Source organism: Bos indicus x Bos taurus, chromosome 12 (assembly GCF_003369695.1).
Source record: "Bos indicus x Bos taurus breed Angus x Brahman F1 hybrid chromosome 12, Bos_hybrid_MaternalHap_v2.0, whole genome shotgun sequence".
NCBI classification, from domain to species: Eukaryota; Metazoa; Chordata; class Mammalia; order Artiodactyla; family Bovidae; genus Bos; species Bos indicus x Bos taurus.
The window spans coordinates 51,308,934-51,597,291 of NC_040087.1; the positions used below are offsets into that span (position 1 = coordinate 51,308,934).

A 288,358-nucleotide genomic window follows, 5' to 3' on the forward strand; every position below is an offset into this window, starting at 1 on the left:
CTTTTTTTGTTAATGTATAGTTGACTTAGGACTAGGAATATTTAAAGTACACAGGTGTGAGGGTACTACATGGGCTTTTCTGTCAATGGAGTTCTCCAGGCAAGAACACGGGAGTGGGGTGCCGTCCCCTCTTCTGAGGGATCTTCCTGACCCAGGGAGTGAACCCTCATTTCTTATGTCTCCTACACTGGCAGGCAGATTTCCAACCACTAGCACCACCTGGAGAAGGAAATGGCAGCCCACTCCAGTGTTCCTGCCTGGAGAATCCCAGGGACGGAGGAGCCTGATGGGCTGCCGTCTATGGGGTCACACAGAGTCGGACACAACTGAAGCGACTTAGTAGCAGCAACAACACCACCTGGGAAGCCCTGAGCTTCCCTGATGGCTCCGATGGTAATGAACCTGCCTGCAGTGCATGTGTTGTAGCAGATAATATAGAAGGCAGAGCAGAGAAACTTGGTCTTTGGGGATAATAAGAGATAAGAACGTGAGAGTCAGGAGGTTACAGCTGCCTGAAGTTCACTCTGTCTCTGCACTGTCAAGTTACCAATGGACTTCCTTATAGTGTAAGTCATTTGGGGTTAGATTTCTGTTATTTTTAGCATCAAGAGCTCTAACTGGTCCAGTAGTCTTTGGCATGAAAGTGTTAGCTACTCAATCATGTCCTATTCTTTGTGACCCCCATGGACTGAAGCCCACCAGGCTCCTCTGTTCATGGAATTATCCAAGCAAGGATATTGGAGTGGATAGCCATTCCCGTCTCAAGGGGTTCTTCCTGACCTAGGAATTGAATCCAGGTCTTCTGCATTGCAGGCAGATTCTTTATTGTCTGAGCCACCAGGAAAGACCAATCTATGCTGCAACTCTACCATACTTGTATAACCAGTCTTGTTTAGATGGATAATTGAGTTGTTTACAACCTTTGACTATTTACAAACAAGGGGTCATGAATACTTTTGTATATGTTCACTTGGTCACATGACTTTGAGACCAAGCTTGAATATATCTGGAGAAATTAATCAAATTGTTATCAAAAAAGAAATGTAGTTTTAGCAAGAGTTTCCAAATTTCCCTCCATATAACTTGTATCAATTTTTACACATACTCACAAAATATGAGAACATCTGTTTCTCAAAGACTCTTTCACACGGTGTTAGCAAAGTTTCTGATCATCAAAGATTTTGTTTCCAGGAGCAATATTTAAAGTTAATAAAGGTATCATAAAATAGGTACCCCTAAATGCTTTTGTGTAATGATGTACAATCTTTCTGGAAGCAGTCAGGCAACATGAATCAAGAAATTTAAGTTGACTTTTAAAATGGAGATATAATTGCCACACAGCATTATGTAACTTTGAAGTGTACAACATGCTTATTTGATACACATGTTATATTGCAATATTATTACCACTGTAGCATTAGCTAACACCTTCATCACCTCACACAATTATTATTTCTTTCTTCTGGTGAAAACATTTAAGATCTAGCCTCTCCACTTTGAACACTCAGTTATGAGGAAAATTTTAGAGATGAGGATAGTTGTTTATACTTAATAAAACATTGAGCTATTACTTTTAAAAATACTGAGAATAAGAACGAGTTGCAAAATAAGTTATGGCTTATCCATAGGATGAATATTATCAAGACATTAAATAAATACCTTGTTTTTGAAAAACAATAATAGTGAAATTTGCTTCTTGTTGTCATTGTTCAGTTGTGTCCAACTCTTTGTGACCCCATGGGACTGCAATACACCAGGTTTCCCTGTCCTTCACCATCTCCTAGAATTTGCTCAAACTCATGACCATTGAGTTGGTGATGCCATCCAACCATCTCATGCTCTGTCGTCCCCTTCTCTTCCTGACCTCAATCTTTCCCAGCATCAGGGTCTTTTCCAATAAGTCAGCTCTTCACATCAGGTGGCCAAAGTATTGGTGCTTTGGCTTCAGCATCAGTCCTTCTAATGAATATTCAAGGCTGATTTCTTTTAGGATTGACTGATTTGATCTCCTTGCTGTCCAAGGGATTCTCAAGAGTCTTCTCCAGCACTGCTTCTTATATAAGGTTAAATAAGTATTCATATAAAGTAACATGCTAATTTTGAAAGTATACATACTCATACACACATATGCAGAGAAGGCAATGGCACCCCACTCCAGTACTTTTGCCTAGACAATCCCATGGACGGAGGAGCCTGGTAGGCTGCAGTCCATGGGGTTGCTAGAGTCCGACACGACTGAGCAACTTCACTTTCACTTTTCACTTTCATGCATTGGAGAAGGAAATGGCAACCCACTCCAGTGTTCTTGCCTGGAGAATCCCAGGGACGGGGAAGCCTGGTGGGCTGCTGTCTATGGGGTCGCACAGAGTTGGACACGACTGAAGTGACTTAGCATAGCACACACATATGTATATGTATTCCTCTGTATTTGACATAAATATATGTACAAATATGATTTATATATCTACATGTGCATAGAGGTCTTAAAGGATTTATACATCAAAATATTCTCACTTTTCTTTTCTTGGCAGATTTAGCAGTAATTGATTCTTAATATCTTCTTAAAAATCTTCTACATTTCTAAAACTCCATGTAATGAACATGTGTTATTTCATAATCAGAAAAATGTTCCCTTCTTTTACTATTCCTTGACTTTAGCTTGACAAGGAATTTGAATTCATAATTAATTGGAGGAAGGGAAATGGAACATCATGAAACTTTCTGGTTCATGAAACTTTCAACGTGAGTGAAAAATGAATATTCTCTAACATTTCTGACATGCTGATGTCTCTACTTAAGACTCTCCATTTTTTAACTTGTTAGGCCATGAAAATACTCATTACCTACTTCAAAAACCTCTGCCAAAGCTCATACAGATTTTTGATGAAATAATTTAACATAGCAATATGAAACTCCAAAGTACAGGACGCATATGAGAGGAAGTTAATATCTAAAATATAGATTTATATGAATAGTTTAATATTTTATTCATTCAGTTTTCATCCTTTCATTTCTGGTTGTATTATATACCATAATAATGAGTTACACAGATTGTTATCCTTAAAATGGGAAAATAGACATTCATACAAATAAATGTAAATTGTGACTGAAAAATGTCACTACGGGAGAGAAACAGCATAAGTAAGGTCTGTAAAGCATGAACTCTGGAGTCTGATGCCTGAGATTGATCTCTTCTATCAGAGACTAACTATATGACCCTGGGAAAATTACTTAACTTCTAGGTCCTCAGTTTGCTGATATATAAAATGGAAAATTTTAAAAGTATTTATGTCATAGGATTGTTATAAGTAATTATTAGGCTAATTAAAATATTATTGAGCTAATTAAAATATTAGCTCAATCAATATTTACAGCAATCCTATGAAATAGGATTATGTAATTTTACATTTGACACATAGCAACTTCTAGTTAAACGTTTCATAAATGAGAGAACAGAATGAAGTACAAGTATAAAGAGCATTGAATAAGGAGAAATAAATGACTGTTGATGGCCAGAGAAGTACTTCCTGCATGTCTGGTGACTGAAAGGTAAGAGCTCCCTACATGAGGGGCATGGGCTGAGGAAATTGTGTAAAATTAAAGTGCAACATGGAGAAAAGTAAAGACAGACAATGGAGGGTATGTTTGGCCACATTAAATATTGGGGTTTTATTTTACTAAAGTGGTATACAGAAAGTGTGACTTGATCAGGTTTCTCTTTGGAGAAAAATATTATTTCTCTGACTATGGAGTAAAGACTGGAAGAAGACAATTGACTCTAAGGGAAAGTCTGTTAGAAAGTGATACAGTATTCTAGGCGAAAGTGTGGTAGCTTGAACAAGGACAGAGGCAGTAGAGAAGAAAAAGGGACACACCGAAAAGCATCAGGAGGAAAAACCCTTCCTAGTGGTAGACCAGGCTTCCTTGTGGCTCAGATGATAAAGAATCTGCCTATAATGTGGGAGACCCGGGTTCAATCCCTGGGCCAGGAAGATCCCATGGAAAAGAGAGTGGCAACCCACTTAAGTATTCTTGCCTGAAGAATTCCATGGATACAGGAGCCTGGTGGGCTGCAGTCTATGGGGTCACAAAGAGTTGGACATGACTGAGCGACTAACAGTTCACTTCAGTGGTAGATCAGGTGTTGAGAATAAGACAAAAGCAAAAGGTAAGGTTAATTCCTGGGTTTCTGGAGCTGTTGAGTCAAGGTCCATTGAAGGAAAAGACTAGAATTAGCAAGTAGAGAATGACTTTGAATCTAAATAAGCTGAGTTTGTGGTAACTTTGAATTATCCAAGTAAAAATATTAAGTAGGCAGTTAGTTATATGAATCCGGAGCTCAAGAGGATTGCAAAGCTGAACTGTAATATCAAATTTTATTACATAATGGATATTAAAACTAAATTGGAAAATTTTAATTATAATGTGGGAAAAGGTAAAGGAATAGAAACAAGTATAGATAGAAATGTGGGATAAAGGAAGGGTTGTCAGAGTTTGTTTCAATGGAGAGCGTCAAAAATTGATAAGAAAGAGCTATTTGAGAGGATGTTAAATATACAAGACAAAGAAGCACAGGATTTTTGAGTAGGCAAATAAATGAATTAGCGTTAAAGAAAAGACTTCCATTGAGACCAAGAGAAAAGGAGAAAGAATGGATCCTGGTGTAGGATCCTGAGCCTGTAGCATATTAGCCCCTTCTTGTTCATCCTGCCCAATCAACATAATATCATTGGTGTGATGGATGCATATGATGTTCTGTGGGCTCCTGGTCCCTTCATACCTGATTATGAAAGAAGGAATATGAGTTAGCAAAGCCCTAGGTAGGGCAACTGCTACCGCTACTGCTAAGTCGCTTCAGTCGTGTCCGACTCTATGTGACCCTATAGACGGCGGCCCACCAGGCTCCCCTGTCCCTGGGATTCTCCAGGCAAGAACATTGGAGTGGGTTGCCATTTCCTTCTCCAAGGCATGAAAGTGAAAAGTGAAAGTGAAGTTGCTCAGTCGTGTCCGACTCTTTGCGACCCCATGGACTGCAGCCTACCAGGCTCCTCCATCCATGGGATTTTCCAGGCAAGAGTACTGGAGTGGGGTGCCATTGCCTTCTCTGTGGTAGGGCAAACATATTCATAAATATTTGTCCATTCCATAAAAATATGAACTATTTCTGATCATCTCTGATTGCTGCTGCTGCTGCTACTAAGTCGCTTCAGTCGTGTCCGACTGTGCAACCCCATAGACAGCAGCCCACCAGGCTCCCCTGTCCCTGGGATTCTCCAGGCAAGAATACTGGAGTGGGGTGCCATTTCCTTCTCCAATGCATGAAAGTGAAAAGTGAAAGTGAAGTCACTGAGTCCTGTCCGACTCGTAGTGACCCCATGGACTGCAGCCCACCAGGCTCCTCCGTCCATGGGATTTTCCAGGCAACAGAACTGGAGTGGGGTGTCATCACCTTCTCCGTCTTCTCTGATTAGAATTCAGAAACACACACACACACACACACATTCACCAAATTAATGGACCACTGTCATTTAACTGAGGCTTTCTATATCTCTTTTAGCAACAAATGAAACATCTGGCACAACGGCTGCCAACAGGGCTACTATATGTATGAGCTTGCAGTGATCTAAAGTTATTCTCCAGGTCCATCAGTATCTGAAGAGGCCAGACTGACAAATCAAAAGGAGATAAGGAAATTACAAGGGAGCACCACCCCACTATCTCTGCTGTGCTCACTCTACCCTTGCCCCAGAATATGGTAGCCAGGGAAGTTTCAGAGGTTCCTATTAGGCTGTCCTCAGTATATGATCTCTTACCAAATAGGCCAAATACTCAATGAAAGAATTATCCCAACTATAAGTATGTTCATCCTACTATACATTTGGGAAATGACCACGGAATAGACCAGTAGAACCAATGGACCTATTAGAAAGTAGATTTTAGAACTCCATTTATTATCTAACCTTCATAAACCAGCATTCTAGCAGGGGAGCCATCATGATGCTCTGGTTCTCCAAGCATCAAAATCAACTTACTTGTGTTCAATAGTCCTTGAAATATCTGAGCATTTCCCTCTCCTGACTGTGTAGTCATCTGAGTAAATGATACAGGTTCTTCTGCGGAGGCACAGTGAAATCATTACAATATGCAATTGCCAGGGAGTTGCTGTGACCTTTCTCCTAGAGGCCACCCTTTAGTCAGTGGTTCCAGATCCAAAAATTGGCTCAGGTCCAAGAACAGAGCAAGGAATTATGACTTACTGGATTGACTACCTTCAGCTTCCTGCCCCTCCTCAGGCCCTCTCATTATAGAAGTTAAATGGCACATCCATTTTGTCCCTAGACCCCCATACTCTATTAAGCCTGCTCCACAACTTCTGAAAATGTTCTTAAAGTTTCTTTAAATGCTAGATATAGATCTACAATATGATTTAGCTAACATAAATGAATGCACATGTTCATAACAAAGCTTGTGCATAAATGTTCATAACACCTTTATCTGTAATACCCAAAAGCTGAAAAAAATATATATATATCCACCAGCTTCTGAATGTATAAACATGGTGGTCTATTCATACTCAGCAATACAATGGATTATTAATACATGAAATCAACTAAAATATGAAACGTCAAGGGTGGAAAGCTATATAAAAATGAAAGCAATCAAGCACAAAAGCAATTTCATATAAATTCTAAAAAAGCAAACTATAGTTCCAGAAATATCTGTAATTATCTAAGGCTACAGATTAAAGGGGAACAGTTTTCAAAGATGCATGATGAAATGTTTATAATATTAGAAATATTCTGTTTCTTGCTTATGGAATGATAACTTTATATATTGACTTGGTCAAAAGGTTTATACTGATTTTTCATAAGATCTTAAGGAAAAACCTGAACAAACCTTTGGGCAACCCAGTTCAGTTCAGTTCCGTCACTCAGTCGTGTCCAACTCTTTTCGACCCCATGAATCGCAGCACGCCAGGCCTCCCTGTCCATCACCAACTCCCGGAGTTCACACAAACTCATGTCCATCGAGTCGGTGATGCCATCCAGCCATCTCATCCTCTGTCCTCCCCTTCTCCTCCTGCCCCCAATCCCTCCCAGCATCAGGGTCTTTTCCAATGAGTCAACTCTTTGCATGAGGTGGCCAAAGGATTGGAGTTTCAGCTTTAGCATCAGTCCTTCAAATGAACACCCAGGACTGATCTCCTTTAGACTGGACTGGTTGGATCTCCTTGAAGTCCAAGGGACTCTCAAGAGTCTTCTCCAACAGTTCAAAAGCATCAATTTTTCGGTGCTCAGTTTTCTTCACAGTCCAACTCTCACATCCATACAGGACCACCGGAAGAACCATAGCCTTGACAAGATGGACCTTTGTTGGCAAAGTAATGTCTCTGCTTTTGAATATGCTACCTAGGTTGGTCATAATTTTCCTTCCAAGGAGTAAGCATCTTTTATTTCATGGCTGCAATCACCATCTGCAGTGATTCTGGAGACCAGAAAAATAAAATCTGACACTGTTTCCACTGTTTCCCCATCTATTTCCCATGAAGTGATGGGACCAGATGCCATGATCTTCGTTTTCTAAATGTTAAGCTTTACGCCAACTTTTTCACTCTCCTCTTTCACTTTCATCAAGAGGTTTTTGAGTTCCTCTTCACTTTCTGCCATAAGGGTGGTGTCATCTGCATATCTGAGGTGATTGATATTTCTCCCAGCAATCTTGATTCCAGCTTGTGCTTCTTCCAGCCCAGCGTTTCTCATGATGTACTCTGTATATAAGTTAAATAAGCAGGGTGACAATATACAGCCTTGGTGTACTCCTTTTCCTATTCGGAACCAGTCTGTTGTTCCATGTCCAGTTCTAACTGTTGCTTCCTGACCTGCATACAGGTTTCTCAAGAGGCAGGTCAGGTGGTCTGATATTCCCATCTCTTTTAGAATTTTCCACAGTTTATTGTGATCCACACAGTCAAGGCTTTGGCATAGTCAATAAAGCAGAAATAAGATGTTTTTCTGGAACCCTCTTGCTTTTTCGATGATCCAGCGGATGTTGGCAATTTGATCTCTGGTTCCTCTGCCTTTTCTAAAACCAGCTTGAACATCTGGAAGTTCACAGTTCACGTATTGCTGAAGCCTGGCTTGCAGAATTTTGAGCATTACTTTACTAGCGTGTGAGATGAGTGCAATTGGGCGGTAGTTTGAACATTCTTTGGCATTGCTTTTCTTTGGGATTGGAATGAAAACTGACCTTTTCCAGTCCTGTGGCCACTGTTGAGTTTTCCAAATTTGCTGGCATATTGAGTGCAGCACTTTCACAGCATCATCTTTCAGGATTTGAAAGAGCTCAACTGGAATTCCATCACCTCCACTAGCTTTGTTTGCAGTGATGCTTTCTGAGGCCCACTTGACTTCACATTCCAGGATGTCTGGCTCTAGGTCAGTGACCACACCGTCGTGATTATCTGGTCATGAAGATCTTTTTTGTACAGTTCTTCTGTGTATTCTTGCCACCTCTTCTCAATATCTTCTGCTTCTGTTAGGTCCATACCATTTCTGTCCTTTATTGAGCCCATCTTTGCATGAAATGTTCCCTTGGTAGCTCTAATTTTCTTGAAGAGATCTCTAGTCTTTCCCATTCTGTTGTTTTCCTCTATTTTTTGCACTGATCGCTGAGGAAGGCTTTCTTATCTCTCCTTGCTATTCTTTGGAACTCTGCATTCAAATGAGAATATCTTTCATTTACTCCTTTGCTTTTCACTTCTCTTCTTTTCACAGCTATTTCTAAGGCCAACCAAGTAACTGCCAAAATTCATCAAACTCCACTTAAAATGGATTTCATTGTATGTAATTTTACTTCAGTAAAGCTGGAAGGAAAGGACGCTGTGCTAAGTACTAATGAAATAAAAATATACAAAAACTGTATGCCTGTACTCAATGTATAGTTTTGCAAACACGAGAAAAATACTTATAAATATATTTAATAGATACACAATATAAGTTGCACCATGAAACAAGTGCAAAATGTTATGAGGATTTAGAGGTGGAAGTGGTCACTTCCATTTGGGGAGCACTTGACAGAGCTTATGGAAAGAGAGTAACATGTGAATTACATTCTAACATATGAGTTAGATAGCTTATGGAAGCAGAAATTTCAGGAGAACTGAATTAAGATGACATTTACCTTGATTTATATTTATAAAATCCATGGAGTATACTTGAAAAATGTTTTATTGTTCAGTCGCTAAGTCATGTCTGACTCGGTGACCCCATGGACTGCAGCACTCCATGCTTCCCTGTCCATCACCATCTCCCAGAGTTTGTTCAAACTCATGTCCATTGAGTCACTGATGCCATCCATCCATCTCAACCTCTGATGTCCCCTTCTCCTGCCCTCAATCTTTCCCAACATCAGGGTCTTTTCCAGTGAGTCAGCTGTTCAAATCAGGTGGCCAAAGCATTGGAGCTTCAGCATCAGTCCTTCCAATGAATGTTCAGGGTTGATTTCCTTTAGAATTGACTGGTTTGATCCCCTTGCTGTCCAAGAGACTCTCAAGAGTCTTCTTCAACACTACAATTTGAAAGCATCAGTTCTTCAGTGCTCAGCCTTCTTTATGGTCAAGTTCTAACATGCAAAGGGACATATATTTCATGTAAGAAATTTTTCAGAGATAAGACAGTGAAGACCAATTAGAGCCGAGTCATGGATCTCCTATGATTCTAGTGTGTAAGTCACAAAGTGCTAAGAGTTGTGTGGCTAGAACTTTGTTTCAGATGAAGATTACACGGGTGGCTCAGGGAAGAATGGATTGAACAAGAGGCATGGAAGGAAGCTAGGATATGCTACTGAAATTTTTCCAGTTCAGCATGCTGAGATGAGAGTGGATGAGAAAAGAAATACTTAGGAGGGTTTGCAGAATAATAAATTGGGAGCCGACTGGATATCTTGGTGGAAATGAAAGATGAGAAAGATAATCCCAAAGAATAAATTGCCCTCAATCAAATTAAATTGACTCAATTAATATTGAGCAGAATTATTATCAGAAGTCTCTGAAAATTAAAGTTGGTTTGAGAAGGGGCTCTTGGATGAGGTGATTACTTTTTCACTCAGTGAATAGTTATGGAGGGTCAGGTGTGCACCAGAGAGGATATGTTGGAGACATAGTGAGGAACCAGACAGATAAATTATTCATCCTAAAGGGGTCTATATTCTTGTTTGAGAAGATGGAAAATAAACATGTAAATGTATGTGGTTTATTTTAAATATAAGATAATTCATTGCAATTAGGAAATTGTGCCTTCAGGAGAGTATTTCTTTCAATGGGATGTTAGACATCAAATTGTGTTTATGGAATCAGCAATTGATTGAAAAGGAGCTAGTGGGCATAGAATGCTACTGAAAAGGAAACATAGCAGAAATTTAAAGAAGATACAAAAATGTTAATTGGAAAAAAGAAATAAATTGGAAACAAAGTTTTCAGAGATGTAAAATAACTGGAAATAATTAGTAGAGTAAGTTCTACAAAAGAGATGCATTGTGAGCATGGTATAAGCCACTGGCTTTGAGAAGAAAAATGAATCTTCTTTCTCCATTGTTAAGACTTTATAAAAATTAAGATTAATATGACAGGTGAAAATACAAAGGAAATGCAAGGGGGGAAATACCTGACCTGAAGGAATATGAGTTGGAAATAAGGTTGACTTTTTTAAGATGGTATGAATAAGTTTTCACCTTGGTGAAAATACAAGACATGGATTGGTTTCCTGATCTGAAGACAGCAAAACATTTAGGGAATGGCAGCTATGAAGACCCTGGCTCAATCATGACAGTTGACTAGCAGGATTGGCTGGGAGCTCGCCAAAGGTTATTTTCTTTGAATTTTTAAGCACCTACATCAACATGACTTTCTCCAGCAATCCAAGAGTTTCTGTCTGTTGTTTAGTGGCTAAGTCATTTCCAAATCTTTGCGACCCCATGGACAGTAGCACACCAGGATCCTCTGTCCATGAGATTTCTCAGGCCAGAATACTGGAGTGGGTTGCCATTTCCTTCTCCAGGGGATCTTCCTGACCCAGGGATCGAACCTGCATCCCCTGCATTGTCAGGCAGATTCTTTACCACTGAGCCACCAGGAAAGCCAACCCAAGAGAGGAGGATATAAAAAATTCAGGTTGTAGGCCAAAATTAAATCTAATTAAATACATAAAAAAATTTAAAATATGGAAGAAAGTCAAGGGCATCAGGTATATAAAGGTGTTATTGAAATGGATGATAACGTATTCAAATATAAGTTGAAAATTCAGTCTCGGGGAGAAGTCCATGGTAAAGTGGTAAGGTGATAAAAATAAGACAGTAGTAAAAGTGGAAAGTAAGAGGGACCTAGACAGAAAGGAATAGCATAAACTAGGGTAAAGGGTTACAGAAGTTCCTAGAAATAATAGAGTCAGGATGAGGTGTTAGGCCTTAATTAAAAGTATCATATACAGTAAGGGTTTCAAAAGTACTTTTCAAATTTCAGTCCTCTGTTTATTTACAGATCTCTATGTGAAATCCTAAAGTGCTAATTAAAGTCTTTATAAACATTTGCACATAGTAATTTCACAATTCTTTGAGGAGATAAGAAGAAGTACTTCATCTTTTGAAACAGTTTATTTTTACAAGTGATAGTTATAAATGTGAAGTTAGAAAAAAGGAACTTCAGATGCCTTCTCTGCAGCAACAGTCTCTTTTTTGGCCAGAAAAGGATGATGATGGGATTGGATTACAGACTGGAAAATTCCTAAATGGGTCCCATGCTACATTTATGATGATTGAATTAAATTCCATTACCCCTGGGATTTGGTAATTAACTAGGGGAACAAACAAAAACTAAAGAAATAGAAGAGAACATTCTCTCCTAACACTCTGCTTCTCAGAAGTACAGAAAATGAATTTTTAAGAGCTATATTATTTTGATTGGAAGAAACAAAATTCTGGCAAGGCAGCAGGTGGTTATTGTTTTGAAACAAAAATAAACACAAATCCCCATAGCTTAAAATTCAGTGTAACTGAGTATCAATATCTCTTGGGTATTGATGTCCAAGGGTAAGCTCTGAAATGCTAATACAGTGCGTGACTTTATACTTTGGATCACATATTCAAAGCCACCAGCCAAAAGTCCAAGAAACAGAATATCCTTCCCTCCTTGTCTTATAAAAGACACATTTTTGAAACTGACATCTATTGGGCAACATCCACTGTAAACTTGCTAAGTCACTTCAGTCGTGTCCGACTCTGTGCGACCCCATAGACGGCAGCCCACCAGGCTCCCCGGTCCCTGGGATTCTCCAGGCAAGAACACTGGCGTGGGTTGCCATTTCCTTCTCCAATGCATGAAAGTGAAAAGTGAAAGTGAAGTTGCTCAGTCGTGTCCCACTCTTAGCGACCCCATGGACTGCAGCCTACCAGGCTCCTCTGTCCATGGGATTTTCCAGGCAAGAGTACTGGAGTGGGGTGCCATTGCCTTCTCCACATTACCATGATAATAGAGCTAAAATATCTGGTATACCAGTTCCCTGAGAGCATTGCCTTTTTCGTCACCTGGCAACACACAGTACTGTGAGGTCTACCCAGAATAATTTGCCTATTTTAGACGAACCACAGAGTAGCAAACTGACTACACTGCTTAGTCCAATTTGGTCACATCCTTATAGAAATGTTTGTTTGATTTGTTTTCTTCTACAGGAGAAGGATTTTTTTCTCTTCTTTTCTGGATTGCAGAAATTCATCCTCTTAGTGCAGTTTAGAAGTTCTGCAACAAGCTGACGGCCTACATTGACAGGTATAAAATGGAAACAGATGGTTCAAGGCCTCCAAATTGCAATAGACTAGAAGACATTATTCTCAGAGAACACAACATTGGACCTGAGTGGGGTGTCACTCACGTTGTATTCTATGTTGTATTCTGTGTTGTGCAATGTGGTGGCCCCCTGGAGAGCAGATGACAAATGAGTTGACCAGGTAAGTGTGCATAATCAAATATTTGCTATGTGGAACAGACCATCTATTCATCATGCAAATAATAAGAAGAGCGAACACTCACATAGTAACCACTTCTGCCTGGCACTCTTCGAACCCTATGGGAAACGTAACACTATTATTTCGTTTTACACATGAAGAATCTGAGTTAACAAGAGATTATGTGCATGGCCCTGGGTCATAAAGCTAATCAGTGGCAGAACCAAGGTTTGAAACCAGGTAGTCTGCCTCCAAAATCTGGGATCATCCGCTTTCTAAGTAGAAGTCCTGGTTTTTCCCCAAAAATCAAAGTAAAATAACATATACACATACACACACACACACACACACACAGAGCTTAGAGTTCTTGAGACCTGCAATGAAAGAAATGTTTGTAATGGTACCTGATTTATTATCCAGGCTGGGTCTTTCAAAAGAAAGTACTGGAAATATACCATGTTCATGGATTGGAAGAATCAATATAGTGAAAATGAGTATACTACCCAAAGCAATCTATAGATTCAATGCAATCCCTATCAAGCTACCAACAGTATTCTTCACAGAGCTAGAACAAATAATTTCACAATTTGTATGGAAATACAAAAAACCTCGAATAGCCAAAGCTATCTTGAGAAAGAAGAATGGAACTGGAGGAATCAACCTACCTGACTTCAGGCTCTACTACAAAGCCACAGTTATCAAGACAGTATGGTACTGGCACAAAGACAGAAATATAGATCAATGGAACAAAATAGAAAGCCCAGAGATAAATCCACGCACATATGGACACCTTATCTTTGACAAAGGAGGCAAGAATATAGAATGGATTAAAGACAATCTCTTTAACAAGTGGTGCTGGGAAAACTGGTCAACCACTTGTAAAAGAATGAAACTAGAACACTTTCTAACACCATACACAAAAATAAACTCAAAATGGATTAAAGATCTAAACATAAGACCAGAAACTATAAAACTCCTAGAGGAGAACATAGGCACAACACTCTCTGACATACATCACAGCAGGATCCTCTATGACCCACCTCCCAGAATATCGGAAATAAAAGCAAAAATAAACAAATGGGACCTAATTAACCTTAAAAGCTTCTGCACATCAAAGGAAACTATCAGCAAGGTGAAAAGACAGCCTTCAGAATGGGAGAAAATAATAGCAAAGGAAGCAACGGACAAACAACTAATCTCAAAAATATACAAGCAACTCCTACAGCTCAACTCCAGAAAAATAAATGACCCAATCAAAAAATGGGCCAAAGAACTAAATAGACATTTCTCCAAAGAAGACATACAGATGGCTAACAAACACATGAAAAGATGCTCAACATCACTCATTATCAGAGAAATGCAAATCAAGACCACTATGAGGTACCATTTCACACCAGTCAGAATGGCTGTGATCCAAAAGTCTACAAATAATAAATGTTGGAGAGGGTGTGGAGGAAAGGGAAGCCTCTTACACTCTTGGTGGGAATGCAAACTAGTACAGCCACTATGGAGAACAGTGTGGAGATTCCTTAAAAAACTGGAAATAGAACTGCCTTATGATCCAGCAATACCACTGCTGGGCATACACACAGGAAACCAGAAGGGAAAGAGACACGTGTACCCCAATGTTCATCGCAGCACTGTTTATAATAGCCAGGACATGGAAGCAACCTAGATGTCCATCAGCAGATGAATGGATAAGAAAGCTGTGGTACACATACACAATGGAGTATTACTCAGCCATTAAAAAGAATACATTTGAATCAGTTCTAATGAGGTGGATGAAACTGGAGCCTATTATACAGAGTGAAGTAAGCCAGAAGGAAAAACACCAATACCGTATACTAACGCATATATATGGAATTTAGAAAGATGGTAACAATAACCCTGTGTACGAGACAGCAAAAGTGACACTGATGTATGGAACAGTCTTATGGACTCTGTGGGAGAGGGAGAGGGTGGGAAGATTTGGGAGAATGGCATTGAAACATGTAAAATATCATGTATGAAACAAGATGCCAGTCCAGGTTCGATGCACGATACTGGATGCTTGGGGCTAGTGCACTGGGACGACCCAGAGGGATGGTATGGGGAGGGAGGAGGGAGGAGGGTTGAGGATGGGGAGCACATGTATACCTGTGATGGATTCATTTTGATATTTGGCAAAACTAATACAATTATGTAAAGTTTAAAAATAAAATAAAAAAAAGAAAGTACTAGATAAATTTTTCTAGTATCTTTTTAAAATATTTTTAAAATAAATAAATTGACGGTGGATTGGAGAGAGCAAATTTAATTATGAAGCAATTACTTCTTCCCTCTTTATATGGTAACATCCAATCAGCATCAAAAAAAGAAACCTTTCTGGTTTCTTTAGAGAGGATTATCACATCCTACTCTTCACTTGCATTTTTCTTCTCTTAAATGGAACACAGCAAAAGGAAAATATGGGCTGTAGTTTGCCATATGTTTCTTTACCTTTATCATGATAAAGTTAAAGTTAATAAACAACAAAAGAGAAATACACGAAAACTTAGATGTATAAAGAATAAACCAAATATCCTAAAAGGGAGGCCATTACTGGTACAATTACTTTTCTGTTGATTTTATTCACATGCTTCCTGGTGATGCCATATCTGATTTTTGTCCCTTATCTGATAATAGCCAATTAAACTAAATTTTTCAGGAACATAAGAGAACTTTTCACAATATGTTATACAGAATTTTAAAATATAATTTGCTTTTATCAAACACAGAAACTATTTTCCTTGAGTTAAAACGAGCATTGCTGATTTAAATGTGCCAGGTAACCACAGAGTACAGTTTTTTCCAGCAAGATGTATCTTCTACTTGACAATGTCCATATATCATTCTTAGACCCTGACAGATAACATGATTGTAAAGATTTTACAACCACACTAGTAATGTATGTCAGGGTTCACATAAAAGGAACTCTGGCAATTTGTAGAAGGCTTCGCAATAAAATGGAGCACACCTCCACCCGAAACAGCGATTGTTAAAGACTGGGAGATACAGGCATTCGGATGAATATTGCTTGCAAAAGTCAAAGGTAGCAAACAAGCTTTTGGATTCAACTTGACTCTGTACCCCAAAATGAAAGTCACAAAACAAGCATGAAGACATTATCTTCAGAGAGCAACGATAAATGTTTCTGTCATGAAAGCTTCTAAGAATACAAACATTTCCCACTTCAGTTTAAAAGTGCCAAAAAGCAAAAATGCCTTAACACAAACTAAAATTCTTCCTAGAAAAAATTTTGTTGATTTTTCAAGAGGTTGATATAGGAAGCTTTAATTGGACAGAGTATTAAAGCCACTTCTTGGAAAGCTCAAAAACCACAGGATTGTTTCTATTGATCAGGAAGAAAAGCTGAGGCTGTATGCAATTTATTTTGCCATCACTATGAGTGTGCAAGGGAATTACACTCAAGAGTATCAAAAATATTAATTCAGAATCTTTAGGAGAAAATGACACGGGTCTCCAGTTGCCAGGAAGAGTACACCCTGAGCCCATAGCTGGCTGGGCTCTCTACCCTACAGAGAAAGTCTAGGATGTACTTGAGACAAGGCTTTCCCACATAGCAACTGTCAGCATGGTTCTTAAAAGTATGAAATCTGATTTTTCCATCACCTTGTCTTTTATTGACCCAGCAAACAATTCACATTTTACAAAACATTCATTGAAGGGGAAATTATAGTCAAGACTGAAAAGTGAATTTGAGAAGTGAAAAGGATGGAATGTGTGTGTGTGTGTGTGTGTGTTTCCTTATCTTTTTATTTGTCTAGCTGAGACCAGGAGAATGAGAAATGCCTGACTTAATAAAAAGGGATGTAATATCAAGAAGAGCTTCTCCTCATCCTTTGTTCTAGCTGGATTTGAAGGTCAGTGTGACTTTACAAACAAATGCTTCTATGAGAATCCATGACAGAAAACAAAGACAGGCAGCAAGGCACAAACAAAACAGGAAAGGAAGGAATCACAAGATTTTGTTCCTTACTTTCTCCTCCCTTGTCCCTCTTGTGACCTCCCAACCTGAGCCTTCCTGCCTGAATCTTGTGGACAATGAGCAGGCGTTAGCGTTTGGTTCTTTCGTTTCCAAGTAACAAAAAACCACTTGGGTTATCCCAAGGGCAGAGGTACCTTAAATATAAGGATGCTCAGTTGAAGAATCGAAGCTGCTGTGCAAAATCTTCATTTACTTTCCACCTGTCTCTCTTCATCCCTCTTTCACAATACACATCATCTCTCTTCTACTCTCTCCACCTTTTTATATCTTTTCTACTTCCTTACAATTTCAGTTTGCACAAGGCTCTGACTAGTCACAGTCCTGATCCATGACATCCTTAAAAAAAAAAAAAAAAAAAAACCTTCCTATTTTGCTTAGATTTTAGATTCTTAAGATAGAGAATGTGGTTGCCTCAGTTCTTTTGTATCCACAGCTCATAAATATTCGGTCACTGTTATAACTTGAATTGTGTCCTGCCCAAAAGATACGCTTATGTCTTAACCCTCCTGAAACCTATGAATGTGACCTTATCTGGAAATAGGGTCTCTGAGCTGTAATCAAGTTAAGATGAGGTCCTTAGGATGGGCCCTTAATCCACTATGATGGGTGTCCTTATAAAAAGAGGGAAACATGGGCTCAGGCACAGAGAGAAGTTGGCCAAGTGAAGACTGAGGCAGGAAAGGAGGCTACACTTCCATAAGTGATGGCATGCTCGGCGCTACCAGAAGGTGGAAGAGGCAAGGAGGCATATTCCTCTAGTGGCTCCCTGCCAATGCCTTGGTTTGTGGCTTCTTACCGCCAGAATTGTAAGAGAATACATTTCTGTTGTTTCAAGCTGCTCAGCTGATGGTACTTTATTATAACCGCTCTAGGAAACTACTACAATCAGTTATTCAACCCTAATCCAAATATTTGGAGGTTGTCTTGTGTCCCAAAAAATGACACTTTTGCCCTTTGGCTGAACTTGTGAAAAACTTGTTTTTCTTTTTGAAATTGTGGGAGTAAGTAGCCGATGTCCATGTCTCTTGTCAAGAACGTACCTGGTAACTATTGCTGAGAAAGATCTTCTCTAAAAAAAGGGTAGGAAAGGGATGTTATTTTCTCAGAGATACATGGTTTATTCTCCAATTTCTGTGAAAGGGGAACTTTTCAAAAGGAAGGAAAAATCTTTCTTCTAAAATTGGAACTGTTTTAGAAATTTCTTTAATATTTCTTTTTGTTTCCAAGTTCTCATACTTTTCAAAAGGGAATTTAAATACAGGAAGAATTACACATTTAACATTGACCATCACTCATCATTTTTTGGAGTCTTTTGTTCTTATTAGCATCATGGTAAAGCCCAAGGAATAGAAAGGTACATATGCCATTCAACATATCCTATTTGCTTCCTTCAATTTTTAAAAATTGAAATATAATTGACATATAACATCATGGAAAGTTAAGGGGTACAACTTGCTGAGTGAATACATTTACTTATTGCAATATATTTCCCATGAGAAGGTTAGCCAACACCTCTATCTCATTGTATAATCACTAACACAGAAGTAGAAAAATCAGGAAAGTGAAGGTGTGGGGCAGAGAAGTAGGAGGAACTCTGAAACAATTCTTTTTAAAGAGCCAGATAGGAAAGGTTTCTGGCTTTGCAGACTGTACAATCTCTGTCACAAGTTGTACCACACATCAGACATAGGCAATACGCGCATGAATGGGCATGGCCCTGTTACAGTCAAAATTTACAAAAACAGGAAAAGGGATTGGATTTGACCTGGAGGCCATGGTTTGCCAACCCCTGTGCCAGAGGATCAGTGCAGACACTCATGGTGGTTTTTGCTGAGGCTCTTCTTTGGTTTGCTCTCAGCATGGACATGTATAACATTCTATCCAGGAAGGCGCAAATGACTTTGTCCTCTCCCTGTTCCTCCAAAAATGGGTCTCAGTCACAGTCAGTTCCAGTGTAGGGGAACAGCTGGGGTCAGTGATAGCACCTTCAAGGTGTAGAAAGTGCCTGGTGCTTCTTGGAGTACTGAGGCCTGGTGTTCCTTGAAGATGTGTTAAGACCTTCCTCTGTCACTTGGAACAACCTGGAAATGTTCAGAATTCAATGTGTGCTGGCAGTCACAATTCACTATTTGTTGACAGACTGCCACACTAATGTCCTTTGTCAGAAACAAAAGTAGTACGTAAAGCAGAGGGAATCCTTACCATGAGCATATCTGGATGCAAAACCCAAAACAGGTCTACAGTCCCACAGACTGAACAAATGCTTAATGGCAGTAGAATGCATGCGAGTGCGTACTGGTGTTCTCAGAGGCACAAAAAGTTGGTGCCTTGTTCTATAAGAACAGGACACAATACACACTGTCGCTAGCCACAGAGACACTTAATTCCTGATGCCACCCTGGTCAGTCCTCAGAGTCATTCACATGGTCAACAAAACGCACAATGACCTTGCACCCACCTACACATGCTCAGAATGTTGCTACCTGCAACAACTCATGTGTAAGGTCAAAGACTGAGCAGAGATCCCACATAGTTTTCTGACCTGCTGCTGCTAAGTCGCTTCAGTCATGTCCGACTCTGTGCGACCCCATAGACAGCAGCCCAGCAGGCTCCCCTGTCCCTGGGATTCTCCAGGCAAGAACACTGGAGTGGGTTGCCATTTCCTTTCCAATGCATGAAAGTGAAAAGTGAAAGGGAAGTCACTCAGTTGTGTCCAACTCTTTGCGACCCCATGGACTGCAGCCCACCAGGCTCCTCCATTCATGGGATTTTCCAGGCAAGAGTACTAGAGTGGGGTGCCATTGCCTTCTCTGAGTTTTATGACCTACCACTGTCCAAATATCCCAAAGACCTTTGGCTATTATACTGTACAAACCTAAACCACTTCCATTTATAATAGGTGATTCCATCACACGCACACACACAGCACATTTCTGTCCTTATCTTGTCAATGATGTGCTGAATCTGGCTCTTGCCAGCTTGTCAGAAATAAATGTCAAATTTCAGGAATTTTTTGAGCCAATTGACATCACACTGTACAGCTTACAACCAGCCATAATGGAAGTATCCATTTCATGTGCATGCTAACTGGGTCCACTTATGTCCAACTCTTTGCAACCCCATGGACTATAGCCTGCCAGGTTCCTCTGTCCATGGGATTCTCCAGGCAAGAATACTGGAGTGGGTTGCCATTTCCTCCTCCAGGGAATTTTCTTGACCCAGAGATCGAAACTGTGTCTCTCATGTTTCCTGCACTGGCAGGCAGGTTCTTTACCACTAGCACCACCTGGGAAGCCAGTTTATTTCATAATCATTAGCAAATACTACATGGAGAAGACAATGGCACCCCACTCCAGTACTCTTGCCTGGAAAATCCCATGGACAGAGGAGCCTGGTAGGCTGCAGTCCACGGGGTCACTGAGAGTCGGACACGACTGAGCGACTTCCCTTTCACTTTTCATTTTCACGCATTGGAGAAGGAAATGGCAACCCACTCCAGTGTTCTTGCCTGGAGAATCCTAGGGACGGGGGAGCCTGCTGGGCTGCTGTCTATGGGGTCGCACAGAGTCGGACACGACTGAAGCGACTTAGCAGCAGCAGCAGCAAATACTACAAATGGGGATCTTTCTCCAGGGAGCTGAATGAGAAACATTGACCACAATAGCACTGGCCCTGATGCCCTAGTGCACCAGCCAAAATGTTCTTGTCTTTTGTCCTTATTGAACTTATCAGCCACTCAATCACCAAGTTCCAGCTTCTCAGTGTCTTCGTTCCCTGACCATAGAACAATGAAATAAAATCAGCTGTTATATCTCCCACTAGGAAGAATGACAATGAAAAAAATTGGCTATTATATCTCCACCAAGAACACATCTGGTCCGCATATCAGAGAATTCATCTTGTAATCCCTCATGATACTCCTACAGCAGTGACAGCTGTTAGTATCATCAGCCTGTGACCCAACCCCACTGTCTACAGTTCCTCCAAAAGGAGGCATGGCATCAAATGCTTTTAAAAGATTAAATGTAAAAGTGAGCATTTAGTAATGAGTATTTTAAAAATTCCAGACTCAGTCAAAAGGAGCACAACCCCCTAAAGAAATACTGAGTAGAACTAATTCCTTGGATAAGCTGGTTCTGCAGAGTTGAGAAGTAAGAGCAGCTGTGAATGTTGGCTTCAATCCAGGGTGGTAAGTTAGGGATGGTCTGCTGCTCTTCGTGGAAACCGTTCACAACTCCACTTTTTAAGATCTGTAATAGGGATTGTTTATCCATTGTGGTTTTCCACTGATTTCTCTTTCACATAAAGGGAAATAAGCCTTGGTCTAAGGGTAAATCCTTCTAGACTGCACAACAACATAAGGAGATGAATCTTACTTTTTCGTTATTTTTATAACTGCACTCATTTGCCCTCTTGTCATAATGAGACAGAAAGAAATACTGATATGGAAGGGCTGATTTATCAATACATGATGCTTGAAATTTATACATTAAATGCAATTCTTACTAAAAAAATCATTCTCGTGAGCCAGCCATAATGTCTAAATTTCTACTATTAGTATCCATTCCTTTCATTTTACAAAGTGCTATGTTAAACTATTCAAATTTTAACATGAACAAAATTACTCAAATTCTGAACAAATTATATTTTTCACACTATAATCTCTGAATGCCCAGAGATTTATTGGACTGTGATAAAAGAATACATATATGAAGCTTAGACTTGATCATGAGAGATCTTCATGGACCCAAGTTTCTTTTGAAGTGCCTCTGAAGATGGTACCAGAACAAGTTTATCTCCAGTGTTGCAAGGTAAGGGGTTAAGAACATGCTTAAAATCACACATCTAGTAAGAGAGCTGAGAGTTGAGCCAAATCTAATTTTAAAACATTAGTCTTTATCCTATATTGTGTTGCTTAGGGGAGTAGAACTGAGAAGCTTAATCTTCTCAGGTAACATGACAATAATCCCGGGAATTATGTATGGCATGTCTTTTTCCTAAGTGCTAGTTTTTCCAGACTACGGAAATGTTAATCAGTGTTCTGTGAAAACCCTTGGCCCGACAAAGAATGATCTAAGAATTTTGTTGTCTATATCTTGAGACTCATGTATTAAGGTTTAAAGGGAAAGTGGTAATGATAGTTTTCATTTAATAGTACTTGTATAAGTTTACCATGGTTGCTATGACAGATGACCACAAACTGTGTGACTTAAAACAACAGAAATGCATTTCCTTAGTTCTGGAGACAGAAGTCCAACATCAAGGTGTTAGCAGCACCATGCTTCTGAAGGCTCTAGGGGAGAATCCTTTTCTTGGCTCTTCCAACTTCTGGGGTCTGCTAGCATTCCTTGGCTTGTAGCCACATCTCTACTCTGTCTCAACATAACGTTATCCTCTTGTCTGAATTACCTACCTCTGCCCTTCTCTAACAAGGATATTTGTGATGGCATTTAGGGACCACTCAGACAATTCAGGGTAATCTTATCTCAAGAGCCTTAATGAAATACATCTACAAGGATCCTCTTATCATTTAAGTTACTATTTACAAGTTCCAAGGATTGATACTTAATGTCTTTGTGTCATTATTATTAAACCCACTGTAGTATTATATTTGGGCTTCCCTGATAGCTCAGGCAGTGAATAATCTACCCACAATGCAGGAGATCTGGGTTCAATCCCTGGGTTGGGAAGATCTCCTGGAGAAGGACATTCTCCAGTATTCTTGCCTAGAAAATCCCATGGACAGAGGAGCCTGGTGGGCTACAGTACATGGGATCTCAAAGTGGAATCTATTTTTCACTCACATACAGGAGTAGGGTTAGATTATTGGTCTATCTTTGAAGCAAAAGTCATGTCTAAGTCTTTGTGACCCCATGGACAGTAGCACACCCGACCCCTTTGTTCCTGGAATTCTCCAGGCAAGAATACTGGAGAATTCCCTTCTCCAGGGGATCTTCCCAACCCAGGGATCCAACCCAGGTCTCCCACATTGCAGGCAGATTCTTTACCAACTGAGTCACCAGCAAAGCCACAGTCTATCTTTGCTTCTTCAGAAAAAAATGAACAAGATACTTCTCCCCGTATACCTACCACACTCCCCATTCCCTAGTGTACCCCACCCCTCTTTCATATACAAATTTTCATTCCTTAATATTTTAAAAATATTGTAAAAAGGGAAACATCCCAAATGCCCAGTAACAGACATGTCTACATAAACTGTGGTATATGAAAATCAACATAATGGAGCTTATAAAAATAATGTTTACAAATTGTTTTAATAACATGGAAAATCTTTATAATTTTGAGTAAAAATAAAAAGAAGATATAAAATTATAACCACAAAATGGTCTCAATTATGTAAAAAATAATTCCAGGAAAAAATGACTTCAAGGAAATAACCAAAATGTTAACTACCTACAGAAAGTAGGATCCTGGATTACTTTATATTTTATAATTATAAAAGTTGTCCAAAACAACACATGTTACTTTTACAACCAGATTTTTTACAGCAATATTAAAAGCACTGAGACCACTTACAGATAGTGTTTATTAGTTCTTTCCCCAAACCACACTAGATAACAGTGCAGAGAAGTGCTTTTTTTAAGGGTATAAATCCACAAAGAAAAAGAGAACAAGAAAGAAGACAATAGCAAAACAACTTTGGAAACGAGAAAGGTATTGGATAAGAGGTAATTGATGACACAGAGCTGAGAAAAGTAACCCACCACCAGTAGCAGGAAAAAGTCAGGATGATCCACAGAAAAGCTCAGGAATTAAGGCACCTTGTTATGTGAGAGTGGAAGTTCAGATGGGCTATAAAAACAGAATAAATTGAAAATCTGCACAAAATGCACTTAAAACCCCTGCGGTCTCTCCCACCCCAACAGAAGAGAGAAGTTTACTCTCTAAAAAGAGTGAACAAGAGAGATTCTGAGCTCAACGCATGAGCAGAACTGAGGGCCAGTGTATTATGTTGAAAATATGGGCATCAAGTGAGCAGTGAGAGCCCTGCTCACTTCCTCCAGGATGCTGATGGAAAGGTTTATACCTTTCAAATGGGAAAATGACCAAACTAAGAGAAGAGGTAGTGTGGGGTCTGTCAATAAAGAAGTCACTCATTGATAAACCCTTCCCAATTATGCATAGTGACTGACCAACCTTTTATTCAGTTCAGTTCAGTCGCTCAGTCGTGTCTGACTCTTTGCAACCCCATGAATCGCAGCACGCCAGGCCTCCCTGTCCATCACCAACTCCCGGAGTTCACTCAGATTCACGTCCATCGAGTCAGTGATGCCATCCAGCCATCTCATCCTCTGTCGTCCCCTTCTCCTCCTGCCCCCAATCCCTCCCAGCATCAGACTCTTTTCCAATGAGTCAACTCTTCACATGAGGTGGCCAAAGTACTGGAGTTTCAGCTTTAGCATCATTCCTTCCAAAGAAATCCCAGGGCTGATCTCCTTCAGAATAGACTGGTTGGATCTCCTTGTCTCATTCTTAAAAAATGAGTGGAAGTTAAGAATCATTACTCATTTGAGGAAAGTTTTCAACATGAAAGAGAGAAGTTAAGATAAGCAAAAAGTAAAAATAATAATAATAACTCAGGACAAACAAAAATACTGCACTAAGCAGAGATGAACTTTGAGTAAACTATAATTGAGTAAACTATAATTGTCAGGGAGGTATGATAGTACTATACTCAGTCCACAAAGTAAAACATGATTCTATACATCTAAGAATACTAAGAGAGAAAACAAGAAAATCTTCAAACTTAACAAATAATATGATGGTAAAATGAAGATCTCAAAAAAATTTTGGAAGCAGAGTTAACCACTTCAGGGTGAGAGGTACAACTCTCAAACCTAACTGAGTTTCCAGTATTTCTTTTCCTGCCTTCCATCAATGCCTGCTTCCAATATATTTTCTTGGATGGTGACTATGGTTTAAAGACTTCAGCTGGGGCATTCTAAACCTCTCTTAGAACTGTTACAGCAAGGCACTCTAACTTCATGAGCAATGAAATTTTATTGTCAAACTCTGCCATTTATCTGGAAATAGAAAAATAGGTTTCCCCTGTCCCCCAACTTCCCCCTCATTCTTTAATGTATTCTGTGTAGTAATTTTATAATCCTAATCACCCATAGGGTGTTTTACATTCTTTTTCCCGGGCAGCCTACACAAAATTGACTCTCTTTTTATAGCGTTTGGAAATACTAATTCGAATTAGGAAGAAGTATTGTTTGCCCAGAGGCAAACAACAGCTCCGGCAGTAACTTTCACTAACACCAGCCAGCTCCACCTACAGATACCATCTCGGCCTCTAACAATTTTCAATCAGCCTTCCAATCTCTCCAAGATCAATCCTTGAGCACCTTCGTGCTGCACTTGTAGGTGCTGACAACACAAGCCTGTCACCTTTTGCGTGCTTGTCTGAAACTCATGCAGCAGGCAGAACACAAACTTCATTATTTGAGGCTGATGCACTTTCTGTAGCAAATTGTAACAGCATTTAAGTACAGTATGACAGGTCTGGGACTATGACAACACTGTTGATCAGTGTTATTCTCATGGCCAGGGGTCCAGCTTTGTGGAAAGTTCCAGACTTGATTTTAAAAAGCTTTCGGACTTTGACTCTGGTTGTGCTAAAAGCTGTCACTTGTTTTTGCTGTCATCTGAGAAACACTGGACTTCTAGCAAAAACAAATACACAAGGATCAAACTGGCTTCTTTTGCACTGAAAGAGAAAAGAAAGTGAAAGTGTTAGCTACTCAGTCATATCTGACTGTTTGTGACCCTATAGACTGTAGCCCGCCAGTCTCCTCTGTCCATGGAATTCGCCAGGCAAGAATACTGGAGTGGGTAGCCATTTCCTTCTCCAGGGTATCTTCCCAATCCAGTGATTGAACCTGGGTTTCCCGCATTGGCAGGAGGTTTGTTTTTTATTTTTTTCCCCATCTGAGCCACCAGGAGAGCCCAGAGGTGTTACCCAAAACAAAAGTCCATTAAAACAGATGTGCTTTATAAAGGAAGGGCAAGTGTGTCCTGCTATGAGAAATTTCAACACCTGAGCCCATAAAGCAAATATTTTAGAGGAAGCCATTTGCACCACTAAGATGTTTAATCAATTAGAATTTGTTTCAAAAATAAAGTCCTTTAGGATATCTAAACCACTCCACATACTTTGCAATTTTGAACTATATACTTTATAGCACATAAGTTTACTTTTACTAGAGCCATACCATTTATCTGATAGAGTTTCCTAAATAATTTTTCATATGTTATCTAATTTTATCCTATTTACAACCCTGAGTATTCAGTGCAACTCTTTTATCCAGTTTATAGGTAGTGAAATAATTTGCTATAATGTATGAAAACAGGGTTCTTTTTTTTCAAATAAATGTTCCTCCTTTGCATATACCAATGTATATGAAAGCAGTACCTGAAAGCTACAGAAAGTTCTATAAATGTTTCTAGAAAAATATGAAACTAAAGAAAATATTCATATTTAAAGTTACATCTTGAGGAATTTCAAAGAACAGTGTTTACAAGAATAATGTATATGGTGAAATACTGACACACCAAGGGTGTTACTTTCCTAGTTTTCTGGAAGAGACAAAAGTGTTTTTTTACTCATAGTCAGAACCTAAGTCATCCTTTGGATGAAATGTCAGCCTGGCTTGCTGTATCTTTTACCATATCTCTCTCACAGAAATCATCAAAGTAAATAAGGTAAAACGTTAGGCTACTTGGTGAATGGCCAGCCTTAAATAGTATAATCTGAGCTACTCACAGCTATTAAAGAAACGCAGTTAGTTCTTCTATTTGAATCACACAAAGCAACTCAAAGAATGCCAACAATACGACTTCAGTAGAGCAATAAGTAGAATTCATTATTAGCAAATAAGTGTGTCTTTTGTGGTTTCTTTGTGTACATAACTCTGTGACAGAGGTGGCCACATTATTCCGTAATCATCTCCTAAGCCCCGGCAAGGGACTGGATATTATTCATTTTGATACTGCCAGAGCCTGTCTGTGTTATAGGGACTCAATAAATGCTTGATGAGTAAATTAATTAATAAATAAACTGTTGATGTTGTTGTTGGATGCATCTTGGCAAAGAAAATAGCACAGGCACGCAGTCAGAAAAATTGGGGTTCACTTTCCAGCTGAGCCAAATAGTAGCTGTGCGATCTTAAGTTCTCAACCTCTCTGCCACCCTCTTGTATCAAGTGTAAAAGGAGTTTACAGTGGGTACTGCCTATCTTGTAGTGTTTCTCTGACAAGGAAATGAGAGACTAAATTAAACATTTTAACCATTTTCCTTGACACTATGTTTGCACTATAAATTTACTGTATGAAAAATATTTTTACCAAGCAAGCTAAAATTTAAGATTTCAAAATAGCACTACCTTGAATGATCATGACCTGAAACAGTAAAGTTTGGTTAAACTCACTATCCTCTTTCAATACGTAGGTAGGGGATGATTAATTTTAAAGGCATACAAATAACCATTAACTAAAATACCAAAACAAATAGTGTTTATGTTACCATCCCTTAAAATATCTCCATGAATATCACTTTGATGTCAGTTTGGTTATTAATTTTATTGATTGTGTGTGTGTTAATCACTCAGTTGTGTCCAACTCTTTGCAGCCCAATGGACTGTAGCTTACCAGGCTTCTGTTGATGGAATTCTCCAGGCAAGAATATTGGAGTGTGTTGCCATTCCCTTCTCCAGGGGATCTTCCAAACCCAGGGATCAAACCCAGGTCTCCTGCATTGCAGGCAGATTCTTGACCATCTGAGCCACAGTGAATATTAATTTAAGATAAAAAAATTTGATTCTGTAATTTGTTGAAATTTGAACTCTAATGATAACAATTTCTACATTGGAAAAGAAAGTATAGTTCATGGAAGTAGAAGAAAAAAAGCTTCAAAACCAACTTTCAGCAAATAATAATAATAATTGAAAGAAACCAAAACAAAATATTTGCAAAACCTCTGTGGGAATTCCCTATTTCCATTATTGCAGAGGATAAAAAATCAGACCTGGTGTGATTTCTAATTCCCTGCAAGTCTTTCTGTAATGCAAATGTCATGTTGAAAAATTTGGCAATTGCATTAGGGAAAGGTACGTTGCTCAGATCACTGGAAAATGTTTTGACATTTAAGTGACCCTTACGTTCTGCTTTACAAAAGAAGTTCCAATTAAGCTCAGAGCTTTTTTCTTATTTACTATACTGACCCTGAAAATGAAGGCTGTGAAAAGTTGAATGCTTTTCTTGCTGTGGGAGCTGGGCACTGCTCTGCAAGAGGGAACAAGAATTGAAGCTGCCTCTGAAAATGTTGAGAGCTGAGGGAAATTGCTGCTTTTCATGAAGTTCATCACCATTTCCCCAAAGCATCAGCTTTGTTTGCTTGATTATAGCCAAACATGGATGCTCACTTCAGCTGGCAGTACACAGGGAAGAGACTCTAATAGTGGAAGGTTCTGGTCCTGGCTTTGCTTCTGATTTGTCACATAATGCTGAATGTGCTGTGCTTAGTTGCAAAGTCATGTCTGACTCTTTGCAACCCTATGGACTATAATCCATGAGACTCTTCTGTCCATGGGGATTCTCCAGGCGAAAATACTGGAGTGCGTTGTCATGCCCTCCTCCAAGGGATCTTCCCAACCCAGTGATTGAACCCAGGTCTCCTTCTGATTTGTCACATAATGCTGTGACTCTGTGGTCGGTAATGAAGGAAGAAGAGGGTAAAGCTTGGGAGGTATGTAATTTCTCCAAAGCAACCAACTGCCCCCTGCTTCCAGTGGACATCCAAGTGTTGGGAGTAATGGAAAATGGAAGTGATCAGGAGCTGAGGATGGTTGATTCACAAATACTCAGCTCTGGAGTAACTGAAATAAGACACGGACCTCAGCAGGTACAGGAGGCTCTGGCCATCTAGACAGCTTGACTTCAAGACTTGCTTGAAATAATTCTGGACAAAAGGCACACTTACTTCTTCTCTGGTGTTAATTAGGACTCTAACATAGTGAATAGTAGAAGCCATGCCAAAGTATCTTAGGGAAAAAGGTTCAAATAATTATAGGAATATTATCCGGACCTAGGAAAGCACTAGAGCTGTGAATCCCTCAGGAACCCAGGTAGTACTCTCTTTCTTTTACTGTCTCTTGTCTCTGCTTCTTCCTGCACACCTGGTTTCTCCCATTCCTCTCCTCTTTCTTTTCATCGTTTATCTTACTCCTTTTCCTATTCCCCTCCCCCTCTCCCATCCTTCTCTTTCCCTCCCAGTGGGTTTTCTCTACTGTCCATCCACACAGAGAAATATGAAGCTATCAGCACTCCTGACTTGCCAGGACACATCTCCCCATCTATAGAGAACTGGCCTCCTGAATCCATTTGCAATCCACGTGGGGAGAGACACTGAATGGTCCAGGTGTCTACATCTGGTCCAACCTGAAAACAAAAAAGCTAGGGGAAGGGGGTCCCTTGGGTTCACGTGAAGAGAATACAGTTCTAAAACTTCAACTGTAAGACCTAATCTTTCTAAGCTCTCCTCAGATGTAAAGTCAGTTTCAATCACTGGGTCTCATTTGTCTATTTGAAATTGGTTATGTGACTGTCCAACCTCACTCACCATCATGATGTAGCTAATGGCTGAAATATTTTTTAAACTGTCAAGGTTGATATCATTTTAAACTAGTGCTATGCAATTAAACATAATCACATTTAAAATGAGAGGTCTTTAAATGCCAGTTCAAAATCTTACTAGATGCAGTTGTTACCACTATGTGGCAACATATTACTCACATGATTCAGAACACTGGACTCCACAGATGCTTCCCTCTGGAATTTTTTCTTGGGCCAATTGACTCTAAATCAACAGGAAACATTGTACTTAAGATTTCCAATAGGTTATATTTATACCTTGTGTTATATGAAGATTCCAAACTGATGTCAGGACACTGAAATCAAGAGGGAGGAAATTGCAAGAGGGAGGAAAGAAATTGCCAGAGATATTTGACACATCTTTCCTCAAGTAGCATCAAAGAAATGAGTGTTGGTTCCAATAGGAGATTTATAGAGCCTTTCCTTTCTTAGCTATGAAAGCATGTCAATTTTCTTCTATTTACTCATTTATCATCTCAACAAGTAGTTATTTGTTGTCTATGCTGCAAAAACAATAATTTGCTAGAATCTTTCTTTCACATGTAGTCAGAGTGGTCATTTGTTACCAAGAGAAGAATATTCTCCACTGGGCTCAATTAAGTCACTGAAGAGTCATTAAAACTCTAATATAAATACATTTTCACTGAAAATGTATTTATTTTCAATGAAAATAAGTTTTTCATTCCTGGATAAAAAGCCTGTGTTGCCAAAAAAGTATGAATGATAGAGAAATAAATCAGAAGGTAAAATCTCCTATAATCACATTTCCTCTGTTAACTCTTTGCTTGTAAATTCTCAGATCATTTCCAAGTATATACAGATACGAACTACATGTGCATGCAATTCACAAATATATAAATGCACATGACACATATACATTTTTATGATAGAATCACAGCAGGCATATTTTCTTCAACTATCTTTGGTCACTTATCAATGTATTATAGTTTATCTACCTCATTTCTTTAAAGGGAACATAGTAGTCCATTATTCAAATATGGCAAATGTCTTTCAAACATTCTAATAATATTAATTTTAGCGTATTTCTATTTTTTCTATACAAACAATGCTACTATGAACACTCTTATATGTATATCATAGTTCACTTGAATCTGCATTTTTTAAAGAATGAAATCCTAGAAATCAAATTGCTAAATCAAAGAGTATAAACAATTATTATTTAAATAATAAATGCTAATTGATATCTAGAAAGTTTTTACCAAATTATAACCTCACCTAGAGTTTATGGCAATGTCTGTACCCAATCTATACTATGGCCAGCACTGGGTATCAAGTAAATCATTGCTGCTTGTCCAGAATTTTTTTAAAGGGTTATTTCAATGTTCTAATTCACATTTCTTAGCAACACATTTTTACCTATATTTTTTGGATTTCTTCTGACATTATCAATTTATTATTCTTTTTTCCCTTTCTATTAGATTAGTCTTTTTATGCTGGTTTTGTTGCTCAGTCACTCAGTCGTGTCTGACTCTTTGCGATCTCATGGACTGCAGCCTGCCAGGCTTCTCTGTCCATGGAATTTTCCAGGCAAGAATCCTAGAGTGGGGTGCGGCTTCCAGCTCCAGTGGATCTCCTTAACCCACGTGTTGAACCCGTGCCTCTTGTGTCTCATGCCTTGGCAGGTGGATTCTTTGCCACCAGCACCACCTGGGAAGCCCTTGTGTTGATTATAGTATGCTTTATATTAGCACTGTTGTTAACTGTTTTTATCTGCACACTTGTTGCTTTTTGTATAACCTTTCTCAGTATTTTTTTCTCAGTTTTGAATTGCCTATTGTCAGGTTTATAATTTGGAACTGATACAAAAAGTCTAAAACTTTGTCATCAAGAATATCCATTTCCCCTTTGCTATTTGGTTCCCATCTCATATTGTATTAGCTTTCTATGCTACCGTAACAAATCACCCCAAACTTGTGGATTATGACAGAACAAAATTGTTAGCTTGCAGTTCCGGAGGTCAGAAGTCTGGTAATCAAGGAGTTGTCAGGGCTGCATTCCTTCCCAGGGCTCTAGAGAAGGATCCATTTCCTTCTTTTTCCACCTTCTAAAGGCTACTTAGATTTCTTGATTCATCATCTCTTCCTTCTGTGTGTTTAAGTCTAGCAGCGTGGTATGTTCAAGTCTCTCTCTCTCTCTCACACACACACACACACACACAACTCTGCTTCCTTCATCACATCTCCCATCTTCATCCCTGACTCGGAACCCTCTCACTTTCCACTTAAGAAGATTCTTATGACTACATTGCATTTACCCAAATAATTCAGAATAATCTCGCATCTCAACACCCTTAATCTAATACACTTTCAAAGTCCCTTCAGCTATGTAAGGTAACATAATAACAAGCCTCAAGAAGTAGGGCATGGACATCTGAGCCACTCTTTTGTCTACCATACTTTTTCATCAAAAAAATTTTTTTAATCTATTTATTTTAATTAGAGGCTAATTACTTTACAATATTGTATTGGTTTTGCCATACATCAACATGAATTTGTAAGCATCATTATCTATATCATCTTCCAATATATTGTGTAACATTGAATTTATATTTAGAAAGATCTGGACTGTATTTCAGTATACTATTAAATTTATTTAAGCCTTATAAAAAATTTTGCCTCTCTCCTATTTCTAGTACTTTTCTTTCCTTGTTTTTCCCATTTAACCAATAAGTTTGTTGAAGTCTCACACATTGGACAAACAAACTAGACAAATAAAAAGCTCTTTGACTCTGTAGCTCTCTCAAGTTAGTGTCTCCCCATCTTTGCTCTCCAATTCATCTTTTCTGGGGACTAATCTGCACTTCTGGTAACACAGCTTTTCACTCTGCAGCCCAGTGGAATCGACCTTCTATCATCTTATATCTCCTCTCCCTGAGTTTCCCAAGTGTCTTCCTGCCCCCAGTATTATTCTCCATCCTCATTGCTGCAGCTAGTGTTCTTTCAAAAATCAAAGCGGTCATGTTGTTTCCTGGCTTAAAACGCATCAAACTCTCCCCATTATCCCACTGCAAAACCTATGATAAGGTGGGCCTTACCTTGAAGGTTTGGACCAGTGAGGGCCTCTCTGGGTTTCCCTCTGCCTGTGTTTTAGTCACACTGAGCAATTTGCAGATTCCTACTGCCCTCTTTTACTTTCAAGGTTTTGATCCTTGTGCTCCTCTACCTGGAATACACCGACCTTCCCTATATCTACCAGGCAAAGGGACTCCATCTTTCAAGACTCAGCACACAGGTTGCCTGCCTTTTGGAGGCTTCATTGACTAGCCATCCTACTTCTTAACCCACATCCTATGGACCAGCCTTAATGTTACTTTTCAGATCTATATTATTCTCTCTAGACTGTAAAAACTAGGGATACAGTACAGGGATTGTTTGGGATAGATTTTATACTCTCTCAATACTTTTTTTTTTTAATCAGGGCATTTTATCTATTAAAAGTCAGAAGTGCACCAGGCACACTCCTTGTCTGGTAGATTAAGCAATACAAATGATGTAACTAGTGCACTTATTACCTTATCATATTAAACAAATTACATTTCATAGAAATGATTATAAAATGCATTGCAGAAATAAGTAAAATATTTTTTATACTTACAGATATTAAGTATGTATCTCTTAATTAGTTGCTAAGTCATGTCTGATTCTTTTCAACCCCATGGACTGCAGCCCAATAGGCTCCTTTTCCATGGGATTTCCCAGGCAAGACTACTGGAGTGGGTTGCCATTCCCTCCTCCAATGGATCTTCCCAGCCCAGGGAGTGAGCCCATCTCCTGCACTGGTAGGCAGATTCTTTACCACGGAGCCACCTGGGAAGCCCCTACAGATCTTAAGGCGCCAAAATAATTATTTTTTTCCTTTTCATTGTTTTATTGAAGTATAATTGACATGTAAGATTGTACCACTTTCAGGTATACCACATATTCAACATTTACATACATTAGAAATTGATCACCACAATAAATCTAGTGACCATATGGTGACCATCTGTCACTATATGAAGTTATTACAATATCATTGACTATACTCCTTATGCTATGCATTACAGCATTAGACTCTCATGATGTATATTTTATAATTGGAAGTTTGTGCTTCTTAATCCTCTTCATCTATTTCACCCAGCTCTCCCACTCCCACACCCCACTCCCAGGACCACCAGTTTGTTCTCTGCGTCTCTGAGTCTATTTATGTTTTGTTTTGTTTGTTCATTTGTTTTGGTTTTTGAATTTCATATATAAGTGGAGTCATACAGCATTTGTCTTTCTCTGACTTGTTTCATTTTAGCATGATAACCTCTAGGTTCACATTTGTTGCAAATGGCACCTAAGTAACTACTAATAGAAGCCAGCAAATCCATATAAGAGATAACAAACCACAAGTTATTTCTTTATCTTAGTCAATAAAAGAGAAAGAAAAGCTATCACCATGCTGAAATAGGCTTCGTTATTCAATACAGACATCCAGTTTCAAAACTAACATAGTCTAATATAATCTTAAAAATTCAATGTTTTTTTCTGTATTATATCACTATTATACTTCTCGGTTTAAAGATTAGTTTTGGTTTCAAAGTAAGTTTCATTTAGTACTTCAGTCCCATGTCTCACAGATTATTGATCAAGAGTGGGTGAGGATCATTCCAACTAATATTGGTTAGAACAACCAAACATAAAGGGGACAGTTTAATCAGCTCTGCCTGACAGTTGCCTAAGAGCCAACTCATTGGAAAAGACTCTGGGAAAGATTGTGTGCAAGAGGAAAAAGCGACAGAGGATGAGATGGTTGGGTGACATCACTGACCCAATGGACATGAGTTTGAGCAATCTTTGCGTGATGGTGAAGGACAGGGAAGCCTGGTGTGCTGCAGTCCATAGGGTCACAGGGAGTCAGACAGGACTTAGTGACTAAACAACAACAAACTCAGTTGAGAAGCTAGGAAGGATACATAGTTGATTTAAACTAGAACATAATAGCAGAAAGAAAGGGGAAAAAGGACAACATGTCAGTGTTTTTTGTTACAACAAAACCTATCCACTAAAGTCATTTATTGCCTAAAGCCAATCAAAATAAATACACAATTACGGAGACACAAGATGCTCATTATGCAAATGACTTCTTAAGGAAAGTTTGATACTCCCTCCCCCTTCCAGTGAATCCCTCTCCCTTCCAGTGAATCCCTCTCCCTAAGCTCCTTTATATCCATCAGGCATTTGGGCAGGAAATAGATCCTACTCTACATATATAAATAGAAAGAGATTGATTACAAGGATTAAGTGCTTATAAAATTGTTGGAAGGGCTGAAGGAGAAGGAGCCAGGGGTGACTGGAACTATTGGATTCAAGAAAACACCAGCATCAGAATCAAGAAGATCCTGCCATCAACCCAGTTGGGGCAACAACCGTAGCTGTCTTATGACTCTCACAGGCAAGCAAGGTTTCAGCTGCTGTAACTCCCTCTCAGCATTCACAACTCTGAGCCCATGTTCTCAGCAAGAGTGTCAGAAAAAGACCTCTGCCTCTCTTCTGCTTTCCAGGACTCATGCACCGATTTAGTGGAAGTTATTTTATACTGAAAACATCAGCTGCAAGGGAATCCAGAAAAACTAGACTTTTGCTTTCCACCCTTTTGCAACACAAGAAAGCTCACAAAAAGAGGTCAGAATGGACGTTTAGACCAACCGACCATATCGAACACCCCTCCATATAGAAATTTTAGAACTCCCTCTGCTCTTACACATCTGAGTACTTAAAACACTTTCTTGTGATTGTGTTGTGATTATTCCTCACCTTATGAGACCCTAAGGTCCTTGAAGATGGAAACTGTAAAATAGATAGCTTGTCTATCTCACAGTGTCTCGAGAATAGTCAGCAAGCAATATATAAAACAATGAATTAATAAATGCACACATATAACCAGATAATCTTGCTCATATATTTCTTCTCACCCCACTACCTACCCCTTGTCCAACTATCTCACTTCCTTTTAGGATACACACACAGAGCAAGGCAAGAAGTCAACCTATCTTAAGGGCATGGATTTTGGAGTTATAAAGGTCAGCGTTCAAGTCTAGGTGTTGTGTGATCTTGGGAAATGTATCTACTCTGAGCTTCAACTTTCTTCCTTTCTTTCTTTGGAGGGGCTTCTTAGAAACATTAAATGAGGCAGTCTGAATAAGGCAACTTCCTGCTCAACAGATGCTGAGCCAAGACTAGTTTCCCCCACCCAATGAATTCCAATCTTTCTGTGTCTCTTAGCTCATCTCCTGTATCTACAAGGGGGTTAAGAATCAAGAATAATGTAATATGAAGGACACTACATGGAACATTGATTTAAACATTTTTCTGCTGTAACTAATCATCTTAATTACTTTGTCCCTTTGGAGTCTCCTATCTGAATATTTCAAAGGACTTTACAAGCAAGAATTATGATACACAATTGATAACTGGAGTAACTGAGGCTTACAGGTTGAGCAATTTGTCAGTTTTCTTGTGATCCTCAAAATACAAGCAACCTACTGAGTTCTTTCTTTCTTTCTTTTTCAGGGTGGGGGGGGCGGGGGAGGGCTATGCTTTTCTCTTTTTTTCAGTGTTTTAGTTGTTGCTGTTTAAAAGCTGGTGCAAAGCACTTTTTAAAAATGGGTTGTCAAGAGAGAACAAGATGGCAGAGGAGTTCATGGATGTGGCATACCTCTCTCTCCACGGATACATCAGGAATACACCTTCAGACACAGAAGCACATGCAGAACACCAGCTGAGAGCGGAGGAAGTACCTTACCAGTGGGAAGGAATATACAGAACCAAGCAAAACTCGGTAAGATGACTGAACTGGGGGGAAAACAAGAGTGTTAGTAGGACTGGACCTTTCCTCGGTGGGTGGGGGAACTGAAGCAGGGGACCCATCCCCGCATCAGGGCAATTGTCTGAGTCGGAGGAGAAACATTTAAGGCTGAGAGCGGAAACAGGTGATCTGTGGCAGCCTAAATGGAAGGAGAATCAGACTGTCCTTGTTGCAGCCATGCATACCCCAGACAGGAACGCTGGTCCCCTGGAAGGCACAGCGGCTAGGAGCTGGAGTTTAGGGATTATGGAGCAATCCCCGGGCAGAGGCTCCTGTTGAGTGTGGAGACAGATAGAGGGGATGTGAGGGAGGAGATTGTGGTGGGAAATGCCTGTGGAGGAAAGCCGGGCAGCTATGGAAGCAAGGCAATACTGCTGAGTCACCCATAGTGGGTAGAGCCATCACCATAGCCTCTTTCTCCCCACACGCCAGTTACTGACACAACGGAACAACAGAGAAGGACCCGAGGCAAGGGAGCCCTCTAAGTGCCTGAACAGGCAGAGCTATGGAGAAAGACTGGCCAAAGAGGCCTTCTGATCGCCAGCTACAAGAGGCTCAAAAAAAGACTCTGATAGAGCCATAACTCCTGCAGCAGAAGCAGTCCTTGTCCCTGCACACTTGGCGCTTCCAGGGTCCCTGCAAGCCAAGCAGCTGCGCTACCTTCACACTCAACTCTCACTGAGGCAGAGCTGCCACAGGCAAAAAATGTCTTGTGCCTATGTGTGCAGGGTCGCTTTGGTAGTGTCTGACTCTGTGACCCTGTAGTCTGTGGCCTGCCAGGCTTCTCTGTCAGGGAGAAGAGTTCTCCAGTCAAGAATACTGGAGCATATTGGCCAATACAGGTTGCCATACCCCTTCTAGAGCACTGTATTTCCTGCTGCCCTAGCCGCCAACTCTCCTGAGTACCTGGTGCTGCCAGAACCCCTGAGACCCAAGCAGCTGTACCACCTCCACACCTGGCCCTCACAGGGGAAAACCCAAGTTCTGCAAGGCAGCCTCAGAAGCAAACCCCAGTGGACGACCCACATGCAGAGGTGGAAATAAAACCACAAATGAAACCCAGGGGCAGTGTGGCTAAGGAAGAAGACCCAAAACCTTCCCACCAGCTGTACAAGCTGCAGATTAAATCCACAGGATCAACTAGGCAGACTATGCATCTATGGATTAGATAAAAGGTCATTGAGAGCTCCCACAAAAGGAAAGATAGCTGTGGACATTGGAGGCAAGAATACAGAGGAGTAGGACTGGATTAGAATCTGAGCTGCCTCCACAGCAGGCCCAGAGATCAGCACAGCGGTAGAAGGCATCCCCGGGAGGCAAGGTGGACTGTGACTCCCAGCGAAGGAAAGGACTCTGACAGAAATGACTCAAGAAAAACACTTATTATTCTTTTATAATAAATAAATATTATTATTATTGTTAATTTATTTTTATCTTTTGACTTGTTTTGTAGAATCTTTTGGATTTTTTTTCCTCCCCCCTTCTCTATTGTAGTTGTTGATTTTATTGGCACTATGAAATCTAATTAAGCTCTTGACCATTTTTCTTAAATCTTTTTTTCCTCAGTCACATTTTTTATTGTTGTTATAAACCTTTGCCTCTACATTGGACTTTTGCAGTTCCAAGAAGTTTTCCTTTTTTTTTTCTCTTTCTATAATTTTAATTTTTAAACATATTATTATTTTTCTACATTTATTCCTTTGCTTCCTTTTCCTACTGTTCTTTTTCCCTTGTAGTTAATCTTTAATATATACAAATCTTTTTTTATCTACCTCTGTTTAACTTTTCATATCTATTCTTTCTTTGCTTTCTTCTCAACATATCTGTTACTTTTGTTTTCATTGCTTTATTCCCCAATTGGGACCTTACTTTAGTTTTGTTTTCCAGTTTGTGCTTTAGTCAGTTTTGTTCTTAACTGGTAAATATAATTTTTTATTTCCTTTGTTCATCAGATCAATCTATTGTACTTTATTTTTGTTGGGCTGTTTTGACTTTGTTCCTGGTTGTATATGCATATGTGTATATTCCATTACTTTAATTATTATTTGCCTGATTTTGTAACTACTGTTTGTCTGTGGCTCATCTTTGGTTTCTCATTTTTGGATATTTGTTTTAAGCTCACTTAATGCCATAACAAACCATTTGTGGAATCTTCTTTCCTGACCAGAGATCAAGCCCTGAGCCTTTGGAGTGGGAGCACTGACTCCAAACCCTAGACTACTAGAGCCCTAAGGGGTATAAATAGTGAGAATGCACACCAAGGAAACCACTGGAATAAAGACCAGGCATCACCGAACCACCAGTAGCACCCTGTGCAGGGTGCCTCATCTAAACAACAAACAAAACAAAAATACAAGCCCAATCATCAGCAGACATTCAGCCTCACCCAAAAGAGGAAAAACAAACAAAAAACCAAAAACTCAGCATAAACCTCACCCTATAGGAAGCTTAACAAACCACTGGACCAACCTTAAGAGGGCAAAAACCAAAAGGAAGAAAGAATTCAACCTTGAACCCTGGGAAAAGGAGACCTCAAACACAATAAGTTTAAAAAATAATAATGAAAAGGTAGAGAAATACTACACACATGAAGGAACAAGCTAGAAACACAGAAGTCCAAATAAATGAAGAGGAAATAAGCAAACTACCTGAAAAAGAATTCAGAATCATGAGAGTAAAAGTGATCAAAAACTTTGAAAACAAAATGGAGAAAATGCAAGAATCAATTAACAAACACCTATAAAAATTAAAGAATAAACATGCAGAGACAACACAATTACTGAAATTAAAAATACTCTAGAAGGAATCAATAGCAGAATATCTGAAGCAGAAGAGTGAAACAGTGAGCTGGAAGATAAAATGGTAGAAATAACTTCTAAAGAGCAGAATAAAGTGAAAAGAATGAAAAGAACTGAGGACAGTCTCAGAGACATCTGGGACTATATTAAACACAACAACATTAAAATTATAGGGGTCTGAGAAGAAAAAAAGAAAAAGAAAGTGTATGAGAAATTTTTTGAAGAGATTATAGTTGAAAATTTCCCCAACATGGAGAAGGAAATAGTCAATCAAGTCCAAGAGGCACAAGGAGTCCCATACAGGATAAACCCAAGGAGAAACATGCCAAGACACACACTAATCAAACTAACAAAGACTAAACACAAAGAAAGAATATTAAAAGCAGCAAGGGAGAAGCAACAAGTAACATACAAGGGAAATCCCATACATTTAACAGCTGATCTTTCAGCAGACACTCTGCAGGCCAGAAGGGAATGGCAGGATATATTTTAAGTACTAAAAGGTAAAAATCTACAGGCAAGATTACTGTGCTTGGCAAGGATCTCATTCAAAATTGATGGAGAAATTAAAAGTTTTTCAGACAAGCAAAAGTTAAGAGAATTCAGTACCACCAAACCAGCTTTACAACAAATGTTAAAGGGACTTATATAGTCAAGAAATACAAAAGAAGAAACAAGATCTATAAAATCAACCCCAAACAATTAAGAAAATGGCAATAGGAAGATGTATATAAACAGTTACTTTAAATGTAAATGGATTAAATGCTCCAAGCAAAAGACTGGCTGAATGGATACAAAAATAAGACTATATATATATATATATATATACTGTCTACACGAAACCCAATCAGACCTAAAGACACATATAGACTGAAAATGAGAGGATGGAAAAATATATTCCAATCAAATGGGAAGCAAAATAAAGCTGGAGTACAATCCTCATATCAAAAAAAAAAAAAAAATAGACTTTAAAATAAAGTATATTACAAGAGATAAGGAAGGACACTACATAATGATCAAGGGATCAATCCAAGAGGAAGGCATAGCAATTGTAAATATCTATGCACCCAACATAGGAGCAGCTCAATACATAAGACAAACACTTATAACAGACATAAAACACTATAACAGACATAAAAGGAGAAATTGACAGTAACACAATAATAATAAGAGACTTTAACACCCTGCTCACATCAATGTACAGATCATCAAAACAGAAAATCAATAAGGAAACACAAATCTTAAATGATACATAGATCAGATGGGTCTCATTGATATCTTCAGGAGATTCCATCCAAATGCAGAATACCCCTGCTTCTCAAGTGCACGTGGAACATTCTCCAGGGTAGACCACATCTTGGGTCACAAATCAAACCTCAGTAAATTTAAGAACATTGAAATCATATCAAGCATCTTCTCTAACCACAATGCTATGAGGCTAGACATCAATTACCAGGAAAAAAAAAACTATAAGAAATACAAGCACATGGAGATTAAATAACACATTTCTTAATAACCAACAGGCTAATGAAGAAATCAAAATGGAAATCAAAAATTTCTAGAAACAAATGACAATGAAAACATGACAACTCAAAACCTATGTGGTGCAGCAAAAGCAGTTCTAAGAGGGAAGTTTATAGCAATACAATCCTACCTCAAGAAACAAGAAAAACATTGAATAGACAACCTAACTTTATACCTAAAACAACTGGAAAAAGAACAACAACAACAAAAAAATTAGTAGAAGGGAAGAAATCATAAAGATCTGAGCAGAAATAAATGAAAAAGAAATGAAAGAATAGTAAAGACTAATAAAACTAAAAGCTGGTTCTTTGATAAGATAAACAAAATTGACAAACCTTTAGCCAGACTCATCAAGAAAAAAAGAGAGAAAAATCAAAGCAACAAAATTAGAAATGGTAATGGAGAGGTTACAACAGACAATGCAGAAATACAAAGGATTATAAGAGACTATTATGAACAACTGTATGGCAATAAAATTGATAACTTGGAAGAAATGAACAGATTCTTAGAAAAGTTCAATCTTCCAAGACTGAACCAGGAAGAAATAGGAATTATAAACAACCCAATTACAAGCACTGAAATTGAAGCTGTGATCAAAAATCTCCAAAAAAATCAAAAGCCCAGGACCAAATGGCTTCACAAGAGAATTCTACCAAACATTTAGAGAAGAGGTAATGCCTATCCTTCTAAAACACTTTCAAAAAGTTGCAGAGTAAGGAACACTTCCAAACTCATTATGAGGGCACCATCACCCTGATACCAAAACCAAACAAAGACAGCACAAAAAAATAAAAAACTACAGGCCAGTATCAATGATGAACATAGATGCAAAAATCCTCAACAAAATTTTAGCAAACAGAATTCAGGAACACATCAAAAAGCTGATGCATGCACCATGATCAAGTTGGGTTTATTCCAGGAATGCAAGTGTTCTTCAATATACAAAAATCAATCAGTGTGATACACTATATTAACAAATTGAAAGATAAAAACCATATGATCATCTCAAGAGATGCAGAAAAAGCCTTTTACAAAATTCAGCACCCATTTATGATGAAAACTCTTCAAAAATGGGCATAGAGGGAACCTACCTCAACATAGTAAAGGCCATATATGATAAGCCTACTGGCTGGATGGCATCACTGACTCAATGGACATGAATCTGGGTGAACTCCGGGAGTTGGTGATAAACAGGGAGGCCTGGCGTGCTGTGATTCATGGGGTCGCAAAGAGTCAGACATGACTGAGCGACTGAACTGAACTGACAGCAAACATTATTCTCAATGGTGGAAAGCTGAACGCATTCCCCCTAAGATCAGGAACAAGACAAGGGTGTCCACTTTCACTGCTATTATTCAGCATAGTTCTGGAAGTCCTAGCTACAGCAATCAGACAAGAAAAAGAAATAACGGGAATCCAGATGAGAAAAGAAGTAAAGCTCTCACTCTTTGTAGATGACATGATACTGTATATAAAAAACCCTAAAGATAGTATCAGAAAATTACTAGAGCTAATTGGTGAATTTAGCAAAGTTGCAGGTTACAAAATCAATACACAGAAATAAGAAATTAAGGAATCAATCCCATTCACCATTGCAACAAAAAGAATTAAAAATCTAGGAATGAACTTACCTAGGGAGAAAAAAGAACTGTACACAGAGAATTATAAGACACTGATGAAAGAAATCAAAGATGACATAAACAGATGGAGAGAGATTCCGTGTTCCCAGGTAGGAAGAATCAATATTGTAAAAATGACTATACTAACAAATGCAATCTACAGATTCAATGAGATCCCTATCAAATTACCAATGGCATTTTTCACAGAACTAGGACAAAAAATTTCACAATTCCTATGGAGATACAGAAGACCCCAAATAGGCAAAGCAGTCCTGAGAAACAGAAATGGAGCTGGAGGAATCAACCTTCCTGACTTCAGATTATACTACAAAGCTACAGTCATCAAGACAGTATGGTACTGGCACAAAAATAGAAATATAGACCAATGGAACAAGATATAAAGCCCAGAAATAAACCCATGCACCTATGGATAACTTATTTTTGACAAAGGAGGCAAGCATATACAATGGAGCAAAGAGAGCGTCTTCAATAAATGGTACTGGGAAAACTGGACAGCTACACGTAAAAGAATGAAATTAGAATATCTCCTAACACCATATACAAAGATAAACTCAAAATGGACTGAAGACCTAAATGTAAGACCATAAACAATAAAACTCTTAGAGGAAAACATAGGCAGAACACTCAATGACATAAATCAAAGTAAGATCCTCTATGACCCACCTCCTAGAGTAATAGAAATAAAAACAAAAATAAACAAGTGGGACCTGATAAAACTTAAAAGCTTTTATACATCTAAGGAAACTATAAACAAGGTGAAAGGATAACCCTCAGAACAGGAGAAAATAACAGCAAAAACGAAAAAAATAACAAAAAATAACAAAAAAAACAAAAAAAATAACAGCAAAAACAGGAAAAAAATGAAACAACTGACAAAGGATTAATTTCCAAAACATACAAGCAGCTCATATGATTCAATTCCAGAAAAACAAACAACTCACTCAAAAGGCGGGGAAAAGACCTAAACAGATGTTTCTCCAAAGAAGACAGACAGGTGGCCAACAAACACAAGAAAAGATGCTCAACATTGCTCATTATTAGAGAAATGCAAATCAAAACCACAATGAGATATCATCTCACACCGGTCTGAATGGCCATCATCAAAAAGTCTACAAACAATAAATGCTGGAGAGGGTGTGGAGAAAGGGGAACACTCTTGCACCACTGGTAGGATTGTAAATTGATACAGCCACCATGGAAGATGGTATGGAGATTCCTTTAAAAACTAGGAATAAAACCACCATATGACCCAGTAATCTCACTCCTAGGCATATACCTTGAGGAAACCAGGGTTGAAAAAGACACACGTATCCCATTGTTCATTGAAGCACTATTTACAATAGCCAAAACATGGAAGCAACCTAGATGCCCATCGACAGATGAATGGACAAAGAAGTTGTGGTACATATACACAATGGAATATTACTCAGCCATAAAACAGAATGCATTTGAGTCAGTTCTAACGAGGTGGATGAACCTAGAACCTATAATACAGAGTGAAGTGAGTCAGAAAGAGAAAGATAAATATCACATTCTAACACATATATATGGAATCTTGAAAAATAGTACTGAAGAATTTATTTACAGGGCAGCAATGGAGAAAAAGACATAGAGAATAGACTTATGGACATGGGGAGAGGGGAGGAGAGGGTGAGATGTATGGAAAGAGTAACATGGAAACTTACCTTACATATGTAAAGTAGATAGCCAATGGGAATTTGCTGTATGGCTCAGGAAATTCAAACAGGGGCTCTGTATCAACCTAGAGGGGTGGGATTGGGAGGGAGTTTCAAAAGGGAGGGGATATATGTATACCTATGGCTGATTCATGTTGAGCTTTGACAAAAAACAACAAAATTCAGTGAAGCAAATATCCTTCAATAAAAAAATAAATTTAATTTAAAAAAGTGGGTTGTCATCAAGTGGGCTGACCAAAATGGCATATTTAATGGGAGAAAAGGATAAGAATCAAGGAGACTGGAGCTGAGCTATCAAATCCCTTTTCTGCTTCTAACCTGGTATAATTTAGAGACCACTTTGCATTTTATTATGTAGTTTATTTTTCCTTAGATTCCTAAAGCTTCAATCTTTAGTTTTGAGGAGGAGAGTCACAGATCCAATGTCTATCCCCAAACTTCCCACTAGTCAGCTTTGCTGAGTTAAGTAAGTCAAAATCTCTGCAAAATCTCTGGATTTTAAGGCCTCATCTCTAAATTAGGAATTAGGTAATTTCAGAATTGATGCTTTTGAACTGTGGTGTTGGAGAAGATTCTTGAGAGTTCCTCGGACTGCAAGGAGATCCAACCAGTCCATCCTAAAGGAGATCAGTCCTGGGTGTCCATTGGTAAGATGTTGAAGCTGAAAGTCCAATACTTTGGTCACCTGATGAGAAGAGCTGACTCATTTGAAAAGACCCTGATCCTGGGTAAGAATGAGGGAAGGAGGAGAAGGGGACAACAGAGGATGAGATGGTTGGATGGCATCACTGACTCAATGGACATGGGTTTGGGTGGACTCAGGGAGTTGGTTATGGACAGGAAGGCCTGGCATGCTGCAGTTCATGGGGTCGCAAAAAGTTGGACATGACTGAGCGACTGAACTGAACTGAACCTCTTATCCAGCTCAATTTTTCTGTAAGTTTTTATGTACAATTCCTAGGACTCTGAACCACAAGAGACCAACTGCACTTTCCATCAGGGACCCATGAGAAGCCCCAAATAGTCTCTTTACCTTCCTTTCTGAGTAGAAGCACCAGGGACAGTCAAGAAGAGCAAGTCTTTCTTTGTCTTTGCCAGGGCAAGGGCTTGCCTAGTACCTCAGCTGGTAAAGAATCCTCCTGTAATGCAGGAGATCCCGGTTTGATTCCTGCATCAGGAAGATCCCCTAGAGAAGAGACAGGCTGCCCATTTCAGTATTCATGGGCTTCTCTGGTGGCTCAGATGGTAAAAAAAAAAAAAAAAAAAAAAAAACCTCACCTGCAGTGTGGGAGATCTGGGTTTGACCACTGCATTGGGAAAATCCCCTGGAGGAGGGCATGGCAACCACTCCAGTATTCTTACCTGGAGAATCCCCATGGATAGAAGAACCTAGCAGGCTACAGTCCATGGGGTTGCAAAGAGTTGTACATGACTGAGCAACTAAGCACAGCACAGCACAGGGTCAAGGCAAAGAAGCCATAGGGTTAGGAGTTGAGAGTGGTTTGAAATAGAGCTGGAGAGCAATCTGAGAAGGCAGTAGGCTGAGATGCTCAGGAAAGCCTACATACTCCCAACCGGAATGGCACCAAACATGGTTGTTTTGTTGATGATTCTGTTTAGTGATGGGTTTCCCTGATGTGTCCGTGGGTAAAGAATCCACTTGCAATGAAGGAGACGCAGGAGACACAGATTCACAAAGATCCCCTGGAGAAGGAAATGGCAACCCACTCGAGGGTTCTTACCTGAAAAAAATCCCATGGACAGCAGAGCCTGGCAGGCTACAGTTTAAAGAGTCACAAAGAGTCTTCCCTGTTTAGTGATGCAACCTGCAGTTATTTACTTTAATAAAATCCCAAATAATTGAAATGGTATTTTTATGCAGAAACTTGGTCCCTTCTGTGGATACATCTAAACTACACAGGTATGCAAAGAACTGAAGTAAAAATGTTGAAACAAAGATCAAAGAAAAAAATAAGACTAAAAATGGACTTTGAAAATGACTAACTCTTATCTACCCTTATGCTCCTTCATCTTTATGGATGATAAAAAGAAAATGAGATTGAGAAACGTAATTAGTGACTTGTTATCCAGTTTATCAGTATTGGAGTTAATTTAAACCATCCAATTCCTAAATTGAATCCCACTGAGGTATGAATCATATATATGTCTTTGTGAACCATACTGGGCTATCCCTGGACTCAAACAGGATCAGAAAACAGTGCCATTCCAAAGTATATACTCAGACTGGGACAATCCATTCATGGTCCATTTGGTCTGAATTTACCTCAGGAGGCTCAGGCTGGAAGTGCTGGAGGCCCCAGGGACTCCTGTGTGTGAAATCCTTAGTCCTATTATCCTCCTTGGTCTTTTGTCCTCAACAGCCTTCCACAAGTACCTCTCCCATTTTAAACTCGGCCCAGTCTAGCTGGAGATTCAGACATTCTCTTAGTCAGATTTTGCAACAATAATAACAATAACAATAAACCTGAAAATCCCGGTGGCTTACTTTTTAAAAAATCACGCATTTCTCACTTAGTGGTCTGCAGGTCATCTGGAACTCTGCTTATTTCTGCTCCACGTGTCTTCTCATTCTGGATGCTGGCTGAAAGTGTGACTCCCCGCCACCCCCCACCACCTAGAAATCTCATTCTCATGGTAGACAGCAAGAGCAAAAGGCTAAACTAAATCACACAACATGTATAAATTACTGCTGGAAAGGACACATGTCCACTCACATTCTCTCAGTCAGGGAAAGTCACACAACCCATTCTGTCTATGGAATAGAAAAATACCATCTCCTTGGCATCATGGCAAGAGTGGGGTGTGTTATACGCTTAAGAGGAGTGAAAGTGAAAGTGTTAGTCACTCAGTTGAGTCCAACTCTTTGCCACCCCACCAGCCTCCTCTGTCCATGGAGTTTGCCAGGCAAGACTATTGGCATGAGTAGCCATGCCCTTCTCCAGGGGAACTTGCTGACCCAGGGATCAAACCCAGGTCTCCCGCACTGTAGGCAGATTCTTTACTGTCTGAGCCACAAGGGAAACCCACTCTTAAGAAGAAGGAGCAAGAGCAGACAACTGGAAACAATAATGCAACATACCACAAATGTCAAAATATTAGTATGTGAATGAAGTGTCCTTGAAGCATAAAAAAACAACCAGTTTTGCCTGCAGCAGATCAATTAAAGAGGCTAAGAGAGAGAAAAACACATTCCAAAGGCTTTTGTGAATGACTAGGAATTTTCCAGTTATAAAAGGATGCTAAAGCATTTTAGGTAGAAATAATACTGTGGGCATTAGCTTGAAAGCATTAAAGAGCATTTTACATTCAGAAAATTGTGAATAATCTTCCAAGAATGAATCACATTTGTTTTACAAACGTCTTCCTTTCACTTTAGTTAGATCATAAGATTCTACAGAGTATAAAACACAAACACACACGTATACACACACAAATGCACACAAGACCCAAGGGTGCAGCACAGAGAAATATTAGGGTTTAGGAGATGATGTTTACCTAGATTTCCTAGACCTTTCTCGAATCTCTGGGATATGACAGAATGGCTAAAGGTTCAAAATACCACAGAGTATCTTGGGCTGTGGGTGTGGCCATAGGTCAGCTAAAAGTGTCAGTCACTCAATCATGTCCAACTCTTTGTGACCCTGTGGACTGTAGGCCACCAGGCTCATCTGTCCATGGAATTCTCCAGGCAAGAATACGGGAGTGGGTACCCATTCATTTCCCCAGGGGATCTTCCTAACCCAGTGATGGAACCCAGGTCTCCTACATGGCAGGAAGATTCTTTACCATCTGAGCCACCAGGAAAGCCCAAATTTTGCTCTAAAATTTCTGAAAGGCAGTGAGAGATGCCAGTCCAGGTTCGATGCACGATACTGGATGCTTGGGGCTAGTGCACTGGGACGACCCAGAGGGATGGTATGGGGAGGGAGGAGGGTTCAGGATGGGGAGCACATGTATACCTGTGATGGATTCATTTTGATATTTGGCAAAACTAATACAATTATGTAAAGTTTAAAAATAAAATAAAATTTAAAAAAAATAAATAAAATAAAATTTCTGAAAGGCAGTGAGAGATAAACTGTAAGTTACACGGCCTCCTATGTTCAGAATATAAAAGCAAACCAAACAAGGTTCTTGTTTCAGGTAATATGAACTAAGCACTCATCACTCCATCTCTGCCATATGAATGCAGTCATAAAATCATAAAATTTGGAATGAATACAAGGAAGAGCTCTCTGAAGACACTGAAATGTAGCAGGTATATTAGGAAAGCAGATCAAAATTCAAAGTATTGGTGAACTGTTGGTAAGTTTTTCTCCAGTAGCTCCAGCCAGGATTTAGAAGAAACAGAGGCAAGGGCATTGATGATGACTGGGGTAGCCCCAGAAGAAACCCATGACTGGGGATCAAGGAATGAGAAAGAAATCTGCTAGCCCCAACAGCAGCAGCACCCGGAACAGCAGACCCCTAAAACCCTCTAGAAGGGGAAACTTCTTCCCTGATTGTAGGAGCTTTGATCTCAAGAGAACAGGTGAGCCCTTCATGCTTTTTCTCTCTTTTGGTCCTATCTCCTCTTGGCACCAGAGTGGGCACAGTCATCGGAATACATGGCAATGTGAAGTAAGTAAAGTCTTTAAGTTTCTGGACCAAAGATTGATAAGAGTTACCTCCAAAGAATTGGGAAGTAAAAGGGAGACCACTGAGAGGGAAGTACTCAGGAAACTGATCCCATAAATTAGTATATGACCACTGGGACTCTGACCACACATGTGTGGAAATAAAGCTAAACAGCATAATAAGGACTTTGAAAACTGAACCAAGGTATAGAACACCACCCAGGACAGACCAGCGCCCTGGCCCCAGCACTGACCACTGGGTGATACACACATGAAACAGATCTGAGTAACACTGAGAAAGCTTTGAAGATGAAGGAACACTGAAACCACAGCCAACCAAGGATTGGTGGAAATGTGCAGGCTGAACCCAACTTAACTGATTGCCTGTAGAAAGAAAAATATCAACACTGTCCTTCGGATTTAAACAACACGCACAATTTCATAATGTTTAAATGACCAGAATACAATCCAAATTAACTCAGTATAGAAAAATCAGAGAAATCTTAACTCACATGGAAAAAGAAAATATAGGTTGAGCAAAATTTTCATTTGGGCTTTTCCATAAGACCTGACCAAAAAACTTTATTGTAAGACTTAAAATTGAGTGGTGAGATTACTCCCACTTTATTCTTATTTTCAGAATTGCCTTATTTCAATACCTTTGCCTTTCATATAAATTTTAGAATTAATTTTCTGTATTTACTGAAAATCCTGTAGACTTTGCAAAAAACTAAGATCATGGCATCCAGTCCCATCACTTCATGGCAAATAGATGGGGAAACAATGCAAATAGTGGCAGACTTTATCTTCTTGGGCTCCAACATCACTGCAGATGGTGACTGCAGCCATGAAATTAAAAGATGCTTGCTTCTTGGAAGAAAAGCTATGACCAACCTGCTGCTACTGCTGCTAAGTCGCTTCAGTCGTGTCTGACTGTGTGACCCCATGGACAGCAGCCCACCAGGCTACCCCATCCCTGGGATTCTCCAGGCAAGAACACTGGAGTGGGTTGCCATTTCCTTCTCCAATGCATGAAAGTGAAAAGTGAAAGTGAAGTCACTCAGTCGTGTCCGACTGCTAGCGACCCCATGGAAGGCAGCCTACCAGGCTCCTCCGTCCATGGGATTTTCCAGGCAAGAGTACTGGAGTGGGGTGCCATTGCCTTCTCCAATGACCAACCTAGACGGCATATTAAAAAGCAGAGACATTACTTTACCAACAAAGATCCGTCTAGTCAAAGCTATGGTTTTTCCAGTATTCATGTATGGATGTAAGAGTTGGACTATAAAGAAAGCTGAGCCCTGAAGAATTGATGCTTTTGAACTGCGGTATTGGAGAAGACTGTAGAAAGTCCCTTGGACTGAAAGGAGACCAAACCAGTCAATCCTAAAGGAAGTAGTCCTGAATATTCATTGGAAGGACTGATTCTGAAGCTGAAATTCCAATAGTTTAGCCACCTAATACAAAGAACTGATTTGTTGCAAAAGACTCTGATGCTGGGAAAGATTGAAGGCAGGAGGAGAAGGGGACAACAGAGGATAAGATGGTTGGATGGCATCATCAACTAGATGGACATGAGTTTGAGCAAGTTCCATGAGTTGGTGATGGACAGGGAAGCCTGGCATGCTACAGTCCATAGGGTCACAAAGAGTCAGACATGACTGAGCGACTGAACTGAACTTGAGTTAAATCTATAGATCAGGAAGAATTGGCATCTTAGTAATATTGTATCTTTAAATCCCCAAAAGCAAGGTGACTCTATTTATCAAGGTCTTCTTTCATCAACATTTTGTAGTTTTCAGCATACTAGTTCTGCAAGTGTTTGTTTAGATACATTCCTAATACTTTTTATCTTTTGGAACTAATATAAATGGTATTTAAAAAACTTTTCAGTTTTTAATTGTTCATTGGTAATATACATATAATTGATTTTGGTGTGTTGACTTTGCATCCTGCATTCTTGCCAAACTGAGTTATTTGTCTTAGGGGATTTACTGTGGATTACATAGGATTTTCTAAGCAGACAATCATCCCATCTATCAAAAAAGAGACTTTTATATCTACCTTTCCAATGTGTATGCGTTTTGTTGTTGTTGTTCTTGCCTTATTATTCCAACTAAGATTTCCACTACAATTTTCAATTGGAGAGGTGAGATGGACTTTCTGTGTTGTTCCTTATCTTGCCGCTGCTGCAGCTGCTGCTAAGTCGCTTCAGTCGTGTCCGACTCTGGGCAACCCCAGAGACGGCAGCCCACCAGGCTCCCCTGTCCCTGGGATTCTCCAGGCAAGAACACTGGAGTGGGTTGCCATTTCCTTCTCCAATGCATGAAAGTGAAAAGTGAAAGTGAAGTCGCTCAGTCATAGCGACCCCATGGACTATAGCCTGCCAGGCTCCTTTGTCCATGGAATTTTCCAGGCAAGAATTCTGGAGTGGGTTGCCATTTCTTATTCCAGGAGATCTTTCAGACCCAAGAAATAAACCCATGTCTCTTGTGTCTCCTGCATTGGTGGGTGGATTCTTTACCGCTGTGCCACTGGGGAAGTCATTACAAAGTTGAACATACAGTTACCATATGATCACATTCTTACTTTAAGTTATTTCCCCTGAGTAACAAAAACTTACACACACACACAAAATAGTACATGGATGATCATAACAACTTTATTTATAACAACTAAAATCTGAAATAACCCAAACACCTTTCAGTGGATGAGAAGATACTGTTACATTCATATGATGGAATACTACCCAGTAATAAAAAGAAATTATGATATGACGTCTTGTATGATCTCAAAGGCATTCTGCTAAATGAAAGAAGCCAGTCTTATAAGGTTACATATTGTATGATTCTATTTTTATGATATTGTCAAAAAGACAAAACTGTAGTGATTGGCAATACATCAGTGACTAGGGATTAGAGGGAGGGGGAAGTCTGACTACAAAATGAAACAAAAGTGTTAGTTGCTCAGTAGTGTCTGACTCTTTGTGACCGTTCTTTGCGATTCTTCGTGACTGTAGCCCGTCAGGCTTCTTTGTCCATAGGATTTTCCATGGCTACTGGAGTGGGTTGTCATTCCCTCCTCCAGGGGATCTTCCCAACCCAGGGATCAAACCCAGGTCTTCTACATTGCAGGCAGATTGTTTACATCTGAGCCACTAGGGAAGCCCAACAAAAATGAAAGCACAGGGGAATTTTTTGTAGATGATTAAACTGTTCTGTATCCTATTGTGATGATGGTTACCTGAAAGTAGATATATGTTAAAATTCTACTGTGTACCTACTGACTGTACATTCTACTATGTTCCCCAAAAAGTTAATTTTACTATATGCTAATTTAAAAATAAAAGCTCTTAAAATACTTGTAGAATGCTTCTTGTCTTTGTGCTAAATTCCATGAGAAATTTGTCCCACTCTAATGAATGTTGTGTAATGAGTATAGCATGCATGTGTGCCGTCGCTTTCAGTTCAGTTCAGTTCAGTGGCTCAGTCGTGTCCGACTCTTTGTGACCCCATGAATCGCAGCACGCCAGGCCTCCCTGTCCATCACCAACTCCCGGAGTTGACTCAGACTCACATCCATCGAGTCAGTGATGCCATCCAGCCATCTCATCCTCTGTCGTCCCCTTCTCCTCCTGCCCCCAAGCCCTCCCAGCATCAGAGTCTTTTCCAATGAGTCAACTCTTCACATGAGGTGGCCAAAGTACTGGAGTTTCAGCTTTAGCATCATTCCTTCCAAAGAAATCCCAGGGCTGATCTCCTTCAGAATGGACTGGTTGGATCTCCTTGCAGTCCAAGCGACTCTCAAGAGTCTTCTCCAACACCACAGTTCAAAAGCATCAGTTCTTCAGTGCTCAGCCTTCTTCACAGTCCAACTCTCACATCCATACATGACCACAGGAAAAACCATAGCCTTGACTAGACAGACCTTTGTTGGCAAAGTAATGTCTCTGCTTTTGAATATGCTGTCTAGGTTGGTCATAAGTCGCTTTAGTTGTGTCCAACTCTGTGTGACCCTATGGACTGTAGCCTGCCAGGTTGCTCTGTCCATGGGATTCTCCAGGCAAGAAAACTAGAGTGGGTTGCCATGTCCTCCTCCAAGGGATCTTCCCAACCCAGGGGTTGAACCAGTGGTAATGAATAGTAATGAATACCAAATACCCATGTAATCATTTATATATTTGTTTCATCATTCATTGACTGAACACTGAACTATTTTTCTAGACACTCTGCCATTCACCAGATTTAGCAGTAAGTATCAAAATCAAAAGATCTTAGTTTGAGACATCTAATGCAGGCTAACAGCACAATCACTAAATCCAATTTGTAAAAGCAATCCTACATGAGCCAAAATAATACAGCACAGCTACTCAACTATCCTCAGCTCTGACTTAAATTTAGCATGGATTTTAGAAAGCATGGAGGAATAAATGGATCACAATACATAAGTATTTGTTCTTTAAACTGAGCTTTTAATAAGAAGTGGCAGAGAGTTTGAGATAATACCCCATGAGTACCTAGATTTCAATATTCTATCTTTTCAGTTAAATCCAGAGCCACTTTTTTTCTGAGTCAGCCCATCTGTGGGTGGACCTGCCACTCTCTAACTAAAGCTGAGAAGTCTGATAAGTGCTTCAGTCCTAATAGAAAGCCGCTCTTCCTCAATCCAGAGAGGATGGAGGAGGTACAGATGGGAAAGGTCATGAAAAATTTCCATCAAGGACTCATAGAAAGCATAACTTTGAACCATATAAATTTTTGATGTATCCTACAGAATTTACTATGGCAAATTATTAACCCTAAATCAATATTGAGGGAATTGACCACCAGAAATTATTATTTAGGTTTCAATATAGTTATTTTGCAGCTCTTTCATGAGTTAAAAGACAAGACCACTAGCAGTGGGCTGAATTATGTACCCCCAAAATTCATATGCTGGTGACCTAACCCTCATTGTGATGGTATTTGGAGATGGGCCTTTGGAAGATAAATAGGTTTCGGTGGAGTCATGAGGGTAGGACCTCCATGATAGGATTAGTGCCCTTGTAAGAAGAGACCAGAGAGCTTGTGCTCATTCACATTTTCCCTCCCTCCCTCCCCACCTCCCATCTCCCTCTCTGCCTCGCCAACCCCAGTGTGCGGACTCAGCAAGAAGGAAGCCAGGTAGAGGATTCTCCCCAGAGCTCAACTGTGTTGGCATGTTAATCTTAGACTTTCAGGCTCCAGACTGAGAAATAAATTTCTGTTGTTTAAGCCACCCAGTCTGTGGTATCGTTTTATGTCAACCTGAGCAAACTAACATACCACTCCTAAGTCATGACAATAGTGAAAATTATTATAATGGCTAAAATACATTGAGTGATTAATACCTGACTAATTATCTCACTCAGTCCTCACAACATCCCTGTGAATTTAACACTATCATTATCTCCATCTCACAAATAGTTAAACAAACACCTTTTCCAAAGTCACCCAGCTAGGTGTTCAGTCGCTCAGTCGTGTCTCTCTGCAACCCCATGGACTATAGCATGCCAAGTTTCCCTGTCCTCCACTATCTCCTGGAATAATAGTAAGTGGACTATGAAAAATAGCTTCAAGGTATATCTCTGGTTTACCCACTGCACATGGACATAAGAACTATCCAAAATCTTCAATACTGACCTTGCATTAAGGTGCAAATTCTAAATAATTGTCAATAACTGAGCGGGAATGGTGTCTGTGGAGATCACATTGATAATCCAAAAACTATTCTTATAAGAACAATCACAAATAACCTTCTATTACCCCCAGGAGATGTCTCTGAGGTAATAAAATGTGTTACTAAAGAGACTAATGGAATACACTTTACTTAAATCTTTCTTCTTACTGAATAACTAAACTTTGTCAATGGCCTCCAGCTAAAAACTATCAGGAGGAACACCTCTGTGTTTAAACAAGCTGAATTTATTGCTTGTTGTAATAAAGGAGGCGTACACGACAAGAACCATGGGATGTCTCAATAAGAGAATGTTAGAAAGAACTTACTGCAGGTATCAGACTTGGGTTAGGTGACTTTGGGTAAGTTTCAAGAAGCAAAGCAGTTGTTTTAGGAAAAAGAAGAAATTCTAGAACCTATCTTCTAGGGAAGAAGGGGAGTGTAGAGTGAGGCTGGGGTCAGGAAAGAAGCAGCAGTCGCTCATATTATGCAAGCTCGGGGATTGTGTGGGGTTTTGTGGCTGGTACATAATCCTGGTCTGTTTGTGTGTAGACAATATTACAGAGCGGTCTCCTTCTGTGCCTCCTATCATTTATTGGTCACAGAGAGGCCTTGCGCAATGCTGGTACTTTGTGAAATAGACAACAAGGTCTTACTGTGAATTTCCTAAGGTTGGATTTTAAAAACGCCAACATCTAGCTGATAGTATCAAGCTATGTCCTAGATATCAAAGGCTACTTTTCCCTTTCTAAATTTAAACCTTTCCTTCTCTCCTCATAAAAGATAAACCTAGGAAAATGAAGTCTGTGGTGTGTCAATTAGGTAATTGGCATTGAGCTGCTTTTCAGAAGGAGCAGCTAAGAAACTAATTAGCCTATAAGTTTAAGGAAATAGTGTTATCCTTTAACAAAAATGAGTTCTATCACTCCCTGAGTCAACAAGCTATATATTATGTAGCAGTGGGTGTCCTTTCAAAAATTAAAAAAAAAAATCCTTTTAGCCTTCTTCCTTGTCATTGAGATTATAAAATCACTTTTTATATTATTCAAATGCATCAAAATGTTTTCTTAGTGTCCATGGATTCTTTCCAAGCTCGCAGAGGCTAAGGGAACATTTAGATTTTAGTAAAGGGGTTTTCCCAGTGGTAAATACAAGTAGTTTGGTCCAATAGAAAGCATGCAGGTTTTGAAGTTAGATTGTAGTTATCTAAATATCAGCTCCATCACTTTGCACACATGACCTTGAGCTTATTGCTTAAACTTTCTGTAAAATAGAAATAATGTTTATACCTGCTATCATAGGTTCAAAATAATTGAGCTAAAAAATAAAAAAGCACCCTGTAATCTTTCAAAGTACTCAATACTAGTTAACATTATTATTACATATATAAACATTATGTTATGAATTAAAGGTTCATCAATAATGTCTTATAAATAAGGTTACTGATATAAAAAATAAGTTTATCGTATTAGACAATCCTTGCAAATTAGGCATAGAATGTTTTGATTTCTAGAAATTCTCTAAAAATTAAAGCAAGTTTATATAAGATGTTTACCTCCAGAAAGTTAAATAGATTCTCCAAGAGTCACCTCATCTACTGTCTAGCTGGCTCAAAGCCATTAATGTAAAATAAATGATCCACAGTATCATATTGATTTATTATTTCACCCTATAAAAGATATTCCAATCCTCAGGACTTTGAGGGCATGTAATTTTAAAGAAGAATAAATAGTGAGAGTAATTTGAAATTAAAGGCACAGAAATTGGTGAGATTCTGAGAAGAGGGTTAGTCAAATAGTTCAATCAATATGCATATATTAACAGAGAGCTGAAAGTAGGAGCCTGTTGCTGGCTTTTAAGGTACAAAACTCTTAAGGAAGGAAAGAAACAATTCAAGAAATAAACATTAGATTTGAAGGAACATATAATAAGCAAGGTCTAAATGGAATTCATTTGTCTGTGTTGAGGAGGCAGAAAGAGATTGTGTGGGAATTGGTGGAGCTTGGGACAAGAGATTCCACTGTGAAGAGACCACAGATCAAAGCCAAGTCAGGATGCAGAGATGGCCCAGCCTCCAACCAGAAGTCCAGGCTATTGCTAACACAGAGACACACCACAGGTTCAGAAACAGAGCCCATAAACCACCTAGTCTCCACTCTTGTGAGTGGTTCTTACACCAAAGAGCTAGTATCCTCTTCAATGGAGTTCAGGGAGGATGACACCTTGACAACAGCTGCTGCTGCTGCTGCTAAGTCGCTTCAGTCGTGTCCAACTCTGTGCAACCCCATAGACGGCAGCCCACCAGGCTCCCCCATCCCTGGGATTCTCCAGGCAAGAACACTGGAGTGGGTTGCCATTTCCTTCTCCAATGCATGAAAGTGAAAAGTGAAAGTGAAGTCACTCAGCCGTCTCCGACTCTTTGCGACCCCATGGACTGCAGCCTACCAGGCTCCTCCATCCATAGCATTCTCCAGGCAAGAGTACTGGAGTGGGGTGCCATCTCCTTCTTCGTGACAGTAGCTAGAATTGTTCAATGGCTATTGACCAGCCAGCATGAACAACATCCATCAGAGCTCCAAGGCTCTGCTCAGTCTGTATCGACCTCACATTTGTGTAAAATCCTCTTGTCCCAAGAAACTCATAAGGCCAGATCTGTATGGGTCTGAGAAATGCAACATCTGGTAAAGTGGTCAAGGTGCAACAGAAAGCGTACATATTAGCTGAAAGAGAACGTATCCAGCTGAAGAGCTCCCACTCCAGGTACACATGTATGTAAAACTAAGGAGAGAAAAAATAGAACCCCTATTCTTCTCCTAGACAGCATATTAGAAAGCAGAGACGTTACTTTATCAACAAAGGTCCATATAGGCAAAACTATGGTTTTTCCAGTAGTCATGTATGGATGTGAGAATTGGACCATAAAGAGAGCTAAGCACCAAAGAATTGATGCTTTTGAACTGTGGTGTTGGAAAAGAGTCTTGAGAGTCCCTTGGACAGCAAGAAGATCAAACCAGTTAATCTTAAAGGAAATCAGTCCTGAATATTCATTGGAAGGACTGATGCTGAAGCTGAAATTCCCATACTTTGGCCACCTGGTGTGAAGAACTGACTCATTGGAAAAGACCCTGATGCTGGGAAAGACTGAAGGCAGGAGGAAAAGGGGACAATAGAGGACAAAAGGGTTGAATGCCATCACCAACTTGATAGACATGAGTTTGAGCAAGCTCCATGAGTTAGTGATGGACAGGGAAGCTTGGCATGCTGCAGTCCATGTGGTTGCAAAGAGTCAGACATAATTGAGTGACTGAACTGAACTAATTCTTCTCCAACTATCCTTGAACATCCCAGAGTTCCAAGAGAGACATTAGACCAAAGATATTTCCACAATGTCTCAGTCATTTATAATGCTTACTGAATCCCTCAATAAAGAGTAAGTAATAAAGTAAGAAGCCAAGAATTTTATAATTCAAAAAGATAGAGCATAATGGAGTGACCTCTTGATCATCCTTTGTTGATAATTAATTTTTATAGGCAGATACATACATGATTGACTGCCCCACATTAATTCTACCACTACTCATTGGGAATCATCAGTGTAATGTAGAGAATTGACCCTACTGCAGAGTGGATACTAAGTCTATATCAATCATGGGCATTTATTCATTCACACAAGCATCAAGAAGCCATGCCTAGGCCAATGAATCATAGTATTTTTCAGGAAACACACATCAGTTCAGGAATAGGCATCTGACTCGAATCAGGTCAGTGAGACATCAGAGGACAATTTCCAGGAAGAAATTCTTTCTGTCTTTTGTGCCAAAATGGCTGAAAAATAAGGTACTTCATTTGCTACTAGAAGTTCCTTTATGGTTATCAAGGATCCAGTTTTAGCATGAAGTCTACATCATGAGCAGCAGATGAAATGCAAAGAATCTGGATCCTTTATGGCACCCTGAGATGCTGGCTTAACTAAATCTCGTGCCTGCCCTGCTTCTGTTAAACAACCCTACATATTTCCTCAAAATTTAAGCCAGTTAAGTCAAGTTTCTGTCACTCTTGACCAAAAGGAAGCTAAGTGATATATATGACTTGGTGCTGGTTTGAAGGGAATATCATAGCTTGAGGCTCTAGAGACCAAGCCACTTCCTATACATATAGCCTATTTTCACCTAAAAAAAAAAAAATGTGTCCTTTTCTGGCATTCTTTTAGGATAAAGTTTTGTTTCTCAGGTTAAAAACCAGGAATAATTGGATAGCCTCACGAATGAATCAGAGTTAAAATACCCTTTCTTGACTTTGTAGCAAAAATACCAGGTGAATAAAGGCATTTTTTTTTTTTTTTCTGAAAGAAAGACATGAAATGCAACCAGGAAGCTAGAAAATGAAGAATCCAGCTAAAAGTGTTCTTTTAGGGATAAAGCTAAGGTTAGCCATAGCAGGAAAATCCTAATATTATATATACTGGCTGTAATTTTCTGCCTATAGTTGCTGTATTTTACACCTTTGTTTACTCTTGGTGTTTTAAAAAGTTTTTTTTGAAAGGTCTTGTCTATCTCTGCTATTCCTTGAGAAAACCAAAGTCCTTTTAATGGATTGAGTGTATCCTTAATGGTACAAGGAATTGGAGTGAGAAGACTCTTAGATAAATGAGAACAATTAGGGCACTGGATGCTAACTCCTCTTTGGAGATTTTCTTCCAGGGCTTAACCCAAGAGCTCCTAGGTTTCATTTTGCTGATGAGCAACATGTCCCCTACATCGTGGTGACCTGTGGCTGTGTTGGATTATAAATGGACCAAACTCAGCACCTCGATGGCCTGAGCAATCACACTAGTGACAGATACATAGTCCCTGTGTAGTGTCCCCTCACCTTAGAAACACCTAGGTTGAGAGTCGCTGTCCAGGTTACTCATAAAAACCTTTGGGCACTATCAACACCAGTGTGCAGTAGGAACCCACTTCCTTCCAAGCAGCACGTGCAGCCTGAAAACTGAAGTTTCCCTGAATCTGTACCAGCACACCACTTTATAGACATTGAGACCCTGCCCATCCATTTTAGAGCACCTTGCAGATTCTCATTTCAACAGAAAATCAATATATGGAAAGTAATTCGTGTATCAGCACAGTCAGCAGTGCACAAAAGCAGAGACCAGTAAAGTAAGCATTTTGTTCTTAACCATTTGGAGTAAAAAGAATAAGTTACGGCAATTTTTTCTCCCAATCACTCAGCAAAAGAAAATACAGTTTTAATGTGTCCACCTTTACTGGATGATTATAGATTTATCTGACTTTAACTGCTTTTCTCGGAGTAATTTTCCTTTGTTATATGAATGCAACCAGATGTACTTATTTAAAAAGCTTTTGAATCATTTCACTGGGAAAACAACAAAGTTTCTGAAAGAAAACAGACCTAAGAAACAAAATATCACACAAATTCTGAACAATGTTAATTAATGTTTTTTAACTCGGTTGCATTTTTCTGCATATCTCTAAGCAATTGAACACATTATCAGTTGCATCACTGTTGAATTCTAATTCGGAGTGATGAAAATGTTTTTGAATTCTAAATAGACTTAAAAAAATCATTAGCTTACGGTCTTGCTTTTCACTTTATTTGAATCCCACACGAGGGCTTTATTTTTGAAAAACTGTGCCATGGTATAAAACATCTTTGGTTTTTACCCCTAAGTTTTAATCCATGGTTATATGTTTTATTGGGCTTCCTTGGTGGCTCATATGGTAAAGAACCTGACTGCAATGCAAGAGACCTGGGTTCAATCCCTGGGTCAGAAAGATCTCTTCGAGAAGGAAATGGCTACCCACTCCAGTATTTTTGCCTGGAGAATTCCATGAACAGAGGAGCCTGGCAGGCTACAGTCCATGGAGTCACAAAGAGTTGGATACAACTTAGGGACTTTCATTTTCTTTTATATGTTTTATTGTTTTGAAGTTAGAAATCAATCAAGAGACATACAACAGCACTCTTCGAATGTCCCAGCTATGCACTGTAGTTGAACATTGCTAATATTATATAATGTTTTTGAGTTCTTTAAAAATTTTGAAAGTCCAAAAAATCTACAGTGACTGTCTTAGATATGCACCATATGCAACCTCTTTGTTTAAAAGTGGAAAGCTGGTCCTTGGAGCAGGAATTTGTAGTGACACTGAATCTGTGTTTCTGGTTACTGTTATTTTCAGTATTGCTCAGTTTGGTTCACAGGGCAGTAAAATATAGGACACCATGAGACACATTTTCAGCACAGCAAGCCCTTACAAGATTTCCCCATGCAACTTGCAATAGACTTACTGGAAATGAAAAATGAGAAATACCTTTCGACCCACCATGCTGAAATGGATGCTGGTAGGGCTATACTCAAAATACAGGACAAGTGAAAACAGTAGAATACACTGTTTCTGGTTGGGTGGATAAAGCTCAAAGAGAGTAGAGGATACGAGAGATCGGTTAATTTGGCCAAGAGGGACTGCCTAAGTGAGCTTATTTACATTTTAAGATGGATCTAGGAACTCTTCTCCTTATTGGTGAAATTAATCATGTAATTGTCAGATATTGTGATTGTAGGCAGTTTGGTTTGTGTAAGGTGCAAATGAATGTGATTCAGATACCTGGTTTTTCTGATTTACTAATGCTATTAAGATGGTCTGTGAATAGTGGATGCAGTAGCTTACTTTCCAGGTACTTATTGAGCCATTCATTATATGAAAACTAACAAAGCTAACCAACAGTCATTGGTTACATCTCATTCCTTGAAAAATGTACAGATTTTATAAATGCATTCACACGTCATCTATTTACTCTTCCTACAAACAAGTAGTGGGCCCTCTGAGGGCATCATGAGAAGAGGCAGGCTGTCTTATGATGTCTACAAGAGAAGGAAGATCATAAACTAGGTGACTGTCCATTTCAGTTTTATGGGAACTAAGCTGTTACCTTCCGAATGAGACAACGCATGGAGCACAAAATGAGCTCAAACGGCAAACGTTCACCACTTGCGTGCCTTTGCCAAGTCAATTTCTTTAAATCTTGGTCCTCTTATCTGTATATTGTTGTTGTTTAGTTGCTGTCATGTCCAGTTCTTTTACGACCCCATGGACTATAACCTGCCAGGCTGCTCTGTCCATGGGATTTCACAGGAAAGAAAATTGGAGTGGGTTGCCATCTCCTTCTCCAGGGTATTTTCCCAACCCAGGGATCAAACCCACATCTGCATTGGCCGGCAAATTCTTTACCACTGAGCCACCAAGGAAGCCCCTTATATGTAAATAGGGAATAGTAATACTTACCTAGAAGAGACTTTTTAGGATTCAGATAATCTTGTAAAATGCCAAGGAAAGTGCTCAAATGACTATTTTTATTCAAATGATAACAACAACAATAATGAGGATGTGATAGTGACAAGTTGCAAATGAGCAAGGAATTTGATTATTTTAAGCAACTAGAGTTGACCACTGCCTTATATCTATGATTTGAAGGATGTCATCAATATTCTAGCAGTAAACACCAATGGAAATATACCTCATCTTAAAGCCTACCCCTTAGGAATTCACACTTTGAATTAACATCTTCTGCCCTATTTAAATACAAAGGCAGGGAAGAAAGAACATGCATAGATATTTTCAGTCATTAACATCTTAAGAGTAATTATTTTGTCATATATTAAGTGGAGAACATATTGCACAAGGTTTTCAGCTATAGGCAAGAGGAATGGTGGGTCCAGAGAACAATGCTTTATTATCACATATCTATGTGACCTGCCCAGGCAGGAGTATCATAGCCCAGCATATGTAGTCTAAGAGAGAAAGGAAAAATGGCAACAAGGGGGAAGGTGGGAAATTTTTAAATAATGGGTAACACATGATAAGGACTATTCTAAAAACCTTGCATGTACAGTTCATGGGGTGTTGGAAAGGAAGGAATTTTCCTTTACTTTCCCTGGTTCTTCTGGCTGGTTTAAGAATTAAATTGACATGAGACAGATTAAATCAAACAAAAGTTTAATAACATATGTGCATGGATGAGACCCAAGAGAATTGAGTCATTTGTCAAAATGGCCAAAACCCTCACCTTAAATGTTAATACCATCTTCAACTAAAGACAAAGACAAACTGCCGGGGGTAGCAGTTTGTGATCTCAAAAGGGAGGAAGACAATTCACATGAGGATGGAAAAGCATATGTTTGGTAAATAAATGTTTGCTGGGCCCTGCAGAGAAAATGGGACACAGTGGACTCTGGTCTCCAGAGTTTTCCCCACTACACCTAGCCCATACTTGGCAGATATCTCTGCAAAGCTCTCCTCCGGGAACAGGACTTCTATACAAACTATTTTAGATAGTTATGGCAAAAGTCAAGGTTTCTTCCTGGGCCTTGATTATTTCCATCTCTAAATAATCTGCATGCCCTGGAGACATTTTGGGGTTGCAGGTTTGCAAGTAAGCACCTACCGGTGCTTACAAATGATTTTATTAGGTAAGCATTAATCATGCTCCCAGCTTAAAGTTGAGAAGTTTGAAACAAAGAGCTGTTAAATAACTTCCCCCATACACACAGGTAATGTGAGCAGCATTCATAGCCAAGATTCATACTCCAGCAGCCTGAATCCAGAACCCTGTCCTAACTACTGTCCTACACAGGCTCATTCGGGTCTTTAATCACATGACTAGCTTGAACTTGCATTATGACATTAACAAATGTGTTAGTTACTATTCTTCTGAGATGCAGAACTAATGGGATATATTGAATATATATATTCAATATCAATAAAGATACTTATTATGAGTGCTTGACTTATACAATTATAGAAGCTGGAGAAGTCCCTGGCATCTGCAAGTTGAAGGCTCAGGGAAGCCAGTGGTATAGTTTTCAGCTCAAACTTGAAGGCCTAAGAACCAGGGGAGTCAGTGGTGTAAGTCTCAGTCTGAGTCTGAAGACCTAAGAACCAGAAGCACCAATGGCTAAGGGCACAAGAGGATGGATGTCCCAGCTGTAAGTGAAGTCGCTCAGTAGTGTCCGACTCTTTGCGACCCCATGGACTGTAGCCTACCAGGATCCTCTGTCCATGGGACTTTCCAGGCAATAGTACTGGAGTGGATTGCCAGGGACCAAATTCACCCTTCCTCTGGCTTGTTGCTCTACTCAGACACTCAGTGAATTAGATAAATTCCACCTGCCCTGGGAAGGGCCATCTTCTTTACTCAGTCTATGGTTCATATGCTAATCTTTTCCTGAAATGCCCTCATAGTCACGTCCAGAAATAATGTTTTACCACCAACCTGGGTTTATTCCTTAGCCAAGTCAATTTGACACATAAAATTAACCATTACAGCCAGAATTCTCAAAGTTCTTTGTATGTATAAGTCCAACCTCTGAGTCAAAGAGAAGACCCATTTTTACACTGAGAATTTCTCAAGGGTGCAACGCAAAGTGGTAAAATAGACACAAGACCAAGGGAATCTGTGTCCTAATATTTTTATGAAGGACATTGGAAGACAGTGCAATAGACGACAACATGGAAGTGACACATTTTGGAAGCTCTTCATTCGAAAGTGACAATTGCTTACCTTCGAGCACAGCTGTCAGAGCACGGTAAAGAGCACTTCTCTCAGACAACCCCAGACATTGATACTTAACAAAACAAGGCTCCCAAGTCTGTCTGCGAGTGTACATGTGTGCACAGTGGCTTCAGTTGTGTCCCACTCTCTGCAACCGTATGGACTGTAGCCCACCAGGCTCCTGTTTATGGGATTCTCCAGACAAGAACACTGGGGTGGGTTGCCATGCCCTCCTCCAGGGGATCTTTCCAACCTGGGGCTCGAACCCATGTATCCTATGTCTCCTGCATAGCAGGCAGATTCTTTACCACTGAGCCACCAGGGAAGTCCCCCAAGTCTAACTTAGTGTGTGCTTAGTTGCTCAGTCATTTTAATAGGTCTGGAAGTCATTTTGCAAGCGCCAGCTTCCCCATTCTTTTTTTCTTGATTTGATACCCTCCTGCAAAGTCGTAACACTGATAGAAATTAAAAGACAACATTGGTCCACGGGGAAGGAAAAGGCCTCTCCCACCCTTTGATCCCTGTCCTTAGTGTGTGCTTAGTCGCTCAGTCATGTCCGACTCTTTGTGACTCCATAGACTATAGCTTGCCAGGTTCCCTCTGTCCCTGGAATTCTCCAGGCAAGAATACTGGAGTAGGTTGCTATTTCCTTCTCCAGGGGAGACAAGTCTAACTACTTGTTAATAAATGAAGTAGGAACACTACAATCTACCAATTCACTTACTGGCAGTAAGTCCATCTTGGGGTTGCATTTGACATTAGAGGTCCAAGCCTAGAAGGAATTTCTAGGGTACAGGAATTTGCGAACATGGGCAGAGGGTGAAGGGACAGGGAGTATGTGAAATATCTTGGTTAAAAGCAGGAACATCTTATTTGGGATGTTGTGGGAATTGAATCTTTTCTCCCAATTATAATAGTTCTCAGGGGCTTGTCTGAGTTAAAAGTAAAATAAATTTCTTACCCTGGAGACCAAAATGTCCTTTATAATTTCTCATTTTTGCTTGGGATGACTTATGTCTTATTACTAATGTCCCTTCTTTGCCTTATAATAAGATCAAGAGGCAGAAATAAGATGCTAGCTCCCCTATTGAGGAGGATTGGGGAATGAAGGACAGGGATCAAAGGGTGGGAGAGGCCTTTTCCTTCCCCGTGGACCAATGTTGTCTTTTAATTTCTATCAGTGTTATGACTTTGCAGGAGGGTATGGAATCAAGAAAAAAAGAATGGGGAAGCTGGCACTTGCAAAATGACTTCCAGACCTATTAAAACATCAAAGCCAAACCATTCCTCCCAGGAATGAACTTCAGATGACAGTTTAACAGAACACATACCAAGGAATAACCTAAGCTTCCCATCTCTATAGTAGTCTATATTTTCCTGTGTTTTAACAGCTTGTAATGTCTCCAAAACATGAGTAAAAATATAAGCAAGTGGCTAAACTATATATGTATACACAATTCTTAATCATTCAGTTTCACTCTAGACTTATTCAATATGGACAGGATAAAAGCTCAAGTTGTCATACAAATTAAAGTAGATAAAAGAGTCCTTTTATCAGATTGCTCTTTATGGAGAACTTTCTTATTGTCACAAAAAAATGTTTTCAGCCTGTGGAACACAAAAGGTACACAGATACGTGAGCATGAAAGGCGCGGTGAACCTATAGTTGAGAGGAAATCTACTTGTAGAAAAGCACACACGTTCTTTTAAGTGTATAGCTCAGCATGAATCTTTTTCATATAGAAAGAGCACAGTGATGCAGTTAAGAATCAAGCTTGATTTTAATCAACTTTTTAATGCAATGTAAAGTTAAGAGGATATGCGGTTTTGAGCGCTTGGTAACCTTATGGATGCTTTCCTGGAGTTTTTACATTAGAAAAGCCGGTTCTAGGAAATATTTGAACTTTGGTAAGAGATTTTGCTACTTGAAGCCTGCTGATGCTTCCACGGGAATGGGGGAATAAATAACCCTCCTCTGTCAATATCGCCTTGAGAAGAAGAGCAAAAGGGTTTGAATGGAGCCTCTCCAAGGATCCACTTGTGCTCTCTGCAGCTGGCAGCGGGAGCTGCCCACCTAGATCCCTTATTCTAAGGCTTGTAGAAATCATAAAAGCCAAGTTGTCAGGAATACTTGTGGTGTAATATTTTTTTTTTGGACAGAAGCAAAGAGAAACTAAAGAGCCTCTTGATGAGGATAAAGGAGGAGAGTGAAAAAGCTGGCTTAAAACTCAACATTCAAAAAACTAAAATCATGGCATCCGGTCCCATGCCTTCATGGCAAATAGATAGGGAAACACTGAAAACAGTGACAGATTTTATTTTCTTGGGCTCCAAAATCACTGTGGATGGTGGCTGCAGCCATGAAATTAAAAGACACTTGCTCCTTGGAAGAAAAGCCATGACAAACCTAGACAGCATATTAAAAACAGATATCACTTTAACAAATATCCATATAGTCAAAGGACTTTCCTGGTAGCTCAGCTGGTAAAGAATCTGCCTGCAATGCAGGAGACCTGGGTTTGATCACTGGGTTTGGAAGATCCCATGGAGAAGGGAAAGGCTATCCACTCCAGTATTCTGGCCTGGAGAATTCCCTGGACTGTATAGTCCATATACAGTCTGCAAAGAGTCAGACATGACTGAGTGACTTTCACTTTCATATAGTTAAAGCTATGGTTTTTCCAGTAGTCATGTATGGATATGGGAGTTGGACCATTAAGAAGGCTGAGCATTGAACAACTGATGCTTTCAAACTGTGGTGCTGGAGAAGACTCTTGAGAGTCCCTTGGATTACAAGGAGATCAAACCAGTCAATCTTAAAGGAAATCAAGTCTGAATATTCATTAGAAGGACTGATGCTGAAGCTGAAGCTCCATTACTTTAGTCACCTGATGTGAACAGCAGATTCATTGGAAAAGACCCTGATGCTGGGAAAGAACGAGGCCAGAAGGAGAAGGGGGAAACAGAGGATAAGATAATTGGATGGCATAACCAACTCAATAGTCATGAGTTTGAGCAAACTTGGGGGGATAGTGAAGGACAGAGGAGCCTGGTATGTTGTAGTTCACGGGGTCACAAAGAGTCAGACATGACTTAGCGACTGAACAGCAATATATATGGTGATCTTGTCTCTAAATAGATACACACTTGTCAGACCATGTATAATGTTTCATATGGGGAATATAGGCGACCATATGTTTGGATTTCTATGTTTCACTAGTTCTATTTCCTCTCCCTACATTTTTTTTAGCAGTTTATGGTTTATTTTCATTGACAAATTGCCAACCCTTAATTTATAAAACAGACTTAAGTGTAAAGTAACTGTAGTGATGAAATCAAAACAAAGAAAACCAAAGAAGGAAATAATTATATCAAAATATCTCCCATCACAGAGGTATGATCTGTTTTGGAATTTCATGACGTGAACCCCTGGAACCTCAAGGAGACTGAGAATGGCTCAGAGGTGACTGGACTACTCTGATGTTCTGTCTTCTGTATCTGTTTGGAGAGGGTGAAGGGAGACTTGTTCAATTTACAAAGAAGCCAGTCTTCTGAAAGAAGTGCAAAGGAACTGATAGGTTACTAAGCATTTGTAGAGAACAATTTTCTTACTCTGGCTTCATCAAAATGAAAAGAAAATGTCATAAATTAGAAAACCCCAGGAAACTCCCAATTCTGCCCTAGTATCTGAGTGCCTAAACAGAATCTCACAAAGCTAGTAAGCAAGAGTCTTCGAGGTTCTCTACCCCTCCTTCAACTCCTCAGACATGGCTCTCCCCCAGACTCCCCTCTGTTCAGTCTGACATCAGCCAGAGGCCCCTACAGAGGCCAGGTCACTGCCTTAATTGAGGATTATAGATTCTCTGCTCAAAGTAAAGGGTTCACCTATTCTGACTCACTAAAACATCATTTATCTGCCTAAATCCCACCCCCTTAAAATGAGAAAAGACTTGATCTTACAGTACAAGGATGGAATGATTTCCATATCTTAAGGAATTAGCCCCTTGCCTCTAGCTATTTCAACCTACCTAAGAGTGTGTGCTTGAAAGGCGATGGAGGGAGTAAGGATATGGAATAGAATTCATAGCAGTAAGGCTCCTCTGCCCATGGAATTTTCCAGGCAAAAATACTGTTCAGTTCAGTTCAGTTCAGTTACTCAGTCGTGTCTGACTCTTTGTGACCCCATGAACTGCGCCAGGCCTTCCTGTCCATCACCAACTCCCAGAGTTTACCCAAACTCATGTCCATTGAGTCGGTGATGCCATCTAACCATCTCATCCTCTGTTGTCCCCTTCTCCTCCTGCTCTCAATCTTCCCCAACATCAGGGTCTTTTCAAATGAGTCAGCTCTTCACATCAGGTGGCCAAAATATTGGAGTTTCAGCTTCAACATCAGACCTTTCAATGAACACCCAGGACTGATCTCCTTTAGGATGGACTGGTTGGATCTCCCTGCAGTCCAAGGGACTCTCAAGAGTCTTCTCCAAAACCACAGTTCAAAAGCATCAATTCTTCCGCACTCAGCTTTCTTTATAGTCCAACTCTCACATCCATACATGACTACTGGAAATACCATAGCCTTGACTAGACAGACATTTGTTGGCAAAGTAATGTCTCTGCTTTTTAATATGCTGTCTAGGTTGGTCATAACTTTCCTTCCAAGGAGTAAGCATCTTTTAATTTCATGGCTGCAATCACCACCTGCAGTGATTCTGGGGCCCAAAAAATTAAAATCAGCCACTGTTTCCACTGTTTCTCCATCTATTTGCCATGAAGTGATGGGTTGCCATTTTATTCTCCAGGGATCTTCCTGACCCAGGCATCAAACCCATGTCTCTTGTGTCTCCTGCATTGGCAGGTGGATTCTTTACCACTGCTGCTGCTGCTAAGTCGCTTCAGTCATGTCTGACTCTGCGACCCCAGAGACGGCAGCCCACCAGGCCCCCCCCGTCCCTGGGATTCTCCAGGCAAGAACACTGGAGTGGGTTGCCATTTCCTTCTGCAATGCATGAAAGTGAAATCACTCAGTCATGTTCGACTCTTAGCGATCCCATGGACTGCAGGCTACCAGGCTCCTCCACCCATGGGATTTTCCAGGCAAGAGTACTGGAGTGGGGTGCCATTGCCTTCTCCGTAAGTGGATGCTACTCACTAGCAATTAATCAATTCTCAGAGTAGAGGCATGGAGGAGAAACCACAGTCCCTGCTTCTGGGCTATTTTTCTATCCTTACTCTCTCCAGGCTCACAAGGTACTTTGATTACTGGATTGGCTTCCCCAGGGGCTTGATGCTTGGGGGTAGTGTCCTGGATAGGGGACATGAGCACTGGAAAGAATGTTCTCCTCTCCCAGGCTTAATTTCTACTTCCAGTCCCCATGTCTAGCTGATAGTGTCTTCTTTGGTGTCAGTCCATCTCTCAGTCTCTTGGCCTCTAGAAGCACTGTAATGCCAAGGTCCTGGATATGCAGAAATGATCAGATCTGATCTCAGTGTCTTCACTTAGGGTACTCTAAAAAAGAGACACCTACTGATGAAAAGCCAATCAACCAATAATACACTTTGATCTCAAAGAACACTTCCATTTGAAGACTGATAAATTATACTCAGTCAATCTCTTCTAAGTATTTCTTTCCTAGCCTCACCCTTTCTTCCTTTGACCTACTATGCCACTTACCATTGCCCTAACATGCCAAGAATATTCACATCACTATCCTCTCCTCAAAGTGTTCTTTCTACTGAAAATCCTTTATGACTAACTATACCCAAAAAAGTCACAGGAAGAGAGCCTTTGAGGATGATTCTCATGCTGCCTAATCTACATGGATGGAAGGAAAGTGGTGCCATTAAGTGAGCTGAGATGCAGACACACGGTGAAAGTGAAACAGGGCAGGACCACTGGCCCTTGTGCCCCGCCCCCGCCCCGACCCCCAACCATGTCCTCTGCCTCAGTTTTGCCTGTGGAAAACTTTAGTCAAAAAATAAGTTTAATCAGAAAAATGAGGAATGCTAAAACAAAGAAAAACAGTCAAAGGAGGCTCAATAACGATAGTCTTTAAGCAGAGTCAAGGACCTTTAGTTTTTTCTCGAGGGGTACAGATAATATTCTGAACCATATCTTGTGAGCTGTCTTACAGATACTGAAATACCGGTGGAGAAGTTAACTGCATGATGACCAGAGTGTACTTACGACAAGAGCTGCTGCAATTCTGAAAACTGACTGCAGAGAAATGGAAACAAGTTGGCCCTGGAACTGAAGATTAATTGTACCTAAAAAAATCAAGATGATGCTGGTCAGACCATTGATAACCAATTGGAAGATGACTGTCAGAGATAACTATGCTGCTTCTGCATGTACACCCCCTAGTCTGTCTATAAAAGCTCTCACGCCCTGCTCGTCAGGGGGGTGGACAGTCAGCCTTTGGGATGTCTGCCACCCACCCCCACTCCCAATTGCCAGCATCCAAAATAAGGCAAACTTTCCTTTCCACCAACCTGGCCTGTTTATTGGCTTTTGAGCAGCAAGCAGCTGGATCCCACACACATACTGTTTGGGTAACAAAGGGAAAGAAGGGGATAGTTAGGAGGTGATGAATTTGGGGATGTGTTGTCTTTATAGTACCTGTGAAACATTTCGGAAGAGAGACATGTAGCATATATTTCAGGCAAGAGGTCGGGGATGGCAATAATACATGAGAATCAGCCAAACAAAGCGGTGCTGGGTGAAAAGATTTCCAGAGGAAAGGTAGTAGAGTGGGAAAATAAACAAGAATGAGGACAGGGCTCGATGAGTGTACAAGTATAGAACAGACACGCAAAAATGTAAACAGCACAATAAAATCCACAAAAAAAGAATAAAGCAAATAACTAGAAGAACCAGAAGACTTCATGGTCACAGAATCCAAGGAAGAATTGAAAGAGGAGGATTACCAGTGCCAAGTGACATCAAGATGCTAAGCAGCCTAACAAAAAATGCCATTCAATATGGTGAGTAAGAGATCACGGAAACCTTGAATGGGAGGCAGCCTGGCTAACTCTGCAGTGGGACTGCCTGCATTTGCATCCAGGCTGAACCTTTTGCTCACTCTATGAAGCTGCACAGGTTATTTATTCTCTCTCTGCCTCTGTGTCCACATCTATTAAATGGAGATAATGATAGGCACTGACTTCAGCGACTGGACATGAGAATCACATGAGCTAATGTGTTTAAAGTGCTGAAACTACTGTTTGGTACAAGCTCTGTGTAAGTGTTTGTAGTTATGATTTATTATCATAAGATTCCAAGGATTCAGAAAACAGTACAAATATAGTACAATAAAATAATCTCTAAAGAAGCATGGCAACACATCAAAGGAGCAAAATAGGGCACTGTCTTAAGCAGCAAGATGAGTACAGGCATTTTTCCTTTTGATTTCACCCTACGACAATGCTCAGCACACAAGAAAAGAACAGGAAATTGAAGGAGAGTTATAGCATAAATATTAGTAACACAGAAGTGAAAGTAAAAGTCGCTCAGTTGTGTCTGACTCTTTGTGACCGCATGGCCTATATAGTCCATTGGATTACCCAGGCCAGAATACTGGAGTGGGTAACCTTTCCCTTCTCCAAGGGATCTTCCCAACCCAGGCATCAAACCCAGGTCTCCTGCAATGCAGGTGGATTCTTTACCAACTGAGCCACAAGGGAAGCCCAAGAATACTGGAGTGGGTAGCCTATCCCTTCTCCAGCAGAACTTCCCGATCCAGGAATCAAATTGGGGTCTCCTGCATTGCAGGTGGATTCTTTACCAATTGAGCTATCAGGGAAGCCTAATAATACAGAAACTAAGTCAAATACTAGGAAATTCCACCAAAGTCCTTATGGGCACTCCTACTCTGACTTTATTTTAAAACATGGAGTCAGCACTTACCTGTCTGATTTGCTTAAGGTCTGTTTTCTATTTCCACCAGCTCTGCAACTGTATAACTTGATAAATGAAGTATCTATCAAGTTTAATATCAATACTTGGCCTCATTGTCTCTAACGTGATTTCAAGAAGTAAATGTTGCCTTAAAATATATTAATAAATTAACCCACTCTTTTCAAAGAAACATTATAGAAGAACTAAATAACACTTGTCATTCATTTAAGTAAGAACAAATTATGCTTCCCCAGATTTTTTTGCCTTAACTCTGGCCATCAATCATGTCATGATTAGTAAAGAAAATGGTTCTTCTAACTATGTAAATCCTTATATGTATGAGTAAAAAGTGGGAAATAAAGTAAGAATTTATTATGAGGAATGTAAAGTACTTTTTTAAGTTTAAAAAAAAATGACCATTTTTTTAGTTTTCCTAGCATTTGGCAGCATTCAGCTGATACAGTATTCTGTTGTATTCTTATTCCTTAGCCATACAAAGCTTCCATTCACATCAAAAGTATGTTGAAGACCCTGGACTTGACCATGAAAGTTCTCTTTGTCATCATGATTACAGCTGCTGGACTTAACTAGCCACCTGTCACCAATTATTTTATTTAGCATCACAGAATATTTTGGCCTGTTCAATAGAAGCTTTCAAGTAAGGTTTGTTTGGAATTTTTTGTTTTATTTTGTTCTTTTTTTTTTTCTTTTGAAGCAAGAGGAAATAAGGTAACAGGTGGTGGTTTTTAATTTTTAAGCTTTTGACAAGTCACTTTTGGAAAACAACCAGGATTTTTGCAAGCAAGTTACCAAGTGACCTTTTCGTTACCAGCATATGTCCAACAGGTGTGCTGTAAGTCATGACTTGCCAAGTTATCTACCTCATGCTCCACCAATCATTCCATCAAAGAACCTTAGTCACACAGTGGGCTCCCCTTTTCAAGAGCGAAGAGCAGCACTGAACGTTCCCCTGACGGGACAGGTACTAAAGATGAGGAGGAGGGCTTCCTGTCACAGCAAAACTACACCCAAGGAAAACCTCAGCAGGCAGTTCTGCCCAAGGAGAGCAAAGCCAGGAGCCTGAGAGAATCCCCAGCAAATAACTCAAGCATATAACTTCCTTTAGATGGATCACTTTCAAGCCATACATTTCTCTTTTTATCTAGAACAGTAGAGTTTGTTTATAACTCAATCTTTTGCATCATGTTATAACTATTACATTTGTAAATTGCAACAGAGATTTTTCATATGGGCAACCTAATTACTGGGCTAAAAAAGAAAAACTTAAAAAATGTGTGTCCTCCTTAGAAAGAATTTCCTGTTCTTCTATGGTTTATTATGTATGGTTACGGACTAGTTTCCAAAAATGTTTATGCTTCAGGTTTTATTTCCATAAAATTATGCTGCATAGGACACCAAGCCTGTGTGACTTAAGGAGAAGCTGCCCCATGGTCGCCCTGGTAAAGGGTAACCACAGCTGCTGCCTGAATATCCTGGTTTGGGGATATGCAGACGCCAATGTGGGGCATGTACTGGCTATGCGTACTGGCCAGAGACCTGCAAGGGCCATCTAGTTTCTAAGAGATTATTGCACCTCACTGGAGGCTGTTTAACTCAATGGATAAATTGACTTGAAAATGACATAGCTAATTAAGTTGATTCCAGGAAATTTAAAAATAGCAGTGGATTTAGATTAGATTGAGAATCAGTAGAAAAAAATCCTGCTGCCCAGCATCAGTGCCAAACTTGCCAGCTGAGGTGGTTTTGTTGTGGGGTGAGGGGCATGGGGGGCAGGGCAGTCATCCTGACCGCCGCACACCAGTTGTCTGAATCATTGGCATAGTTGTGTAGAGTTTCCTCCCTGCTCTTCAAGCCTGTGACTCCTAACTCCACAATTAGACACACCAAGGACTTTGAAGGGCACTTCATAAACTATACCTTATTCTCCATCAAGTACCAGGGTTGATCCAAGCTGCTACTTTTGGGTTACCATTTACTGCAATTTTTTATTCATTCTTTCATTCCATGTCCCAGCTGATGATTGGTAAAAATCTCACAAATAAACACTTTAACATTTGAATGTCTGTTGCCAAATTCAGTGAAGAATATCAAACAATTGTTCAATGTTTCCTACAGTAAGCTGTCGCATAGTCATTTTTAAAAGGTAAGAGGGAAAAGGGACTGCTGAGTGAAATTCTGTCCCTTGATGCAGAACAGACGCTAATAACTTACCAGAAAACTCTTCAATTCATGCACAAGTAACTCAAATTCCTTTAAATAAATGTGCATGTCAAATTTGTTATTTTTTTAATCTTAACAATGGTACCCCGGAAATAACCTTCTAATCAAGGAACACCAGCAATTTGAAGTATGCCAATAAAATCTAGATTTCTGACTAAGTTTATTAGGCCTTACTAGCAGACTACAAAAAATAGCAATATATATATTTTAGATTAATGAATACTAAGAAAACATTTTACATACACAGTATTATGGTGTACTGTATTCAACAATAAATGTGGCATTAATGCCTCACAATCAATATATATCAAGACAAAAAAAATCCCATTGTGAAATCTCTAGTACTTATGTTAACCTTTCTAGTTCAAATATACCTGTGTTCTCAATGAAAGTGAAACTGATAAAATTGACTAATATATAATATTTAAAGTGTTTCTCCTATCTTTTAAAGAAATGCATTTTGGCTGTTTTTTTTTTTTTTTCCTTCTGTCAAGCTCATTACCTATATGGAACTTACTACAGGATTGGTTCCTATTTGACTCACAGAGAAGCTAAAATTTGGACCATATCTTCTTGAAGTCCATAAAGGAAACACCTATGTAACTGATGTCAATCCTCATGGTATAAATAAAGGCAGGCATAATCATTATAACCTTTGGAGCTTCACTGCTGGCTCAATGCTAAGGAATCTGCCTGCCAATGCAAGAGACATGGGTTCGATCCCTGATCCAGGAAGATCCCACATTGCCCTGAGCAGCAAAGCTCATGACCACAACTATTAAGACTGCTCTAGAGCCTGGGAAGCGCCAACTCCTGTGCCTACTTGCTGTAACTACTGTAGCCTTCATGCCCTGGAGCTCATGTTCTACAACGAGAGAAGCCACTGCATGGGAAGCCCAAGCACAACACCTAGAAAATAACCCCTACTCGCTACAAAGACCTAGCACAGCCTAAAGTTAACAAATAAATAAAAATAAAATTATAATTTAAAAAAATTTATAAACTTTAAATAGCCATGGGAGATGACTAAGATACCTATCAGTAAGCTTTCTCATTCATGACATCAAAATATTTTATCTACTATAAATATAGAGAAAACAAAGATTGGTCTCTAATGATTGAGGGTCTGATACTCTGATGAGAATACAAAATAAAATGTTACTTGATTGTACAGCAAAAATAACAAGACAAAGAATGTAATTTCTTATAATTGTGGTCTTGGTTCTTCCTCAGTATGATTTTAGCCTAATATTTAATCTTTTCAAGGCGAGTTTCAGATTCTGAAAATGAGCATATTAGAATAAATGCTTGCTTAGAGCTCTCTTACCTCTGAATTATCAATGAGTTCAGATTAAGCAAAAATATGAATACTTTACAAAGTAGCTCAGGCTAAGTGTTGAATAACTAAGGTGATCAAGGATACTAAGGAACTTCAAAGTAGGAATCAGTCTCTGCACCCTGGCCAGGGGAAGACACCCGGAAGAACTGAAGAGAGCCTAGGTTTGGATGACTGCAGCTGATTGGGGCCACTCAGGACCAAGACTGATCTGCTGAGGTGAGGTGATGCACAGTCTAGAAGCAGATTCTGGAGACCAAGGGAAAGGCCAGCGGAGCAGAAACAGTGACTTGAGGTTGAGTCATCAGCCCTTAAACCTAATTTAGCCATGGTCAGGCTATGTCCATGTGCTGCTGCTGCTGCTGCTAAGTCACTTCAGTCGTGTCTGACTCTGTGCGACCCCACAGACAGCAGTCCACCAGGCTCCCCCATCCCTGGGATTCTCCAGGCAAGAACACTGGAGTAGGTTGCCATTTCCTTCTCCAATGCATGAAAGTGAAAATTGAAAGTGAAGTCGCTCGGTCGTGTCCTACTCTTAGCGACCCCAGGGACTGCAGCCCACTAGGCTCCTCCGTCCATGGAATTTTCCAGGCAAGAGTACTGGAGTGGGGTGCCATTGCCACGTGCTAGGACCAGGCAAATGGTGCTGAGGCGACCAATGACACCAGTGAAGGGAAAGAATTACAGAAACTGAAACCAAGCAGTTCTTGAGAAATTGTTTTCTTCATGTTAGGTTGACTTCATAAGTTACTGGTGCATAATTTTAAACTGGACATAAACAAAAAGCCAAATTCTATTTCATGAAAGAGCGTGTTGAAACACTTCAATATGAAGTGTTTCTATTGAAACAGTTTTACTGGATCCTTCTTAAGTGAAGGATAGAAATGCATCATCCAAGGAAAGTAGTGATTTAGAAATAAGAGGATCTAAGGAAATAGGCATGTATGTATTCCTTTTCCAAACCCAAATAATACCCTAAGAAGCTGAGAATATGAATATCAGTTTCAATTCAAGGATTCTGCATTTATGGGAGATTTCATCAGGATTTCTGGGTCACTAACCATATCTGGTCAGCTCCCACATGCCTGAACTCCTGCCTAAGGATGAGAATTGAAGATGTTCATGCTGTTTGCTCAACCCAACCCTTTAGTTAATCAGCAAACTCCACATGTATAGAAACGTTATCCCCACCCCTAACATCGTCACCTTGTGGATGCTGTCCAGTTTGTCCCAAGTGTGCCTTTGAAGATATGTGTATCCTCAAGCCACCAGTTTTGGGGGGAGCCCCGTGTGTGTGCCCTGTTCATGTGATAGGACTTCTCTGGTTCCCAGTTATTCCTCAAGTTCCCCCACTGACTCTTTTTTATTTTTAATTGGAGGATAATTGCTCTACAATATTGTGATGGTTTCCGCCATAATCAACATGAGTTAGCCATAGGTATACATATGGCCCCCCTCCCTTCCTAAGTGGCCCTTCCACCTCCCTCCTCATCCCATCCCTCGTGATCATCACTGAGCACCAGCTTTGGGTTCCCTGCATCATACAGCAAAATTCCCACCAGCTATCCACTTTATGTATAGTAATGTATGTTTCAATGCTACTTTTTCAGGTCCCAACCTTCTCCCTCCAGTACTGTGAGTCTGTTCTTAATATCTGCATCTCCTTTGTTGCCCTGCAAATAGGATCATCATTATTTCCAAATTCCATATAGATGCATTAATATAGGATATGTGTCTTTCTCTTTCTGACTTACTTCACTCATATGATAGGCTCTAAGTTCATCCACCTCATTAGAACAGATTCAAATGCATTCTTTTTAAAATCTGAGTAATATTTCATTGTGTATATGTAGCACAGTTTATTTATCCATGCATCTGTCAATGGATATCTAGGTTGCTTCCTTCTCCCAGCAATTGTAAATAGTGCTGAAAAGAACATTGCGGTACATGTGTCTTTTTCAACTATGGTTTCCTGAGGGTGTATACCAAGTACCCCACTAACTCTTAAATTTAATTCCAGTCTGCTTTTCTGGGGCTATGCTTAACTAATCAGTGGTACTTTCACATTTCTAATATAAAAGACTAGAAGTAACCACTAATACATAAGACTAGAAGTTTCCAATTAAAATGGTCTCCATCACTTCCAGGGATGGCTGCTGTCAATATATTTATGCTGGCACTGCCAGCAGCCTTTAACGGGGTCCATTGGTCACCACAGCTGCCCTTTAACAGCACAGCAAATTTCTGAATTGTCCCTTAAGCTCCCAACAACTTCCAAAATCTGCTTCCGATGTTAGTCATAGTCTTTCCCCAAATCCAATTGTGTCAGTGGCTCTTGTAGGGAAAACTGTTATTTAAGAACAGTTGCCAGGGGGAAGGGATAGTTAGGGAGTTTGGAATCGACATGTATACACTGCTATATTTTAAATTGATAACCAAAAGGACCCACTGTATAGCCCAGGAAACTCTGCTCGATGTTATGTGGCAACCTGGATGGGAGGGGAATTTGGGGGAGAAGGGATATATGTATATGTATGGTTGAGTCCCTTTGCTGTCCATTGAAACTATCACCATACGGTTAATCAGCTATACTTCAATATAAAATAAGAAGTTTTTTTTAAAAAAATAATAATGGTTCTGGATCCCAGTGTGGCTCTGTAGCATAAAATCTGGAGACCAGTTCATAGCACTCTGTACCTTATTGTGCTAGGTTTTTACTGCTATATAAAATTACCATAAACTTGGTGACTTAAAACAATATCCATTTGTTTCATTGTTCTGTAGATCAGAAGTTCAAGTGGACTCAGCTAAATTCTCATGGGACCAAAATCAAGTTGTTGACTAACTAGTCTAAAGGCACAGGAGAGGAATCCACTTTCATGTTATTGGTAGAACTCTCATCTCCTTCCAGCTCTGCACCTGAAGTCCCTTTCCTTGATGACTACCAACCAGAGTCCACCTACAGATCCCAGAGGGTGCTCATATTCCTTGATTCTTGGCCCTTTCCATCTTCAAACCAGAGATGACACATCAAATTCCACTTCTGCTTCAAATCTTTCTCACTTCTTCTGTCACCCAGCAGAGAAAATTCTCTGCTTTTAAAGGTTTATGCAATTACATTAGGTCCACCTAGGTAATCTTCCATGTTCTAAGGTCAACTATATCTTATCTTATGGCTTCGTGTCTTCCCAAAAAGGTATGTTCAAGTCCTTTCCCATAGTACCCCACAATGTGACCTCATTTGGAAACAGGGTCTTTAAGGAGGTAATCAAGTTGAAATGAGGTCATTAAGTTAGACCCTCATCCAATATATGCGTGTGCTCAGTCGCTCAGTCATGTCTGATTCTTTGTGACTCCATGGACTGTAGCTCCCCAGGCTCCGCCGTCCATGGGATTTCTTTCAGATAAGAACACTAGAGTGGGTTGCCATTTCCTTCTCCAGGGGATCTTCTCAACCCAGCGATCAAACCTGCATATCCTGCATTGGCAGGTGGGTTCTTTAACACTAAGACACCTGGGAAGCTCCCTCATCAAATATAACCAGCATCCTTATAAAAAGGGAAAACTTGGACATAGAGCCTGGCAGAGAAGGAAAATCATATGAAGACACATAAGGAACATGCCATGTAAAGGCAAAGGTAGAGATTGACTAGAGCAACTGGAAGAGAACAGCAAGGATTATCCACCCCCATCAGAAGCTAGGAAGAGGCAAGGAAGGATTCTACCCAGAGTCTCAGAGGGAGCATGGTCCTGACAACTCCTTATTTTCAGATGTCTAGCTTCTAGAACTGTGAGGCAATACGTTGTTGTTTTAAGCCATCTAATTTGTGGTGCTTTGTTGTGGCAGTCCTAGCAAACTAATATACCATGTAACATTACACAGTCAAGGAAATGCAGCTCATCACATTCACAGGTTCCAGGAATTAGGAGGTGTAAAATGTTGAAGACCCATCCTAGAAGTTTGCCTACTGTGCTGACTCCACAGCCCACTGAAAATCTGAGATTTAATCACACTTCCCCTTTGCCACATCCCACCACCACACCAACAGGGCTCTAGTATAATAACAGTGGATTACACTTGAAAAAGCTGCATGACACAGTCTCTTTCTGAGAAGGAATAATTAGGAAAGTAAAGAAGGGAGACAAGAATAAGGATATTGGAGAAATTCAAAGCCTCTAGAACCTGTAGCTGGAGAAGCAAATGGAAACCCACTTCAGTATTCTTGCCTGGAGCATCCCATGGACAGAGGAGTCCATGGTAGGTCACAAAGATTTAGACACGACTGAGTGAGCATGCTTGCATAGCACCTATAACTACAGCAAATGTTAAAAACAGCCCAATTCCTAGCCAGACTGACATAAGCTTTCACATAAAGGTCCATTTGCCTTAGCTCCTATTACCTGATACATGTCCTGCTTTCTATAAAAAACTATAGCACATATGAAAAGGAAGGATAAATAACAATCTGAAGAGACAAAGCAGTCCAGACACATGTGACATACCTGTTAAAGTTATCAGATAAGGAATTTTAAATAGCTGTATGTTAAGGACTCTATCTTTTTTATGTTAGAAAAAAACTAGGCAGCATGCATGGGCAAACAGGTAAAGTGAGTAAAGGTATGGGAACTAAAAGAATTTTTTAAATGGTACAAGTCAAAAACACTGCAACAAAAATGAAGGATTGTTTCAATGGGCTCATCACTGCACTGGGTATGACCAGTGAAAGAAAAAAAAAAAAAAAAAACAGAATAGAGTATGCAGGAACAGTGGGGCAATATCAAAAAGCATAATATATACATAATTGGAATACTAGAAAGAGAAAGGAGGAGAAGAAACATTTGAAGTAACAAATATATTGGCATAAATAAATATCCTTGTAAATTTCTCAATACACAAGCTCATATATGGCTATGGGAGTGGCATAATTTCAACTTTGGAAGATAATGTCAAACTTTGTCTTAAGATCTGTTGTTAATTTACAGCCTCATCAGTTCTGTGGGAGTTCTGGTTGCTCCAAATCCTCACCAACACATGATTATATCTTTTCTGGTGGTTGTATAATGGTATTCATTATGGTTTTACTTTACATTCGACTTCTGCTAAAAGAATTGAACACTTTCCATGTTGTTGGCTATTTGTACATCCTCTTTTGAAAGTGTCTGGTCGAGTCTTACGGCTTCTACTTCATTTTCTGTCTTTAGTTTATTGATTTGTGGGAGTGGTTTCCACATTCTGAATGTAAATATATGTTCAGTCTATTACTTGTTCACCTTTCCGGTTTGTCCCCTTGGTCCCACATAGCTGTCAAAAGCCCTCCTGTGTTTTTCAGTCTCTCTGCTACCTCTTTCAAATCATTAGGTACTTAAAGAAAAACTGGAAAAACTGACCCGAATGCCAGGCTTACTTCTCTGGACCTCCCTTTTTCCTTAGATTTTGACTCTACAATTTTTTTACTGTCTTATTAGCACACCAATGCTTTCAAGCAAGTACTTTCAGTTTATTTTTTCACCTTTTAAAGCTATTTTCAATATTAGAGTTATACTGAATTGCCTTATCAGCCATTACCAGAAGCTGAAGTCCCTAGCAGATGAAGCCTGCAGTCACTCTTTTTAACCTCTTTCCACTCAGCTATAAAGAGCATGAGAGTATATTCGTGACTCCACCTGTAGACACAGAGTAGTGAACTTGACTGTAGTATTTTACCTTATTTTATATTAGGCTGCAGTCTTCTTTTATACATAATCCTTAGCACCTTAGCAACATTCTTCAATTTATCTTCTAAACACTAAATGAATATTTAGTTACTTAATTTAGGGATTCTAGTGCTTATCCATACAACCATTGCCTAAACAGAAGTCTGATTTTCATTCATTCGTGTATCCATTCAAATGTTTATTGGTGGTTTATATGTACCAAGTGAAAAGTGAAAGTGAAAGTAGTTCAGTCATGTTCGACTCTTTGCGACCCCATGGACTACATAGTCCATGGAATTCTCCAGCCAAAATACTGGAGTGGGTAGCCTTTTCCTTCTCCAGGGGATCTTCCCAACCCAGGGATCAAACCCAGGTCTCCCACACTGCAAGTGGATTCTTTACCAGCTGAACCACAAGGGAAACCCAAGAACACTGGAGTAGGTAGCCTATCTCTTCTCCAGGGGATCTTCCTGACCCAGGAATTGAATTGGGGTCTCCTGCAGTGCAGGCAGATTCTTTACCAACTGAGCTATCAGGAAAGCCCTTGTATGTACCAAACATTGTTCTAAAAACTGGAACAAGACAGATTAGGATCTCTACCTAGAAGATAGGGACAAAATGAATGCCTGAATAAATCAGAAAATTGACAGACAGGAAATAAAAATGATTACATATTAACAAATGATATGCAAAGAATTAACATAGATTAATTAATTAACATAGATTAATGTAAGAAAGCAAAGAGGAATCACTTTACAATAGGACTCATAAAAGTCTTGACTGAAGAGCTGATGTTAAAGCTGAGATCTGGATGATAAAGAGCTACATCATGAGGGTCAGAGAGAAGAGTGTTCTAGGTAAAGGGATGCTTTTGTGCAAAATTACTGAAGCTAGAACAACTTGGTTTATTCAAAGAGCAGAACAAAGACCAGCATGGCTGGAACCTAATGAGTGAAACATAAAATGGTATAAATGAGATTAAGAGTCACAAACTGGAACCAGATCATGGTGCACTTTGTCATCCAATATGAGAAGTTTACATTTAATTCTCATTGTGATAAGAAGTTATTAGAAAGATTTAAATGTTTTTGACAGGATCTAAGTTACATTTTTAAAACTATTTCTCTGGCTGCTGTGTGGAAATTATACTGTGTAGGAGTATATTAATTAGTGCTAAACAAAGAAATGCTTTAAAAATCACTTTAGGGTCTTTTAAACAAAGGATATTTAGTTCTAGGAATTGGGTACATAACTGACAGAAGACCTAAGAATTTGAACAGGGTGTGATGAAGCAAGGTGAGACTCACTGTAGCCACTGCCACCTCTGGGACCGAGGGAAGCAAGGACAAAGGTAGTAGGAACAGGGCTCAGGTGCTGCAGTCACCCAGCTGATCTTAGCATGGAAAGGCTTTCCAGCGAAGGTGGTGGAACTGTCTGACAGCACCTGGAGTCACAGAGAAAATGTGAGAGAGAGACCACAAAAAGCAGTCTTCCACCAATTGCTTCTATTGACCCAATCTATTCAGAAACCGGAGGTCAAGGGAGGCTGGGAAATTTAGTTCTCTGAGACACAGAGCTGAACAAGAGATCAGAGAACAAAAAGACAGTTTACCAGCCCAGGAGACAAAAGTAGAAACACAGAGACTCAGAGAAGACTCATACACTAGGTCAAACGATAATCATGGTAGATTAGACTAGGAGGGCAAAAGTAGAAATGAAAACAAATGAATGAGGTCAATATATCTGAGATATGATCAACAAAGCTCACTAGGAAAATGGATGCAGCAAGCAGGATAAAGTATAAACTTAGAGATAACTCCCTTGAGCAACTGAAGGGACAGTGACAACATTTATCAGCATGAGAAAGCCTGAAAAAAAGAAAATTAGTGGAGTTAAGTTATACCAGAATTAAAAATTCTGTTTGGTCATATTAAATTCAAAGTATCAATTAGACATCTATGTGGAGAGTTCCAGTAGGTATTAGATACCTGAATCTAGAATTATGGGAAAATAGCAGCACTCAAGACATAGACTTAGGAGTCATTAGCATGTACATTGTTTTGTTTTGTTTCTTAAGTGGGACTGCATGAAATTATCATGGGAGAAAAAGTAGAGAGGAGAAGGGTCCTAGGAGCATCCCAATGCTGAATGCTGTTGAGAGGTCAACAAAGATAAAAACAGAGAAATAACCAATTTATTGGCAACCCAGAGCTCATCTCATAATTTGGACAGGAGCCACCTCAACTTAGTTGACGGGTAAATAAGAGTTGGTTGAAGGGAGAATATAAATATCATGTGGAAAAAATAAACTATTTAGAAGAAATTTTGTTCCAGAGGTGAACATAGAAATGGAACTATAGCCACAGAGAAATGAGTTTTTCTTCTTTTTTGAGATGGGATATTTAAGATGGAAGGGAAATTTCATTGAATATTTGATGGAAATCATCCAGTTGAGATGTACAGAAGATGCAAGAGACAGAGACGGAGAACTGGCAGAGCCAAATATTTTTTTTAAAAAATACTACTCAGTCATAAAAAAGAATGCATTTGAGTCAGTTCTACTGAGGTGGATGACCCTAGAGTCTATTATACAGAGTGAAGTAAGTCAGAAAGAGAAAAACAATTATTTTATATTAACGCATATATATGCAATCTAGAAGGATGGTACTGACGAATCTGTTTGTAGAGCAGTGATGGAGATGTATACATAGAGAACAGACTTACAGACAAGGGTGGGGGAAGAAGAGGAAGTAGGTGAGATGAATGGAGAGAGTAGCATGGGTGCATATACACTAATGTATGTAAATAGATGGCCAATGGGAATTTGCTGTATGACTCAGGGAACTCAAACTGGGGCTCTGGAATAACCTAGAGGGGTGTGAATGGGTGGGAGATGGGAGGGAGATTCAAGAGGGAGAGGACACATGTACATCTATGGTTATTTCATGCTGATGTATGGCAGAAATCAAACCAATATTGTAAACCATCAAGCAATTAAAAATAAATAAATATTTGTAAAAATAAATAATTTTTTTAATTAAGAAAAATTATGATTCAGACTGCAATGAATTGAGGGTTTTGACCCTTGGTATGCTCAGGCACACTCCATCTACAATAACAAGCCAGAGAGTAGCTTACAGGAGTGTATGAGTGAAAGTCACTCAGTCATGTCCAACTCTTTGCGACTCCATGGACTGTAGCATGCCAGGCTCCTCTATCCGTGGAATTCTCCAGGCAAGAATACTGGAGAAGGTTGCCAATCCCTTCTTCAGGGAATCTTCCCAACCTGGGGATTGAACCTGGAACTCCTGTATTACAGGCAGGCTTGTTACTGTTTGAGCCACCAGGAAAGTGTGTAGATTGAAAGTTTGGAGAACTTCTGTTTGATTAGTTATATGAGACAAGGTCATCAGCTAAGAGTGAAGGAGAAAGGTGTTATGAGGGAAGTTCTAAAGAGAGTTTGAAACTGTTTTGAAAAATAAAATATACCCAGATGTATAGTAGGATTGCCCTTTTGGTATGACAGCCTCATTGGAGTTGCTGAAACATAGTGTCCAACTAGGCAAGTACACCAGAGCAGATGAAGGACTTTGGGGATGTTCAGGCTTTATAATGGTGAACTATGGAAACAAACATCATGAGAAACACTGGGCTGGAAGAAGCACAAGCTGGAGTCAAGATTGCCGGGAGAAACATCAATAACCTCAGATATGCAGATGACACCACCCTTATGGCAGAAAGTGAAGAACTAAAAAGCCTCTTGATGAAAGTGAAAGAGGAGAGTGAAAAGGTTGGCTTAAAGCTCAATATTCAAAAACTAAGATCATGGTATCTGGTCCCATCACTTCATGGCAAATAGATGGGAAAACAGTGGCTGACTTTATTTGGGGGCTCCAAAATTACTGCAGATGATGATTGCAGCCATGAAATTAAAAGGCGCTTACTCCTTGGAAAGAAAGTTATGATGAACTTAGCATATTTGGAGAAGGCAATGGCAACCCACTCCAGTACTCTTGCCTGGAAAATCCCATGGATGGAGGAGCCTGGTAGGCTGCAGTCCATGGGGTCGTGAAGAGTCAGACACGACTGAGCAACTTCACTTTCACTTTTCACTTTCATGCATTGGAGAAGGAAATGGCAACCCACTCCAGTGTTCTTGCCTGGAGAATCCCAGGGATGGGGTAGCCTGGTGGGCTGCTGTCTAAGGGGTTGCACAGAGTCAGACACAACTGAAGCGACTTAGCAGCAGCAGCAGCAGCAGACAACATATTGAAAAGCAGAGATATTACTTTGTCAACAAAGGTCCATCTAGTCAAGGCTATGGTTTTTCTAGTGGTCATGTGTGGATGTGAGAGTTGAACTACAACAAAAGCTGAGTGCTGAAGAATTGATGCTTTTGAACTGTGGTATAGAATACTCTTGAGACTGCAAGGAGATCCAACCAGTCCATCCTAAAGGAGATCAGTCCTGGGTGTTCATTGGAAGGTCTGATATTGAAGTGGAAACTCCAGTATTTTGGCCACCTGATGCAAAGAGCTGACTCATTTGAAAAGACCCTGATGTTGGGAAAGATTGAAGGCAGGAGGAGATGGTTAGATGGTATCACCGACTCAACGGACATGAGTTTGGGTGGACTCCGGGAGTTGGTGATGGACAGGGAGGCCTGGTGTGCTGTGGTTCATGGGGTCACAAAGAATCTGACATGACTGAGCAACTGAACTGAACTGAACTGATGGAAACAAAGTTGCTTCAGGTGGCAAGTAGATAAATGGCTAACTCCCTCCTAGCTCTCTCTCATCCTAGCAGATGCACAGCACACTGTGCTAATATTTACATAAGTGCTTGCAAGAGAGCTTTCTTTTAATTCCATAGAAGTGTGTATATGGCAGAACATCTGCTCAAAGGCAAGAATGATAACCTGAACCAATCAAGGAACAGAATCCTTGAATCTTTAATAAAAGGTTATGTGTATCTTCTAACCCTGGAGTTCATTTTTAATTCTTTACAATGTACATGTTTACATCATCCAGTTATTTCTTCACAGGGGATAATTGGGTTTTTTAAATTAGTATTTTTATCTACTAATAGTATTTATTTTTATTTTTGTGTAGAAACTCCCCAAATGAAGCACTATGCAGCACTCTAACCTTGGTAAAGTGAAACAGATTCCATCTTAAACAAAGATGCCCTTATTGTATAAGCAACTTTATTTTCACCAAAATATGAAGTAGCCAAGCATAGAAGCATTTTTAGAAATCAAAAGACAGGTCATGAAGGGATAATTTGGGGAAAAATCATTTAAAAACCATTTTATACACTGTTATACATAGGATATCCAAGAAGCTGAAAGACTTAAGGACAAAATTAATTGGATTATATACTAACCATAGAAAGATGGATGTGAGAGTTGGACTGTGAAGAAAGCTGAGTGCCGAAGAATTGATGCTTTTGAACTGTGGTGTCGGAGAAGACTCTTGAGAGCCCCTTGGACTGCAAGGAGATCCAACCAGTCCATTCTGAAGGAGATCAGCCCTGGGATTTCTTTGGAAGGAATGATGCTGAAGCTGAAACTCCAGTATTTTGGCCACCTCATGTGAAGAGTTGACTCATTGGAAAAGAGTCTGATGCTGGGAGGGATTGGGGGCAGGAGGAGAAGGGGACGACAGAGGATGAGATGGCTGGATGGCATCACTGACTCGATGGACGTGGGTCTAAGTGAACTCCGGGAGTTGGTGATGGACAGGGAGGCCTGGCGTGCTACGATTCATGGGGTCACAAAGAGTCGGACACGACTGAGCGACTGAACTGAACTGAACTGAACCATAGAAAGAAAGAAAGTGAAGTCGCTCAGTCGTGTCCAATTCTTTGTGACCCCATGGACTGTAGCCTACCAGGTTCCTCCATCCATGGGATTTTCCAGGCAAGAATACTGGAGTGGGTTGCCATTTCCTTCTCCAGGAGATCTTCCCAACCCAGAGATTGAACCCGGGTCTCCCACATTGTAGGCAGCCACTTTACTGTCTGAACCACCAGGGTTCAGACCTAACAACCATGGGGCTTCCCTATTAGTTCAGTCCATAAAGATTTCCTGCAGTGCAGGAGACCCAGGTTTGATCCCTGGGTCTGGAAGATCCCCTGGAGAAGGAAATGGCAAACCACTCCAGTATCTTTGCCTGGAAAATCCCATGGACAGAGGAGCCTGGTGGGCTGCAGTCCATGGGGTCACAAAGAGTTGGGCATGACTGAGCAACTAACACACACAGACCTAACCATAGTAATGGGCTTCCCTTGTGACTCAGCTGGTAAAGAATCCCCCTGCAATGCAGAAGACCTGGGTTCTATCCTTGGGTTGGGAAGATCCCCTGGAGAAGGGAAAGGCTACCCACTCCAGTATTCTGGCCTGGAGAATTTCATGGACTGTAAAGTCCATGGGGTCACAATGTTTCATGGGGTCACAATGAGTCAGACATGACTGAGTGTCTTTCACTTTCACTTCAACCATAGTAATAGGAGTGCCCTTTTTCTTTCAATATTTTATGCAACTAAAAAACTTTCCCATGAGCATAAATACATTGAGCAATATTCAACCTTTTAGGGGACTCATTTCCTCTTGTTAAGTGAAGGGTTACTTTCCCATAATATCGAAATTTTTTTCTTATTTTATGATTCTGTAACTATAACCAAGAGGCTAAAAATTCTAATAACAGAAGCCATAGCTGGAAATAAGCATAAGTTTATTTAAAAGCCAGTATTATGTCTGTGCTATTATCATGAATGGCTATGGCCTTATTTTCAGGAACTGAGCCAAATAGAAGGAATTAAAACCATAATGCAAATAACTTGAACAGAATATGATATCAGTGGGGGAAAACAGATGCAAATGATTAGAAAAGGGGGATTTGGTGGACGAAGCAGTGGTCTCACTGCTTAATCTATAACCAATCTAATAGAATAAGCAGTGTGAACAACTTCCACATTCAGAGTGAACACACAAACAAGCTGCTTTGCACACCACGCCTAAGACCCAGTGACAGAACAAAGCTTTGTAGTCACAGAGCTGAGATCATCCTCTAGTCTCTCTTCCTACTGTGTGGTCTTGGGCAAACAACTTAACCTTGCTGATTTTTTAGCACCCATGTCAATCAAAGGACAATATTTTCATTGTTGTAAGAGTTGAATGATGTTGGATATTGTGCAGTGCCTAGTATAGTAACTGGAACTTAGTAGAGTTGAATAGTTATTGTCAGACAATAATAAAGAATACAGTGAATCAAATCTACTACAGTGCTCCAAATTCTAATAATACAGAATATAGAGAGGGAGTCAGATAGAAAGGGAGTCAAGCAATCACATGAACAGGCTGAACATAAATGCCAATCAACCAAAGAAGGTGAAGCTTCAACTGTCCTCGGTTGTGTCATCCTGTACCCAGCAATCCCAGCTCCCCAGAGATCTGTGGAAACATTTAACTAGAAAGTTTCTGATATAAGAGGCAAGAAGTTGGGAAGCTATAAACAATTTTTTCTCTATTACAGACCATTCTATTTGCTCAACTAGCAGTGTCAGTGACAACTCAGGAAACTCAGCCTGTATAAAACTTGCTCCAAAGGAGTCCTAAAATACCAGCTTAGGGTTTCTAGTGGATGTGAAACTTATTGGATCTAAGGGAATGATTTCTTAAACTAATAGAAGATGTTTGAAAGATTTGTCAGAAACCAGAAAAATAATTTTCTGTTGTGTAGCTTCAGAAAGCACACAGCAAAACATTCCCTCTTAGGAATCAGTAATGTGACAAAATGGCTTTTGTTTTACTGTAGGTAGACAGTAAATACAATGGCAGTGATTTAATATAACTGTATGAATGTCTTTCTCCTTTACTGATATGACACGTGGATAATTTGTCATCTATCATACTAGCTGAGTTTATAAGTGTACAGATTTTGTGCTCTTTAAAATAACCCATTTGACATCATTCGTGGGATATGCCCACGCAGTGCAACATAGAAACCAAATAACTATATATAATCTTCTGTTGCAAAAGTCCATTTGGAGACTGAAATTTCCAATGAAGAACTTTAATAAATTTTTAATCCTGAGATATTAGAACCACAAAGGATCTCAGGGACCATCTAGACCCATCTCCTAATCTACAAATGAGGAACCTGAATCCCAGAAAGAACAAGTGTTTTATACAGGGTCACACAACCAGTTAGAAGCAGGATATGCGTGGGCATATCCCACAAATGATGTCAAATGGGTTATTTTAAACAGTACAAAATCAGTACCCTTATAAACTCAGCTAGTACGATAGATGACAAAGGCCCAGACTTCCTGACTCCACAGATAGTGCTCAAAACACTGGGCTGGCAATCAATTTAGAGCAGACAGATCATTCCAAGAAATACTAGATCCATTTAAAATTGTTTCATGTAAAGTATAAGGCAGCTCTGTAAGTACTCAGTATTTAATGAAATTAGGATGAGATTAGTGAAAATAATAACTAGCCTAATGAAGACAGAAATTATTAAACAAGTAGATAATATATGTTAACCCTTTTCCCTCACTGATTTGCTTTGGCTTACTGGGAAATTTAACATTGTATGAGATTTTGTCTTACATCTTTCACCCTAGGACTTAGAGCATCTGGAAGGGCCATAAATGCCAAGAAGTAGAAGGAGAAACGAAAACAAATACACACACACAACCACATTAATTAGAGAAAACAGGCAAGAGTCCATGCATCAAAAGCAATTTCGGGAACCAGGTGTTCTAACAACAGAAAGAATTTAGGCATCAAAATCCAATTTTAACATCCACTTTGTGTAAACCAAAGGAAGCTGTATACAAGGCAGTCTGCAACGAGGTTGTCTGTCATTACTAAGAACATTTTCACATTCATAGAAGGTTCCTAGACAAAAACGTGCCAAAAAAAAGAATACATTTGAATCAGTTCTAATGAGGTGGATGAAACTGGAGCCTATTGTACAGAGTGAAGTAAGCCAGAAAGAAAAACACCAATACAGTATACTAATGCATATATATGGAATTTAGAAAGATGGTAACAATAACCCTGTATGTGAGACAGCAAAAGAGACACAGATGTATAGAACACTCTTTTGGACTCTGTGGGAGAGGGAGGGGGGGATGATTTGGGAGAATGGCATTAAAACATGTATAATATCATATAAGAAACAAATCGTCAGTCCAGGTTCAATGCAGGAAACAGGAAGCTTGGGGCTGGTGCACTGGGATGACCCAGAGGGATGGTATGGGGAGGGAGGTGGGGGGGGGGGGTCAGGATGGGGAACATGTGTACACCCGTGGCAGATGCATGTTAATCTATGGCAAAACCAACACAATATTGTAAAGTATAAAAAAAATGCCAAGAATTACTCTCTTTCAGGATGGTATTGTTAAGGGATACACCTGTACAATCAATGCATTTACCACACTGAAAATTCTATATGTTTAAATATTGAGAAACATTCTTTAGCTGTGCATTCTGGTTCCCAAATTTAAAAATCCAGTGAAATAATAGTTGCAATAAAAGATATTGCCCTATAACTATCTATATTGAGGCACCAAATGCCACCAGCAGAGCCAGACATCCTACAAGTTTCAGTCTGTTAATGACCAGTAGCAATAGCCATGGCTGAATTGCTTGTGGCATGAACTACATATATCCTTGAGAGAGCCAGCAAGGCTATTTCAGCATTGCTATACACATACATTTTAATCTCATAGTTCAGTTCAGTTCAGTTCAGTCACTCAGTCATGTCCGACTCTTTGGGACCCCATGAATCACAGCATGCCAGGCCTCCCTGTCCATCACCAACTCCTGGAGTTCACTCAGACTCACGTCCATCGAGTCAGTGATGCCATCCAGCCATCTCATCCTCTGTTGCCCCCTTCTTCTCCTGCCCTCAATCCCTCCCAGCATCAGAGTCTTTTCCAATGAGTCAACTCTTCGCAAGAGGTGGCCAAAGTACTGGAGTTTCAACTTTAGCATCATTCCTTCCAAAGAAATCCCAGGGCTGATCTCCTTCAGAATGGACTGGTTGGATCTCCTTGCAGTCCAAGGGACTCTCAAGAGTCTTCTCCGACACCACAGTTCAAAAGCATCAATTCTTCGGCACTCAGCCTTCTTCACAGTCCAACTCTCACATCCATACATGACCACAGGAAAAACCATAGCCTTGACTAGACACACCTTTGTTGGCAAAGTAATGTCTCTGCTTTTGAATATGCTATCTAGGTTGGACATAACTTTTCTTCCAAGGAGTAAGCATCTTTTAATTTCATGGCTGCAGTCACCATCTGTAGTGATCTTGGAGCCCAAAAAGATAAAGTCTGACACTGTTTCCCCATCTATTTCCCATGAAGTGATGGGACCAGATGCCATGATCTTTGTTTTCTGAATGTTGAGCTTTAAGCCAACTTTTCACTCTCCACTTTCACTTTCATCAAGAGGCTTTTAGTTCTTCTTCACTTTCTGTCATAAGGGTGGTGTCATCTGCCTATCTGAGGTTATCGAGATTTCTCCCAGCAATCTTGATTCCAGCTTGTGCTTCTTCCAGCCCAGCATTTCTCATGATGTACTCTGCAGAGAAGTTAAATAAGCAGGGTGACAATATACAGCCTTAATGTACTCCTTTTCCTATTTGGAACCAGTCTGTTGTTCCATGTTTAGTTGTAACTGTTGCTTCCTGACCTGCATACAAATTTCTCAAGAGGCAGGTCGGGTGGTCTGGTATTCCCATCTCTTTTAGAATTTTCCACAGTTTATTGTGATCCACACAGTCAAAGGCTTTGGCATAGTCACAACCCGCAAAACAAGACATATGCTAATATCTGGGGAGTCAGCCACGACTGAAGCGACTCAGCAGCAGCAGGTAGTGCTAACAGTAAAGAAAGTGCCTGCCAATGTAGGAGACCATGGCTTCAATAACTGGGTCAGGAAAATACCCTAGAGAAGGAAATGGCAATCCACTCCAGTATTCTTGCCTGGATAATTCCATAGACAGAGGAGCCTGGAGGGCTACAGTCCATAGGGTCACAAAGAGTCAGACACAACTGAAGAGACTTAGCAAACACGCACGAGATTTTAAAGTTGTGTGTGTGTGTGTGTGTGTGTGTGTGTGTGTGTGTGTGTGTTGGTCACTCAGTCATGTCCGATTCTTTGTTACCCCATGGACTATAGCCCACCAGGCTCCTCTGTCCATGGGATTCTCCAGCCAAGAATACTGGAGTGGGTTACCATGTCCTTCTCCAGATACCTCTCTCTATATATATATTTATTCATACACACACACACACATATATATATATATATACTCCCTCTCAAGAAAGAGAATGCTAAAATTGTATCTGATTCATTAGAATCTTGAATATTAACATTATTAGCTATAAACATTAGTTCTCATATTCAGAGATCAGCATTTCCCTTGTTTTCTTTAATTACAGAAAATTCAAATATATATATATATATGAATCAAAAGATAATAAAAATGAATTACAAGTGACACAATGACAACAAGGCAAGGATGTCTCCTCTCTCCATGTCCATATAATATTTGAGGTCCTAGCCGGTTTTGTTATAAGTCAAAAAAAGAAAAGGCATTCCAATTGGAAAGAGAGAAGTAAAACTTTCATTTTTTACAGATGACATAATTTTTTACGTAGTAAATTCTAAGGCATCTCCAGAATAAGCCATCAGAACTTACAAATGAATATAGCACAGTCACAGAAATCAAGAGAAACTTTAAAAATTAATCATATTTGTATATCAAGCACAATGTTTATGCTCCAATAAACAATTAGAAAATGAAAACAATTCAAAACCCATTTAGAGTAATATTTAAAAGTAGAATACTGAGGATAAACTTAAAACATGTACAAGACTCTAAACTGAAAACTACAAAACATTGCTAAAACAAATGAAGACCTAAATAAGTGGAGAAATATACTATGTCCATGGAATGACTGATGCAAGGTTAAGATACCAGGTCTCCCCAGATTTATCTAAGCTTCAGTGCAAATTCCAAAAAAAAAAAAAAAAAAAGGCACGAGGTTTCTTTTTAAATTAACAAACTGATTCTCATAATCATGTAGAAATGGAGAAGACCTAAAATAGCTAAAACAATGTTGAATATGAACAAAGTTTGAAGATATAAATCACCTGATTTTAACACTTACTATATAAAGCTACAGTTGTCAAGTGTGATAGTAGCATAAAAATAGATTCATTAAAAAAATGGAACAAAACAGAGAATCCAAATATAGATCCACATGTATTTGCTGCATTTGGGATGAGGTTTTTCATGGAGTGGAAGTTTTCAGGGAGTGTTTTTGTTTGTTTGTTTGTTTGTTTTTAACAAACTCACCAAGGTAATTTGGGGAGAGGAAAAAAAAATGTATTTTCAGTGAATGGTACTAAGTAACCGGATATCAGTGTGGAAAAAAAGATGAACTTTGACCCTTACTTTACATGGCAAACAAAAATAAACTCCAGATGGATTATAAATCTAAACATTAAAATTATAAAAAACATCTAGAAAAAAAGAGCAAAGCCCTTTGAAACCTTGAGAGAGACAAAGATTTTATAAACAGAACACATTTTGAAGACAGTGATTAATTAGATTTTTTTTTGTTAATTTAAAACTTTCTCCTCAAAAAGCACCACTATTAAAGTGGGAAACCCAAGTCAAAGGCTGGGAAACTTTTATAATACATACAACTGGCAAAGGACTTATGTCCAGTAGAGAGAATTTTTACACTTCAATAAGAAAATAAACTCCATTTAGAAACAACGTGAGGATTTCCCTGGTGGTCTAGTAGCCAAGACTGTGCTGTCAACACAGGGGACCCAGGTTCAATCTCTGGTCAGGGAACTAGATCCCACACACCACAGCTAAAAGATTTCTCATGTTGCAACGAAGATTGAAGATCCAGATTGTCTCAATTAAGACCTGGTGCATCCAAATAAATAAACATTTTTTAAAAAACAAACAAACAAACAAAAAAAACACAAAAGTAAGCAAAAGATTTGAACAGACACTTCACACACTAAAAAACATATATATGGCTAATAAGTACATAGAAGGGTGCTCAATATCTTTAGTCATCAGGGAAAAGCAGAAATAGATGTTTTTCTGGAACTCTCTTGCCTTTTCAATGATCCAATGGATGTTGGCAATTTGATCTCTGGTTCCTCTGACTTTCCTAAATCCAGCTTGAACATCTGGAAGTTCACGGTTCACCTATTGCTGATGCCTGGCTTGGAGAATTTTGAGCATTACTCTGCTAGCATGTGAGATGAGTGCAATTGTGCGGTAGTTTGAGCATTCTTTGGCATTGCCTTTCTTTGGGATTGGAATGAAAACTGACCTTTTCCAGTCCTGTAGCCACTGCTGAGTTTTCCAAATTTGCTGGTATATTGAGTGCAGCACTTTCACAGCATCATCTTTTAGGATTTGAAATAGCTCCACTGGAATTCCATCACCTCCACTAGCGTTGTTCATAGTGATGCTTCCTCAGGCCCACTTGGCTTCGCATCCCAAGATGTATGGCTCTAGATGAGTGATCACACTATCGTGATTAGCGGGTCATGAAGATCTTTTATGTATAGTTCTTGTGTGTATTCTTGCCACCTCTTCTTAATATCATCTGCTTCTATTAGGTCCATACCATTTCTGTCCTTTATTTCACCCATCTTTCCATGAAATATTCCTTTGGTATCTCTAATTTTCTTGAAAAGATCTCTAGTCTTTCACATTCTAATGTTTTCCTCTGCTTCTTTGCATTGACACAATGAGGTGATTGTAATACAGAGAAAAAAAATTGTAAACAAAAAGAGAACTTATTAGAATTAATGTGATGCTACCAAGAGTTCTAGATAGAAACAACAATAGAAAAAATCAATATTGTTTCTATAGAGCATAAATAAATGTAGGGTTTTTTTTAAGTAGCATTTACAACAGTATAAAAATGTCAAATACCTAGGAATCAATAATTTTAAAAATATTATTAAGAGAATTATAACTTAAATAAATGGAGGGCTATAATTATTTTCATGAATTGAAAAACTGAGCTTTTTAAAGATATCAGTTGTTTCAAAATTTGTCTTTGGTTTCAAATTTCTACAGTTTTTGGTAGAAGTTGGCAATCTAAATTCCATATTAAAATGCAGAAGATCAAGAATAACCAAGATGAAGAACAAGATTGTGATATAAAAAGTTAGGAGCTTTACCCCAAAATTGTATTCAACAAATATCAATTTAATAATTTAATGCAATTTCAATCAAAATCCTAATTTTGATGATCCTTTTGTTGTTTTTGGTGGAGGGATGGATAAAATTTTTTTTAAGTTTATAGATATAAGAAGTGTCTTGGTAGAAAAAAATTATGAAAAAAGAAAAATGATAAGGAGAATATGTACTTTATCAGATATTTAAATGTACTGCAAAGTTACTATAATATCTGACACTGACACAGAAATAGTAAATATAATGTTTGTGGAACAAAATAGACAGTGCAGAAATAGATCCACAGAAGTGCCAATTTAATTCAGTGTGAAATAATTGGTTTATTAATACATGATCCTGGCATAACTGGCTATCTGTCTAGAAAAAAAACAAGCTAGATCATCTACCTCATACCATATGCCAAAATGAATTCCAGATGGATAAAAGTTAAGCACAAAAGTATTTTTCAAGTTCTTAAAAATTAGAAAATTAAAATATTCTCATAAATTTGAGGTAGAGGAAAACTTCCTATGCAAAACACAATTGCATTAAATCATAAATAAAAAAGAGACATCTTTTGTCTTCATAAAATTAAAACATATTATATGCCCAATTCACTACAAACAAAGTCAAAATGAAAATGATAAACTAGGGAAATATTTGCAGTTCATGTGACAAAGGGCCAGTACTTCTAAAAAAGTAAAAAGAATGCCTCCAATTTGAAAAAAATGAAAGAAAAATAAACAAAAGGTACAAATAAGCAATTCACAGAATATGAAACACATTTGGGAATAAACATGAAAAGATGCTTAGTTTCACTAGAATTCAGAGAAATGGCAATTTTCAACCTTAACTGCAAAATAGGATTTTGAGCATTCAGTACTGATGAAGATAGGAGCAAATGGGCACTCCCATATTTTATTGTTGGGACTACTAGTTGCTCAAGCACCTGATAGTAAGCTAACACTTAAGATGGGTGATCACTCACCTAGAGCCAGACATCCTGGAATGCACAGTCAAGTGGGCCTTAGAAGCATCACTACAAACAAAGCTAGTGGAGGTGATGGAATTCCAGTGGAGCTATTTCAAATCCTAAAAGATGATGCTGTGAAAGTGCTGCACTCAATATACCAGCAAATTTGGAAAACTCAGCAGTGGCTACAGGACTGGAAAAGGTCAGTTTTCATTCCAATCCCAAAGAAAGGCAATGCCAAAGAATGCTCAAACTACCGCACAATTGCACTCATCTCACATGCTAGCAGAGTAATGATCAAAATTCTCCAAGCCAGGCATCAAGAATATGTGAACGGTGAACTTCCAGATGTTCAAGCTGGATTTAGGAAAGTCAGAGGAACCAGAGATCAAATTGCCAACATCCATTGGATCATTGAAAAGGCAAGAGAGTTCCAGAAAAACATCTATTTCTGCTTTATTGACTACACCAAAGCCTTTGACTGTGTGGGTCACAACAAACTGTGGAAAATTCTTAAGGAGATGGGAATACCAGACCACCTGACCTGCCTCCTGAGAAATCTGTATGCAGGTCGAGAAGCAACAGTTAGAACTGGACATGGAACAATAGATTGGTTCCAAATAGGGAAAGGAGTACGTCAAGGCTGTATATTGTCACCCTGCTTATTTAACTTATATGCAGAGTACATCATGAGAAACGCTGGGCTGGAAGAAACACAAGCTGGAATCAAGATTTCCGGGAGAAATAGCAACAACCTCAGATACACAGATGATACCACTTTAATGGCAGAAAGTGAAGAGGAACTAAAGGGCTTTTTGATGAGGCTAAAAGAGGAGAGTGAAAAAGCTGGCTTAAAACTCAACATTCAGAAAACTAAGATCATCGCATCTGGGACCAGAAACAGTGAGAGACTTTATTCTGGGCTCCAAAATCACTGCAGATGGCGACTGCAGCCATGAAATTAAAAGACGCTTGCTCCTTGGAAGGAAAGTTATGACCAACCTAGACAGCATATTAAAAAGCAGAGATGTTACTTTGCCAACAAAGGTCTGTCTAGTCAAAGCTAGGGCTTTTCCAGTAGTCATGTGTGGACTCGAGAGTTGGACTGTAAAGAAAGCTGAGCGCCAAAGAATTGATGCTTTTCAACTGTGGTGCTGGAGAAGACCCGTGAGAGTCCTTTGGACTGCAAGGAGATCCAACCAGTCCATCCTAACGGAAATCAGTCCTGAATGATCATTAGGAGGACTGATGTTGAAGCTAAAACTCCAAAACTTTGGCCACTTGATGCTGGGAAAGATTGAAGGCAAGAGGACAAGGGGATGACAGAGGATGAGATGGTTGGATGGCCATGAGTTTGAGTAAACTCCAGGAGTTGGTGATGGACAGGGAGGCCTGGCGGGCTGCAATCCATGGGGTCACAAAGAGTCAGACATGACTGAGTGACTGAACTGCACTGAACTGAACATTTAAGAGATCCAGCGATTGCTATCAACATCCAAAATATACTGCAGGCCATCAGGCTCCTCTGTCCATGGAATTCTCCAGGAATACATGCCTGCATCTGGATCTTCCTGACCCAAGGATTGAACCCAACTCTTACATTTCCTGCATTGGCAGGTGGGCTCTTTACCACTAGCACCACCTGGGAAGCACTAGTGGTAAAGAGCATCTCTCCTAGATTTCCTTTTGACGTCTTTCCGTCTCTTATCTATCTTTTCTATTTTAGCATATTTTCCTTACTCATTTCCTTACTTATTCTTGACATAAATTATTTCTGCTAATTCCTTTCCACAGCCATTTTCCCCATGTGTTTATGGTCTCTTAACTCATTCGTTCACTTATTTGTGATACCAAATCCTTCTTCAAATTCAGAGAAATGTGAGAACAGACATGGAAAATGAAAATTAAAATAGAGTCACATAGTCCCTTGATGTAGCAAAAAGTTGGATCCCTAGAGGGAAATATGTGAAAATACATTTGGAAATACCAAGAAGTAACCAGATACCTGAGGCTAAGCCTTTGAAGCAAAATCCTGTAGAAAGAAAAATGGCTTTGGCAGATGAGTAAAGAGGAGGCTGGCTTTCCTGATACTGCTAACAGTGGTTGTATGTTGCCATTCATTCATTCTCTCCTTTTTTCCGGCAACATTTAGGTTTTAGATAAACTGCATGAATTATAGAAGACTGCCTATTGGACTAAAATTGTACTAAAGTTAAATTTCCTTTTCTGAAAAACATAGAGAAGTAAATATGTTGCCTAGCTGGTAAAAAATGGTTAATAAAAAGTACTAATTTGGAATTCCAGTCCAGGGGGAGAAACAAAAACATCATGTAAATGTTATCCTGTTTTCCTCTAAGTTTCAAGTGTTTATATTTTCATTCATTTTACATAACAAATACAACCCCTAACCTAGCTAAACCATGCAGGTATCAGTTAGTTCAGTCGCTCAGTTGTGTCCAACTCTCTGTGACCCTATGGACTGCAGCACACCAGGCTTCCCTGTCTGTCATCAACTCCCAGAGCTTGCTCAATTCATGTCCATCAAGTCGGTGATGCCATCCAACCATTTCATCCTCTGTTGTCCCCTTCTCCTCCTGCCTTCAGTCTTTCCCAACATCAGGGTCTTTTCAAATGAGTCAGTCTTTTGCATCAGGAGTCCAAAGTATTGGAGCTTCAGCTTCAGTATTGGTCCTTCCAATGAATATTCAGGACTGATTTCCTTTAGGATTGACTGGTTTGATCTCCTTGTAGTCCAAGGGACTCTCAAGAGTCTTCTCCAACACCACAGTTCAAAGGCATCAAGTCAAAAGCATCAAAATGCAGGTATAATGAGTGTGAAGATAAAGGAAGTATATAGGGTACTGTAGGAGTGCATACATTTTTCATCCTTTTGTTTGCTTAATTAGTTTATTAGAAAATATTTTGTTATATATGTTGATCCTAATGGTTTGTTGCGGCAGGGTTGGTGGAGGCGGGGGGCGGGGGGTATTCCTTAAGGTTGGCTGGTTGTTTTCCTTTAAGGAGAAATGAAGATGTTTGAATTGGGAAGTGGGGTGGAAAGAAGCACTAAAAGATGATTGCTATTTGTAACTGCTCTGTTGGAACAAAGAACCTGGGAGAATTCAGGTATAGCTCTACAGCTTTCCTCTCTTCCCATCACACCACAGGGCATGACTTACAGGAAAAGGAACCAGAGGGGAGAAGGTGTTAGAATCAGATAAACAAGCCTCTTCTGCTCTTTGGCTAGGTTATCTTCTAGTACACAGAAATTTATGTGCACAATGACATGAAAGAGACTTTTTATTATTTAGGAAACTTTGTCTTGTATGTAGCAGAATTATAGACCTACACAGGAAATAACAGGAAGCTATCTTAGAAACACCTATCTCCCTCTTTCCTTTTCTATATTAGATCAGAGCAGAGCAGGTAAATAAGACACTCAAGATGTCACAGCTACTGAGTAATCTTTCCTCCATAATTCTACCTCCCTGATGTAAGTCCTTTAAATAAGAAGCAAGCAAACATTGAATTTCCACAAGCATGGATTTAAATCTTTCTGAAAATTTATACAATAGAAATGTTACTTTAAATAGACAAAGGAAATTGTCTATTTAAAGAAGCTCTGAAATGAATTATTTTTAATGCAAATAGATATTATGTTGGGATTTTGAAATAAATTTTGAGTAATAATACGGTTCAAAAATCCAAAGGTATTATTTTAAGTCAACTACACATCAACTTTTAAAAAATGAAAAAAATTATTGAAAAATCCAAAGACATTAAATAGTCTACAGTGGAAAGTGACTCAGCCCTGTTACTCTTGGGAGCTATTGTATTCATGTTTTATGTATCTTTAAGTTGGGATTTTTAAATACAATTATATGTTTCTGAGAGAAGGAAACTATATCCGGTTCGATGCTTTTGTGACCCCATGGACTGTAGCCCACCAGAGGCGCTTCTGTCCATGGGATTTCCCAAGCAAGTCTACTTGAGTGGGTTGCCATTTCTTTCTCCAGGCGATCTTCCTGATCCAGGAATCGAACCCACGTTTCCTACATCACTGAGCCACTAGGGAAGCTAAGAGAAGGAAGTATCTGTATTATATTCTTAAACAGTGCCAATAAAAAATCAATGCTCTTGTCACAATGGCTAGAGGAATCACTGTAATGATCCCATCAACATTGTTATTAATTACTGAGAAATGCATAATGTTTCTATTCTATGAGATAATGTGTGTTTTTATCAATAAAGGAAATCTTGAGATAGTCCAGTTAGAATCAGATCAGCACATTTAACCAAATTCAACTCTCCCTGGAAGTCCCATTAATTCTGACTTGCCTTTTGCTTCTCTGCATCCTGTAGACCTGGTTTTTTCCCCCTGGGATTTTAATTTATTGACTATACTTTCTTGTCAGCTGCAGGGCACCACAGATTTCTAAACACATGGCATTCATGTCTGATAAACTGTTATATAAATACTTCAGAGCCTTTTTTTTTATAGCTCTTGTCAAGCTCTCCCTAGTACATTTCAATCTTCAATGATTATATTTCCAATCGTACCTTAAATAAAAGAAGAGCATTCAGATATGGTCTAAAAGAAGACACAAAGCTTGTAAAGGAAGGTGAGTGAAATCATGTTATATTTTGGAAAAGGGGTGTGAGATATCACAGAATAGTCTCTTCTTCCCTACCTTTACCCAAGGTCTTACTTTTCCCTTCAGTGGTTATAGCTCAACTTCAACAAAACAATTACACCAATACAACACTTTATTTCAACAAATATTTTAGTGCCCTGTGTACTGCAGGCACTGGAACATCACAGACAAGTGGGACACAGCCCATTGCCTAGAACTACACCTAAAGAATGGCACAGGAGAGAGATAATCTACTTAAGTATATTACAAGGTGGTCAGGGCTATGTATGATCATGTGATGGAAGCTTTTAAGTTGCTCTTAAAAACTGGCAACTTAAAATAAAACAGTCACAATCTCAAAGTTGAGAGTAATGTTTTATTTGGATTTTTAGAACTTCAAACCTGGGAGGCAGCATCTCAAGAAACCCTGAGAGAACTTCTTGGAGGAGGAGACAGGAGAAGCCACGTTATATAGAAGTTTTGCAACAAAGGGCAGGTAGTCTGAACATCAAAAGGTTATTGTTAATTAAAGAAAACCAGATATCCCAATTTATGGGGCTTATGACCCCATGGACTGTAGCCTCCCAAGCTCCTCTGTCCATGGACTTCTCCAGGCAAGAATACTGGAGTGGGCTGCCATTCCCTTCAGAGGATCATCTCAACCCAGGAATTGAACCCAAGTCTCCTGCATGGCAGGCAAATTGTTTACTGTTTGAGTCACCATGGAAGCCCTGATATCCCAAGTTAAGCAATTTAGCACTTCTCTATGTATGGGAAGATGCAAGAGTCTGGAAGATTCAAGAGTCTGGACTCCCTGAAATCATTCCTTTCCTATGCATTGCATCTGCCCTGGGTCAGTATCCCATGTTTTTCACATCCTGAGCCCCCTTGGGGCTCACCACAGGGAGTGGTTGAACCCTGATTGCTATTAGATAACAGATATTCTCCTTCCTGAGTATGCTTAGGGCTCACCAGCTCATACTGGGGGGCTGGAATCGCTGATGACTGGTGACATCCTTGTTTACTGATATGGCAGGAAATATTTCATTTCTCAAAATGAATATGTGGAATAAAACACATGAATCTTACATAAATGAGAAAAAAATAGAATCCAAGAGAGATGATGACATGGCAGATGAAAACTATGCCTAGAAGTTTATTTGTCATGGCTATCTTTGGTCATTGAAGACCAAACAGTTCTTAAAATTGGTCCTCTCTCCTTGAACATCCCAAGGTGTTTGGATTTTCTTTCAAATTCCAACTTACTACTATCCTTTCTGCTCAAGTCCATCTACCTCACCAGGAGGTTCTTTGGAATACATATACATATGCCTAATCTAGTTTCCCCTTCCTTGGTGGCTCAGCAGTACAGAATCTGCCTGTCAATGCAGGAGACGTGGATTTGACCCCTGGTTTGGGAAGATCCCTTGGAGAAGGAAATGGCAACCCATTCCAGTATTCTTGCCTTGGAAATCCCATGGACAGAAGAGCCTAGTGGGCTACAGGGTCCCAAAGAGTCAGACATGACTTAGCAACTAAACCACAACAACAAGCCTAGTTTTCAACTCTTTGTCTCCCCTTTTCCCTAACTGCTGCTGCTGCTGCTGCTAAGTCGCTTCAGTCGTGTCCAACTCTGTGTGACCCCAGAGACGGCAGCCCACCAGGCTCTGCCGTCCCTGGGATTCTCCAGGCAAGAACACTGGAGTGGGTTGCAAAATCTTCAGTTCTTACAAATTATAATTCCTCACTCTCATCTATAAACATTCACCTGGTGATCGGAATTCACTTTAGAGTCTGGAACTAGAATCAATCACTAATTTAGGAAGCCCCAAAGCCCCTCCTGCTTTCTACCCACAAACAATAACCAGTGTTAGCACCAATAAGGCATCAGCATAAGAGATCATGAACTCAGGGATATAAAACCTGCCCCAAAACTAGAGATGAAAGAGGTAGTGAAAAGGAGTCAAAGCCTATCAAGACAGGGTAGAAACAAGATTTTAAGTAGAATAGCAGAGTCTGAATGGGTTTTCAAAGGGTTCCCCAAGGGCAGCAGCCTGACTGCTTTTTTTCCTCCTGATTTGGGGTTTTTGTTGGAGTTCAGTTTTGTTTTGAATGCCTCCAATAGCTTCTTCCCACATCTTGATCACCCAAGAGGAAAACTATAGTTTTCTCATCATCCAGATGCCACATTTAGCCACTTCAACCCACGCTTAAGGCATCAAGAATTCTGTCTCTAGGACACAGTGGGGAGAAGAAGGTTAAGGGTTCTGGTTGCATCTGGGTTTGATCAGTCCCAATCTTCCAGTGTACACTTGAAAGAAGGAGATTTTTAAGGCTCACAATACTAAGAAATCCTGCAGCTTCAGAAGCGAGGCATTGGGAACCTTCCCTCATCATATTTCTAGCTTCTCTGTGATCTGTCTTCCCAACTAAAGCTCTGAGGAGGAACCTGACATCTACAGATTTCCTATCTCAAGCTGACCCATGGAACACACAGCCTGGCTTCTTTCCATGGGAGAAGTTGATTCTTTGCTACTTGTTCCAGACTTTGTCTAGTTGCTGCTAAGTCACTTCAACTGTGTCCAACTCTGTGCAACCCCATAGATGACAGCCCACCAGGCTCCCCCATCCCTGGGATTCTCCAGGCAAGAACACTGGAGTGGGTTGCCATTTCCTTCTCCAATGCATGAAAGTGAAAAGTGAAAGTGAAGTCGCTCAGTCATGTCCGACTCTTAGCAACCCCCTAGACTGCAGCCTTCCAGGCTCCTCCATCCATGGGACTTTCCAGGCAAGAGTACTGAAGTGGGGTGCCATTGCCTTCTCCGTTTGTCTAGTTACCTTATGTCTTTTTTGAAACTACAAACATCTTTGGGTAAAGAATTTCTACATATTTTCTAAGCCAAGTTTTAAGATTACCTATTATTTATAGGGCTTTCACCATAGCTCAGCAGGTAAAGAATCCATCTGACATGCAGGAAACACAGGAGACCTGGGTTCAATCCCTGGGTTGGGAAGATCTCCTGGAGGAGGAAATAGCAACCCACTCCCGTATTCTTCCCTGAAAAATCTCATGGGCAGAGGAGCCTGGTGAGTTATAGTCCATGGGATCACAAAAGAGTGGGAGACAACTGAGCGACCAAGCATGCTTTATCTAAGGGCACATTCTCTAGCTGAGGTTGTCACACAAGACACGGTGTTGTTTTCAAACAACATTTGATTTCAAATTCAACAACATAGTTCTCAAACACCATTCTGTCTATTATCTTGTAATACGCATTTCAGCTGAAATCCTGTTTAGTCATTATTCATCATGATAATATTTCTTGTGTAAACATGTGTCATGAAAAGTACTATCAAAATAGTAAAATACTATTGAAAATACTATTGAATAGCTTATAAATATTAAATAATAAATGTGGAAAGATAAAATTATTCATTTTCTCAGAGAACTTGGATGATTTCAACATGTTTAACCTGAAATGCTTATATCTTATGCTGCTGCTAAGTCGCTTCAGTCGTGTTCGACTCTGTGTGACCCCATGGACTGCAGCCTACCAGGCTTCTCCATCCATGGGATTCTCCAGGCAAGAACACTGGAGTGGGTTGCCATTTCCTTCTCCGTATCTTATGAAGTTCAGACAAAATAAGGACTAATGTTGGTTCAAAATTTTATGACTGATTATTTAGAACTGAGTGAATTTTTTCATAGAGACTGTATATATGGTGCTTAAACAATGGTACCAATCTTCACTAGCATATTTGATTTCATTTGACACTAACTGTACCACTTCCATTGCAACAAAACTCCAAGTACTCTGGAATCCAGAGCACATTACCTACTTCACCGTGCTTCTCCTCACAATACCCCTCCTTATCTCACCTCCTCCATGCGTGATGCTCAGTCACTTTAGTCATGTCTGACTCTGCAACTGTGTGGACTGTAGCCTGCCAGGCTTCATCTGCCCATGGAATACTGGAGTGGGTTACCATGCCCTCCTCCAGGGGATCTTCCCCACCCAGGGATCAAACCCAAGTCTCTTACATGGCCTGCATTGGCAGGTGGGTTCTTTACCATTAGTGCCACCTGGGAAACCGCCACTTAAGGTTTATTTAGCAACTATTAAGTTCTGAGATAGGACAGTATGTTAAGTCCTACTTAATTTCCTATCAATACATTTGAATATCCAGCCTTTGAAAGTCTGATAGGGCCTATAAGTAAGTCACACATATTAAAGTTACAATCTTTTCAATTATCACAGACCTTTTTCAATTATCTAGACCTGGATCATCTAGACCTCTAGGTACCAGGGGACACTTCTTGGTGATAGGTGTAAAGATGAGGAAGACAACATTTCTACTCTCAGTGGAGCTCACAGAAGAGTGGGCAAAGCAAATACCTAAACAGGTAAAAAGCCCTTTGGCCTTATAGCCTCTGACCCCATAACACGTTTGGAGTCAGAACCAGCTGCTCAAAACAGTTTTGCTAAGTATCAACCCTACAGCTTTAGCACATCGTGAAACCTAACTGTTACCACTGTCATGCGGTTTCACCGCTTCATGACAACGATGGAAGTTAGGTTTCACGGAGGAACACACGAAAACCGCAGCTTGCAGTGCCTTATGTGAAATAAGAACATTTAAAAATGTTTCCCTCTTTCCTTCCCCCTGTCCCCCTGCCCCCCCCCAATATTTCACATCATATGTGAAATTTTAAAACACTTTTTAAAAAGATGAAATTCCAGTTTTCTGAACCACAGAGAAAAAAGAAAGCTAGGAACATAACTGCTACTCCACTGGGCAGCCTACAGAGTAATCATATCTTCCTGGTACCTTACTTCTTCCACTGTGAACAGCTTTTCTGATCCAAACAGTGGTGGAAACATGGATCATCTAGACCTTTCAGCATCAATGTAGACCGTAACTTGCCAGAGTGGGATCCTACGTACTACCACAGAGGTTTCATTGCTGCAAAACAATTACAACAACAGAAAACCAACATATTTACAAGCTGATCCAATATCATTACTTAGAAATAACCTTCTAAAATTTTAAGAAAAGAAAGAACAAGAAGAAATAACTTTTTATTATTTTCCTTTATTTTATTTCGTAAGAGTCCCTTTGTCCAGGGTGACCTGACAAAGCACAGTTAACAGGAACTCACAGCAAATTTTAAAAATTCCATTCAGAAGGCTCAACTGAGGGAGGGAAAAGCCAAGAGCCCAAGAACATTTGAGAAAATGCCAGGGGCTTGTTCAGAACTTACTTATTAAAACTCAGAGCCAGTTAGCAACAAGTTCTTCTTTTTTAGGTGAATAACGAATGATCTCTAAGGTGCCTTCTGGCTGGAAATTTCTGTGATTTAAAGTGAGCAGGGTTTCCTTAAGAGAGCACGTTTTTTTTTTTTTTTTAAATGATGTGAGCAGTTCATCTGAACCCTTAAGCTCTTCTTCAGAAATTCATTTCAAGGGACTGATTTCTGCTTTCAGTATTCATCAAAGTCCAAGCCTGTACTTACTCCACAGAGGCAAGCTTCTTAAGAGGAGTGTGCCTTTATGCATTGTGCATTGCCAAAGTAGCATGCATTTTTAACCTGGGTTCACAGTATTGGAGTAAGTCCACAGAAAATGTTTCGAGCTGATCAAATGTTTTCTAACCCCTTTGACCCAGTCTGTAGTAAGAAATGAAATACAATACTCTCTGAATTTCAGTTGTCTATTTAATTAAAATTCTTATATCTCCTCAGTCTAAATTCTTAATCTAGGCTCATCCTTAAGTCTTTCCAATGCACATCTCTGAGTGATTTGAGACAATTCAATACACAAAAGTCACCATTCAAGTCTTCTCCAAGACAGTTTTCTCCAAGAGGCCCCATGAAGAGGAAGAATCTGAGCAAAAAGAGACTAATAAGAGCTTCCATGCCTGACATTCATCTAAGGCCTCATATAAACTCCTTTAATCTTTGCAATTACCCTAAGAGGTGGGGACATTTAATACCACCATGTTATAGTTGGGGAAAGGGATGCCTAATAAGTTTCCTAAAGTTAGATAGATACTAAGGGATAGAAACAGGTTACAGACCCAGGATGCCAAGCACTGCCTTACAAGGGCTCTATGAGAGACAGATTTCCTTGACTTGATCCTCAGAGAGTCTAATTCATTTCCAGTGGGGAGGGGTGGGATGAGAAAAGGGATGGGATGATGGAGCCTGGTGCTGGTTCATGCTGACTTGAGAACTAGCTATTGCCCCCCCATCCCCACCGCCACAGAGCCAGTTGTTAATCTTGGCAGCACACTATTGGATGGATATCATATATCAGTATATTTTCTAAACTCCTCTGATAATTCCCATAGGCAAAGGTAGTTGAAAACTACTCCTGGTAGAATGTTGACTCTAGTTTCTTCAAGAGGCAAAATCAGAAAGGAAAGGTGGACTATTCACTACTTTTTGCTACATGATGTGTTTGATATAATCAAACATTTCATAAAAATAATTTGCCAAATTTATAGAAACCAATAAATGAGTATCTTTTTCCAGTTTCCACTGTCTTTTACTTACAGATTCAGAAATAGCAGTTGATGTCATGTTTTGGTCACAGGAATGGGACAGAGATAGCAGGTACTGAGGAAAGGTCCTTATCAGCCTTTATAAGGAAAAAGCAAGAGCTGCAAAGAGTCAGTGCTGTGAACAGCCAAGAGCAGATTCTCAGCAGGTGGAGCACAGTTCTAAGGGGGAGACTTCAGAGGGCTCTGGTACCAGATAGGAGACAAAGATAGAGGAAATTAGGCAGAGAGTTCTTGAATCTAGTCCTGATGCCTGGGCTTCAGAGACAAGAGAAGGGTTCAGACCTGAGAAGATTGAAAGGAACAAGAGAAACTTTGGGCTTGGAAGAACTAAGACCCTAGGCAGGATGCCCAGAAGCAAAAAGAATGTGGAGAAGAAACACCGAGGCCCAGTTACTGAAAGACCAGTTAACTAGGCCAAGGGTGTGAAAGGGCCAGCAACAAAGCTGACCTATGAGCCTCTGCCTGAACTCATTAAACGTCTGCGTTCTTGGCCGTATCCCTACCATATCCACAGGAACAAAGACAACCAGACTCTTGGCACTTGCAGGGGAGCCTGCATGTGTGCTCAGTCATGTCTGATTCTTTGCGACCCCATGAATTATAGCCCACCAGGCTCCTCTGTCCTTGGGATTTTCCTGGCAAGAATACGGGAGTGGGTTGCCATTTCCTTCTCCAGGGGATCTTCCTGACCCAAGAACTGAACCTGTGTCTCTTGCATCTTGTGCATTAACAGACAGATTCTTTATCTCTACACCACCTGAGAGGAAGCCCCACTTGCCAGGGCAGTGAACCAAAAACTTTGAACATTCATAATGTCACTTCAGCAACAGTGATGCTGTCATTTATAGCTTTTCTTGCTAGGCAACTTCAGTTACATAGACCAAAGAAAATCAACTCAGATGCTATTACAATTAATGAACATATGAGGCCCAAGCATCCCCATTACAAAGTTTGTTACATAACACAAACTCTTTGTATTGATCTAGATTCAAGATCTTTGGTGAAAATCAACTTGTGTAGCAAAAGTGAATTAATTAATAAGTAAGAAGAGTAGATGTCGACAGAGCAGCATGGATGTGGAACATAAAGGATGTGTGGCATATCAAAGCCAAAATTTAGAGCAGAGGGTATGGCCCCATTATGTTCAAATAATGCTTAAGTTATCCTTAAAATTTTTCAATCAGCATAAGAGAGGAAATTTTGAGAATGAGAAACGGCTTCTAATGCTGACCACTAAGAAATCTGTGGATTAGCAGAAACTCTACTGTGTTGGCAAATTTTTTTCAGCAGCCTAATTCAGATCCTTTGAAAACAGTCTCATCCTTTCCATCTGACCCATTTACTTAGAAGTGATAATGACAGAGCAAATAAAGTTACTATTCATAAAACTTCAAGTTCAAGGAGAAACTTCAGTCGTGCCTAACACATAGTAGATATTCAATGAATGTTTATTGAATTGAAAAGATGGTGTGTGATGATCTCAATATTGTGTGTGACTTGGGCAGACCTGGTATTGCAAGTGTGAAAGGAATTTAGGTGATCCATTGAATGAATTTTGATGAAGACATTTATTTTAGTCAGTTACTGGAGTAAAATAAGGGTCTTTGGTGGGTTACACTTACTAGAATGATATGTGCTACAGACATTTGCAGTCTTTTAAACATTAGAATTACTTCATACCACATACAGGAAGGGAATATGTGAACTAATTTCCTTATGAGTCTCTAGTGGCCTATTAACCTAAAATCAATTTTATCAAAATTTAATTTGTTTATGCTGTATCAGTAAAACTCTCCCTGATGTTTGAGGTGTTTTTTTTTCCTATCCCTTTAGTTTTCTATTTTAACAAACAAAATATTTCAAAAATGTCTTTAGTCAACTTAGAGATATTTCTGTTTTAATTTCTTATTTCTAAAAAGAGTTCACTAACAACAGCATTTCATATATGCTCGCATGTTCTCAGCCTCTTTGACATTTTTATCATCCTTTCAAATGTATCCTTTTTTATTTTGTTTACATTCAGGAATTTTCTTTGCCCAATTTATCTAAGACAACTTTCATTTTATTTACATTTTTGCTGAGTATTTAGTTCTCTGGCTGTGCCAACAGGCTCAAACTTAGAGATTTTGTGGCTGCATAGCAGAAAATGTGTGAATCACTCCTGTTTGCCTAATAGTCTCTAATTAGTTGGCAGGTGATTCCACTTGAAATAAATGCTCTGGCAAGGAGCTCAAGCTGCTAGACAGTAAAGGAAAGACAGAGAAGAAGAGATATCTACAGCATTCTGCCTCAGGTCTTCCATTCACCTGGGATTCCACCACAGAGAGTTTCCACTCAGGTGTGGGGATGCTCAGTCACTTCAGCCATGTCCGATTCTTTGTGATCCTATGGTCTGTAGCCGGCCAGGCTCCTCTGTCCATGGGATTCTCTCCAGGCAAGAATACTGGAGTGGATTATCATGCCCTCCTCCAGGGGATCTTCCCCACCCAGGGATCAAATCTGCAGCTCCTGCACTGCAAATGCATTCTTAACTGACTGCGCCACCAGAGAAGCCCATGGGGCTCTTCAATTCTGAAGGAAACCAGAGCCAACTGAGACCTCTTTTAAAAAATTCACCATGTGAGCTAGTCTCCTATGACTGCTATCACAAAGTATCACAAATTTAGTGACCTAACGTATATTTATTTATTCTCACAATTCTGGAAACCAGAAGTCCAAAGTGGTTTCACTGGGATGAAATGAACGTGTTAGTTTCTAGAGAAAATCCCATCCCCTTGCTTTCCCATTTTCTCAATATGCATTCCTTGCACTGTGGCTCTTGGCCCCATCTTTTATTTTCAAAATCAGAAGCAAAACTCTTGCTTCGGTGGTCATATTGCCTTCACTTGGAATTACATTTAGAGGCCACCCAGATCATCTAAGATAATTTACATTCTCAAAATCCTTAACTTAATCCATCTCTTTTATCATGTAAAGTAATATTCACAAGTTACAGGAATTAGGATCTACTGTAGATACCTTGTGGCCAGATGGTAAAGAATCTGCCTGCAATGCAGGAGACCTGGGTTTGATCCCTGGGTCACGAAGATCCCCTGGAGGAGGGCACAGCAACCTATACCATTCTTGCCTGGAGAATCCCATGGACAGAGGAGCCTGGCAGGCTCCTCATGGGGTCACAAAGAGTTGGACACGAGCACAAGCACATGAGTATTCACTCTATCACCCTGTGTTATCTTTTCATTTATCTCTTTTTTCTTTTTTACTAAACATTTATCTCTATGTCTTTGTACTTAAGTAATGGAAATGTGTTATCCTTATTTATTCTATTTTTCATTTCTTTAGTTTTCCCACTTGGAGTTGAAATCCTTGTGCCAGATAAAGCAATAAAAAAGAAGACTTATATATGACTCAGATGTTGAAGTGATTAAACAAAATAATTAAGGTAATGATGACTAATATAAAAGTATTTTCTATAACGGCTCTAATATAAAAAGTAGACCACATGTCAGGATAGATGGGTAAGGTGGTAATCAGACAGATGGAAACTATAAGAATCAAAAGGAAATACTAGAAGTCAAAACACTTGAAGAAACAAAGAATACCTTTGATGGGAACATTCATAGACTAGACAGCTAAGGAAAAAATCAATGAGCTTGAATATAGGACAATAGAAACTTCCCAAAGTAAAATTAAAGAAAAACAAGGACAAAAAAGAGAGAAAAATAGAGAACATCCAATAACTATGAGACAATATGAAAAGATACAGGTACACATAGTTAGAATACCAGAAGGAAAGAGAGACAGAATAGAGAAGAAGAAATATTTTAAGTAATAATGATCAAGAACTTTCCAAAATTAATAATGGGCACCAAACCACATATCCAGAAACTCAGTGAATTCCAAGCAGGATTAAAAAGCAAACAAGCAAAAGCTTAAACCTAGGCATACATATCATGTTCATACTGTGGAAAATCAAAGACAAGGAAAGAACCTTGAAAAAATCCAAGAAGCCAGAGGGAGAAAAAACATAGTAACTCTAGAAGAACAAGAATGATAATAAAATGTGTAAAGTATTGAACAAAATACAAATGCAATAAGTAGAAAACAGTTACAAATATTCTAGATGCCTTTTAAATTATATCATAGGGTGCTATATGCATGAAGCATGGAAGAGACTTATGGTGATGAATCTACTCTTTGTGACATTGTAATGGTGGACACATGACACTATACCTGTGTCAAACACCATAGTGTTTTTCAGAGTAAACATCTTGCAAATTTTTAAAATTTACAAGATCAGGGAATCCCTGGATGGAATGTGGTATGTGACAAAAGAATCTAAGTGTATTACAAATATGTGAAACAACGTCCTTGGAGGGAATGGAAGGAAAAGTGCTGATCTACGTAACTTTGAAAATGAGGGGAGACTAAGATTGAAAGCAAAAAAAAATTGTACATAAGCATTACACTCTAGTTGACAAGTTATTTCCTATTCTGAAACCACTCTGCAAGTATACTGAGAGTTAACAAACGGATGGTGGATGGTTGGAACCATCTGTCACTGTAGGAGTGGGAGCTTACAAAGAAGCAAGAGAAGAAGGCTAGAATGATCTGCATGGGAATGGATTAGAGTTGGAGATATCAGTATAAACTGATGTTTAGCTTAATATAGATACAGATGGATATATTATAGAAATATTTTCAGATATATGTATATGCACAGATTAGTGTATACACATATATTTCCTTGCTCTGTCAACTGAAAGATCCAAGAAGCAATAACATCCCAGTAGCAATTACACCTAGCACCCAAGTTGTGGTTTATAATATCCATTCTCCAACAAAAGAAATTAGGATTCCTTGGGGAAAAGACTAATTCTAGAATGGGAGCACAAAATACACCAAATGAGCCTGGAGCATATTGCAGTTTCAGAAAGTAAGAAAGTGCCTTTAAAAAAAAAAAAGGTAAAAACACAATGATGTGTATATGTAGAAGGACAATGAAGCCAACTAAAGGAGCTTGGATGGCATCACCAACGCAATGGACATAGTTTGAGTAGGCTCTGGGAGTTGGTGATGGACAGAGAAGACTGGCATGTTGCCGTCCATGGAGTTGCAAAGAGTCAGACATGACTGAGATTGAACTGAACTGAAAGGAGCTTGGAATAGTCAAAGATGCAATAATTTGAGCAACAAATAAAGTAGTATTGGACTATAACCCAGAGTATAAAATAAATACCTGAACCCATACCAGTATAAATACATAATTGAATACCAAATAAATGTAGGAGAAAATACAAATCTACGCAGAAGAATTCCACATTTATGTAGCTCACTTCCCTCAAGGAGGTGAATATAACTCCTTTTTAAATAATTTTTGTGTATTTATTTATTTTTGGCTGTGCTGGGTCTTTGTTGCTGTGTAGGCTTTTCTTTAGCTGCATCAAGCGAGGGCTAGTCTCCAGTTGTGGTGTGTAGACATTTCATTGTAGTGGCTTCTCTTGTTGCGGAGCATGGGCTCTAGACACATGGGGGTCAGTAGCTGTAGTGCACAGGCTAGTTGCATGTGAGATCTTAGCTCTCCAGCCAGGGATCAAACCCACATCCCTGTATTGACAGGCAGATTCTTAACCACTGGACCACAAGGGAAGCCCCTGGAATAGAACCCTTAAATGCAAGATATACATAGCAACTTCCTTCCAGAGAACAGAGTGTGGAAACTCTAGGGAAAAGGGTAACTTTACCTTGGAGAAACCTGACAACCTCTACCTCATCCAGGTGATCAAGACTAATATTAGTAGGGATAAATTGTGTTGATAGGATATATCTTTGATATGATATGGTGAGAATGATTATTTGTTTCTGTGGTGTCCCTCCCCTTCCTTCCTCTGATCATGAGAAGAAAGATCAGACCTAATTGAGAGATATTCTGCAAAATACTCAAACTGTACTCAAAACTTTCAAGGACATCAAAAACAAGAAAAGTGTGAGAATCTGTCATAGCCAAGATGAAAGTAAGGAGACATGACAACTAAAGGTAATGTGGTGGCCTGGATGGGATCCTGGCATAGAAAAAGAACATCTAGTAAAAAGCAAGGAAGTCAAAGAGAACAAGAGGGCAGAGGAGCAGATGGACGTGGAGTACGTCTTTCTTCACGGATACATCAGGAGTAGAACTTCAGACACAGAAGTGCATGCAGAATACCAGCTGACAGCGGAGAGGAGTACCTGACCAGCGGAAAAGAATATATAGAACTGCATGAAACTCAGTAGGATGACGGAGCTAGGGGGAAAAAAAGGAGTGTTAGTAGGACTGGACTCGCCCTTGGCGAGTGGGGAACTGAAGCAGGGGTCCGATCTCCACATCAAGGCATTTGTCTGAGTTAGAGGAGAAACATTTAAGGCTAAGAGTAAAACAGCTGCTCTGTGGCAGCCTAAATGGAAGGACAATCAGATAGTCCTTGCCGCAGCCATACATACCTTGGACAGGGATGCAGGTCCCCTGGAAGGCGCAGTGGCTGGGAGCTGGAGTTTCCAGATTGTGGAGCAATCCCAGGGCGAGGGGTACTGTTGAGTGCAGAGACAGATTGAGGAGAGGTGAGGGAGGAGATCGTGGTGGGAAATGCCTGTGGAGGAAAGCCTGGCAGCCATGGAAGCAAGGCAATACTGCTGAGTCATGTGTAGGGGGTGGAGCCATCACCATAGCCTCTCTCTCCATCCACATACCAGCAACAGCAGCTGAACAATAGAGAGGCTGGCCCATCAAATGCCTGATGCACTGAACTACAGAGCAGGACTCAACCCAGGGTGCTCCTTTAAGTGACTAATGCACCCAAACTACAGAGTAGGGCCCCACCCAGGGTGCCCCTTTAAGTGCCTGATGCACCGATCTACAGAATAGAATCCCGGCCAGGGGGGCCCTCTATGTGCCTGATGTGCGGAACAACAGATAAGGGCCCCAGACAAGAAAGCCCTCTAAGTGCCTGAATGGGTGGAGCTACTTAGTAAGATTAGCCAAAGAACCCTTCTTTGAGCTACAAGAGCCTTGAGAAAAGACTCTGATAGGGCCATAACTCCTGCAGCAGAGGCAGTCCATGTCCCTGCACACTTGGTGCTGCCAGGTTCCCCGCAAGCCAAGCAGCTGTGCCACCTTCACACTCAACTCTCACTGGGGCAGAGCTGCCACAGGCCAAAAAAAAGTCTTGCACCTATGCACAAAGGGTTGCTTTGGTAGTGTCCAGCTCTTTGTGGCCCTGTAGACTATGGCCTGCCAGGCTGCTCCATCAGGGCGGGGTGTTCTCTAGGCAAGAATACTCAAGCGTATTGGCCAATACAGGTTGCCATACACTTCTAGAGCACTATATTTCCTGCTGCCCTAGCCACCAACTCCCCTGAGTACCTGGTGCTGCCAGAACCCCTGCGACCCAAGCAGCTGCACCACCTCCACACCTGGCCCTCACAGGGGCAAACCCAAATCCTCCAGGGCAGCCTCAGGAGCAAACCCCCATGGACAACTCACATGCAGAGGTGGAAATAAAACCACAATTGAAACTCAGGGGCAGTGTAGCTAAGGAATAAGATCCAAAACCTTCCTACTAGCTGTAGAAGCTGCAGATTAAATCCACAGGATCAACTAAGCAGACTCTATGTCTATGGAATAGATAAATGGTCATTGAGAGCTCCCACAAAAGAAAACACACTAGTTCTGATAGCTGTGAACACTGGAAGCAAGAACACATAGGAGTAGGACCAGAATAGAATCTGAGCTGCCGCCACAGCAGGCCCAGAGATCAGCACAGTGTTGGAGGGAATGCTAGGGAGGTGAAGTGGACTGTGACTCCCAGCAAGGGTAAGGACTCTAACAGCAGTGACTCAAGGAAAACATTTATTATTCTTATGTTTTGATGTGCTCTGTAGATTCTTTTGGATTCTTTTTTTTTTTTTTCTTTCCTCCCCTCTCTGTCATAGTTGTTGATTTTATTGGCACTATGAAATCTAATTAAGCTTTTGAGTTTTTTTTTTTTTTCTCAGTCACATCTTTTATTGTTGTTATAAACTTCTGCTCTTGCAGTTCTGTGTTTTCCCTTTTTTCTCTTTTTTTAATTTTAATTTTTTAAACCTATTATATTTTTTCTACATTTATTCCTTTTCTTTTCCTGCTGTTCTTTTCCCCTTACATTTAATCTTTAATGTATATAAATCTTCTTCATCTACCTCTATTTAACTTTGCATATCTAGTCTCTCCTTCTTTTCTTTCTTTCCTTTCCTGTCAACATTTTGTTAGTTTTATGTTCATTGCTTTATTCCCCAATTGGCACCTTACTTTAGTTTTGTTTTCCAGTTGTGCTTTAGTTAGTTTTGTTCTGGCAGATATAATTTTTGGTTTCCTTTGTTTGCTGAGTCAATCTACTATACTTTATTTTCGATTGACTCTTTGATTTTGCTTATGGGTGTATATATTTGTACACTCAGTCACACTTTTTATGTTGCTATAAACCTCTGCCTCTACGTTGGCTTTTGCGGTTCTGTGGAGTTTTCCTTTTGTTTCCTTGTTTCTTTCTTTTTCCATTTTTTTCTTCTCTCTTTTTTATAATTTTAATTTTAATTTTTTTAAACTTATCATATTTTTCTATATTTATTACTCTGCCTTTCATACTGTTCTTCTCCCCTTGCAGTTAACCTTAAATGTATATAAATCTTCTTCATGTACCTCTATTTAACTTTGCATATCTATTCTTTCTTTCTTTTTTTTTCTTTCCTTTCCTCTCAACATTTTGTTAGTTTTATTTTCACTGCTTTATTCTCCACTTGACACCTTGCTTTAGTTTTGTTTTCCAGTTTGCGCTTTAGTTAGTTTTGTTCTTAGCTAGTAAATATAATTTATTTCCTTTGTTCAACAGGTCAATCTATTGTATTTTATTTTTGTTGGACTGTTTTCACTTTGCTCATGGGTATATATTCATATGTGTATATTCCATTATTTTAATTATCATTTGCCTGATTTTGTAACTATCATTTGTCTGGGATTCATCTCTGGTTTCTTGTTTTTGGATATTTGTTTTAAGCTCATTTATCTATTTCTGCTTTATTGACTATGTCAAAGACTTTGACTGTGTGGATGACAATAAACTGTGGAAAATTCTGAAAGAGATGGGAATACCAGACCACCTGACCTGCCTCTTGAGAAACCTGTATGCAGGTCAGGAAGCAACAGTTAGAACTGGACGTGGAACAACAGACTGGTTCCAAATAGGAAAAGGAGTACATCAAGGCTGTATATTGTCACCCTGCTTATTTAACTTATATGCAGAGTACATCTGAGAAACACTGGGCTGGAGGAAGCACAAGCTGGAATCAAGATTGCTGGGAGAAATATCAATAGCCTCAGATATGCAGATGACACCACTCTTATGGCAGAAAGTGAAGAACCAAAGAGTCTCTTGATGAAAGTGAAAGAGGAGAGTGAAAAAGTTGGCTTAAAGCTCAACATTCAGAAAACTAACATCATGACATCTGGTCCCATCACTTCATGGCAAATAGATGGGGAAACGATGGCTGACTTTATTTTTCTGGGCTCCAATCACTGCAGCTAGTGATTGCAGCCATGAAATTAAAAGACACTTACTCCTTGGAAGGAAAGTTATGACCAATCTAGACAGCATGTTGAAAAGCAGAGACATTACTTTGCCAGTAAAGGTCCATCTACTCAAGGCTATGGCTTTTCCATTGGTCATGTATGGATGTGAGAGTTGGACTATAAAGAAAGCTGAGCACTGAAGAATTGATGCTTTTGAACTGTGGTGTTGGAGAAGACTCTTGAGAGTCCCTTGGAGATTCGACCAGTCCATCCTAAAGGAGATCAGTCCTGGGTGTTCATTAGAAGGACTGGTGCTGAAGCTGAAACTCCAATACTTTGGCCACCTGATGTGTAGAGCTGTCTCATTTGAAAAGACCCTGATGCTGGGAAAGACTGAGGGCAGGAGAAGGGGACAACAGAGGATGAGATGGTTGGATGGCATCACTGACTCAATGGATATGGATTTGGGTAGACTCCAGGAGTTGGTGATGGATGGGGTGGGGGCGGGGGTGGCTGGCATGCTGCAGTTCATGGGGTCGCAAAGAGTCGGACACGACTGAGCAACTGAACTGAACTGAACTAATGCCATAACAAGCCACTTGTGGAATCTTCATTCCTGGCCAGAGATGAAGCCCTGAGCCTTTGGAGTGGGAACACTGACTCCAAGACCCTAGCCTACTAGAGAACTAACACACAGTCAGTCAGTCAGCTTTAGAAACCACCAAACCAGCTTTACAAACAAATGCTTAACAGACTTATATAGTTAAAAAACACAAGAGAAGGAAAAAGATCTGCAAAATCAACACCAAAAAATTAAGAAAATGACAATAGGAAGTGTATATAAACAATTGCTTTAAATGTAAATGGATTAAATGCTTTAACCAAAAGACACAGACTGACTGAATGGATAAAACAACAAGACCCATCTATAGTGTCTACAAGAAACCCATTTCACCTAAAGATACATATAACTGAAAGTTAGAGGATGGAAAAATATATTCTATGCAAATGGAAAGCAAGAGAAAGCTGGAGTAGCAATCCTCATATCAGATAAAATAACCTTAAAATAAAGTAGATTACAAGAGATAAGGAAGGACACTACATAATGATCAAGGGATCAATCCAAGAAGGCATAACAATTGTAAATATCTATGCACCCAGCATAGGAGCACCTCAATACACAAGAGAAACACTAAGACATAAAAGGAGAAATTGACAGTAACACAATAATAGTAGGAGACTTTAACACCCTGTTCTCACCAATGGACAAATCATCAAAACAGAAAATTAATAGGGAAACATAACTCCTAAATGATACAGTACATGACATGGATCTCATTGATATCTTCAGGACATTCCATCCAAATGCAGAAGAATATACCTTCATCTCAAGTGCACATGGAACATTCTCCAGGATAGACCACATCTTGGGTCACAAATCAAATTTCAGTAAATTTAAGAAAATTGAAACTACATCAAGTATCTTCTCTGCCCACAATGCTGTGAGACTAAATATCGATTACAAGAAAAAAACTGTGAGAAACACAAATACATGGAGATTAAACAGCATGTTTCTAAATAACCAACAAGTTACTGAAGAAATCAAAAGGGAAATCAAAAAATTTCTAGAAACAATTGACAATCAAAACATGACTACTCAAAACCTATGGGATGCAGCAAAAGCAGTTCTAAGAGTGACGTTTATAGCAACACGATCCTACCTCGAGAAACAAGAAAAACATTGAATAGACAACCTAACTTTACACCTAAAACAACTGGAAAAAGAAGAACAAAAAACTCTCAAAATTAGTAGGAGAGAAATCATAAAGAACTGAGCAGAAATAAATGAAAATGAAATAAAAGAAACAATACTAAGATTAATAAAACTAAAAGTTGTTTCTTTAAGAAGATAAACAAAATTGACAAACTTTAGCCAGATTCATCAAGAAAAAAAGAGAAAAATCAAATCAACAAAATTACATATGAAAAAGGAGAGGTTACAACAGACAATGGAGAAATACAAAGGATTATAAGAGACTACCATGAACAACTATATGGCAATAAAATGGGTAACTTGGAAGAAATGGACAGATTCTTAGAAAAATTCAAGTTTCCAAGACTGAACCAGGAAGAAATAGAAATCATGAACAATTCAATTACAAACACTGAAATTGAAGCTATGATCAAAAATCTCCCAAAAAACAAAAGCCCAGGACCAGATGGCTTCACGGGAGAATTCTGTCAAACATGTAGAGAAGAGCTAATGCCTATCCTTCTAAAACTCTTTCAAAAAATTGCAGAGGAAGGAACACTTCCAAGTTCATTCTACGAGGCCACCATCACCCAGATACCAAAACCAGACAAAGACAACACAAAAAAAGAAAACTACAGGCCAGTATCACTGATGAACATAGAAGCAAAAATCCTCAACAAAATTCTGGCAAACAGAATTCAGCAACACATCAAAAAGCTCATACACCATGATCAAGTTGGGTTTATTCCAAGAATGCAAGAATTCTTCAATATATGAAAATCAATATGATACACTATATTAACAAATTGAAAGATAACCCTTATAACCATCTCAGTAGATGCAGAAAAAGCCTTTGACACAATCCAGCACCCATTTACAATGAAAACTCTTCAAAAAATGGGCATAGAAGGAACCTACCTCAACATAGTAAATGCCATATATGATAAGCCTACAGCAAACATTATTCTCAATGGTGGAAAACTGAATGCATTTCCACTAAGATCAGGAACAAGACAAGGGTGTCCACTTTCACCACTATTATTCAACATAGTTCTGGAAGTCCTAGCTACAGCAATCAGAGAAGAAAAAGAAATAAAAGGAATCCAAGAAAAGAAGAAGGAAAAGAAGAAGTAAAGCTCTCACTGTTTGTAGATGACATAATATTGTACATAGAAAACCCTAAAGATAGTGTCAGAAAATTACTAGAGCTAATCAGTGAATTTAGCAAAGTTGCAGGATACAAGATCAATACACAGAAATCACTTGTATTTCTATACGCTAACAATGAAAAATCAGAAAGAGGAATTGAGGAATCAATACCATTCACCATTGCAAAATAAAGAAGTAAATATGTAAGAATAAACCGACCTAAGGAGACAAAAGAACTTTTACACAGAAAATTATAAGACACTAATGAAAGAAATCAAAGAGGACATAAACAGATAGATAGATATGCCATGTTTCTGAGTAGGAAGAATCAATATTGTAAAAATAACTATACTATCAAATGAAATCTACAGATTCAGTGAGATCCCTTTCAAATCACCAATGGCATTTTTCAAAGAACTAGAACAAAAAATTTCACAATTCCTATGGAAACACAAAAGACCCCAAATAGCCAAAGTAGTCTTGAGAAAGAATAGACCTGGAGGAATCAACCGTCCTGCCTTCAGATTATACTACAAAGCTACAGTCATCAAAAACAGTATGGTACTAGCACAAAACAGAAATATATACCAATGGAACAAGATATAAAGACAATAAATAAACCCATGGGTACCTTATTTTTGACAAAGGAGGCAAGAATACATAATGGGGCAAAGACAGCCTATTCAACAAATGGTGCTGGGGAAACTGGACAGCTACATGTAAAAAAGAATGAAATTAGAACACTTCCTAACACCACACACAATGATAAACTCAAAAATGGATTAAAGACCTTAATGTAAGTCCAGCAACTTTAAAACTCTTAGAGGAAAACACAGTTAGAACATTCAATGACATAAATCAAAGCAAAATCCTCTATGACCCACCTCCTAGAGTAACGGAAATAAAAACAAAAGTAAGCAAGCGCTGCTGCTGCTGCTAAGTTGCTTCAGTCATGTCCGACTCTGTGCGACCCCATAGACGGCAGCCCACCAGGCTCCCCCGTCCCTGGGATTCTCCAGGCAAGAACACTGGAGTGGGTTGCCATTTCCTTCTCCAATGCATGAAAGTGAAAAGTGAAAGTGAAGTCACTCAGTCGTGTCCAACTCTAGCGACCCCATGGACTGCAGCCTACCAGGCTCCTCCATCCATGGGATTTTCTAGGCAAAAGTACTGGACTGGGGTGCTATTGCTTAAGCAAGTGGGAACCTGTTAAAAGCTTTTAAAAAACTTAAAAGCCTTGGCACAGCAAAGGAAACTATAAGCAAAATGAAAAGACAACCCTCAGAGTGGGAGAAAATAATAGCAAATGAAACAACTGACAAAGAATTAATTTTCAAAATATACAAGCAGCTCATACAACTCAATGTCAGAAAAACAACCCAATCAAAAGTGGGGAAAAGACCTAAACAGACATTTCTCCAAAGAGGACATACAAATGGCTAAGAAACACATGAAAAGATGCTAAACATTGCCCATTATTAGAGAAATGCAAATCAAAACTACAATGTAGTTTCACCTCACACCAGTCAGAATGGCCATCATTAAAAAGTCTACAAAGAATAAATGCTGGAAAGGGTGTGGAGAAAAGGGGATGCTCTTGCACTGTTGGTAGGAATGTAAATCAATACAGCCACTATGGAAGATGGTATGTAGATTCTTTTAAAAACTAGGAGTAAAAGCACCATGTGACCCAGCAATCCCACTCCTAGGCATATAACCTGAGGAAACCAAAATTGAAAAGACATATGTATCTCATTGTTCATTGCAGCACTATTTACAATAGCTAAAACATGGAAACAACCTCGATGTCCACTGACAGATGAATGGATAAAGAAACTGTGGTACATATACATAATGGAATATTAAGTGAAAGTGAAAGTCTCTCAGTCATATCTGATTCTTTGCAACCTGTGGACTATACAGTCCATGGAATTATCCAGGCCAGAATACTGGAGTGGGTAGCCTTTCCCTTCTCCAGGGGATCTTCCCTACCCAGGGATCAGACCCAGGTCTCCCACATTGCAGGCAGATTCTTTACCAGCTGAGCCACAAGGAAAGCCTAAGAATACTGGAGTGGGTAGGCTATTCCTTCTCCAGCAGACCTTCCCTACCCAGGAATCGAACAGGGGTCTCCTACATTGCAGGTGGATTCTTTACCAACTGAGCTGTATTACTCAGCCATAAAAAGGAATGCATTTGAGTCAGTTCTAATGAGGTAGATGAACCTAGAACCTATTATACAGAATGAAGTAAGTCAGAAAGAGAAAGGTAAATATTGTATTCTAATGCATATATACAGAATCTAGAAAAATGGTTCTGAAGAATTTATTTACAGGGGAACAGTAGAGAAACAGACATAGAGGACAGACTTATGGACATGGGGAGAGGGGAGGTGAGGGTGAGATGTATGGAAAGAGTAACATGGAAACTTATATTACCATATGTAAAATAGCCAACGGGAATTTGTTGTATAGCTCAGGAATTTGAAAGAGGGGCTCGGTATCTACCTACAGGGGTGGGATGGAGAGGGAGATGGGAGGGAGTTTCAAAAGGGAGGGGATATATGTATACCTATGGCTGATTCATGTTGAGGTTTAACAGAAAACAACAAAATTCTGTAAAGCAATTATCCTTCAACAAAAAAAATAAATTAAAAAAATAGAAAATAAAAACATAAGGTTCTGGTGTACTATACAGGGAGATCAAAACAACAGCAACAAAAAACAAACAAACAAGTCTAAATAAAGGACGGACCTCAGTTTTAAATGTATATACATATACATATAAATCTGCCTGCAAAATTCAGGAGACCCAGGTTCAATTCCTGGGTCGGGAAGATCCCCTGGGAAGGGAATATCCACTCCAAATTGCCTGGAGAATTCCATGGACAGAGCAGACCGGAGGGCAGCAGTCCATGAGGTCGCAAAGAGTCGGATGTTAACTGAGAATGCATATGTTTTCATACATGTATATAACTGGAATTTTAATTTAAATGTCAGCTATGAGTAAAATTGATCGTTTCATATGTTTAACTCTTTTTAATAAGGACAGGTTTTATTTGAAAATTGGTTCCTTGTGAAAGGAAAGGAGGGACAGGAAAGGGAGTAAGGGAGGGAAGGATGGAGGAAACAAAGAAAGGATTTTCTCATTTTAAAATTTTTTAATTCTTTTTCTTTATATTACTGTTAATTTTTATTTTAAATTTTATACTTTAGCTTTTAAAATTATTCTTTTCTCTTACTTTTATTCTGAATCTTTATAGTTTTGATTTATATTAATATTTTCATTGTTAATTTCAACCACTTCACTTTTTAAATCACCATTTTAACCTTTTATCCTCTTTGGAGAACTCCATTTCAATTTCCTCCTTTTTTATACAAACTTCATGAATTGACTTTGTTTGTGAACAAGCGTGTTCTGACTACAGTGGGAAAGCCAGCAAGCAGGAGAGGTGGGAAAATTACCTCGAGATCTGCTGCTGCATAATAATCACTCCAGAGTGGACTGGATGAAAACCACTAGAGTCCTTTATTATTGGCCATGATTCCTGTGGGTCAAAATTCACACAGGGCACCCCGGGGGAACTGGTATCTTCTCCATTAGGCCTGGGGCCGCAGCTAGAAGTTTGAAGTCTGGCACCTGGAATCATCCAAAGGCTTGTTTACTCACCAATCTGGCATTTGATTCCAGCTGTCGGCTGAGACTTGAGCTTAGGCTGCTGGATGGAAACCCACAGGCACAGCCTCACCATGGGGCCAGAACTTCCACACAACATGGGGGCTGTGTTTGAAAAGTGAACAAGCTGAGAGAGAGGGAGACAAAAAAGACAGCAAGTGGAATCATACTGCCTAATTATAATGTAGACTTGAAAGCCACACAGCATCACTTCTGCCACATTCTGTTGGTCAAGGCAGTTGCAAACACACATCTAGTTTTAATGGGCAAAACTACTGTCAGTATCATACTCTCTGAAGAGCGTATGTGATGGGACACATGTTAGTGCAGTCATACTTAGAAAATGCAATTTGCTGGAGTGCCAGATACATCCAAAACAGTCCTTCAAGTTTTCTGCCTAAATGAACTTCATGGCTGCCAAGTTTAGCTGCAAAAATAAATAAATAAGTGCATTAATGAATGACTTCACCTGGTTTGTGCTGTGCTTAGTCACTCAGTCATTTCCAGCTCTTTGTGACCACATGGACTGTGACCCGCCAGGCTCCTCTGTCCAGGGAGATTCTCTAGGCAAAAATACTGGAGTGAGTAGATGTTCCCTTCTCCAGGGGATCTTCCCAGCCCAGCGATCGAACCCATGTCTCCTACATTGCAGGCGGATTCTTTACCATCGGAACCACCAGGGCTCACGTGGTTTAAATCATCTTAAATACTTGAATCTTAAAACACTTTTCTCTCCCCTCCACTGGGTTCATTGAAGATCTTAGCTGATAGATAAAATGTCCAACTCTTGTGACCCCATGGACTATAGCCCACCAGGCTCCCCTGTCCATGGAATTCTCTAGGCAAGAATACTGGAGTGGGTTGCCATTTCCTTCTCCAGGGGATCTTCTTGACCCAGGTCTCCTGCACTGCAGGCAGTCTCCTGCATTGTAGGTGGATTCTTTACTGAGTGAGCCAGTAGGTTATTGTTGAAAATAATCTATAAGATACCCCAAACACTACTACCTAGCTCTGTTACTATTTCATTCCTGGAATTATAGCATTCCAAAATAGCAGGGAATCTGAAACTTTATAGAGTTTTCTTGAGCAGTTTAAGCAAGTGGTTCAGTGAAACTGTAGAAGCAAAAATCTCCAACATATTGCCTGGTTAGGTTTTGATAACTTGATTTTTAGTCGCTAGAACTAGCAAAGGAGAAAAACCTTGAGAATATGTTTATGTTTGGAATACAGTCAATCACATTGTGTAAGTTAAGATCCTAATTTTTACCTGTGTGATTCCTTTCTGGCAGCAATGTAAAATAAAACAATACCACCTTCTCCAAAATGTGTTGAGTCTTTGCCTCCAGCACACATATTCATCATGTGACTCATCTGCCATTAATTCTGAGACACTTTTGTGTCTGCAGCAGCACTTATTTCTGCAGATTGGGAGAAGCAAGGTTGTTAACTTCATTCACAGACATCCCTGAAATTGCCAGTCAGCTTCACCCTTGGCCTTCAGAAAGCTGAATAGCCAAATGTGTACTTCAGCATCACATACAGCATCAATAAACTTTCAGCTAATTAATTTCCATGAGAATGTGTACTTATCTTCATAACTACTCAGCCTAACAATGCCTAATAATTGCTTGTTCACATTCTTTAGAGCCTTCATGATGTCTGCATCAGAGAGGAGTTTCATGGATGTTGTATGTAATTTTTAAGATTTTCCTGCTTTGAAAATCTTCAGGTGGCACAGTTTGTCTTCTGCTTTTAATTTTCCTCACAAATGTGAAGAAAGACATTTTGTTGTGAAAGACTTAAGCCTTAAATGGAAATAAATAATAATTAAATGCAATTTTTATTTCATTGTATTTATTTATGAATGCTAATACCCAAATGATTCTACAATGCTTAAAATTGTATTATCTACTCCCTTTTATTTTGTCTTGCATTATTTAAATTTCTGAAACTATATATATATATATATATATAAAAGTTTTCAAGAATATATATTATTCTTCCAAAAGTTTACCAAGTTAAGTCACTTGTAATATTTTAGTAACTGCCAATCTGTTTCCTTACTCACTTACTTAAAAGTTTTTGTCACTGTTTTTATATAAAACTGACAACTTTGCTAATCAATTTTTATTACTGTACATTTGACTCCAGACATCTGATAGAATTTCAACATGTAAAGCACATAAGGATATTATTTGTCTCTATTGATGTATAGCTCATGCACATCTCTATTAGAAAATGAAATCAAATATTAACAATGACTCCAAAACATGCCTTGCTCATACCATTGATTTGTTATGGTTGACAAGATATGACAGAAATCTAGTTTGTTCAAAGTGTAAATGCTAGGATGCTAGAAATGAAGCAAACTTTTATCTATTTGGCTTTCCAAGGGCTAAGAGCACAGTTGAGTCAAACATGGTGGCCCAAGGTGCCCTTTGGTACACAAGGAGTTCTGATGGAAATCCTAGAATTTCCTAAGACCCAGTCAGCAGTGTCACAAGACATATGCATTGAAAACTGCAACTTTGGGGTTGGTTAGCTACTTCTTCCCAAAGGTTTCTCCTCGTATTCCAGTTCTCATTCACCCCTGGATTTAGGTTTTGACAAATATACAAAATATTATTCATATGAAAGGTAATTCCTCATAGTAGCTACTTTCTGTATTTTCCACACTTGTACACATGCTGCCTCTCCCCTCATTTTTTCTTTAAATATAAAACATGTATGCCAAAACTATAGACAAAGGAAAACCCTTCTTTGATAGTCTCAGGTTTCCAACTGTCAATGTTTTATAAAGTTATTGTCATGAAAACTTGTCTCCACTTCTAGGGATGGTCTCAGAAAAACAATCCGGTCAGCAAAGTTTATCCCTATATCTGCTCACACCCACTACACACTACCTGCCTCCTCCAGAGGAGTGCCCTTCCAGGCATCTGGAGCTCAACCTTTCCACCAAATCTCTCTCTCTGCCTCTTTGCCACAACTTTTTTATCCTGTTCACTTTCCCAAATCCCTGACCTGCCTCCAGGTAACAAGGAAGAGGAAAAAGGGCAAGGGGATATATTCTGAATATGTCACCCCAGTTTTTGGACATACTTGTATTTTATTGATGTACTTTAGAGAAAAGGTTTATCTGAAAGAAGTTATTACAACAGCGGCAATTTTAAGTATTCCAGCAGTGTGATACTGAGAGTAATGATTGATGATAGAGAGAAACATTTTTTGAACAAGAAAACTTTTCTGCATCTAACACATTATGCTACAAATTTCAGTATTAGTCTTTCAATTGCAGAGGATCAGGTATGACCTCTTCAACATCCCCCAGCCTTGCTGGGGCCTCTTTTCCATGCTCTCACAGCATCCTACTCATGTCCCAGCCAGTGCACACGCTATGGAGATTCCATAAAAGCTTACTTGGCCATAAGTAACAACCAGTAGATAATAGAGATAAGATTTGAATCTGGGCCTCTCTGTTATCAGAACCTATGCTCTCATAACCCCATGTCCATCCACTGCAGTACTGTTCACAGTGATTAAGACATGGAAACAAATCAAGTGTCCATCAATGGATTGGCTCAGTGGAGTGGTAAAGAATCTGCCTGCCAATGCAGAAGGCACAGGTTTTCCCTCTGGGTTAGGAAGATCCCCTGGAGTAGGGCACGGCCACCCACTCCAGAATTCTTGCCTGGGAAATCCCATAGACAGAGGAGCCTGGAGAGTTACAGTCCACGAGGTTGAACACAACTTAGAAACTAAAACAATAACAATTTGTAACAACATGGCTGGACCTTGAGGACATGGTGCTGAGCAAAACAAGTCAGATTAAGACAAATACTGTATGAATGCTGTGTGATTCCATTTATATGTGAAATTTAAAAAAAAGCCAAACTCATAAAAGCAGAGTAAAATGGTGGTTGCCAGAGGCTGGGGGTGGGAAGAATGAGAAGATGTTGGTCAAAGGGTACAAATTTCCAGTTGAAAGATGAATAAGTTCTGGGGATCTACTTGTTAGGGGAAGCACACTGATTGAAATCACCCATCCTGGCCAGGCACCATAGTAACCATTTGCATGAGTTGTTTTATGACAGGAGATGCTGATAAGGAATACGGAACTAATAAGCCACCACCAACAGGAAGATTTCGGGAAAGGTCTAAAGGAGACACCGTGTCCATCCACTTCCCAGAATCCCTCTCACTAGCATCCATCTTGGCTAAGCAATGTGTGTGCCACCAGGAAAGACTGAATTACAATGATTGGCCAAAGACCACCTGGAAACTAATCCCATCACCATAAAACCCGAGACTGCGAGCCACGCGGCAGAGCAGTTCTCCTGGGTTCCCTTATCCTACTGCTCTCCACCCAGGTGCCTTTCCCAATAAAATCTCTTGCTTTGTCAGCACATGTGTCTCCTTGGACAATTCATTTCCGAGTGTTAGACAAGAGCCCAGTTTCAAGCCCTGGAAGGGGTCCGCCTTCCTGCAACATACTCTTTACCATGCTGACTATAGTTAACAACACTGTTATTATAAACTTGAAAGTTGCAAAGAGAGTGGATTTGAAATGTTCTTGCCATACACCAAAAAATATTATAATATATGAGGTGATAGACATGTTAACTAACATTCAGTTTAACAAAATGTCCCCTATATAGTCTTGGCATGCAGTAGAAGTTCAATGAATGTGGAAAGCTTTCTGGATGAGAGGCAACAGGTTATGCTGCAAAGAGCACAGAACTTTGCCAGTAACTTAGAGGAGTCACTTTTCTTTGACGAGTCTCAGCTCGTCTTCCCTAACATGAGGAGATTGGTCCTATTATTAGGGAAACTTAGTATTGAATAATTTGCTACTGGCCCTGCAACTCCAAATCAAGCACATTTAACAATGTTTCTCCTTAGAAAGAAGCGTATTTCTTTAAAATGGTCCAACTGCAGAACTATAAGAAGAAATATTCTACTTACTCCACATATCTGTTTATATAAAAATAGAAGTGCCTCAGATAACACTAAAACCTAATAAAGTGTTTTAAATGCCTAAGTGAAAAGAATATATATATGTAAAAACCCTGAAAGCAAAGAATTAACTTTCTTTTGATATTTGGCAGCCCCAGAAAGGGATGATAGATTATGCATTTGCTTGTTTGGAATTCCATTTATATTCAATTCAGTGCTGTAGGATTTAGAACATCATGAAAATGTTTCAGCTCTTAGGGAAGAAAAAACAGAGAAGAGATAATAAAGTTAATCCTTGGATTAAATGGAGTAAAATTAAAGGAAGTTTAAACATACCTCAGAATATAACATTTTCTGTTGCTGTATGGAAAAAAACATATCTTCCAAGGAAAAAATGGAGTGCATCATGCAGGTAAATGCAAGCTCAATAAAAAGAAAGATATATTTATAGATTTGCCACATTGCTGAAGCATACACCAGAGCTTCACTCTTAGATTTAAATACATAATTGCTTCAGAGTCCTACGAACTGAGTTTAAACCTATAATTGTTTAAGCCCCTATTGTAAGCAAAGCTTTGCAAACTCTCAAATATGCCCAGGGGAGAAAAATGCTACCCTCAGCTGTGGCTAGAAAAACAATCAGAAACCATTCAATAGCATTTGTTAAGTTATAAGAAAATATTCAACTATCATTTCTTCTAATTTAGACCAGCATCCAATTAAACCCAAATCTTGCACAGATCTTCATTTAAGTTTTAAAACCTATTTTTATTAAAAACTTTAAAAAGGATTTGAGTTTTCTTAAGTATTCCCAGCTGGATGCATTATCTGTACTGAATTTATCATTCAAAGTAGCAGTGCCAGGTGGTCCCATAGGCTTAATGAGGATTTGATTATAAGTGCAGAGTAAAAAAATTGAAATAGAAATATGTTTAGGACACCTATATTTCTAACTTGTCTAGATGCTACCTTTCAGCTAAAGCTTCATCTTTGTCCCTAACAGAGACATGGCAGAAATAGTAGGGATGGTCAACAGCCACTAGACAGATCTGTGCTGGAATTTTATTTTGGCCTTTTCCCAGACTATATCTGTGTAACTGGAAACTCTGGAATAAACCAAAGCAGGCTACCTCTAAATGATTCCAGATGGGTTGCTATCCATGGAGCGATGTTTTAAAGATAATTTTAAAGGAAGAGAGGTTGTAAAAGGAAAGAGGAAGAAATTCTTTTGCAGCTGATATTCGAGGAAGAAGAGTTGTTGTAACAAAATATAACATATGTGTAATAAACTGCTGTCTTGCCAAAGTGATCAGTTACCCTAAGAGATAATTCTCTTTGAGTTTAGGTATGCAGGTTTGATGGCAGAAAGGCAAAAATGACTTTGGAAAAGGCAGGAAAGTAATTTTGAACTCTGCAATTGACATGGGATAAAGGAGAGGCAGAAATATAGAGGTTTTTCACTATATGAGTGAAAATTCTTTAAATTAACAGAAATCATGAGGCAAGCTCTAGACTCTCAAAACCATGACTTTAGGAGGGGTCTTAGAAAATAATATTTGGTTATTAGAAGCTTGAGAGGCTTTATTTCCTATCTGGGTTACATATGAAAATGGGGGAGACTTCCCCAGTGGCCCAGTGGTGAAGAATCCACCTGCCAAAGCAGGGGACATAGGTTCCATCCCTGGTCCAAGAAGATCCTACATGCTGTGGGGCAACTAAACCCAAGTCTTGAAACTACTGACGCCGGCAATCCTTCGAGCCCTTGCACTGAAACGAGAGAAGCCACTGCAATACGAAGCCTGCACACCACAACCAGAGGGTAGCCTCTGCTTGCTGCAACTAGAGAAAGTCCAGGTGTAGCAACAAAGTCCCAGCACAGCCAAATTAAATCGTAATTTTTAAAAAAAATTTTAAATGAAAATAAACAATGGGACATATAGGGGTCTAAATATAGAGATTGAAATTTCTGAATAGCAAGTACAGTTAATTATTGGAAACGCTCCTTGATCTAGAAGAAAGCTCTAAAGTCATTTAGTCCTAGCCCATTCTTCTGATTGCAGCCTGAAAGAAAGTGAAAGTGAAGTCGCTCAGTCGTGTCCGACACTTTGTGACCCCATGGACTGTAGCCTATCAGGCTCCTCCGTCCATGGGATTTTCCAGGTAAGAGTGCTGGAGTGGATTGTCATTTCCTTCTCCAGGGGATCTTCCCGACCCAGGAATCGAACCCAGGTCTCCCACATGGCAGGCAGACGCTTTACCATCTGAGCCACCAGGGACTACCTGGACACATTCAAACCATCACAAACAGCATTGTCACATCCTTCCTCCTGTAAGAGCCCACCCTTCTTTCTGCCTACCCTGGGAACATTTCCCAGTTTTCACAGTTCAGGGCAGTATTTACAGAAGATTTGCATAACCAGATAACCCCCTAGTCCTTACAGATCTATCTACCATATAAAGCCAAGAGATCTTGTCAGATTTCATGAATTAATCCATTTCCTGAGAAATACTTTAAAAATCCAGCAATAAGATTAATAATAGAGAATGCTGCTGAAACTACAGCTAATATGTTTCCCAAAAGGAATCAGTAATTGTATCAAGACTTTCAAATACCTTTTCTCTTTACCTTAAATATTATTTCAAATTTAGTCAGGCTTCCCAGGTGGTTCAGTGACAAAGAATCCAAAGAATCCTCCTGCCAATGCAGGAGACCCTGGAGACACAGGTTTAATCTCTGGGTTGAGAAGATCCCCTAGAGTAGGAAATGGCAATCCACTCCAGTATTCCTGCCTGGAAATCCCATGGATAGAGGGGCCTGGTGGACTATAGTCCATGGGGTCACAAAGAGTCAGACATGACTGAGCGACAGCACAGCACAGAGGGAAGAAATATTTTTTGAAAACATTCTGGCTGCAAAAATAACTTGTCAGAGTTGTTTACACTTAATTGGGATAGAACCACTGTCAATTAAAATGGATTTGCCACACCTTACTCGCCCAAAACAGCTGAGAGGCTAAAGGAGAAATTCAGCATGTCATTAAAATTTAGTGACAACAAATGAGGAGACAAGGGCAGAATGGGTGACTAAAATGTATTTCAAGCAATATAATTTCATTTAGCCATCACTGTTAGTTCACTCTTTGTTCATCTTTAATTTATATTTTCCCTGGCGGGGTGACTAAAATGAAGGCAGGTTTAAATAAAGAGAGGAAATAAAGGGACTAGATAATCCATGAATTTGATAACCATCTGTTGAATAATTGAATAATAGTAACATTTACTACAATAGAAATAGTAAATGTTTACATAAAATAGTAAATGTTTACAATAGAAATAGTAAAACCCACTTTGGGTTTTACCTCTAGGCCAAAAACCACAACATATAACAGAAACAATGTTGTAACAAATTCACAAAAGACTTCAAAAATGGTCCATATCCAAAAAAAAGAAGTCTTTTTAAAAAAATGATTTTTTTTTTTCATTCAGAAGCAGAGGCACCAGTGCAACAGCCAAAACGGTCCCCTTTTATTAGCCCTTAAACTTCTCTCTTTCATTCACCAAAAGATACTATAAACTTTGCTTGGATGTACAAATAGCATTCATAAAAGAATGCGTTATAATACAAATTATGGTCTATTTTCAATGAGTTGAAAAGAAACTTTTTATTCTTACATTTTCATTCCACATTACTTCTAAGTGTCATATTCTGATTAAATGCCAATATATTTTTTATGTCAGTATTTTTCTTCCTGTGAATGCAGGCCACGCACTTTGGAATAAAGCTATTTATTACCTATAAAAACTTTTGCAGCAACTGTCCATGTAGATGACCTTGTTGACTTTGGTTATAATTCAGTGCATTGATAAAATCAAAACAATTTGGGAATGAGTTCAAGATGAAAATAGAAAAAAAAAAAAAAAACAAATAGCATATTTTTCAAATGACTCTAGACAGGTAAATGTTGATCCAATGCCACTTCTTTACCCATCTGGGTTTAGGCTGTAGTCTTTGGGCCTTGGGCCTTTTGTGGATGAATACAGTACAATATAATTCATTTAGAAAATTATCCTTAGATTAAATAACATAATTTAATGAAAGTAAATTTACTTATGATCAGAAGTGTTTGGTCTCAGATGTCTTAAACTACTCAATTAGATTTAGTTGCTGCTATTGCTATTATCTTATTCTGAACTATATAGATTAGGTAATTAATCTATTTCCAATTGATTGTTCTCATCTCTCCTGGAAAAGCCAGGCTTGGAAGCTGGTAATTAATTCCATTTGCTTCTGCTGAACTGGTTTGTTTTTCTTTTTAGCTTCTTTTGGCCAGATTGGATTTTGGCTTTGTTTACTTCTATACTTAACTTACTTTATGATCTTTAGGTTTTCAGATATGTTAATGACTTCATGTTTTTAAAATACAGTCTAATTTGTGAGACATACTATGGAGGATCACAAAAAAGTCAAGAAGAGGAAGTTAAGTATCAAACTGCCTTTTCCACTTTATAGGAGAATGGGTTTACTTGGATGTAAATAAATGCCCCTGAAGACTGACCCACACAAAGATTAATTGCTTTGTCCAGAGGTATATCGCTGTCAAGGAAAGACTCAAACTCAACATTTTTAATCTTTCTCTGTTTCAGCAGAATATTTGCAATCAATAAACATTTTCTGAACCCTAAAATACTAGACATTAGAATACATAGAAGATACATCTGTCTACAAAAAATTAATACTCAAAGAAAGATATAGAGAATTTCATTTGAGCTAACCTGAGGCTTATAATCTGGAAGTTAGTCTCTCAGAAAGCTCTGAGGACTGTTGCAAAGAGGTAAAAGGGGAGTCCAGCGTTTTTGTGGTTCTGGCAAAGCAGGTATATGCAGTCAAGTACACAGCCTGGCAGAAGTCTACTGCCAGTCACAAGTAGCAGATACCTTAGTTTATGATTTTAGTGCTTTCCTAAGTACGGGAAGATGTCAGAATCCAGGTTCATAAAAATTTTTCTCCTGAAAATTTCTAACTCTCTGAGGGCCAGTTCTGCCAGTTTTCTCAGAGCACAAAGTGCATCATCCTGATCCTTGCCCTGAATTCCTTTCAGGGTGTATTGGAGGTCAGGGACAGCAGTGGCTGAAGACTTGATTCTTAGAGAACTGAATGATGGGCAGCATTCTTTATTTTACAATCCCTGCCCTTTCATTATTAATTTCAATGAAGGTTTGAGGGGGTATCTCATGATCAATTTGTCCCAAGGTGCTAGGAATGCACATCCCCAGATCAGGCAAGGATTTTGCTGTGGGCCACTCAATGTGCTCTTCCTGTTAACAGTAACCAAAACTCTCTGGACCGCTCGTCTTACTTGCCTGCCATGGTCCAAGAAATGGTTCCCTCTCGCTGCTTTTCCTCATAGTTACAATTATTGATCTATCACACACTATCACAATCATTGATCTTACAGAATTGAATATTTGGTCAATATTTCAAATCACCTAATTATCATTCATTTTATCAGAGGTTCAGTCCCAAATCTGGTAATGCAAGAAACAATAGTCTTGTAAAATAGGCGGAATACAAGTAATCAAGCTGGTAACATTAATGGGGTCAGAAGAGGAGACACAGATGTGGAGGACAGACTTGTAGACACAGCAGGGAAAGGAGAGCATGAGGGTAATCTGAGAAAGTAGCCTTGACATATATACACTACCAGGTGTAAAATAAATAGCTAGAGGGAAGCTGCTGAATAACAGGGAGCCCAGCCTGGCACTCTGTGATGACTCTGAAGGACAGGATGGGGTGGGGGCGGGGTGGGGGGACGGTGAGAAGGAGGCGCATATATACATATATATATATATATATATATATAAAATTGACACACATGTATGACTGGTTCATAACGTTGTATGGCAGAAATTGACACAATATTGTAAAGCAATTATCCTCCAAAAAAAAAAAAAATTAAATGTGAAAACTGAGAAAAGAACAGGGTCAAAAGTAAATATCTAAGCTAAGGCAATTACTTAGGTAAATTACTTAAGGGAAATTATTGGCTTTGTATATAAAACTCACCAAAGATATGTGCATGTACTTGTGTGATGGGTCATCGTAACCCCTTGGAGGACTGAGAAAGGAATGCTATCTTCTAAAATCTAGCATCTTCTGGTGCCAGGAGAAGAAAGATGACCTTTACAGCTAAGCAGGTGTTTCTGCCACAGGGCGGTCTGGCTAACACACCAGGCAGCTGCACAGTGCACAGTAGCGGGGAGGGAGGGGGCCCAAATGGGCAGAAAAAATGTCTGTGTTTAAATTTTTCTTGTCTTGCCTTAAAATATGAATTTTATTTCACTACGTCTCTTACCTTAAAAAGTATATCCTCAAGTTAAAGAGATAGGACATCAAGGAAAATAGGAGACGCACAGCACAAGATATAATGAAAAGGCCTAGGGTCTGTGTCAGAGGATGTCAGCACTGTCACTTCACCTCTCTACCTCTGGTTACATCTGTGAAATAAAGACATTTATATCAGCTCTGCCTTATTACATGGGTACAGTAAGGATCTTGGAAGAAAAGTTATGACCAACCTAGATAGCATATTCAAAAGCAGAGACATTACTTTGCCAACAAAGGTCCGTCTAATCAAGGCTATGGTTTTTCCTGTGGTCATGTATGGATGTGAGAGTTGGACTGTGAAGAAGGCTGAGCGCCGAAGAATTGATGCTTTTGAACTGTGGTGTTGGAGAAGACTCTTGAGAGTCCCTTGGACTGCAAGGAGATCCAACCAGTCCATTCTGAAGGAGATCAGCCCCGGGATTTCTTTGGAGGGAATGATGGTGAAGCTGAAACTCCAGTACTTTGGCCACCTCATGCGAAGAGTTGACTCATTGGGAAAGACTCTGATGCTGGGAGGGATTGGGGGCAGGAGGAGAAGGGGAGGACAGAGGATGAGATGGCTGGATGGCACCACTGACTGGATGGACGTGAGTCTGAATGAACTCTGGGAATTGGTGATGGACAGGGAGGCCTGGTGTGCTGCGATTCATGGGGTCGCAAAGAGTCGGACACGACTGAGCGACTGAATTGAACTGAGTAAGGATCAGGTCAAAAGAATGTGGAATGTTCAGGCAAATCATATTGGAATTATGTAATTGAAAAACTGATAATGAAGAAACAACATTTTAATAATTATCCTATTTTAAATATGACAAATGTCAAAATCCCATATTAAACTTCTTGAGTCTACAAAAATGGGGATTTTGGAAATCATCCTAAGGATTAGACAGGAAGACCTAATTCTTGCTGCTTTTCTCTTTGTGATGTCAATGTGTCACATTTCCCAAGAAGACGGAACACTCCTTAATAGTTTTAACCCCAATCTCTGAAGAAGTTCTTATGTTACTGAGGTTGTTCACACAATCTTGAAAAAGGCACCTCTTCCCCAAAATAAAACTGACCCCATCTTTAGATCCAGAAGTTGTACTTAAATAGTCTAAGGGAACTCTCATTTCATTTGTTAGTGACTGGTTCTGTAAGAGGCTTATGACTCATCTGAGAACAAAGAAAAGTCCCCTTGCTTAAAGAGAGCTGCTAGATGGAATAGCTTCCCTTGTTCTACTAGATTTTTTTTTAAGGAAACTACTAAGACCATGCTACTGTCTGTGCCTGAAGCCAACTCTTAGGAACTGCAGATCACAGGTGGAAAGAATATGAATCACTATAGCATCACAGAGTTATGGACTCAGCACCCCTTAAGTCCTACCAGTGATCTTCCTGTTACATAAGAAAGTAAATTTCCTTAATAGTTAAGCTAATTTGAGTTAAATCTCTGTTACTTTTAGATGAAAGGAGTCTGGTCTAGCATATATATCACAATAACATTTATGTAGTTCTTATAATGGAGAAGGCGATGGCACCCCACTCCAGTACTCTTGCCTGGAAAATCCCATGGCCAGAGGAGTTTGGTGGGCTGTAGTCCATGGGGTCTCGAAGAGGCGGACATGACTGAGTGACTCCCCTTTCACTTTTCACTTTCATGCATTGGAGAAGGAAATGGCAACCCACTCCAGTGTTCTTGCCTGGAGAATCCCAGGGACAGGGGAGCTTGGTGGGCTGCTGTCTCTGGGGTCACACAGAGTCAGACACGACTGAAGCGACTTAGCAGCAGCAGTTCTTATAATGAACAAGACCCATAATAAATATTCCAAAATTATCTCACTTTATGGAATCATCCTCCAGACCTTCTAAATGTTGTCATTTACAGATGAGGAAACCAAGGACAAATTAAGTGACTTGTCCAAGATCCCATAGGCCAGGTTTAAACCTCAGGCAGTCTGCTTCTAGGCCCTTCCTTTTTTCACAAAGCATTCTTCTAGAGTACTTAATAATACCTGATTAAAACTATGGAAAAAGCCATTTTTCTTTTTTAAAATGCACTTGATAAACTAAACACACAATAGGTAGAATTATTACACTGTTTCCAATTTTCTATCCATTTCACAAGTATAACGAGCCAAAAGTTTGTTTAGTGACCCTATTTCTCTTAGACTGTCATGGATTTCCCCCAGAGATGAAAGAAATAATAGAATTAATTTTGTAGAGAAGCCAGTGGAATGTGTAATTTTTAATGAATATGCTGTGCATGCATGTGTTTAAGTCTCTTCAGTTGTGTCCGACTCTTTGTGACCCTGTGAACCACAGCCTACCAGGCTCCTCTGTCTGTGGGATTTCCCAGACAAGAATACTGGAGTGGGTTGCCATGCCCTCCTCCAGGGGATCTTCCTGACCCAGGGATTGAACCCATGTCTCTTATGTTTCCTGCAATGGCAGGCGGGTTCTTTACTACTAGCACCACCTGGGAAGCCTGATAAGCTGTAGTTAATATTAATTCACAATTTTCAAATGGAAGTACTAAATACTGCTATAATAGCACAGAACATCTGGACCCCCTAACCAGAAAGCAGGGGTCTTATACCTATTTTGTTTTAAAGAACATAGAAACAGTCAAACAGTGTATGATTGTTTTCCTCTTAAACAGACTGCTGATCCAACTCAACCAGGTTTATGATTAAACCTGGTTTGATGATTTGGTTTTGCTCAGAACCAGATTCCCTAGGTTGGAATGGGAACTGTAGAGTTGTGAATACTCAGAGTCAAGTGTATACCTGATGATGAACCACGGGGAAAAGTGAGGCTCAAAAGTCCAAGAGACAGAAGGCTAGCGCCAAAGCCAAGAGGAAAAGAGTAATCAGCACAAGGGACAAAAAGCCCTTGATCTTGAAGTCAGAATTCTAGCAGACCAGAGCCAGTCCAACAGGACATGAGTTTTCAGAAGAACCGTCTCCACTACTTCTAGGTATTCATGCTCCCTTGAAGAACTAAAGAACCTCTTGATGAAAGTGAAAGAGGAGAGTGGAAAAGTTGGCTTAAAACTCAACATTCAGAAAACTAAGATCATGGCATCCAGTCCCATCACTTCATGATAAATAGATAGGGAAACAGTGGAAAAAGTGACAGACTTTATTTTTAGGGGCTCCAAAATCACTGCAGATGGTGACTGCAGCCATGAAATTAAAAGATGCTTGCTCCTTGGAAGAAAAGTTATGACCAACCGAGACAGCATATGAAAAAGCAGGGACATTACTTTGCCGACAAAGGTCCGTCTAGCCAAAGCTATGGTTTTTCCAGTAGTCATGTATGGATGTGAGAGATGGACTGTAAGGAAAGCTGAAGAATTGATGCTTTTGAACTGTGGTGTTGGAAAAGACTCTTGAGAGTACTTGGACTGCAAGGAGATCCAACAAATCAGTCCTGAATGACCATTAGAAGGACAGATGCTGAAGCTGAAACTTCAATACTTGGGCACCTGATGTGAAGAAACTGACTCATTGGAAAAGACCCTGATGCTGAGAAAGATTGAAGGCAGGAGGAGAAGGGGATGACAGAGGATGAGATGGTTGGATGGCATCACCAACTCAATGAACATGAGTTTGAGTAAACTCCGGGAGTTGGTGATGGACAGGGAGGCCTGGCATGCTGCAGTCCATGGGGTCTCAAAGAGTCAGACACAACTGAGTGACTAAACTGAACTGAACTGAAGGAGCCAGAAGGTATATGGTGACTGAGAAGATAACAATGGCTTCAAAGACTGAGTCTGGGCAGACCTCCAAGGATCTCAAAATAAAAGCCAAGATTTAAACACTTAAATGTGAATGACCTTAGTGGCTCATAGCAAAATGTTTCTTGCCGTGGTGAAGATCTGAAGGCAGAATCTTCCTCTTGGTGCAGCAAATTATCTCGAGTAAGACACAGCACAAGAGGGCACAGCTGTTACGACAATTATAAAGGTCAATAATTCTCAAGTACACTTAAGGATGTTAAAGTTTTAATAATATTCAAATAGTGCAAAAGAGTAAAGACCAAATGTCTTTTACATAATCCTTCTATCAAAAGGCATCAAGATTAACTGAAATTCAAATCTGGACTGCAGGACAGCTATCTGGAAAATTATGTTGCAAAACTACAACATAGCAAAGAAGTCAATCTACAAAGAGGATATGAACTGTAGCCCACTGGACACGTGTTATGTATCACAGGCCATACCAGACCATGCACGCCAGTGACTGTCAATATTCAAACTGGACATAATTTCAGTGATAAATATTAAATATTTACAGCTGGTTCACCACTGGATCAGTGGGTTCATCCACCTCTCTGGAGTACACACAAAAATAAATGAATAGATTTGGGCTTCCGCCAGCAGGAAAGGTTTTCCTGAAAATTGGAAATCAATGATACCACTACGGTTACATCAATAGGTTAAGCGATTAATGGAGGCTGCTGTCATTTTTTTTAACTACTATAATAACAAGAAAGACAAGGTAAAGAAAAAATAAGACTTTTTTTAAATGTTTGTTTTATGTACTTTGAATTTATAAAATGAATTCTTACAGAAGTCTGAGGCTATATGGACTTTTTCAAGGAACATATTATAGCAAACTAATGATGTCTCCTAATACTAAATACTGGTGAAGGCAATGGCACCCCACTCCAGTACTCTTGCCTGGAAAATCCCATGGATGGAGGAGCCTGGTAGGCTGCAGTCCATGGGGTTGCTAAGAGTCAGACACTACTGAGCAACTTCACTTTCACTTTTCACTTTCATGCACTGGAGAAGGAAATGGCAACCCACTCCAGTGTTCTTGCCTGGAGAATCCCAGGGACGGGGGAGCCTGGTGGGCTGCCCTCTATGGGGTTGCACAGAGTCGGACACAACTGAAGCAACTTAGCAGCAACAGCAGCAATACTAAATCCAGTTCCTGTCAATCTGTCCTTAAAAATATTTTAGGTTCAGATTTTCAGTTCCTGTCTATGCTAAGAAAAAGCACAATGACTAAACTTCTTAAGGAAGAATGGAAGATGGAGCTGCAATAAACAGTGTCATAGAAACATGTTAAAGAAAGAAAAATATGTATGTTTTTCTTTTAATCTATATTGTATTCTATTAACTCTCATACCATATAACATCTGCTGAAACAAAAAGCTCCCAAGTCGTGACTTGGAAAATTCTGGTGTTAGTGTTGTCTCTCTGAAATGATGACATTGGGCTCTGAAATATGAAAATGAAAGTGTTAGTCGCTCAGCCATGTCCAACTCTTTGCAACCCCATAGAATGTAGCCTACCAGGTTCCTCTGTCCATGGGATTTTCCAGGCAGGAGTACTGGAGTAGATTGCTGTTCCCTTCTGCAGGGGATCTTCCAGACCCAGAGATCGAACCCAGGTCTACTGAATTGCAGGCAGATTCTTTACCATCTGAGCTACCATGGCTACTGATATTGGGCTCAAAGAGTAAATAACTAGTCTTGGAAACTTATTTAAGGGAATGGTTTATACTAAGATTGTGACTAAAATACTAAGTTGGTGCCTTTATCCATCTCTTCAGTAGCCTAAATGAGGTCTTTCGGTAGTGTGACAATAACACCTTTGTGAAGTGGCTATGAAAAAACCCAGTCTAAGGCATGACATAGAATCTTCAGACACACCAGTCAGAGGATTCATCCCTGAATAGCTTATTCCTATTAACCTGAATCAAAGAGTTGGCCCCAGTTAATTCAAAGGAGGTCCAGAAAAGCATCTACTTCTACTTCATTGACTATGCTAAAGCCTTTGACTGTGTGGATCACAACAAACTGTGGTAAATTCCTAAGGAGATGGGAATACTAGACCACCTGACCTGCCTCCTGAGAAATATGTGTGAAGGACAAGAAACAATAGTTAGAACTGGACATGAAACAATAGACTGGTTCCAAATAGGGAAAGGAGTACGTTAAGGCTGTAAATTGTCACTCGGCTTATTTAATTTATATGCAGAGTACATCATGTGAAATGCTGGGCTAGATCAGAAGCTGGAATCAAGATTTCTGGGAGAAATAGCAACAACCTCAGATACGCAGATGAGACCACTCTAAAGGCAGAAAGTGAAGAGGAACGAAAGGGCTTTTTGATGAGGCTAAAAGAGGAGAATGAAAAAGCTGGCTTAAAACTCAACATTCAAAAAACTAAGGTCATGGCATCTGGTCCCATCACGTCATAGCAAATAGATGGGGACAAATTGGAAAAAGTGACAGAACTTATTTTCTTGGATTCCAAAGTCACTGTGGACAGTGACTGTGGCTACAAAATTAAAAGACACTTGCTCCTTGAAAGAAAAGCTATGACAAACCTAGACAGCATATTAAAAAGCAGAGACATCACTCTGTCAACAAAGATCTGTCTGGTCAAAGCCATGGTTTTTCCAGTAGTCATGTACGGATGTGAGAGTTGGACCATAAAGAAGGCTGAGCACTGGAAGAATTGGTGCTTTCAAATTCTGGTGCTGGAGAAGACTCTTAAGAGTTCCTTGGACAGCAAGGAGATCAAACCAGTCAACCCTAAAGGAAATCAACCCTGAATGTCTGGAAGGACTAATACTGATGCTGAAGCTCCAGTACTTTGGCCACCTGATGCGAAAAGCTGACTCATTTGAAAAAGGCCTGCTGCTGGGCAAGACTAGTGGCAGGAGAAGAGAGTGATGGAGGATGAAATGGTTGGATGGTATCACCAACTCAATGGACATGAGTTTGAGCAAACTCCAGGAGACAGTGAAGGACAGAGAAGCCTGGAGTGCTGCAGTTCATGGGGTCACAAGCAGTCAGACATGACTAAGTGAATGAACAGCAACAACAACAACTCAAAAGATGAGATAGCAATGATAAAGGATATTAATGGGGCACATTGATGGAACCAGAAAATATGTCTCTTCTTTGAGAACTGGCACTAATTAAAAGGAAAATATGTTACAATTTATTTCTAGCCAGAAGCGCTACAACATAGAAAACCATTTCAGGCACCTAAAAATACATTGTTTCTTCCATTGCTATTTTGAAAAATTGTCTTTCCTTATATGATAATATTCAGAAAGATTCAGAATATTTGAAACGAACAGAGACTTGTTAGCTTTTGTCTGTGCCATAAATCTGTTCTTTATTATGTTACATATTCTTTCTCTGTATTTCCTCATGTGCAATATAAAAGAGATTCTGAAAAGTTAGATTATTTTTCTACGGAATCTATGTTTTTATGAAAATTCCAAAGCTAGAAAACATTGCTTACAAAATAATATGCAAGCAGACATGTCAATAGTAAGAGCTAGCTCAAAATGCCCCTGTCAGTGATCACTCAAGTTGTAAATAGATTACTCTGGCTTGGTTTTCTTTTCATTTCTTTGGTCTTCTAATCTACACAGATTCCGGAAACTCCCTGGAGGAAACGGCCCAGTCAGTGTGTATTTCCTGCAGCTTCTGTATCAAGCCATACTAAAAAGGCAGATGTCAATAATGCCACCTCTTATTAAAGTGATAATCTCATTCAATAAGCATTCAGCATTTGTTTACTGAGCCCCTACTATAAGCTACTACTTCTAAGTTAGATGATGAACAGATAAGACAGTAATCCGGCAGCAAACCATCCAATGCCAGTGTTTTTGTCCAATTAAACATGGTTCAAATGTGAAAAGAAAGTTAAAGTGTTAGTCGTTCAGTCATGTAACTGCAACTCCATGGACTGTAGCCCGCCAGGCTCCTTTGTACTTGGAATTTTCCAGGAAAGAATACTGGAGTGGGTTGCCATTCCCTTCTCCAGGTGATCTCCCTGACCCAGAGATCGAACCCAGGTCTCCTCCATTGCAGGCAGATCTTTTTTTCATCTGAGCCATCAGGAAAGCCCCTTCAAATTGGAAAACATGCATGTAAAATTTAAAGAATATTTCAGCTCTCAAAACTCCTCTTGGTGCAAGCATTGCACATTTTAGTGAGATTTGAGATGCCAGAGGACACGTTCAACTAAAAGATTTTCATTCAAGTGTTTTCTAAGAATCAGAAACCTGTTAAATGTGGCCTCATGTTCTAGGTCCTGTGATGAGTGAGCAACAACCCAGGGGTAGGAGTACTGAAAAAGCTGGGTCATTCTGCATAACAGAGGGCAAAGGAGTTTGAAGACCTCTGGGGAAATTTAAAAGAAGGAAGAGGACACAGAGAAGCAGAGGCAAGAGTGAAGAAACAGCAGCAGAATCTTGGTAGGGGCGAGGCCAAGAAAGAAGTCCAGTTAATGTAAGTTATCTAGTACGATTTTTTTTTCACCCTAGTCATTAAGTTTCTTGGTGTGTTTGATAATCTTGATACAACTTCCTGGTCAACTCAAACTTCAATCTTGATTATTTTCTGATTGAATTGACTAATTATTCAATGTCATGCTGCTATGCTCTCACGCCATTTCAACAATCAGTTCAGTTCAGTCGCTCAGTTGTGTCCGACTCTTCGCAACCCCATGGACTGCAGCACACCAGGCTTCCCTGTCTATCACCAACTCCTGGAGTTGCTCAAACACATGTCCATCAAGTCAGTGATGCCATAATTTAGTGCATAGTATGATTAAATTAAAATTGGGGCTATGAATACGATGACATATCATGCCTGTGATTGTTATCTTACAAGGCAAAGGAGATTTTGCATATAGTTAATTAAGGCTGTTAGTTCTTGGTAAGGTGCTTATTTCCATGCATATATTAGAATGATATTGAACTGTTTCTAGTAAGTAACTGTGTGAACCATTTTTAACAAATAGATAACTGTATGGAATCTGATTCCTTTTTTTTTTTTTTTCTTTTTTTACTGGCAAAGCAAAAGACTTTTTGGAAAGAGGTGCCTGGGCAGAGAGCAGCAGGGTAAGGCAGGCCAGGAGAAGTACTCTGCCATGTGGCTTGCAGTCTCAGGTTTTATGGTAACAGAGTTAGTTTCTGGGTTGTCCCTGGCCATTCATCTTGACTGACCCATACTGAGTCTCACTCAGGGTCCTTCTTAGTGGTGCATACATCTCTCAGCCAAGACAGATTCCAGCATGCTGAGTCCATTTTTGACGTTTGATGGAACCATCTCTCAAGTCCTATCATGCTCTATGTTACATAGTAAGGTTTGTATGTTACTCAATTGTGTCTGACTCTTCTCCACCCCATAGATTATAGCCTGCCAGGCTCCTCTGTCCATGGGATTCTTCAGGCAAGAATACTGGAGTGGGTTGCCATTTCCTCCTCCAGGGAATCTTTCCAACCCAGGATGGAACCCAGGTCTCCTGCATTGCAGGCAGATTCTTTATTGTCAAAGCCACCAGGGGGCTCTATGTTACATAATCTAGGACACCTATTCCTACTCAATCCTCCCACCATGTTCCTCCACTCCATGTCTTCAGTAAACACTATCCAAAAAATACACTAACAAAAATTCTTGATGTTTATTGGATTTCTTGACAAAGCTATTGACTGTACGGTGATCCAAACCTGGGTTGATGCAGCCTGAAACAGAATCAGGGTGTGGTTGAGGGGGTGGCTAACATTGGGTTGGTTAGATACATAAAACCTAAAAGCAGGGTAGACTCAGGGTTTCTAGGGCCTAAAGTGATAAAAATTGGAGGAATTATCTTTTAAGGAAAACAATTCCACAAAAATACAAAGTTGAAAACAGGGGCTAAGAAGGAGCCCAGATAAGTGAAGGGTACTGAAACTAAAGTTTCATTTGCTTCAAAGCAAATCCACCTCTGCCTATAAATCAGTGAAATCATGGGGACTTCTAAAAGAAATATAACTATTTTGCAAGACTATTCTTTACATAAGACAAGAACCTCAGAACTCTGGATAGAATGGAGAAAAGATGGGAAATGTATAAAAATAAATTTGTTTGTAATGTCAATGTTTATCATTTATCATCTAAATCATTTCCTATGTCCCTATCATTGACACATTCTTTTAGTTAAATGCATGTCAGATATAGAAGCCATCTCATTATGCTGCTATAATCAGACGGGAGCAGTTTATGTCATTACACTTAAATGCACGGTAATTCCCAGTCTCAAGGTAAGTATATATAGAATGTTGATTGCACTGCTTTCCAGTTCCTCTTATTAAGAGTTGCAGATAATCTGCATGAATTATAGAGTGCGTTATTATTATAATTATGGTGCGAAATAAATAGAAAGTAGATTGGATTCATTTCTCTTTAAATTCTTCTAACAATGAGGGATGTCCGTCTAAGAAAGAAGAAAGAGACATCACAGCAGTCTTTGACCACCCAGCTTTCCTAATCAATGCCTTTCCTTCAGCTCAGCGCCTTTCCTTTCAGAACGTTCAACTGAGAATCTACACAAAAACATCAGAAGAACATAAAAAGCATGGCAAAGAATCAGATTTTTAATCTGAACATTGTCTTTGTACCTGCAATCGTGTTGACATCATGTTAGGTGATATGGCTTAAGGGTACGTGCTTAGTTGCTTCAGTCACATCCGACTCTTTACAACCCTATAGACTGTAGCCCACCAGGCTCCTCTGTCCATGGGATTCTTCAGGCAAGAATATTGTAGTGGATTGCCATGCCCTCCTCTAGGGGATCTTCTTGACCCAGGAATTGAACCCATATCTCCTGTGAGATCAAGATTGCCGGGAGAAATACCAATAACCTCAGATACGCAGATGACACCACCCTTATGGCAGAAAGTGAAGAGGAACTAAAAAGCTTCTTGATGAAAGTGAAAGTGGAGAGTGAAAAAGTTGGCTTAAAGCTCAACATTCAGAAAAGGAAGATCATGGCATCCAGTCCCGTCACTTCATGGGAAATAGATGGGGAAACAGTGGAAACAGTGTCAGACTTTATTTTTCTGTGCTCCAAAATCACTACAGATGGTGACTGCAGCCATGAAATTAAAAGACGCTTACTCCTTGGAAGGAAAGTTATGACCAACCTAGATAGCATATTCAAAAGCAGAGACATTACTTTGTCAACAAAGGTTCGTCTAGTCAAGGCTATGGTTTTTCCTATGGTCATGTATGGATGTGAGAGTTGGACTGTGAAGAAGGCTGAGCGCCGAAGAATTGATGCTTTTGAACTATGGTGTTGGAGAAGACTCTTGAGAGTCCCTTGGACTGCAAGGACCAACCAGTCCATTCTGAAGGAGATCAGCCCCAGGATTTCTTTGGAGGGAATGATGCTGAAGCTGAAACTCCAGTACTTTGGCCACTTCACGCGAAGAGTTGACTCATTGGAAAAGACTCTGATGCTGGGAGGGATTGGGGGCAGGAGGAAAAGGGGAGGACAGAGGATGAGATGGCTGGATGGCATCACTCACTGGATGGACGTGAGTCTGAGTGAACTCCGGGAGTTGGTGATAGACAGGGAGGCCTGGTGTGCTGCGATTCATGGGATCGCAAAGAGTTGGACACGACTGAGCGACTGAACTGAACTGAGCATGCTGGGCTAGCCTCCCTTCCCACGTGTCCTGTCAACAACCTCTGCTTTCCATTTGAAAAACCAAACCCCTTCCCATTCTTTTGGTCCCATGGACACTGGAAAAAGGGCATGTGATCCAGGCCAGACTAATTGGATTGTCTTTCCTGGGAGGCTCCATCTATCTACAACAGCAGGAAAAACAGATGGAAGCCATTAGGGCTGAGTTTTTCCAAGGGCACTGTGAGATGGTCAGTGGATTCCTGACAAACCCCTGGACTTGTTCCAGCTCCTGTCCTTCCATAGGCCTGGGGATTCAACAGTTCCTTGGAATGTGTAAGAGCTCCAGAATCCTTCCTACACAGTCCTTATATGCTTAAGTGAGAAAGAATCAGCATCAATTGCTTGCAATCTGTGTGCCCTGATGTGGGAAGTGTTAGTCACTCAACTGTGTCTGACTCTTAGCGACCCCATAGACTATAGTCCACCAGGCTCTTCTGTTCATGGAATTCTCCAGGCAATAATACTGAGTGGGTTGCCATTCTTCTCCAGGGCATCTTCTAAACCCAGGGATCAAACCTGGGTCTCTGGCGTCTGATCCACCAGAGAACATGGGAAGACAGGTGCTGACCCCGCTGTGGAAGGTAAGTTAGCATTAAATTAACAGGGCTTCACTATCTGAGTTCCCAGTTATGCTCAATTCTCCCTTTTATCTTGGATCTACTTTTGAGAGAAATCTAAAAGCAGACTTAAAAATTCTCTTCCTTTCCCCCCTCAAAAAATTTTTCATGAAAAGTTTAAAAATATTTAGTTCCTTTCATACTTCATCAAAGCTGCCATACTGTGTCTAAAAATACATGCAAAATGCAATATGAGAATAATAGTGTCTTATATGGAAATCCCCAAAAGAAAAATTTTTTTTCAAATGCTTATAAAAGCCAGATGAATTTTGGAGTTAAAAAAAAAATTGTCTCTTGTGGTTTGAGACCTTACTGAGATTTTTTTTTTTTTTAAACCCTCTTTAAGATCTAATTTGCAAGTTTGTAGTCACTCCTAGGGGACTTTTAGTTTTAGAATAATTTCAAAAATGATTAGCTAATTTTTTAATTATTTAAAATACTTATGGCAGGTTTATACTTGTATGTATGTTTGTATAACATGAAAGAAATTACTTTTGACAAATTGAAATTAGAAAGCCAGTTACCTCTAATAGCAGCTTAATTGCTTTATCTATTTCAACAACAAAAATAAGCTGATATAGAGAATTTTCCAAGCACAGCATTTCCCTAATGATTTCACTACCAGCCTAGTGAATCATACGACTCACAAATATAGACAAAGAGAGTGAGCCCTCAGTGGAATTACTCAGAAGAGATCCCCCCTTACCTCTCTTTCTGTATCAGATCATGCTGGAGATAGGCCTTTCCTCTCCCCAGATTAAGACAGGACTTAAATTCAACAACTGCCTAGCTATCTGCTCTAAATTCTTCAGTGTCTGTTTTTCAGAGTTGAGCCAAATGCATTTCTAGACTTGTGTATGAAAATGTTTTTAAAACAACAAAGGAAATCTATGTCCAATGTAGTATTAAATATTCATAAATTGCTATTAATTACAAAATAACCTTTGACTTTTTCTGCCTGTACTTCTGAATCACTCAAATTAGGACACACTTTCTCTAGAAGCAATGCATCTGATCTTTCAGAGACTAACTACTAACCATAGTTCAAGTCAGGGTAAGAGAATGGAAAGCTAGGGTTTCAGCACCACCTATAAACACCTAGATAACATTTGCTGATACTGAGATTATGGAGATAGTGTGTGCTATAATGTCAAAGAGCAAAGAAACTGATAAAAGTCTTGGTGACACCCGTATTTTGGGTCTTCTTTAGAAATCAAAATTGAAGTGGAATATTACTTGTTTTGTTTTGTTTTTTTCTTTTTAATAGCAATGTGAGTTACAGGGTAGGGAGTTGTTCAGTCACTAAGTTGTGTTCTACTCTTTGCAACCCCATGGATTGCAGCACACCAGGCTTCCCTGTCCCTCATCATCTCCTGGAGTTCACCCCAGTTCATTTCCATTGAGTCAGTGATGCCATCCAGCCATCTCATTCTCTGCCGCCCCCTTCTCCTCCTGCCTTCAATCTTTCTCAGCATCAGGGTCTTTTCCAATGAGTCAGTTTCTTCACATCCGATGGCCAAAGTATTGAAGTTCCAGCTTTAGCATCAGTCCTTCCAATGAGTATTCAGGATTGATTTCCCTTAGGATTGACTGGTTTGATCTCCTTGCCATTCAAGGGACTCTCAAGAGTCTTCTCCAACACCACAGTTTAAAAGCATCAGTTCTTCGGCGTTCAGCCTTCTTTATGGTCCAATTCTCACATTCATACATGACTACTGGAAAAACCACAGCTTTGACTATACAGACCTTTGTCAGCAGAGTGATGCCTTTGATTTTTAATACACTAAGTTTGTCATAGTCTTCTTTTCAAGAAGGAAGTAGGAATAGGGAGATAGCTTTAGAAAACATGGTTTTTGTTGCTCACATAACAGAGACGGTACACGTGGCCATGTTTCCACATGTCCCAGCTCTGAGAAAGAATCTCAAGTTGTTTCTCTTTGGTCACACCAACTAAAGGCAGGAGGGTTTTCCTGTCCCATGTCCCATATCCCCATTTGTCAAGCACCTAAATTTCTGGTTTGGATGTATTCTTTAGATGGGATTGGGAGTGACATTAGAACCACTAAGTTTTCTGGGTCACTACGAGGGGGAGATCCATTTTGAGGGTTTCAGATGGAGCTGAACAGGCATCAGTTTTTCCCATCACATCAGCTCTCAGCAAATACTCACTAGATATACAGTTGCTGTAGCTCCTCTGCATCAGGTGTGATGCGGGCCACATGAACGGGAATGCACGGGTGCTGATGCACTGCCATGCCCTCAATAGCATGCATGTGGCCGGAGCTGGCAGTCTCAAGGCTCCTCTGCTCTTTGTTGTGGGGTCCTTCCAAATCTTTCCCTTTCATCACATGGCCCATGCATGACATGTCACAGTCACACATAATCCTTCTCACATGTCACAGTCCATGCGTAATCCTCTTGCACCACCACTGACCACACTACTCCCATCTCCTGAGGGCTCTGCATCCATTTCCTTCCCTCGCAATTGTGTACATGTGTGTCATCTTGCTTCATTTATCTCCTTGGCTAGCTTGACTAGCTTTGCATTCCTAGAAGTGACATTTGCTGGCATCTGAGTGTACTGCACACAACCTGCTCTTCCCAGAAAGCGGGATAAAGTTAACAACTGGAATCTGTTTCTTCAGAACAAGAGGCTACCCAACAACATGTTTATTGGATGCAAATCTATTGAAGTGCTCACATCTTTCTACTGGAGAATCACCATTTGTTTCTCTAGAGACTCTCCTTTCTTCCAATATCACTGACCACACCCACCCCACCACACCCAGATTGCCCAACCTCAGACACAGGCATGGCTTCCCTTGAGAGCAGACAGGCTTCAGGTAGTGCTTGCTCAAGGAGAGTGAGCAGCTGCTCTTGTTTAAAGGCAGAGAAAAGTATTGGGGGAAACACCAACACAGTCTCCTGCCATTCGTTTCTCCTCCCCAAAGTCATTGAGTCTCTGAGGTGTGGTCACCTACTCTGTGTAGATTTTATCTTCACTTTCTGGACCCTTCTCATGCCCACTCCCACTCCCTCCCTCGGGTTTCCCGAGTCTGCTTTAGTATCCCAATTCCTAGCTTGAAAATTTCTTCCTTTCCTGATAATGGGGTAAGCTCTCTTCTTTCAAATATGTCCCAGGCCTCCATACTTTTCATCTAAGATTGGACAGCATTTTCTCTTCAGGAAGAAGAGAAAACTACTCTTCAGTAGTTTCAGCTCCTGTATGTCTGTAATTGGGGTCTTTCCATGTCCATTCTTTACTGTGATACACTTTCAGTCATGGGCTTATGAAAGTTTCTGTTCCAAAATCAGAGGGGACTTCAGAAAACTTATTTCTTTGCTGCACACCATTTTTCCCATTGGCTCGCAACTCTGATTTCAAGCTGACTTGTTCCAATGCTCATCTAAGATTATGTTATTTGTTTGTGGAGCAGAGGTGCCTTATACAAGAGTTCTTCATCATTCCAGACAAGTGTCTATGTACAAGGGATATGAATTTCAACAATCACCAAAGGCGATTTGTATAGTGATAGAGTTTTCCTTATACCTTCATAACTAAACACATCTCATACACTCCTTCTTTTTCCTGCTGAAACTAAAAACATAATTACTTCAAGTATGGATATAAAGAATGGTAAAAGAGTCAAGTGGGAGGGGACATGGGCAAACATTTCCATGACTGATTCATGTTGATGTTTGGTAGAAACCAATGCAATACTCAAAAGCAATTATCCTTCAATTAAAAATGAATAAATTTTAAAAAGAAAATGTTACATCTAAGTTGTGGCTGAAGCTCCACAATAATGGATGCCAGTCATTCCCACACTTGATTTCCTACAGTGGAGGTAGTTAAAACAAAAATAAAAACAAAAACGGTTACACAATCATTGGCCCCTAACCCACCAGTGAGTGTAAAGGGAGGAGTGTGGAATCTTTCTTGTGACCTCTAACCAAATAAGAAAAGATTCAAAGGGACCAGTTCACAAAGTTTCCCAGGCACAGATGGAATGAGAAAAGTTCAAATAAATTGTGTTCTTCTCTCACAATTAGGGTAGGCCCCATAGGTTATCCAGGTGGTGCTAGTGGTAAAGAACCCACCTGACAATGCAGGAGACGTAAGAGATGTAGGTTCAATCCCTGGGTCAGGAAGACCCCCTGGAGGAGGGCATGGCCACCCACTTCAATATTCTTGCCTGGAGAATCCCTGTGGACAGAGGAGCTTGGCAGGCTATAGTCCCTAGGGTTACATAGAGTTGGACATGACTGAAGTGATTTAGCACTCATGCACCATAGGTTATCTGCTGCTGCTGCTGCTAAGTCACTTCAGTCATGTCTGACTCTGTGCGACCCCGTGGACTGCAGCCTACCAGGCTCCTCCATCCATGGGATTTTCCAGGCAAGAGTACTGGAGTGGGGTGCCACTGCCTTCTCCGATAGGTTATCTAACTTTCCTCAAAAAATATCCTCCAGTTATGTCAGTACTGCCTAAAATAGACTTGTCTTAGTAATTGAGGTGTGTTTTATCTAATAACCAAAAACTTAATCTTCATTCAGAGTTAAAACTTCTACCTTCCATAGCTCTAACCCAGGATAGGTGGGAAATCAGTAGTGGAAAAGGAAAGGTAGATTCTTCCTTCTTTATTCCATCAGCATCTCCAGAAACCTGTCCTACTTAATGGCCACAGTTTCTGATCCCTCAGGGCTTAGAGCATGGAAAGGAAGAAAGACAAGTAAAGAAAAAATTTTGCCCAATTGGCACCAATCTGAAATTTGTTTCCACAGAGATTGGCTGGTGTTTAAAATGGATTCTTTCTCTCATGGGTGTCTCTTCATAGATTCTTAGGCAGGATGCTCTAGGCCAGTCCCAGGTCTGTTTGCTGTCAGATTCATTCTTATCCCGCCTGTCCTGTATTTCAGCAAGCTGGTTTCTTTGGGTTTGGCCAATTAGGGCACTAAATGGGGACCAGAAAGGGGCTGGAGGGAGAAGCCAGGATAATTCTCCTCATGTCACTTGACCTCCAATGTCCTCTTCAGAAATAAATGGCTGTGCTTCCTCAGAGAGTCCGTCCTAGCAAAGAGCCCCACTCTGATTCCACCTTCTTTCTGCTGGTCCCAGCCCATGGACTGCAATAGCACCATTCCTCACTGTTCTCCACCCTAAGGATGTAGTGGTTTCCTGCTCTTTCCAATTTCTGGGTCACCTCTCCAGCCCCTGTCTGGTTCTCAGCTCCTCTGTCACCTGCATAGACAACTCCCTACATTAAGTTTCATTCACTGGAAATATAAGAAGGTATTTTTTATCTGTTTTCCTATAGACCCTGATGATGCTCTTCAACACACACACACACACACACACTGTCTCCCCCAGTACTGGGACCTCATCTTCAATTCCCAGACATGGATGTATACTCTGGGTAGGCACTTGCAGTTCCTGACTCCTTCTGATCCTTGAAGATACTTTAGTATCTTTCAGTTGAGACCTCCTTGCCCTCCTTTCCTTTCTTTCCTTGGCCAATGGCCTTCTTTGATGGGATTTAAGACAGACCAAGCAAATCTGATTTTTAAGAAAACAAACTGTAGGAACTGTCAGAGAAAGTCCAATTACTTCCTGTTTTAGCCTAGGTTCCCCTAAAAGCAGACTCTGAGACACAGGTGACTGTATAAGCAATTAATATGGGAATATGATCCCAAGGAACAGAGTAAGGGATGACCGAATGAAACACAGATGATCTATTAGTTTTCTGTTACTGCTGTGTCTTAAAACAATGAAATTTATTATCTCACAGTCCTGAAGTCAGATGTCTGAAGTGGGTCTTACAGGCTAAAAGCAAGGTGCTGACAGTGCTGGTTTATTTTGGAGCTTCTGAAAGCAGAATCCATTCCCTTGGGTTTTTTATTTTGTTTTATTTTTTCAGATTCTACTTAGATGCTGCCCGTATTCCTTAGCTCCACAACCCCTTTTCCACAAAACTCCAGCCTCTTGTATCCATCATCATATCTTCTATTATCTCTAATTCTACTGCCTCCTTCTTTTTTATTTTTTATTTTTACTTTTGGCTGCACCATGCAGCATGCAGGATCTTAGCTCCCCAACCAGAGACTGAATCCATGCCCCTGCAGTGGAAGCACAGTCTTAACACTGGACCACCAGGGAAGTCCCCTACTGCCTCCTTCTTACAAAGTCTCTTTTGATTACATTTGGTCCATCCAGATAACTCATGATAACCTACTCACCTCAAAATCCTCAATGCATTCATATCTGAAAATTCCCTTATGCCATAAGATAACATATTTACAGGTTCCAGGGAAAGAACATGATTATCTTTGGGGTATCATTTTTCAACCTACCGCAGATGCACTGGCCACTCCTATGTCAATTCATTCTGGTAGAACCTTCTAAGTAGTCATGAAATCCATCTCAAGCCACCCAGCTAGGAGAAGAAAGGAAGACAAAGTTCTCTGGCAGCTGCTGCTGCTGCTGCTACTGCTGTCGCTTCAGTCGTGTCCGACTCTGTGCAACCCCATAGATGGCAGCCCACCAGGCTCTGCCCTCTCTGGGATTTTCCAGGCAAGAACACTGGAGTGGGTTGCCATTTCCTTCTCCAATGCATGAAAGTGAAAAGTGAAAGCGAAATCACTCAGTCATGTCCGACTCTTAGCGACCCCATGGACTGCAGCTTACCAGGTTCCTCTGTCTATTGGATTTTCCAGGCAAGAGTACTGGAGTGGGGTGCCATTGCCTTCTCTGGAGGCATCCATCCCTTATTGATCAAGGTTGTGCCCTGGGTGAAAACTCCCCCATAAGTCCAGAAGCTACTGCATTAGTGCGAAGTGGGGTCCTACAATGTCCTACAATATTCACCACAGCTTCAGAAAAACCACAGCACAGGAAGCAAGAGGTTCAAGGTAAGATATAGTCAATTTTCACTTCCCAAAATAGACTGAAGCCTGAATGGCTAAAGTAAGAGGTGAAACTAAAGAATGTGAAAAGATTAATAATAGGCATCCAATTCACTTCCTTGCTCTCATGGCAATTTTAGCCAGTTTACTTCCCTTTCTTGGGCATCAGGCCACTCTTTCTTCCTTAGAACCCTTCTCTCAGGGCTTTAGGTAAAAAGGAAGCATCCCATGGCCAAATCTCACGGGGGAGAAAAGCAGTCAAGAGTACAAACTCTTCAAAAGCCTAAAATGAAAGAATCAAAATATATCTCTAGTGACTATCACAAGGAAGTGACACAGAAAGAAACTCCCAAAGATTGCACTAAAGCACAAGAAAGGAAATCAAAGAAGTGTGGTTCCCTCTAGCTAGAGACAATTATTAGAGTTCAAACTCTTCTCAGAGAGAACCAGGGAGAGAGCATTTGTGTCCTGAACTGGCATATTTCTAAAATACTACCAAAGTGACAGAATCAGGAGGTAAACAAGATTTACGCCTTTGGGGTCATCCGTGTTCTCAATGACAATTCCCTTTAATGAACAAACATCCAGATTTCTTGCAAACCTTAGGGCTGACTTCATTCTTCTACCATCAGAAATGGGAGGAAAGTACTGGCTTGTGTATGGAGACTGGAGGTGCAGTGAATAGCAACATGGTCACACTGATAATCAAGAGTGTGAACTAAGACCATACTGTCTTGCTTATCAGATGAGCAAAGATCCGGAGGAGAAAATAAATATCGTTTTGAAGAAAGGATGAAATAATGAATATTCTAAAAATGCAAAGTATAAATTGATAGTTTTTTGAAAGGCAATCTGGCCTTATCTATCAAAATATAATGGGTGCTAGTCATGTGACTCGTAATTCTACTCCAGAAAAAATATCTAACAGAAATACATAAACAGATGAGCAAAAACGTATATTAAGGCGTGCTTATTACAACATTGTTTTGAATAGCAAACCATTTGAGAAGCTATCTTAGAAAAAAAAAAAGAATGAGTTAGTTCTTTATGTACTGATGTGAAGGGGTTCATAATCTATAAAGAGAAATAAGCAATTTGCAAAACACAAAGTGTTACAATCCAGTTTATATATATATATATATATATATATATATATGTATAAAATATTTGCACTTGTGAAAACTTAGGTAGGACTTCACTATAATGTCACATCCTTAATATGTTAAAGGACAAACACTGTTTATATTGTCCCTATCATAGCCAACATCAAGTTCACGGAAAAGAAGCCGTGAGAGCTACTTCCTGTCTTTCAGAAAAACTCTTTTGCTTCTCAGAAGAATGGTAAAATGGGTGATCAAGATGAGAATAATGAATATGAGCTCTGTGTTAATGAGAGTGCTAATATCAATAAGAAAAGAAAATCTACTCTCTTGAACAAAAAATTGTATATAATCAAATGTTAGATGTGCCCAAGGGTGTTTACATTTTGTTGCTATTCTTTTCAGAGTTACTAAAATTCTTAAAGATAAAAAAAATTTTGTTTTAAAATTCCAAACTCTACAGTTTCAACTCCTTTTTCTTTTGAAATAATTTATTAAGTGACTTTTTAAAAAGCCAGACAGACTTCCTAAAGAAGAAAATAACAGCAGAACAAGTTTATATATGTTCATAAAAATCCAAAAAGTCTGAAGACTTCAGGCTAACATGGCAGATGGAATGTGAACATAACTCCCTTGCAAAACCCACTAAAATAAGAGAAGATATCAAATCAAGATTTAAACCCACCCCTGCAGTATCAAGTTTTATATAAGTTACATCTGAGGGTGTATTTATTTTCATTTTACTTTTAGGAAGATTTATTATATCTATTCAATATTTCTTCATATTGATATGTCTTTTTATCATCAACTTTATGGCTGTGATAGTAAATAATATGTTAATTGCTTTTATATACTATTAAATAACTTAGGCACAAAAGGCATGAAAATTAATGTTAAGCATTTATGTACTTTTGAAGTTTAATAAAAATTAATAATGCATTCGGAAAGAAGATTCACAAGGACTAAGAGAACGTAAGAGATAGTAGTGAAAAAGCAGTGTTGGGACATCCCTGGTGGCCCGGGGTTAAGACTGTGTGCTCCCAGAGCGGGGCACAGGTCAGGGAAGTAGATCCCACAGGCTGCAACTGTGAGTGCGAATGCTGCAAACTAAAGATCTTACATACTGCAACTAAGACCCGGCACAGCCAAATACACACATACATTGAAATATTTTAATAAACACATTAATGAGCGGTGTCAAGACATTTTGGAAGATGGAAAAGTATTCAAGTTACCAAAAGCTGAACAAGTGCTCCCAATGAGCACTGGAAAGGGAGGAAGAAGGGAATGAAGCAAGTGACTTCATTTCACAGAAACCCAGAGACTCAGGCACTGGCAGGGGAATAGTTGTCTCAAAAGCTGGGCAGAGAACCACACACAGAAGGAGTGTCTGAAAGCCTGCTACACTCCAGGTCCCCTTCCTCATCTGTCACCTCCAGACAACAGCTGCTGATCAGAGCTCAGAAACACATGGCTGTCTTGTTTCTGCATCCACAAGATACTGAAACGCCTAGATGAGAGGCAGGGGTAAGATAGTTTCTGGAGGGAGAATGGCAGAAACTTGGGACTACCGCCTGCATCTTTGTAATCCTGGGGAAACTGCCACCATTCCAGTAGGAAGGAGGAGAAATCCAGGAAGGAGGAAAAGGCAGAGGAAAAGCTTGAGACCTTGTAAAGGAGAAAAACAAACCCTTCTCCAGGAGAATCAGAATTGAATTCCAAGACTGAGAAAGTAAAACTGTTTAATGGACATGATATGAGAGGATAGGCTGCCCCTTTGTAACTGGTTTTCCCTCAAAGCAGCACGCCACAGTTTTCAGAGCACTTTTTTTAAAATGACCATTGTCTGCCCTGGAAGAAAGGGAAAAAAAAAAAGTTTAAGATGGCTGAAGATATCAAATTTAAATTCCAGACTTGTATCCACTAGAGTCAGCAGAAAACCCTGCCAATATAGACAGTTTATTTGGGAAATACTCAAAGCAGCAAAACTTAGAGAAAGTATGCAGAGATTTCTTGTCCTTGGAATGAGACAGAAAGAAATCCAGGGACATATTGTGGTGACCCACGACTTCAATCAGCATGCACAAGCCCATGACATAGTGGTTAGGAAAGCATTCAGAACTACCCAGTGTGACAGGAGAAATATTGTTTCACATATGTGATTTCTATCCAAATCCACTCAGATCCAGAGAAGGGGATAAAGAAGTGTTCATTAACTCGGATTACAAAGGTCTAAGACCACTCCCAAGAAGGCCCACAACCTGAAAAGTTCAATGAATTTAACTCAACTTATTGGTGACAGTGAACTTTGGGTCACCATCCAGTCCCAACTGTATTAGCTATTTCTTGCTATGACACCTTTACATAAACACACCACAAATCTTAAGTGACTCACCATCTTAAACATTTATTTTGCTCACAAGTCTATGGGCCATTTGGATGACCCTTCTGCAATGGGACAGGCTCAGCTGATGATGGCTGGACTTGCTCATGGATCTGAGTCAGCTGGGGTCTGGCTGTCTATGGCTTCAGTATACAGCTGGGATATCTCCTATCCCATTCATGTAGTTCCTCTGTTCAGCAGGTTAGCCCAGCCTTGTTCTCATAAAGGAGGCTGGGGTCCAAGGGAGGGAGCAATAGCACCCGAGGCTTCTTGGGATCCAGGCTTGGAATAAGCAGATCTTGATATCGGCTGCATTTTATTGGCCAAAGCAAGTCACAACATCAGCCGGATTCAAGAATGGGGAGGTAGAGCACTTCTTTATAGGAGATGCTAAGATTTCACATTGCAAGGAGCATGGATACAGGGAGGGGTCATCAATGAAGGCCATTAGGACAGCTAATCTACCACACTAGCAACTGATGTAAGAGAATTAGTTTTGTGAGTAAATCAAAGGAACTTGGTTAAAGACAATGTGATATCCTGGCACAGCAACAACAAAATCATATTGGTGAGAAAACTACTGAAATCTGAATGAAGTCTGTATTTTAGGAAAGAGTAATAATCTCCTAGTTCTGAAAAATTCATCATGATTGTAAGATGTCAGCAAGAGGAGAAGCCAGGCAAAGGACATATGGGAATTATACCGTCTTTGCAATTTTTCTGTAAAACTAAAATTAATTTAAAATAAGGAAGCTTGTTTGGGAGCTTCCCTGGGTCTCAGGGGTAAAGAATCTGCCAACGCCTGGCAATGCAGGAGACACGAGTTTGATCCCTGAACTGGGAAGATCCCATGGGCCATGAATCTAAATTCATGCAGCACAACCATTGACCCTGTGCTTTAGAGCCTGTGCTCTGCAACATGAGAAGTCAACGCGATGAGAAGCCCACACACCGCAAGAGAGTAGTCCTCGCTTACCGCAGCTAGAGAAAACTAGCCCTCGCCCCGGCCCATGGAGCAACAAAGACCCAGCACAACCAAAAATAAATAAAGAAAATTATTAAAGAATAATAAACGAAGTTCAGTTATAAAAAGGAAGGGAGGGACGTTATAAAAAGAACCTGGAACCTAAACCATGTCAGTGTGCAGCACCCTTACCTGGATGCATCTTTGAGAGTCACGGTGAATGCTCTTAACCCATATTCAGAAACCTCGGTGCTCTGGGAAAATTTGACAGTTGGGGTAGGGGAGCAGGCAATGAAAAGCCAGAGCAGGTGGTTTGGCCAGGGCCACATCTCTGCAGACCTCCCAGGCGACAGCTACACTGAGCCTCAGGCTTCGGCAGGGGAGGTTTCAAGCTCAGCGGGGCCAGTGGTTGTGCCAGGATCCTTTCTCAGTATGATGGATGGGGTGGTGACCCCACTGGCACTGGTGGTTACAGCACACGGCACACGGCCATGGGGCTGCAGCGCTTAGGGAGTCTCTTTCCTTCCCTTTTCAAACAAATGAACTCCAGACTGTACCGTGGCCTCCTGACTTTGTGGGAGGGACAAATTGTGATCTTCTTTGCCATGCTGTAGCTCTGAGTCTAACACAGAGTCTCGGTGAGACACATAAACACACAATTACGGCACAATGGTTGTACTTGGTTGTTCAGAGCAACCCATCCATGTGGGCATTGAAATTGGGCAAGGGAGAGGCACATGAGTGGAAGACTGTGATTTCACCATTTTAAAGCAACTTCCATGAGGATAAACCCCATCTCATTATCCCAGCCTGTTCCAAGAACAGGGACCAAGAGGGAAACAGATAAATACATTGCTAAGAAACAGGAACTCTAAGTGGGCTAATCAGGCCTTCTCCATCACATTTGAGACACGGTCTCTGGGAAAAGAAGAGTCTTCTTTCTATGGTGCTAGAAAGTGAAAGGGTCAATTGCTCAGTCATCTCTGACTGCTAGAAGCAGTTATAAAAATATACACTGAAGCTAAAGACTACCAAAGAGAAGAGCCAAGATATGGAGAGAAAAAAAAAAAAACTCATCGTAAGGTAGTTTAGGTCCCAGGATGCAGCCAACCCTGAGGTCAGAGACACCTCTTGGGTTTCCATACTTCTAACCATAGTCTAGTTTGAGTTGGGTTTCTCTAACTTGCACCCACAAGAATTCTGCCTAAAATAGCAATCAGTAGTGGGAAGTGGGGTGTTGAAACTGACAGGCATTACAACATGAGTCTGGTTGAAAACAAGCAGGATGCTGGGCAGTGAGAGTGGCCTTTTGTTCCTGGGAAGGTGACAGTACTGGGTAAGTGGTAACAAAGCAGCCTGGCAGATTTTTCCTATCTGTGTTCTGGGACTCAATCTAGTTCACTTACTTGTGTCCGGGGAACCAACCATGACAAAGTTAAAGTGGGTTGACTGTGTTTTAATCTTGCTTCAGTGAGGTCCTAGACGTTTCAGGCCAAGCTCACCCTCTGATAGGAGAAGGGAAGGTCCACAGAGTCTCACCATTTCTTCTTCCAGCAATCTTTATGTGGACACAAGAACTTATTTTCTATTTTGAAAGGAAATCATATGGGAAGGCAGGAAGAGCTAGAACACCGAGGAAACCAAATTTCCCCAGACCTCACCAAGTACTTCAGGCTATATGCTCCCACCTGAAATAGACTATGATGTCATCATTTTAAAGCAACTTCCGGGAGGATAAACCCCATCTCATTATCCCAGCCTATTCCAAGAACAGGGACCAAGAGGGAAACAGGTAAAGACATTGCTAAGAAATAGGAACTCCAAGTGGGCTAATCAGGAACTCTGAAAGCAGGTTGGATTCAAGGATCAGGCTGTGGTATGACTGTGTCTTAGTTGCTAGCCTATTGGATTTCCAGACATTGAATAGGCTGACCTCCCTCTGAGATTTTAAGGAAGTGTTATTTCCAGAGACTCAGCAAGCCCTGCAAACAGGCTTGTGATTGATTGCTCAACCCCTGAGGCTGTCCCCAGGCCCCGTCAAAACCTCTACCAGAAGTTCTCCAGCAGCTCTTCCTGAACTTTATGGGTAAGTTCAAGGCAAAGGTTCCAGGAAGTCATATTTTAGCCCGCCTCTGGCCCAAGCCCCAGTGCAGCATGATCAGTAGTGAGCCGAACACTGCATTTTCATCTCCATCTGGCTTGTGTGTCGAACACACAATTGATTCTGAATCTGGAAAGGAAGAACGGTAAGTAAGCTTCTGCCTCAAACCCCAACACCGAGGAGCTGGTACTTTATCCCATACACTTTGGGAAACAGTAGGGACTTATCACCAGTTTTAAGCAGGCTTAAGGCAGATAAAACTTGTGGTGTGTTTTGTAAAGGTAACTATGGCAGCATGGTGGATTGGCAGGAAAAGGGTAATATTGGGGAAATGAACCAAAAAAATTAGCAAGCGATAGCAATAGGAAAACTTTTAAGGGCTTGAAGAGTTACAATGAGTAGGGGAAACACTGAGGGAGGCAGGAAGATGAAAAGCTAGCTGATGCAGGAAATGCAACAGAAGGAATGCATCCCGACCAGCAAAGGGAGCACCAAGGTGAAACTCTGTGGCCTGTAAATGGATACAAGTCACTCGCTTTGTTTTTGCTGGAGGGAAGGAAGAAACCGACAGCTGGAATTCTGTCTGCAACAGAAGGGAAGATTTTTAAACCCCTGTTTATTTTACACTTGAAAAGGATTCATCCTGAAAACTGCCCGGCGGTAAAGACGCTCTTAAGGGATTTTGGCAAGATGTACACAAAAGAAAGCCTCAGTTAGCTACTGAACTGTTGCCCCCTGGGACCTTCAACCATAGCAGGCACTCAGGAGTCTCCAGGTCCAAGGCACAAAGTTTGTGGTTAGATAATAAGGCTGAATGACATTCATTTTAGATCCCCTTTACCCTGGATGAGAGCATTGTGCTAAGCGATCCTCAAGGCCTCAGCAGACTATAGAAAACATGCAGACCAGAAAAAACTCACAACACACTTCCGAGATTTAGAAAGGCTCGAAGAGATGATTACTTGCCCAAGGGAGTTTAGCATCAGTCCTGTTTCGTCAACATCCCTTCTGTTAAACACTGCATTTCTCACTGCTGTGCCTTTCCTGCTTTGTCACAGCTTTATTTTAGTCCCTAAGTAATTCTACTAGGGGCACTGAATAAATACTCATCGGTCTCTGAGGCAAATGTAGATTCTGTTTGGCAGTTAGAGTTTGTTCATCTTGCAGGGTTTATGTGAGGTCTATCAAGTGGGCTGAGTGCTAGCTTAGATCCCGCCATATAGGAAGAAAATATGGCATCTATCCCCAACTACACAGAAAATTGTGGCTTTAGCTACAAAACTGTTTAGCAAAAAGACACTTTGCTATTACAAATATCTGGTAACCCTTCCCTGTTTTCACTCCCATCTGTACTTCCTTCCCCTTTGATGCTTCTCCAGAATTACATTTATCACAAGAATTCAGAAACTTAGTAGGTTACACTAAAAAAGAAAAAACTTAATGGTAATCAAAACACCACTCAAACATTCTTTGGCTGGCCCCGAGGTTATTATTCAACAGCATACTGCTTCTAACTCTTCACAAAGACTAAAAACTGTTTCTCATCATCAGTAAGAAGACTTAAGTTCTTTCCCAGAAACAGCTTAAAGTTCTTCCCCAACTTGGCCAGCTGCACTTGAATTCAGGGTTTCCGCCCTAGAAAGAATGTAGTTGTGTCCAAGTGGCATGAGTCACAGAATTCTAAGCAGGGGAGTTTTTCTCTCTTTAAGAGGGGCAACGGTGAGTTGTTTTTTCTGGTGAAATAATGCTTAAAGTGGACCAGGACTCGAGCCGGCCCATCTCATAGCTTTTATCCATGCCTGGGAGATGTAAAAGGAAAAACTGATGAGAAAGAGAATATTTGAACTCTGGCTCTGGGCCAATCAACTTTGCAGATTTACCAAGTAGTCTTAGCCAAGAACAAAGGTTCTTGAGTGGCGGTATAGACGGTATGGCGGGCAACAGTCCATGGGGTCACAAAGAGTCGGACATGACTGTGTCTGAGTACAGCACATGGAAGATTAAGCCCCTCTGGGATGCCCATTAAGGGCTTGCTGGCTGTCTGTAGGGAGCCCTATAGTCTGCTGAGTCCTTAAGGATCACTTAGCACAGTGCTCTCATCAAGTCCTGCCACCCTATTTGCTGCTGAGAGCTCCAAAGATAGACTGCATCCCAGCTTCACCTTCTTTGGACTTTTATCTGGAGAGCTCCGTCATTGTTTCTGAGATTTGCAACAGTTCATCATGACTGGAACATCATTTACATAAAGATGAGTTTTTATTCATAGAAAGAAAAAGTTTTCGGATGGACTTATGATTATGTGACTCATGCAGGCTTTTTTTTTTTAATTGCTGAGGATGGATCCATTTAATTTTACCGAAAGTCTTCCATACAATATTTCGGATTTGAGAAAGATACAATAGATAATATCAGTTCTATTTGATAGAATCACATAACACGCATGCAGCAAACACCTACTAGAATGTGAGCTGCTCTGCTAGAAGCTTTGGGAAATAAAAGCTGAGTAATGCATAGGCCCCACTCTCTGATAGCTCATAATCAAGAGGCAAGACAAAGCAAAGGCACATGTAACCACAATACAAAGTGGGCTGTGAAAAGCTTTTGGTTACTTTCCATAGACTAATGGAAACGCACTGAAGGACTGCATGCAGGACTGTAACTGCATTTTACAAAGATCACCTGGCCAGCAGAATGGAGAACAGATTTAAAGGGAAGAACTGAAGCAAAAAGCATTAGGAGTTATGGCAACAATTGAGGTACAATACAAAGGAGACTCAACCTAGCACATGGAATACAGAGGAAATGCATGAAAAGATTTTAAGCAGAAGAAATTAATAGGATGGAGTGGCAAAGGATCAACTGGTGAGGGATGCTGAGGGAATGTAAAAAGGAACAGCTAGGCTTCTGCCTTCAGCTGCTGGGTGGAAAGCAGTGTGTGCACTGTAGGAGAACACGGCAGAGTGAGAAGGACAATCAGGCCAGGCTGAGACGAAAGAGCCAGGGGAGCCCTAGGGAACCACACCACCCACGACAGAGTAGGTGCCTGCCGTAGCTTCACAGCAGACCCGGTCGGGAAGGCAGGCTCTGGGCCACGGATGCCAAGCACAGAGTTGGACTTTAATTCAGCGAGCTGGGGAGAGGCTTGAAAGCAGGAGAAAAACAAGATTGAAGCAGTTCTCCTCTAAAACTAACCTAATTAACAAAGAGACAAAGATTCCAAAAGGTGAAGCGGTATGAAGACACCTAGTTAGTGTCAGAGACAAATTAAAAGGCAAGTCTTTGGACTCCTGGTCCAGTCTGTGCAAAGACAAGGAACCCTGCCTGCTTCTCAGAATTCTATGTCCTCCTCTAGAATAGCATTGAAGCATGTATATTACCATATGTGAAATAGATGACCAGCCCAAGCTCAGTGCATGAAACAGGGCACTCAAAGCCAGTGCACTGGGACAACCAGAGGAATGAAATGGGGAGGGAGGTGGGAGAGGGGTTCGGGGCAGGGGGGACACATGTACACCCGTGGCTGATTCATGTCAATGTATGGTAAAAACCACCACAATATTGTAAAGTAATTAGCCTCCAATTATAATTAATAAATATGTTTTTAAATATATAAGAAATACCAAGTAAGAAAAAAAAGAAGTCCTTCTCCCTTAATCTATCCCAGCCATGATATTTAGCTTGGACTAGAACATTTGGCACATTAAGAAAATGAATGGCTACTTCCACTATTTTTTGGTAACAACCAAAGAGCCCAGTCCAGTGTTCTAATAAAAAAAAAAAGCTTAAAAATACTGGTGATTATAAATGCAGATAGTGGCAATGCTCTTTAAGACTCTTTCAAAGTCTAGTGGGAATAAAAAGGGTAGAAAGACACTTTAAAAAACACTTTAAAGATAATAAAATGGCTTCCAAACACACATTAGTATAGTTGCTGTCGTTCAACCATCAAGTTGTGTCCAGCTCTCTGCAGCCTCATAGACAGCAGCACGCCAGGCTTCCCTGTCCTTCACCATCTCCTGGAGTTTGCTCCAACTTATGTCCATTGAGTCAGGGATGCCATCCAACCCTCTCATCCTCTGCTGCCCCCTTCTCCTTTTACCTGCAATCTTTCCCAGCATCAGGGTCTTTTCCAATGAGTCAGCTCTTCACATCAAGTGGCCATAGCTCCCAATTGCAGCAAAACTGTTTGGGAAGAAGAAGTTCCTATTACCCAGGAAATAAAGATTGAGGAGGAGGGCAGAATGAGAGGTGAGTGGACTGTCATTAACTTCATGTGTCTTAAATAAGCACTTTGATGAACAAAAACAATCACGAAATCTCAATACACCAACTTCTAGTCAGCGGATGTGTTTCAGGCACACGTGAGATTGCGTGCACGCATGCACTCACAGTTCATCTAGAACTTGAGGGGAAACATTGGAAATCCAACAGCCAAGGTCAGGCTGAAGCAGTGGACGTTCCAGTGGACTTCCCAGAGCTATTATTTTCATGACATAAAATGCTGTGCATTTGTTCTCCCTTTTTATTAAGGCCTTTGGGTATATTTATTTTTATGGTTGTTATTATTTGCTAAAGTGAATTTAAGAGAGAAATTCCATGAGAACAAAAGGATGAGTTTTTTAAACAAATACTTTGTAATATAACTTTACCTCAACAGCTCTCTTTACCATGTTTATTCATGAGCAGGCAGTGAATTTTAAATCTGCTCCTTCTGTAATCCATCTCCTGAGAAGAATGAAAGTTGAGCTTGATGAGAGAGAAGGCTCACAGGAGAAAATTTCTTACTCTGTGCTAGGCAATCATCCTAGTTGAGAACAGATTATGGGAAAGAGGAGCCATAAAAAATATCATGATCAAAGTAGCCTATGGGAAAGGAAAAAGAAAGAAGCAGAGTGATAAAAGAAAATAAAAGCAAGATGATTAGAACCCGCAAAAATTGATTCTTTTACATGTACTGATCCTTTTCTCCATTGCTTCACCTAATATTATCAGTTTCATAGTACTGTCTGGATTATATCAAAAGTGTTGGCCCACTGCAACATCAAATTTGGGAGCCATGTGGTCAATCCCATCAGCAGCAAAGCAATTAATTATATACAACTACTTCAAGGGTGGCTCAGGCAGTAGAGAATCTGCTTGCAATGCAAGAGACCTGGGTTCAATCCCTGGGTTGGGAAGATCCCCTGGAGAAGGGAATAGCAACCCACTGTAGTTTTCCTGCCTGGAGAATTTCATGGACAGAGGAGCCTGATGGGCTACAGTCCATGGGATCACAAAGAGTCAGACACAACTGAGCAACTGACGCTTTCACTTTCACACTCCCAAATAAACAAATGCTGATTCAGAGAAGGGATGTAGACAGAAGTAATGGATGACAATAGAAAGAAGTGGGGAGGAATGGGGGCAGGGGGGAAATCACTCAGAAGCACAAGACGTGATTCCTTATGAAAGAAAATGCATGTTTAAATTTTATATTTAAAAAAGAAATGAACAGTAAATCTCAAAAATGTTATTACTACAGCTATTCAAAACTAAAATTAAACAGATATGATGCACACTGAAACTAAATATTAATATATTCAAAAAAGAGAAAATGGGGAATATAAACTAAATCCACAGATGATCTCAATAATGTACTGACTCAAAAGACTGTAAATCTAGATGAACACTTAAAGGCAATTTATTCAAGAATGGAAAAAAAGAAAGTGAAAATGTCAGCCACTTCGTTGTGTCCGACTCTTTGAGATCCATGGACTATAGCCCACCAGGCTCCTCTGTCCATGGGACTGACTCTCCAGGCAAGAATATTGGAGTGGGTAGCCATTCCCTTCTCAGGGGATCTTCCTGACTTGGGTCTCCTGCATGGCAGGCAGATTCTTTACAGTCTCAAACCTAAAGGAAAGGTTATTTATTTACATGACAGAATTATCTGAGAGCTTATGAATACCACTGATCATGTTTTATAAGTGAGACCAATGTATTTAACAGAAAAATAAAAGATTTGTGCACTTAGTGTGTCAAATGAATTGCTAAAAAAAAATTTTTAAAGGACTTGGCCTAGGATCACCAAAAATATTACAAGAAATTATCTACCATAACTCCTTCTTTCTTGGTTTTTCTATAAATAGTAATTTTACATTGGAAAACTTGGGGAGTACTTACCATTGAATCATAGATCTGGAAATAATCTCAAGAAGTTGTCTAAAAACCTACATTCTTCCGGACAGTAATGATTTCAAACTAGGCTAACTTATTCCTATTTAAACTTTTCTAACAAGGCTCGGAAAAGGAGATGCTACAATCAGCCTTGAAAATGCCCATTGGTCAATTCCCAAGAACCTCAGAAGACTGTTTTTAACTGTATCATGGAACAACAAAAATAATCAAGTTTCAGAAAAGACATTTTTCCTAAATATGATTGTCTTTGGGGTAGTATGTTGCTTTCTTCTTATGACTAAAAAGTATAAACTAAATTAATTTAGTCTATTTTGCTAAAATTAAAAAAAAAATTATTTAGGTTTAGAGCCTAGGCAGTCCAAGGAAGAGCCTGGGAAAGACCCAGACAAGCAACAATCTAGCTCAAAGGAGACCCCATGTCCACGATGGGCAAACTATATGACATGACTGGCCCACTGGGTGAATCACAACAGCGTATCTATGTCTGGAAATGACAATGCAGAAGTAATCAACTTTTGCGCACTAGTTGTGGTTGGAATCTTCAGTCCTAGCCTTGGAAAAGGCCCTCCACATCCCCCCTTCCTTGTAACAAAAATGAAAAGCTAAGACAAATTTTCCTCCCTTCTTAATCAACGTCCCTAATTTCAGCTTGGAGCCTGTACAAAAGCAAAGTGTTGGTACCTTGTGGAAGTCACAGCCTCAACAACAACAGTGTCCCTTTCTGGATCCTGCCCATCTCCTTTCACACTATGCCTCTTAGCCCTTTTTCTCAGCTTGCCACCCTAGAGAAACCCACAAAAATATCTAAAAATACAGAGGAAAAGCTCCCACTTCTGCAAAACATGGGCAGTATCACAACCACAAATCACACATCCGAGAGCCAACCTGCAGGCACTGTGCAATCTGGACTGAGTCAGTTAGCTGCGTACGTGCGCAGTTTCTCAGATGTTAGGTGAGATAAAGGCATCCCCTACAGTAAGTGAAGGTCACAGCCAGTAATCTTTGAACTGAAACCATGTGTTCTTGACATGAAAACAGATGATGAGAGAGGCAGGGAATGGTCCCGGACAGTCATAGAGCAATATCACAAAACTGGAGAAAGGAGAAGGAGCTCAGAGTGAAAGCATGTCACCTTACCTTTTCTATGGGATGATCCAGCCTCTTACCCAAGGGAAGTAGGCAGAAGTGAAGCAGAGTAGAGGGAGGAGAGGAAAGAGTGATGGGCAGAGAACAGTGAGCCTGTAATCCAAATGACTGCTGTTCACTATACTATTCTCTATATAGGGAAAAAACACAGGAAAATTGTGTCCCTAGGCAAAAAGGGAGTGTCAACTTTGGGAAGGGAGAAAGTCTCCAAGACAAGAAACCCTAAGGCGGTCAGCAGGTATCCATGACTTACTGCACCACTGCTACCCATTCAGTGTTACCCCCAACACCCATTCTCTACATACACACAAACACGCACATACGAACTAGGGCCAGGAGTAAGGTGAGGCAAGTAAGGAGCCCAGGGAGACCCTGAAAGTCTGTTGCTCTTGAATTTTGCACCCCAGGCACTTTGCTTGTCTCACCTTAACCCCAGTTCTGACACACAAATGCATCAGTGTGTCAGGAAACCACTGGCTCTATTCAATTATGAGGAGTGAGTAGGGGAAAGAAAGATAATGAAGATAAGAGACAAACAGCTCTCCTTGGCCTCATAGAAAAGACAAAGTCATCATAACAGTACAAAGAAGAGCTTGTTAAATTATAGAAGAATATCATATCCAAGAAAGCAGAGCTCAGAAAATAAATGGAAGTAGAAAACAACATTTGAGTGGTAGATGCTACACAAGAAGAAATTAAGAAAATGGAATAAGAACAACTGAAAATGTCCTCAGGGACATAATAAGTAGTCTTGAGAAAATTAAACAAAATGAGATAGAAAAGAGGAATAATATACTTAAAATGTCTAGAAAAAGTGATACATAGGGAAGCTAGATTTAAAAATGAACATACACATAATTGTTGTGAAGACAAAACAGAAAAATGGAATAGAAGAAAATGTACAAAGATATCCTAGAAAAATAAATAAATTTCCTTGAACTAGATCCTTCCAGGTACAAATTATTAGAGTAAAACATGCAGTTGTAAAAACATTATCAGTATGATCAATGGCAGTATACATCCTGGAAAAGTACCTGGCTGCCATTAAAAATTAACAAACATTGTTTAAATCTAGGCATAAAAAGCAAGTAACTAATCAGATAGATCCCAAATTTTTCCACAATATTTCTCAATTTCAGATAATATTTATAGTCTTGAGAGTCAGTTTGGGTAAGAACTTGGAAACTCTATAACCCATAAGACCTGAAAGGAAAGAAAAATGAAAAACTGGGAATTCCTTGGCAGTCCAATGGTTAGGACTTGCCACATTCACTGCCTTGGGCCCAGGTTTGATGCCTGGTCAGGGAACTAAGACCCCGCAAGTTGCTCCCCCCCAAAAAATTTTAATTTAATTTAAAGATTTTTTAAATATTGAAAGGTAAGATCCAGTCAACATAAAAATGAACAAAAATAAATTACTTTGGAAAGAACAGACAGGTGGTAAACATCGAATCAGTGTGTACATCAGATCAGATCAGATCAGATCAGTCGCTCAGTCGTGTCCAACTCTTTGTGACCCCATGAATCACAGCACGCCAGGCCTCCCTGTCCCTCACCAACTCCCGGAGTTCACTCAGACTCACGTCCATCGAGTCAGTGATGCTATCCAGCCATCTCATCCTCTGTCGTCCCCTTCTCCTCTTGCCCTCAATCCCTCCCAGCATCATAGAACTATGCATAAACGTAAATCTCAAAAATCTTGAAAATAGAAAAATTATAATATGAATAATTTTCAAAACTGGCATCCAGGTGAAAGCTGGAGGGGGGAAGTGTGCTAATTTTCTAATATTCAGAGCAATAGATACTACCCAAAATTTAATTCTGTAGTTTTTTAAAAAAAACGACTACATTCTCTGTATCCTCTTAGCAAGATACCTTGAGAACCAATTTGCCTTACAGTGAAAATTTATCTGAACTTCAGCAATACTTCATTTAATTCTGTTTCTTCTTTTTTTTGGCTAAATTATTAACAAGATAAAATTTAATGCATATCACTTTCAAGTAGCATATGGAGAATAACTCCATTTTTTATAAGTATTTATATCTCTATGTATCTATCTTTCTAATATATACAGAAAGGTGTCTGAAATAACCATAAGTTATTTCTGGTAGGTAATTGAAGATATTTATAATCATTGCAGTTTTATACTTTTCAGCATTGTGTGATATTTTATGGTGAGCAAGTATGATTTTTTTTTTAAAGATAATGTCAATATTTTTTATGTGACTTGTGGCTCTGTGGGTACAGAATCCATTGGCAATGCAGGAGACCTGGCTTCAATCCCTGGGTGGGGAAGATCCCCTGGAGGAGGTCATGACAATTCACTCCAGTATTCTTGCCTGGAGAATCCCAATGGATAGAAGAGCCTGGCAGGCTACCATCCATGGGGTTACAAAGAGTTGGACACAACTGAGCGACTAAGCACACAAAGAGAAAGAAACAGGAGGCGAGTGAGAAAAGAAGGGAGGGAGGTGTGGAAAGCAAGAAAATTTTCACCACATACACTCAAGCCAAGTGCCTTCTTTGAGGAAAACATGACTAAGCCACATTAAACAATTAGTGGGAAGAACACTTCACTTGGGATGGAGTCCAAGGCAGAACAGCAATAGTGATGGGCAGGAAGAGGGTGTAGTAACCAGAGTTCTGCTGTTACCCTCTCTCTATCAAGGAGCCCAGGATTGCTTGTCTGCTTATCTCTCTCTCCCAACAAATACAACCAATTGCACTTCTTCATTTTGCTCTGATAATAGGGGCCAATGGGAAACAATGCACCCTTGTGTTGTTCACCCCTCCCCTTGAAATATGCCCTTGGTTAGCCTGTTGCTGGGCATAATGCCTTAATATAAAGCGCAAATTCCAAAGGTGAGAAATTTGTCAAATCAGTGCTAGGCAGTGGCAGGGACTTCGTCAGGAGAATTTCAGTTGAATTAAGCTTCTCAGGCTAGCACTTATCAACTGTTTGTCTATACCATCCTACCAGAAACAAAACTCTTTAACTCACAGTGGGAATTTTTGATGGTGAGATTCTGACATGAGGACATTTGTGACTTTTCCTCCATTCGGAAATATTACTCCACAGCTGAGCAGTTCAGGAGAGGATGAGTTGCAGGAATGGGATAAGCTCATGACTGGAAAGGATCCAGGATAAGGTATGTAGAGATGGAGTGAAGTATCTACTGCACACATTGTATAGTGATTTCTTTTTAAGATGGAAATTTAACATTCGTTTTGAAGGTCACTCTTGGCCTATTCAAGAGATAACTGTTTGACTCTTCATGCTTAAATGGCTTTCTACATCTCTGCCTGCGCTGGCTGTGGATCTTGGCAGGCTGGAAATTGCTCTGGGGTTGTGGGGGGGACACTCAATGACTGGGGGAGAGGAGTAGATGGATAAATACTCTGCAATAAGAGGATTCGGAGATGTGTTCCACAATCCTTCAGAAGCTCCCCAGAAACACTGAGATCCAATTCCACATAGTCCAGTTCACTCATGACCACACTTTTCACTGGTTTTCCTTCCTTCTTTGTCTCACAACCCCACCATCTCACAGTGCTTTCTGGCACCTCATGCCGAAGAAACTACTGGTGTTCAATCCCTTATCACAGGTACAGTTTTTTGGCAGAAATCATCTATGTTAATCATCTCAGGTTGCCATAACAAAATAGCATGGACTGAGTGACTTAAACAACAGATATGTATTTTCTCACAGTACTGGAAGCTAGAAGTCCAAGATCATGGTGTTGCCAAGGTTGGTTCTAGTGATGCGTCTCCTCCTGGTTTGTAGATGGCCATCTTCTTGCCATGTCCTCACATGGCCTCTCCTCTGTGTACTGGCAGAGAGAGAGAGAGATAAGGATACCAGACCTATTAGATTAATCCCTACCGTTATGATTCATTTAATCCTTATGACCTTCTCAGAGGCTCTGTCTCCAAATACAGTCATGTTGGGAGTTTAAGCTTCAACATTTGAATTGGTAGAAGGAGAAGACACAATTCAGTACATTAAGACATCCTGACATGGGACTTTCCAGGAGGGAGACATCAATTCCAAGATGCTTCCGCAGGGACTCTCCATCACAAGCGTGAGAGCTGCTTAACCTGAGTCAAGAGAAGGATGGGTAAGTTGTCCCCTTGTCCAACTATAGGCTTAACCAGGTTTCAACAGGTGTTACCATCAGAAGCTGCAGGTGAAGTTTCAGAATGGCAGGACATCATGACCTGGAGGTTTCCAGCTCTTCTTGCCATCTTAGTTGAGATGAGTAGCAACCGAGTAGTGGCAGTAGGGAGTGTAGGATGTCAATATACTCTCACAGAAGGGAGGAGCTAACAATTTCTCAAAAGAAATCTCACAGCCTTGCAAGTCAAGTTTATAGAAACCTTACACTTGACTCCAAACCCCAGATACCCAATAAATGAAAGACATAGTTTAAAAAATTACTTATGGCCCTTATATATGTTTTCCTAAGTGACAGAACCACAGTTTCCTCCTTTGCAAAACAGCAATAATAATGCTGAATTGCAGGGTTGTGATGAATAAATGAGATCGAACATGTAAGATGTTTAGCCTAGTGTGTGGCACTCCATAAGTATGACTTCCCTTTCCACAAATACGAGCATCCTTCCTTCATCCCAGGAAACTGGGACATATACTGGTCTCTGGCTTCACTCCAGGACATTAGTCACACTTATTTTACTATTGTCATTAGGAGTTTTTAAAAGCCACCTCTCGGTTCTTGTGTTTCCAATCAAATGATGTTAAATGAAAACAAAATCTCTTTTTCTTGGATTCCTTAAGCCTTCTGGTTTCTACCAATGTAAAATTCTGGATGCAAATCTATCTTTAACTGATTTTTTTAAAAAATCAAGCTTACTTTAAGTATGTTATCACTATGGTTTATCCACCAGGTTCCTAGATTGAAACAAGGAATATACAAGTGCCTACTTCTAGAGCTTGGAGGTTGGCAGTAGACCAGATAATACATCTTTCAACAAAGGAGAGTTCTATTTCATAGAAAAGAAGAGATAAAGTTATTTCCATTGCTTCTTCTCTTACTTATTCAATATGCTTTGTCTCTATAAGTCAAGTTCCTTTTCAAGTTCTAGTTCTTTGATCTGTAAGCATCCAAAGAACATCTCTTCTTCTTCCTCTCCCATTTCTGTGTTTCAAATTCTCATCCTACATTGATTCCACTCCTTTCCTCTCAGTACATCTATGTATTTCTCATACCACTTCTCTCACTCTCCCAAGCTTACACTTGCCGTTTCTTTTCTTCCTATTAGCTACAACAAAACCATCACAGGAAAGGATGTCTATGATGCCTTGTGACAGAACAATGAAAGCCTCCAAGACAGTCAGGTCCTCAGACAACACACAGGTCCCAAGTGATGTTCACACCATGCTCAGGGCTTACTGAGAGGGTCTATAGCTTTTAGGGGCTTCCCTGGTGGCTCAGGGGTAAAGAATCTGCCTGCAGTGAGGGAGAGATGGGTTTGATCCCTGGGTCAGAAGATCCCCTGGAGAACGAAATGGCCACACACTCCAGTATTCTTGCCTGGAGAATTCCATGGACAGAGGAGCCTGGTGGGGTCCATGGGGTCGGAAAGAGTCAGACACAGCTGAACAACTAACACGAACTAACTATAGCTTTTATAAGTGTTCTTTGACAACCTCCACAAAGGATTCCCAGGTGGCGCTAGTGGTAAAGAACCTGCCTGCCAATGCAGGAAACATAAGAGATGTGGGTTCAGTCCCTGGGTAGGGAAGATCCCGTGGAGAAAGAAATGGAAACCCACTCTGGTATTCTTGCCTGGAGAATCCTACAGAGGACCTGGTGGGCTAGTCCATAGGGTCACAAAGAGTCGGACATGACTAAAGCAACTTACCATGCACAAATGCTTTGACCTTCACCTTCTCAACTTCTCTAAAGTTAACAAGAGGAAAGCTCTTGTGATCCCAGTGGAAAAACAGGGCAAGTCTGGTGTCAATAAACAAATTCCCTTATGAGTTGACCAAACCAAATATTCAGCCCCAACTTGCTGGGTGCTTCTCCCTGCTACCCGGTGTTCCAGTGCAGATTTGCAGACTTCCCTGTTGGCCACCCGGGACCTCAACCTCACAACTCACAGTACACAGGAGACAGGGGAACCCACAACAAGAAATGGGTTCACAGCCTTAAGCCATCGGAAATGCTCAGTGCAGACTACCATCAGCGATCTCAGTAACATCCTGCCTTTACGTCAACTAGCAACTTGGAACTCTCCCCATATCTCATGCACAGACCACAGACACCATCCCCCATGCTCTCACCCAGGAAAAGAACTCTGTTTGTCATTTTCCAGAAGTCTAGTTGCTCAACCTTTGCTGGACTATTTCTAGAAGGCAACAAACCCAACAAGCCTGAAGGAACAATGTGGACAGAGTTTGCTCCCTCTTTCACATCTCATTTTAATCTCTTCTTCTGCAAAATAAACAGTCCAAGGCCCTTCTCTCATTCCCTGTTTATGGATACTTCAGTCCCTTAGTTGCCCTGTTCTTATTACATTTGGGTATCAAAGCTAGTTTCACCAAGGGTGTTTACCATCATCACCAAGGGTGTTTACAATTCTAGTTAATATTATTGATAATGTTATTGACACAGTACTACAGATAATGTATTATTTATCACTTGTCTCTATAATGGGAGGCAAATGCCTGGGCCTTTAGGAGTGATTATTTACTTTCCTCATTACATACTGGAGCACATAGTAACCACCACTTAGCTGCTACTTTCTGATTTTTCTCAAATAGTTGGGGAAGGGGTTTTTAAAAAATCACATCCATTTTTCTTTCAAAATCAAAACATAGCTTCTAAAAGTCAAATTATTTCCCACGTATTTTTAAAAATTTAATATGATACCATTCCTGGAAAGAACCATCAACGAGAACTAAAGAGCAGTGAGATTTAATTCAATGAGGACTGGAGGGAAATGCATGTTAGAATATGTGGAAAATCTATGTGACACTGAAGAGTTGAGCTAAATATAGAAGCCAAATTTTTAAAAAATTCTGAGTTTGTGTCCATAAGCTAAAATGCTGCTAAATACGTCAATATTAAAGAAAGCAGCAAACCAAGGCCCACTGTCCTGCTTCCTATATGAAGTGGGCAAATATTAAGAAGACACTGGGAGGTCATTATACTTTAGAATCACTGCATAGCAGGCTGAGAATAGTGTAGCAGGGAAGGAGAAATGGAAGGCAAGAGGAGAAAGAAGGAAAAGAAGGATTAAATCTGTAACAGAAGAAGCCAAGCCTACTTGCCTCTACAAATACCATTTCTGCCAAGAGAATAGAGGATGAGAATAGTGTTTCATCTTCAATAATCCATCTAACAACCTCTCATGTAGCTACTATAATGATTTATGCAGTAATTTGTAGAAACCATCCTTATCTGTATTATCTAACATGGATTTGAAAAAAGAACATCACGTATATACCCTGAAATAAGAAAACTTTAAGAGACAAGCACACATCCAAAGCTACTATTGAAGAGAGAGGAGTAAAAAGAAAGAATTGTTCTTTCCTGACATCAAAATGTGGCAGGTTTAAAACCAGGAGGAAGTTATCTATGGGTTTGTGCTGTTTTGTTTTTTTAGATGATAGAATCTGCTGAGAGACTTTTAGAAATGGAAAGAAAAGCTACAGCAGATGCAGCTGAGACAACATGAAGAGCTGTCTTTCCTGAATCCCAAACAGCAGCAGATAAAAAGCAGAGAGTAAACGAAAAGGTCATCTCACACTCGTGGCCTTCTGAGTTTGGGGTTTTCCTTTTTCCTTTGGCCACTACCTTGCCAGTCATTTCCATGTTGTTTTTCTTGTTTAATCAAGAAAAACAGGCAAGACAAAAGGGATTATTTTCCAGAAGCTCTGCTTGTTTAGCGTCATAGGAATTTGAGGTTGTTATCTAGTATATTTGGGATGATTCTTCAGGGGTAACAGCGAAGTCTACAGTGTTTATGAATTTATTTCCTAGTGTGATATTTCCACCACCTTTTACTCTTCCAGATGGGTTTCAACTGCATCTGTTTGCTTTTCCTGTTGCTTGTGAAAGTACACCTCATGATCACTATCCACAGCTGCTTTGTATGAGCCTCAGAGAATTCTATGAGCAGGGAAATTTTAAAACATACGAGACCAGAGTTTTTCATAAAGTCTTATTAATCATATTTTGAAAGGGATAAACGTCTTGCCAAATTTGTCTGAATTTCTGGTCAAGTAAAAGGCAGGTCTTCAAACCATCAGACAAAATGTATTCAGTTTATATCTAGTGTGTCCAGAACTACACCCAGCTACCACATGGGATGTGGCACTTTTAAAATACAAGACATGGTCCTTGCTCTCCTACATGGTTTAAAGTTTAACTGAAACAATTTAGAGAGCAATGAAAAGGTAAAGCAGGAGGAAGAGAGGTCTCAGGAGGAACAGAAATGCCAGCAAGACCTTGAACTATTTAGGATTCGTGGAGAGGTAGAGAGAGGGGACTCCAGTCCAGGAATAGCAAGATTAAAGATATACAGGAGGGTTGCTTTGAGAATTTTCAGGAACACTGAGTAAGCCTGTGAGGAAGCAAGCAGAGAAAGCCAATTAACATGTTCAAAAAGTTTCGGTTATTTCATTTCAGTTATTTCCAGGAAGGGGACATTTTTATGCTCATTAGAGAATTAAATGCTTTGATTAATTGGGTTTTTATCCCCATTTAAGTTCTATTTCCTTTAATGCACCATATTTTTATTTTTTTGTAGTAAACTAAATACAGGACCTGAAATAGTGCTTCTTCACAACCAAAGTATGACCTCTTCCCTGAAGAAACCACGTGTTAGCAGCACATGTTCCTCCTACCACCAGCCCACCCTACTGCCAGCCTGGTGATAGTTGGGGGTGGAGGGAATAACAGCATGAATGCCTTAGGACTGGGCTTGAATCTTCTGTTTTGGGGGTTTGGTGGGACTTGTTTGTTGGTATTTATACAGTGTTATACAGATAACATTCTATTAATTACTTAAGTTCAATTCCCCTGGAAATGGAAATGATATCAGAAACCCATACCTGGAGAGAAAGAATAATTATTTTGTTTGGCTTTGGTAACATCCATGAAAGAATCTCCTTCTTTCTCAAAGCAGTATATCTCAGAGGAGGCAGCCTATGTTTCTGTGTTCAATTAATATCCAGTAGATTACTGTGAAACTCTTGGTTCTGCTGTTTAATTTTAAAATTCCCCTTCAATTTTCCTCCTTCAATTGAACTGATGTTCAGGTAAAGCTATGAAACAATCCAAAGACAAATAAAAGGAAAGACAAACAGCAGTAAGTACCATTTGGTGGTATCTTTCCCATGTCAGATCTCTGCCAAGTGCTTTACCTGCATTGTCTTATTTCATCTTTCCCACCATCCTATGAGATTGGCATTATAATCCCCATTCTATAAACAGGGAAACTGACAGGGTGGGTTGTTTCCAAAAGTCCCATTCTAGCGAGTGATAGAGCTAGGATTCAAGGCCTAGCTCCAAGAGGAGCCTGGTGTGCTGCAGTCTATGGATTCATGGCCTTAACCACCATGCAAATTTTAATATGGAATGTGGAAAAAGTGAAAGGGAAGAAGGGCTACAGAAGAGAACTGAAAGATGATACTGGGTGTCAAAATGACTGATCATTCTGAAGCAAGAAGGTAATTGAGGAAGTACTAGGATTAAAAACTTTAAGACTAATGAGAGATACAGAACTGATGAGCAATACCCGGATAGTTAATGTTTAGCCTCATCTATAAACACTCTGAACTGCTAAAATGCAAATTGAAACCACAGTGAGATACCACCTCACACCTGTCAAAATGGCTATTATCAAAAATACCACAAAAAACAAGTGTTGCCAAGGATGTAGAGAAAAGGAAAGCCTGTTAGTGGGAATGTAAATTGGTACAGTTACTAAGGAAAATGGTTTCCTTAGTATGGAGTTTACTCAAAAAATTAAAAATAGAACTACCATACAACTTAGCAGTTTCACTCCTGAGTATTCATCCAAAGAAAGAGAAAATAGTAACTTGAAAAGATATAAACACCCCTATGTTTATTGCAACATTATTTACAATAGCAAGACATGGAAATAATCCAGGTATCAACTGAGGGATAAATGAATAAGGAAAATATGGCATATCCATATGGTGGAATATTATTCGGCCATAAAAAGGAGTGAAATCTTGCCATTTGCAACAACATGGATTGATACTAACAGTATTATGCTAAGTGAAATATGCCAAACAGAGAAAGACAAATACTGTATCAACTCACTAATATGTGGAATCTAACAAACCTGAACTCATAGAAACAGAGAGCACACTGGTGCCTGCCAGAAGCAATCTAGGGTGGGAGAAGTGGGTGAAGAAAGTCAAAAGGTACAAACTTAAAGTTACAAAACAATTAAGTCATGGGTATATATAATGTGCGTATGGTAATTGTAGTTAATAATTGTATATTTTAAAGTTGCTAAGAAAATAGATCTTAAAAGCTCTCATAAAAAGAAAAAAAATGTAATTATGTGAGATGAGGATGCGACAGAGAATGAGACGGTTAGATAGCATCACCAACTCAATGGACTTGAATCTAAGCAAACTCGGGGAATAGTAGAGGATGGAGGAGCCTGGTGTGCTGCAATCTATAGAATTGCAAAGAGTTGGACACAACTTAGCAACTAAACAACAGCAACGTAAGGTGACATGCTAACCAGACTTATTGTGGAGATCATTATACATGTGGCAATGCATACAAATATTGAATCTTTGTAAAACTAATATATGAATTACATCTCAATAAAAAAGATAAACTGAGCTCCTAAATGCTCTATTTTAACCATAAATTATCTATGTGGGATCTGCTCCATATGAATATAGTCAAAATGAAAGAAGACCTTCTCAGAAAAGCCAAAAATGGCATCTATTTTTACACTTGGGTGGTAACTACCTCTTATGAGGAAGTAAGATCAACAGAAGAACCAAAGAATTTAGGAATAAGTTCTGTCAGCAATATCATGTTTATCTTCAAAGCACACTATCTGGAACATTTTGTCATTTTTTAGACCACCAGTGTTGAGAAGAGATTATTCAGAAGGATAATAATTTAAATGTAACAGGATGCTGTTTTGTAAGCTAGACCACCAGTTGGGTTGGACCAGCATGTGGATTTAGGCAACACTTCTGAGAGTACTTATGATCTTCCCTAAGACCCTAAAAAATGTATCTTTCACTGTCACAATCCTCAGAGACATGCAAAACATGGAAAGGGCTCAAACTATGACAACGATGATATTCAGGTACATTAAAAATATGACTTCTGGAAATGTCCAGAGGAAACTAGATGGCAGGAAAGGACAGCCAAAGGAAACATTGTAAACAAGGAGAGAATGTGGGAGCAAATGAGAAGCCAAACAATACTTAAGTATCCAAAGCTAAAGTGCTGACTGGCCCAGAGCAAGCTGATACACTGACACTCACACTTTTCAGGAGTTGGGGATAAACATGTACACACTGCTGTATTTAAAATGGGTAACAGATAAGGACCTACTGAATGGCACAGGGCCTTCTGCTCAATGTTATATGGTAGCCTGGATCCCCTGGGAGGGGATTTTGGTGGAGAATTGAACACAAAAATCACTGCAGATGGTGACTGCAGCCATGAAATTAAAAGACGCTTACTCCTTGGGAGGAAAGTTATGACCAACCTAGATAGCATATTCAAAAGCAGAGGCATTACTTTGCCAACAAAGGTTTGTCTAGTCAAGGCTACGGTTTTTCCTGTGGTCATGTATGGATGTGAGAGTTGGACTGTGAAGAAGGCTGAGTGCTGACGAATTGATGCTTTTGAACTGTGGTGTTGGAGAAGACTCTTGAGAGTCCCTTGGACTGCAAGGAGATCCAACCAGTCCATTCTAAAGGAGATCAGCCCTGGGATTTCTTTGGAAGGAATGATGCTAAAGCTGAAACTCCAGTACTTTGGCCACCTCATGCGAAGTGTTGACTCATTGGAAAAGACTCTGATGCTGGGAGGCATTGGGGGCAGGAGGAGAAGGGGATGACAGAGGATGAGATGGCTGGATGGCATCACTGACTGGATGGACGTGAGTCTGAGTGAACTCCGGGAGTTGGTGAGGGACAGGGAGGCCTGGCGTGCTGCGATTCATGGGGTCGCAAAGAGTCGGACATGACTGAGTGACTGATCTGATCTGATATGTGTGGCTGGGCCTTCTCAGGTGGTGCTAGCGGTAAAGAACCTGCCTGCTAATGCAGGACAGGTAAGAGAACTGGGTTTGATCCCTGGGTCGGGAAGATCCCCTGAAGGAGAGCGTGGCAACCCACTCCAATAATCTTGCCTGGAGAATCCCATGAACAGAGGAGCCTGGCAGGCTACAGTCTGTAAGTTCACAGAGAGTCAGACACAAATGAAGAGACTTGGCACACACACACGCATATGTATGGCTGAGTCTCTTTGCTGTCCACTTGAAACTACACAACATTGTTAAGCAGCTATCCTACAAAACAAAACTAAAAAAAGAAAACTCAGTCTCTTGATTGGGTTTCAAGCAAAAGGAATTCACTAAAGAACATCTGGGCATCTTTGTCTCTTTTAAACCAAGACTCAGAATTTAAACACAGTCCATAAAGCCTACATATCTGCTCTCATTATTCATGTTGTTCAAGCCTCAGGGAAATTTCACATCTCTCATCCTGTCTTTGAAAGGATGACAACTGTATCCAAATGCCATGAAGGTTTGAGGGCTATGACCCTGCCAACTTCAGAGATTGACAATGCTTCAGAGTACAGGGAGGGTGTTAGCAGCTAAAAGTGCTTAAGAAAAGAAAACCATAATAAAGAATGTGTCACACTCACCCCCCAATATTATGAATATAATAACTTCATGCATAATGAGGTATCATTTCCCATTACTACTGAGAATTCAGTCTTCCTTCTTTTTATGTTTCAAATTGGGGGTCCAGAGGCACTCACAAATCAGCACACTGGTTATAGAAGTTGCATGTGCAAAATGAGTAACATTCTTCAATATTAAATAGTTCACATGACTCTTAAGTTATACATATATAAGTTCACATTTTAAAACAATGCATAAAGATCTAAACAAAACATGCATGAAGCAAAATATCTTTACAGTGGCAACTAGATGGACTTTGAACACTAGAAGTAGTAATAGTTTTATTTTTATAGATATATTTAAATTATTTATATCCAGAAAATTAAATATCCAGCTTTATTTTCAAAATTGATTAAAATTTATGATATTTACTAATTCCCACTTGAATTTTACATCTTAATTTTCAATAGAGTTTTTTTAATATTTCAGAAAAAAAATAAAAGAATCTTTTGGAAAATACAAAAATATTTTATTTTTCCATCTTTACATCTATTTTAATTTATGTTTTTAAAAAGTGTCTTCAAATTTAGTACACTATACTTTAGATCATCAAGGTTGAAAACAAGACAAAATTATGATAGAAAATGAGAAATGAGTTCAAAAAATGTAAAAAGGCTGAAATTTTTTAAATGGAAATTTCATTGAAATAAAGGGACATTTGTCATTAGGAGAAAAGATGTATTTTATATAACACATTCAGTTCAGTTCAGTTGCTCAGTCGTGTCCGACTCTTTGTGACCCCATGATTGAAGCACACCAGGCCTCCCTGTCCATCATCAACTCCCGGAGTTCACCCAAACTCATGTCCATTGAGTCGGTGATGCCATCCAGCCATCTCATCCTCTGTTTTCCCCTTCTCCTCCTGTCCCCAATCCCTCCTAGCATCAGAGTCTTTTCCAATGAGTCAACTCTTCGCATGAGGTGGCCAAAGTATTGGAGTTTCAGTTTTATCATCAGTCCTTCCAAAGAACACCCGGGACTGATCTCCTTTAGAATGGACTGGTCGGATCTCCTTGCAGTGGTTTGCTTGATTTATACTCAAGTATTTAGACTTTTACATGTGCATCTCCATTTTTTTACTCTTACTCTGGGCCTCAAAAATGTTGAGGGCAGGACTGCCTACACACCTTAGAAAAGAGAGAAATATGTTAAAAAAAACAACTTTCTTTAAATGTGCAAACCTGTCACAGTAAGACCCTAAGCCACTCTGCTGTATGAATTGCCATTTTGCCACTGGAGAGCTCGTAACATAACTGAAACTCATGTTAGCTCTTAAAGTCTGTTATGAGGCAGTCATTACTTCCAACCCACATGCTCAAGAAGGAGAGACCTGGACTCTAGAAGGAAGGCCATTTTCCCATTGACCAAAGGGTGAAATGAACAGCTTAGGTCAGGAGGCAGAATTCCAGACCACAGCAACTCAGGATAAACACTCCGGGCCACTAGAGGTCAAGAGCAAGCCATGCCAAGCAGAGAGGCAGCAGCCAACCCACAGGACTAGAAAGGCCAAGCCAGGCAGCCTCTGCCCTCTCCTCCTGTACTTCTGGAGGTTTCCCTGAATAACACAGTAGCCACAACGAATCAGGGCCTGCCTCTCAGAAGAAGTGGTCACTGATGGATGCAGTGAGAGGACTACTGCTGCGGGAGTCATCTCAGCCTGGGGACTTAAACAAGCTGGTGGAATCTAAGAACTATTCAACTTCTATTGATACAAGGGAAAATACTTGTATGGATATTATTAAGTAACAATATCCCAAGTTCAGTGCTTAAGTAATGTAAAACTTAGAAAAAGGACATTACTAAGTAAGACTAATCTGTTTAAAAAATTTCCCTAAATACAATAAAATACTATTTTGAGATACATATTTAAAAATCTAGAATTTTCAACTTTTTTTGTCTCAACCTTAAACTACATAATATAATACATGAGGTACTTTAAGAAACCAAAAATTCTCAAGAGATAACTTGGCAAACTTTAGATTGGTTAGTTTTTTGACAGCATAATTGATATGTTACACTCTTCTAGGCCATAAATGTCATAGGCACCACTTAACCAAAAGAAATAAACATACTTGAAAGAGAGACTCTCTGTTCTAAATAAAACATAGCAAATAAAATGCATCGGGAAAGGATTTTTCTCAAAGAGCTCTAAACACTATTATAATCAGCTTTTTCTGGGAAGATGATTCCATTCTTTTGCAATAAGCAACATTTCCTTGGAAAACAAACGGAAGTTACTCTCTTTGCTTGGGATATTTGCATCCAAGGGACAATTTTACTGGGGAATTTATCAGTCCAGTCACTGGTGAAAATGTGAGAACACTCCAGAAGAACCTGTTCTGTAAGCCTCCCATCAGGAGGAACCTCTAATGCCCTCAGCCATGTTCAAGCCTTTCTGGTGACTGAAATGCTGTGCAGGAGTCAGTCTTCCCAGATAGGGCTACTCTAGGCAGATGAGAGGAACTGAGGCATAATGTAATGGAACTGTCCATATAGTTAATATTTCTGTCTGCTACTAAGGGAGACTTTCTTCAGACCATTTAAATACGCATGATATTCACCACATATGTTAACTGCCTAGAAATATTTTTTTGGAAAACTCTTCCAACTGACCTCTTTTAAACAAATTATGCTGCTTTGTCTGTAGTTGGAAAAGCAGCCCACACCCAAATATCAGCTTCCCACTTGGAATACATAGGCTGAGGAATTTTCCCATTCATCTCCTCATTTTATTGGCTCTCTTATGTTAGCTGTGTTTCACTCTAAGCTATTAGGGCAAGAACTTAATGATCCAGCAATCCCAGTCCTCGATGTAAATCAGGAAAAGATGAAAATTGCAATTCAAAAAGGTGTATGTCCCTCATTGTTCATAGCAGCACTATGTACAGTAGCCAAGACATGAAAACAATCCAAGTGACCATCAACAGACAATTGGCTTAAGAAGTGGTATATACACAGTGGAATAGTATTCAGCCATAAAAAGAATGAAATATTGCTACTTGCAGCAACATAGATAGACCTAGAAAAAATTATACTAAGTGAAGTAAGTCTAATAGAAAAAGACAAATACTATATGATATCACTTATATGTGGAATCAAAAAAATAATACAAATGAATCTATATATGAAACAGACTCACAGACAGAGAAAATAAGCTATGGTTACCAAAGGGGAAAGGGATCAAGGAACAGTTAAATCAGGACTATGAAATTAGCAGATACAAACTAGTACACATTAAATAGATAAGCAAGAAGGATTTACTATATAACACAGGGAAATACAGTCAATGTCTTACATTAACCTATAATAGAAAATAACATGAAAAATATAAATATATAACTGAATCAAATTACTATAAACCTAAAGCTAACACAATATTGTAAATCAACTATACTCAATTAAAAATTTAGATAAAATAAAATAAAGTCACCAAAAGCCAGTATTTAATGAGCATTCACTACATGTCTGACACTGGGTTGTAAGCTATCCACGAATTATCTCACTTAGTCTTTTTCATAACACTGTGAGTTTAGAACTATTGTTATTATGCTCATTTTTCAGATGAAGGTGCTGAGGTTTCAGTTCAGTTCAGTCGCTCAGTCTTGTCCGACTCTTTGCAATCCCATGAACTGCAGCATGCCAAACCCCCCTGTCCATCACCAACTCCCGGAGTTCACCCAAACTCATGTCCATCGAGTCAGTAATGTCATCCAGCCATCTCATCCTCTGTCGTCCCCTTCTCCTCTTACCCCCAATCCCCCTCAGGATTAGAGTCTTTTCCAATCAGTCAACTCTTCGCATGAGGTGGCCAAAGTATTGGAGTTTCAGCCTCAGCATCAGTCCTTCCAAAGAACAGCCAGGACTGATCTCCTTTAGAATGGACTGGTTGGATCTCCTTGCAGTCCAAGGGACTCTCAAGAGTCTTCTCCAACACCACAGTTCAAAAGTCAATTCTTCGGCACTCAGATTTCTTTATAGTCCAACTCTCACATCCATACATGACCACTGGAAAAACCATAGCTTTGACTAGATGGACCTTTGTTGGCAAAGTAATGTCTCTGCTTTTGAATATGCTATCTAGGTTGGTCATAACTTTCCTTCCAAGGAGTAAGCATCTTTTAATTTCATGGCTACAGTCACCATCTGCAGTGATTTTGGAGCCACAAAAAATAAAGTCGGACACTGTTTCCACTGTTTCCCCATCTATTTCCCATGAAGTGATGGGACCAGATGCCATGATCTTCGTTTTCTGCATGTTGAGCTTTAAGCCAACTTTTTCACTCTCCTCTTTCACTTTCATCAAGAGGCTTTTTAGTTCCTCTTTACTTTCTGCCATAAGGGTGGTGTCATCTACATATCTGAGGTTATTGATATTTCTCCTGGCAATCTTGATTCCAACTTGTGCTTCTTCCAGCCCAGAGTTTCTTGTGATGTATTCTGCATATAAGTTAAATAAGCAGGGTGACAATATGCAGCCTTGATGAATTTGTTTTCCTATTTGGAACCAGTCTGTTGTTCCATGTCCAGCTCTAACTGTTGCTTCCTGAGCTGTGAAGATATTTCTCAAGAGGCAGGTCAGGTGGTCTGATATTCCCATCTCTTTCAGAATTTTCCACAGTTTATTGTGATCCACACAGTCAAAGGCTTTGGCATAGTCAATAAAGCAGAAATAGATGTTTTTCTGGAACTCTCTTGCTTTTTTGATGATCCAGTGGATGTTGGCAATTTGATCTCTGGTTCCTCTGCCTTTTCTAAAACCAGCTTGAACATCTGGAAGTTCACGGTTCACATATTGCTGAAGCCTGGCTTGGAGAATTTTGAGCATTACTTTACTAGCGTGTGAGATGAGTGCAATTGTGTGGTAGTTTGAGCATTCTTTGGCATTGCCTTTTTTGGGATTGGAATGAAAACTGACCTTTTCCAGTCCTGTGGCCACTGTCGAGTTTTCCAAATTTGCTGGCATATTGAGTGCAGCACTTTCACAGCATCATCTTTCAGGATTTGAAATAGCTCAACTGCAATTCCATCACCTCCACTAGCTTTGTTTGTAGTGAAGCTTTCTAAGGCCCACTTGACCTCACATTCCAGGATGTCTGGCTCTAGGTGAGTGATCATAGCATCATGATTATCTTGGTCGTGAAGATCTTTTTGTACAGTTCTTCTGTGTATTCTTGCCACCTCTTCTTAATATCTTCTGCTTTTGTTAGGTCCATGCTATTTCTGTCCTTTATCAAGCCCATCTTTGCATGAAATGTTCCCTTGGTATCTCTAATTTTCTTGAAGAGATCTCTAGTCTTTCCCATTCTGTTGTTTTCCTCTATTTCTTTGCATTGATCGGAGGAAGGCTGTCTTATCTCTCCCTGCTATTCTTTGGAACTCTGCATTCAGATGCTTATATCTTTCCTTTTCTCTTTGCTTTTCACTTCTTTTCTTTTTCACAGCTATTTGTAAGGCCTCCCCAGACAGCCATTTTGCTTTTTTGCATTTCTTCTCCATGGGGATGGTCTTGATCCTTGTCTCCTGTACAGTGTCACGAACCTCTGTCCATAGTTCATCAATCAGTCAATCTATCAGATCTAGTCCCTTAAATCTATTTCTCAATTCTACTGTATAATCATAAAGAATTTGATTTAGGTCATACCTGAATGGTCTAGTGGTTTTCCCTACTTTCTTCAATTTAAGTCTGAATTTGGCAATAAGGAGTTCATGATCTGAGCCACAGTCAGTTCCCACTCTTGTTTTTGCTGACTGTATAAAGAGAGATTAAATAAACTGCTCCAGAAATCTGATACCAGAAACCAAACTCTGAAGTATTTAATTGCCCTAATTCTAAGAGGCATATTTTTTTCACATTTAAACATCTCTGAAGTCTCTGGGGTTACCTGACAACATTAAAAAAAATACAATTAAAAAAATTTTAAAGATACAATTAAAACTGGCAGTTTTAATTTAAGGTTTTCTTCCTTAATGGTACATAAAATACCACTGTTTATAACCTATGACGTCTTCATTTCTCTGGCCAGTCTTGGTCACTTGTAATTTCTGTCTTAGTCATATTCTTTCCCCCATAGGACCTGACCCCATCCAGTACAGGGTAGATATTCAATAATTCCTTTCTTATCTTCCTCCTCATTACTGTTTTTCTCTCCATTTATTGAGATATAATTGGTATATAAATTGTATTAGTTTAAAGCATACACTATAATGATTTGATGTATGTTTATAATGCAAAGTGATTACCACAATAAGTTTAGTCAACATCCATCACCTCACAATCAGTTCAGTCAGTTCAGTCGCTCAGTTGTGTCCAACTCTTTGTGACCCCATGAATCGCAGCATGCCAGGCCTCCCTGTCCATCACAAACTCCCAGAGTTCACTCAAACTCATGTCCATCGAGTCAGTGATGCCATCCAGCCATCTCATCCTCTGTCGTCCCCTTCTCCTCCTGCCCCCAATCCCTCCCAGCATCAGAGTCTTTTCCAATGAGTCAACACTTCGCATGAGATGGCCAAAGTACTGGAGTTTCAGCTTTAGCATCATTCCTTCCAAAGAAATCCCAGGGCTGATCTCCTTCAGAATGGACTGGTTAGATCTCCTTGCAGTCCAAGGGACTCTCAAGAGTCTTCTCCAACACCACAGTTCAAAAGCATCAATTCTTCAGCGCTCAGCCTTCTTCACAGTCCAACTCTCACATCCATACATGACCACAGGAAAAACCATAGCCTTGACTAGATGGACCTTTGTTGGCAAAGTAATGTCTCTGCTTTTGAATATGCTATCTAGGTTGGTCATAACTTTCCTTCCAAGGAGTAAGTGTCTTTTAATTTCATGGCTGCAGTCACCATCTGCAGTGATTTTGGAGCCCAAAAATATAAAGTCTGACACTGTTTCTACTGTTTCCCCATCTATAGGATTCTTTAATGTACCTGCCCTTTCAGGGTGATTCCAGGTCTCTCTTTCCATTGACCAAGTTGTCCTGTGATTTCAGGGTAAAAGTTGGGACATCCCTAGTAGCTCAGTATACTAGCTTGCTAACTGGCACATGAAGAACTAGTGTGTAGTCATATTTATAATTCTGACCCCAGAAAATTTCACATACCTCATATAGCTCAGAAAAAAATGACAAAATAACTGGGTGACGTGTTGTCTGTAGATCAAATGAGCTCATCACATCTGCATCTTCTCTTCTCATGAAGCAACAGAGACCACGTGCTGTATAATCCTTTCCATCACCAGTTACTCAGCATCCACACATTATCTTCTGCATGGGCAAAGATCCCACACCCATCAATGTTTGCAGCTCCCTAACACAATCCTTTCAAATAGACTTGAGCAGCATCTTTTCTGGCCCCACGAAAACTTCACAGGTGCCCCACCACTCCTGCCTTTGAATGACCCTTATGATAGCTTTCATATAATTCATGTTAATATAATTCATTTGTTCTTATAAAGAAAGCTAGACTAAAAATCCAAGGCTTTCTTTGTGGCTCAGCTGGTAAAGAATCCTCGGGCAATGCAGGGGTCCTGAGTTTGATCCCTGGGTTGGGAAGATCCCCTGGAGAAGGGAAAGGCTATCCACTTTAGTATTCTGGCCTGGAAAATTCCATGGACTCTATAGTCCATGTGGTCACAAAGAGTCGGACAGGACTGAGCAACTTTCACTTTCGGACTAAAACTCCAAGCCTAAATATAATGAGAATAACCTGCAATACCCCTCATTTGCATATCATAAAAATATCTGAAGGACAAACAAAATCATACTAACTAATTTTTAAAATAGAAGTGTTTATCTAAAGTAAGGTAGTAATTGCATGCAGCTGGGCTGAAGCCAAGACCGAAATTTCCGGTGGTGCCAAAGGTAAATCTGCCATGAATATACGGGCAGCTCCTTTTCCAGCTCTGGGTTTATGAGGCTTTAAAAGCAGGTGACACACACGTACCCCAGCACCTCCAAACTATCTGCCTAAATTTACATTTATGGAGGTTGCTGTCAGGTGAAACTTCTGCCCAAACCTAAAGACAAGCAAGCATGTCAACTAAATGGAAACCTGTAAAAAGGTAAAAAAGGAAACAGCCCCTGAGGGGAAAATGAACAGGATTCAACCTCATTTTCAGAAACTTCACACACCTACTCAGACTCGCAGGCCTGTGGAGCATGCTCTAGTGCATATGGTGGGTAGAATGTCAGGGAGTGAAGCCAGCGTTCATTTGACCTCTGTGCCTGTCACCCTCCTGACATTATTTGAGGCTCTCTCCTTCCCCCAAGTTCTTGAGATACATCAGATCAGATCAGTCGCTCAGTCATGTCCGACTCTTTGCGACCCCATGAATCGTAGCATGCCAGGCCTCCCTGTCCATCACAAACTCCCAGAGTTCACCCAGACTCTCGTCCATCGAGTCAGCGATGCCATCCAGCCATCTCATCCTCTTCTCCAGCCAGTCGTCCCCTTCTCCTCCTGCCCTCAATCCCTCCCAGCATCAGAGTCTTTTCCAATGAGTCAACTCTTCGCATGAGGTGGCCAAAGTACTGGAGTTTCAGCTTTAGCATCATTCCTTCCAAAGAAATCCCAGGGCTGATCTCCTTTAGAATGGACTGGTTGGATCTCCTTGCAGTCCAAGGGACTCTCAAGAGTCTTCTCCAACACCACAGTTCAAAAGCATCAATTCTTTGGCGCTCAGCCTTCTTCACAGTCCAACTCTCACATCCATACATGACCACAGGAAAAACCATAGCCTTGACTAGACAGACTGTTGTTGGCAAAGTAATGTCTCTGCTTTTGAATATGCTATCTAGGTTGGTCATAACTTTCCTTCCTAGGAGTAAGCATCTTTTAATTTCATGGCTGCAGTCACCATCTGCAGTGATTTTGGAGCCACAAAAAATAAAGTCGGACACTGTTTCCACTGTTTCCCCATCTATTTCCCATGAAGTGATGGGACCAGATGCCATGATCTTCGTTTTCTGCATGTTGAGCTTTAAGCCAACTTTTTCACTCTCCACTTTCACTTTCATCAAGAGGCTTTTGAGTTCCTCTTCACTTTCTGCCATAAGGGTGGTGTCATCTGCATATCTGAGGTTATTGATATTTCTCCCGGCAATCTTGATTCCAGTTTGTGTTTCTTCCAGTCCAGCGTTTCTCATGATGTACTCTGCATATAAGTTAAATAAACAGGGTGACAATATACAGCCTTGATGTACTCCTTTTCCTATTTGGAACCAGTCTGTTGTTCCATGTCCATACATAGTCCTCACCTTTCTCCTCATTGGCCCTTCTTTGCATTAATTTAATTGGTTAACTTAATACATCTCATCTTTTCCATCTTCAACAACACCCCCATCCCTTCCTGTCCCCACAAAGTACACTATACCTTCAGAGCTTGAAATGTTCCATTTCCCCTTCCATGTCTTCCCTACCAAACAGGCTCTCTTCCTTTGTCAAGAGAGCCACTAATCCTTTAAATCCAGGAAACAGAGATGCTGAGACATTGCCATACTCTCAGAGTAGGCTAAGTAACTCCAGTCTTAATAAACAACCCATTAGTCACTCAAAAGACTTCGAAGCCAAAGACACATGAGCCCTACTACATCTGCCAGCACTGAAGTCTGAATCACACAGAAGCGTGAGTGAATTAGGGACTTGAAGTCAGCTTGGAAGAGCAGCCACACTTGGAATCTCCATGGTTTCCCATAGCTCCAGTTAAAGATTCCTCCAGCAGACCAAAGAATACATGTTGAAGCCTCAGTCTGGGATCCAATGGGCTTCTGAATTGGTCAGGGCTCTCTAAAGAAACAGAACAAATAGGATATACGAAGTGAAAGTCAAAGTGTCAGTCGCTCAGTCGTCTCTGACTCTGTGACCCCATGGACTGTAGCCCACCAGTTCTCCTCTGTCCATGGAACTCTCCAGGCAAGAATACTGGACTGGGTTGCCCTTCCCTTCTCCAGGGGATCGAACCCGGGTCTCCTGCCTTGCAGGCAGATTATTTCCCATCTGAGCCATTAGGGAAGCCACTAATACGATGTGTGTGTGTGTGTGTGTGTGTGTGTATGTGTGTGTGTGTGTACACATAGACTTATTTTAAGTGATTGACTCAAATAATGGTAGGGGCAAGTCCAAATTGTGCAGAGCAGACTAGCAGGCTGGAAAGTCCAGCAGAGTCAATGTTGCACCCTTGAATCCAAAGGCAGACTGGAAAGCTGAATTCCTTCCTCTTCCAGGGACTTCAGTCTTTTCCATGAAGGCCTTCAACTGATTGGATAAGACTTCCCTACATTATGGAGGGTAATCTGCTTTACTCAAAGTCCGCTGATTTAAGTGTTAATCACATTTGAAAAATACCTTCACAGCAACACAGCAACGTCTAGACTTGCATTTGGCCAGACAACCATGGCCTACCACCATGGGTTCCAAGAAACCTAATCTCCCCCCAGGATCCTCTAAGCATGATCCCCTCTTTTCCAGGCACTTAGCCTGGGAGCTGATCCATTCTCCATCGTATAAAGTCACCCCTTTGACATAGTCATATCCCAAACGTGAAAGATCCCAGAGGCCCAGAGATTTCTCAGCCATCCCAGATTTCAGGGGCAGGTCTCTCCCCTCCAGAGCTCAACATTGTGTCCAAACATGGAAAGTGGGGTTCTTCTCTCCACATCCACAAAGATCAAAATGGAGCCTCCTCACTCTACCAAGAGAATTGAACTGGATGGTTGATAGAGTCCCTGAATCCACCTGTCACATATTTCTAGACTGTGTCTCTTAAGCATCCAAACCGAACACTCTTAAGTATTTATCCTTAAATCACTCAGAGATCTCTAGATTGGTATCATTTTACTTAAAAAAATGGGCATTTTTCATATATCAAATTTTATATATGTTAGGAAATGTGTTCATTTAATCTGTAAACTTACTCATAATTTCAGAAGTAGACTCATTCCTTACTGTTTTTGGCAATAGAAATTATAGCTCTGAGAAAACACAAATAAAAGAAGATACACCCCAGATTCAGAGACCATGTGAACTGAGTTCTTGAAGCCACAGAGTAAGTTAGGAGGCAGAGATCACTGAAAATAAAGGATGGCACCAGTTGGCATCACTTTTATATGCAGAGGCTTTGTAAAGAATTCTGGAAGCAAAGGGAGAGGAATGTCATTTAGCAGAGGGAAAAAGAAAATATGAGCAATAGCACCTCCACCAGAGAGTAGATTTTCCAAACACTTCTTCATTCTCTAGCCAGACAACTGCAAGCAACTGTAGCATCCTAAAATGAGTTACCTAAGAGCCTAGTAGCACTGTGGAAATGAAATTAGTTCCTCTATTCTTAGTACAATCAATCATTCAAATGGAGATGGGTGGCTGCAGCCAACCCCATAGAGCCTTGGGTTCAAGGAGGAAGTGGCCACCGTTTCTGCTTCATGCTGGTCTGTTCCTTCGCCTCAGAAGGAAGTTGGATGCTGTGAACAGCTGATCTTATCTGCCCTGTTAGCATCATTAGTATTTGACATTTACCCGGAATAGATAGTACGTAAGGGTCTGGCAGAGACTAAAACTACGCGGTGGGCCCTCAGCCTGATTTCAACCCCAAAATGTCAAAAAGGTCAACCACCAAAAATTCATAACAAGAGGGAGGGGACTTGCCTCGTCAGACCGAGAATTGGCCAGATTACAAAACAGGAAAAAGAAGCAGCCGGGAAAGAACTTGAAAGAGGAAAGCAGATTTTTGGAAATGTGTCATTTCTTTCCTTCACTCATTGACCTCTTTTGTAGGACTTTTGCAATGAAGGGATAACTATTTACAGAAATAGTTTACAGCCATTTAGAGGAAAGGTAAGAAAATTATTACAGATTTCCTTTTGAATAGAGGAGGTTTTGATTTGGGTGAATATAAAAAAGTTCTTCTTCTTACAAGTTGTAGTTAGTCACAGGAAAACTGAACATTTACAATAGCCGTGGTGCCACAAGTCAAATTTGACATACAAAGAAAATGTCCTTATAACAAATAGGAAGTGCTCATTTCTGTTTTACAGTAGGTCTTTTGGGCGTGAGTCAAATTTTTGGCATACTAGTCATGTGACTTTAAACTCAACTTTTGTGTCTCTGTTTCAACATTTGTAAAGTAGAGATAACAATGAAAGTAGTCTGAAAGTGTTATTGTGAAGATCCAGTGAAATAACACATATGAAACCCTGGAATGTAGTAGGTACTCAATAGATATTAACTACAATGTGAGAGCTCTTCACAAACCTCTAGTGTGTCACAATGCTGGTCCCCTTATATGACTTGAATGGTTACAGAATCAGCTTTTGTTGTTGTTGTTCAGTCACCAAGTCATGTCTGACTCTTTGTGACCCCATGGACTGCAGCATGCCAGGCTTCCCTGTCCCTCACCATCTCCCAGAATTTGCCCAAGTTCATGTCCACTGAATCAGTGATGCCATCCAACTTCTGCCTTCAGTCATTCCCATCATCTGCTTTTAATTGCTTCCAAATAACATGTTTGCCTTCTGTAAACAGACCCATGTGGTAAGAAGTGTCCTGTCATGGTGTTTCCTGTCTGACTAGAGGCCAAAGTAACAGAGAGGTGGCCTCCTGAACTGGGGAGGAAGGTGAGGGAAGAGGTACTGATTTCAAACTCTACTTCTGCAATGCTAACTGGGCTGCAAAGTCCTTCTGTTGCTGGTGCAGCAACATTTTTCATCTTCTATGCATGTGCATGCTAATGTTACTTCAGTCATGTCTGACTCTGTGTGACCCTATGGGCTGTAGCCCACCAGGCTCCTCTGTCCATGGGATTCTCCAGGCAAGAATACAGGAGTGGGTTACCATGCCTTCCTCCAGGGGATCTTCCTATCAGCGGAGTTTGTAATTTCCTCAGTTCTGTCTCACCACAGCAAAAATTTGAAGTGACAGATAGACCAGTGTTACAGCTCAATTTCATTTGGCAAGCAAAGGAAAATACATCCTCGAGGTGTGAGGGCAGGCCAACCCAAAAGAAACGAAGAGAAGAGAAGCCTGTGGCTCAATTTTGGCTCCTCTTTTTGTATTTTTTTTTCTCCTCTTCCTGAGCCTGCCCTGTGTAAATTGGGCTGGCCAGCAGGGCTGTTTTCTTCACATGAGTTCTCACCCCAGTCCTTGGACATTCCTTTCCTAATTTTGTGGGCTTTTTCTTTCTTTGTCTTTTAGCCACCACTATTTTAGACTCCTTTTTCCGATTCTAGTTACCTAATATTCCCCCCTCAAAAGATGGGAGGCCAGATTCTTTGGGAATAGGGGCATCAAGGTCTCTCTTGCTACTTCCTGCTGAACTGGGACAGCAAGGGACATTGGGCCTCTCCCTCTTGCCAGTCTCAAGCTTCAGAGTCCTTATAGTGGTGTCCATCTAAGGGTGAGTGATATCTTCCATGGTCAGGTATAGGTTTATATATCCTTGTTGAACTGGCACTGCATGTTGTAGCTTATGAACCTGGGCAGAGACAAAATGGCTTAGACAATTGACAATATGTGGAGCAATCATAAGCAGCATCAATATGGTGATAACAGGGATTAGTAAGGGCATTAACCAACTCCAAATTCCTGCTTGCCAGGAGAAAAATCCCCCAAGAGAGATTGTAGCCACCCCAAGAACTCTCCAGGTCATTCTTTGAGATCCTGTAGGATCTGAATGTTTTTCTTGAGGACTGTGAGACTTTTTTTAACTTGGCTGGAGGTATTTAGCCAGAAACAACATGTCTCATTTGACATGGCTCAAGTCCCTCCTTGTTTAAGGATCAGGAGATCTGTCTCCTGTCTATTTTGTGTTGTCCCTGCCAAGCTGTGTTGGCTCTTTAGAGCTATCCTCAGAAATCTTATCTCCAGAAACTTAATTTTGGGGGTGTTCATTAGAATGGCACTCATTTGTAGTCCTGAATAGGTATCTGAGATCTCCCAGGTGCTCACAGGTGTATTGAGTGTCCTCTTCTGTTTTCTTCCATGGCTTGACTCATGAGTAGTGAATCCAGGAGTCATGTCCTGGTACCTTAACTGCTGTGGGGGGTAGAAAGTATCACAGGGTAGAGCCCTTCCACGTAGGCTGGAGTTGAGCCTTTGGGGGCCCATCTCTCCAGACTTTAATCAGGGCTTGAGTCCCTGGGTAGCTCTTTAGAATCTTTTGGGTCCTGGTTGACACCCAACAAGTATATATCTTTTTGGAATTGCTCAATGGCCATGGTATAAGACCAGAGGATCTGAGCCTCTGAATCTAGGAAAAATCATTAACATAAACAAAAAGTCTCCCATATAGCATCTCATAAGGACTAAGACCAACCTGTTCCTTAGAGACAAGATGGGTGTATTGGTAGGAGGAGAGCTATTGGTAAAGCCTCATTCCATCCCAAGGAGGTCTCCTGGGTTTTCCTTTTTATCACTGATTTTAAGAATTGGTTGGCTCTTTCTACTTTTCATGAAGACTGAGGCCTCCAGGCACAATGGAGATAATAAGCAATGCCCAATGCCTTCGAGACCCCCCTGGGTGACCTTAAAAGTAAATGATGTCCCATTGTCAATTTGAAATGACCTGGGCAGGCCAAATCTCAGAATGATTTCATGGAGCAGTTTTTTGTGTTTTTTTTTTACCACCTCGTCAGCCTTCTCAGTCTGGGTGGGAAAGCCTTCAATCCATCCTGTGAATGTATCTATCATGACTAATAGGTATTTATACCCTTGAGAAACTGGCAACTGGGTAAAGTCCATCTGCCAGCTTCCTCCTGGGTAGGTCCCATGCTGATGGAGGGGCTGGGCAAGCTGGAGTCTTCGATCTCCTTGGGGGTTGTTTAATTGGCATGTGGGAAAAGAGGAGACTACTTGCTTTACAGTCATATTGGAGGCCTGTTCCTCTGAAGGACCTTTTTAGTAATCTTTGGAGGGCGTTTTTCCCTAAATGAGTGGTGGCATGTAAGGAGTTAACAAACTTCCATTGGAGGTTCCCAGGCAGAAAAAGGAGTCCCCACTTCTGGAACCACCCATAACATCTTCTTGAAAGCCCTCACTCTTAGCTTTAAGAGTCTCACCTTCAATATATGAAGGAGTTTCTGGCAAATTAGTCTGCAAAACTAGGGTGGCAACCCCTGTTAGGTCATTGTTCTGTAATGCTGCTCTCTTAGATGCCTGATCTGCTGCTTGGATCCCTCCTGCCACTTCTGTGGTCCCTTTTTGGTGTCCTTTACAATGGGAGACTAAAAACTCAACAGGCAGATGGACTGCCTCAAAGAGCCTAAGGATTTGATTGCTATATTTGACTGGGGACCCTTGGGTGGTCAAGTGGCCTTTTTCTTTCCAAATAGCAGCATGTGCATGTAGCACCAGAAAGGCATACTTGGAGTCAGTGTAAATGGCTACTCTTTTTCCTTTTCCCAGCTCTAAAGCTCGAGTCAGGGCTATGAGCTCAGCTAATTGGGCTGAAGTACCTGGTGGCAGAGGCTTAGCCTCTATGGTCTCAAAATTGGAGACTACTGCATACCCGGCTCTTCTTTTTCCATCCAAGACAAAGCTGCTTCCATCAGTGTACCAGATTTCCTCAGGATTGGTCAGAGGATCTTCTGAAAATCCCTCTCAATGTTTTGTCCAGTGGTCCAAGGTTTCTAGGCAAGAGTGAAAGGGGAGAGAGCCCTCAGGGGTAGGCAGGAGGTTAGCTGAGTTAAGAACCTCACAAGGGGATATAGTCAGGCCTGGATTTTCCATCAGCAGTATTTGATATCTGAGGATCCTTTGATCAGACATCTATAAATGGCCTTTCCCATTCAGGGGTTGTTTCACTTGGTGGTTGGTAAAAATAGTTAATTTGCCCCCAAGGGAGTTTTAAAGCATCTTCTATCAGAACTGTGATAGCTTCAAGATTTCGAAGGCAGGGGAAGATCTCTTCCCAATAAGGGAGTAGGACACTCAGGGGCCACCAGAAACTGGTGGGAAAATATTTGTCCACTCCAGCAACAAAGAAGCGCTCAGGTGAATCTTTTTGTAATTGTTTTTCCTGTAGCACCCAAAATGGTACAGGTTTGAGAGGAGAAGGCTCTGGAGTAGGAAGTCAGGACAGAGTAGGCAGCCCCTGTGTCAACCAAGAAATTCTCGGGCCTACCTGCCACATCCAGTTGCACCCTTGACTCCATCCCAGTGATGGTTATCTATGACAGGTGGGCTGGCTGGAGCAGGCCACTTCAGTCCTGTTGAACCATTGTGAGGGAAGGCTTGGCTCTTGACCTTGAGGCTCTTGGGTCCTGAGGGCAGAGTGCCTCCTAGTGTCCCAACTGATGGCATTTATAGCAAGCCATTTTAGGATACTTGTCACAGTTTGGACACTCTTTGGCCCAATGTCCCACCCGTCTACAGATTAGGCATTTGCCTTGCGCCTTGTCCTTCAAAGACTTGGGGTTTGCCATAGGGCTTCCCTGGAGTGTGGCCAGCATCTGGGCATACCTTGTCTCTTTCCTTTTCTCCCTTTCCTGAGCCTTGGCTTCCCTCTCCTGTTCTCTGTTACAAAAGTTACTGGTGGCTGTCTGGACCATCTTGTATAAAGAGGCAGCAGAGTCCTGCTGCTTTAGCTGTTGTAACTTTATCTTGATGTCTAATGCACATTGGGACAGGAATTTGTCCTTTAAAATCACCTGTCCCTTGTAAGAGTCTAAGTCCTTTAGTAATCCTTTGGAGGGTCTCTTTTAGCCTTTCCAGAAAGGCAATGGGGTTTTCAATGGGCTCCTGAGTTATTGCTGAGATCCGGCACAGTCCCACAACTAATAGGCTTTCTTCTATTTTTATGGGTGGACTTCCTTAGGAAGTGAGTCTCTCTGAAGCTTATCCTACCCAGTACTGTTGTAACCTGACAGCTGGGCATCCCCAGGTCAGGCACAGACCCCCGGGCATGCTGAGTCATGACAGCCTCCTGGAGTTTAAATCCCCGGGCAGGTCAAGGCATGTCAGCCTCCTGAGAACTGGGTCCCTGGGCAGGTCGTGGCCTGTCGACCTCCTGGGACCCCGGCCTGGAGTTGGGCATCACCAAGGTCTCCAGTGTGACCAGTGCTGGGTAGGATTAAGGGATTGTAATCTTAACTTATTGCCAGTTTGTCCACCATGGATGGGAATAGATACCATGATGTAAAGCAATCCAAGCGGAACCTGGTGAAACAGCCCTAAACCTTATCCTCTTTTTGTTCTGAGAGGATGTAAGTCACTGATTTTCTCCCCTAAGCCTCCATAAGAACAGTTTACAATGTCTCCAGTAGTAAACATTTCATTGTCAGAGACCCACTCTAGGTAATAACAGAAGCAATGACAAAGGAAGGGGTTATCTGGTCCTGTTAGGGGCCTTAAGAGTATTTTAATAATAAGTGGGGTGGAATGATGTTGCTTATAAGGAGGCAGGGTCCTGGCTGTAGGAGTTAATAAGTGGCTTAAGAACAAATTGATAAGAAGCAACAAACCAGATGTTCCATAAAAGTGGAGTGGAGATTTGATCCAGGGGTATGTTTGTAACTTTAGGAGAAGAATGGTAAGGGTTTGGGCCCAAACAGCCTGCAGGGATAATTCCCAAAGTGGCAAATGTTATCCCTGGAAGCCCATTTTCCCTTGGAGGGATGCCTCTAACAGATGGACTTCTAACAGGCATTGTCTGCCTGTTACCTGCCCTAGCAAGTTCACTTAGAGTTGATGTTTTTGTAGATGTTGTTGGAAACATGGAAGATGAAGGCCTAAATATCTAGAGAGATTGGATATTATATAGTTATTTCCCTCTCAAGGGCCAGCTATTTTCTGGTTGTCCCTCCAGAAGATTGTAGAGACAAAATTGTGGGCCCAGACGGGGCTCAGGAAAAGAGCATGGAACAGGAGGGAAGGGGAGAGGGGACAACTTTTGAAAGAATGACATAGCCCAAGGGCATAACATAAACTAAAATCAAATGGGTCCAAAATGACAAGTCAACTTTAACTAAACCTTGGTCCTCAATCTGTAAGCTAAATGATGCACCCAACAGTGCCAGGACAGTTCCAAGGCACTGTCAAAAGATGGAGGAGTGGGTGGTTCTCCAATTGTTGGATGACCCTCCCACTCATTAGCATATGAAATCACCCAGCTTGCTAAAACTAACCACACCACATTCCATGGCACCTTCACTCCCTTCTGTGATGGCCCACACTCTTGGAGTGTGGTTCTCTCTGAATCTAAACCTCCTACCTATCCCTGTGTCTCTCACTGATTTTTTTTTCCCCCAATGAGACATCAAGAACCTGAGCTTCATTAGGACCTGAAACCAGGCACTGTGGGTTTTGACCAGGCTCAAGTCCCAGTCAGATGCAACTGAGTGACTAAGCATAGCACAGAGTCCCTGCCATGTGGGTTTGAGTCCCAATCTTAGATAATCAGTTTCAAACACAACTTTAAGAAATGAAAAGATGATGACCTGCCCAATACTTTGTAAGCCATGGCATAGATGGAGAGAGGAGCTGAAAGATAGGAGGAAACAGTGGTGGGGAAAACATGGTGAGGAATCCCCTTCATAACCTGCTGGAAAATCTGCTAAATACCTGACCTGTGCTCATAGTTTTCATTGGCCTGATCCTCAGATCAAAGAAGATTAAGGACAGAAGAACCCCCACCCACCTGGGTGACAGGTACTAAGTAGCCCCTGCCAGAGTCCCTCAACTGCACCCACTGCTGCTCGCCTGTTCACAGAGAGTTTGAGGAAAAAAGAAACGAAAGATTGTAAAGGAGTTAAGATTTTGTTAGCCATATGTCCTTCCAGCCATAGGGGCGAGGACTTCCTACCCCAACCGGAGGTCTTCTGGAATCTGAGACTGAATCACATGAGCTTTCTGCTGAGTTTGTTTTTGCTGTCCTGATTGTCAGCATGCTGGGCTTCTTGTCATTTCCACTGTGCAGGGTTTTCTTCGCATTCAGCTTCCACCACAGGAGTCTTTGCTGAGTTGGGCTTCTGCTGTGCTTGGCCTCTGCCTTGAGCTGAGGTTATTTCAGCCAGGTTAAACCCCAGAAATGGCACCATATATTTTGGGGGTAATTTCCTCAGTTCTGTCTCACCACAGCAAAAATTTGAAGTGACGGACAGACCAGTGTTACAGCTCAGTTTTATCTGGCAAGCAAATGAAAATACATTCTCGAGGCATGAGGGTGGGCCGACCCAAAAGAAGCGAAGAGAAAAGAATTCCACGGCTCAATTTTGACTCCTCTTTTTATATGTTTTTTTCTCTTCCCCCTGAGCCCACCCTATGTAAATTGGGCTAGCCAGGAGGGCTGTTTGCTTCACCTGAGGCTCTTAACCTTTGTTCTTCACCTTTGCTCCTTGGATGTTTCTTTGTTCTATTTTTGTGGGCTTTTTCCTTCCTTTGTCTTTAAGCCAGCACTATTTTGGACTCCTTTTTCCTACTCTAGCTACCTAACATTCCCAAACCCACAGCCATTACATGTCCTGCATTGGCAGGCAGGATCTTCACCACTACCATCACCCGGGAAGCCCTCTTCTATGCATCAGTCAGTCAGTCAGTTCAGTTGCTCAGTCGTGTCCGATTCTTTGTGACCCCATGAACCGCAGCACACCAGGCCTCCCTGTCCATCACCAACTCCTGGAGTCCACCCAAACCCATGCCCATTGAGTTGGTGATGCTATCCAACCATCTCATATTAACCTCTAAAATTAAGTCCACTGACAGAAAGGGTAACTCCTGGCAGCATTCGATTGGGGAGCTGCCATGGATCTGCAAGAATAATGTATTCCCCAGCCCTCACCCTTTTTCCCTTTCCCCTCCTCTACTCGGAGAAGGTGATGGCACCCCACTCCAGTACTCTTGCCTGGAGAATCCCATGGACGGAGGAGCCTGGTGGGCTGCAGTCCATGGGGTCGCGAAGAGTCGGACACGACTGAGCAACTTCCCTTTCACTTTTTACTTTCATGCATTGGAGAAGGAAATGGCAACCCACTCCAGTGTTCTTGCCTGGAGAATCCCAGGGACGGGGGAGCCTGGTGAGCTTCCGTCTATAGGGTCACACAGAGTTGGACATGACTGAAGTGACTTAGCAGCCTCCTCTACTCACACCCTCCAGTGGAGCTCTGGAGCTCTGCACAGAGCTGCCATTTCTGTCCATGGGAGGCAACCTACTGTGATGCCACAATGTAAGCCATGGTCAGACCACATGGATTCAAGTGCCATGTACCTTTGAGAAAGTTACCTTGGCTCTTTTGTCCTTCAAGTTTCTTGTCTCTCAAATGCAAATAATGGAAATGCTTACACCAAACATTTGTTGTGAGTATTCAATGTAATAATATATGTAAAAAATAGGTGGTCAATAAACATTCTCTATTAGAATAACCATCTTCATCCCCATCTTCTTCATCATCATCCCCGTCATTACCCTATTATTATTATATACTCCTCTCAGAATATTCCTCACTCTTCTCAGAATATCAACCCTCAAGTTTGACAGTCCATCGTCCTCTCTGTGAAAGAATTAAATCATCTATGGCAACCAGTATACTAAGTAAGGAGAATAAGAGGACAAATGCATAGGGGCCACAAATACACTGCCACAGCCTGAATTAGACCAGCATGAAAGAGGCACGCTGCCACAGCCTGAGTTAGAAGAGTTCATCAGCATGAGAGAGGCCAAGCACTGAGTGCAAAGTTGAGTGGGGAATGAAACAGGATATCCTTGAGATCACTAAAGGTTTCATGTCCAATACAAGGGAGCATTCTTTAGGAATGACTCATCTGTGCTTCAGGCCCACTGCCTGGTTTCACGGATGAGGAAAACAGGGTCCAGGAGGAAATGGCTTGCCCAGGGAATTCACATCAGAGACCAGAACCCAAGCCTCCTGATGTCCAGCCCAGCTCTCTTCCATGGCTCCCCGGCTGACTGACAAATTGTACCAATTCTTATCCAGGTTGAGGGGGAGGGGAAGGCAGGCTAAGTACTGGGGCCTCATTCATCGTGGACAATTCCAGTTGCATCTACCAGTAAGTTGACTTTCTTCCCATCCTGTCCTTATTTCCTTGTTGGTCAGTTCCTCTTTCTCTCCCAGGTCACAGTCAGGCTTACAAGAAGATTCAACAGTCACAGTTCTTAAGCAATAAAATGAAGGTTCTCAGGGTCAAAACCCTTCTCAGGCCCCTCTCCTCCCTCTCTTACTGACCACACTTCCTCTGGGTTCTCATCCTTTCCATGTAGGCCCTTTGACAACTAGTCCTAGAGTCTCTCCCTCAAAGCCCTTATTTCCCTGTTTCTCTGTCATCTTTTCTCTCACCCTCTGCAGGAAATCCCTGTCTTCCCCCTTCTATCCAGTCACCTGGCTAGCCCTCCCTCCTGTAAATCTCAGTTCTGTGCTCCCTAGCTCTGCATCTTTCTGAATCACTCCCACCCACCACCAGATGAGCCCCAAGAATCTCCCTTTCTGGTTCCTGAATGTGTTTTTCCATCTCTGGCATTCTTGGCCTTACCACACTTTTTACAGTTTTGCTTCCCTAGTACCTACAGTCCTTCGAGGGCAGTGACCATCTGCTCTCACATCCCTGGGACGTAGCATAGTGCCTGATCCAATACTGGATCTCAGCAAGCATTTGTTTGAATGAATGTAGCACAAGTGAAGCTCTCCCAGCTATGCCATTAGGTCCAACTGCCCCTGTTTGCATGTCAGTGACTTAAAACCCTTTCATGAATTCTTTAACACATTACTGATGAGGGGATTTTTGCAGAAACTAACCTGGGTGACCAGCTTGATTCGTTATGTAAGTGAATATTGAAATGTTTCTGGTCAATAACATTCAGGTAACAAAAGATGTATTATAATAATGTTTATGGTCAATATGCTGTTAATTGTTGAAACAAGCAGCAGCGTTGTGTTCTCTTCTCCTGACTGATTTCCAAACCTCCTCTAATGAGATATCCCCTCATTTCTTTTTCTTTTTTTCCCAAAACTTACCATTTCAAAATCATCCTTCCAACTCAAGTGGTCAAAACAGACTTGCGATTATGGGGGTTGCACAAATTGTGGAATCGTTGAGCAAATAGGAAGTATAATTTTTGCAATGACAAATACACAGAACTAGTGGTAGGGAGGTCTCACTGCATCAAGGCACATGCTATAGCTGAACACAGGCGCCCTGGAGAACCACACCTCCACACTTGGTCACTCACTCACTTCTCGCTGCCCGAGAAACTCTCAAGTTGCCTCTGATGCATTCCTCCTTCTGATTTCTACTTCCTCCTTTCTCCTCAAACCTCCAGCCCGCCTCCTCATTCTCACCCTCAGCAGCTGTGACCTTACTTACCCTTTCACTGGAAAGAGAAGCCACCCAAAGGGAGCTCCTGCAAGCTTGCACCTCTTCATATGTGCCCACCCTGTGGATACACTAGGGACCCTGGACCCTCCTCCTCTCCTGGAAAATGCAAAGTCTCCCACCCATGCACTAGATCCCAACCCTTCTTACCTCTTCTATGACATTCCTCCAGCTGTTCTCCCCAGTCTTGTGCAACACCCATTTTTTCTCCTTATACTGAATATAGCCACCAGAAAACAACGTGTTCTCTTGTACTCATCTTAGGGGAAAAAAACCTCTCTCCCCAATTACTTCCACGTTTTCTCCTTCCCTTTATAGCAAGGTTCCCCAGGATCTGTCATGAGAAGTGTTCTCAACTCAATGTTCTCTGTTGTGACTTGAACTGACTCCAGTCATACTTTTGCCCTCCAAACTCCATCAACGTGAGTGCCCTCCACATTACTACAGCTATGGCCCAAACTCTTGTCTTCAGCTCGCTGATATGTCGCAGCATTTGAGACAGGTGATAACGGTACTTTTCTGTCACTTCCTTCTATGGCTTTAAGGACCCCTCACTCTCCTGATTTTCTTCCTACCTGTCTGGATACTCCATTCTGATCTTTTTTTTCTGGTTCCTCTTCCTCTCTCAAATCCCTAATTGTTGGAGTATCCCAAGCTTAGCCCCAAATTCTCTATCTGTACTCAGTTCAGTTCAGTTCAGTTCAGTCGCTCAGTCGTGTCTGACTCTCTGCGACCCCATGAATTGCAGCACGCCAGGCCTCCCTGTCCATCACCAACTCCCGGAGTTCACTCAGACTCATGTCCATCGAGTTGGTGATGCCATCCAGCCATCTCATCCTCTGCTGTCCCCTTCTTCTCCTGCCCCCAATCCCTCCCAGCATCAGAGTCTTTTCCAATGAGTCAACTCTTCGCATGAGGTGGTCAAAGTATTGGAGTTTTAGCTTTAGCATCATTCCTTCCAAAGAAATCCCAGGGCTGATCTCCCTCAGAATGGACTGGTTGGATCTCCTTGCAGTCCAAGGGACTCTCAAGAGTCTTCTCCAACACCACAGTTCAAAAACATCAATTCTTCGGTGCTCAGCCTTCTTCACAGTCCAACTCTCACATCCATACATGACCACAGGAAAAACCATAGCCTTGACTATATGGACCTTTGTTGGCAAAGTAATGTCTCTGCTTTTGAATATGCTATCTAGGTTGGACATAACTTTCCTTCCAAGGAGTAAGTGTCTTTTAATTTCATGGTTGCAGTCACCATCTGCAATGATTTTGGAGCCCAAAAAAATAAAGTCTGACACTGTTTCCACTGTTTCCCCATCTATTTCCCATGACTCCCTTGGTAGTCTTATCTAGATTTATAGTTTGAAATACCATTTTCATGCTGACCACTTCCAAAGATGTCTAATTGGCATCTTCAACTTATCATGTTTAAACTCTTGATTTATACCCCTAACATAGCTCCTTTAATGCTAACTACAACTCAGTTCTTTCAGTTACTCCAGCTGAAACTTTTGGAGTCATCTTTAGCTCCCTTTTCTCTTTACATCAACTTTGTCAGCAAATCCCATTGACACCACTCATTTTCTGCCCCCATCAGCATCTTCTATTATTATTAAAAACTCAAAGCCTCACACAACTACAGAATTCAAAAGGAACCACAGATGCTGTCAAGAAGGCCAAGGAACATAGACAACCTTTATACACAACTCTGCCAGACCCTCAGAGCCTCCTCATTCCCCACCTACACTGACACTTCTGCCCTACCCTCACGTTAGCTAATAATATTGCTTAACTTTTTTTGTTTAGAAATATTTACAGATGCACAGAAAGTTGCAAAGTACAGAGATCCCACATAATTTTTAACCCACTTTTCAATGATGTTACATCTTACATAACCACAGCACATTATCAAAACCAGGGAATTGACATCTGTGTATATGTATTGCTCCATGACATTTAATTAGGTGGTGGCCCCTGTAATCACCACTGCAATCTAGAGACAGAATAATTCCATCATGAAAAAGAAAAATTTCTCACACTACCCCTTTATAATAAAAATTTCTCATAATCCCCTCATCCTTAACCCCTACAAAATTGCTAATCTGTTTTCCATCTCTTTGATTTTGTCATTTCTTTAATGTCATATAAATGGAGCCAATAAAGTATGTGATCCTTTGAGACTGGTTTTTTCATTCATCGTAATACCCTTAAGGTCCTTATTGTATGTATCAATAATTTGTTCCTTTTTCATTGCTAAGTAATATTTTGTGGTACAGATAGTCTGGAGTTGTTGAACCACTCATTCATTGAAGGCCATTTTGATTGTTTCCAGTTTTTTTTACCATTACAAATTAAGTTGTAATGAATAATCCTGTACAGGTTTTTGTGTGAATATATTTATTTCTCTGAGATATTGCCCAGGAGTGAAACTGCTGGGTTGTATGGTAAATGCATGTTTAGGGTTTTATGTCTGTTTGTTATTTTTGCTTTGTTTTAGAAACTGCCAAACTATTTTCCAGAGTGGTGGTACTGTTTTATATTCCAAAGTGTTTCCAGAATCCAACCACTTGTCCTGCTCTCTTCTCTCCCCGGGATCACTTCAATAGCACTATGACCACAGCTGCTCCTTGATGTTCTCTGCCCTACCCCTTCAGTCTGTTTCAATCCAGCAACCAGAGTGATCCTGGAGAAATGAAGTTCAGATTGGGTGACTCTGTCTGAGACCATACAATAGCTTCTCATGTCACCCTGAGAAAAGCCAAACCCCTTACTATGACCTTGATAATGTGTCAGTCCTCTGACTCGATTTCCAGTTACTCTCCCCATCACTCACTCATCACTCACTCACTCACCATCCTTCCCAGCTAGGAAAACAGCCCCCTTGCCCTGCCCTCCACTTTTGTTGATTTCACATTTGCTGTGCCCTATGCCTGGAGCAGCCTTCCTACACACCTCATTCCCAAAATCCTTGGGTCTTAATTCAAACACCCCTCTCAGGGAGGCTTCCCCACCCACCCTACCTCCCTACCAACCTCCCCTGCTATGTTCTTCTCCTCAATATATTTATTACCCCCTGATATGCCACATGCTAATCTCACCTTCTTACCTCTCATCCTTCAAGCATCCTGAAGGCAAAGATATGTGTCTCTTTTGTTCTTGTGTTTACTGCTGGTCTAGAATAATGTCTAGAATAAAGGCACGTGATAGATGAACAATGAACATGTTTTAGGGGAATGGAGGGATAAGTGAGTTGCCGGGAGCAAGTGTGAGGAACTCTGCCGTGGCAAAGGTCATGAGGAAGAGGCTCGGCATACGCAAAGGCGGGATCGAGCCTCAGGAGTCCCCCTGGAAATTCTCGAGCACCTACCCCCAAAACCAGAGTCTGCCTACTTTACTGCTTTGTGCTCTCACCTACACCTCTGACTTTACAGGGGGCTGTCCCCCACTACCTCTCTTTGAAAAACAGTTAACTTACAGCTCCAGTTAATAAAGTTCCTGGGCGTGACAAGAGTGTTTCAACCTAAAAACCCCTTTGGAAGTCCTCTAGCCTGCCTGAATAGGTTCTTCCGGCCACATGTGATTGTTCACAGCCTCCCAACCGTGAGAGGCATGAGATGTTCTAAACTGTCTAAATACAGATTCCTTTGAGCAGTTAAAAGATTGATTAGAAATTGTATTGGTGAAGGGTTTTTCACTTGTTGGGCCAATGTTTGCTGCTAAGTTTCCATATCCCTTACCTACTGTGTCCCTGGCAGTGTATTGATGAATATAATTGGTGTATAGGAATGTAAGTAGTAGCTTTAATGTTTGTAACCTTGGACCCTTGAATTAATTCTTTTTCTTGCTATAGCCCACCACACCTTTGCCCTATAGGAATGCAACTTTATCTAATGCTTTTGGAGGGTGGCGCCTGACTTTAGAATAATCACCTTCAGAGAAAAATAAGTTTTCTGAAGAAGGATCATAAAATGTTAACAGGCCTCTTGGCCAGAAGATGATGTAAATCACCTAAACTTTTGCATATGATAAGTTTGAAAGCCTGGCTTCGATTAGGATCAAGGACTGCTGTCCTTGCGTGACTCTACCCCTTCCCCCATTATCCTCTGTGCACAACTTAAGGTATAAAAACTACTTTGGAAAATAAAGTGTGGGCCTTGTTCACCGAAACTTGGTCTCCCCATGTCATTCTTTCTCTCACCTTCTGGCTGAATTCCCATCTTGAGCGTGGAGGCTTGTCAAGCCTACTAATTTTGCCTGGGCTTCTAAGATCTGACCAGGGAGGCCTTAGTGTCTCCTCCCCTTCAGGAAGATGGGAGGACACCTGCGGCCTACGTAGGTGACACAAAGTCCTTATTTTGGAATTTTATTAGCTTTCCACATAAACCAAATTATTCAGCCTCTTTCCTCCACTGAATTTCCTCACTGAGCTATCCTTATTTGATCACTCTTTATATCTCTAATTCTATCGCATCCTGATCGCTGAAGCCATCTCCCCTTCGAAACCCCTGACTCCACCGGGGCTGGACCCCAGTAGTGAGTCATCAGTCACCAACTGCAGAAATATGATTGCCAGCATTTCATGTTTGTTCACAATATCCCTGGGTGGAATGCCACTCAGAGCACATTGAAATGGAGGTCAGAATAAAGCACCAAGACCATTTAAAAATGTTCCTGGGAATTAATGACAAATACATGTTTGTAAATGGAATCATCAGTAGTGTACCTGGCCACTCAGCTACAGTCCTGTGCATTTCTATGTCACTAGAATGCAACTCTGGAACTGACCCAGTTCTGAAGTGTCACACTGGTACACACAGCTCAGGAAGCTGAACAGGAAACCACAAGTTTATTTCCTGATAAGGTGGACAAAAAAGCCATGTAGATTTCACATCCACCCTTTGGTTGTCCATCCAAACACAAAGATGGGCTCCTTCTCTCCTACAATGACTGTTTCTCAAAGCCCATTACACTTTGAACCAAACTTATATTCAGTAAGTGATAGCATTTAACCAAAAAACAACAGGCAAAGAGTTCACAGAGGGTAGAAGAAAGTTCAAAGCCTATGAAAAAAGCTTGTTTACAGATTAGCAAGGCATGGCATGGACCTACTAGAAGAAAATCCTAAGGAGGCTAGTTTACACTTGCATGTATGTGTGCATGCTAAGTTGCTTCAGTTGTGTCTGACTCTTTGCAAAGCAATGGACTATAGCCCATCAGGTTCTTCTGTCCATGGGACTCTCCAGACAAGAATACTGGAGTAGGTTGCCAGGCCCTCCTACAGGGGATCTTCCCAACACCGGGATCGAACCCATGTCTCTTACATCCCCTGCCTGTAGGCAGGTTCTTTGGCAGTCAGGTTTTTTACCATTAGCACCACCTGGGAAGCACCAATTTATACTTACTGGTATTATTGCTTTTTTTTTTTTTTTTTTTTTGAGTGCTTGCTCTAAAAATAGTCAATAATAATATAGCACAGACTACATACCAAGGACTATTCTAAACACCTCATTAACTCAACCAACACACCCCAAGAAAACACAACAAGGTAGATAGTATACTGGGTCCCCAAATTACACAAAATTTTACTAATGGATCCAAAAGCACACAGCCAGTGAGCTAGGCCCCCTGACCTTGAACCTGGGCAGCCTTGCTCTGGAATCTGCATTCTTCACCTTTCCTCTCCACTTTGTGCTAAAGTCTCTGTTAAAATGTTATCCTCATTATCTCATTTGATGTTTAAAACCAATTCAAGAGGTAACAGAAGAGGAACTGAAGTTTAAAGTAAGTAGACTGGGAAGTAGTAGCAAGGGTTTGAAACTCAAGTCAGCCTGACTCTTGAAGTCCATCCACCTGGCCTCTTCTGGCCCCTCCTACCTTTTCCTACCTGGCTCCCCCATTGGAGGACAGGTTGCTGTCCCCAGGACCACCCTCACTCCAGCCTATAAGGCTCCACACACAGGTGAACCTCTCTTTCCTATACATTTCCCTCAATTATGCAGTGTTAAATGAAAATATCTCCTGCTATATCAATAAACAAGAAATGTCACAGTCATCAGTGGTTTCTGGCCTCCAAATGTGAATGAGGGCCCCCAAAACTGTGATCCGTCAGATGCTGCCATGCCCCATGATTGCTGAAGATCTGGGGGAATGCAAAAAGCAAGGTAAACAAGGAAACCGGAGTGGCCCTAGATAGCTGAGGTGCATATGAACGGAATGAATTCAGTGAGCCCAGGGGATACCTGATCTTTGATGTTCAGACTGCCTGCTCCCTTTGTTACAAACTAGTATATAGCCTGACTTCCCCATCAGAACTACTGAGATGCTGTCTCTCAGGCTCAGAGTCCTAAACATTCCCACCAAATAAAATAACTCTCTACTTTCAGGTTGTCACTATATGTTTTAGTTGACAGTAGGAAAGTAAATGTGACTTGTCTCTTTCTTGAGGCTTTCCTTTGAATAAAATCTACCCTCAACACTTAACTCACATGAAGCTTGTACTGATCAGGCTTCAGACTAAGATAAGAATCTCAGAGAGCATTAAGGATATATGCTTGACTAGGAAGGTCTCCTTCTGGTAGACATAAACCATATCCCATGAGGGGTCATCTTGATCTATGAGTAAAACTGGCAAAACCACAGTAGCCCACATACCGCTTGCATGATCTCTGACAAGTCTCGTCAACTCTGTACCTGTTTCCCACGTCCAAAAACATACCTCCCTCGTGGGGTGTGAGAGGAGTCCTTGAGCTATTTACAGAACACAGTGCTTAGAACATTTCCCAGCACAAGGTAAGTGCTCTATAAGTGTTTGCTATTGTCTCAGTGAACTTCGGGAGTTGGTGATGGACAGGGAGGCCTGGTGTGCTGCGATTCATGGGGTCGCAAAAAGTCGGACACAACTGAGCGACTGATCTGATCTGATCTGATTGTTATCACGATTATTAAATGCCTGGGTCACTATCCCTACATGGAGTGAGGAGGCAAGGAGTGAAGAGACAGGCTTCTCATCACTTCATTCCCAATCTCCTCTCAATCTAGAAAAACTTTATGCCACTAGTTTTCAAGAAAGCTTGATTTTTGCCTCATGGAGTGGAGAATTGGGGTTGATTTAATAAAGCTTGCTATTTATAGAGTGTTTTTCTTCCTTAAAAGACCTCTGTGCAACCAACAGTTCTTTCCGTGACACTGAACAAAGAAAGAGTTTTTAACAGGAAATTTTTGAAAGAAATGTCGTGGGCCTCATTTTCAGAAATGGCTGAGCTGGTTCAAGACTGCTTACAGTGAGAAGTATAACACAAACTACCACAAAAATGAGAACTTCTAAGGTACAAGAAAATGAACTTCATTCAAATGCACCCCCCCCAAAAAAAAAGCTATTTTTCAGAATTTGAGAGTAAATTTGCATTATTCCAAATGCGTTGCATGCTGCTTCTTAGGCTTCTTTTAAAAGAAATTTTAAGAGAAGAAAAAGAAAAGGGAACAGTGCAATAAAAAAAAAAAAAAAGCATCCCTTGCTTATTTGACTCACACTATCCACTGACAATTTTCATCTCACTTGATGGAAATGTCTGTTTCCTCCTTCTTCAGTGGACTGTTCATCTTCCTCATTCAGAAATCTATTTCCCAAGCCATGGATTTTAACTTATTCACATTTAACTCTTTCCTGGGCTTCCCTGATAGCTCAGTTGGTAAAAAATCTGCATGTAATGCAAGAGACCCTGGTTTGATTCCTGGGTGGAAAGATCCCCTAGAGAAGGGATAGTCTACCTGTTAGGGGAAGTACACTGACTGAAACCACCCATGCTGGCCAGGCACCATAGTAACTATTTGCATGAGTTGCTTTAGGACAGGAGGTTCTGGTAAGGAACACAGAACTAATAAGCCACCACCAACCGGAAGAGTTCAGGAAAGGTCAAAAGGAGACACCACATGTCCGACCACCTCCCAGAATCCTTCTCTCTGGCATCCATCTTGGCTGAACAAGGAGTGCACCACCAGGAAGGGCTCTGAGTCAGAATGATTGGCTAAAGACAACCCGGAAACTAATCCTATCACCATAAAACCTGAGACTGCCATGAGGCAGAGCTGTTCTCCTGGGTTCCTTTACCCTACTGCTCTCCACCCAGGTGCCCTTTCCCAATAAAATCTCTTGCTTTGTAAGCATATGTGTCTCCTTAGACAATTCATTTCCAAGCATTAGACAAGAGCCCAGTTCCGGGCCCTGAAAGGGGTCCCCCTTCCTGCAATATACCCACTCCAATATTCTTGGGCTTCTCTTGTGACTCAGCTGGTAAAGAACCCTCCTGCAATGCAGGAGACCTGGGTTCGATCCCTGGGTTGGGAAGATCCCCTGGAGAAGGGAAAGGCTACCCACTCTAGTATTCTGGCCTGGAGAATTCCATGGACTGTATAGTCCATGCGGTCGGAAAGAGTCAGACACGCTGACAGACTTTCACTTTCATTTTCAACCCTTTCCTGGCTTTGTGCACTAAGAAAAGCTCTGAAACATAGGCAGGAAATGCCTTCTGCTACCTACAACTTCAGTAACATCTGAATATGTGCTTTCGTGCTAAGTCCCTTCAGTGGTGTCCAACTCTTTGTGACTCCATGGAGTGTAGTCCACCAGGCTCCTCTGTCCGTGGAGTTCTCCAGGCAAGAACACTGGAGTGGGTCACCATTTCCTCCTCCAGGGGATCTTCCCGATTGGAAGCCAGGTTCTTTATCACCACAGTCACTCTTAATATTGCAACTTCAGATGAAAGGATTTGCTCAGGAAATTAAGAAAGAAACCAGATCAGGGGTTGAATACCTGCATGGTCAGAGATGAAGGGCTTTTCCTGGGTAGTGTCAGCTTGAGGACAAGACCTCCAGCCCTGGAGGCAAACCATTTCTGTCTGGCCAACAGTGACTCCCCTCAGCTTCCCAGTCTGATTAAAAGATCAGCATTTGTACCTACATGGCTTTCCTTTCTAGATGTCTGGTCTGTATTTGACGTATAAGACATTGGGCTATTTACAGGTGGGGGCTCTGTGATTCTGCCCCATGACTGAGATATGCTTCGCTGATGGCCCCATCTTGGATGACAACTCAGCAGGGTCAGTCTGGAGCTGCGGCCTCCTCATTGTCGATGACTCACACACAACCTTGACTGTAATGTAACCTCTGTAAACAGTGCCACCATCGCTTTGACTTCTGGTTTTCACACACAGCCTGTTCATGAACACAGATAAGAAGAGCTGTGTCCAAATTAAGCAGATTGCTGTTGCATTTTCTTCATTAGATTGAGGAATTAAGTTGCCCAGTTATGGGTGCCCTGAAGTCCATGGTGGTCAGATTTATACAGTTGAACAGGATTTGGGTTGCTGGATGAATCCAGAGAACACATACACTCAATCTGCATTTTGTTCCTGCAGCTTTCCTTGGTTCCAAGAACCCTCTTTGAAGTCAGTGCTCTTTAGTTCAGATGATAAGCACATTATTTTAATAAGGTCAGAACCATTAATCTATCCATTTGTCAATTAATGTCACTCAGTTCCATGTCACAGACTGTACTAGTCCCCGCCAATTGTCTCAGAAACTACTGTAGGTTACTAAGAATACCAACTTATGAAAGTGCGGCCAGGTCAGCACAAATCTACCATCCCAAGAGATGAAACAAATCAAAGCATCCATTCCACCCCCAAAAAGTGGAGGGAGGGTCATAGTCCTGTGAAAATGGTTGCACTCAAGATATAAGTGTTCCATTAAAAGTGTCATTCACCCAGTGTTTATAAACAACTGCAAGCCAGCACCTATACTAATATTGCATATACAGTGTCAGAAGATCAGAGTCTCAGGTTCACACAATTAGTGACGTCATCATGACCAAAGCCTTCATGAATTTTCTTTACAGCCTTAAAGCATAAAATGCAGTAGCACAGGCTTTGCCTCTAGAGTAACTGTGGCAAAGTTTACAATGCCATCAGAATGTATTATATCAATAAACTGAGCACGAAGTCTGTCCACCAATATAGATCATTTTAAACATGAAAACATAAAGAGCCTGAAGTTGTTATTTTCCCATATCAAAACAGCAAGAAAATGAATGTGCTGGCCCAAGGGCAGGCCTCATCCTGTTTCAAGGGTAGATATAGCCCCATAATGAAGACAAATTGATCAAGTTCCTTTTTGCCAAATGCCACGGATTAGTCAAATCACACAACTAACTCTCCTGGTTCTAAGTAGAATTTTTATGGCTAGTCCATAGGAATAAGATGCACTCATATATTAACTGAATTCAATAAATAAGCATTAACCGTCTAATTCAGGCTTAAGAATATACTATCCTCTGGAGCTTGAATTCTAGACAGCCATTGATCAAAGAATTATACAAATACATATAAAATCCCAGATGTGATAAATACTAAGTGTGAAAGGTTTCTAGTCCTAAAAGTGCAGAAAATAATTGGGATGTATCAGTATTGTGACTACATTGATCAAGTAGAAATAAACGTAATATTTAATTTTCAGAATTCTTGTGGAGATTAAATTTTGTATATACAAAAATGTATTTTTAAACTATACATATTTAGATAAAATAGGGATCATTTTACTAAAGTGGACAGACTATATTGCAATAATAAGTAATAAGTAAAATCTTCCCAACCCAGGGATCAAACCCAGGTCTCCCAAATTGCAGGAGGATTATTTACCAGTTGAGCCACCAGGGATTCCCAAGAATATTGGAGTGGGTAGCCTATCCCTTCTCCATGGGATCTTCCCAACCCAGGAATCGAACCAGGGTCTCCTGCATTGCAGCTGGATTCTTTATCAACTGAGCTATCACGGAAACCCATAGTGGAGTGGGTTGCCATGCTCTCCTCCAGGGAATCTTCTTCCCAACCCAGGGATTGAACCCACATCACTTTACATCTTCTGCATTGGCAAGCGGGTTCTTTACCACTAGAGCCATCTTGGAAGCCCCTTAGTTAAACAGATCAAAGGTTTATTCCTCACTCAAGTATAATCACTGTCAATCTGGAAGCTCTGCAGGGCAGTTCCGTTCAAGCACAAAGTCAGGAATCCAGTCCACTTGCATCCTGGGGCTCCAGAATCTTAAGATGTGGCTTCTATATCATGGTGGCGACAAAGACCCTCAGAGCAAGGGATAACAGAGTCATGCACTGGCTCTCAAATGTTCCATCTTCCCATAAGGGCACTAGTAAATGCTGGGGAGAACTTGGATATTCAGTAAAGACTTCTGCCATGAGTGGAACAAGCATGATACTTGAGCAAGTCATCCAGCTTTTCTAAGACCATTTTCTCATTGATCAAGTGAAAAGGGTGATTTACCATCTCACAAGGCTTAATATGAAGACTTCATACATTGCAAGGAACCGTAGAAAGGGCTCTTACTGCTATGTCTACCACAACCACCAATGACACCAACACCAGGGAGGAGAATAAAAACTGAGCTGAAGAGTGATAGGCCTGGACTACTTTCTGTTGATGAAACAGGCCTGCCAGCCTGGCACCTAAGAATGGATGGCATGGTAAATCACCAGGGTGGGTGGGGGGAGACTAGGAAGGGGTGGGTGCAAACAGCACTGAGACAAACCAGTACAGACCCTGCCCTCCCACTAACCTCCCGGAAAGCACCACTTGATTTCTGGGTCACTGCACATTTACCTAATTTTCCTACTGGGCTAATCTAAAATTGTCTAATCCAGTTAACAGACCCAGTTTTAATTTTTTAAGAAAGCTAAATATACCAAGTTACCTGTATTTTCTCATCCGGAATCATACTATTCGAGGTCAGAGATGAGGTATATTACTTGTTCAACCGGCATTATTAGTCCCTATTTGACCATCAGAGAGTCAATGGCCCTGAGCTAAATTACAGACCCTTGTTTACCTAACTAAAAACCAAGAAACCTATAAAGCAGCAATTCCTGGTTATCATTATGGCTCCCAGTTGTCTTTGTGAAGATGGAAACTCAGGTGGTATTTATCTGTTTGAGAAATATTGTGCTTATTTATACTCTCTTAAGCAACTATCCTCAGCACCAATATATCTGCTTAATATGCTCCCTTTATTGCGTTGGTCATAGATTCAACCATTAGGTGCACAGCATGACAAATGGATACTCGGGGCCTTGTGCAAATGATGTCAGCCTCTTCATCATGGGTTTTAGCTCTCTATCTGCTCACGCAGGCTACTCACAGCTAGAATGAAGAAAGCAGTGTGCTGTTACATTAAAGGCAGTACCAGAAGCAGAAAAAAAGGATATTTCTGTAAAAACAAGTAGAGGTGAAAGAGAATGAAATAAAAGTAATTGATTGTAAGAAAAGAGTCTCAGAGAGTTCAAAGAGCAAAGATAAAAAATCTAAAGGCTTGGGAGATTAATTTAACCACTACAAAAAAGATGATTCTGAGAAAAACAACCTATAAGATCAATTGAAGAATAGATGGCTGTTTCAGAAAACAGAATACAATTGAAAATACTGAGAGGGTAGAAAGGATATGGTAAACAAAATAAGTAAACACTTATTTACTTAGGAAGTTGATAGCCAAAATGTGTGTTCTTGTTAACCGTGGTGACCCAAAGCAAATTAAAAAGCCCAGTAACAGTACATTTTTGTTGCCTATTAAGAGAAGTTATAGAATCTTGGGGGCGTTCCCACAAAACTAAACCTTGAGAAATCACACAAAGAAAAGCAATTCACTCTATGATCTTGGTAGAAATTCATTCTTAACTAAGTAATAGAGAGTATATTTTTAGCCTATTTTATGAAAATTGTCTACATATTAATATTACATCATATTATGAAAATAAATACATTGGGATATTTCAAAAGGTGCTCATGCATATGTGTTTACATACATATGTTCTGTGGGAAGGACCACAGGCGGTCACTCACATTTTGAACATGTGTAGGCAACAACTTGTATGTGTTTGGTGTGTTTACTTATGTCTGTGTGACTTGAGTGGTTATGTATGTGGTTGTACATATGAATGATGTGTAAGTGTGTGCCATGTGTGTATGAAAGTATAACAGTGTATATGAGTATATGTGACTCTATGCAAGAGTGTCTGTCTGTCGGAGGTATAATTATGAATACATGCAACTCTATGTGTGAACATGGATGTACATGGGTGTATGTGCATGTATGTATGAGTGTACATGTGAGCATGCTGTGAGTGTGCATGTATATGCACATGGCCACATGTAAGCACATATAAGAGCTCTTGCTAAGAGTAGATCACTTCTAATAAACCAGACAGTAAGGTGTTTCCATGGCTTAGAGGAGACAAAGAGCGCAGATATTTAAAGGGGAAGTAGCATAGCAACTGGCTTGTTATGAGATCACTGAGACCAGACCATATTCAGTACTGAAGTCATTTCCTAAATGGTCCCCTAGGGACTGAGGCCTGCTTTCCTCACCGCACTATTCACTGCACTCTTTATCCTTATTAGCTTAAGAAGCGGAGAAGGCAATGGCACCCCACTCCAGTACTCTTGCCTGGAAAATCCCATGTACGGAGGAGCCTGGTAGGCTGCAGGCCATGGGGTCACAAAGAGTTGGACATGACTGAGCGACTTCACTTTCACTTTCCATTTTCATGCATTGGAGAAGGAAATGGCAACCCACTCCACTATTCTTGCCTGGAGAATCCCAGGGACAGGGGAGCCTGGTGGGCTGCCGTCTATGGGGTCGCACAGAGTCGGACATGACTGAATTGACTTAGCAGCAGCAGCAGCTTAAGAAGGCCAAAAGACTCCAGCAGTAGCCCTTATTCCCTCCTAACCAGGTCTTTCCCATTTCCAGGCACCCCACCTCCTCTGTGAGGAAGGAGCCAGGCTCCACCTGTTCATCCCTGCCCGGGACATCTTCCAAACTCATCAAAAACACTTTCATTCAAGAAGGCTTCCCTCCCCAGCAGTCCCTCACACTGACCTCCCTCTCTCTCAGCGTTAAGAACAGCATTTAGCATTTTAAATTACAGATTAAGTGTACAAAGAGATTAAATCACCTAATGAGCTACTCAGGGTGATTATAACAACAGTTAACTTTTCCTGGGGCTTCCCTGGTGCCTCAGATAGTAAAGAATCTACCTGTAATGCGAGAAACCTAGGTTTGATCCCTGGGTCGGGAAGATCCCCTGGAAGAGGGCAAAGCAACCCACTTCAGTATTCTTGTCTAGAGAATCTCCATGGACAGAGTAGCCTGGCGGGTTATAGTTCATGGAGTCACAAAAAGTTGGACATGATGGAGCAACTTTTATTTTTAAGCACAACTTTTATTGAGAACTTACTATATGTCTGGCACTCTGACAAATAAGCCTTTTATATACACCTCAATTAATTGTCACAACACACCTTTGACAGAGCTACAAACAGGACTATCATTTTAAAGGTGTTGGGGAGAGGCTTAATCACTCAATCATCTCTGACTCTTTGAGACCCCACTGACTGTAACCCGCCAGGCTCCTCTGTCCATGGGATTTTCCAGGCAAGAATACTGGAATTGGTTGCCACTTCTTCCTTCAGGGCATCTTCCTGACCCAGGGATCAAACCTGTGTCTTCTGCATTTCCTTCACTGCAGGCAGATTCTTTACCCACCGAGCCATCGGAGAGGAAATTGAAATCCAAACAGTTTGGGTAACTCATCCAAAGTCTTTTTATTTTCTGTCTATGTTCTCTGCTATTCATACTGATTACATAGCATTGATCTGTTCTCAAATTCACAGATTTTATCCTGTCTTCTCCACTTTACTATTGAGCCCATCCAATGAGTGTTGCAGTTCATGGGGTCACAAGGAATCAGACATGACTTAGCAACTGAACAACAGTAATAATGAGTTTTTACATTAGTCATTGTATTTTTTAGTTCTATAATTTCCTTTTGGTTTCTTTTAAAAATAATGTCTATTTTATCTCCTGAAATTTCCTAATTTTTTCATTTGCTCAAGAGAATTTGTAATTCCTTGAGAACAGTTTCCTAATGCTACTTTTAAATTGTTGGTAGATCATTTCAATATCCGATTCATCTCAGTATTAGCATCTGTTGATTGTCTTTTCAAATTTATGTTTTATTTCTCCAGTTCTTGGTATGACAAGTGACTTTCTATTGTACTCTGAGCATTTTGGATATTGTACTATGAGACTCTGGATCCTATTGTATCTTGTTTTAAGCAGACAGTCCCCCTGGTGACAGTTTCCTTTGAGCTTTTTAGTGCAAGGGTGTATATATTTAAGTTCCCTCCAGGCCCTGCCAATACCAGCATGGGAAGAGTAGGGCATTGACTCACCCCTCTTCATTATAGAGTGGGTTCCTAGTCATCTCCCCCTCCTGCCCTATTGACACTTTCCTGATGAGAGGGGTACCAACTCCCACCCTGCTGGGCTCTGCTGCCACCAGGAGACGAGAGGGAGAGGGATGGAGTGTCAACAAGCCCACCTCCAGCCTCCTAATTCTATCTTGTTGCTATTGGATGGGGTGGAGGCTAAGTTCCCCACTGAGCCCAGGGGAGAGCAGAGTACTGGCTAGTCCTGGCGTGTACCATCTCCTTAAATTTTATTGCTGCTGAGTGACGATGAAGACTCAAGTCACCACTGGACCCCACTGACACTACCCCAGCAGAACTGGTTCCACTAGACAGGGAACAAAAGATGAGCCGCCCATCTGATCCTGATGACAGCACTCAGTGGAAGAATGGGGGGTCTGCTTCTATCATGCATGGGACAGAAGGTCAGCTTCCAGCTCAGCCCTGCTCATACCACCCTATGGAGTTAAGGGAACAGGCTGCCTGCCTGCTTCCACCCAGCAAGGGGGTGGAGGATAGAGGGGGCATCTTTCAGCTGGTGTTTGGCTACAGTAGGGGAGATGTTTTCAAATGTTCTTGGCCCTTTGCCCAGGGAGAACAGGCTTTCCTTGGAGCTTTTTATATCTGTGCCTATTGGTGGTTCTGGGTTGGAGGCTCGTGTGGTGCCTGTTCAAAATAAATATATGATAAGGTAACCCAGGGGCATCCCCAGTGGCTCAGTGGTAAAGACTCTGCCTGCAACGCAGGAGCCACAGGAGATGTGTGTTCGATCCCTGGGTTGAGAAGATCCCCTGGAGGAGGACATGGCAAACCACCCCAGTATTCTTACCTGCAGAATCCCATGGACAGAGGAGTCTGGTGGGCTACAGTTCATGGGGTTGCAAAGAGCCGGACACAACTGAGCGAATTAGCATGCACACACACAAGGTAACCCAGGAACGCATCACTGTGTCATTCCTCAAGGTCTCACGGTCTCAGGCAGCCCATTCTTTCACCTTTCACAGATTTCCTTTGCTTGTTTGTTGTATCAGGTCTGTTCAGTTGTAAAGGGGGGAACCTTGGAGGAATGGAACTACTCTATCTTGGTGGAGTCAGAAGTATCCAAGGTCTTATAAACTCATAACTAGTAAGGCCAGAGTCTGAGCCGAGGAGGTCTAGTCATAGAAAATATTATTTAAATCACCAAGCTAGCACTAGTCATGATAAAAAGTATTATGTGTATGAGTTTGCTAGGGCTGCCATGACAAAATACCACAGACTGTGTGGCTTAAATAACAGAAACTTATCTGCTCACAGGGGCTTCCCTGGTGGCTCAGATGGTGAAGAATCTGCCTGCAATGCAGAAAATCCGGATTTGATCCCTGGGTCAGGAAGATCCTCTGGAGTAGGAAATGGCTACCCACTCCAGTATTCTTGCCTGGAGAATCCCATGGACAAAGGAGCCTGGTGGGCTACAGTCCATGGGGTTACAAAGAATCAGACATGACTGAGCGACTAACGCTTTCACTTTCTATCTGCTCACAATTCTGCAGCCTAGAAGCCAAGATCAAGGTGTCGCAGGGTTGGCTTCTTCTGAGGCCTCTCTTCTTGGCTTATAGATAGATGCCTCTTCACACATCTTCATGTGGTCTTCCTTCTGGATGTATCTATCTTCAGATGTTCTTTTTTTATAAGGCTAATCACAAGGGACTAGGGTCAACACCATGAACCTCATTTTAATTTAATTACCTCTTTAAAACTCTATCTCTAAACATAGGTGCATCCTGAGGTACTGGGGGTTGGGACTTCGACATATGAGTTTGGGGCAGGGGGACACAAGTTAGCCTATAACAATATATCATATAATAATATAGCATATAAAATAGTAGACCTCCGTGCCACTGATTTTTTTTCTTCCTCTTCATTCACTTATGATTTGGATCACATTGAAACCAGTGGACACTCCCAACACCATCTTCCTTCTAGGAGATGTTCCTCTCCCTGTCCCTGCTTAATGCCTGAGCCCTTTTGATAGACTGACATCCCACCACTGATCCTGGCCAATGGAGCATGAAAGACTCTCTAATCCAAACCAGGCCAATGAGATCCTTCTCTAGAATTTTTAAACTCAATGCCCAAAGATTTGAGGCAGGAAAAAAAAAAATTTTTAGGAATTTCCCTCGAGGTCCCGTGGTTAAGGATCCACCTTCCGATGCAGGGGACACAGGTTTGATCCCTGGTGGGGGAACTGAGATGTCACGTGCAAGGAGCAATGAAGTTGCTGTAGTCACCACAACTAGAGAGCCCACACACTGCAGCAAAGATCCCACGTGTTGCAAAGAAAATCTAGCGTGCCACAACCAAGGCCCGATACAGCCCAACAATTAATAAACAGATAACTAACACTTTGGATATTGGTGTCTCGATGTCTGCCATGTGTCTTGCTCTGGAAAAAATAGAGGCAGTGAGGGTTAAAGTTCCAGTAGACAAAAGAGGAGCAGTTGAACAGAAAAAGGCACAATCAAGGACTGGGGAGAAAGCTCTGGTGGTCTTTGATTCCCTGTTTCTGGTTAGTTCCTGACTCTTGACTGAATTCCTCTTCTTGGGTTAGTGAGACCCCCTCAATATTTAATAAATATTTATTACATAAATGTATATAAATGGATCATTGCCGGGAACCAGCCCCGGCTGATCCAGGGTATTCGAAGGAGAGACGGCGTAGGCGAAGATCAGGAAACAATTGCTTAATTAAACGTTAATTAAGGATATAAAGACTAATAGAATGAGGATAGCTCAGTGAGGAAATTCAGTGGAGAAAAGAGGCTGAATAATTCAGCCAGAAGGTAAGAGAAAGAACGACATGGTGAGACCAAGTTTCGGTGAACAAGGCCTGCACTTTATTTTCCAAAGTAGTTTTTATACCTTAAGTTATGCATAGAGGATAATGGGGGAAGGGGTAGAGTCATGCAGCAAGCCAGGCTTTCTTCCTGCAAACTTATCATATGCAAAAGCTTAGGTGATTTGCATCATCTTCTGGCCCAGAGGCCTGTTAACATTTTAAGACCCTTTCTTCAGAAAACTTATTTTTCTCTAAAGGTGATAAGTCAAGCGCCACCTTCGAAAAGCATTAGATAAAGTTGCATTCCTACAGAGCAACGGTGTGGTGGGCTATAACAAGAAAAAGAATTAACTCAAGGGTCCCAGGTTACAAACATTAAAGCTACTATTTACACCAATTATATTAATCAATACACTGCCAGGGACACAGCAGGTAAGGGATATGGAAACTTAGCAGCAAACATTGGCCCAAAAAGTGAAAATCCTTCACCAATACAATTTCTAATCAATCTTTTAACTGCTCAAAGGAATCTGTGTTTAGACAGTTTAGAACATCTCATGCCTCTCACAGTTGGGAGGCTCTGAGCAATCACATGTGGCTGGAAAAACCTATTCAGGCAGGCTAGAGGATTTCCAAAGGAGTTTGTAGGTTGAAACACTGTCACACCCAGGAATTATTAACTGGAGCTCTAAGCTAACTCTTTTTTCAAAGAGAGGTAGTGGGGGACAGCCCCCCGTAAAGTCAGAGGTGTAGGTGAAAGCACAAAGCAGAAAGTAGGCAGACTCTGGTTTTGGGGGTAGATTGCTCGAGAATTTCCAGGGAGACTCCTGAGGCTTGATCCCGCCTTTGCGTATGCCAAGCCTCCTTCCTCATGACCTTTGCCAGGGGCAGAGCTTGCTCCCCGCAGATCATAAATTTAAATGTGTATAAATGGATTGATTCTTTGCATGAAAGTAATAGAAACTCCATTTAAACCCCTTTAGGTTTAGCTACTTTAAATGGGGTTTCTATTACTGTCATGCAAAGCATCTTCTTTATGATCCATTCTCCATGAGGCTGACCCGCCACACCTTCCCATCATTGTCCACCTTCCTGAGGCTTCTCTCAAGCTGTCAGTCAGGAAGAAATGCCATGAAGGAGATGACTAGTATTAATTAGTTCAGTAAGCATTTATTGAATACCCTGTGACCCTGCGGTGCTGTGTGCTAAAGATATCAGGCCCTAACCCACAGGAGAGGAAAGCGACATTAGACTATCTCTAAAGAAGAAGCTGACATCAGCCATTGGTGCAGCTCACCTCAACTTTGAGCTTTCCTAGAATCTCCTTTTGTTTCTGAAATGTAAGCTCCCAATATCTCTGGAACCATGCTTGTGGATCTCAGGATTGACCCCATGGACTGCAGCCTACCAGGCTCCTCTGTCCATGGGATTTTCCAGGCAAGAGTACTGGAGTGGGTTGCCATTGCCTTCTCCGACTAATTAAAAGAGAGAAGTGCAAATTTATATATAATTTAATACATTCTCTCAGGTTTGGCAAAAAAGGAAAGACTAAACCTTCCTCTTATCTCAATACAGGGAATAAACATCCTCAAACTTTACAGAACAAATGTTCCTTGATACCTTACTGTAGAGAACAATTCTTTTTTTTCTGGCTGTGCTGGGTCTTCATTGCATCATGCAAATCTTCTCTAATTGCTGTGCACAGGCTTCTCTTGTTGAAGCAGTCAGGCTCTAGATTGTGCAGGCTCTCAGCTGCCCAGAGGCATGTGGGATCTTAGTTCCATGACCAGGGATCGAACCCTTGTCCCCTCCATTGAAGGGCAGATTCTGAACCACTGAACCACCAGGGAAGTCCCCAGGGAACAAATTATTGACACACATATCAGGTTGCTCACTGCATTGACTATTTTTACTCCAAATCTGCATATTTATATAGCATATATCCCATGGATTTCATGAAGCAATGAGAATTCCACACATATTTAAAATATCCAAAATAAATTAACTTTTTGCTCTGTGACCAAAGCAAGGATTTCGCATTGCTCCCAGCCTGGGTTTCACAGATAACATTGTAGCCGGTGTCCCAAACCACACTGTGGCCATAAAGAAATGTTCCCAGTCACTTTGCACTGAATCTACAAAGCACACATATTTCTGCCTGCCAAGCATTCAAGGCTTTGAAAGGGTCTCCCTGTGTCAGAGCTCTGAATTCTGTGATACCAACGGAATTTCATCACACAAAATGAAGTTATTTGTGGTAAACGATTAGCAAGGGAAAACTGCGAGTCCCCTGGAAAAAAAAATAGAACAATAAAAAGTTTTAAAAAACAGTCCTTTGGACATTCCCAGGGTCTCTCTCCCTGTGAACCAATTAACTGACACATTCAGATGTTGGCTGTCCTTCTTGTTTTCAGAAACACAACCCAATTACCAGGCTCCACACAGCTATATTTTATAGCTGAGATGATTTTCAGCCCATGTTTTCATTGCACAGTATGTGTTCCTCTTTGTTAAACAAAAAGTTCACAGAGAAGAGCTGCAGTGGAGGAAGGAGAAAGGGAAACAGGTATGTGAAAGACCAGACCCAAAAAGCCACATGCAAATTAAGGGAAAAAACAGCAGTCTCTGGACTTCAGCCTCTGCTTTAGGATCTGCTGTCAAATGTGTATTTAAAAAAATATCCCCAATTTGGAACTCATTTTTTGTCTTTGCTGGAAGTGCTGTTCTGCAATAAGTTTTGTTGAACAATAAACCTAATTCAGTTACCAAAGGACAAAAAATGAGCAGTCGATCTATTTTGCTATTTTGTTTTATCCACGACCAAGTCAGATAGACTATGGGAGACGCTTTTCATTGTTAAATGCTCAGTCATTAAAACTATCTGGAGTGTAGGGCAGGGATTAGGCTTCACATTTAACACAGATGTGGACGAAGCCTCAAACCTGTCTCAAGCCATCGGCTAAGGAGGAAAGTTTGCTCACTGTAACAGATGTGGAGTATTTGGTTTAAGTAACTGAGGCATCCACCTCTTGCATGTGATTGTACAAAACCACTCTTCCCTGACCTGTGTCTTATAAATGAACTCTCTTTTCAAAGTTCTGTCTTGGGTAAGTAAGAAATTACGTATAAAAGAAAGGAAACCTAACTCAGAGAATGATACAGATTTATCTGTTGTCAAACCTTTGTACTCGGTGGTTTCCAGTGAGGGGAGAGAGGGCTACCACCCTCCAGGAATCATTTGGCAATATCTACAGAAAGTGTTGGTGTCACAACTGGGGTGAAGGGGACTGTTGGCCTTTGGTGGGTAGAGACCAGAGATTTGGTTAAAGGTCCTGGAATGCACAGGGCAGCACCCCACCCCCACCCAAAATAGAGAATCATCCAGTCCAAAATGTCAATAGCAAGGAGGTTGAATAACCCTGCTTTATACTTCCATGTAAATTAATGACCCGATCCTTCCATAAGTTTAGCTAACAAAGATCAGGCTTCTGTACAGTTTTATCTCATGGAGCAAGGTGCCTCGGGTGGGGAGGAATAAAGAAAAGGGCAGGGGGTACCTCAAAGGGAAAGAAGAAAACTAAAAAGAGCAGTTACTGGAGTGAAACAAACCTTTCTTACATTTCACTTGGGCTTAAAAGCCAATTACCTAGTAGAACCTAATTAATAATCAGCCTTGTTACACCCTCATCTCTCTTCTAAAAGATGACTTGGCTCCACTCCTGCTCCCGCAGGTGTTCAAATTCATTTCTCCATTAATTTCTTCTCTACACCAGGAAACAAATTTCCCTTCTTTCTCTCTCACCCTCTTGGTTCTTCTTTCTGGACGTTTAGGTCTTAGAATTTAGCTTTTGATATTCCAGACAGAAAACAGGCCTTGTTTATAACAACCTTTGTGTGTTACATCTCGATTTCACATTAACTACCCAAAATTCTATATATTTTGTTTCTGAATACAATACCAGGACAGAGGTATCAGCCAACTTAATAGAGAATTCTCGTGATATAAGGGTACCGACCCTCTCAGTTCTTTAAAAGTATTGCTACACATATCAAGCTATTAGATCAGCATTTCTCATCACGTTTTCTTAGAAGAGTAGTTCCTTGTATGTTTCCCAGAAAACAAGTCATACAATCAAATAAGATAATAACATCATACTAAAAGTGAGTAACTAAGTATGGACTACTATTCCGTACTCTGCTGAATATTTTATATACCTAATATATATATTATATTTTATATATATATTATATTATTATATATATATATATTTTCTGCCCCCACAACAGCCTGAGCTGGGACTCATTTTCCCATTGTGCAGGGAAGAAACTTGCCCAAGTCTCAGGGCTAATGGTGAGCCTGGGATTTCAGTACAAGTCTACCTGTGTTCAGAGTGGTGGTCTTAAATACTGTGATCTACTACTGGGTTAAGCAGAGTTAAGTAGAAATTCTTTACTGCAGAATATCTTAAACACTTTAATGCATGTGTGCATGCTAAGTTGCTTCAGTCATGTCTGACTCTGTGACCCTATGGACGGTAGCCCTCTAGGCTTCTCTGTCCATGGGATTCTCTAGGCAAGAATACTGGAGTGAGTTGCCATGCCCGCCTCCAGGGGATCTTGGCAACCCAGGGATCGAACCTGTCTCTTATGTCTCCTGCATTGGCAGGCAGATTCTTTACCACTGGCACCACCTGGGAAGCCCCTTTAATATGCTACTAAGCATTTATAAGCTTATTTATAAGATCATTTATAAGCTGTAAATTAATTTCCCAAGCTAATTTGTCCCATGCGCCTTTTTCACCATGCAGCGTCCTGTGTGGTCAGCTCTCCAGAGGACCCCTTCAGAACCAAACCATGTTCTCCGTTGGAGCAAGCTGGTCAGAAAAAGATCTGAAGAGAAGATCACACCATTTAGTTTTTCACTGAGTAACCTGAACCAGTGACCACAGAAAAACCACTGAAAAACTTTGAGAAGCACAAGTGTCACGGGGCTGAGGGGAAAAGATATTGATATATCTTCTGAGAGTAGAGGCTAAAGAGAATCAGACGTTTTGTAGAGCTGCTTTTAGAATTTAAATCAAGCACAATTTTCTTCCTATAAGCCTCATGTTAAGGTCTTTACCAATGAACAGCTGGAGAGGATTAAAGTTGTGTGAATATCTTCTTACATTCAAGAACAAAAGATGTTAAAATAAACTTCCAAGGCAGCTTTGGTGACTTATGAAGTGCCCTGCATTATGAGCAGTTTGGTTGACTGTGAGATTGGTTCATAAAGGCCAAAAATGAAGTGTTACCACTGAACGAGTTTCCACATATCCATAATAACATCGTTAGCTTATTTTGCTTTTCAAAACTTTCTTCTCTGTTCCATACTTTTATAGTCAATATTTAAGTGGAATCATAATTCTGGGAAGATTTGGGCTCTGGGAAACAAAGGATAGTCAGGTAAAGAGATATAATATATTACTTAGGGAAGCCAAGAGAGAGACAGCAAAATAAAACCAGATGTGAATTTGATATGATTATATCATCCCCTCCAATAGGAAGAACACTTTCAAATCTACATTTTTTATTTCTCTTGGAATCAGTTGCATCACTGAATTCTTTCAAATAAGTAAAACAGTGAGCAGCTCTTGCCCAGAAAGAAATTACATGAAGCCCACACAGGGCTTTGAATGTTCATTTGCATTTGAATGATGCAAATTGTAATTTGGGATAATAAAGTCTATGTGACTGAGCAGGAGAAATTATATGAACAACCAGAATTCCATTCAAGTCCTCTCCTAGTTTTTATCCCAACATGCTAACTTCAATCTACATGTTCCATCAGAGATGTGTTTCTAAAAAACACACAAAATTCTTCCCAACCCTGCCACATTTGCCTGGCTTAATAGGACCAAATCATTGGTTATTATGGGTTATTTTCATTTAATGTACTCTCAAGGATTCCCCATGAACAATATGTTTCTGAGTCTTCTTTGGGACATCAGATACAGCATTATGGTGCCACAGTAAGAGTGAACCTAACATATGTTCAGATTCTGATGTAGAATCAGCATAGTGGCAAATCTGTATTATGAAAGACCATATCTTTGCTGGAAAACCAATATTAATCATTTGACTATCAGACTACAAACCTCTATAGACATACTTCCTTACTTTCAAATACAAGTCGGATAACAACGCAAAACAATTTGCCTGATCTTCCCTCAAAATGGTTGATTTATGTAATTTCTAAGCCTGAATGGGCTTCCTTGGTGGCTCAGATGGTAAAGCAGTCTGTCTGTAATGCAGGAGACCAGGGTTCAATCCCTGGGTCGGGAAGATACCCTGGAGAAGGAAATGGCACCCCACTGCAGTAGTCTTGCCTGGAAAATCCCATGGACGGAGGAGCCTGGTAGGCTACAGTCCATGGGGTCGCAGAGTTGGACACGACTGAGCGACTTCACTTTCACTTTAAGACCGAATATTATACAAAGGAGCTTCCCAGGTAGCGCTAGTGGTAAAGAACCCGCCAGCCAAAGCAGGTAGACGTAAGAGACGTGGGTTCGACCCCTGCGTCAGGAAGATTCCCTGGAGGAGGGCATGGCAACCCACTCCAGTATTCTTGCCTGGAAAATCCCATGGACAGAGGACCCTGGCAGGCTACAGTCACACAGAGTTAGACATGACTAAAGTGACAGCACACATGCAAAGGGACTAAGATATGATTTGGGGAGAACATGAAGGAGAAATGCAATTTCTTTTCACTGTGTATGTGTGTGTTTGCTTTGTCACTATAGCATTATACTGTCCCCTTAAAACTAAGCTTAAATTTTGCAAAACACCTTCTTAAAAAAAAAAAAAGTATGACTTTTTTACATGAAGGGTTAAGCCCCAGAAATAAACTACATTATTTTTACCAAGACCCTACTGACTATTTATAGCCAATCAGGAAAACAGTGTCATGATTTCATTATAGTTACCCAGTATATCACCAGAAAGCATTGCTCACATAATGTGTCTTCATAAGAACAAGTTATAAATAAACTACAAACAACAACAGATCTTTTTTTTTTTTTGAAGTATGACTTTTTAAAGATTTTTTATTGACTCAGACTTCAGAGAATCTTAGAAGTCATCAAGTGTCCCCACCCGGCCCCCTCTAATCAGGACTTACTTCTTCACTGATGGGCAGTAAGGCTCTTTAATGGGGAGGCAGCTAAAGATGCTTTGAGGTAGTTCCATTCCATGTTGCACGTTTCTGTTCTTTGAAAATCCTTGCATTAACAGAAACAGAACTGACTTCCATAAGTTCCTCAGTGCCCTCAGGAGGAGCAACACAGGCTAAATCTAGTCCCTCTTTAAAAAACTAAAAGCCACACCAGTCCACCCTTGAAAGGACGTGCTCTCCCTAACACCAATTATGGCCATTCATTCAAGCATTCTTCACGTGATGGTAAGGAGACTCAAGCATCTTTGCCTCCCTTCTCTGACACTCCTTCACAGCCTCCTCTTCTCTACCTGCCCTTGTATGTTTCAGTTTTCTCGTTTTCCTTCCCTTTGTCTTATCAAACCCCACACTCCCCTCCCAACTGTCACATGGATGAAGACCACCGATTCTCAATCTCCAATACAGACTTCTCTTTTGAGCTCAACTCCTAGCTGAACCACATGCAGGTACCAAGGGCAGCTCAGTCTCAGAATGTCACAGCGGCATCCTTCCTCTACATTCCCTATCTCCATCAATGCTATTTATTAATGCCATCACCCAAGGAAGCGTTTTGAGTCATAATAAATCCTCTTTTCCCCTCAATAAATTTCTCTTCTAATAAATCTACTTCCTAGAATATCCTTGAATTCTGTTCCCTCTTCTCCGTACCACTTCTGCTGCTGTCACTTCAGTCGTGTCCGACTCTGTGTGACCCCATAGACATCACCCCCCCCAGGCTCCCCTGTCCCTGGGATTCTCAAGGCAAGTACACTGGAGTGGGTTGCCATTTCCTTCTCCAATGCATGAAAGTGAAAAATGAAAGTGAAGTCGCTCAGTGGTGTCTGACTCTTAGCGACCCCATGGACTGCAGCCTACCAGGCTCCTCCATCCATGGGATTTTCCAGGCAAGAGTACTGGAGCGGGCCTTCTCCCTACTATGCGTCAATCTGGTCTCCCTGGTTCCAGTTTCACCTTATTTCCCTCACTGCAGCCAGAGTTATCTTCCCAAAACACAGCATGTTCCTGTCACATCCGTTCTAATCACAATGAAAGACACTGTATCTAACAAAAGCGCCTTTCATGCAAAAGCTTACCCTTAACTGGCCGGGGAACAAAAAATATGCAAATAAATCATATTCTTTTTTTAGAGGAAGTTTGAGTTAAACAAAAGAAACAGTTGACAGAAAGGAAGAACCGCAGCTTTAAAAAGCATTTCCACTCAGCTCATCAGTTCTCCGCTGTTAGCTGACAATAAACATATGGGAGGAAACTACAGTATAAGTCAAAGATTTAAGAGCCCATAACAATACCTATGTATGTTTAAATAAGACATTTTCCAGACCCTCATACCTGGGTAAAATAAAAGGACACGTTCTGAGAGTCTTTGAGTTTTTAAGAAGTTAATCTTCCCTCTCCCCCATCGTTAATAACTCCACAGGACTTTCACGCCTTTCTACACGCACTGATTATAGGGGGTTCCTGATAGAGTGCTCTAGGAGGAATAAACGCACTGGTGAGAAGGGTTTGAAAGGATTGTGATTCAGTGGCAGAAACAGAAAACTTTATTACATTTTTTTTATGAGGCAGGATAGCTTCTATATCATACGAATTGTCTGTCACAAACAGCATCATGCTAGAGATAAAACTGGATTCTGTTAGTCTTCAGTCACTTTTATGAAACCAAGCAGACTGGTTTAATTATATATTTTTAGGATCCTAAAACTGACTCTCCCATTCTTGGCTCTTACAATTTTCAATAAATACACACTAAGAGTCCCAACCTTAGAGTTTCTTGATGTCTTCCAAACAAAATATTTCAGGTTTGTTCATTTGTCTAAATTTATTTAGAAAATATAAATATAAAGGATGATGATGGAATAGACCCAGATGAGTGTGTGCATGCTCAATCGCTCAATTGTGTCCGATTCCTTGCCACCCCATGGACTATAGCCCACCAGACTCCTCTCTCTATGGGATTCTCCAGGCAAGAATACTGGAGTGGGTTGCCATGCTCTTCTCCAGGGGATCTTCCCAACCCAGGGATTGAACCTGTATCTCTTGCATTCCTGCATCACAGGCAGATTCTTTCCACTGAGCCATAAGTACAATGTCTTAAACTTTCAAATTTACTTACTTCTTTTTGAAAACATCCATAGTACAGTCTTATTGACAGTGGAGTAAAATGAAAGAAAAAGGTTTTTTACTATTGTTATTTTTTGTTGAAATGTAGTTGATTTACAACATTTTGTTAGTTTCATTCATTATTGTTATTTGACCTTGAAGAGTAATGAACTCTGAAAAATGAATAAATAAAACAGTAAATCATTAACAATAAATAATTCCAGTTAGGTCCTAGGCCTGAAGTTTGAATTTTCTCAGCTCAAAAGAACTGACATATACTCTAGAAACAAAACTGATTTTCTTGCATGTTTCTAAGTATTTATGTCAGTGTGAAGCTATGTGTTTTCTTCTTCACTTCCTTCAAAAACAGAAGTATTTTCATTTAGATTTCATTTTCCATTTCCTTCCATACTTTGGAATCTTGTTACGATGCTGGTGCAAATCAGCAAAGCCACAATCAGGTGTTGCCAGCAGCTTCTGCATAAGTTTATTTTTACTTGGTGTGGGTTTGAAAAAAACTTTTTTTTAAATGGCTCCATTGATAAACATTATCTGAATTGAACTTTCACAGTTCTGTGGAAAATCAAGCAGAACACACGTTTTGGTGGTCATATCACAAGGTTTTCACCCTCCCCAAAGATTTGTGAGGATAGATATGTTCATGGTCAAGTCACTGTCCTGTTTGCCTACTCAAATCAGATGATTTAGGGTCACAATTATATAGAAAAATGAGATTTTATTCTGTTTCATAGAAGGAAAACTAATTGTAATAGTTTTTGCTGTACCTTTTGCTATGGTTTTTTAATCCTCTCCCCAAACTAACAGATCATTTCAGATGCAACAGACAACTTAAAAAAATAATGGAATGGGAAAGAAGGAGAAAGATCCTGAAACATAATGTTTAAACAACAAGAATCCCATATCTAAATGCAACCAAAAAAAATGAGGACAATATCTCTCTATGGTGGACAAAAATAAATGAAACCTGTGAGTGTAAAACAAGAGCAGTTTGAGAAGATGTCATAGATGATTAACCTCGGAAATGCTAATAAGTTAGGGAGAAAATGATAAGGAAAGTAGATTGCATTTCTCCATGCTGAACCAAAAAGATAACAGTGCATCATTAGCCAAAAATTTTGCTTGTGTTGCCATATATGAAAATCTATATAGATTTTGCCCTATTTTTAAAAATGCATGTAGAAAAGGAACAATTTCAACCCCTCAAAACAGCACCAGTTGCAGATATTTTATTTAACTTTAACCTTTTATCCGGACCCATAACTCATTGATTAAGAATTCATCTCTATATTTCAGCTCTTGGTTTAAGGCCCCTCATACCACATATGTCAATCCAGGACTATCTGGAGCATTAACTTAAAATGTCAAAAGTGTAATTTTTCTTTACAGCAGAAGTAGAATTATAAAAATTAGATCTTTCAATTACAGATGACATTTACCACTCTAATCAAGGTTAGCCTTACATGTGGGTGGGGTCAGAGGTTGAATGAGAATGATTCTCTATGCCAAAATAATTCTACCACAGGTCTGTCAAGGAGATTTTACTTGTACTTTTAGTAAATACTCCTATTATCTTGGGCTTCCCAGATGGCTCTAGTGGTAAAGAAGCTGCCTGCCAATGCAGGAGACTTAAGAGATGCAGGTTTCATCCCTGGGTTGGGAAGATGCCCTAGATGAAGCCATGGCAACCTACTCCAGTATTCTTTCCTGGAGAATCCCATTGACAGAGGAGCCTGGTGGGCTACAGTGCGTGGGGTCGCAAAGAGTAGAACACAACTGAAGCTGCTTAGCTTTCACAGGCACCGATTTGCTTGGATCTGAGCCATGACAACCATAACCATAACTATATTTTATCGTGGATTTCCTATGAACCAAATACTGCGTCCAGCCCTTAGTAACTAACATAATGGAGTCCTTAAGTATGGACACTAAAGTCGGGCTCCATATCTTTGAAACCTAGATTTTGGGAAAATTAGCTAACCTAACTGAACTTCTGTTTTCTCAAGTGTAAAATGGGTATCAGTTCCGTTCAGTTGCTCAGTCGTGACTCTTTGTGACCCCATGGACTGCAGCATGCCAGGCTTCCCTGTCCATCACCAAATCCTGGAGCTACTCAGACTCGTGTCCATCAAGTCAGTGATGCCATCCAACTACCTCATCCTCTGTCGTCCCCTTCTCCTCCCACCTTCAATCTTTCCCAACATAAGGGTCTTTTCTAGTGAGTCAGTTCTTCACATCAGGTGGCCAAAGTATTGGAGTTTCAGCTTCAGCATCAGTCCTTCCAATGAATATTCAGGACTGATTTCCTTTCGGACTGGTTGGATCTCCTTGCAGTCCAAGGGACTCTAAAGAGTCTTCTCCAACACCACATTTCAAAAGCATCAGTTCTTTAGCGCTCAGCTTTCTTTATACTCCAACTCTCATATCCATACATGACTACTGGAAAAACCATAGCTTTGACTAGACGGACCTTTGTTGGCAGAGTAATCTCTCTGCTTTTTAATATGCTATCTAGGTTGGTCATAGCTTTCCTTCCAAGGAGCAAGCATCTTCCAGTTTCATGGCTGCAGTCACCATCTGCAGTGATTTTGGAGTCCCCAGAAAATCCATTGTTTCCCCATCTATTTGCCATGAAGTGATGGGACCAGATGCCATGATCTTAGTTTTCTGAATGTTGAGTTTTAAGCCAACTTTTTCACTCTCCTCTTTCACTTTCATCAAGAGGCTCTTTAGTTCTTCTCCCTTTCTGCCATAAGGGTGGTGTCATCTGCATATCTGAGGTTACCAATATTTCTCCCAGCAATTTTGATTCCAGCTTGTGCTTCATCCAGCCCAGTATTTCTCATGATTTACTTTGCATATAAGTTAAATAAGCAGAGTGACAATATGCAGCCTTCATATACTCCTTTCCCAATTTCAAACCAGTCTGTTGTTAGGTATAATAACATCTAAATCTTAAAGTGGCTGTGAAAATGATGAGAAAGATGAGAATAGAGAAATTAAGCGATTTTCCTAAGATCACACACAGCTAAGTAGAAGAAACAAGTTTCGATCTAATTCTTGTAATTCCAAATTCCTGCAACTTTCCACAATATCACACCACCTCTCAGGGTGCCCAGGATGACATGCAGAGAGAAGGCACCAGAGAAGAGCAAGACACAAACAAAGGCAGTGTTTCTATTCTTTGAAGAAGACATGGACCTTTGGGGGTCCTGGGATAACCAAAAGAAGATGGATTCTGTTTGATTCTCAGAATTATAGGAAATCATATTTGTGACACATTCAGCTGGACATCATGGAAACTGACAAAGAGTTTCTAATCAACAGTGCTGGACATACCATAGAACTTAAAAAAAAAAAAAAAAGGAAGGAAAGAAAACTAAAAAACAAGATAGTGAAAAAACTGAGTCAGTTAATGAACTCTAAGAACCGTATGAGGCTTCCCTGGTGGCTCAGTGGTAAAGAATCCATCTGCCAATGCAAAAGATATGGGTTCAATCCCTGGGTCAGAAAGACTCCCCTGGAGAAAGAAATGGCAACCTGCTCCAGCTTCTTGCCTGGAAAGTCTCATGGAAAGGAGGAACCTGGTAGATTACCATCCGTAGGATTGCAAAGAGTTGGACACGACTGAGTGACTAAAGAACAAAGAACTGTATACTGTATAAGAAAAGCTATTCCATCCAGTTAATACAGTTTACAGTCCACTCCTAGCTTCAGCCTCCTTCAAACACCTCAAATACTTACATTTTATAACAAAAGATGAAGGTTCACTTCAGGAAAGTTGAGATAAGTGATGCTGTCCCTTGGTTATAAGCTCAACCAGGGCAGGAAGACCAGCAGTTTTAGAGACCACTTTGTAACACTTGCTGGCGCATGCTGAGTTAACTCAATAAGTCTTTCTTGAATTGAATTCAGTCCAATTGCTACTATGACCTTCATCCATAATGCAAAGATATATGACCCTCCTGTTTTCTCCTGAGCTCTTAATTAACATCTAGCAATATTCCATTTGACATGCATTTGGATCCCACCCACATTAAGCATCTGCAAGGCAAAGTCCCAAAGTCACACAGATCAGACATATCAGCTCAAGAAAAATGGAAACAGTTGCATCAAAAGGAATTTTTGTGCCTTATTTTAAATGATTAAATATATAAGATAATTTAATATATAAGATAATTCATGTTGATAGAGGGATTCAATATTATGTGATACTGACCTGGATTTAATGTAAAACATTTTTCTTTCTTCGTGGAATCCAGAAAATCTCATGGTGGTTTTCTTTGTGAGATATTACAGTCATCTAAAGAACATGTAGTCCAAAAGAGCAGGTGGGAGGTACAATCTTGTAAGATGGAGTCTCAAAGCCACATGTCATCACTCTGAATCTTTGGTGTCACCCTGCAGGCTACCTCTCACAGCTTTCCTCCATAAAGCCAAGTTCTTGAAGCTGAAATAACATTGTTCATAAGACTATATAAGTACAACTACTTTTCTGTAAATCTATTTGGAAATGTATGTCAAAACCTTATAATACATCCATCGTTTGACTGAATATTTCCTCTTCTTGGAATCTATTGGCAAAACCAATACAATATTGTAAAGTTTAAAAATAAAATAAAATTTAAAAGAAATTAGTACTGTAAAAAAAAAAGAAAAGAAAAAAAAGAAATAATCAAAAATGCAAAGAAAAGTTTGTATTAAAAGAAAAAAAAGTTTGTCTTTTATAAATAAAAGACTCAGAATAACAAAATGGTCAATTAAATTCAGGTGCATTCATTGATACTAAGACTCACCTGTCTCCATTTTAACATCTTTGAAATTGGAATATGTTTTATAGTAGCTGGCATCTTATTATCCCCATCAGCCAGGCAATAGCCACTAAGTAGCTGTCATTGGCAGGCAAGCCTTAACTTGGTCACAGATGTTCATCTTGTCATTACTTCGGTTGAATGATGGACATTACACATGTTGCTTTCACTGCCATTTAAAAGTAACACAGTGATTCAGTATTGAGATGAAAAGTTATTGTATAACCATGTAAACAGAACTGCAGCAGGTAAATTTTATATTGGTGAAGCAAATATTCATCAAAGGAGAAATGGTTACTATTCCATATTTTGTTCCAAAGGAAATAAACATCACGTGTTTTATGGAACCTAAATAGATGAAACAGTGCTACATTTTGTTTTCTGAGGAATATGCAAAAGAAGCATCTCCTACATGCCAAGTAGTGCAACTCTTAGGCTTTTGAATGGCCAGATGCTTAGAAGAGATGAAAGAAATGTCAAAGCATCAAAAGGCTAGTGTAAGTCACAAATGTGTTTCAGGAGATCATGAAGGCTTTGTGTCATAGCTTAATTGAAAACATCTTTTTCCTTTCATAGTAGTGTGTAGAATAATGTGTTCTATAGTCAACAGCATCTTAAAATCATTTAAAATAAAGACTTCCTAGAGACAAAAAAAAACTCTGGGCTTAAATAAAAATATAAAAAAAGAATAAAAGATTGCAAACTCACAACTATGTAAGATAACTTTTAAATAGTGTGGAAAAGTGAAAACAAATATGTTAAAATGTGTAAAAATCTGTAAAGTGAGACTATGATTAATCTTTTCTTCTTCCTTTTTATGTTTCCAAGTCGGTTTTTTTAACTTATTTTTTTTGTGTAATAGGGTATATTTTGTTTCTAATAATAAAAGACAAAATTAGAGATTTTCTTTTTTATTAAAATATGACTTACAATGTTGTGCTAATTACTGCTGTATTGCAAAGCAATTCAGTTATATATGTGTACATTCTTATTTTAACAAGAGTGTGTTTTTTAATCAGCTCAAAATGATATTTAGGATATTAAAAACAAGGGTGGAAATTTACCCTCATGCACTCATCACTTCCTTTATAACCATTATTGTATGTGTCTAAGCCTGTTTTGAATCTGCTCATATTTTATATCCTTATTCTTCTGCGAGGATAGTTCTATAGATTCTATGAGATACAGTCAATAGATTCACAAGCTTCCACTTCTGTCTCCTGCCTGGTGTTCTTAAATCCGGCCCATGCATGTCAACCCAATCTATATTCTTCACACTTTAATTATGTTCAATCGAACTTTCTTGGCCTTTGCTATCCCAACCACAAAAGCTAACTTACTACATTTTTTCTAACTATTAACGCTCTCTCTGATAAAGGACCTTTCCAACTCATCTTTCTTAGAACTTATAATTATTCCGAGTTCACTACCCAAGGCTACTCTGAGATCAGATGAGTTTATTTCCAAGTTATTTATCCAGTTGTGGTATCTTTCGATTTCTTTTCTGTATGAAAGAAAACTAAAAGGAACAAAAGAGGAAACACATCTTTTCCCAGATATATTATTGATCAAAGGGCCTTCTAGCTGGTATAGTTTGCAGCCATGGGCTTTTGGATGGTAACCTTAATGTCATTCACTAGAATCTCTGAGGTCACTGAGAAGATGAATCAGGAGAGCATAAGGTGAAGGTGGAACAGAGATAAGAAAACATAGAGCCTGAAATAAACCTCAGAACCAGGGGACCCTGAACAAGCTGGATTCATGCTGGGGAATAATGTATCCCCAGGCCCAGCTCTTTCTCAGTTTCATTGTATTTACAAAATCTGTCCATTCTCTGGTCTCTCTCATTCTTCTACAGTTGAAAGAAATTGTGCCCAACTGCCACAGGCAGCCTTGGAGTGCAAGCCGGAAGTAGGATGAACCCCAACGTCATATGTTGGGGCTCTTCATCAGTCAGTGCTGAGATGAGACTTCCTCCCAAGCAGCATCTCTACTTGTCCCTGCAGTTACCAAGACTGCATCCTTTGTACCTCAAGCACATGTGTACTTCTGTCACTCATGGTCTGAGGGTGGCCCTCTGGAACATATGGCAAGACTATCAGAGCAACCAGTTCCACAAAGGAAGGCCCCCAAACTAAGTTCTCCACTGGCACCATCAATCAGCTGAGTCCTAAAAGGAAGCTCTGTTTTCATTTCAGTCCCCCCACAAGTCTATGTATTTGATGGTAAAATTATAAAATCATCAATGCATTTAACCTGTAGCCCATAATCATGTTAACTCCCTATTTGTACCTCATCCCACCCCAAACTGGGCTTCCTTGATGGTTCAGTGGTAAAGAATCCACCTGCAATGCAGGAGACCCAGGTTCGATCCCTAGGTCTTAAAGATCTCTTGGAGAAGGGAATGGCTATCCACTCCAATATTCTTGCCTGGAGAATTCCATGGACAGAGGAGCTTGTTGGGCTACAGCCTATGGGTCAGATACGACTGAGCAAGTAACACACACTCACACACAACCCCCAACTAGTTAAAATAATAAATAAATAAAATCTGACTTGATGCTACTCACCCACAACTTATAATAAGTATCTGAGATGTTCTGAGATTGAAGTTCAAGACTTGCTTTGGCTGGAGTTGGACTCTCCCTGGAGATTTGGACAGGAGGCTTGGCAGGAAGTGACAGGATGCAGAGATGCCATGGCAATCTAGAGCTTACCTCACGTCAGAGACACGACACATGGGGTCAGTGTAGGGAGGGGAATATCCATCCAGAGCAGAAATCTGAAGGAGGTGGGAGAGAGGTCTGCCACAACTGCCTTGTCACCGTCACATGAAGACTTAGACTCTGTCAAGTTGAATCTGCCAAAAATTGTAAAATAAGGATACGTCTCATTGCTCTGTCATGTGTGAGATGTTCATTAGCATTTCATGCAGGCAGGCAGAAAATTGCTGGGGAAGGAAGAAATCACATCCCGAGCTCATCCCCCATCTAAGCGCTGCAAATTTGGCATTTATGCACAGGAGGAAATGGTACCCTGCTGGCAACAGGTTCTTCATCAACCCAACCCGCAGTGAAAACACAAAGCAAGAAAAAGACACTGCGTCTTGATTGCTCTCAGTACCTTGTGAGTACCCATCAGTCTTAGGAAGAGTTCCTGGAATTGTTACAGAAACTCTCTGCTCACCTGAAGTACTGTGCTCCCTACCTGAATTCTGTTTAATTCATTAGAATTATTAATAGAAATCTGGAGAAATAGGGGAAGAGGGAAGGAAAAGCATTATTGTATCCAGAGCACTAGAGTGAGGCTGGATATCATCCCTGTCCCAGCCTTGTTCTCCCAGGACTTTTCAGTAGAGAAGCTCTCTCTTGAATCATGTAGGACTCCACAGCCCCAAATGATAAACCAGCCTCGATGCCAGATTTGACTTTCATCACTCAGGTTATGGGGGTCCTTCCTACTCTGCAGGTTCCCAATTGTCCATGGCAACAGGGAATACACACAAAGCAAAGGAAGGCAAGCCCTTTAAACACTTTGTCTCATCTTTCAACACACCTTTTAGCAGAACTGATTGACATGGAACAAAACAGACTGCTTGAAATTGTACCCATTCCTCTTTTAATTGCCCTCCTTTTGATAGGAGAGTGACAAGCAGAGATGTAGTCTAAAGGCTGACTGTCCAAGGGGTGACCAAGTGGGCTGGATAATCGGTACCTTTCTCATCTGAGTCACTTCCCAGGTGACGCTAGTGATAAAGAACTCGCCTGCCAATGCAGGCAGACATAAGAGAGGAAAGTTCGATCCAGAGGTCAGGAAGATCCCCTGGAGGAGGATCCAGGAGGAAGAAGACCCTCTGGCAACCCATTCCAGTATTCTTGCCTGGAGAATCCCATGCACAGAGGAACCTGGCAAGCTACAGTCCATGGGGTTGCAAAGAATCAGATACAGCTGAGCGAGTTAGCATGTAGGTACACACACTTCCAAGATGAGGACTTTATCTTGTGGGAACCTGGGCTGACCAGTCTGTGGCCTAAATGCTGCTTAGCATTACAAATGGATGCTGAAGAGGAGGACAAAATAAGAAGCTATTACATTCTCTTAAGTGTGTGTCTTTGAATTGACTGTCATCTACCACTAAACACCCTCATGTTGCTGCTTGGAAGGGACTGACAGCTCTCAGCTGCTGCCGTCACCAATCCTTCCATGCTGACACCCCAGATCAGATCATAGCACCAAACCTTAGCATGCCTTTCTTTTTATTCTATACCAGGATTTATGCCACATCATCCTGTTCTAATGGTTCATCAAGTAACAAAAACCAAAAGGAACAACCAGAGAATATTCTTTAGCCATTTAAAAACCATAGCGTTGCAGAACATGCAATGATATGGGAAAGTGCTCATCATATAGTATGCAATGAAAACACCCAGAGAGAAAATTATGCATGCAATATGATCTAATTGGATTATACATATGTATGTGTGTGTGATTCCAAAATACTAATCTTGAACATTTCTTGACAAAGTGGTTAAGGGTAATTTTGATTTTTTTCTTTATACTTTCAAAAGTGTACTAAATTGAGCATGTATTATTAATTTTTTAAATCTGGCTGTGCCTGGTCTTAGCTGCAGCATGCAGGATCTTTAGTTGTGGCATGCGGGCTTTTAGTTGTGGCATTCGAGATCTAGTTCCCTGACTAGGGATCAAACCCAGGTCCCCTGCATTGGGAGCATGGAGTCTTAGCCACTGGACCACCAGGGAAGTCCTGAACATGTATCATTTTTATAAGCAGAAAAAAAAATAATTTTTTCAAACTGCTACACAGAGGTAAGATGGTCCTCAGTTTAAACCAGCACGTTATTGTTTATTTACACCACATTCTACGCCACTAATTTCATTTCCTATTCTCTGGATTTCCCAAGACCCATATGGTTCAACTTTGTTTCTGGCGTCCAGGATGCAAATGAAGCAAGCAGGCTGACTTTTGGGTGACTTCTCAGTTCACCATGTGTCAGGAAGCAGAAGGAGCCAGAAGAACTGGCTCTGAGTCCCCATCCTGCCCCCCAAATGCAATCAGGGACCTTGGAAATCCCTGAGCATCTGGGCCAAACTCTCTCCACGTATGAACTGAAAGGTTGGGCCCTCACTTGAAATGTCTGCTTTCCATGAGCTGCTAGATCCAATTGCAGCAGAAAGTTCTAATTGCCATGAACGTGAGGGTGCTGCAAAGTTCCTTCACAGAGTGATTTTCATTCAACCGGAAGTGGTGAAAGCCAAGTCATCAATATTCAGGAGATCCAACATGCTGTTTTATATCAGAACAAACCTCTTAGGCAAAATATTCAATGCAGATGTAAATACAGTCCAAGTATCTACAGTATTGAAATAGGCAATGTGGTCTTTGAGAAACCTAAATCATGTAGTATAGCAAACATAAATAAGGAGTTAGCTTTATATCCAATATTTAAGTTTGGGCTTCCCTGCTGGCTCAGACAGTAAAGAATTTGCCTGCAATGCAGGATACCTGGGTTCGATCCCTGGGTTGGGAAGATCCCCTGGAGAAAGAAAGAAATGGCTATCCAATCCTGTATTCTTACCTGGCAAATTCCATGGACAGAGGGGCCTGGTGGGCTACAGTCCACGGGGTCACAAAGGGTAGCACATGACTGAGCGACTAATATTTTCACTAAGTTTAATCATCTGAATTCACTTGAATCATCAGGTGACTCAGGTACAAATACGTGGAATGATTATAATGACCCGATCTGAACAAGTAGTTGGAGAAAATATAACCCTTCCCTTGAATGGAATTATTGACATTGTAAATTCTGAAAATTATACAAGCAATACATAAAATCACTGCAAAATAAAATTCATACCATGCAATATTTTCACAGAGTGAAAAATGGAAATTCTCCTTGAAGTCTCACTCTCTGCCCACCCATTCCTCTATCCACAGATAATCTGTTTTAGATCCTTTCCATTTTAAATGTACATATCTCTACATGGTTCCTATCACTTGCTCCCAAAGTTCCACAAGAATATCTATAAATATCTCAAATCTTTGTCCCATCAAATGTAACCAAAAACGACATTTTTTTTTTTTTACTAAAATGAGATCACTGTTTTTCAAAGAAATGTTCCTTATTTGTAGCCTCTACAATTGATGCTGACCATTATTTTCTCTTTGCTCATTTGGTTATCTTTAAATAATTAGTAAATAAACATGAATATTAGAGGAAAAAAATGTTACTGGGACAGCAAGAACAGTACAAAAGCCCCTGCCTGTGCAGTTTTTGGTCTCCCAGATACAAGCATATGCCAACCTTTATCAGCTCAGACTCATAACTGAGCTCAACAGATGCCCCGGGTCAGCTCCCATGTGAAAACACATCCTGCCTGTGGGCACTGCCAGGGAATAGCATCACAACTCTTCCTTCTCTGCAAAACCTGGACAGAGCTTCGGGTCCAAGAGGAAAGATCAGATGATTTTGCAGGCGCTAGAAGTTCAGAAATGGCACTTAGAGACCAGTCCCTGAGGTTTCATTATTTAAATGCTGACATGGACAACTGACTGCTGGCAAAACCAATTCTGTGCAAAGATCACTTAAGTATAGAGCTCACCTAAAAGGAGAAGAAAACAAGCAGCGGTCTCCAGCCTCCAGGTCATGAACTGATGCCTCCCGTCAGATGACCGAGGGCATTAGATTACAGTGCACAATAGATGTAATGCGCTAGGATCATCCCAAAACCACCCCCTCCCCCTGGTCCATGGAAAACTTGTCTCCCCTGGTGTCAAAAAGCCTGGGTACCACTGGTTTAAGGAGTTAAATATAATTAACCAGACAGCTCAGGCCCCCAAAACTGTTACACTGGGCTCACAGAGGGGAAATGATGCTTTTTGTTAAAGTGGAGGAAATATACTCTATCTGCTAATAAAAACGATCACTTATTGAGTATTTCCTGTTCTAAGCATCTTATGTAAGTTAAACAATGTAGTTTCACAACAAACCCAAAGGTGCTATATTAAAGATGAGGAAATGCAAGAACTCAGAGTTGGTCAGCTTCATCTTGAGAGGATCTGGGCTCTCCCTCCTAGTGGCAAAATGGCTGCAGCAGTGTCAGCCTTTACATCTCAATCACCACACTATTCAGAGGAGAAGAAATTCTCTTCTGGAATCCACATTCTCATTGGCCTGATTGTGTTATGTGCTCATTTGTTATGGACAGGGAGACTGAGATGTGCAGATTAGAACAAGCCAATCAGAGCCATCGGGTTATATACTAGGAGGTATAAGTAGGATTAATGTCACTTAAATTTCCAGGGGGATAATGGATGCTGGAGAGGTGAACACCAAATGTGTACTACAGTATTCACGAGCCAGAAAAGAAAAATTTTCCTACAGTGTAACTATAATCATAGTTTAGCTTGAAACTCTTAATTCCTTATTGGTATTATTTGTTCTAAAACAATATTTTCTCCATGGAGTCACTTATATATATATATTTCATTCTATCTCCTCTTCCCCAGAATTTATTTTTCCTAAGGACAATACGTTTGCCATACATAGTGAGCACTCTTAGGCATATATGTGATCATTACTTTTATAATAGGAAATATGACAGTGGAGAACTAGGACTATCATATACTCTTTGATTAGAGGAAAATCAAGATTTCAAATCAGAAGCTTCTTCCTACCTAGTTATCTTATGTATGTGTTATTTTACCCCTAAGTTATGGATTTAGTGTTTTGCTTCAGTTCAGTTCAGTTTAGTTGCTCAGTTGTGACTCTTTGCGACCCCATGGACTGCAGCACACCAGGCCTCCCTGTCCATCACCAACTCCCGGAGCCTACTCAAACTCATGTTCATCGAGCCAGTGATGCCATCCAACCACCTCATCCTCTGTCATCCCCTTCTCCTTCTGCCTTCAATCTTTCCCAGCATCAGCGTCTTTTCAAACGAGTCAGCTCTTCACATCAAGTGGCCAAAGTATTGGAGTTTCAGCTTCGAAGTCAGTCCTTTCAATGACTATTCAGGACTGATTTCCTTTAGGATTGACTGATTGGACTTCCTTGCAGTCCAAGGGACTTTCAAGAGTCTTATCCAACACCATAGTTCAAAAGCATCAATTCTTTGATGCTCAGCTTTCTTTATAGTCCAAGTCTTAAACCCATACATGACTACTGGAAAAACCATAGCCTTGACTAGACGGACCTTTGTTAACAAAGTAATGTCTCTGCTTTTTAATGTGCTGTCTAGGTTGGTCATAACTTTTCTCCCAAGGAGTAAGTGTCTTTTAATTTCTTGGCTGCAGTCACCATCTGCAATGATTTTGGAGCTTAAAAAAAATAAAGTCTGCCACTATTTCCACTGTTTCTCCATCTATTTGCCATGAACTGATGGGACCAGATGCCATGATCTTAATTTTCTGAATGTTGAGTTTTAAGCCAACTTTTTCACTCTCCTCTTTCACTTTCATCAAGAGGCTCTTTAGTTCTTCTTCCCTTTCTGCCATAAGGGTGGTGTCATCTGAGTATCTGAGGTTATTGATATTTCTCCCAGCAATCTTGATTCCAGCTTACACACAAGCAAAGCACACAAGTGAAATCAGAACTGTAGGAGCCCTTATGAAGTGCTCAGAATTATTCCTCTGCTTTTATTCTAAACAGATAATTAGCTATCCAATTTAAAAGATGTTCTCAAATGGAGATGCCACAGCATTCTTTGGGAACACACTTTAAAGTTTAATGACCTTCCCTATCAGTGTGATGCTTATATTGAAACTAATATTTAATTCAAGTTAATCCCACAAATATTTGTTAAATGTGACCATCTTGATCATGCCTATGTCTCAATAGAAAACATCCTCTATGTAGCCTTCATAAACTAGAAGACCACAGTTATACATAAGTTAATCAACACGTATGTATTTGAGCATCTGTGCTAGGAATGGAGGCTTGCAAACAAGTATAAACATTATTCTCAACCTTACCTCTCCTGGATACATGGCTGAAATCCATTTTCCTGGTTCTTCATTGTTTCCATGGCTTTCCTCTGGACCTTCTGCTAGTTTTCCACAGCTATGATAAATGGATGTCTCACAATTGACTCCACAAATAGAAACAGCCAAATGGATTCTAGAGAAAAAAAAAAAAAAGTAGCTTATTTTGGGAAGCAGAATCCCAACCACAACACTGGCATTAGGTTGTGCTTGCACTGGAAAAGAAAAATAAATATGAAATGGAAAATGTGAACATAATAGATATCACCTAATAATCCAGGGAGAAACACCTCATGTAATGGTTACTAGGGATGACTAATCCAATAAATCCCTTGGCTAACACCAGCTGTCCATAACTGAAACAGACTAGCAAACATTCCCAGTCCAACAACATACATACCGGCTGCTAAGAAGGACTAATTCTATCAGAGCCCAAGCAGCTCCAAAGTTCATTCAGTTCTGCTCCTGAAGAAGTTTCAGAAATATTGTAGACCTCTCCATTGTGATTTAAAGCTGCAGAAAAGGCATATTAAGGGATGACTGAGGTCATCTTGTTTAATGCAAGAACCCCTCTATACCTGTGGTTATCCATCAGCCCAGCAACGGGAAACTGAGCATGGCTGTTCCAATGACAAATATTGGAAAGCCATTCTTCACACTAAGTCAAAGTCCTTACGACCCTCCACTCTGCCATTCTCACCAAAATATGTCTAAGTCTTCTCCCAATGACGAGCCTTTAAACAGGAAGTAAGCTATCATATTCCCTTCTTAGTCATATTTCCTCTGTCTTCTTCATAGAACATCCTATAGCTTTTTTGCATAAATTTTGCATCATCTTTCTCCTTGTCACTTTGGTTGAGCAAATTAAGTGACATAAAATCTAGAAATTCTGAAAAGCATAGCTGCTTCATTTTCTATCATATTGCTTTGGCTAAAGGTGTTTATGTTCATTTTGCAGTCACTCAGAATTGAACAAATAAGTGAACCAGTACACATACTAATAAGCATTTATCCTGAGGATGTCCATTTTGTCATGAGTCAACACTCATACTGCTTTGTGCCTCCTTAAACGATAATCTGCTGATTTTCTCCATCTTTGAGTCTTACTGTATTCAGCCTTCCCCATTCAGTCATTCTTGCCCAGGAGATTAAGGTCAGGTAGCAAATGCCTCCTTCCTCCGTCATTTAATTGATTACACTGGTGTGACAGTTCAATCCCTCCTTCATCTTGAAAAGTGGCCTTGTGTTAGATGGTAATTCTGTGGAGGAAAAAAACAAAAAGAGAAAAAGCCAATTAACCTTCAGAAAATGATGGTACAACTTGTGTTTCTGCACACCTGATTATTTTCTAAGCAGCAAAATTTTCAATTTATTAAGCCTTAGGTGGGTAAGTGATGTCTTTACAAACAGAGAATGTGAGATACCATTTTTCAGTGGCTCTGTGACAATCACAAACACTGGGAGAGATTGAGGTAATGAGCAGCTATGAGAACCACAGATCTGAGTTTCAAACACGAGATGCTCTGTCTGCACATGCTCTACATTGCTATTTAGAGAGATAACTCTAACATGTAACTCCAAAAGGTGGAATTCAGACCTCGTCCCAAAGACCTGGGTTACAATTGTAGGTCAGACTGAAGTATTCAGTATAGATTAGCTACTGTGTATAGCACCTTTATGCACCGTAACTCAGTTATCATTCAAAACAGCCTATCAAGACCCAGGAAGATGGGCTCCAATTTACAGATTAGGTCACTGAAGCTTGGAGAATTATGACTTGATGAAACTCACATTAAGTGCCAGATGGAATTAAAATGGACTTCCCACGTGGCACTAATGGTAAAGAACCTGCCTGCCTAAAGCAGGCAGACATAAGAGATGCAGGTTCAATCTCTGGGTTGGGAAGATCCCCTGGAGAAGGAAATGGCAAACCCACTTCAGTATTCTTGTCTGGAGAATCCCATGGATGGAGGAGGCTGGCGGGCTACTGTCCATGGGGTCACAAAGTGTTAAACATGACTGAAGCAATTTAGCATGCATTCATGGAGTTAAAATCCGAAATCAACCCATCATTGATTCAGGATACTATGGTAAGAATTCACCATAGCAGTCTTCAGCGTTTATTGGAGCGCATCTTCCCTGAGACCTAATATAACAAAATTAACTTCTGCTTTGACTTGCCTTAGATTTTCACAAGTGACACAAGCAAAAGGCAGAGGGGAAGAAGGATCATAAGAAGGCTGCAAACATGTATCCTGAGGATGCATCCCCAGAGCACTACTCAGCAGCCAACCCATTCTCAGCTTCAGTGACAGGAAGCCACCATATACTCTGATCATGGTGTCTTAACATCTGCTAGTGGCCATGCCTCCTTCTGTTCCTTGCTACAGAACCCTGACTCTAGATACGTATTTCCAATAGGTGTATAGGACCTTACAAAATACTGGATCTCAAGACAGGTGTACCCACCTTTTCACTGTCTCTGGATTAAGGTGTGTGCGTGTGCTAAGTCATCTCCATTGTGTCCGACTCTTTGAGACCCTATGGACTATAGCCCTCCAGGCTCCACTGTCCAAGGAATTCTCCAGGCAAGAATACCAGAGCAGGTTGCCATGCCCTCCTCCAGGGGATCTTCCCAACCCAGGAATCAAACCTGTGTCTTTTATGTCTCCTGGATCAAGGTAGGAAAACCTATTTTTTAGTGTCCCAGTGTGGGAAGAAGGACATTTTTTTTTTTTTTTTTCCTCATTTTCTGAGATCACTGGTAAGTTTCTCACTGAAACGATTTTAGGGGAAAAAAACAAAAAAATCCTGGGGAGGATGCAATTTTCCAGATATTTCTAAACTTTCACACCACTAACTCTGGGATTAATCACACGAATATCGTGAATCTTTTTTCGGTAACTAAGCACAGAACAATTTTCTAATCTCTGCTTTGCCATTTTCTTTATAATTGTGGGCTAGTGACATATGTTCCTTCATCTGTAAAATGGTGATAATATTAGCCTACTCTAGGGAGACTTTGTGAGAATAATAGAAGAAAAGCCTTTAAGTTCAGGTATAGCAGCCACCCCCATGGATGAAGGTTTCAGGGGATTTGGGAGGAATGGGAGGGAGCACAGTGGGAGTGGGATGATATAAGAACCTCAGAGAAAAAAGTTCAGCCCACCCCTCCCAAAGGATAGCATCCCACCTTCTCTTTCTGTCTTATGTTCAAGCTCTCTCTTATGATCTTCTCCCTGCAGGTCCTAGGGAACTACTGATTTCATGTTAAGAACACTAGCTTAAGATTTTGCTTGAGATTTTCACATTTCTATATATGCATTGCTGCTTTTAAGACTACACAAAATATGTGAATGCCATGACTGAAGATTCCTTCATTAAGGAAATTATAGTGATATGGAGCCTGTTGACTTTTCACCTTGGAGACCACCAAATATATTACCATCCACTTCCTGTTTTAGGCTTAGCTCATATAGCCGCCTATCAGTAAAGCAAAAGCTGGTCTCCAGGATAGATCATCTTGTCATTTCTTTCTTTTTGATGATTTTTTTTTCAAATAAATGGTTCTTTTTTGCTCATTTATTTATTGGCTGTGCCACACAGCAAGTGGGATCCTACTTTCCTGACCAGGAATGGGACCCACGCCCCCTGCAGTAGAAGCACAGAGTCCCAACCACTGGACCACCAGGGAATTCCCCACCCTGCCTTTCTTACATACCGTCAGCCTTATAGGAAATAAAGTAAGCCCCACCACTGGAGAGCCAAGGAAAACAATAGAGACTAATCTCAACTGAACACCATTGTGGCAGAATTGTGAAAAAATAAAGCCACAACTTTACTGGATTTTAAAGGAAATTACATAGAGAAAAGCACATTTCTTTTTGTATACCCAAATAAATAACATGTAACTCTATTAGAAACTTTTACTAATAGTGAATGCCCACCCTCTTCTACTGAAAACATTTCATTTGCAGACAGTATGTATCAATGACTATAGGTCTTAAAGCACTGACAAAAACTCAAGATTCAAAATATAACAAGTTTGATTCAGTTTGTTTTAATCACAGATGCCAATGTTTTCAAAATGTTAGAATATCCTTTCATAGCAACCACTGTTTCAAAAAACAGACCTCTTAATTGTGTTTGTCTAAGAATTTAATGTGATAACCCTACTTTTTTAATTAAATAAAAATTCAGTATCTATATTGAATTTGATAATGATGTTTACCCATCAGTTCAGTTCAGTCACTCAGTCATGTCCGACTCTTTGCAACCCCATGAATTGCAGCACGCCAGGCCTCCCTGTCCATCACCAACTCCCGGAGTTCACTCAAACTCACCCACGTCCATCAAGTTGGTGATGCCATCCAGCCATCTCATCCTCTGTCGTCCCCTTCTCCTCCTGCCCCCAATCCCTCCCAGCATCAGAGTCTTTTCCAATGAGTCAACTCTTCGCATGAGGTGGCCAAAGTACTGGAGTTTCAGCTTTAGCATAAATATAGCCAAATAACAACGGTCTCCTTTTTCTAGAAACAAGACAAAAGATATACTTGTCAAGTGTAAAATCTGATAATTTTTAGTTTAGCTTCACAAGTCTTAAAAATAACCTGGGACTTCCCTGTAGGTCCAGTGGTTAGGACTCCACTTCCCAGCGCAGAGGGTACAGGTTTGATCCTTGGTCAGGGAGCTAAGATCCCACAGGCCTCAAAGCCAAAAACCCAAAACATAAAACAAAAGCAATATTGTAACAAATTTAATAGACTAAACATGATCCACATCAAAAAAAGTGTTTATATAGCTATGGCTGATTCATGTTGATGTTTAGCAGAAACCAGCACAATAATTGTAATAATTGTAAAACAATTATTCCTCAATTAAAAATAAATAAATTTTAAAAAAATCTTTTTAAAAAAATGACCTAGACTAGATGATTACATATTCATTTACCTCTTCCTTTCCAACCATCTACTTTGTCTCATAGGCCAGATCCCTGCACACTTTCAATCTTTTTCATGAATATGTTAAAAGGGCTGGTGTTTCAGTAATCTCAACCCCTCTCTATGTGTTTCCATTCACCTTTTCAACAATTCCCTCGTGGCTCAGCTTGTAAAGAATCCGTCTGCAATGTGGGAAAACTGGGTTCGACCCCTGGGTTGGGAAGATCCCTTGGAGAGGAGAAAGGCTACCCATTCCAGTATTCTGGCCTGGAGAATTCCAGACTGTGTACTCCATGGGTTCACAAAGAGTCAGAGGTGACTTTCACTTTCACTTATTTTCAACAATTAGCCAATTAATGATCTGTTCATCTCCAAGTCACTATTGAAGTACCCCATAAACCAGCAGTTGTACTTTTGAGTCAATATATTACCCTCATTCCTTCTCTGCTAGACTCTAAATAAGAAGTCATTCAAATTCAGTTCAGTCACTCAGTCGTGTCCGATTCTTTGGGAATGGCAGCACGCCAGGCCTCCCTGTCCATCACCAACTCCCAAAGTTTACCCAAACTCACGTCCATCGAGTCGGTGATGCCATCCAGCCATCTCTTCCTCTGTCGTCCCCTTCTGCTCCTGCCCCCAATCCCTCCCAGCATCAGGGTCTTTTCCAATGAGTCAGCTCTTCGCATGAGATGGCCAAAGTATTGGAGTTTCAGTTTCAGCATCAGTCCTTCCAATGAACACCCAGGACTAATCTCCTTTAGGATGGACTGGTTGGATCTCCTCTTTCAGATTAGGGAATATTATTTCCAAAAGACAGCCATCAAAGGAGTGTTTCATAGCCTTCAAAAATCTACATCAAATTTGTAAAACTTTGATTGTGAAGTATTAATTAAGCACTATCATTGCAAAGTACCATTACAAAGTGGCAAAAATCTATGCACAGCATATACACAAATGCATATGAGTAAAATAATCAGATACATAAATAGAAGTTATTTTGGTAGATAGTTGTGTGCATGTGTGCTTAATATTTTTGGCAGCTCAGCATCAACTTATCCTTTCTATAAAACACAAATTTTCTTTTGGAGAATGACTTCTTTCCAGTGGTATTGTTTTGGTGGTGGATTAGTCTCTAAGTCGTGTCTAACTCTTGCAAGCCTGCCAGACTCCTCTGTCCATGGGATTCTCCAGGCAAGAATACTGGAGTGGGTTGCCATTTCCTTCTCCAGGGGACCTTCCCAACCCGGGGATCAAACCCAGGTCTCTTGCATTGCAGACAGATTCTTTACTAACTGAGGGAACAGTGAATCCCATGCCTGCCTCTCACTAGGAATGTCAAATAAACCAGCATTCCTCACACTTTCAAGAGTCAGAAGCCCAGGGAATCAGCTAGTGTCTTCCAGGATTTGCATGTTATGTTAGAGATTCTGGGATGAAGGAAACTTGAAATCATTCTTTCCAGCTATGGTTCCCTGACATGATTATGCCTTGTCTGGAAACATTCTCAGCCCTTCAGAGCAGCCTTAAGTAGTGACTATTACCAACCCCTGTTCTTAGCTTTCCAACTAATTTACTGAGCTCATGGTCAATTTCCAAGAGATTCCCTTCTAAAATTGCCCAAAGTCAGTTTCTGTTGACTACAATCCAAGAATTCTAACCATTCAGTTACTGATGAAACAAACTCTAAATCAGAACACAATTAAATATATTATTTAATTTGGGGCAATGAGTATATATGGATAGATGCATCTTGTTGATCAATGAGTAAAGAGGATTCAGGGAAGTTGAATTTGCAGGCAGGAAGGCTGCCATGAACTCTCTCCAGGGGAAATGACAAGTGCTAAGAAAACATCTTTTCCAGGCATGACACACACAAACAAGTATCTAGTGATATATTCTGAAATTTCGTTAACAGGGGTTTTCAGTGTATATTGCAACCCACTTCAGTATTCTTGACTGGAGAATTCCATAGACAGAGGAGCCATAACCCATGGAGCCGCAAAACATTCGGACACGACTGAGTAACTAACACTTATTCCAACAGCAACGAAGTGAGTTACCTCCCTGTGTTGAAAAATTTTGTATTTTATGCAACCAGTTTAAAAAACATTTCATCCAACTATTCAATGTATATGTAGCATATTATACTCAATGGCTCAGGAAATTTCATTGTTCACCCTTGCAATCTTTTTTAATAGTGACTTACTATCCTGATTCCCCTACATCACTCAGCAAAGAGGGGATTTCTTCGCTTTGTTGATCCAGAGCATTAACTTAATGTTGCAGAATTTAAAGTCTTTTCTTTTATAAACTTACAATATCCCTTCTCTCCCTGTGCTGTAAGTCTGATTTAATTATCTTCCAGAAATCAGTTTAGGTACTATTTTTGTCTTTGCTTGCCCTTAATCCTTATTTGATTAAAGTTACCACATTCTTAATTGGACTCCTCCATTAAGAGGAGTCCTCCATTCTAAATATCAAAGGCAACAGTGGGACTGCTGGGTTAGTTTTAACAGGCACCTTGGATTCAACAGACTTTTCTGGGATAATCAGGAAATTGATGTAATCTACAAAATGCCAATTCCTGTGTTCCATGCTCTCTGAGCTACCAAGCCCTCTCATCTCCTCTGAGCACTGGTCCCCTCCTCTGTCACAGTTCTAGCCAGCAAGCGAAGGGGGATATTTATAGGAATGAGGAGGGTGTATGAAACCGATTATCCTCATTCTAGAAGGCTGGAATCTTTTTCAATCTTGTAGGTCTTTGAAAGACTTCAAATACCATTTGATTGAAGCCCTGCAGTATTGGCAAGAAAGGGCCTCACTAAAAATTTCAGCAATTGAAAAGGCAAGAGAAAACCATAGATCCCTGTCAGCACATATTTTTAAAGAAAGTACATGTATCACTGTGATGCTTTTACCAATGACTGACCTTTAAGATGGTAGGAGAAATGGAGAAGGAAGGAGGGAAGGGAGAGAGAGTTGTCTTAGCTCCAAGAGGGAGCAATATTATAGCAAAAGCACTTTCCCACCAGCAGACATTTCCAGGGTTTCCATGAACACCAGGCACACCTGTAGCAGCAGGGGAAGACATTTCAACACTACCCAAAGTGTTAGTTTCCTGCAGGACTGTCATAACAAAGCATAACAAACTGAGTAGCTTCAAACAGAATATTTTTCTTTCACAGCTCTGGAATCTAGAAGTCTGATATCACAGTTGGCTCTTTCTGGAGGTTCCAAGGAGAACCTCTGTCCTGCCTCTCTCCTGGTTTCTTGTGCAGGCTGGTGGTTCTCGGTGTTTTTTGGTTTACAGCTCTACCACTCCAATCTGGCCCTCCGTTGTCACATGGCACTCTCCTCACGTGTCTCTGTGTCCCTGTGTACAAAGCTGCTTCCTCTTATTAGGATACTCGTCATTGAATTAGGGCCCCACCAGAACCCAGGATGACCTCATCTTTATTTGATTTCCTTGTCAAAGGCTCTGTTCCCAAATAAGGTCACATTCATGGGTACCAGGGGTTAAGACGTCAACATATCTTTTTGGGAGATGCAATCAACCCACAATACCCTCTATAATTCTGACACAAAGTAGCCTTGTACTACTGCTTAGCTATTCTGTGCTCCTCTTTGTATATTCAATTCTTTTTTTTTTTTAATTTGGCTGTACAGGGTCTTAGCTGTGGCATGCAGGATTTAGTCCTCTGACCAGGGATCGAACCCATGTGCCCCTGCCGGGGCAGCACAGAGTCTTAACCACTGGACAACCAAGGAAGTCCCTATTCCACCCTTTATTGAACTGGTTCTCAGTCACTGTGGGCCTTGCATGGATATGCCTTCGTATTTTAATTTAAATCTTATAGAGGAGAAGACAATTTGCTGTGAAAAAGAGGGAGGAATATTATCTGGATAAAGACTGTTGGTTCACTAGAGCAGGGGTCCCCAACCTTCAGTATCTCATGCTGATGATCTGAGGTGAAGGTGATGATGTAATAATAATAGAAATAAAGCACACAATAAATGCAATTAGCTTGAATCATCCCAAAACCATCTCCTTCCTCCCAGTCCATGGAAAAATTGTCTTCCCTGGTGCCAAAAATGTTGGAGACCACTGCACTAGAACACACAAGAAGTTTTGCCTTGTGTGAATACATGAGAAGGAGTTCTGGGCAAGCAGTAAGTCCACCCAAACAGACACCACTGGAGCAAATCAGTGAGCAGTGTGATAAAGGGGCAGACATTCCTGGACCCCATGAAGTGTCACTAAGTAGTAATAGCAACTGCACTGCAATCGATGCTTGTCGTGTTGTTGGGAGACCCTCAACCTCCTGCACTGTGCTGTCAGTCTAGAACGCAAGAATGTTAAGAACCTCTGTTCTCAGTGTTGAGTGTAGATCAAAGGCTCCAACTCTAGCACCTCTGCCACTGAATAATCATAATTTACCAGGTGCTTAACTCAGTACATTGTCTAAAGATGAGACTTTCAGACCCATAAAGAAAATGATTTGGGGTAGCTGAGAACTTTTACAAATTTACTCAGTGATTTGTTTCATGTATACAGGGAAAAGATGGGCTTCCCAGGTGGCACTGGGGTAAAGGACCACCTGCCAGTGCAGCAGATGTAAGAGACGAGGGTTCGATCCCTGGCTCAGGAAGATCCCCTGGAGGAAGAAATGGCACCCACTCCACTTTTCTGGCCTGGAGAATCCCATAGACAGAGGAGCCTGGGAGGCTACAGTCCATGGGGTTGCAAAGAGTCAGACACCATTGAAGTGACTTAGCATGCATTCACACGTAGGTAAAGCAACCCCACCCAGGGCTCAGATAAAATCACCCAGTGTCACTGGAAAAAGAAAAACTGATCTCAAGAATATGAATCTTCAGAATCCATCTATAGCTACTGGAGGGTACTTAGAAGGCGTTGCCCAGGCTGTAACTCCCAGCAAGTTGCTGAGGAGCCAGAAATCCTGTCACTGGGGATTTGCTCTGAAGATGTGTGAAGAGCTGCCAGACACAATACAAAACCCACCCCCATGTAACAGCTATCATCAGATAGTTTTCCAGCCAAGAAAGAGAGAAAGGGACCTATCTGGGACACATAACGAAAAGAAAGGCAAAAGAGACCCAAATAATGTCACCCATTCGTAGCTGTGCCAGGGGGCTGGTCTTATAACTCTTCTCCCCATGAAGCTTCTGCTCAGCATGTCCCTAGCTGACATTTTCCATAACTTGGATCATGGAGGGGAATCCTTGAAGTAGGAGATCTGCACAAATATTCTCTCAGAGAAAGTTCATGCTCAGTGAAGAGAAATGAGGGAAAGAATAGAGATCTGGGGAAAAGGAAAAATAACATGCTCTGGTTTTGCTCCAAAGATCAGCTTCCTCATCCTTCTGCTACCCTAACCTGCTGACTGCCGAGTCCTGTGAGTCTGATCCTGAAAGGCCACGTAAACATTAGGCCGTAAAATGAGAGTCGAGGTCCCATCTTTCTGTCTTCCACACGAGATCCAGGTGGTCTTCCACAGCTCCGCACAGTCCATAGCAAAGCTACTCAGGAAGACACTCCCACACTCCGCTGAGAAGCTGTTTTAAGCGCAGAGATATCAGCTAAATGCCAGCAAGAGCCTCATGAGTTTAGAGATGAGAGGAGGACTCTGGAAATGTGAAGGGTGCCAGATCTCACCTGTCCTCACCTTTCCTTCTCTCACCTTTGGAAATCTCCTCCCTACTTTTCCCTACAAAATCCTCCAGCCAGAACTTCCAGGCCACTATGCTGAGGCTATAACCAAGGTAGCATGCTGTCTTCCACAGGACAGCCTTGTACTGCCGAGTTAGTGATGCTTTTTGGTACTGAGGTGCAGTGAGATCATTTTGTGGCAAAGATCAATAGTCATTTCCCTCTTCTCACCTGGGCACACATCTGGAACTCCCCTCCCAGCTCCCTCATAGTTACAGCCACAAGACTGAATTCTAATTAGTGGATTATGAGGGCTGAGCCGCAGTGGGAAGTCTGGCCTGTGAAACTCCAAGCACAGTAATCTTCACTCTTTCCCCATCCACTAGTCTGATGTAACAAACATAAACACCTGGAAAGCCACGTGGGGTGGATTGCAGAGCCACAAGATGGAAGGAGCCTGGGTCCCTGAATCACCACTAGGAGCCTTCAATCAAACCATTTCGGGTGTCACACAAGTGAGAAGTAAACTTCTATTGTCTTTGAGTGATTCTACATTCTTTACTCAAATTTGTTTGTTACAGCGGTAGATCTTAGTCAATCTTCTTTCTGAGGTGCCCACCATAGAGGCCATGTGCTTTCTTATTCCATCTATCACTAGAGCTTCTGAAACAATAAAGATGGTATAAGAGAACCTGTTCCTTATTGGTGATAAAACTTTACTCAACAACAGGATTTTACATTATTGTACAGAGGAAATAGGCCAGCTTTAGAGTCACACTGAGTTTGATCCTTTTCCAAAGTATTCTGCCCAAGTGATCAATATCAGCTCACTTTATTTCTATGACCCTAAACACTTCTCTGTAATTGGGATCACTAGTTCTAATTAAATATTAGGACAATGTCACAAAGCCTAACGTTTAAGGAGAAGAATCAAAGCATTTAGCACGGCATCTGGTACACAGTAGATCATCAGTCACTAGAAGCTATCATTATTATTTATATTTGTTAGCATTTACTTGATTGTACCCTTTAAGTATAGGACAGTATCTTATTCATGCTTCTATCTTCAACATCAAGCAAGAGTTCCTAGAAGTTATGGATTATGTCTAATTTATCTTTATAACCCCACATGCAGAACAGTGATGATTACGTCAATGAAAAGAAGCCCCCCTTTAGTTAATATTTTTTCACGAACTGTGACCTCCAAAGCAAGAATCATGTCTATACATCTTTCCCTAGAATTTGGAAGGGTGACCTGCACATAATAGGAACTCAACAACAATCATTAATAAACTAACTTCTTCCTGGTAGGCCAATGATGTCATTCTGGTCATAAGGCTAGTGGGAGACACTGACTGTTATATAGCAGATAAATTTGTGGGAGAATCTGGATTCCAAATCAATAGCAGCTTGAATTTCCAAAATCTCCTATACCAGGTATGTGGCATCACTCCCCACCACAAACAGAAAATTCATTCAAAAGGAAGCATTCTCCAGTTCCCACTTAAGACAAACAACGTAGCCTTCTCAGCTGCCTCACAAAGTTGTCCTGAAGGTCAAACACCATAATGGATGGGAAGTGATACACATATGGTTGCTGTTGTTTAGTCACTAAGTCATGTCTGACTCATTTGGGACACCATGGACTGTAGCCCACCAGGTTTCTCTGTCCATGGGATTCTTCAGGCAAGAATACTGCAGTGGGTTGCCATTTCCTACTCCAGGGGATCTTCCCAACCCAGAGATCAAGCCTGCATCTCCTGCATTGGCAGGCAGATTGTTTACCACTGAGCCACCAGAGAAGCCCAATATACATATATACAGGGACCCTATTATTGCTGTTATTGTTTTATCACAAAAGCCATCTTCTGTCATCTTTGTTATCAGTACTCTCATGGTCTAGATTCTTTCCCCTCATCTGGTAGGAGATTGCTTATCACATTCTTCCCCTGCCTGATACAGGACCGTAAAGTAAAATGCTACTATTAAGACAAATATATTACATAGTACATAAAGACAAACACCTTTGTTATTAAATCAACTTTTCTTGGAAACACACCCAGAAATGACTCATTTCTTAGAAAACAGGTTAAGAATGCATTTCATTTTGTCCAAGATAAGATTGTATCACACACAAGTCAGACTAGCAGGTGATAAGTCCATTTCACTTTCTCAAGTTGTTTCAACAATGAGTAGACCCACAGCCGGCTGCTGAAACGAAAAACAGGAATTGGGAGGAGAAAGGCAAAGAGTTGAAATGAGAAGAGTAGGGTGAAGCTAAGCTCTGACCAGCTGGAGGAAATGTAGCTCAGTTACCCTGCTGCTGCTGCTGCTAAGTCGCTTCAGTCTCGTGTCCGACTCTGTGCGACCCCATGCATATAAATAATTGCCCTGGTTACATTGAAAGGAGGTTAGAAATGTCACCAGGAGGGCTGCCAGGCTTAGGGCCAAACGACCCCTCAAAGTTACATTCCCTTGGGGGCTTTCTCCTTGAGCAAGGCCAAATCCTCCCCTTCATAGGTTCTGATACTTCATGTTCTAAGTGTTCTTAGAGTAACGGAAAGTGGGGTCTGGCTGCTTGCCACTCAAAAGTCAGTGAAGAGGCAAGGTTAATGGAAAGGAAAGTTTGCTTTAGTTTATATGCTGGCAGTTGGGGGAAAGGGGAATATTCCTGTCCAAAGGCAAGTCCCTTACCTCCCCACTGACAATTAGTGGGCAAGAGCTTTTATAGGCTGAGGGAGGGGGCTGCATGCAGAAACAGCACAGTCAGCTCTGACAGTCATCTTGAAATTGGTCATTGGTGGTCTGACCAGCATCATCTTCATTGTTTTAAGTACAGTTAATCTTCAGCTCCAGGGTTGGTTTGTTTCCATTTCTTGAGGTCAGTTCTCACAATTGTAGCAGTTTATGTCATAGCTACAGTCTCATCATCAAGTAGTTAACTTCTCCCACCTGGTGGGGATTTCAGTATCTATAAGACAGCTCACAGGATATGGCTCAGAATATTATCTATACCCCATGAGAAGGAACTAAAGGTCCTTGACTATGCTTAATGAGTAAACTATTATTACTTGGTCTCCTTTGACTGTTTTCCTTTGTTTCTTCATGTTCTCACTTCTTTGATTAAACTTACTCTTTGGCTACAGTTTTTCTACAGATAAAAGGCAGGCAGAGGACACTGGGGACAAGGATCATAGGATCCTGCTCCTTCCTTAGCACACGTAAGTGAATTCATCTCTTGGGGATTTAAACTCATGGGATATTGAAGGATAAACAAAAAAGCCAGCATCTGCATTTACACTGAGCCATGTAGCATTCAAGATCCTCATGAATGTCTCCTCTAGCCAGCCCAGCCTCTCTGATTTTGAATACCACATGGAATACAGACTGAAAGTAATTTACTTTTAGCCTTGAAGCTAGTACGAGAATTCAGATTATAGGATTTCCGGCCATTCATCACCACAACAGGAACACACATGTCTCTAGAAATCAATGCATTAAGTTGGGGAAGATGGGTGCCTTCTGCCTTCCCAGCATAGAGTCTGAAAGATCAGTACCAACATAGACCTCTCTTGATTCCCTGCATCCAACACTCACTTGTCCTTTACTCCCTCCCCCACACTTGGATGTCATATCTTTTCTCATTCTTCATCATGTTAATAAGGTCAAAAAAGGTTCTTAAGACTCATGGTGGTTGTATGTGAAATGTTTTATTTCTAAAGTTAATATTGCCAATTGTTGTTGTCATTGTTCAGTCCCTAAGTCACGTCTGACTCTTGGCAACCCCATAGACTGCAGCACACCAAGTCTGTCCTCCACTATCTCCCAGCGTTTGCTCAAATTCATGTCCATTGAGTCAGTGATGCCATCCAACTGTCTCTTCCCTGGCCACCCACTTCTCCTTTTGCCTTCAATCTTTCCCAGCATCAGGGTCTTTTACAATGAGTCAGCTCTTCGCGTCAAGTAGCCGAAGTACTAGAACTTCAGCTTCAGCATCAGTCCTTCCAATAAATATTTAGGATTGATTTCCTTTAGGATTGACTGGTTTGATATCCTTGCTGTCCAAGGGACTCTCAAGAGTCTTCACCAGCACCACAATTTGAAAGCATCAATTCTTTGGCATTCAGCCTTCATTATGGTCCAAATCTCACATCCATACATGGCTACTGGAAAAATCATAGCTTTGACTATACAGACCTTTGTTGGCAAAGTGATGTCCCCGCTTTTTAATATGCTGCTGTAGCTTTTCTTCCAAGGAGCAAACATCTTTTAATTTCATGGCTACAGTCACAGTCCACAGTGATTTTGGAGCCCAAGAAAATAAAATCTGTCACTTCTTCCACTTTTTTCCCCTTGAAATGATGGGACCGGATGCCATGATCTTAGTTTTTTGAATGTTGAGTTTCAAACCAGTTTTTTCACCCTCCTCTTTCACCCTCATCTAGAGGCTCTTTACTTCCTCTTCACTTTTTGCCATTAGAGTGGTATCATCTGCATATCTGAGATTATTGATATTTGTCCTGGCAATCTTGATTCCAGCTTGTGATTCATCCAGCCCAGCGTTTTGCATGATGTACTCTGCATATAAGTTACATAAATAGGGTGACAATATATACCCTTGTTGTACTCCTTTCCCAATTTTGAACCAGTCCATTGTTCATTGTCTGGTGCTAACTATTGCTTCTTGACATGTATACAAGTTTATCAGGAGACAGGTGAGGTAGTCTGGTACACTTATACCTTCAAGACTTTTCCACAGTTTGTTGTGATCCACACAGTCAAAGGCTTTAGCATTGTCAATGTAGCAGAAGTATATCTTTTTCTGGAATTCCCTTGCTTTTTCTATGATCCAACAAATGCGGGCAATTTGACCACTGGTTCCTCTGCCTTTTCTAAACCCAGATTGTACATCTGGAAGTTCTCAGTTCACATACTACTGAAGGCTAGCTTGAAGAATTTTGAGCAAAACTTTGCTAGTATGTGAAATGAGCACAATTGCATGGTACTTTGAACATTCTTTGGCATTGCCCTTCTTTGGGATTAGAATGAAAACTGATTTTTCCAGTCCTGTGGCCACTGCTGGGTTTTCCAAATATGCTGACATATTGAGTGCAGCACTTTAACAGCATCATCTTTAAGATTTTAAATAACTGTGCTGAAATTCTGTCACCTCCACTAGCTTTGATTGTAGCAATGCTTCCTAAGGCCATAGGACTTCCCATGCAAGAATGTCCAGCTCCAGGTGAGTGACCACATCATCATGGTTATCCAGGTCATTAAGACCTTTCTTATATAGTTTTTCTATGTATTTTTGCCTCCTCTTCTTAATCTCTTCTGCTTCTGTTATGTCCTTACCATTTCTGTCCTTTATCATGCCCATTCTTACATGAAATATTCCCTTGATATCTCCAGTTTTCTTGAAGAGATCGCTAGTCTTTCCCATTCTATTGCTTTCCTCTACTTCTCTGCATTGTTAATTTAAGAAGTCTTTCTTATCTCTCCTTGCTATTCTCTGGAACTTTACATTCAGTTGGCATGGCTTCCCAGATGGTGCAGTGTAAAGAATCTGCCTGTGCAGGAGATGCAAGAGATGAGGGTTCAATCTTTGGGTCGGAAAGATCCCCAGGAAGAGGAAGTGATAATCCACTCCAGTATCGCAGCCCAGAAAACTCCATGGACAGAGTCTGGCAGGCTACAATTCATGGCATTGCAAAGAGCTGGACACAACTGAGCAACTAAGCACAGGCATACACAGTATTGCTATTACACAATCTTAAGGACCATGCGATGTTTTCATTCAAGTTGTCACCTCTGCTTAGAGGAACTGGTGTTACTTTTCCTTGGGGAAGAATATATTTGGCCTGTTTTTGATGCAAATACTAATCATTTGATGGTCGCATCTGCAAATCCTGAGGTATTCAACTTTCTTCTAGGAGACAAATATTCTTTTTATTAAGATGACTTAATAAGCACAAATTCCTTGACAAAAGGAAGTCTGAAATGGCAGATTTTGTAACTAAAATAACAACTGGTACCTGAGGCACAGGCAGGTTGCTGAAATAACACTAGACTGGGATTCAGAATACTGGCTCCTTGATCTGGTGCAGCCAGTACAGCTCTGGGAAGTCTTTGTTTTTTTCACACTTTCATCCTAGTTCCTTATCTAAACAATGAGAGAGCTAGATGAGATCCTTTCCAGGGCTCTTTTCTGCTCTAAATTCTTATGATGCTAAGATACTACAGTAGTGTACTACTGAGAAACACTGCTAAGATGAGAGAAAGAAAAGAGCTACCAGTGATGACTTCTTTGCCAAGTCCCAGGCATTTTTCACATACCATCTCATCCTGTCCCCAAAAGCATCCTGTGAGTGGGTCTTATCATCATCTGCATTTTGAAGATAAAGAAACTAAGGCCCAGAGATGTCACACGATTTGCCCAGTGTTATGGATTAAACATTTGTGTCCCCCAAAACACATATGTTAAAGCTCTAACCCTCAACGTGATGATCTTTGGAGGTGGGGCCTTGGGGAGATGATTAGGCTTAGATGAGGTTATGAGGGTGAGGTCCTCATAATAGGATTAGTGCCCTTAAAAGGAAAGACTCCCCCTCCCCCAAATCCTCTCCCCTCGACCTGACCCTCCCCTCCTACCATGTGTGGACATAACACAAAAAGTAGGTAGTTGTCTGCACAACAGGCAGTGACTCCTTGTCGTGTTGGTTGTTTAGCTGCTAAGTTGTATCTGACTCTTTTCCAACCCCATGGACTGTAGCCTGCCAGGCTCCTCTGTATGTGGGATTTCCTAGGCAAGAATACTGGAATGGATTGCCATTTCCTACTCCAGGGGATCTTCCTGACCCAGGAATCAAATCCATGTCTCCTGCATTGCCAGGTGGATTCTTACCACTGAACTACCAGGGAACAGGAACCAAATCAGCCAGCACCTTGACCTTGAACTTCCAATCTCCAGAATGATAAAAAATAAATGCCTACTGTTTAAACTACCCAGTCTGTGGTATTCTGTTAAAGCCAGCCGAGCTAAGACACCTAACGCCCTATAGTTAGTACCACATCTGAACCCTGTGCTAAAATTAGAGGCCAAATAAAACTCCATAAATGTCTGAAGAAACTGTCCCCAGGGCGATCAGCTATATGTCAACAGTTCCCATTCTTGGGTCCTGCTACTCTGAAGGAAGGACTAAAATTATTGTCAGGGCTAACCCTACCCCCGATGTGGCAAATGACCTGATCGGAAGGACAGGCATCTGGGGGCAACCTTGTGCAACAGTATCTCATTGACCCTGCAATTAGTAAGCAGGGCACCTGCTAAACCATTAGTTCAAAAGTCCATTCTTCTGGAACAAGCACTGCCCTCTCCCCAGGGCTTTCTTTCAAACCATAAACTTCACTGGATTAGGAGACAGATGCTCCAGGTGAGCTGCCCATTGGCCCACTAGGTGCAATTGGCAAGACAAGAGAACACAAATGATAACAGGAGAGAAGGAGGCGATTGGGAGGAGAGAACTGACAAGAGGGAAGAAAGAGAAGGAGGGGGAGGGCAGATGAAGACAACCTCTTACTTCTCCCTTGCTGAGACCAACCTGAGAGCAGATGATTCTGCTCCAGGCTTAAGTGCAGATGTTAATGCCATTATTTATAGCTGCTGTTGTTGTTCAGTAGCTAATTTGAGTCCAAATCTTTGTGACCTCATGGACAGCAGCACGTCAGGCTCCTCTGTTTTTCACTATCTCCTAAAGTTTGCTCAAATTCATGTCCATTGAGTCCATGATGCCATCCAACCAACCTCATCCTCCGTCACCCGCTTCTCCTCTTGTCTTCAATCTTTCCCAGTGTCAGGCAGGGTCTTTTCTGATGAGTCAGTTCTTCACATCAAGTGCCCAAAGTATTGGAGCTTCAGCTTCAGCATCACAGTCCTTCCAATGAATATTCAGGGTTGATTTCCTTTAGGGTTTTCCTTTAGGGTTGCACCTTGCAGTCCAAGGGACTCTCAAGACAGTCTCCCAAACTAGGAAGCTGCACTCACATGGGAAGGGTACCAGAAGAAGCAGGGAGCCATGATGGAGGGGACATTACGACAGCAGATGGTGGCCACACAAGCTGTGGCGGCAGCTTTTTCAGAGCAGATTCTGTTCTTCTTTCATGGCATCTGTTTCCCAGTTAGTTGAGCCTCAGGTCTGCTGACGCAGCTCCACTAGAATCCAAGTGGGTCTGGGGCTGTTCATTTGCATCTGGACCCCTCAGCCCTGGGGCAGACTGCATTGAGCTCAGGCAGAAAATGGAATTTCCCCTTCCTGCCTCATTAAAGGAACTGTCTAAATTCACTTCTCTAACTGAAGCGATTGGGGCTGAATTTAGCCTTGAGCAGTAATGAGCAAAGGTATAAAGTTCCATGATCCTTCCTACGTCTCAGTTAACAAATGCACTGAAGAAAGAAATCTCTACACACATCCTTACTCAGGGAGAGGGGGCGGATATGTGATTCCATCTGCCATCTCACATGCTAAGGGCCATGGGTGGCAGTCATTTCTAAGCCACCATTTTTAAAAGCTGTTTACAGGTCATATTTTACACGTTTGCTCCACAAAGCATATCACTGGACACCAGGCAGAATACCATGGGTCACAAATACAGATACATCTGTCTTTGTGTTCCTGAGTGCTGAGTTGTTTCAGTCGTATCCAATTCTTTGCAACCCTATGGACTGTAACTCGCCAGACTCCTCTGTCCATGGGAGTCTACAGGCAAGAATACTGGAGTGGGTTGCCATGCCTTCCTCCCAGGGATCTTCCCGACCCAAGGATCAAACCTATGTCTCATATCTCGTGCACTGGCTGGGGAGTGTTCTTTACCACTAGCGCCTCCAGGGAAGCCTCCTCACTGTCTTTAGATGCATTAATGTTCAAGGGAGCAAGCCTTTCTAGAGGTTTCATCTGGAATATCCAGATAATGCAGTTGCCACTTTAATGAGATGTTTCTTACAACATCTCTCTAATCCCTTCTCCATCTCCCATGTGTTGATCCAGATTTAACTTCAGCTTCTTCAGCTCTACCTCCGGCACTAGATTTATCGCTCAAGTTTGGACGGTAAGGAGGAAAGTACGAGAATGAGATCAGAGGTCTTACCAAACCTCACTGCCCCAAAGCACAATGAGCCACTTTTGGCAGCCTGGCCAGTCCAACAGGAAGGCCAGCGGCCGAGGAACAGTGCCAAGCTTTAGCTAAGCACTCAAGTGTTGAAAAGTTTCATGCGAAAATCCTGAAGCAGGGCAGTGGAATTTTCAGGGAGTGGAGCCCCCTGACTCCTGCCCCGGAAATTGTGTTTATGGGATGCTTTCTGGCTCCCAGAAAACCCGGCTCAGTTTCCATCAGGCAAACAGAAATGAGCGCAAACTTTCCACTACCCCCATCCTCCCCATGGAGGGTTTGCAACAGGCTCTGACTCCTCTCACTTCCTGCCTGAGCACAAGCTCTCAACACCCTCTGCTCCACACGGGAGGTGGGTGGCAAACAGCCAGAATCTGGGAGGTCAGGGGAGCTGAGACACAAGCGGAGACCTGGTGTCCTGCGCACTAGGAACATGGGCCCCACGGAGGGGAGAGAGGAGGTCTTAAATGCCCTTAGAGTTCAAGGTCCAGGCATTTCAACACACACGATGTCCACTTTCAGCATTTACTGATGAAAAATCCATGGGGGTTGGTGGGGACTGACGATGACACAAAGGCAGAGCCAGGACTAGAATTCAGATGACTCTCCATCCACTCCTCCTCACAGTCTCCTTGTTGCTGCAAGAACAGAGAAGAGAAAGGAATTAAAGAGGGTTCCTGGAGTGGAAAAGTTTGAGCATGGCCGGCTGAGGGTTTTCTGCAGCAGAAATTGTGGCATCTTCATCGGTTCTGCCCACAGCCCTCTCAAGGCATCTGGTTGGCTGTTCCCTGCCTCCTGGTGCCAGCTCTGAATGCGGGGGCAGCAGTAACGGAACTCAGCTGAGTGCCCAGGCGCAGAGAAAGAACCTCTGCATCCCAGGGCCTCTTGCTTGCGGGCTGGGCCGCCTGCAGCTACAGTGGAAATGTGTGGAAACAGAAAAAGGGAAGCTGTGGTTCGGCCTCAGCAGACCAAATGCAGAGAGGGAGCGTGAAGGGCTCTCAGCTAACCCACAGCTACAGGGCCCCTGCCCTCCCGCCTCCACAGCCACTGCTCAAAAGCCAGTGTGAAAGCAGGCGAATTTCCCTGCAGAAACTGTCCCGTTAACTCATTTTAAAACGGGGCTTTGAGAGTCTAAAAATAAAGACACGGTTTCTTCTGCTTTAGATTATGGACGGATAGGCAACACAAAACCTAGATTTTAAGCCAGGGGTCACGCCATCTTTAGAAAACAGGTATTCATGCTGAAAGGCTTCCCAGGTGGCACTAGTGGTAAAGAACCTGCCTGCCAATGCAGGAGATGTAAGAGACGGGGGTTCGATCGCTGGAGCGGGAAGCTCCCCTGGAGGAGGGCATGGCAACCCACGCCAGTATTCTTGCCTGGAGAATCCCATGGACAGAGGAGCCTGGAAGGTCACAGAGTCAAACATGACTGAAGCGACTTAGCACGCATTCATGCTGAAATCCAGGTCTCCAGTATTTTTCATGTGGGTCCTCCAGATGGTGTTGTTTTGTCCCTTCTGATGTGCTGAGATAACAGTAATCACTCTTTGTGACCCACGCCAGAGACCTCAGATATATTAGGCAGGGTACACGTTCCTATTCCCGCTTGACAGATAAATGAGGCTGAGAATTCCTGGCTGCGTGATTGGCCCTGGATCCTAAAGCTAATGGGTAACAGGGCTGTGATTCAAAACCAAGCCTGGGCCAGGAACCCGGCGGCTCTTTCCACCATCTCAGGTGCAATTGGATAAAGCTCACTTAATCCACTCAATCTTACTCTTTGCTGAGCACATAGGACTTCCCTGGTGGTCCACCAGTTTTGAGTCCACCTGCCAATGCAGGGGACATGGATTCGGTCCCTGGTCTGGGAAGACCCCACATGTAATGGGGCATATAAGCCCATGTGCCACAGCTACTGAGCCCATGTGCTGCAAGCACTGAAGCCTGCACACCCAGAGCCTGTACTCTGCAACGAGAAGCCACAGCAAAGAGAAGCCCATGCACCACAACCAGAGAGTAGGCCCTGCTCTTGCAACTAGAGAAAGCCCGTGCGCAACACTGAAGACCCAGAACAGCCCCAAAAAAGCCTAGCACATAGAAGCCCGGGACACCCATCAACTCCACACTCTCCTGGACTGCCGAGACTCAGCAAAGGTGAGCTCTCCTCCCACTGTCCCCTGAATGCTCACCAGAGACAGGTGAACTGCCTCCTATTCTCTGAGATACTTTAAAGCTCTTCTGATATGCCAATCAAGGACCTACTTTCTAAGTGTGCTCCCCATGCTGGCTACTAGCAGATGGGTTTCATCTTTCAGTAATATCTATACATTAGTGGCCATACCAGTGGGTTTACTTTAGATTTTAATCCTGCCCTTATATGCCCCAGGTGGCTCAATGGTAAAGAATCCACCTGCCGATGCAGGAGATGCACGTTCAATCTCTGGGTCACGAAGATCCCCTGGAGTAGGAAACGGCAACCCACTCCAGTATTTTTTCTTAGGAAGTCCTGTGAACGGTGTCCCTGGTGCCTCACATGGTAAAGAATTTGCCTGCAATACAGGAGACCTGGGTTCGATCCCTGGGATGGGAAGAACCCCTGGAGAAGGGAATGGCTACCCACTCCAGTATTTTGGCCTGGAGAAGTTCATGGACCGTATAGTCCATGGGGTCACAAAGAGTCGGATACCACTGAGCTACTGAGCACAAATGCATAAGTAATCCTAGATAGAAGGAATCTAAGCTGTTTAATTTTCAATTCAGTATCACATAGAAAAATCATCTAGAATTAGGTCTTTAATAAATGTTTGATCTCTAATTGGAGATTGTGAAGATGATGATGATGATGACAGTAAAAAGGCCTGTAGGCTTTGTTCTATATAAGCGTCTAGAGTGCTTTACCAGAGTTATCTCTAGAGATTTCCCAATGAGTTTCAGTAGGGGACTCGGTGGACATGGGAGAGACAGTCTCTGCGGACTGGTTTTCTCTGAATATACTAGATAATGGTTAGTGTCTCCTCTCTCCCAGGACACTGGATGAGGTGGCAGAAGAGTCTCAGAGGCTGTGGGAGGCAGCAGGTCAGGAAGAGTGCCTGTTAGCACACAGAAGCATCACCTGCTCGCACAACAGGGAACCAACCATGTCTGAGTCACCGAGCTCGCAGCCAAGCTGACAGGCTGGAGAAAGAAATCAACAAAACCTTCCCGTCGATGCATGGACTGCTGGTTTCCCTGATAACATGCTGAGCATGACTCAAAGCGGGGAAGCCGGAGGAGAGAGTCGGGCCCCTGGGGGCAGCCAACTGCATGTCGGGGTCTTCTCCAAAAGGCTCTGCAGCCTGTGATCAAGCCACAGATTACAGTCAGTATGATAGCACCAAGCCTCACTCACCAACAGTTAACAACCACAGTTGAGGTGTGAACATAGAACAAGGGCAGAGGTAATAGGTGTTAGAACTATGGGACACTCGAGCCAGGAGGGGACTTCCTCCACAAGACACTCAAGCCCAGGACTGTGAATACCTTTCAAAATGCTCCAAAACTGTTCCTCCAGGTATTCTACATCAGTCAAAAATTGCCCTTAGATTCTAAAGTATTAGATTTAAGTGACCATAAAGAAAGAATACAAATAGCTTCTGTTATGCATCAAGTCAATATATCATATATCCCAAACCAAGAGGCATTGCACTGATTCTGTCTTGCATTTAGGAAATTTGTTTTTTATTGCATCTATGGTTTGCTGAGTACTTTCAGGGGAAATATATAAAGCTTTGAAAGTACAGCACATGAAATTTATAAATTGGAAGTCTTTTTTACTGTTAAAATAATTTGAGACATATAAGCGATTGTGTATCAATGGCTTACCATCTTTTAAGAAGATGTACTTTTTTTAGAAATAAAATCTTCTTTAATATGAATACTTTCTGGCTTACTTTGGAAATGGGACACAGAAATTAACCCGCAGATTCACATTTCAACCATCTCTTGTCATTTTTGTTATTTTGTTCCATAGCTCATGGAGGTGAGGACTGGAAAAGAATTAAAATGTGCTTTTTGACTCATAGATCCTTATTCCATTTTAATTGCAGGTAAAGATGACACACTATGGCAAAGACATTTTATTACAATTCAGAAGGAAAAAGGTTGAGTGAGTTATGAGCTGTAGGGGATTGGGGGCACTGAAAGAGGCATGACAATTAAATTCAGAAATATCCACCATTTCCTGTAAATGGTATTGCAACAGATTAAATAGCATTCATGTTATTCTTTGCATCTGCTTAAATAAATGGCCTTGGCTGACTATAAATATTGAATGCTGTCTTTTATATTAGGGTAAGCATCAGTAATGATATTACTGTCTCTGCCCTTGAGGTCAAATGAAGATGAGCATGCCAGTTGCTAAGATGATGAACTCCAAGCATCCCTTCTCTGTAACACCCACACATCCACAACCAAACAGTGAGCGCGCCAGCCACAAAGTCTCAGAGTTTCAGTCTGGAGCCAGCCCAAGCCCAAGTTCTGACTCTACCACTTATTAGCACTACGACCTTGATGACTGCCCAGTCCCCTCTGGTGGAAAGAGGGGCTAGTAAGACCTCCTGTGATGTGAGTCTGTTGAGTTATATACAAAGGGCTTGGAACAGTGTCTGGCATGTAATAAATGCTACATTGTTGTTGTTCAGTCACTCAGTTGTGTCTGACTCTGCAACCCCATGGACTGTAGCACGCCAGGCTTCCCTGTCCTTCACTCTCTCCCAGAGTTTGCTCAAACTCATATCCATTGAGTCGATGAGGCCATCCAACCATCTTGTCCTCTGTTGTCCCCTCCTCCTGTCCTCAATCTTTCCCAGCATCAGGGTCTTTTCCAATGAGTCAGCTCTTCCCATCAGAAGGCCAAAATACTTCAGCATCAATCCTTCCAGTGACTATTCAGGGTTTTCCTTTAGGACTGACTGGTTTGATCTCCTTGCTGTCCAAGGGGCAGCAGTTTTTTCAATGACAATGATCTTTTTTTCTTATCGGTGCTTTCTTTAGTACTTCCACTTCTACTCCTCTCCAGCCCCACTTCTACACCCACCCAACCCCACCTCAGGTCGCCTGCAATAAGTAGGATCCTAACAGAGCTTCCTGCTCTAGTTTGTCTCACCTTACCCACCTCCAGTTCATATCACACATCCCCTCCTTCATGGCTCACTCTACCCAGTAGACACTTCTCTTTTTTTAACTTTTTATTTTATATTGGAGTAGTGGCAATTAACAATGCTGTGACAGTTTCAGGCTGAGAGCAAAGGGACTCAGCCATACATACACATGTATCTACTCTCCCCCAAACTCCCCTCCCATTTAGGCTGCCACATAACATTGAGCAGAGTTCCCTGTGCTATACATTAAGTCCTTTTTGGTTATCTGTTTTGGAGAAGGAAATGGCAAACCACTCCAGTACTATTGCCTGGAAAATCCCATGGACAGAGGAGCCTGGTAGGCTACAGTCCATGGGGTCGCAAAATACAGCACAGTGTACAGCAACTACTGCACTTTTGACTTTATCTATCTACAGTAAGGTACTATGAAAGACATATTTTCAACATTTTTTTCTGGTCTATTGAGATATAATTGTTACACATGACCGTATGAGTTTCAAATGTACAGGATAAATGTATGACTTACCTATACTATGAAATGATTACCACAGTAAGTTTAGGGACCATCTGTCATCTCATACAGGAATAAAGTAAAAAATCATTTTCCTCATGATGAGAAATCTTAGAATTTACTCTCTTAAAAACTTGCATATTTGGTTTACAGCAGCATTATATTAATCATATTGCATATTATATCACCAGTATTTATTTATCTTTTAACTGGAAGTACTTTAATTACCTTCCTCTAAGCACATATCTGATCTTTTATTCTGTGAGTTTGGGATTCTTTTTCCTTATTTTATATTCCACATGTAAGTGAGCTCATATTTTATCTGTCTTTATCTGACTTATTTCACTTATTATATGCCCTCCATCCTTGCATGTTGTCACAAATGGCAGGATTTCCTCATTTTTATGGCTGAATAATATTCCATTATATACGCACACATTAATATTTCTATATATATTCCACTAATATTCCAATGTAGATATACATTCCAATAATACGCCATTATATATGTGCACATATAATGATATATTTTACTTTCCTTATTCATCAATCACAGATATTTAGGTTGTTTCCATTTCTTAGCTATTGCAAATAGTGCTGCTATGAACATGGCAGTGCAGATATCTTTCAAGTTAGTGTCTTCATTTCCTTTGGATATATTTCCAGGAGTGGAGTTACTGGATCACATGGTAGTTCTATCTTTAATTTTTTGAGGATCTTCCATACTATATTCCAAAATGGCTGTACCAATCTACAACTCCACCAACTGTTTACAATGTTTTTTTTTTTTTTCCCTGGTGGGCTCAGATGGTAAAAAGTCTGCCTGAAATGCGGGAGACCCTGGTTCGATCCCTGGGTCAGGAAGATCCCCTGGAGAAGGAAATGGCAACCCACTCCAGTATCTTTGCCTGGAAAATCCCATGGACGGAGGAGCCTGACAAGCTACATACCATGGGGTCGCAAAGACTGGGACACGACTGAGCAACTTCACTTTCACTTTTTCTCCACACCCTTGCCAGCAATTGTTATCTCTTGTCCTTTTGAGGATCATTCTAACAGATGTGAGGTGATATCTCATGGGGGTCTTGATTTGCATTTCCCTAACGACTAGATGTTCAAGCTGGTTTTAGAAAAGGCAGAGGAACCAGAGACCAAATTGCCAACGTCCGCTGGATCATCAAAAAAGCAAGAGAGTTTCAGAAAAACATCTATTTCTGCTTTATTGACTATGCCAAAGCCTTTAACTCTGTGGATCACAATAAACTGTGGACAATTCTGAAAGAGATGGGAATACCAGACCACCTGATCTGCCTCTTGAGAAACCTGTATGCAGGTCAGGAAGCAATAGTTAGAACTGGCCATGGAACAACAGACTGGTTCCAAATAGGAAAAGGAGTACGTCAAGGCTGTATATTGTCACCCTGCTTATTTAACTTATATGCAGAGTACATCATGAGAAATTCTGGGCTGGAAGAAGCACAAGCTGGAATCAAGATTGCCAGGAGAAATATCAATCACCTCAGATATGCAGATGACACCACCCTTATGGCAGAAAGTGAAGAGGAACTAAAAAGCCTCTTGATGAAGGTGAAAGAGGAGAGTGAAAAAGTTGGCTTAAAACTCAACATTCAGAAAACGAAGATCATGGCATCTGGTCCCATCACTTCATGGGAAATAGATGGGGAAACAGTGGAAACGGTGTCAGACTTTATTTGTTTGGGCCCCAAAATCACTGCAGATGGTGACTGCAGCCATGAAATTAAAAGATGCTTACTCCTTGGAAGGAAAGTTATGACCAACCTAGATAGCATATTCAAAAGCAGAGACATTACTTTGCCAACAAAGGTCCATCTAGTCAAAGCTATGGTTTTTCCAGTGGTCATGTACAGATGTGAGAGTTGGACTGTGAAGAAAGCTGAGTGCCAAAGAATTGATGCTTTTGAACTGTGGTGTTGGAGAAGACTCTTGAGAGTCCCTTGGACTGCAAGGAGATCCAACCAGTCCATTCCAAAGGAGATCAGCCCTGGGATTTCTTTGGAAGGACCGATGCTAGAGCTGAAACTCCAGTACTTCAGCCATCTCTTGCAAAGAGTTGACTCATTGGAAAAGACTCTGATGCTGGGAGGGATTGGGGGCAGGAGGAGAAGAGGACGACAGAGGATGAGATGGCTGGATGGCATCACTGACTCGATGGACGTGAGTCTGAGTGAACTCCGGGAGTTGGTGATGGACAGAGAGGCCTGGCGTGCTGCGATTCATGGGTTTGCAAAGAGTCGGACACAACAGAGCGACTGAATTGGACTGAATGACTAGTGATGCTGAGCATGTTTTCATGTGCTTAATGATCATATACATACCTTCTTTGGAAAAATATCTACAAAAGCTTTTTAGTTTCATGTAGTGCTTTAGGTACTTTAGGTGTCATACCCCAAAAAAATCTGTGTCAAGATTTTTCCTTTATATTTTCTTCTAGGATTTTCATGAGTAATATATCTTTTGAGAGCTGGTATCAGATGCCGTCTTGGATAAGAAACTGTCTTCTTATCTATCTTAAAATTGAAAAATTTAAGCTATTTTCTCACAAGAAAAATACCTTGAGAGGTAAGTTTTGGCAGGAAAGATGACTCCCAAAGACTCTGACTGTAACAAGACAAAGAAAGAGAAATAAACCTAATTTCTCTGCAAGAGAAGTACACATATATTCAGGGATCCAGGTGGGCAGGGAAAAATAAGTTGGGTGAATGGGACCAAGACAGACAAACAACATGTAAAAATATTTCAGCTTGCAGAAAAATGTGGCCAGTGAGAGATTCCTGGTGAGGGGGGCTGAACAACATTTAAAAGAGGAATTGGTCATCTTTAAGTTCAAATTGTTTGTATTTCTGAGATGTGAGAAAGACTTAAGACTTCTAGTAAACCCTGATATGAACACAAAGGGGCGTGTGGTAAGTGGTTTGGGACCAAATCAAGGAAAAGAAGCCAAGTTCCATACAGGAGTTGAGATGAAGTAGAGGGAAGAGGAGAACCATGGATACAAGGTAGACGTAAAGGTAGGAGTTCAGAGGCTTACAGCTTGGGGCCAAAGTGAAAATATAAACCTTCAGGAAATTTGCAGAAGTCTTGGTCATGAGCTTGGGCTTCCTAGGATATGTGCATTGAATGACTCAAGGCTATATTATTTAAATCCCAAAACCTAAGTGCCTTGGCTTGGGTATGCCAAGAAGCAGATACAATTGGATGTGTAAGAGATTTACTAGGGAAGCACATGTGAAGGAGTAAGAGGAGAGGCTATAGAAGGTGAGAAGAGACTTCAGAGAGAGATGCAGATTTGACACTTATGAAAGGAGAGGGAGAGGGAAAGAAACATAGGTGGAAAGAGCCTCAGGTTACAGAGCAGTTCTGTGAAAGATCCAGCCAGACTGATGGAAAGTCCTTAAGTCAAAGTCACTGTTGCAAGAATCTTGCAGTAATGGCCCCACCATGCTTGTAGCAGCCCACTGAAAGTGTGTACTTGGTGCAAATGTAATGGTGGATTCACTGGGGCAGCAACTGGGGCTGTCAATCAGCCATGACTGCAGAGCTGGAGATTGGAGCTGCGTATTTTCATCACCACCACCACCTCAGCTGATAGAGTTCACACTTGAATCATCACCGGAGTCTCAATTGCTCAACAAATGTTTGCTGAATCGATAAAGGGATCCATCCTGCACATCAAATATTCAACCTAAATAAACTTCAAAAACAAATGTTGTACACTTAAGAACTCATTATACTATTCTTTCTATTTTGTGTATTTAAACTTAATAAGAAGGTTTATTACATATGTTATTCAGAAACATTATGATGTTTCCTCAACAAATTAAATACAGAATCACCATATGACCTGACAATTCCACCTCTGAGCATATACCCAAAAGAGTTGAAAGCAGGGTCTCAGAGAGGCCTCTTCATTTCCATGCTTATAGCAGCACTATTTACAATAGTCAAGAGTGAAAATAACCAGAATGCACATCAACAGAACAGGTAAACAGAATGTGGTATATGCATACACTGGAATGTCCTTTGGTCTTAAAAATAAAGTAATTCTGACACCCACTACAGCATAGTTGAACCCTGAAAGCATTATACTGCATGAAACAAGCCAATTGCCAAAATGCACACACTCTATGATTCCACTTATAAGAGGTAACCAGAGTAGTCAAGCTCCCAGAGACAGAAAGTAGAATGTTGTTTTCCAGGGAGAAGCGGAGAGATGAGGGTTAATGGGTACAGAGTTTCCACTTGGGGAGGAGAGAAAGTTCTGGCAATGGATGGTGGTGCTGACTGCACAACAGTGTGAATGGACTTAATGCCACGAAAGCAGACACCTAAAAATGGTCAAAATGTTAACTTGTGTCTTATGCACATTTTCCAACTCAATGAACATGAATTTGAGCAAACTCCAGGAGACAGTGAAGGACAGGGAAGCCTGACATCCTGCAGTTCATGGGGTCGCAAAGAGTCGGACATGACCAAGGGACTGAACAGCAACAACCACAATAAAGATATATTATTTAGAGGATATATCTTATGGGAGGTCAAATAGAACTACTCCACATGAGCATGAGCTCTCATGCCCCCAAGTCCACCTCTCCGCCTCCTGATCTCTAATCAGGACAGCTCCCGATCTCTCCGAATCCAGCCATGTGGCTGGTGGAATGGTTCTAGGACTTTCCCTAATGGTTTCCTTCCCAAAGTCTACTTAGGGCAACTTCTCAGACTTCATACAGGAGCTTCCTCTCAGCAGTCATTCTCAGACAGCCTATCCCCCCAAAGGCCACAAAGCCCAGGACTCTGTGGCTTCTTAAACCCCAGACACTGGTGCTGTCCTTTGATCCGTTTAACTGAGATTTTGCTTTTTTAAAAAAGAACAGTGAACTTGTTACATAAAAGTACAATAGCTTGATGGCATCTCCTCCTCAAAGACATTTGCCAGGATGATGGTGTGAGAAAGAAAACCCAGGCAAGGAGCTAATTGAGTCTTTGCAGTATATGCACCCTGAGTTAACAACAAAGAGGATAAATGGAGGTAGGGGCAGGAGGCAAGGCAGGGCGTGCCCTTGGTACCTGCTTTCCACTTTTTTCCTCATGTTTCCAACCCCTGATCATGACACCCTTCTCACTTTCCACTCTGCTTCAGGCACTAAAAGATTGCCGATACCGTCCCTCTCTCCATTTCCATCTTCCATCCTGCATATCTGTCCACTCACTCTATTAACTTTATCATTCTAGAAGTTCAAAGTCATGAGGAACTCTGAGTTCAGAATTTGGGCTCTGCATTCCATGTGTTCAAAGCAGCGTAACACATCTGTCAGTAAGACAACTTGGGATTGGTAGGATTTGGAGGTACTGATCATTTCTGCTTCTAAAGGTGGCAAAGACAGCTGACCCAAGGCACCAAAAGGCCTATAAATCACCTAGACTGATTTATAGATCAAGGCGCCTCGGTCTATAAATTGTGCAGAAGGGCAGGGGAAGAGGACAAAGAGGGCACAGAATGTTCAAATAAAGGATGCAAAAGTGCAGCTCTTCCCTACAGTGATGGATACTAGAGTGCCTGGGCCCCTCCGCCCCGAGCAGCTTGCCATGTTAGTTTCATTTTACATGATCCAAAACCAACTATTCTAAATAGCTGGAGTAGAAAAAAATATGATTAAATGATATTAATTCACTTACAGAAACTTTGGAAGACCCCATCAGCAGGCTTGGGGACTAATTAGCCAAGTAAAAAAGTAAAAGCTTCAGTCACTCAGCTGTGTCCAGCTCTTTGTGACCCCATGGACTGTAGCCTGCCAGTCTCCACTGTCCATGGAGTTCTCCAGGCAAGAATACTGGAGTGGATTGCCATGCCCCTCTCCAGGGGATCTTTCTGACCCAGGGATCAAACCCAGGTCTCCTGCATTGCAGGCAGACTCTTTACCACTGAGCCGCTGGGGAAGCCTCATATATACACTACTATATATAAAACCGATAACTAATAAGGACCTACTATATAGCATAGGGTGACAATATACAGCCTTGACGTACTCCTTTTCCTATTTGGAACCAGTCTGTTGTTCCATGGCCAGTTCTAACTGTTGCTTCCTGACCTGCATACAGATTTCTCAAGAGGCAGGTCAGGTGGTCTGGTATTCCCAACTCTCAGAATTTTCCAATTTATTGTGATCCACACAGTCAAAGGCTTTGGCATAGTCAACAAAGCAGAAATAGATGTTTTTCTGGAACCCTCTTGCTTTTTCCATGATCCAGCGGATGTTGGCAATTATCTCTGGTTCCTCTGCCTTTTCTAAAACCAGCTTGAACAACTGGAAGTTCACGGTTCACATATTGCTGAAGCCTGGCTTGGAGAATTTTGAGCATTACTTTACTAGCATGTGAGATGAGTGCAATTGTGTAGTAGTTTGAGCATTCTTTGGCATTGCCTTCCTTTGGGATTGGAATGAAAACTGACCTTTTCCAGTCCAGTGGCCACTGCTGAGTTTTCCAAATTTGTTGGCATATTGAGTGTAGCACTTTCACAGCATCATCTTTCAGGATTTGAAATAGCTCAACCGGAATTCCATCACCTCCACTAGCTTTGCTCATAGTGATGCTTTATAAGGCCCACTTGACTTCAAATTCCAGGATATCTGGCTCTAGGTCAGTGATCACACCATCGTGATTATCTGGGTTGTGAAGATCTTTTTTGTACAGTTCTTCTGTGTATTCTTGCTACCTCTTCTTAATATCTTCAGCTTCTGTTAGGTCCATACCATTTCTGTCCTTTATTGAGCCCATCTTTGCATGAAATGTTCCCTTGGTATCTCTAATTTTCTTGAAGAGATCTCTAGTCTTTCCCATTCTGTTGTTTTCCTCTATTTCTTTGCATTGATCGCTGAAGAAGGCTTTCTTATCTCTTTTTGCTATTCTTTGGAATTCTGCATTCAGATGCTTATATCTTTCCTTTACTCCTTTGCTTTTCACTTCTCTTCTTTTCACAGCTATTTGTAAGGCCTCCCCAGACAGCCATTTTGCTTTTTTGCATTTCTCTTCCATGGGGATGGTCTTGATCTCTGTCTCCTGTACAGTGTCACGAACTTCAGTCCATAGTTCATCAGGCACTCTATCTATCAGATCTAGGCCCTTAAATCTATTTCTCACTTCCACTGTATAATCATAAGGGATTTGATTTAGGTCATATCTGAATGGTCTAGTGGTTTTCCTCTACTTTCTTCAATTTAAGTCACAAGCTGGAATCAAGATTGCCAGGAGAAATATCAATCACCTCAGATATGCAGATGGCACCACCCTTATGGCAGAAAGTGAAGAGGAACTCAAAAGCCTCTTGATGAAAGTGAAAGTGGAGAGTGAAAAAGTTGGCTTAAAGCTCAACATTCAGAAAATGAAGATCATGGCATCCGGTCCCATCGCTTCATGGGAAATAGATGGGGAAACAGTGGAAACAGTGTCAGACTTTATTTTTCTGGGCTCCAAAATCACTGCAGATGGTGACTGCAGCCATGAAATTAAAAGACACTTACCCCTTGGAAGGAAAGTTATGACCAACCTAGATAGCGTATTCAAAAGCAGAGACATTACTTTGCCAACAAAGGTCTGTCTAGTCAAGGCTATGGTTTTTCCTGTGGTCATGTATGGATGTGAGAGTTGGACTGTGAAGAAGGCTGAGCGCCGAAGAATTGATGCTTTTAAACTGTGGTGTTGGAGAAGATTCTTGAGAGTCCCTTGGACTGCAAGGAGATCCAACCAGTCCATTCTGAAGGAGATTAGCCCTGGGATTTCTTTGGAAGGAATGATGCTAAAGCTGAAACTCCAGTACTTTGGCCACCTCATGCAAAGAGTTGACTCATTGGAAAAGACTCTGATTCTGGGAGGGCCTGGGGGTAGGAGGAGAAGGGGACAACAGAGGATGAGATGGCTGGATGGCATCACTGACTCGATGGACGTGAGTCTGAGAGAACTCTGGGAGTTGGTGATGGACAGGGAGGCCTGGCGTGCTGCAATTCATGGGGTCTCAAAGAGCTGGACACGACTGAGCGACTGCACTGAACTGAACTGAACTGATATAGCACAGGGAACTCCTCCCAATACCCTGTAATGACCTATACGGGAAAAGAATCTAAAAAAGAGTGGATGCGTGTATATGTATTACTGATTCACTTTGCTGTACAGCAGAAACCAATACAACATTGTAAATCAACTATACACAAATTAAAATTAATTTAAAAAAACTACAGTAGTAACTATTATCTTATAACCCATTTGTCAGTAGGTCATGTACCATATGACATCACTTCTACCATTGTCTCAAACTCTTTGTGTCTTTTCTTACTTATTTGTTTACTTATTTACTTATTTATACATAAATCCATCTTATATCCCCAGTTAGCCACTAAAGCCCTTAATGGCAGAAGCTCTTGTTAGATTTCTTGGAATGTCCATGGCACTTCACAGAAGGCTTTGTTCATTTCAGGCAATCCATAAAGATATGTGATTTTAAATTTACTCCATAGACTTATTTATTTGTTTATTTATTTACTGATTTATATATATTTGCTCCCCTGGTGGCTCAGATGGTAAAGAATCTGCCTGTAATGTGGGAGACCTGGGACCAATTCCTGGATTGGGAAGATCCCCAGGAGGAGGGCATGGCATCCCAATCCAGTATTCTTACCTGGAGAATCCTCATGGACAGAGGAACCTGGCAGGCTACAGTCCATGGGGTTGCAAAGAGTAAGACATGACTGAGCGACTAAGCACACATTTACTTATTTATACATAAATATGTCTTATCTCCCCCATTAGCCACTAAAGCTTTTAATGGCAGAAACTCTTGTTAGATTTCTTGGAATGCCCATAGCATTTCACATAAGGCTTTGTTAATTTCAGGCAATCCATAAAGATAGGTGATTTTAAATTTACCCCATAGAGTTTTTACCTATCAGAGTGACTATGGATGCCCTTGCTTCTTAGCATGGCTGTGCCCCACACGCTGACACTTGTGCTTTTTCTTAAATAGGACATCTTTCTTAGGGAATCCAGGTAGAAGGAAGTCAGCAGTTGCTTCTTCCCCATCAAGCATGCTGGCAGAGACAGAAATAACACCTCAGCATCTCCCATTAATTTGGACACTGGCCCAATATTTATCTGAACAGTGCTGATTAGACATGTTAGGTACATGCTGAGAGCTCACCAATCCTTATGGCAACTCCATCAAGTAAATGATATTATTTCCATTTTACGGCCTGTGTAAAACTCAACTGGATCCCACGGCATATAGGGGACAGACCCAGGACTGAACCCAGACAAGCTAGCTCCAGAGGCAGTGCTTTTAACCATGGGTTAGTGACCACGACACTCCCTTTTCATATTGTAACTTAATCATGGTGTCTACAGAAAGAGTATATTCTAAGGATTTTTAAAGTTAATTTTCATAAAACATTTTGTTATAGCATGGAGATTGGATCAACAGAAGAAAACTTGCCAATATTTCTGTCTCGAATTTCTTTTGAGGGGACATCAGAAAGCATGCACTGTGTTTCCTCTCATCCTCCCTGAAGAGTCAAGTCAGATAAAAGAGGGGAGAGAAACTTCTGCCTCTCTGTGGCACAGAGACTCACGTAGAAACATCTCCTACATGCAAAAGTGGCTGTGAGGAAACCAAACGTGCCCTTAACCTCTTCAAGTAAGCGGTACGCTAATCATTCTATCTAAGACATGTCTGAGAATAAACTGCAAACCCTCAATTTTCAAGAAAATACTAAGAATGTGGTATAGATGGGAATCTATATCTTAGAAATCAAATACTAATTTAAACATTCATAAGTAGAATTAATGGGAAAGTTAACATTTTCTAGTGGTCTGAGCAAAAAAAAAAAAAAAAAAGCCTTTTCTTGCGCCTTTTTTTTCCATCCTATTTCTGCTCTGTTCATCCAAAGAAAGTATTATTGGTTATCTCTTGCTAGGTGTTCAGCTTTCTTCTCTTATCAGAACTCTAGTTGACTTCATTTTTTTTTTCTACCTCAATGTTTCCTGCACAGGATGGTAAGCTTCTAAACATCAGTGTTCAGTAAAGTGTAAGAGCTTTCATCTTTTACTCGAGGAAAACTACAAAATTTCAAGAAATCCATTTGCTTTGGGAATGTCTTACCTCTCCCAGTGTCTTCTGGAAGCAGATACTACATGAGAAAACATCTCTAAATTTTTGTTCTATGAAATGTTTTCCTTGAACTCACTTGTCTTATAAACAATGAAAAGTGATCATGTTTTTCAGTTTACCTTGGCCACCAGGAAACTCAGCTTCACTTTCAGGCCCATCATATTTGGGTCTATTTTAGATCCAAACAGAACTGCAGCCATTTAAAATTTATGACTCAGTAGGAGAATCCCAGGGATGGGGAGCCTGGTGGGCTGCCGTCTATGGGGTTGCACAGAGTTGGACACGACTGAAGCGACTTAGCAGCAGCAGCAGGCCAGTTAATGGGCTTCCAGGCGGCTCAGCAGTAAAGAATCCGCCTGCAATGCAGGAGCTGCAGGAGACGCAAGTTTGATCCCTGGGTCAGGAAGATCCCCTGGAGAAGGGAAGAGCTACCCACTCCAGTATTCTTGCCTGGAGAATCCCATGGACAGAGGAGCCTGGTGGGCTACAGTCCATAGGGTCACAAAGAGTCGGACACGACTGAAGCGACTTAACATGCACACAGACTAGTTAGCAATGTATTGCCTCTCAGTTCCAAATGCATTCTTTGCGTCTACTCTGAAAAGGGGCATGGGCCCTTTAAATGTTTTCCCTTCATCAGCTGGCACTGTTAACCTTTATCAGCAGTGGGCTCTGGAGAGACATTTCAGGATGAAAGGATTTTGTTTCCTGGTTTGGTGCTGGTTCTCCAGACTCCTGCAGGGCGCACAGCTTCTCTAGGGCCCTCTGACAGCACACGTGGCTTCCCCAGGACCCAGCACCTGCAGCAGAAGCAGCCTCCCTAGGGCTGGACTCCTGCATAGCACAGTGGTCCACTTCACCCAGCAGCCAACCCCTTCGAGCAGATTTATGGCAGAGTTTCTCCTGTGAGACACCTCCCTGTGTGTCCACCTCCCAGTGAATAGCTTCCTCCAACATCCTAGAGGGCAGATTGCCAGTAAGCTCCTAGGGATGAATTTCTGGATAATTCTTACAGCACAGCATCACACTGCTGCTGTGCTACCCGGGCAGCCATAGCTGCGTGGTCTCCAGCCAGGCCTGGGTCTCAGCCCTGGGGGAAACCTCCTCCCAATCACTCTCAGCCCCTGTAGTAGCCTCTGCCCACGTCTCTGCTCTTCTGATATTCCATAGAGCTCTCCTGATCTCTTCCCAGGCAATACTTTGTTGTTTCAATTCCCTGTTACTGTCAGTAATTCTCTCTATTCAACTTTCCACATTCAAATGACTGTGTTTCTCTCTCCTGATCAGTTCCAAACTGGTAAGTTTTAGCATATGTGCATTTTGTGTTTTCTTCCTACTCTGACATCTACCCCAAAATGTTTTACCCCTTGATTCCATTATTTTTCAATTCAGATTTCATTACTTTACTGTATGTGTGCATTCTTTAAACTGTTTGTGGAATTTAAAGATTATTAATTAATTGAAATGTATATGCAAATGAGTTTCATGCTTTTTTAACTTGCCATGTACCTTTTCCAGAAAATAGCTAGACTCAAGGCAGAAGATCAATTACTTCTGATGAAGATAATGAGGCTGATAATCCTGCTGATCCTAGGTTAGACTGTCTTATAGCAAAATAAGACCTCTGGAGGCTTCCAAGTTAGTACCAAGAATAACAAAGCTATGAGAGCATGCATGCTAAGTTGCTTCAGTCGTGTCCAACTCTTTGTGACTCTGTGGACTGTAGCCCACCAGGCTCCTCTGTCCATGGGATTCTCCAGGCAAGAATACTGGAGTGGGTTGCCACGGCCTTCTCCAGGAGATCTTCCCAACCCAGGGATCCAATCCTCATCTCTTAGTCTTCTGCATTGGCAGGTGGGTTCTTAACCACTAGCACCACTGGGAAGCCCAAATTATGAGAGACCTATGATAATACTAGTTCATCATTGTGCTTCTCAAATCAAATTTTCCAACAAGTGTAACAGAGTAGATGATAACAATTTCAGATGAACACAGGAGACACTAGTGTGCTTTGTGATGTGAAGTCTCAGGCCAAATTCCCAGGGCGGCTCCAAATGAAAAACTTCCCAGGTTAACCATGAATTCCATTATCACTGTCTAGAAATTGAGAACTGTGGTGTGGTGAGTGGAGCTGGCTTCTTTTTGAAACCCCAGAGTCCACTGAATATTAATTATATACCCTTGAGCAATTATCTAGCCTAAATATCATAACAATGCCTACCTCCCAAGATTGCCATGAAGATAAAGAGACACACTAACTTTGATGCCCTTTTCACAAAGCCTGTCACATGGGAAATATCAGCAAATGTAATTATTAATAGCTTCTCCCCTGAGACTAGTTTCCGAGGGCATCCACAACAAATACCACAAACAGAGTAACTCAGAACCACAGAAGCTTGTTGTCTCACAGTTCTGCAAGTAAGACTCCAAAGTCAAGGTGAAGCTTGACCATGCTTTCTCTGAAACCCATAGAGGAAGGTTCCTCCCCTGGCCCTTCCAGCCACTGGGAGCCCTGGACTCCACTTGTAGCAGCCTAATTTCAGCCTCTGCTTCCATCTTCAAGTGACATTCTCCTGTGTCACTTCACGCAGCCTTCTCTGTGCTTGTCTGTCTCTGTACCCAAATTTCCCCTTGCTATACAGGTATCAGCCATATTGGATTAGCGCCCACACTAATGACCTCATTGTAACCTGACTAGCACTCTGAAGACTCTGTTTCTAAGTACGGTTACATTTTGAGGTACTAGGGACTGGGACTTCAACATATCTTTTTGAGGGCGAGTGGACAAAATTCACCCCTCTTCAGTTTCTTGTCTAGAGGTCACAGACTAGTTCCCTTCCTCCACAGCAAATAATCAATTAGCTCGTTAGAGTACAACTTCTGCTTGATCACAGATTTTAGAATATGGGTTTCTATAATACACCCATCAAGGTAAAGCATAAGTGAGTCCATAACTTAGAAACCTCCTAATTCTCCTCCAAGTCCCTCATTCTGTCCACTGACCATGGATGGCTGCCCTCAACCTTGTTCCCTCCAGCCTCTCCTGGCCTCTACTCGCTCCAGTCATTGCCTCTCATTGTGCGTGTGTGTGTGTGTGTGTGTGTGTGTTAGTCATTCAGTTGTGTCCAACTGTTTGCGACCCCTTGGACTGTAACCTGCCAGGCTCCTCTGTCTATGGAATTCTCCGTGCAAGAATACTGGAGTGGGTTGCCACTTCCTTCTCCAGGGGATCTTCCCGACCCAGGGATCAAACCTGGGTCTCCTGCACTGCAGGTGGATTCTCTGCTGAGCCACTAGGGAAGCCCCTGCCTCTCATTAGCAGCCCTGAACTCACCAGACACTTTTCCTTTTTCCTCTTTCTTAATCTGGTTCCTTAACCAAAGACCATAACTATATATCAGCTGAATGAAAAACTCTATACTCTGCCAAACAGGTACAGTCTATGAAAAATGACCCAGATGGTGAGGAGGACATTTTAGTTCATCTAAAGGGAAGCTCTTCACAATTCTATGTTGAAATCCAAGTCCTTAATTGAAATGTCAGAACTCTGGGGAAGGGTGATACATTTTGCCACTAACTCCTTCATGTGAATGGTAGGGGTAGGGTTCATGTTAGGACATTGTCGACTCCCCTGTGGAACAAAAAGACCAGAAGGGAAGAAGCATAGACTGCACACATGTGTGGACAAAGACATCAATGCATTCTCCAACTGGTCCAAGCCAAGAAAAACCAGCTAATTTAAGAGGGGTCCCTAAGTTGTTTCACAGTCCTAAAGTCTTGGCAAAAATGGGCCTGTGAACATTGTCTCTATGTCCTCACTATAAGCACCCAGTTTCTCCCACTCTATAAATTCCAAATTAAAAAAAAAAAAAAAAAAGCGATGGGTGGCCTGTAGGAGGCAATCTCATTTAGGCAGACACAAGAATGTTCTGCTTTAAGGAGGAATAAAAGATTCCCTCATTAAAAATCAGCCCCCCATCATTCCCCTCAAGGTCTACAACTCTCATCATTAGGATTACTCTTAAGTTAAAGACATCCTGTTTTTCCAAGACACACGACAGAAGCAGAACACTAGCTGGGAGGTCCTCAGTGCCCTTTAGTACTTTCAGGAGCATTGGGTGTTGCATTCCTGGTGGTCACTTTAGTCAGCTGTCCCAAGGGAACAAGTCCAACTGTAGACATATGTTCATTTTGTTCTCTGCTATATCCTCAGAGCTGGATGTAAAATGAAATATGCATCTGCCTCTATAAAGCAGAGACAGGACAGCACCTAGCATTTCATGTTGTTTGGAAGAATTAATGATAAACACATCTGAAATGCTTAGCGTGGTTTCCGACACATAGTGAGCTCCCAGTAAATACTATCATTATTATCAGTATCATCATCGTCATCACCAATGACTGATAAAACATGGGAAATAAAGATGGGAGAGGAAAAATGTCTAGAAAACCAGGACAGGAAGGCCCCATGGGGTGATGTGAATAGTTGCAGCAGGGTAGGGGAAGGAAGTGGGTGGTAAGCTGAAACAAAAAGAGAGCAGACCAGCTTCCCCTACCATCCAAGAGTGTACAGAAGCCCCTGTGGACACTTGCCAGGTCCCAGGCACACAGCACTGACCAAGGCCTGCTGGGGGCGTGGCACTGAACTGAGGTCATCCTTTCCCTCCAGGGTTGAGCCAGGAGCATTCGCCTGTCTGCCCCACTATGCACAGAGAAGGGTGACCAAATGCAGGAGAGCACTGCAGGGAGGAGCCTCCACACATTAGATTTCAGGACTCTGTCCTGAAATCTCTGAAAGTGAACCAGATCAACAGGGAGCACAGGGCACTGGAAAGTAGGTGTCCCGGATTCCCAACAAGGGCCCATGGGACAGCATCTGGCCGAAAGGAGAGGCAAGGCACTGCAACAGTTTCCCAGAGCACTTACTGGTGGCTCGTGAAAAGGAAATGTATTCAAATAGGTTTCTGGGTTAAATACAGTTCAATGTACTTCTTTAGAATAAGCTTTCTCAGAGCTTCAAATATGCCACAATGCACTGTACATTTCCAGAAGTGGACACTCTGCAGTTTCCCAAATGTATTTGACCAGAAAAGCCTATTTTTAACACAGTATCCAGAGGTTAGTGTCCTGCTAGAAAACCCTGGAGGTACGGACAATGCTGGACACAGTAAGCCTCACAGCAGCCCTGGGAGACCCAAGACTGGGGTCTCCAAGACCAGGTCATTTAGGAGCCCTTGCTTCCTCATCTGAAAAATGAAGGGATCTTAGTTCAGTGGTTCTTATCTAAGAAGCTGGTAAAAGCCATGGATCCTCTCCCTGAAACTAGGTACATTTATTTATATGCCAGACTCTTTTTTTTTTCCTCACAAGTTCAAGGAATCATAAGTCTCTCAACCATAAGACCTTCTAAGATCCCGTATCCCAACATCTCGCAGATGGTGAAGGCACCTGAATTAGAGGACATCATGGCAGACAACCATCAGTCTCGCCTACCCAGCACCCTTCCCTTTCCTTTTGGTAATGGCACTAGTTCCGCTTTGTGAAACCCCCTTTTTCCCATCCTCAGTCCATGTGTTTCAAGAAAAGTAGAATAACTCCCTCCAATTCCAGAAGTGGGCACGTCACCCAAGCTTAACCAGTCAGAATACTTTCTTCCCCCGGTCCCAGCAAATAAATCATGGATGGCACAGTGTTCATGAGAGAGTTCTCTAGAGCATGTGCTGGAGCTATCAGATCAGAAAGGAAGGGGGAGGGATGCAGGGAAGGAGGGAAGGAAGGCAGACTGGAAGGAAAGGAGAGTGAGAGGGAGGGAGGGAGGCAGGGAAGGAGGAATTAAAGGCTTTATATTATGGCTACTAAACTAGCAGAAGAAAAGCTGGCAGTCTACACAGCCACCTGTATCTTTGAGACGGAGAGCAGTTCTTGATATTAGCTGAATCAACCCTAACATCCTCCTCCTCCCCCCAAATATCCCATTTATGTGAGCCAATAAATAGTCTCTTCTGTTTACACTACCTTGCAACTGCATGATTCAGACCTCCATCTTGGGTCTCCCAGGGCTGCTGAGAGGCTCAGTTAAGAGGTTTACCATGTTAATGGCGAGACGACACTCGACAGAGAATAAGCCTGAAGGATATTTAATGGGGGACTATTTGTTGGTAGGTACCAGTAGGAGCTGACTCCTGTTCCATGAGATCTGTGTGCCAAGAAGGCTACAGAGACCTCAGCTGGATTCTTCCACCTACTATCTGCTGCCTGAAATGCCATCCTGGAGCATCTGGGATGCAGGGTGTGGCGGGGGGTGGGGGGGTGGGGTGAGGTACGGGGGTAAGCGGGAGGTGTGGGGGGATGGTTTAGCCTTTTGAGATTATAATGAATCTAATCAATCTTATTTGAAAAATAAGTGAACATATTTGCCTGCAATTTCAGGGCTTCCTTGCTGGCTCGGGTGGTAAAGAATCTGCCTGCAATGCAGGAGACTCAAGTGACCCTGGTTGAGTCCCTAAGTCGGGAAGAGCCCCTGGAGAAGGGAATGGCAATCCACTGCAGTATTCTTTGCTGGAGAATCCCAAGGACAGAGGAGCCTGGCAGGCTACAGTTCATGGGGTCTCAAGAGTCAGATTCGACTGAGAGACTAATACTCAGGGATTTACAAACTCCCTGAAGGCTGGAAGAGACTTCTCCCTCAAGGGGTCCCAGGACTGTATGACCTCACTTATGTAGAGAAGAGTGGCTAGACTTGTTCCATGAAAAATCCCAATTTCTGCAAGGCCTGAAGGTGGGAAGGAAGAAAAAACGGAGATTACCACCAGCATAGGAAGAGAAAGGAAGGTGGCCAATAGTCCACAGACTCTGGCATTTAAACAAACAACGCGAATTAGTCTCACTACCCCCATCAGCCCTTTGAGGGCTTTTCCAATTCATGGAAATGGGAAGCCAGCATAGCTAGAGAGCCCCTTAGTCAAGTCTGGAATTAACTTGTAACCTAAGGTTTCGATTCCTGTTAAAGCGATTCCTGGAGAGAGAACGTTTTAAACTTCTGTCAGTCCTTCGTACCTTTTCCCAGGTAACATATTCTAATAAGAAGAATCGGGGCATCTGAACAAAAGTAGGAGGGAGAAAAGAGACGACAGATGTCCTCTGCGGGCGGCTTTGTCTGGGCGGTGGTGGAAGCACTAGTCTCTAAAAAAAGCAATGGATCCTAACTTTGAAACCTTTTGCTGAATAACTGCTTTAAAGGGCTTTGTTCTTCCAATTGTGAGAGATTTTTTCTAAAAAAGAAAATTAGCCAAGATCTTACAACCAGGGAACTACTGAGTATACAGTTGGCCTTACATTTAATTGCAAAGTTACAGGCTGATGATTTAACAGAGCCTCACCTATTTTTCTTCTTATCCTGAAATTTTTTTCTCTTTCTGATCTTTTATTGTTTTAAATTATGAAAGTACGATAACACATTCACAGAAGACTTAAAAACTACACAACAAGGTTACATATAGCTCCACTATATATACAATTCTTTTTCTAAGTAGATAAATTCTCAGTTGGAGCTTCAATAGCAAACTTTAATAATAAAGTTTAATAGAATGAATTAATAGAATTAATAGAAAAAAATTAATGGAATGAATATACAGAGAAGTAGAAGGATATAGTAGACCTGGAAAAAGCACTGTGAACCAGTAGTATAAATCTTAATTATGTTGAGTTGGCTTAATTTATTCTTTATTAAAACGGGCCTCTCCTACGGGAGTCCAACTGTTCCATTCCCAGCCCTCCCCCCAGCCCCGTTCCCCCACAACACTCCCAGCAAGCCTGTGCTTGTGACCCTCTTGAGAGCTCCTACACAGCCAAGGTCCCAGGTAGGAAGAGGAAGGTGACACTGCAGCTCGGCTCCTGACATAGTCCTGCCACCAAACTGTCTGGGACCTTTATCTCCTGCCCGCCAAGATGCAAGAAAAACACATTTTACAATCCAGAGCCTTTTGCTAAGAACAAGAATGGTCTCCCCTGTGCCCTATTTCAGTCTCAAACAGAGAGCAGATAATAATTTACATTTGCCAACTCCTCCACAGCGTGGAAGTGCTTTTCTCTATCTTTCTGCCTGTTTGTTTGTTATACCTGGGACCCCAGAGGGGAGCCAAGATGTCAGATCTGCTCCACAGTAAC

At 40.8% G+C, this 288,358-nt stretch overlaps 2 long non-coding RNA genes across 4 annotated transcripts; one reads left to right on the top strand and one right to left on the bottom strand.

Annotated features, from left to right (window-relative positions):
- Positions 1–24,449: 24,449 nt before the first annotated feature.
- On the bottom strand, positions 24,450–159,091 carry LOC113902438. Of its 3 annotated transcripts, XR_003513819.1 has the most exons (5): positions 158,807–159,091; positions 124,173–124,263; positions 123,831–123,963; positions 29,834–29,897; positions 24,450–25,751 (listed from the first exon to the last, which is right to left on the bottom strand). It is a non-coding gene; the product is annotated as an uncharacterized LOC113902438 (long non-coding RNA). The 3 variants fall into 3 exon arrangements; XR_003513820.1 differs by lacking the exons at positions 24,450–25,751; positions 29,834–29,897 and adding an exon at positions 105,955–106,083 and having other exon boundaries at positions 158,807–159,090; XR_003513818.1 differs by lacking the exons at positions 24,450–25,751; positions 29,834–29,897 and adding an exon at positions 114,210–114,249 and having other exon boundaries at positions 158,807–159,089.
- A 1,498-nt stretch (positions 159,092–160,589) lies between these two features.
- LOC113902439 lies at positions 160,590–178,895 on the top strand. Its single transcript, XR_003513821.1, has 3 exons — positions 160,590–160,860; positions 171,020–172,158; positions 176,819–178,895. It is a non-coding gene; the product is annotated as an uncharacterized LOC113902439 (long non-coding RNA).
- The last annotated feature ends 109,463 nt before the right edge of the window (positions 178,896–288,358 follow it).